At 40.2% G+C, this 285084-nt stretch overlaps 2 protein-coding genes, 4 long non-coding RNA genes and 6 pseudogenes across 36 annotated transcripts, besides 2 other annotated features; 5 read left to right on the top strand and 7 right to left on the bottom strand.

Annotated features, from left to right (window-relative positions):
- Positions 26403-27124, bottom strand: MTDHP5 (metadherin pseudogene 5; annotated as a pseudogene).
- Positions 26990-27490: an enhancer, noted in NCBI's record as "H3K4me1 hESC enhancer chr19:22322832-22323332 (GRCh37/hg19 assembly coordinates)". NCBI's record gives its function as "activates a minimal SCP1, AML or CMV promoter by ChIP-STARR-seq in primed H9 embryonic stem cells {active_cell/tissue: H9 hESC(primed)}" and the evidence as "EXISTENCE:reporter gene assay evidence [ECO:0000049][PMID:30033119]".
- On the bottom strand, positions 27428-29596 carry PCGF7P (polycomb group ring finger 7 pseudogene; annotated as a pseudogene).
- Positions 37198-37755, top strand: ZNF92P2 (zinc finger protein 92 pseudogene 2; annotated as a pseudogene).
- Positions 76040-115036, bottom strand: ZNF257 (zinc finger protein 257). 5 transcript variants are annotated; one of them, NM_001316996.2, is made up of 5 exons: positions 114885-115036; positions 106892-107012; positions 94585-94711; positions 93956-94051; positions 76040-79543 (listed from the first exon to the last, which is right to left on the bottom strand). In NM_001316996.2, exons 3-5 carry the CDS (start codon positions 94616-94618, stop codon positions 78078-78080), a joined length of 1596 nt encoding a protein of 531 aa, NP_001303925.1. In that variant the 5' UTR covers positions 94619-94711; positions 106892-107012; positions 114885-115036; the 3' UTR covers positions 76040-78077. The 5 variants fall into 5 exon arrangements, with proteins under 5 accessions (NP_001303925.1, NP_001303926.1, NP_258429.2 ...); NM_001316997.2 differs by lacking the exon at positions 106892-107012 and adding an exon at positions 79925-79989; NM_033468.4 differs by lacking the exon at positions 106892-107012.
- Positions 101122-101692, top strand: BNIP3P29 (BCL2 interacting protein 3 pseudogene 29; annotated as a pseudogene).
- Positions 115037-121224: 6188 nt separating the features above from the next.
- LOC112268248 (uncharacterized) lies at positions 121225-149541 on the top strand. 21 transcript variants are annotated; one of them, XR_007067189.1, is made up of 16 exons: positions 121225-121429; positions 123995-124079; positions 124332-124492; positions 126059-126337; positions 130888-130999; positions 131320-131355; positions 131861-131969; positions 132311-132422; positions 132522-132639; positions 132723-132847; positions 133094-133210; positions 135429-135682; positions 138645-138820; positions 140109-140321; positions 141175-141284; positions 145236-145777. It is a non-coding gene; the product is annotated as an uncharacterized LOC112268248 (long non-coding RNA). The 21 variants fall into 21 exon arrangements; XR_002958429.1 differs by lacking the exon at positions 133094-133210 and adding an exon at positions 130002-130105 and having other exon boundaries at positions 131320-131969; positions 141175-141210; XR_007067193.1 differs by lacking the exons at positions 133094-133210; positions 135429-135682; positions 138645-138820 and adding exons at positions 130002-130105; positions 149259-149297 and having other exon boundaries at positions 131320-131969; positions 145236-145436.
- A 7035-nt stretch (positions 149542-156576) lies between these two features.
- Positions 156577-227705, top strand: ZNF208 (zinc finger protein 208). 6 transcript variants are annotated; one of them, NR_138252.2, is made up of 5 exons: positions 156577-156728; positions 157939-158032; positions 178611-178737; positions 180209-180304; positions 180457-180789. NR_138252.2 is itself a non-coding variant. In NM_001329971.2 (5 exons), the coding sequence occupies exons 1-5, from the start codon at positions 156726-156728 to the stop codon at positions 226211-226213; spliced, it is 423 nt and encodes a 140-aa protein (NP_001316900.1). In that variant the 5' UTR covers positions 156577-156725; the 3' UTR covers positions 226214-227705. The 6 variants fall into 6 exon arrangements, 5 of the variants coding, with proteins under 5 accessions (NP_001316900.1, NP_001316902.1, NP_001316903.1 ...); NM_001329971.2 differs by lacking the exons at positions 157939-158032; positions 180457-180789 and adding exons at positions 192713-192791; positions 226096-227705; NM_001329973.1 differs by lacking the exons at positions 157939-158032; positions 180457-180789 and adding exons at positions 192713-192791; positions 206736-207325.
- Positions 165684-170403, top strand: LOC124904672 (uncharacterized). The gene is made up of 2 exons (XR_007067204.1): positions 165684-168437; positions 168486-170403. It is a non-coding gene; the product is annotated as an uncharacterized LOC124904672 (long non-coding RNA).
- BNIP3P28 (BCL2 interacting protein 3 pseudogene 28) lies at positions 168680-169872 on the bottom strand (annotated as a pseudogene).
- Positions 219507-219707: a silencer, noted in NCBI's record as "peak3414 fragment used in MPRA reporter construct". NCBI's record gives its function as "represses an SCP1 promoter by STARR-seq MPRAs in K562 erythroleukemia cells {active_cell/tissue: K562}" and the evidence as "EXISTENCE:reporter gene assay evidence [ECO:0000049][PMID:32103011]".
- Positions 225987-226700, bottom strand: MTDHP2 (metadherin pseudogene 2; annotated as a pseudogene).
- Positions 227706-230124: 2419 nt separating the features above from the next.
- On the bottom strand, positions 230125-243419 carry LOC105372325 (uncharacterized). 2 transcript variants are annotated; one of them, XR_001754074.2, is made up of 7 exons: positions 243332-243419; positions 240153-240235; positions 237452-237570; positions 237147-237304; positions 236267-236386; positions 236049-236160; positions 230125-230201 (listed from the first exon to the last, which is right to left on the bottom strand). It is a non-coding gene; the product is annotated as an uncharacterized LOC105372325 (long non-coding RNA). The 2 variants fall into 2 exon arrangements; XR_007067203.1 differs by lacking the exon at positions 237147-237304.
- Positions 243420-256299: 12880 nt separating this feature from the next.
- Positions 256300-259840, bottom strand: LOC105372326 (uncharacterized). The gene is made up of 3 exons (XR_936436.4): positions 259753-259840; positions 259269-259323; positions 256300-256383 (listed from the first exon to the last, which is right to left on the bottom strand). It is a non-coding gene; the product is annotated as an uncharacterized LOC105372326 (long non-coding RNA).
- Positions 259841-285084: the final 25244 nt, after the last annotated feature.

Raw genomic sequence — 285084 nt, 5'->3', positions numbered from 1 at the left:
TATTTTGAACATTAAAAATCAACAGCCTATTTCTGAGTGCTGGGTTCTGACTGTTCATGATATTAAAAGTTTACTTACCTACATCTGTAAATGAGCAAGCCATTTGAAATAAAATATACATATATGTATATGTTTCCTAAAATTTTAAGATTAACAGCCACATTTTTCTCTGGTGCAATATTTTAAAGCTTATTTCACTCTTTCTTATTAAAAAATGTATTAGTATTTTTGATTGGCAAATCACAGTTGCATAAAGTTATGGGATACAATGTGATGTTTTAGTATATGTATAAAATATTGAATAATTAAGTTTCATTTAATAACATATCTATGAACTTGCTTACCTATCATTTTTGTGGTGGTACATTTGGAATTTACTCTTAGTTATTCTGAAATATGGAATAGTTTATAGTTTACTATAGTTACCCTGCTGTGCAATAGATCTCAAAACTTACTTAACCTATTTGAAATTTTTTACTTTTTGTCAACTCCTTTTCATAAAATTTATATCTGTTTTGAATGTGAATATATGAGAATTTGCCAAGAATAGTATTAAAAACATTCAACTACTATTATAGACCCAGACTGTAAATCTAGTCTCTCAATTTAGAGTAAATTAAGAGAAGATTAAGTTTTTTCAGCCAAGCAAATAAGTGTATAAAACTAATGGGTAACAAACATGGCATTAGTTGCCAAAAAATAGTATGACTAGATTCAGTAAGTGTCTAGCTATGCAAATGAGAGTTCAATCAAATTAAGACCCTAGTAGTTGCATGTGAAAAGCATTGATGTGCAATGTGTTGCACCTCCACTCAGCACCTTTTTTTGCCCATTCGTAAAGATATCAATTTCCCCTGAGTGACTCAGAGCGAATTCTAAAAATGGAAAATTCTGTGCTCAGAGTAGTTACTGGGAACATGGTTAAAACATTTCTTCAATGCTATGAAAAGTTTTTATAAATATCACTCCACTTCAAAAAGTCTTTTAGTAAAAGGTTATTTATAGTACTCTATTTAGATTCATAAAAATTTCAATATTCCACGAAAGTCAGAGACACTTAAATGTAACCAAAATTCCATAAAACTTGAATGGATAAATTCCTCTTGGTTAATAATTTTATTTTATTAACAAATATAGAGTACTTCAGGCAAAATAACAGTTTTTGGCATGGGAGTATCACCAAAACAAGTGCTCTTCATCATCATTGTTAAAGTAAGAAGAGCATTGCCTGCTTTCCTGGAAGCAGCTGACCTGTTTTCCACTGATACAAAGTGGAGAAGACATTGAAATAGTGAAAGAGGGTGATATAAATGGAATACTTATATGAACTACAGTTTATAATAAAAAGTAGCATTTGATGTTTTACAACCATAGATGAGACTATTAGCATGAGGTCATAATATTCTTATTTCTTTTGACAAATTAACTTCATTTACCATATTCTGATTTCAGATAATATTCTTCTTTCTGCTCTATATTTGCTAGCTTTTGGTCAAATCTTATCTGAACTCAATAGAAATCAACAAAATAAATCGATTCTACCACAAGCATTTTATTATTGATGCATCTGCTTATTTTGCTTAAAATACATTAGCTTTTGAAAAGATTTATAGTTTTGTTTCCGAGTGTTGCTTTTTTCTGAGAAGTTGCTGTCATGCTAGAAAGCTGCTATTCTCAGCTCTACTCACAATGACTAATAGCAAGTGGAAGTGATGTGTGGATGAGAAGCAAATGTGTCTTCTCTGCATCTCTTTTTTAATCAATTGGCTGAAGAAAGAGAATGCAGATAGAAGGTGAAAGAAAATATAATCCCTGAAAGATCTTGAAAAAGTCCTTTGAATCAGAAAAAAAAGGAAATGGTGATTTGAGCAGAATATATATTTAAAAAGACTTCTTTTTTTAATCTTTCTTCTTTTTATGAAATATAAAAAAAGCTGACCAAATAAAGTCTAAATGAATTAAGTATAGCTCCTAGTATAACTCACAGTTAATATAAGTTGACTATCCTCTCTGTAGACAACATTTTTCATCAGCATTTTTCAGCATACAGCTAGACCTCAACTAACACTCATTATGTGTCACAAAAATGAATCACCTTAGAAGCCATCTTAATAATGAGATAATTGACTTCTGGTACCCAACTCAGAACATCTACAAAAGGAGTGGTGAACAGATTTCAACAGTGATGCAAAATTTTATTCATTGGCATTGGTAGCTGAGTGCTGTGTTAAGGATTCTAAAGTCACTATTTATTAAGTGGAAGTAGATCATCATAAAGGTCTTCATTCTCATCATCTTCACACTGAGTAGGGCTGCTTTCTTTTCCACAGTTGTGTTTAAAACTGTCCAAAGACACTCTCCAAATGCTTGGCTTTCTGTCTAGAAGCTTCAAATGGGGCTTTTGGGTGTGCATCTTTTTCTAGTTTCGCACAGCTGGAGAGGCTTCAGGAAACTTACAATCATGGTGGAAGGCAAAGGGGAAGCAAAGACTTTCTGGTTGTGGCTGGAGAAAGAGCTACAATGTACTGACTAGTCTCACTCGGGATGTTCCTGACATTCAGGATAGGTGGGGTGACCCAGCAATCATTTGGACACTGTCCATTCCAGTGACGCTCAAACTTCAGTGTGCATCAGAATTTCTGCAAGGCTTGCTGAGACACAGACTGCTGAGCCCACCTCCAAGACTTCTTTCTTTTTAAGGAATAAAGAGCATTCCATTGTGTAAATATACCACTTTTTAAAATTCATTCAACTGTTGATGAACCCTTATGTTGATTTCACACCCTACCTATTGTGAGGAATCCACTTTTTTTCCTTTTCTTATTTGTTTATATATCTTTCTTTATTTCTAGAAACATTTTAATTTTATACTATAAATTATGACTGTTAAATACCTCTATTTCTATGCCTTCTTTTGGTTAATATTTTGGCTGATTGAAGCAATAAGTTTGTAAAAAATTTTTTGGATCAAGGCCATTATTTTATTATTAACATAATTTGAGACAATATAGCAATAAAAATCAACATTGATTAGTGAAACAAGTTTCTAGCCCCTGGTAATCATTTTCTCTCCCACCCAACATAAAAGTTGAGTCTTTGTGTCATTTCTCCAAGTTGTAAGAAAGAAGCTTTTGATTAAATTGGTCAGCATAAAATTGTGTAAAATTTTACTTTTTTAATCTAAAAATTAAGCTGCTCTATTGCCAGAAAAGTTATTTTTAATATGTATTACTTTATTATATTTAAATTCTTCAGAGAAACTAAGCTGACAAAAATGCACTCAAATGTTTTTGAAAATTAAAAATGCTTAAGAAACATTTTTTACAGAATCTAAAACTAAAAATAGTTTTAGTTTCTTAGAGAACATCTTTCAAATACTTCAAGTTACCTTCTTCTGACAGTAAATATGTATTTTTCTATATTGCTATAGTACAGCTTTAGCTATCCTTTGTGGCCAACTCCATCATTTTTATTCTACTTTCTTGTGCAACATTTATGCTATGCATTTTATATTTTAAAAGTTGTAGACCATGCAATGTAATCTTCAAACAATTGACAAATGTTTTTCCATGTATAACTCTTTGCTTAATCCGCAGTCACTTTATTTTCACTCCCCGATTTTTACTGCCTGAAAAGCAAAGGGATCATTCAAGTGAGTGTGCTGAGCTGGTCTTCTCCAGTGTCAGTCTATTCACGTTCACAAAAGTATTCTTCTGGTGAAAGAGGGTGCACTTCAACAGTATTGTAACAGCAATGTGGAAAAGATGTAATAGAATAAAATGTGAATCACAGCCTCCTATGAAAATAAGTTAATTTTTCTTTTTCTGTATATGTGAGTATGTGGTATTTGTAAGGTTGGGAGTTGAGATTAACATGAGAGAGAAGAGCACTTCACATGAGTAGCACAAGAAGGTCCTATGCAACCTTCTTGTTTGTCAAACATACCTGGAATGATTTTATGAAGTATGATGTTGCTGTATTCATCATTTATTAGACTCTGATGGTCATTTTTTACTTTATAAATTGAAATATGCACTTATCATCATCCAGGACCCTGTCCTTGATGCTTAAGTGTGCAGACATAAAACGATTAAAATATTGGTGAAAGATGAGTTTTTTTTTTCTTAAGACTGAGTCTTGCTCTGTTGCCCAGGCTGGAGTGTAATGGTGTGATCTCACTGCACCCTCCACCTCCCAGGTTCAAGCAATTCTCATGCCTCAGCCTCCTGAGTCACTAGGATTACAGGTGTGTGCCATTATGCTGGGCTTGGTGGATATGTAGTTATGATGCACTGACCCATGGGTTGGGTGCTCTCCAGGGACCCTTCCCTTGCTGTCTACCTTAGGCTAGCTAGCTAATCCCTCTCAGTTCCTCCTCAGGAGTGGAGACCCTAACTGCTGTTAGGGAGAAGAGGCATTGATATTTTTGGCTATTCCTCGCTGGAAAGGGGTGCTGTGTAGAAAACAGCAGCTAGGACTTCTTCCATGGCTAGTTTAATTGTCCTCAGAAGAAACATGTGTTTATGCGTCATTCCATTTGCATTACCACTTAGAGCTTGATAGTTTTTAAGGCAAAAAGAAACAATCTGGTTTAGTAGAGGAGAGGCATTGAAATGAATTAAGGGGGGTAGGAAAAGCCTAAAAATGTTGAGGCTGTTGACACACCCTGATACCTGGTAGCTATAGTTATGTTTGCTAAGATTTGGGTGCATGAGGCTTGGCTTTGGTTAGCTCCTTTGATTTTACTTTCTGATAAAAGAAACCTCTGGGTTATTGGCACCTTATTTATTTCCAGCTGGATTTACAGAATAATTGCTCAGAACTAGCATATTGATTTAGATTTTTACATTACCCTTCCCTTTCTGTTTTCTGAGCTGCAGGCAGAGATTGCTGGTTGGCTTACAGGAATAAGCAGGGTTAGTTTAAAACGTCATCAAAAACTCTAAAACAATCAATGAGACTAGAAGTTCATGAGAAATGTATGGTAAGCTTTGAAACATGATTTTGTTTTTAGATTTTCTTTAGTTAAAAACAACTCACAATAGACTGAATTGTTTGCAAAATAGACTTTATTATTATACTTGGCCTATTTGAACATAGTGCAGCAAGAGTAACTATCTCTCCATAGGCCTTTTTCATAAGCTTTGATGGAACTCTGTTCCAAAAGAAATCTTAGATAGGACTTTCTAAAGCTGGGCTAAGCCATGGATTTGTACCCTTAAATATTTGTGAATTGGGTAAATTCCTGTATTTTTGAGGTCCCAAGATCATAGTGTTTCTGAGTCTGTTAGAAAGAGACATTTTTTTACTCACCACAGGCCAGGAATTCTGTATGAGAACTGTGTAGACTACAGGTATGAGACCAGCTTTCCCAAGAGGCTGTTACTGGCTTTGCAACTTAAACTTGATTTCTTAAAGGAAAACACACCCTTCCAGTTAAAGCCTTGCTAAAGAACTAGCATTTTTCTATTGTGTTTCACTGCATAAGAAAATGGATTTTTCAGCTGGGCACGGTGGCTCATGCCTGTAATCACAGCACTTTGGTAGCCTGAGGTGGGCAGATCAAGAGATCAAGACCACCTTGGCCAACATTGTGAAACCCCATATCTACTAAAAATACAAAAGTTAGCTGGCCGTGGTGGTGCACACCTGTAGTACTGGCTACTCAGGAGGCTGAGGTGGGAGAGTCACTTGAACCTGGGAGGCAGAGGTTGCAGTGAACTAAGATTTTGCCACTGCATGCCAGCCACAGACAGAGCGAGACTATGTTTCAAAAGAAAGAAAAAATAGAAAAAGGATTTTTGTTTCATTGATGCAAACAACTATATTGTTGCAAGTTAAGAATACTTACAACTAGTTGATAGAGGTTCCAAGATGGCTGAATAGGAACAGTTCCAGTCCACAGCTCCCAGCGTGAGCGATGCAGAAGATGGGTGATTTCTACATTTCCAACTGAGCTACCAGGTTCATCTCACTGGGGCTTGTTGGACAGTAGGTGCAGCCCATGGAGTGTGAGCCAATGCAGGGAAGTGTATCACCTCACCTGGGAAGTGCAAGGAGTTGGGGAATTCCCTTTCCTGGCCAAGGGAAACTGTGACAGACTGTACCTGGAAAATTGGGACACTCACACCCTATTACTGTGCTTTTCCAACAGTCTTAGCAAACAGCACACCAGAAGATTATATCCCATGCCTGGCTTGCAGGGTCCCACAACCACAGAGACTTGCTCACTGCTAGCACAGCAGTCTGAGATAAAACTGCAAGGTGGCAGTGAGGCTGGGGGAGGGGAATGTGCCATTTCTGAGGTTTGAGTAAGTAAACAAAGTGGCTGGGAAGCTCGAACTGGGTGGAGCCCACCGCAGCTCAAGGAGGCCTGCCTGCCTCTGTAGACTACACCTCTGGGGGCAGAGCATAGCTGAATAAAAGGCAGCAGAAACTTCTGCAGACTGAAACGTTCCTATTGATAGCTTTGAAGAGAGTAGTGGTTCTCCCAACACAGAGTTTGAGATCTGAGAATGGACAGACTGCCTCCTCAAGTGGGTCCCTGACCCCCGAGTAGCCTAACTGGGAGAAACCTCCCAGTAGTGGCTGACTGACACCTCATACAGCTGGGTGGCCCTCTGAGATGAAGCTTCCAGAGGAAGGATCAGGCAGCAATATTTGCCATTCTGCAATATTTGCTGTTCTGCAGCCTCCGCTGGTGATACCCAGGCAAACAGGGTCTGGAGTGGAACTCGAGCAAACTGCAACAGACCTGCAGCTGAGGGTCCTGACTGTTAGAAGGAAAATTAACAAACAGAAAGGACATCCACACTAAAACCCCATCTGTACATCACCATCATCAAAGACCAAAGGTAGATAAAACCACAAAGATGGGGAGAAACCAGAGCAGAAAAGCTGAAAATTCTAAAAATCAGAGCACCTCTTCTCCTCCAAAGGAACACAGCTCCTCATCAGCAATGGAAAAAAGGTGGATGGAAAATGACTTAGATGAGTTGAGAGAAGGCTTCAGATGATCAATAATAACAGCCTTATCCAAGCTAAAGGAGGATGTTCAAACCCATCGCAAAGAAGCTAAAAACCTTGAAAAAAGATTAGAAGAGAGCTAACTAGAGTAAACAGCATAGAGAAGACCTTAAATGACCTGATGGAGCTGAAAACCATGGCACAAGAACTACGTGATGCATGCACAAGCTTCAGGAGCCGATTTGATCAAGTGGAAGAAAGGGTATCAGTGATTGAAGATCAAATAAATGAAATGAAGTGAGAAGAGAAGTTTAGAGATACAAGAGTAAAAAGAAATGAACAAAGCCTCCAAGAAATACGAGACTACGTGAAAAGACTTAATCTATGTCTGATTGGTGTACCTGAAAATGACGGGGAGAATGGAACCAAGTTGCAAAACACTCTTCAAGATATTATCCAGGAGAACTTCCCCAACCTAGCAAGGCAGGCCAAAATTCAAATTCAGGAAACACAGAGAACACCACAAAGATACTCCTTGAGAAGAGTAACTCCAAGACAATTAATTGTCAGGTTCGCCAAAGTTGAAATGAAGGAAAAAATGTTAAGGGCAGCCAGAGAGAAAGATCGGGTTACCCACAAAGGGAAACCCATCAGACTAACAGTGGATCTCTCAACAGAAACTCTACAAGCCAGAAGAGAGTGGGGGCCAATATTCAACATTCTTAAAGAAAAGAATTTTCAACCAGAATTTCATATCCAGCAAAATTAAGCTGCATAAGTGAAGGAGAAATAAAATCCTTTACAGACAAGCAAATGCTGAGAGATTTTGTTACTACCAGGCCTGCCTTACAAGAGCTCCTGAAAGAAGCACTAAATATGGAAAGGAAAAACTGGTACCAGCCACTGCAAAAACATGCCAAATTCCAAAGACCATCGATGCTAGGAAGAAACAGCATCAACTAATGAGCAAAATAACCGGCTAACATAATGACAGGATCAAATTCACACATAACAATATTAACCTTAAATGTAAATGGGTTAAATGCTCCAATTAAAAGACACAGACTGGGAAATTGGATAAAGAGTCAAGACCCATCAGTGTGCTGCATTCAGGAGACCCATCTCACATCCAGAGACACACATAGGCTCAAAATAAAGGGATGGAGGAAGATCTACCAAGCAAATGAGAGGAAAAAAAAGAGCAGGGGTTGCAATCCTAGTCTCTAATAAAACAGACTTTAAACCAGCAAAGATCAAAAGAGACAAAGAAGACCATTACATAACGGTAAAGGGATCAATTAAACAAGAAGAGCTAACTATCCTAAATATATATGCACCCAATACAGGAGCACCCGGATTCATAAAGCAAGTCACCAGAGACTGACAAAGAGACTTAGACTCCCACACAATAATAATGGAAGACTTTAACACCCCACTCTTACCATTAAACAGATCAATGAGACAGAAAGTTAACAAGGATATCCAGGAGTTGAACTCAGCTCTGCACCAAGCAGATCTAATAGACATCTACAGAATTCTCCACCCCAAATCAAGAGAATATAGATTCTTCTCAGCACCACATCATACTTATTCCAAAATTGACCACACAGTTGGAAGTAAAGCACTCCTCAGCAAATGTAAAAGAACAGAAATTATAACAAACTGTCTCTTAGACCACAGTGCAATCAAATAAGAACTCAGGATTAAGAAACTCACTCAAAACTGCACAACTACATGGAAACTGAACAACCTGCTCCTGAATGACTACTGGGTAAATAATGAAATGAAGGCAGAAATAAAGATGTTCTTTGAAACCAGTGAGAACAAAGACACAACATAACAGAATCTCTGGGACACATTTAAAGCAGTGGGTAGAGGGAAATTTATGGCATTAAATGCCCATAAGAGAAAGCAGGAAAGATCTAAAATTGACACCCTAACATCACAATTAAAAGAACTAGAGAAGCAAGAGCAAACACATTCAAAAGCTAGCAGAAGGCAAGAAATAACTAAGATCAGAGCAGAACTGAAGGAGATAGAGACACAAAAAACCCTCCAAAAAATCAATGAATCCAGGAGCTGGTTTTTTAAAAAGATCAACAAAATTGATAGATGGCTAGCAAGACTAATAAAGAGGAAAAGAGAGAAGAATCAAATCGACACAATAAAAAATGATAAAGGAGATATCACCACCAATCTCACAGAAATACAAACTACCATCAGAAAATACTATAAACAGCTCTACTCAAATAAACTAGAAAATCTAGAAGAAATGGATAAATTCCTGGACACATGCACCCTCCCAAGACTAAACCAGGAAGAAATTGAATCCCTGAATAGACCAATAACAGGCTCTTAAATTGAGGCAATAATTGATAGCATACCAATAAAAAAAAGTCCAGGACCAGACGGATTCACAGCTGAATTCTACCAGAGGTACAAAGAGGAGCTGGTACCATTCCTCCTGAAAATATTCCAATCAATAGAAAAAGACAGAATCCTCCCTAGCTCATTTTGTGAGGCCAGCATCATCCTGATACCAAAGTCTGGCAGAAACACAACAAAAAAAGAGAATTTTAGACCAATATCCCTGATGAACACTGATGCAAAAATCCTCAATAAAATACTGGCAAACCGCATCCAGCAGCACATTAAAAAGCTTATCCACCACGATCAAGTTGGCTTCACCCCTGGGATGCAAGGGTGGTTCAACATACACAAATCATAAACTTAATCCATCATATAAACAGAACCAAATACAAAAACCATATGATTATCTCAATAGATGCAGAAAAGACCTTTGACAAAAATTCAACAACCCTTCATTCTAAAAACTCTCAATCAACTAGGTATTGATGGGACGTATCTCAAAATAATAAGAGCTATTTATGACAAACCCACAGCCAATATCATACTGAATGGGCAAAAACTGGAAGCATTCCTTTTGAAAACTGGCACAAGACAAGGATGCCCTCTCTCACCACTCCTATTCAACTTAGTGTTGGAAGTTCTGGCCAGGGCAATCAGGAGAGAAAGAAAGGGTATTCAATTAGGAAAAGAGGAAGTCAAATTGTCCCTGTTTGCAGAAGACATGATTGTATATTTAGAAAACTTCATCATCTCAGCCCCACATCTCCTTAAGCTGATAAGCAACCTCAGCAAACTCTCAGGATACAAAATTTTTCAGTGTGCAAAAATCACAAACATTCCTATACACAAATAACAGACAAACAGAGAGCCAAATCATAAGTGAACTCCCATTCACAATTGCTACAAAGAGAATAAAATACCTAGGAATACATCTTCCAAGGAATGTGAAGGACCTCTTCAAGGAGAACTATAAGCCACTGCTCAATGAAATAAAAGAGGACACAAACAAATGGAAGTACATTCCATGCTCATGGATAGGAAGAATCAATATTGTGAAAATGGCCATACTGCCCAAGGTAATTTATAGATTCAATGTCATCCCCATCAAGCTACCTCTGACTTTCTTCACAGAATTGGAAAAAAAAACTACTTTAAAGTTCATATGGAACGAAAAAAGAGCCCACATTGCCAAGACAATCCCAAGCCAAGAGAACAAAGCTGGAGGCATCACACTACCTGATTTCAAACTGTACTACAAGGCTACAGTAACCAAAACAGCATGATACTAGTATGAAAACAGAGATATAGACCAATGGAACAGAACAGAGCCTCAGAAATAACACCACACATCTACCACCACCTGATCTTTGACAAACCTGACAAAAATAAGAAATGGGGAAAGGATTCCCTATTTAATAAATGGTGCTGGGAAAACTGGCTAGCCATATGTAGAAAGCTGAAACTGGATCCCTTCCTTACACTTTATACAAAAATTAATTCAAGGTGGATTAAAGACTTAAGTGTTAGACCTAAAACCATAAAAACCCTAGAAGAAAACCTAGGCAATACCACTCAGGACATAGGAATGGGCAAGGACTTCATGACTAAAACACCGAAAGCAATGGCAACAAAAGCCAAAATTGACAAGTGAGATCTAATTAAACTAAAGAGCTTCTGCACAGCAAAAGAAACTACCATCAGAGTGAACAGGCAACCTACAGAATGGGAGAAAAGTTTTAAAATCTACCCATCTGACAAAGGGCTAATATCTAGAATCTACAAAGAACTTAAACAAATTTACAAGAAAAAATCAAACAACCCCATCAAAAAGTGAGCAAAGGATATGAACAGACACTTCTCAAAAGAAGACATTTACACAGCCAACAGACACATGAAAAAATGCTCATCATCACTGGCCATCAGAGAAATGCAAGCCAAACCACAAAGAGATACCATCTCATACCAGTTAGAATGGTGATCATTAAAAAGTCAGGAAACAACAGACGCTGGAGAGGATGTGGAGAAATAGAAATGCTTTTACACTGTTGGTGGGACTGTAAACTAGTTCATCCTTTGTGGAAGACAGTGTGGTGATTCTTCAAAGATCTAGAACTAGAAATACCATTTGACCCAGCAATCCCATTACTGGGTATATACCCAAAAAATTATAAATCATGCTGCTATAAAGACACATGCTATAAAGACACATGCAAATGTATGTTTATTGTGCTGCTATTCACAATAGCAAAGACTTGGAACCAACCCAAATGCCCATCAATGATAGACTGGATTAAGAAAATGTGGCACATATACACCATGGAATACTATGCAGCCAAAAAAGAGGATGAGTTCATGTCCTTTGTAGGGAAATGGATGAAGCTGGGAACCATCATTCTGAGCAAACTATCCCAAGGACAGAAAACCAAACACCGCATGTTTTCACTCATAGGTGGGAATTGAACAATGACAACACTTGGACACAGGAAGGGGAATATCACACACTGTGGCCTGTCGTGGGGTAAGGGTAGGGGGAAGGGATAGCATTAGGAGATATGCCTAATGTTAAATGACGAGTTAATGGGTGCAGCACAACAACATGGCCCATGTATACATATGTAACAAAACTGCATGTTGTGCACATGTACCCTAGAACTTAAAGTGTAATTTAAAAAATTTAAAAAAAGAATACTTATAAATAGTTTTTTATTTTTAGCAGAACCAGGCAAAAAGAAACAGACAAGGTCCAAATTATGTTTAAGCAGTATACCTTGCTCAGTGGTTTAAAACTTTTAAGAAAGTTTTTCTGACTCTGAAAAACAAAATAAGAATTAGCAATGCTTTAAGCAAAAGTTAAAAGCATTGCTTTAGTTTTCCATTAGCTAAATCCATTCTATTAACTTTGTTCTGCTTGATATCCATAAACATTTTAGCTTTTTATGAGTTCTGTACTTTTATCTGTTATCAGAAATCTGCATTTGAGAGCACCTGTTAAAGTCCCACAGCTGATTATAAACCATTTTTAAGAGGATTAAAACAAGAAAATTGTCTGCCAATGACAAAATATCCAGGGTTACAGTTAGAAACACGACTGACAAAAAAATTTGGTTATCTTTGTAGTTTACAATAACCCAACATAACAACCTTAATTTTGATTGGTAGCACATATTTAGACATTAGAACCTTAGACACCCCATATAGTTTTGGAACATATGTCAATATTATATACTTAAATATAAACTGAAAAAAAAGACATCATTTTGACAATCCCATGTACCTAAACATGTTCAATAATTCTGTTTGCCTTTCTTTTGAATGCTTTAGGGGCTCTTTGTAGCACCAAAAAGCCATGCATCAGGAAAGACAACCTTTGAGACTGAAGTTTGATTTTGGGGACCTTCTTAAATATGTTAGAGGTCTAAAACAGTTAATCTTAAGGAATAGAATTTTAGATTACCATAAGCTATTTGTTTTGCCAACATGAAGAATTAAAAATTTGAAAAAGCAAAAATCTTTTATTGGCCCTTACTACTACATAAAAATCCTGTTAAAAAGAAAAAGCCAAATTTTCCCCTTGCATTAGTTTACTATTAATGTTAACCCCAATTTTAATGAAACCTTATAGATAATTCTATTTAATCTTAACCAGTTTAAACATGAAGTGAGATTTTTACAAATTTTTTTTATTATTATACTTTAAGTTCTAGGGTACTTGTGCACAGTATGCAGGTTTGATACATGTGCCATGTTGGTTTGCTGCACCCATCAACTTGTCATTTACATTAGGTATATCTCCTCATGCTATCCCTCCCCTTGGCACCCACCCCACGACAGGCCCCAGTGTGTGATGTTCTCCACACTGTGTCCAAGTGTTGTCATTGTTCAATTCCCACCTATGAGTGAAAACATATGATGCTTGGTTTTCTGTCTTTGTGATAGATTGCTGAGAATTATGGTTTCCAGCTTCATCTATGTCCCTGCAAAGGACGTGAACTCATACTTTTTTATGGCTGCATAGTATTCCATGGTGTATATGTGCCACATTTTCTCAATCCAGTTTATCATTGATGGACATTTGGGTTGAGTACAGGTCTTTTCTATTGTGAGTAGTGCTGCAATAAACATACGTGTGCATGTGTCTTTATAGCAGCATGATTTATAATTTTTTGGGTATATATCCAGTAATGGGATTGCTGGGTCAAATGGTATTTCTAGTTCTAGATCCTTGAGGAATCGCTGCACTGTCTTCCACAATGGTTGAATTAATTTACACTCCCACCAACAGTGTAAAAGTGTTCCTATTTCTCCACATTCTCTCCAGAATCTTGTTTCCTGACTTTTTTGATCACCATTCTAATTGGCATAAGATGGTATCTCACTGTGGTTTTGATTTCCATTGCTATGATGACAAGTGATGAGGAGCATTTTTTCATGTGCTTGCTGGCTGCATAAATGTCTTCTTTTGAGAAGTGTCTGTCATATCCTTTGCCCACTTTTTGATGGGGTTGTTTGTTTTTTTCTTGTAAATTTGTTTGATTTCTTTGTAGATTCTAGATATTAGCCCTTTGTCAGATGGGTAGATTTCAAAATTTTTCTCTCATTCTTTAGGTTGCCTTTTCACTCTGATGGTATTTTCTTTTGCTGTGCAGAAGCTCTTTAGTTTAGTTAGATCTTATTTGTCGATTTTGGCTTTTGTTGCCATTGCTTTTAGTGTTTTAGTCATGAAGTCCTTGCCCATGCCTATGTCCTGAGTGGTATTGTCTAGGTTTTCTTCTAGGGTTTTTATGGTTTTAGGTCTAACATTTAAATCTTTAAATCATCTTGAATTAATTTTTGTATAAGGTGTAAGGAAGGGATCCAGTTTCAGCTTTCTACATATGGCTAGCCAGTTTTCCCAGCACCATTTATTAAATAGGGAATCCTTTCTTCATTTCTTGTTTTTGTCAGGTCTGTCAAATATCAGATGATTGTAGATGTGTGGTGTTATTTCTGAGGCCACTGTTCTGTTCCATTGGTCTATATCTCTGTTTTGGTATGAGTACCATGCTGTTTTGGTTATTGTAGCCTTGTAGTATAGTCTGAAGTCAGGTAGTGTGATGCCTTCAGCTTTGTTCTTTTTGGTTAGGATTGTCTTGGCAATGAGGGCTCTTTTTTGGTTCCATATGAACTTTAAAGTAGTTTTTTTCCAATTCTGTGAAGAAAGTCAGAGGTAGCTTGATGGGGATGCCATTGAATCTATAAATTACCTTGGGCAGTATGGCCATTTTCACAATATTGATTCTTCCCATCCAGGAGCATGGAATGTACTTCCATTTGTTTGTGTCCTCTTTTATTTCATTGAGCAGTGGTTTGTAGCTCTCCTTGAAGAGGTCCTTCACATTCCTTGGAATTTGTATTCCTAGGTATTTTATTCTCTTTGCAGCAATTGTGAATGGGAGTTCACTCATGATTTGGCTCTCTGTTTGTCTGTTATTTGTGTATAGGAATGCTTGTGATTTTTTACATTGAAAAATTTTGTATCCTGAGACTTTGCTGAAGTTGCTTATCACCTTAAGGAGACATGGGGCTGAGATGATGAGGTTTTCTAAATATACAATCATGTCATCTGCAAACAGGGACAATTTGACTTCCTGTTTTCCTAATTGAATACGCCTTATTTCTTTCTCTTGCCTGATTGCCCAGAACTTTCAACACTAAGATGAATAGGAATGGTGAGAGAGGACATCCCTGTCCTGTGCCAGTTTTCAAAGGGAATGCTTCCAGTTTTTGCCCATTCAGTATGATATTGGCTGTGGTTCTGTCATAAACAGCTCTTATTATTTTGAGAAACATTCCTTGAATACCTAGGTGATTGAGAGTTTTTGCATGAAGGGCTGTTGAATTTTGTCAAAGGCCTTTTCTGCATCTATTGAGACAATCATGTGGTTTTTGTCGTTGGTTCTGTTTATATGATGGATGACGTTTATTGATTTGCATATGTTGAACCAGCCTTGCATTCCAGGGATGAAGCTAACTTGATTGTCAAGGATAAACATTTTGATTTGCTGCTGGATTTGGTTTGCCAGTATTTTATTGAGGAATTTTGCATCAATGTTCATCAGGGATATTGGTCTAAAATTCTCTTTTGTTGTGTTTCTGCCAAGCTTTGGTATCGGGATGATGCTGGCCTCATAAAATGAGTTAGGGAGGATTCTGTCTTTTTTTATTGATTGGAATAGTATCAGAAGAAATGTTACCACCTCCTCTTTGTACCTCTGGTAGAATTCAGCTGTGAATCCATCTGGTCCTGGACTTTTTTTGTTGGTAGCCTATTAATTATTTCCTCAATTTCAGAACCTGTTATTGGTCTATTCAGAGATTCAACTTATTCCTGGTTTAGTCTTGGGAGGGTTTATGTGTCCAGGAATTTATCCATTTCTTCTAGATTTTCTAGTTTATTTGCATAGAGGTGTTTATAATATTCTCTGATGGTAGTTTGTATGTCTGTGGGATAAGTGGTGATATCCCCGTTATCATTTTTTATTGCATCTATTTGATTCTTCCCTCTTCTTCTTTATTAGTCTTGCTAATAGTCTATCAATTTTGTTGATCTTTTCAAAAAACCACCTCCTGGATTCAATGATTTTTTGAAGGGTTTTTTGCATCTCTATCTCCTTCAGTTCTGCTCTGATCTTAGTTATTTCTTGTCTTCTGTTAGCTTTTGAATGTGTTTGCTCTTGCCTCTCTATTTCTTTTAATTGTGATGTTAGGGTGTCAATTTTAGATCTTTCCTGCTTTCTCTTGTGGGCATTTAGTGCTATACATTTCCCTCTACCCACTGCTTTAAATGTGTCCCAGAGATTCTGTTATGTTGTGTCTTTGTTCTCATTGGTTTCAAAGAACATCTTTATTTCTGCCTTCATTTCATTATTTACCTAGTGGTCATTCAGGAGCAGGTTGTTCAGTTTCCATGTAGTTGTGCAGTTTTGAGTGAGTTTCTTAATCCTGAGTTCTTATTTGATTGCACTGTGGTCTAAGAGACAGTTTACTGTGATTTCTGTTCTTTTACATTTGTTGAGGAGTGCTTTACTTCCAATTATGTTGTCAATTTTAGAATAAGTGTGATGTTGTGCTCAGAGGAATGTATATTTTATTGACTTGGTGTTGAGAGTTTTGTAGATGTCTATTAGGTCAGCTTGGTGCAGAGCTGAGTTCAACTCTTGGATATCGTTGTTAACCTTCTGTCTCGTTCATCTGTCTGATGTTGACCATGGGGTGTTAAAGTCTCCCATTATTATTGTGTGGGAGTCTAAGTCTCTTTGTAGGTCTCTGGTGACTTGCTTTATGAATCCGGGTGCTCCTGTATTGGGTGCATATATATTTAGGATAGTTAACCTTCTTGTTGCATTGATCCCTTTACCATTGTGTAATGGCCTTCTTTGTCTTTTTTGATCTTTGCTGGTTTAAAGTCTGTTTTATCAGAGACTAGGATTGCAACCCCTGCTTTTTTTTGTTTTCCATTTGCTTGGTAGATCTTCCTCCATCCCTTTATTTTGAGCCTATGTGTGTCTCTGGATGTGAGATCGGTCTTCTGAATGCAGCACACTGATGGGTCTTGACTCTTTATCCAATTTGCTGGTCTGTGTCTTTTAATTGGTCATTTAGCCCTTTTACATTTAAGGTTAATATTGTTATGTGTGAATTTGATCCTGTAATTATGAAGTTAGCTGGTTATTTTGCCTGCTAATTGACGGTTTCTTCATAGCATCGATGGTCTTTGCAATTTGACATGTTTTTTGCAGTGGCTGGTACAGGTTGTTTCTTTCCATTTTTAGTACTTCCTTCAGGAGCTCTTGTAAGCAGGCCTGGTCGTGACAAAATCTCTCAGTATTTCCTTGTCTGTAAAGGATTTTATTTCTCCTTCACTTATGAAGCTTAGTTTTGCTGGATATGAAATTCTGGGTTGAAAATTCTTTTCTTTAAGATTGTTGAATATTGGCCCCCACTCTCTTCTGGCTTGCAGGATTTCTGCTGAGACATCTGCTGCTAGTCTGATGGGCTTCCCTTTGTGGGTAAGCTGACCTTTCTCTCTGGCTACCCTTAACATTTTTCCTTCATTTCAACCATGGTGAATCTGAAAATTATTTGTCTTGGGGTTGTTCTTCTCAAGGAGTATCTTTGTGGTGTTCTCTTGTATTTCCTGAATTTGAATGTTGGCCCAGTTTGCTAGGTTGGGGAAATTCTCCTGGATAATATCCTGAAGAGTGTTTTCCAACTTGGTTCCATTCTCCCCATCACTTTCAGGTACACCTATCAAACATAGATTTGGTCTTTTCACATAGTCCCATATTTCTTGGAGGCTTTGTTCATTTCTTTCTACTCCTTTTTCTCTAACCTTGTCTTCTCACCTTATGTCATTATTTTGATCTTCAATCACTGATACCCTTTCTTCCACTTGATTGAATCAGCTATTGAAGCTTGTGCATGCATCACTAAGTTCTCGTGCCATGGTTTTCAGCTCCATCAGGTCATTTAAGGTCTTCTCTTCACTGTTTATTCTAGTTAGCCATTCGTCTACCCTTTCTTTAAGGTTTTTAGCTTCCTTGTGATGAGTTTGTACATGCTCCTTTAGCTCAGAGAAGTTTGTTATTACCGACCTTCTGAAGCCTACTTCTGTCAACTCTTCAAAGCCATTCTCCATCCAGCTTTGTTCCATTGCTGGTGAGGAGCTGTGATCCTTTGGACGAGAAGAGGTGCCCTGGTTTTTAGAATTTTCAGCTTTTCTGCTCTGGTTTCTCCCCACCTTTGTGGTTTTATCTACATTTGGTCTTTGAAGTTGGTGACCTACAGATGGGGTTTTGGTGTATATGTCCTTTTTGTTGATGTTGCTTCTATTCCTTTCTGTTTGCTGGTTTTCTTTCTGACAGTCAGGTTTCTCAGCTGCAGGTCTGTTGGAATTTGCTGGAGGTCCACTCCACAACCTGTTTGCCTGGGTGTCACCAGTGGAGGCTGCAGAATGGCAATTATTGCAGAACAGCAAATATTGCTGCCTGATCCTTCCTCTGGAAGCTTTGTCCCAGAAGGGCACCCACCTATATGAGGTGTCTGTCGGCCCTTACTGGGGGGTGTCTCCCAGTTAGGCTACATAGGGGTCATGGATTGACTTCAGGTGGCAGTCTGTCCATTCTTAGAGCTCAAACCCCATGCTGGGGGAACCACTGCTCTCTTCAGAGCTGTCAGACAGGAACTTTTAAGTCTGCAGAAGCTGTCTGCTGCCTTTTGTTCAGATATGCCCTGCCCACAAAGTTGGAGTCTATAGAGGCAGTAGGCCTTGCTGAGCTGCAGTGGGCTCCACCCAGTTCAAGCTTCCCAGCTACTTTGTTTAGCTACTCAAGCCTCAGCAGAGGCAGAAACCCTTCCCCCAACCAGACTGCTGTGTCACCTTTGACCTCAGACTGCTGTGCTAGCAGTGAGCAAGACTCTGTGACTGCAGGACCTGCTGAGCCAGGCACAGGAGAGAATATTCTTCTCTGCTGGTTGCTGCAACCTTGGGAAAAGTGCAGTATTTGGGTGGGAGTGTCTCATTTTTCCAAGTACAGTCTGTCCCAGCTTCCCCTGGCTAGGAAAGGGAAATTCCCCAACCCCTTGTTCTTCCCAGGTGAGGTGATGTCCTGCCCTGCTTTGGCTTGCCCCCTGTGGGCTGCACCCTCTGTCCAACCAGTCCAAATGAGATCAGCCAGGTACCTCAGTTGGAAATGCAGAAATCACCCATCTTCTTCCTTGATCACGTTGGGATCTGCAGACCAGATCTCTTCCTATTTGCCCATCTTGGAATGGATCTTTGATGTTTACAAATCTTTTATAATCTTTTAGAAATTTTGATACAGAGCAGATTAGCATCTTAAGAAAGTCTTGTTGTGCTTTCATTTAAATGCTTAATTTAAAGGAACACCATATGTTATTCCTTTGAATTTAGTTCATATATTTACAGTTTTCTTTTGCAAAATTAATTTTTACAGTATTTTAAAAATTTGCTTAAAACTTTCACTTTATTTAATTTAAGACAATCTTTCACTCCTGAGAAAAATGTAGATTTTTATGCCTTCTTATAATTTTTTATTAAAAAATTTTACTGATTTTACACACATTTCATGCAAATCCATTTTTAATAGTCTCAATTACATGTTACAATGGTAACTTTTTGTAATTTTAACTTTAATGTAAAACCTGGTAAGTTGTTTTAATTATGTGCTAGGAGCAGATAAAGTCTGACTTCTTCCAGTATAGTTAGGGGCATGGTTACTTTTATATGTCACCAGGCCTTACTAATTGTGAAGCTGGCAGGTTGACAGTACTTAAAGGCCAAAGAAGCAGTTTACAACATTAAAACATTTAACAAACCTAGTATTTGACCTGCATAATTTAGACCACCTGTTTACATTTTAAGACGTTTGTATTTTACAAGAATGTTTTTATTTCTTAAATATTAAAGTTACATGAACCAAGAGGCACTACAGCCTTAATTTTGTCTTAATTTTTTTTGAAGTGCTTATTTGCACACCAATTAATTAGAGGTTTTTTATAGACTTCACACAAAACACGTATATAACCATCTAAACAAACAGAAGAAAATTCAGTAACTATAAGATTTTTTGTTTGCCAATTTTCTAATTGGATTATTGGTCTCTATTTGAGGCCATTTAAGAACAGGGTTAGGGGCCAGGCATGGTGGCTCACGCCTGTAATCCCAGCACTTTGTGAGGCCGAGGTGGGTGGATCACCTGCGGTCAGGAGTTTGAGACCAGCCTGGCCAACATGGTGAAAACACATCTCTACTAAAAATAAAAAAATTTAGCTGGGCATGGTGGCAGGTGCCTGCAATCACAGCTACTCACTAGGCTGAGGCAGGATAATTGCTTGAACCCAGGAGGTGGAGGTTGTAGTGAGACAAGATTGCACTGTTGCACTCTGGCCTAGGTGACAGAGTGAGACTCTGTCCCCCATAAAAAAAAAAAGGACAGGGCTAGGAATACAGTTTCCAGGGCCTAACAAATAAGCATAGCTAGAAGAAAAAGAGATTTTGAGAGGGACTTATTTACTTTTAATTCTAGGAGTTTCATTAAAAAAAGCAGAGATTTCTTTTAAAATGTAATTTGTGGTGGCTTTTTTGTTTTCCTGAGGAGTCTTAGGCCACCAGAGGTTATTTTAGGGCCTTCTATGCTTGCATCAACAGTGACAAGAAAGAGTGGATAAAAGTAATTCAGTTAAGTGAGATAAAACCCTCTTCCAGGAAAACAAGTTTTATAAAGATAAAAATAGAAAGGCTTTTTGAATATACTTATAGCTTGGATATTCACTTTTCATTAAGTTGAGTACATTTTAAAAATGTTTATTTAATTAATTAAAACTTTACAAAGAATATAAACAGTGATTCTTCTTATTTCTTTTACCAGTTTACACCACTAGCTGTTTACAATCCCGTTTAGGCTCTTTAGTTTCCTCTGGGAGAAAGTGGCTGGGTTCAGGCAAAGGCAAATTTTTAACTGGACTGCAGATCACTTTAGCAGCAAAGCTTGATATTTGAGGAGGTGATTATTAGCCAGAGGTTTGCATTAGAGGACAGCAGTCCTATGTGGGAATGCAGACAGTTAAGTTATTTCCCATTGTTAACTTCATGGCATTTCGTACCAGCAAGCCACCACCAAAACTGGTAAGAGGCAAGCTGGCCATCCTCTAGCCATCAAGTCAAGTTTCTTGCTTAGGTAACCCACTGGTTGTTGACCTGGACCTTGAGCCTTAGTTAAAACTCCCAGGGTCATTAACTTCCTTTTTGATACATAGAGATTAAATGCTTTCCTTATGGGAAGATTAAGGGTTGGTGCTTTAAGTAAGGCTGCCTTTAGTTGGTTAAAGGCTTCTTAGTTTTAGATTCCCAAGTTACCAAGTGAGTCTTTAGGTGCTTGAGTTTTTGTAAGGTGGTATAAAAGATTAACTATTTCACCATTCCCAAATACCCAGAATTTGCAAAAATCCAGTAATGTCTAAGATCCCTCCCAACTGTTTAAGAGTTTTTGGAAAGGAAAAGGAGAAAATAAGTTTAATTCTTTCTTTACCTGGTGTTCTTGTACCTTCTGACTAGACCTATCTACTTTACTGCAGTTTGACAGAGCTGAGCTTTAAATTTTGAGACCCTATATTTCCTTTCAGCTAATAAATTGAGGAAAGCCTTAGTGCCTTCCTGAGACCTCTTCAGTTGAGGCAGAGAGAACAGTGTTATTTAAATACTGCAAAGTTTCAACTTGAGGATGACAAAACCTAGAAAGGTGTTTGAACAGGGCCTGTTTTAGCAGCTTCCTTCTGATATTAGAGACTGCCTAAGTAATAAACCTTTTTTCCTGAATCACAACACAGGGAGGTTTGTTTTACTAAAGTTTTTCTCAGCCTTTTCAAAAAGGCCATGGGATTTTTATCTGGTTTCTGATTTAACAAGGAGAGGTTAGAGTAATTAATATGCTTGATTGTGGTTCTTTGCAAACTTTCTAATATGCACATCAGAAAGTGTTTTCTTTTCCACTTCTCTATAAGATCACAAGGGCTCCCATTAGAATATTTAAGGGGCATTGTTTTTATTCTTATTGGGAATGCGGATTATGTCTCTTTTTTTTCCCTTTTGACTGGGTTTCTTTTCTGACTGGCTCTAGGAAACCTACTGTTTGTTTTTGAGTTTTTTTTTTTTTTTTTTTTTTTTTTTTTTTTTTTTTTTTTTTTTTTGCTGCCTGTAAGGCTGCCTGTTTCTTAACAGTTAGGGTTTGGCTTAAAAGCAGCATAGCATCTCTCCATGTAACATTAAACACTTGGGTTAAATTTTGGAAAGCCTCTATATATGAGTCAGTGTCATTAGAGAACTTGCCTGGGGTTCACTTTATTTTCTTAAGGTCCTGCAACTAGAAGGGAACTTGAATACTAGTAACACCATGTCTACTGGGCATTTTCTGTAGGGGGTAACAGCAATGTTGTGGGTTTCTTCAGTGGCACAACCAGAGGAGCTGATGATATATGGGTATTGGGGGCCCAAAATATGTGAGGCTGCTGGGGCACCTGGAAGTTACATTTGAGTGTTCCCCAAGGGTTTGTATCTCAACTTTTGGTAATTATATGTTGTAGACTTGTCTGATATGGCTGCCAAGAAGGCAGATTTAATTTTACAATGCTTACAAAGATCTGGGTTGTCTCACAGGGCAAAGAAAGATCTATTTGTTGGACAGTGTTGAAATTAATGCTTCCCTTAGAAAGCCAGGCCTACTGTCTCTAAGATGGCCATGGGTTTATGCAATAGAATATAAGCCACTTTTTCTTTAGAATTTCAGGGTTAAAGAAGTTCCAGTGTTTCAGAATGCACTAGAGGGGAATGCAGACTGTCGATGGTTTGTTACCTATCTAGAGAAAGAGGGGAGACAAGGCGTTCCTCAGTCCCCTTTCTCTTTTCAGTGTGGCCTAGGGTGGAAGGAAAGAGAAAAAGGACATACCACTTCTCAACCTTCCTTTTTTTCCTCTGTGTCCCAGCAACCATCATAGATGTTACCCATGGATGGAAGCATGACCTTTACCCATGGTTCCGGAGGAGTTCATAGGCAGGACAGATTGTGCTCACCTTCTCAAGACCCTAGCTTTCCATCCTGCTGGTTTTCTAGACCCACTCAGCGCAAAAGGCTCTCAAGGTACTCCAGTGGCTGGGGAGAGATTATGCAGTAGTTGGATTTAGGCAAGATACTTTTTTAGAGGGAATGCCCTAATGCCATTTTTGGCTTCCCTTACTACGGCCCCAGGAAAACATCAGAATCCCAGAGAATGGGACGAGTTTACTTTCAAACATAAAATTCCTTTCTGTTTAAATTTCAATGTAGTTTGATGAAGAACAGGTGCCTTAAAAATGTGTAAAAATTGAAGATTTGTTTTGTTAGAAAGCCTTTCTTCTGGCTGTTGAAAGCTGAGTTTTTCTGTTTACAAATAGGGCATGAGGACTTATCACTGATAAAGGGATGTAAAAGGGAAAATAATTGGGGAACTGTAAGTTTTGGACAGAGTGTTGGCAAGTCTTCACATGGAGAACAATCCCATTCCACTAGGGGTGCTGTAAAATTAGAAATGCTAGGTAAAAACTCCAACTTTATATTTTTAGGCAAAAGTTAGAAAGAGGTTTGGGGTTTGATAGGCTGTTCCTATAGCATATGCCCCAGAACAAAAAAAATGAACTTGTCTCATATAGGAACTGTTTAGATACATTGGACAGTGCTCAGCTTTCACATGGAGGGAAAAAACGAAATGCAAAGGAGGGTATTAACTCAGAGTGAAATATTCTCTCATACAGTGCCATGAATGTTTATTACTGGGGGAGAGAAAGACCTTTACTAAGTAAAAATTTAGAGAGATTTTGAATTCACTCTGTTGCTAGGAAATTATAAAACAACACCTTTGAGTTACATATTTGATTACCAAGACACTGACTGACTTTACTCAGCACGATTATATCCATAGGCTGTAAAAACATTCACAACTTTGCATACAAAGAACGGATAGGAGAAATGATAGCCATGAAAAAAAAAAAAAGAACAAGAACAAGAGAAATGAAATGAAATGAAATGAAATAAAAAAAGACTGGAAGTTCTTGTGCCAACACCCTCATTGGCTGTTGAGGACTGGAGTTAGTCCAAGGGCTTTTAGGTAACATTGAGGTATAGACTCAGCCAGGAACCTTCAGTAGCCCTAGGACCTCCTTTCAGTTCCACACAATGAGTAGGCCCTTCATGAAAGAAAACTGGATTAGAACAGTTTTCAAGTTTGTTTTTGAAAGAAAAAAACTTAGGACAAGAATTTAATATTTTATTTAATAATTTGAACTTAGAAATGACCAACCTATCTCATTTTTTTGTTTTTGTTCCACATGTCCTGTTATTGAGTCCCTCTCATTCCACATTTAAGCCTTAATCAGGCTTCAGTTCAGAAGAAACATAGAAATGGGTTGCCATATATGTTCAGTTAAGAATCAGGATCCTCTTGTGTATAAAAACTTTTACATTTATCATTCATAGTACAAAGCAGTATTTTTAAGATGTGGACATGTTCATTCAAATTAAATATAATGATTTTTATTAGTATGCCCATGTGGCAAGGTATCTATATAAAGTTCATGCAATGGTCTGTTTCATAATCTCCCAAAATAAGGATCAATATGTATGCAGTCCTGGATCTTAGTTTTTTGTTGTTGTTTTTTGTTGTTGTTTTTTTGTTTGTTTATTTACAATTTAAAGGTTTTTTTCCTAATTTATGATAATGTTAATCTATAGAAAGCTTACCAAAAGCTCTATTTTACTACAATTTTTTTAAACAAAAAGTCCAAATACTCAAACATTGAAAGTGACTTTCTCAATTACCATTTTTCATTTGATGTATCTTCACTTATTACTACTGCATTACAGTTTTTTTCTTATGTGGTGCAAGGTTATAAAAATGCCTTCCAGTTGATTTTTTGGTAACAGTAGAATCTGTTTTCTCAGACAATAACATGAGAATTTTGGATATATTACCTTTTGAGTTACTAAAAGGAACTTGATAAATGTGTAGAAATTTGTCTTTGTTAATAGACGTTTTATTCAAAGACTAAAGAAAGAAAAGTTGGCCAGGTGTGGTGGTTCACACCTGTAATCCCAGCACTTTGGGAGGCTGAAGGGGGTAGATCACAAGGTCAGGATTTTGAGACCAGTCTGGCCAACATAGTGAAACCCCATCTCTACTAAAAATACAAAAAATTAGCTGGGTGTGGTGGTGTGCACCTGTAATCCCAGCTACTGGGGAGCCTGAGGCAGGAGAATTGCATGAACCCAGGAGGTGGAGGTTGCAGTGAGCCAAGATTGCACCATTGCATTCCAGCCCAGATGAGAGTGCGAGACTCTGTCTGAAAAAAAGAAAGAAAAAAAAACAAAAGTCATACAAACGCACTGAAAATAAATTGGAATCCGGCACCTGACACTGATTAACAGGTTGAGCAGATTAAACTAGACCTAAATCCCTGTAAACAACATTGAAAGTTGGAATTTTTTAATTAACAACATCTTCAACAATTTAATAAACCTATGGAATTAGCAAAAAAAGATTTGTTTACCCATCATCAATCAATATTAGGTTTAACTACAAAACTTTGAACACACCATATATAAAATGAAATTAGTAAACTATCCCCAGAGCTAATCTGATTAAAACAAGACTTCTGGGTATTTAGAAACACCAAATTATTGATAAGCATATCTATTTTTAACAGATTTTTGATCTTATATATATACTACTATTAAGTAAAACCTAGTACTAATAGATATGACTTATAAAATATTTGTGAATATTTATTACTGTAGTAAAATATCAAGAAATTATTTAAATCTATTGTCTAAAAGTTTTTCATTAACATATTTGGTATTTTAATTGAATGCCAGTATTCATATAGTATGGCAAACCACTCATTTCTTTACTATTTTGTCATTTTATAACTGAAGCCTGAATTTGTAGCCATTTTTTTAAAAAACAATCTTTTCTCAAGAAAGATTTACACATCAAAATGTAGAGGTATTAATGTCACATTATAAACACAGTTTGCTGAACCCTACAGTAATTTGTAAAGTTTGTTTGTGTATACCAACCTTAGATTTTCTAAAGCACAATAAAGTCTTTTTACGTTGTATTTAACATACAAAAGTCCAAAATATATCCAGACAGGCAGGAACTATGGCTGCCACTTTAAAACACAAATGTTTCAGCACGATACACTATTCTGTGTATGTATGGATAAATAATCAAACTTTGAAATTTTCAAATCATAAACAGATAATATTTGTTACTTTCAGCCTTTACTATGTAAAACAAATACACACAGTTTACTCTTCTTAGTTTAAAATATATTTACTTTGAACAATTCAACTAATGCAAGACTATTGAAAATTTCATAAGCCATACAAATGTCAACTTCATTTTCAAAATTATAAGAACTAAAAAAAAAAAAAAAAGCTAAAGCAAGACACTTTAGTTTAAAAAAAAGATAAATAACTTTTTATTTGCACTTGTGATGAGAATCACCTTTATTCATTTAGGAATAAACAGGAAATGGTGCAGTTGTAACTCGCTGTGTGGTGACTGTGATGGTATTTACTGTCCTAGGGATGGTGGGATCCAGTGGACCAGAATCGTCAGCACCTTACCATGTTCACTGCTGTCCTTTCACTCTGTCACTAAGATTAGTTTCCGAGACTCATCAACTCTTTCTATCATGGTGTGAACTGCTTTGCACTGCATTAGCATCTGCCTTTGGTTTCTGCTCATTTTCTTTGACTTTCATTTTTCTTGTCCTTCTCTGGTGTTTGCTTCACTGCTCCACTTTGAGGAGTTTGGGCAGCTTCACACTCAGTCGCTCCAACAGTTTGTTCATTTGGCAGAAGCTCTCCGTTCTTCTGTTCTTGGCATCTGAGATTTGTCAGCAAGGCCTGGTTTACAGGGACCATGGCTACTGCCTCCTCCCACCTGCGGGGCACCTCCTTCACTTCTGGAGGGCACCAGTTCCAGTTGTGATCCAGCCGAGCACAGCAGGAACCACCGCAGCAGCCAGAGCGCCCACGGCCAAGGTCGCCCAGCCCGAGGACACCTGGACTCAAAGCCAGGATTGGGGCTCAGCTTGGCGCACAGAAATCCGAGGTCAACCAAAGCATTTCCCACAGCTGGGCAAGCCCTCCTTGACCTGTGGGGCCAGTTTCTCCCACTGGCTTTCTGCTGCCACCTCCCCTTCCATCAGAGGGATGCTCAAGATTGTGTAAGGGCCTGTGGACACCGTGAAGAGTCCAGGGAAGTGAGGAGGGGCTGGGCCGGGCAGGCTCAAGCCCAGCACATGGCCACACCCCTCACACCTGAGCAGAGATCAGCCACTGCCACCGCGGGGAGGACAGAGGGGCCCAGGATCCCCCAGCCAGCCTCCCTCTGCATCAGGAGAGGAAGGAACTACTTCCAGAAAAAAAGTATAGAATAGAAATGACATATCTGACCCAATCGAGTTTTCAGTTTTTCTTTTCTTTTCTTTTTTTAGGTTTAAATACATTTTTATTAAATGTTAGAATAAATTTATACACAGTTCACAAATTCTTTACAAAGAATTGCCAATCTTTGTCCAATTTTGTAGTAGTCTCTATACAGATTCAGAAATTCTGCTGTGAACAGGGTTTATAAAATATTTCTTTTAGAGAGCATCACAATGCTAATTTTAGGCAAAATAATGTTTTAAAACTGAAGTCTTTGCATGGAGGTGAGCTCAAACACCCTTATTCTTTATTCCAGTGATGAAATAATGAGAAAAATAAACATTAAACTGACTTACCAAGAAAACAATGAATAAGTAATTCTGTAAACTTCTCAAATTCTCCTAAAATTTTTTATTACTTTCAGAAGCAATACTTTTGCAAGGTATCAACAACCACACTATGTACCCAAATAAAATGAATGTCAGAAATAAAAATACTGTCACAAAGAAGCACCCCTTATTGGAAGATGTATTGAAGAAGTCTTATTACACTGAAAGTTTATGGCACAGACCATAAACTCAGAGTCTCTTCACACATAATAACAATTCATCCATTTTGAAATGAGTAACTTCTCCTTTGTAGTGTTGCTAGTATAAAAAAAGATACAAGTTCAAAATATGCTGGCAACATACAAAAGTGGCCAATAGTTTTGGTCTTTGAGAGTACGCCCTGCAGTTTAACAAAGACTGGCTTTGGATCTTCCATTCAAAAGCACACTTCTCTTCCAAAAGGATGACTGCCCAACTGATGCCATCCCAGAGAGCAGATATCCCAACCACCAACTTGAAATGGCTGAACAAAGAAAACTAACCAATTACTTCAAAGATGGGAAGCAAAATCAATGTCAAGGTATTTAAAATCATAAGAAATTTTAAAATTCAATTTTTGAAAAATTTCCCCTGAGCTTTCGCTGCTTTTTATATACAGTCTCTAGTAACAGATGCATTCCATCGTTCCAAGTTGTACTTATAAATGCTATAATTCTTGGTGCTAAAAATAGGTAAGTTATGTCTTGAACAGCAAAGTGGTAGCAATTACATTTCATGGAAATCTTTGGTGAGATGCAGTCCTGCAGAAGCCTCCTTTGTTTCCCTCCTCATAATGTGCCTAGAATCTTCAAGTTATCTTCAGAGGAGAAACTACAAGACCATAATGAAGGACAAGCAGACCATCCTGCATTGCTGCATCACCTATTGCACGTCGGATTTCCCTTAGAGTTTGATACTGCTCCAACAGGTGATCACCACAGATGATATCTACCTGACAAGCTGGATCAAGACCCATTTTTCTTCTGAAGAATTTTTCTACATGTCCAATAGTTGCTTCTCCTGAAACTCGAACAAACTTCTTTTCCAATGGCTTAAAATGTCCCGTGCCTTCATTAGCACCAATGAACTCCAGTAATAAAGACATATCAAGTTCAGGTGGAATAGGAAACACTGATTCTCGGATTTTTTTAGATCTTCCTTTGCTTGAAGGGACTGGCTGTGGAACAGCAGGTTTAGGTACTTCTAGACCTCTTTCTTGATAGAAATCATGCATTTGCTTTTTTTCTCTTTCCTCTAGATTGATCACTAATTTGTACACTATGTCTTGTAACTGTCGGTCCAACCTTATAAAGAGGTTGTGTCTGATGTACTGCTATATTGCATTTTGGACATCTGTTGCTGTAGTAAAAATGTCTTACGACGCAGCTTTTACAAAAGGTATAAAGATATTCTGTGATGGTAGTTGCATCTATTAAGTAACCTTTGCAAATGGAACACAAGATATATGGGGTCAGCTCAGAGAGATTAATCAGGCGCTCCTCCTCGTCCTCCGAGTCTTGCCGGCCTCCCTCCAGCCTCAACGAGAAGTGACTCATGTCCTCCTCCTCCTCCTCCTCTTCTTCCTCCTCTAGCTCCTCTTCTTCTTCCAACTGCTCGTCCTTATCCTCGAAGCGGCCTCTGAAGCGGCCCAGGCTGCGCTCTGGCTCCAGCTCAGGGGGCCGGGAGCCGGAGCAGCCGGGAGCCCCAGTCTCAGACAGAGGCGCCGGTCCCTCCTCACCCGCTGCGGGTGCGAGGGTGAGGGCGGGCGGGGAGACAGGAGGCGGAGGCGGCAAGGCTGCAGCTCCCTCGGCTTTGGCAGCGCTTACGCTGCCCGCCGTCACCACCGCGACCCCCTCCATGGTTGGGGCAACTTGCTTACACGTTAAGAAAAGAAGTCACATCGAATAGTTGATAGGTCTAAATATATGTTACAATGCCCTTTGTGGGCAAAGTGCAGGCAGGAGACTCACATAACCTTGGTGCTGTTCCCAGGAATATATCACAATGCCTTCTGAGTACAGTTCAAAAATGAAAGTGTAACGTCACCTTAGTTTGAGGCCCAGTGATATGTCACAATCTCCCCTGTGGACAAAAACTAGAAAGGAGAATCACATCAGTTAGGTGCTGAGTTCAGCAATATGTCATAATGCCCCCTGTGAGCAGGGACCAGGCAAAAAAAGAGAGTCACATAACCTGGGTTATTGGCACAGAGATTTGTCACAATTCCCCCTGTTGGCAGGTCCTAGGCATGAGAGTTACATCACCTGGGTGTTGGACCCAGCAATATTTTATGATAATATGTGAAAAGGGCACAGGCAGGAGAGTCATGTAACCTGGGTATATACCCCAGAGATATGTCAAAATACCTTTTGTGGACAGTGCCGAGGCAGAAAAATGGAGTCACATCACCTAGGTGCTGGGTAGAGCAACCCATCACAATTCCATCTGTGGGCTAGACCATGGCAAGAGTCATATCACTCAGATGCCAAATAGAGGAACATGTCAGCATCACTCCTGCAGGAAAGTCTGAGGAAAAGATGAACAATCTTACACATGTCCCAATTCTAGGTATAAGAGTCAACGCTTCCTATATTTTGGGTCTAAGCAAATGAGTCACAATCTCAGTGGTGGGCTGGATTTGTGCATGAGCGTCTCAATTTTTTCTATGAATTCCGTTTTCTTAGTGGAGTGATGGCCTCATAACTGTGCTGAATTTTGGTCTGAGAGTCACCAACCCCCCTGTGGACTGGGTCTACCAATGAGAGACAATGTTTTAATTTTCAACTGCCTTTGGTTATGAGATTCAACACCTCAACAGTGGGCTGTATCCATGAGGAAAGATGGCAAGTTTTACTGTCAGTTGGGTGTGGATATCACTGTCACAATCTCACCTGTGCGCTGAACCCCGTTAGGACATTTAATACTACCCAAGATCATCGTAGACTAGGAATGAGAGTCACAATTTTCCCTGAGACCTTTATGCTGCTCCCTAGGCCCAGGTAGAAAAGTTAATATTTCTCAAATTAATTGGGCCCAGACAGAAGAGTCCTCACTTGTCTATGAGCTGGGTCTAGAAATGAGTCACCATCCCAACTTTGGACAGGTGTTTACATTTGACAGTCAGGAATCAAACTGTGGATTGCATCTGCATGTGAGACACAAGACCTCACCAATGGGCTGTTTCCAGGTGTTAGGGTGACAATCCTAACAGGTGTCTGGGTGTGTATACAAGAAACACAATATCCCTTTTGTTTTGGGACATGTGAACACTCTCTGTACCACTCAAGAGCTTTATACCATATACAAGTGCATGGTAGTTCTCTATGACCGTCATATAAAGAGGAGACACAGGTATTTTATAAGTTTTCCTAAGCCTAGCTATAAGAAACAGTATCGCTTCTACTGACTTGTTTGAGGTATGAGAACTGTCATCACACCTGTGAGCTGGGCCAGGATATATGTAATAATTTCTCCCCTGAAGAGAGAGTAAACAGGGAAGTCACATTACCTGGGTTTGGGGCTGAAGATACGTCATAATCTTCTTTGAGGGCAGGGACAAGAAAGGAGAGTCAAATCTCCTGAATTCTTGGCCAGGAAGATTTACAATCCTCTCTTGAATGTTGGGAACAGGCAGCAGAGTCACATCACCTAGGGCCCAGTGATATGTCACAATTGTCTCTGTGGGCAAACCCCAGTCAGAAGAGACACATCACTAGGTTGCTTAGTTCAGTAATATGCCACAATCTTCCCTGAGGGCAGGGTATAAGCAGAAGACAGTCACATTTTTCAAGTCACATATCTTTTAAAAAAGTGATGAGGGCCCCTTGGGCTGAGTCTGGGTGGAAGTTTTCCTACCCATAGGTGTTGGTCACAGAGGTATGTCACAATACCAATAATATGTGACACTTGAGCAAGAGAGGATAGTCACATCACCAAGGTGCTCAGTTCAGTGATATGTCACAATCTCTCCTTTTTGCAGGGCTCAGGAAAAGAGTAGAGTCGCATCACCTAGGTGATGAACAAAATGATATGTGATAACATTCCTGTGAACAGAGCTTATGCAGGAAAGTCACATCACCCAGGTGTTTAACCTAGCTATATATTACACATGTATGCAGTGCCCACGCAAAAGCAGAGAGTCATATCACTAGGTGCTGGGTCCAGCAATATTTCATAATATCCCTTGAGGGGAGGTCCCAGGAAGTAGATTCACATCACCAAGATGAATGGCCCAGAAATATGTCCTCTTGTGGGTAGGGCTCAGGAAAAAGAGGAGAGTCACATAACCTAGTGACTGGGCCCAGCTCTATGTCACAACCAACCCAGTGATAAGACCTAGTCATGAGAAGAGAGTCACACCATGTAGGTGCTAAGCCAAGTTCACAATCCACACTGTGCACAAGTTGCAGAAAAAAACAGGAGTATCACATCATCTAGGTAATGGGCCTAATGATATATCATAGTAACTCCTGTGGAAAGAGACCAGGAAGAAGTATTACATCACCTGTGTTCTGGGCCTAGCAATAAGTCACTCTCCCTATCTCCCACTCTCCTGAAGGCATGGCCCAGGCAGAAGAGGAGAGTCACATCAACTGAGTGATGAGCACAGAAATATGTAACAGTGCCCTCTGTAGATAGAACCCAGTCATAAGAGTTACTTCCTTTGGGTGTTGGACCCTGCAATATGTCACAGTGGCCAATGTTGTCTGGACACAGGCAAAAGAGTCACATAACCTGTCTACAGAGCACTTTGATATGTGAAAATGCTCTCTATGGGTGGAGCCACAGCAAAAGAATAAAGTCACATCACCTAGGTGCTGGGTCCATGGATGTGTCATGTTTTTATCTGTTGTCTGACCCCAAGCAAGAGAGTCAAATTATTAAGGTCCCGGGCAGAGGCTTATGTCACAATCACACCTAGGAAGGTCCAGGGATGTGATTGACAATCTTGAACATGTCTAGGTTTTATTTACGAGAGTCAACACCTCCTGTATGTTGGCTCTAAAAACAGGAGTCACGCAATCTCAATGAGAGAGTGGGTCCATACATGACAGCCTCAATCCCTCCTGCAAACTGTGTCCTCTTTGAGGATTCACAGCCTCACCTGTGTGCTGAATGTCTGAGATTAACCAACCCACTTGTGGATTGGATCCATGGATGATAGTCAATTTTCCAACTTTCCACTGCCACAGGGTATGAAATTAAGAACTTCAAAAGAGGGCTGTGTTCATGTGGGAGGATGACAATTTTTACTATCAGCTGGATGTGCACACACGTATTACAATCTCATCTGACTCCTGGGCCCTGTTAGGACACTCTCTGTACCACACAAGGGTATTATGTGGTATGCACGAGAGTCACAATCTATTCTGAAACCTTCATACTAGTATGGATTTGTGATTTTTACCTGTGGCTTTAAGCCCAGGTATGAGGGTCAACATCTCTCCTATTGGTGGGTTCCAGATAGAACAGTCTTTACCTACCTATGATTTGGGTTTAGGAATGAATCACTATCTTAACAGAGGCTGAATGTTCTGTCACAATTGCAACTGTAGATTGTGTCTGCATTTGGGATTCAGGACCTCCTCAGTGGGCTCGGTCTATGTGTGAGGGTGATGATCTTAATGACTGCCACAGTGTAAATATGTAAAGCACAACCTCAATTGTGTGCTGTTCTCTGTGGTGACACTCTCAGTACAAGCTGAGTGCTTTATGGTACATGCAATAGAGTGATAAGCCTCCATGATCTTTGTACAAAGAGGAGACCCAAGGATCTTACCCATTTTTCTAAGTCTACCTACAAAAGACAGTATTTCTCTTATTGGCAGGTTTGAGGAATGAGGGTCATCATCACATCTGTTACCTGAGTAAAGACATATGTCACAATTCCACCTGTGGATAGGAAGCATGCAGGAGAGTCACATCATGTGGGTTTGGATCTAGAGATATTTCTCAACATTCCCTGAGGACAGAGACCAGGCAGGAAAGTCACATCACCTGGGTGCTGCTCCTAGTAATATGTCACAATTTCTCCTATGGGTAGGGTGCAAGCAGGAGAAAGTCATCTCCTAGGTAATGTATGCAGAGATATGTCACAAGGCTTTCTGTGAGTAAGTTTTAGGCAAGAGCCTCCCATACCCTAGGTGTTGGGCCTAGCAATATGTCACAATACTCAAAATATGAGAGGCCCAGGTAAAAGAGAAGACTCACATTACCTAGGTGTTGGGTCTAGGGCTTTATACAGTTTGAATGAGAGTCACAATCTAGTCTGAGACTTTCTTGCTGGTATGAACCTATGATTGTATCTGTGTCCCTAAACCTAGGTAGGAGAGGCAACATCTCTCCAATGTTCTGGGTCCAGATAGGAGAGCCCTCATCTTCTTATAAGCTGCATTTAAAGATGTTTCGCCATCACAAATCTGGCCAGATGCTCACATATGACAGTCACAAATCCAACTGTGAACTGCATCCATGTGTAAGATTCACAAGTGAGGTCTATCCATCTGTGAGGGTTACAATTTTAATGGTTGATGGGTTGTGCATATGTGCAAGTCAACTTCACCTGTAGGCTGGGCTCTGTGGTGACACATTGTGTACAATTCAATGGCTTTATACCATATGTGAGAGTGTGGTAATCCCCTCTGACCTGCAGAAAAATAGGAGACCCACGATCACACCCATATCCCTAAGCCTAGCCTTGGGAGACAGTATCTCAGCAACTGGCTGGTTCAAGATATGAAAGTCATCATATTACTTGTGAGATGGGACAGTATATATGTAACAAATCCACATTTGTGTAGGTAGCAAGCACGAGAGTCACATCACCTGGGTGCTGGGCCAGAGATTTGTTATAAAAAACAAAGCTTTTAACTGGTCCTGAGAACTAACTAGACATAGTCACAGAGATCTGTTATATTTGTTTATATTTGTTAGAATATTTCCTTATTTTTGAAAACTGAGTGAATTTTCAATGTATTTATCTTTCTAATTGTCTCTACTGAATGATTTGGTGACAGAAATTTGCATTGCTTTTGCCTATTGGCTTACAATAACAATGCTTCAATAACTATGGGTATGCAAATAACTGTTCAGATTACCATATATGTGAAAATTTATGTATGTGTTGCATTTTATTTTATTAGTCTACTTTTTTTTACCTTTACACTCATTCAAATTGTTTTAATTCTTTAGCTTTATAATGTTTTTTGAAATCAGGAACTGTAATGCCTCCGATTTGTTTTTTTAAAAATATTTTTTGGTACATTATTGTCTCTTGCAATTTCATATACTTTTGCATTTGCTGTTTTTGTCTCTTTAAAAATGCAATGAGAAATTTTAAAAACATTGCATTAAATCTGTAGATTACATTGGGCAGTATAAACATCTTCACAATATTAATTATTTCAACTTTTCACCAAGAGCATGCTCAAGAGTGTATTGTTTAATTTGTAGATATTTGTGAATTTTTCAGGTTTCTTCTGTTGTTTATATATTCTTATTCAATTTTGGTTATAAGAAGTAATCCACACAATTTTAGTTTTAAAAATGTGTTAAGACTTCTTTTTTGACCTAACTGGTGATCTATCAAAGAGAATGTTATGAGCTACTGCAAAGGGTGTGTGTCCTATGCTGTTGAGGAGTATTCTCTATACCTTTCTTAGGAATCATTGTTTTATACTGCCTGCAAATCTAATGTTCCCTTACTAATATTCTGCTTTGTCTTATTTTTATTATTGAACACAAGGTATAGAAATATCTCACTATAATTATGTTGCTCTCTATGTGTTTCTTCAATTCTTTCAATATTTGCTTTATATATTCAGAACCCTAATATGAGATACACACACACACAAACTTATGTACAAATTTGTCATAGGTTCCCAGTGCATAAATCTATTATTGTATTATTGTTGGCAGGGCACAGTGGCTTACATCTGTAATCCCAGAACTTTGGGAGGCCAAGGTGGGTGGATCACGAGGTCAGGAGATTGAGACCTTCCTGGCTAACATGGTGAAACCGTGTCTCTACTAAAAATACAGAAAAAAAAAAAAAATTAGCCGGGCGGGTGGCATGTGCCTGTAGTACCAGCTACAGGCTGTAGTCTATACAGGTTTTTTCTATGGTACTTTGGAGATTACATAAAACCTTTAAAAGATACAACAATATATTTTAATCTGGTAAAAAATTAACTTTAGTTGCCTGTAAAATTTCTTCCTCATTACATGTGCCCTAAACCTTGTTATTAATGTTGCTAATTATCTTTTTATGTTGCATATTCATTAACAGGTGTTTACCATAATTTCTATGCTTTTATGTTTCAAATTTTAGACACTAAAAGTGCTTTTTCCACCATTTTGATAATGCTAAGGAATTCTGTTTTGTGTATGTGTGTAAGTTTTTTAGAAAGTTATGTATTTTTATAAAATTATGTGTTGTTCTCCTTCATCATGTTCTTTTCAGTGGAAGGAACTCATTTCAGCATCTTTAATATGTAGGGCATATGAAATGCCAATATACTTTTTCCGAATTTGGTTACTTTGCAAGGTCTTTTTCTTTTTATTTGTTAGGACAGTTTTGCTGATAGCATTATTCTCACTTGACAACTATTTTCTTTAGGACTTTGACTACATCACACAGTTTCCTCCTAACCTGCAAAATTTTGTCGACAAATTTACTGGTTATCTCATTAGACTATGCTTTTAAATGACACATCACTTTTGCCTTGAAGCTCTCAAGATTCTCTAATTGTCTGTGACTTTAAAAATTGTGCCTATATATATATGTTTGTTAGAAATATCTTTGTGTGGCCAGGTGCAGTGGGTCACACCTGTAATCCCAGCACGTTGGGAGGTGAGGCGGGCTGATCATCTGAGGTCGGGAGTTTGAAACCAGCTGACCAACCTGGAGAAACCTCGTCTCTGCTAAAAAAAATATATAAAAATTAGCCGGGTGTGGTGGTGCATGCCTGTAATCCCAGCTACTCAAGAAGGCTGAGGCAGGAGAATCGCTTTAACCCAGGAGGCGGACGTTGTGGTGAGCCAAGATTGCACCACTGCACTCCAGCCTGGAAAATAAGGGCAAAACTGGGTCTCAAAAAAAAAAAAGAAAGAAATATCTTTGTGTGCATCCTAGTTTGTTTGTTGAGCTTCTTCATTTTTACATCACATTTTATTACTTTTAAAAATTTTCAGTTATTTCACTTTGTATTTTTACCTCCATAATTTCTAGGGTTTATTGATATTTTAAATATTTTTGTTGTTATTCTTTTTTTAATTGCATTTATTTTAATGCTGAATTTACTCACAGGCCATAAGTTTGTGTTTCTTCAGTTTCTTCTGGGACACCTTTTTTTTGTGGGTAATGTCCTTTTTCAGTTGAGGAACAATTTGTTCCTTTTCAGTAAAGATCATCTTTATGTGGCAGGGAGAGCTCATATATGGGTTAATCTGACCATGAGCTCTGTAGTCTAGACATAATAAAATTTATACTGGAGAAAACCCTACAAATGTGAAGAATGTGGCAATGCTTTTAATCAGTCCTCAAACCTTATTGAACGTAAAATAATTCATACTGGAGACAAACCCTATAAATGTGAAAAAATGTAACAAAGTCTTTAATTGGTCTTCAACTCTTACTGAACATCAGAGAATTTATACAGAAGATAAAGCCTAAGAATACGAAGAATGTGAAAAAGGCTTTAACTTTTGAACCCTTATTACACATAGGATACATCATATTGGAGAGAAATTCTAGAAATGTGAAGAATATGGCAAAGCTTTTAATAAGTTCTCAAACCATACTGGAGAGAAACTCTACAAATCTGAAAGATGTGACAATGTTTTTGAAAACACCTCAAACTTCTAAAAATAAAAGAAATACTAGTAAGAAACAGTAGAAGTGTGAGTAATGTGACAAAGCCTTTAAATTCTTGTCACACTTGATTGTAAGATAATTTATACTGGAGAAAACTTCTTCAAGTATGGAGAATACGACAAAAAGTTTAACCAATGCTCACATCTTTTTGTTTGTTTGTTTGTTTGTTTTTTGGAGATAGAGTTTCGCTCTTGTTGCCCAGGCTGGAGTGCAATGGTGTGATCTTGGCTCGCTGCAACTTGTGCTTCCTGGGTTCAAGCGATTCTCCTGCCTCAGCCTCCTGAGTAGCTGGGACTAAAGGCATGCACCAGCACACCCAGCTAATTTTGTATTTTTAATAGAGATGGGGTTTCTCCAAGTTGGTCAGGCTGGTCTCAAACTCCTGACCTCAGGTGATCTGCCCGCCTCAGCCTCCCAAAGTGCTGGGATTACAGGCGTGAGCCACCGTGCCTGGCTCAGTGCTCACATCTTATTGCACAGGAAAGCATTTATTCTTGAGAAAAATTATACTAATATAAAAAATGTGGAAAAGCCATTCATATCTGCTCACATCTTACTCAACATCACGGAGTTCATACTTAAAGCATTAACAATGCAATTACTGTCAAAAGATCTATCAGAATATATAAACCTTTAATAGTATTTATTTTGGGCTGGGTGCGGTGGCTCATGCCTATAATCCCAGTGCTTTGGGAGGCCGAGGCGGGCAGATCACCTGAGCTTGGGAGTTCGAGACCAGCCTGACTAACATGGAGAAAGCCTGTCTCTACTAAAAATACAAAACTTAGCCGGGCATGGTGGTGCATGCCTGTAATCCTAGCTACTTGCGAGGCTGAAGCAGTACAATCGCTTGAACCCAGGAGGTGGAGGTTGCGGTGAGCCAAGATCACGCCACTGCACTCCAGCCTTGGCAACAAGAGCGAAACTCTGCCTCAAAAAAAAAAAAAGTGTATTAATTTTGAACATGAACGAACATTACAAATATAAAAAGGGTTTTAGTGCCTTTAATTCTATTACAGATCTTGTTGTATACATTTTGTGCTAGAGGAAAACCCTACGGCAGTTGCTCAAACTTTATTCAACACCAGGAAATTTATACTGTAGAAATACCCTGCAAATTTAATGAATTTGGAAAACCATTTTTTAAAAAACTACAGCTTAGAAAACATCAGAGTGTATACTAAGATTTTTTTTGTAAATACAGTAAATATAGAGTATTTTATCCAAAATTAAGTCTATGTCAGTACCAGAGAATATACAGTAGTAATAATAAGGCACTGAAATGTCAGACATTACACTAAATCAGAGTGTTGAGTATAGAAAATAATTCCAAACTAAAATTGTTAGATAAGTTTTTTGTATATAACTTTAAAAGGAGTAGATTTTTTGTAGAGTTATAATTACATGGGAAGTATACTTTTTATTGAAAAAATACAGACTTTTTGAAAAGCAAATAATGATGCAATTGAACTCTCAAATTATTTTCTGCTCTTTGTTTCTATTGTATTCACATGTGAAAGCATGTGATCAATTGCTGCATCAGATATATGAGAGATTATTTTTATTAAGTGGGCATTATTTATGAACTTTTCCATAAAAGAATAAGGATATTAAAATATAAGATGCATGATGAAAATCTAAGTGAAGAGGCTTTTTGTGGTTGACTTATAATATTAAGTAGTGTATGAGGTAGGTTTCTAAGTAATATTCTTGTGCATTATAGTGAGAGAAAAACATTTTTAAATTTTAGTTAAAATTAAAAATAAAATTAGTAGTATATCATTATAATTGTGCTTATATGTAATAAAATATGGTATATTAAAAATTTTTAGATTATATGTGAACTTAATTTTGTAACATTTTTTAACATGTTAATTTTATTGTGCACTCAATGAAGTGTTATTATGCCACTAACTTTAACCTATCCCACCTTACTCAAGGGTGTAGGTAAAACATGGTAACAGTATATTATTTAGTAACATAGTGGAATAACATCTCTAGTAATCTATTTTTTCAGTGGCTTTAATCTGCAAATAAGTGAGAGACTATTGTTCTCATAGGTTAAGTTTTTATTTTTTTTCTTATTTAAATTTTTTAAAAAATTTTGTGGGCATATAGTGTATGTATATATTTATGCCATATATGGCATATTTTGATACAGGCATACAATATGAAATAATTACATCAGGGTAAGTGAGGGATTATCACCTCCAGCATTTATTCTTTTTTTTTTTTTTTTTCCTTTTTTTGAGACAGAGTCTCGCTCTGTCACCCAGACTGGAGTGCAGTGGCGCAATCTCAGCTGACGGCAAGCTCCGCCTCCCAGGTTCATGCCATTCTCCTGTCTCAGCCTCCCAAGTAGCTGGGACTAGAGGCGCCTGCCACCACTCCTGGCTAATTTTTTGTATTTTTAGTAGAGACGGGGTTTCACCATGTTAGCCAGGATGGCCTGGATCTCCTGACCTCATGATCCGCCTGCCTCGGCCTCCCAAAGTGCTGGGATTACAGGCGCGAGTCACTGCGCCAGGCAGCATTTATTCTTTAAGTTAGAAACAATTCAATTCTACACTTCTAGTTATTTTAAAATGTACAATTAAATTGTTATTGACTACAGGGTCATTTTACGGTCATAATAAAAATTATATACAAGTATACATAAAATCCATACATATCTGAGACCTAAATATTTTTAAAAACTTGTTACATATTTTTCTTTGAACATGTGGACACTCTGCCTGCAAAAATTTACAGATTTTTAGTTTTGATTTAAGTAGGATTAAATATATACATATATTACTCTGAAGACAAACATGAGGTGTAAAAACATGCAGTAAGTGTGTTTGTATAACTATGGGTTTGTACCTGTTTTCAGAAGAATACAACAATATTAGAACAAAACAAATTATTTTAATGGCTAATTTACTAGAAAACTAAAAACCTCAATTTGCCTAGGCAATGATCTATCGTGATTAATTTCCCAGATGTTCTTTGAGCTTCTCGTATTTTGACATCTAGGTCTCTAGCAAGGCTGAGAAAGTTTTCCTTGATCATTACACCAAAAATATTTTCCAAACTTTTAAATTTCTCTTCTTCTCCAGGAAAGCCAGTTATTCTCAGATTTGGTTGTTTAACATAATCCCAAACTTCTTGGAGGCTTTATTATTTTAAAATTATCTTTTCTTTGTTTTTGTTGGATTGGGTTGATTTGAAAACATTGTCTTCGAGCTCTGAAGTTCTTTGTTCTGCTTGTTTAATTTTATTGCTGAGACTTTTCAGGACATTTTGCATTTCTCTAAGTGTGTCCTTTATTTCCCGAAGTCGTGATTTGTTTTTTGTATGCTATCTATTTCACTGAAGATTTCTCCCCTCATTTCTTGTATCTTTTCAAATTTTTTAAAATTGGACTTCGCATTTCTCTGGTGCCTCCTTGATTAACTTAATAATCAACCTTCTGAATTCCTTTTCACGTAAATCAGGGATTTCTTCCTGGTTTGAATTCATTCCTGGTGAGCTAGTGTAACTTTTGGAGGGTGTTAAAGAACTTCGTTTTCTCCTATTACCAGAGTTGTTTTTCTGGTGTCTTCTCATTTTGGTAGGCAATATCAGAGGCAAGACCTGGGGCTCAAGACTGCTGTTCAGATTTTTTTGTCCCACAGGGTGTTGCCTTGATGTAGTACTCTGCCACTTTTCCTAGGGATGTGGCTTTCTTAGAGCTGAACTGTAGTGATTGTTATTTCTTTTCTGGATCTAGCAACTTAGAAGAACTACCAGGCTGAGGGCTGGTACTGGGGCTTGTCTGCATAGAGTCCTTTGATGTGAACCATCTGCAGGTCTCTCAGCCATGGATACCAGCACCTGCTTCAGTGGAGGTGGCAGGGGAGTAAAATGGACTCTGTGATGTTTCTTAATTTTGGTTGTTTAATGTACTATTTTTGTGCTCCTGACAAAAGGTGGTGCTTTCAAAACAGCATCAGCTGTGGTAATAAAAGGAGGATCAGGCAGTGGGCAGGGCCCCATAACTCCCAAGAGGATACCCTCTTTGTCTTCAGCTACCAAGGTGGGTAGGGAAGGACCATCAGGTGGGGGCAGGGTTAGGCATATCTGAGCTCAGACTCTCCTTGGGCAGGGCTTGCTGTGGCTGCTATGGGGAGTGGGGGTGTGGTTTTCAGGTCAACAAAGTTATGTTCCCAGGAGGATTATGGCTGCCTCTGCTGTGTCATTCAGGTTGTCAGTCAGAGAAATGGGGGAAAGCCAGCAGTTACAGGCCTCACCCAGCTTCCGTACAACCCAAAAGGTCTGTCTTACTCTCACCGTGCCACCTCCAACAGCACCAAGTCTGTTTCCAGGCAGTGGGTAAGTAGGGCTGAGAACTTGCCACAGGCTCCCAGCCTTCCAACTGAGAAAGTAAGCAGGACTTTCACACCTTACCGCCTGTCATGTGTGCACACCGGACTCACACCCTTCCCATGTTCTGGCCAGGAGACTTCGTGTCCAGTTGGAATTGTTACAAAGTTCAGCTGGAGGTTTTCTTCTTCCTGTGGCCTTTTCCCAGTGCCTCTGGCATCCCTCCCCAATGACCCCTGTAAAATAGATCAGAACTGGGTTTTCTGGAGGACCTAGAGAGCCCACAGGTCTTTTCTGGCTGCTGCTTCTACTCCTGCATTTTGCTCAGCTCTCTAAATTGATTCGGCTCCAGGTAAGGTCAAATTCTTTTTCTGTGATCTAGACCTTCAGGTTTTTCAGTGAAAGTGTGTGTTTGGTGGCAAACAATCCCCCTTTCTTACTTTCACAGCTTGGGCATTCACAGCATTTGGGCAGTCTCCCAGGCCCTGCAGGAGCATCTGCTTTTTTCAGAGGGTTTGTGGATTTTCTTGGCTTTTCTGGTATATTTCTGCAGTAGTTCTGGAGGAAAAGTTCATGATGCGAGTCTCAACACGCTGCTCTGTGTGTCTGAGTGGAAGCTGTGATCTAATTCTGCCTTCTGTATACCATTTTTTGTTGAGTCCTGACCTATTTTTTTCTTGGGGGCTTTTTTAATACATATAGATACAGGTATAAGATTGGTGGATAAACATACAGAATGGGTCCCCTGGTTATGTTTATACAAACTCCATATATGCATACGTCTGGCAAAAAGCTTCAGGAAAAAAGTAGGTCTGAGGTTATTTTCCTTCACAACTGTAAACCAGGTGAATTCGAGAAGCTGATTAGCTCCACCCAGGTTAATCAATCAGCCAATCCTCTCAGCCCAGATAGATATGATCAGCCAATTAGCTAAGTTGGAAAAGTGAAAGCATCACATTTTGTGATGTTGTCAAGCCACATCACAACATGGCTGATATGAATAACACAGACATACAGTGAGTATGAGAGTGGGGTCCTAAAGGCTGGGTGTGGTGGCTCACGCCTGTAATCCCAACACTTTGGAAGGCCGAGGTGGGCAGATCATGGGGTCAGGAGATCGAGACCAACCTGGCTAACACGGTGAAACCCCGTCTCTACTAAAAATACAAAAAATTAGCCAAGTATGGTGGTGGGCGCCTGTAGTCCCAGCTACTCCGGAGGCTGAGGCAGGAGAATGGCATGAACCTGGGAGGCAGAGCTTGCAGTGAGTCCAGATCACGCCACTACACTCCAGACTGGGACAGACAGCAAGACTCCATCTCAAAAAAAAAAAAAAAAAATTAGCAAGGCATGGTGGCTCATGCTTACACTCTCAGCTACTTGAGAGGCTGAGGTAGGAGAATCACTTGAACCCAGAAGGTGGAGGTTGCAGTGAACCAAGATTGTGCCACTGCACTTCAGCCTGGGTGGCCAACCAAGATGGCCTCAAAAAGCAACAAGAGGCCGGGCGTGGTGGCTCATGCCTGTAATCCCAGCACTTTTGGAGGCCAAGGAGGGTGGATCACGAGGTCAGGAGATCGAGACCATCCTGGCTAACACGGTGAAACCCCATCTCTACTAAAAATACAAAAAATTAGCCGGGCGTGGTGGCGGGCACCTGTGGTCCCAGCTACTCCGGAGGCTGAGGCAGGAGAATGGCGTGAACCCAGGAGGCGGAGCTTGCAGTGAGCCAAGATAGCGCCACTGCACTCCAGCCTGGGCGACAGAGCGAGACTCTGTCTCAAAAAAAAAAAAAAAAAAAAGAACAACAACAAAAAAGCAACAAGAACAACAACAACAACAAAACCCAATAAAACAAATAGGTAATACTGAACATTCTCTAAAGCGCCATAGGTGGCTCTTATTTGCCCCGCCAAATCTTCTTTGTGAGGAAGGCTAGGCCCCCTAGTGAATATTTCTGGCAGTTCCTCTCTAGATGAACAGAACCTCAGTGAGCTGGTTTGATGAAACCCAAAATTAAAAACACCCAGGTGCCAGGTTATCAAGGAAATAATTAAATGTATGAAAAAAAGTGACGTGGTGTGTTGCTTGGATTGAATAAATCTTTTCGGAGCTAAGTGACTGACTGGATTTACCTAACCTGTAGGTAAAGATAATGGAAATCACCTCTGATGAATTTTATTTTATTGGCTTCTTACTGTACATATATACATTAGACATAAAATAGGTGGCTAAACATATACTCACAAAATAAGTCACATGGGTACGTCTACATAATATTCATCTGTGTATAGGTCTCCAAAGAAAGCCTCAGAAAAAAGTAGGTCAAAGGTCATCTCCGTATTCTCCTGAAGCCAAGGTAAATTCAGTAAGCCAATTCGCAGAACCCAGGTGGATCCAATCAGCCAATTATCTAAATAACGACTTTGGATTTATCAAGGCAGGACCAAAATGGTGGGTGTGAGTAGAACATGCACACACTGAGAAGAAATGCAAGGGCCGGGTACGGTGGCTCACGTCTGTAATCCCAGCACTTCGGGAGGCTGAGGTGGGCAGATTGCAAGGTCAAGAAATCGAGACCATCCTGACCAACATGTTGAAACCCCGTCTCTACTAAAAATAGAAAAATTAGCTGGGCATGGTGGCACATGACTGTAGTCCCAGCTACTCAGGAGGCTGAGGCAGGAGAATCACTTGAACCCAGGAGGCAGAGGTTGCAGTGAGCCGAGATCACACCACTGCACTCCAGCCTGGCGACAGAGCAAGACTCTGCCTCAAAAAAAAGAAAAAAAGGAACTTTCATACACGTATAAATTTATCTGCCCTTTAAACAAGATCTAGAGAATTACACAAATAAAAATATGCTCCAATATCCTGCTGCATTTAACATATATTGTTAAAGAAGGATTTTTTCTTGTTTCTTGCTTCTGGGAGATAAAAATACACTAAGGCAATGGAAGTCATTCATTGCTATGTCAATGTTGACCCTTCTCTTTCTGTTGCACATGCGGCCAAAGTTGAACCAGCCTCAGTCCAAAGTTTCTCACCAAAATTTGAGAATGTTTATTCTTTCTCATTAAGACTTTCATCAAGACAGGGACTCTTGTTTATTTCCATGAGCGTGCGATGTGAAAACACTTTTCTTTTTGTCTTTGTGGCTAAAATAGGCTCTTTATGGTAATGGAAAGAAAGCCTAGGTTTCTTATTATAAGATAGACTGTGATACTGAAAGCAAATATAATGGTACATGTTACCTGGCTACATTTCAAATAGGTGATAGTGACACTGCACTGAACCACCAAAGGTGGTTCTTTTTGGCCAGGCCAAAGCTCCTTTGTGAAAAAGGTTAGGCCCACTGGTGTCAGGCATGTCTGAATGTTTCTAGCTGGATGGACAGAATCCCATGGGCCAGTTTGATGAGACCGAGTTAAAAACACCCTGGTGCTGTGTAATGAGGACATTTTTACATTAAAAAAGCAAGATTTGAGGCCGGGTGTGGTTGCTCATGCCTGTAATCCCAGCACTTTGGGAGGCCGAGGTGGGCAAACCACCAGGTCAGGAGTTTGAGACAAGCCTGGCCAACATGGTGAAATCCCGTCTCTACTAAAAATATAAAAATTAGCTGGGCGCGGTGGTGGGTGCCTGTAATCCCAGCTATTCTGGGGGCTGAGGCAGGAGAATCCTTTGAACCTGGGAGGCAGAGGTTGCAATAAGCTGAGATTGCACCCACTGCACTCCAGCCTGGGTGACAGGGTGAGACTCTGTCTCAAAAAAAAAAAAAAGCATGATTTGCTGTATGGCTTGAATTTGATAAATCTTCACTAAGCTAATGGTTGATTGAATTTACCTGGCCTGAATGGGAAAAAAATAAATATCACCTCTGACCTACTCTTGTTGGCTGTCTTTTGTACATATAGATATAGATATAAGATAGGTGGCTAGATAAACATATACACAGAAAATGGGTAACATAGGTATATCAACGTAATGATCTTTATTGCATATGTCCTGTAGGGAAGCCTCAGAATAAAAGTAGGTCAGAGGTCATTTTTCTTTCCAGCTTCTGCAGCCAAGGTGAGTTTAATGAGCTGCTTAGATCAGCTCAGGTTGATATAAGTCAATTAGCTAAATTAGGAAGTTGCAGGCATCCAGGCAGACCCCAAATGGCAAATGTGAATCACATAGGTTTACAGTGAGAAAGGAAGCAGGGCCCTGAAATGCTAAGCTGGAACTAGAGTCTAACATGGTTTTGCCGAAAACTTACCTCCCAGGCAATGCACCTAAATGTGAAGCTTTGTTGATATTTAAACATAACATTGTATGGCTGTGTTCCAGTCTGAGATGGTGTGGATCCATATGGGTTAGAGTAGGTTTACATCTGCATCTTCAGTGTAGGCTAGGGAATTTAAAATGTCTTTTGATTAATATCTTTTATATATATAAATATTTACATAGGCATGCTCATATAATTCTATATTCATATTTATCTACTCATGTATATCTATATACAGATCTATCATTTTTTCCATTTGCATACAAAATAAAGATATAGGAGGTCAAAGGATAAATAAGTATTTGCATTTATAGCAATGTAAAGAAAAACTTCCATAAATGCAAAATCTTACTTAGTGACATTTTGGGTAAGAAAATAAAACACGAGGTCTGGGACTTGACTATAGACTGCTATACTGAAAGCAAACTTCAGGGTTTTTTTGGACACTTTTTTTCTGTACATTTAAATACAGATATAATGTATGTAGATAGATAAACATACACATCCAGGTTCACTGGCTCACGTCTGTAATTCCAGCACATTGGGAGGCCAAGGCGAGTTGATCACTTGGGGCCAGGAGTTCAAGACCGTAGCCTGAACACATGGCAAAACCCCATCTCTACTAAAAATACAAATATTAGCCAGGCATGGTGGTGCACACCTGTAATCCCAGCTACTCATGAGGCACGAGAATCACTTGAACCTGGGAGGAAAAAGTTGCATTGAGTCGTGATCACACCACTGCATTCCACCATGGGGGACAAAGCAAGACAGTCTCAAAAATAAAAAGATAAACATATACAAAGACACAAGGTCATAGAAATACGTGTATGTAATGTTCATTTGTGACTATGTTTTGTAAGAAACTCACAAATGAAAAGTAAGTCAGAGGTTATGTCCCTACTCATGCCCCTCAAGATAGATGAATACAATCAGCCAATTTTCTCAGCCCAGGTAAATGTAATCGGTTGATGAGCTCAACCCGAGTGTTTCCAATTAGCCAATTAGCTGAGCCCAGGTCATTTCCATTAGCCAATTATCTCAGCCCAACTGATTCTATTTAGCCAATCAGCTCAGCCCAGGCAATTCCAATCAGTAAATTAGCTCAGCCCAGGTGATTCCAAACAGCCAATTAGTTCAGCCCTGGCAATTTCAATCAGCCCATGAGATCAGCCCAGGTGAATCTAATGGGCTGATTAGCTTAGCCTAGGTTATTCTAACCTGAAAGTTAGCTCATGTGATTTTAATAAGGAAATTAGCTAAGTTCTAGTAAATCCAATCAGCCAATTAGCTGAAACCTTGTGATTTCAATCAGCCAATTAGCTCAGTTCAGGAATATCCAATTAGCCAATTAGCTCAGCTTAGTTTATTCCAATAATCCAATTAGTTTTGCACAGGTAGATCCAATCAAGAAATTATTCAAATAACAACTGCAGCTTCATCAAAGCAGCATGTATAACATGGCTTTGCTGTCAGCTTATTTCTGAGGCCTATGCTACTGAAGGTGAAGGTATTTTTATGCTTATATAAACAATATTGAATGGCTATGTTCCATTCTGAAATTCTGTTGTGCAAAGGAGCTTGGAAGTAATTCTATACTTGCATCATTAGTATATGTTAAGAGATTGAAAATGATCTTTTGGGGAACATTTCTTTTATACATAAATATTTACATAGACATACTCATATAATCCTGTAAGTTTTTAAAATCTATTTACTTATGTATATCTATATCCTGATGTGCCAATCTTTGTATTCATATTTAAAAAGAATAGAGATACAGAATGTGGAAGTATTGGTAAATATTGGTACTAATTGCAATATAGAAAGAAACTTTAGGCTGTGTGTGGTGGGTCACACCTGTAGCCCCAGCACTTTGGGAAGCTGAGGCAAGTGGATGACCTGAGGTCAGGAGTTTGAGGCCAGCCTGGCCAACATGGTGAAACACAGTCTCTACTAAAAGTACAAAAAATTAACCAGGCGTGGTGGTGGTCACCTGTAGTCCCAGCTACTAGGGAGACTAAGGCAGGAGAATCGCTTGAACCCGGGAGATGGATGTTGCAGTAAGCCGAGATTGTGCCACTGCACTCCAGCATGGGGGACAGAGCAAGACTCCGTCTCAAAAAGAAAAAAAAAAAAAGAGAGAAACTTTAATAGATATATAAACTTATTTGCTCTATAGACTATATCTAGAATAATACACAAATAGAGGTATGTTCTGACATACATTTTGCTGCATTTAACATAAAAGAAAAAAGCAGCTGTCCTTTTTGTTCACTTCTGTGAAATGGCCATGTACTAAGGCCATGGAACTCATTAATTGTCATGTCAAAGTTGACCCTTTCTTTATGTTGTATATAGGGCCAGAGATAAACCAACTAAAGTCCAATGGCCACCCACATCTGAGAATGCTTATTCTTTCTCATTAGAACTTCCATCAAGACAGGGTTTTTTTATGGCTGGATGCAGTGGCTCACGCCTTTAATCCCAGCACTTTGAGAGGCCGAGGCGGGTGGATCACCTGATGTCAGGAGTTCTAGACCAGCCTGGCCAACATGGCAAAACCTTATCTCAACTGAAAAAAAAAAAAATACAACAATTAGCTGGGTGTGGTGGCAGGTGCCTGTAATCCCAGCTACTCGGGAGGCTGAGGCAGGAGAATCTCTTGAACCCGGGAGGCGGAGGTTGCAGTGAGTTGAGATCATGCCATTGCACTCCAGCCTGGGGGACTTTGTCTCAAAGAAAAAAAAAAAAAGACAGTGGTTTTTGCTTCTTTATTCCATGAGTGTGTGATGTAAAAGTGCAATCTTATCTTTTTGTCATTGTGGCTGAAGTAGGGTCTTTATGGTAATGGAAAGAAAGTCTAGCTCTCCTTTTAGAAGATAGACTGTGATACTGAAAGCAAATATAAGAGTACATGGTGTCTGGCCAAATTCCTGTGAAGCAAGAGCGAACATGCAATAAGGTGCCAAAGGTGACTCTTGTTGACTAGGCCAAAGTTTTTTTGTGTGTGAGGAAGGCTAGGCTCACTGGTGTCAGGTATTTTTAAATTTCCTAGCTGGATGAACAGAATCCCAATGGGCTGGTTTGGTGAGAGGCAAAATTAAAAGAACCCAGGTTCCAGGTAAGTAGGACATTTTCACACTTATCAAAAAAGTGATGTGGTGGGTAGCTTGAATCAAACAAAAGTTATTGAGCAAATTGGCTGATTAGATTTATCTGGCCTGGAGGAAAAGAAAATGCAAATGACCTCTGACATAGTTTATGTTAGGGGCCTCTTTTTGTACATGTAAACATAGATATAAGATCAGTAGATTGATAAACATATAAACACAGAATAGATTACATGGGTCTGTCTACAAAATGTCCATTTATGCATCTGTCCTGTAAAAAAAAGCTTCAGAATAAAAGTAGGTCAGAGGTGGTCTTACTTTTCTATCCCTGCAGCCCAGAATTCAGTAAGACAATTTGCTCAGCCCACATGATTGCAATAAGCCAATTAGCTCAGCTCAGGTGAATATAATCAGCCAATTAGCCAAATGGGGACAGCAAAGGCATTTAGGTAGGCCAAAATGATGGCTGTGAATAACACGGGCATACCTGAGAAAAAAGCAGGGTCTTGGAATGCTAACCTGAACTTAAAGGCTTACGAGGTAGTTCTGAAAGCTTACTATCCAGGCCATGCCCATAAATGTGAAGCTTTGTTCCTCTTAGCTTTATTGCTCTTATCTGTAAGAATAATATTTATTAAAGCCCAAAGAGGTTTTTATTGTTAAGTTAAAATTGTTCCTATTGGGTGGCTGAGGCAGGAGAATCACTTGAACTTGGGAGGCAGAGGTTGCAGTGAGCAATGGCACCACTGCACTCCAGCCTGGGCGACAGTGTGAGACTCCCTCTCAAAAAAAAAAAAAAAGGTTTCTATTGATTCTGGTGAACATGGAACCAGAGATAAACTAGCCTCGCTTAAAGGCCCTCACCCACATTTAAATATGCACTTAAGCCATGGGAGTCACTCATTGCCATGTCAATGTTGATCCTTCGTTTTCTGCTGTACATACGACCAGAGATAAACCAGTCCCAGGACAAAGACCCTAACCTCAATTTCAGAATGCTTATTCTTTCTCACTGGGGCCTCCATCAAGATGAGTTTTTCTTTTCTTCATGAATGTGTAATGTAAATGTGCACTATTGTCAACTACTCTTTGTTGCTGATGTAGGGTGTCTATGGTAATGGAAAAAAGTCTAGATCTCTTTTTAGAAGATAGACTTTGATACTGAAAGTAATTATAACAGTGCATGGTACCTGGCCACATTTCAACCAGGTGATAGTGAATGTTCACTGAAGTGCCAAAAATGGCTATTATTGCCCAGGTCAAATTTGCTTTGTGATGAAGGCTAGGCACACTGGTGTCAGGCATATCTGGCTGTTTCTAGCTGAATGGACAGAACCCCGCTGGAGTGGTTTAATAGAATACACAATTACAAACTACAGGGTTTCAGGTGACAAAAGCAGTTTCACATTTATGAAAAAAATGTGATGTGTATGGCTCAGACTGAATACAACTTAACTGAACTAATTTGCTAATCATATTTAAATGGCATGGAGGAAAAGAAAATGGAAATGAACTCTGACCTAGTTAACTTTGGAAGCTTTATTCTGTACATACCTATATAGATATATAGATATAAAGTAGCTGCATAAATAAACATATACACACATAATAACTTCCATGGGTATATCTATGTAATGGTCATTTGTCCATGTGTCCTGTTAAAAAAAAAGCATCCGAAGAAAAGTAGACTAGAGGTCATCTCCTTTATTACATTTGCAGTGCAGGTGAATTCATTAAGCCAATTAACTCAGCACAGGTGATAGCAGTAAACCAACAAACTCAGCTTGGGTTAATATAAGCACCTAATTATCTAAACTGGGAAGTGGAGGCATCAAGGCAGGCTCAAACTAGCAGACGTGAATGACACAGGCATACAGATAGAAGAAAAGCAGGCCCCTAAAGTGGTAAGCTAGACATAGAGACTTACAAGGCAGTACTAAAAGTTTATTTCCCAGGTGGTGACCATAAACATTAAGTTTTGTTGATGTTTATAAATAACATTGTGTGGCTCCGTTTCACTCCGTAATTGTATAGAGCCATCTAGGTGAGAAGTATGTCTTCATCTTTGTTTTCAGGATAGGCTGAGGAATTGAAAATGTCACTTGATGAACATTTTTTGTATACATAAACATTTACATAGACAAACTAATATAATGCTGCATGTATGTGTTAAAATATTTCTCTACCTATGTACATCTATAATCATCTATCTAGCATTCTCTCCATATTCATGCAGAATAAAAAATATAGAAGCTCAAGATATTGATAGCTACTTGTACTGAGGGCAGTATAAAAAAAAACCTTTTGGTCAGGCACGGTGGCTCATGCCTGTAATCCCAGCACTTTGGGAGGCCGAGGCAGGCAAATCATGAGGTCAGGAGTTTGAGACCAGCCTGACCAACATGGAGAAACCCCGTCTCTACTAAAAATACAAAAATTAGCTGGGTGTGGTGGTGGGTGCCTGTAATCCCAGCTACTCGGGAGGCTGAGGCAGGAGAATCGTTTGAACCTGGGAGGCAGAAGTTGCAGTGAGCCAAGATTGCAACACTGCACTCCAGCCTGGGTGACAGAGCAAGACTCCATCTTAAAAAAAAAAAAAAAAAAAAAAAAAAAAAAAAAAGTCCATGCATGGTGGCTCATGCCTGTAATCCCAGCACTTTGGGAGCCTGAGGCGGGCAGATTACAAGGTCAGGAGATCGAGACCGTCTTGGCCAACATGGTGAAACCCCGTCTCTACTAAAAACACAAAAAATTAGCCAGGCATGGTGGCGGGCATCTATGGTCCCAGCTGCTCGGGGGGCTGAGGCAGGAGAATGGCGTGAACCCAGGAGGCAGAGCTTGCAGTGAGCTGAGATCAGGCTACTGCACTCCAGCCTGGATGACAGAGCGAGACTCCATCTCAAAAAAAAAAAAAAAAAAAAATTGGTCAGTGGTCATCATTTTTTTAAATCCCTGATGCACAGGTGAATTCAATAAGCCAATTAGCACAACCCAGATGATAACAATAAGCCAATTAGCTTAGCTTGGGAGGATATAATGAGCCAATTAGCCGAATTGGAAAATAGAGAAATCAGGGCAGGCCCAAAATTGTGGATGTAAAAAACACATGCATACCAGGAGAAGAAATGCAGGGTTCTGAAATTCTAAGCTGGACACAAAGACTTAAATGGTAATAGTAAAAACTTATTTCCCAGGCCATGCCTGTAAATGTGAAGGTTTGTTGATGTCTACACATAACATTGTTTGGGTGTATTTGAGTCTTTGATGGAATGGAGACATATAGATGAGAAGTAAATTTTCATCTATGTCCTCAAAATTGGCTGATGTATTGAAAATGTCTCTTGATTAACATCTTTTGTATGCATAAATATTTGCATGAAAAACATAATTCTCTTCATATTTATTTATCAATCTACCTATGTATTACTATATCCGGATGTCAAGAATGTTATGTTTTATTCTGGTGAGGACAGGACCAGAGATAAACTAGCTTCAGCTTAAAGACCCTCACCCAAAGTTAAAAATGCTGAATAAGGCCAGGCACAGTGGCTCACGTCTGGAATCCCAGCACTTTGGGAGGCCAAGGTGGGCAGATCACCTGAGTTCAGGAGTTCAAGATCAGCCCGGCCAACTATGCTGGAAACAGTAAAACTTTATCTGCCCTTAGTACATAATTAAAATAAGTTACCAGGTTTTACATTAAAGTTTAAAATTGCTGAGTTACCATTATAACATGTAATAAAGACCACTAAAAATGAATTTACATGCCAGGTGTGTAAGAACAGCAAAATATGTTTTAGTAAAAGATTATAAAAGGGATGAAAGTTTAAATTTTTACCTAGGTTTAAAGGATTATTTTGAATTAGATAAGATAAAGCTGATAGCAGTAAACCAATAAATTCAGCTCAGGTTAATATAAGCACCCAATTATCTAAACTGGGAAGTGGAGGCATCAAGGCAGGCTCAAACTAGCAGATGTGAATGACATGGCCAGGCATGGTGGTTCATGCCCGTAATCACAGCAGTTTGGGAGGCCGAGACGGGGGGATCACCTGAGGTCAGGAGTTCAAGAACAGCCTGACCAACGTGGAGAAACCCCGTATCTACTAAAACTACAAAATTAGCCAGGTGTGGTGGGGCATGCCTGTCATCCCAGCTACTTAGGAAGCTGAGGCAGGAGAATTGCTTGAAAATGGGAGGTGGAGGTTTCACTGAGTCGAGATCACGCCATTGCACTCCAGCCTGGGCAACAAGAGCAAAACTCCGTCTCAAAAACAAAAAAAAAACTGATGGTTTAAACAAATTGTGGATGGACTATAAAAATTAATATTGCAAAAGAAATTCTGTGCATGAACATACTGACTAAATTCAAGAGGGTATTATATAGTTGTTATTCCATAAATTGTGCATTGAACTAAAAGAAAAACATTTCCGTAAGGCACTAGTCTGTGCTTTAGCAAATTTATAAATGATTACAAAAGGTTTATAAGAATTTTACCTTATGGTCAAACTGATTAAGATTGGATAGAATTGCCTATATAGTTTCATTAGAAAATTAGGTTTGATATTAATAGTAGACTAATGCAAGAGTAAAATTTGGCTTTCTCTTCCTTGTACAAGATTTTCATGTAATAGTAAAAGATAATGGCTGGGCACAGTGGCTCACACCTGTAATCCCAGCACATTGGGAGGCAGAGGTGGGTAGATCACCTGAGGTCAGGAGTTCTGGAACAGGAATTAAAAGAAATTAAAGAATGTGTAAACAGAAACTCAGTTGTATGTAAGAAAATCCAATCCCTCCCTGAGAAAGAGAAAGGCTGGAGTCCTTTAAAAATTAACTGCCTGTTTTTCTGTGGCTAGCGAGCCTTATCTCACTCTTTCCCAGGCATTGTGAAGACCCTGTTTCTCTAGCTGTGCAGCTGCATTGTCACTAGACAGATAAACTCAAGTCATAAAAAATGTTTTTCCTTAAAAAGTAAGAGATGATGTAGTGCATGTCTCAATTAATTGAATAACTGTCTTTGTTTCTCACTTCTGTAAAATGCTTCCCTCTGCACAGATCTCTCCCAACCCCACGAAATGCTTAAAAGGTGACTTAGCTCTTTGTTCAGGGCTCAGTCCTTTGGATGTTAATCCGACTGGGCCAGTGCACCTAAATAATAAATATCCTCCTCAACCCCTTGGTCTCTCTGATTCCGTAAAATATCCCACTACAGTTCAAGACCAGACTGACCAATGTGGTGAAACCCCGTCTCTAATAAAAACACAAAAATTAGCTGGGCATGGTTGTGTGTGCCTGTGGACCCAGCTACTCAAGAGGCTGAGGTGAGAGGATTGCTTGTATCTGGGAGGTGGAGGTTGCAGTGAGCTGAAATTGCACCACTGCAGTCCAGCCTGGGTGACAAAGTAAAACTCTGTCTGGAGAAAAAAAAAAGAAAAATTAATGAAACATTTCTGTTTACCTTGCAGGTAGACTGCCAAAGAAAAGAAAGAAAAGAGAAAAGACAAATTGTTTAGAAAGCTAAGTCTCCCCTCTTAATAAGTAAAGGCTTTTGCCTTGTTTTAAAATTTTCAAGTTATCATTTTGGCAAAATAAATAACTTATGGTAACTTGAAATTGTATTTCATAATATCAAGTATTTAAAACCTCTAATATTTGACAGGCTTCCCAAAATCAAATTTCAGCTTCAAGGTTGTCTTTCCTGACCCCTAGCTTTTGGATGCTTCAGTGATACAGAGAACCCCTGGAGCATCCAGAAGAGAGAAAATCAGAATTATTTGACATGTTTAGGTAGATGGGATTGCCAAAATAATGTTTAATCTTCCTCACATAATATTTTAGTGAATAATATTAATATGTGTTTCAAAATTGTATGGGATTTCTAGAATTCTAATGTCTAAATATATGCTATCAATCACAGTTAGGTTGCTATGTTATTGTAAAACAGAGATAACAAAATTTATTTGTCAATTGTGTTTGTTTGTTTTTTGAGATGGAGTCTCACTCTGTCACCCAGGCTGGAGTGCAGTGGTACAATTTCGGCTCACTACAATATCCATCACCTGGGTCCAAGCCATTCTTTTGCCTCAGCCTCTCAAGTAGCTGGGATTACAGGTGCCCACAAACATACCTGGCTAATTTTTGTATTTTCAGTAGGAACAGAGTTTCACCATGTAGGCCAGGCTGGTCTCAAACTCTTGACCTCAGATTATCTGCCCGCCTCAGCCTCCCAAAGTGCTGGGTTATAGGCGTGAACCACCGTGCCTGGCCTCAATTGTGTTTTGGACTATTCCCTGGACATGTTGTCATTCACAGACAATTGTTTTCTTGTTTTCATCTTTTTCAAAAGATGGTTTATAATCAGCTATAGGACTTTAACAGGTGCTCTCAAATACAGGTTTCTGATAAATTTAGAGATTGTGACATTGAAATACAGGAGAAACATACAGAACTCATGAAGAGCTAAAGTGTTCATGAATATCAAGCAGAACAAAAGTTAGCTCAATGGACTAAACTAATAGGAAATTGAAGTAATTTTTTTTTCAACTTTTTGCTTCAAACATTGCTAATTTTTGTTTTGTTTTCCATAGTCAAGGAAACTTACCTTGAGCTATTTACAGCCTTTAATAATTGAGTAAAGTATACTCCTGTGAACAAAATTTGGAGCATATTTGTTTTTCTCTGGCTAGTTTCTACAGAATTTGGAAGCTTATCTGTGAGTGTTCTTAACTTATGGTAATATGGTTGTTTGCATCAGTGCAATAAGAATCCATTTTCTTTTGTGACAGGGTACAATTGGAGAAACTGGTTGTTTTACCAAGGCTTTGACTGGAAAAATATGCTTCCCTTTAAGGAATCAGGCTCAACTTGCAGAGCCAATAAAAGCTCCTAGAGCAAACTGGTCTCATACCTCTCTACACAGTCCCTGTACAGGGTTCCTAACATGTGTTGAGTAAAAAATGTCACTTTGTAACAGGCCCAGGAACCCCATATACTTGGGAACTCAAGAAGAAAGGAATTCACCTAATTCCTCGGTATTTGAGATTACAAACCCATGAGGGGGCTTGGCTTTAAAAAGTTATATCATAGATTCCTTGTAGAACAGAGTCCCATCAAAGTGAATTTTAAAAGCCTATTTAAAAATAATTATTCTTCCTGCACTTTATACAAACAATCAGGCCAAGTATAAGACTAAATTTTATTTTGCAAACAAGTCAGTCCTATCATGATGTGTTTTTAACAAAAATGAGAACTGGAGAGAAAAATTATGTTTCCAAACTGATCATACACTTGTCATTAAATTATAGTCTCATTAGTTTTTAAGTTTTTCCTTGCAATTTAGACTAACCCTGTTTATTCCTGTGAAATCAACCAGTGATCTCCAGCTACAGTGCAGAAGAAACAGAAAGGAATGGTTAATGTAACAATCTGGATCCACATTTCAGTTCTGGGCAATTATCCCGCAAATCCTGTCAGGTGATAGGAGTAACTAGAGTACCCATAACCTGGAGGTTTCTATGTTTGGGAAAATAAGAACAATGGAGCTAACGAAATCCAAGCCCCATGCACCCAAATCTTAGCAGGCATAACTATAGCCACCTGTTATCTGGGTGTGTCAGCAGCCTTAGGATTTTTGTGCTGTCATTACCCTCTTGTTTCATTTTAATACATGTCTTCCAATAACCCAGTTTGTCTTTTCTTGCATTCAGGCCATTAAACTCCAAATGGCCATGCAACTGGAGCCTCAGATGATGGCCACGTTTTACTGGAGACCCTTACATAGGCCTCTGAGGGAGATCTGACTGCTGACTTGCCAAAACAGTGCCCCCTGTCAGCAGACAGCAGTTAAGATTAGTCATCATTCTTATCATTATCTTTATTCTAATGGCAGTTAGATGTACTTCTTTAGCTTAACATCAGCATAATGTAGGAACAAAATCTTTAAAAATTTAAGCAAACGAAAACCTACACCAAAAAAAAAAACTAACATCCACGAATGCATACATATTGATCTTTGTGTTGGCAGAGTCTGAAGCAGAACATTGGGTGAAGTTGATGCAGTTATTTTGACCACATTGGCATACTGATAAAATTATTTATATTTGAATAAAATATGTCTACATCCTATAAATACTGCTTTGTACTGTAAATAATAAATGTAAGATCTCTATCCTTAAGAGGATTCTAATTCTCAACTCAATATATATAGAAACCCATTCCTCTGGTTCCTCCAAACTGAAGCCTCCTTAAGGCTCAAATATAAAGTGAGAGGGATTCAACAACAGAGCATGTGAAACAAAAAGGATGAGGTAGGATGGTCAACTCTAAGGCCCAGATTGCCATGGTGACCCCAATATAATAATATCAACTATTAAGCTCACTAGCTAAAAATAAACATAAAAAGCTGAAAATACCATGGCTTAAATTTGATGGGACTGAGTCTCTAGAACTGTAGACAGTTATACTAAAAGAATTGAGCCAGAATGACATGTATCTAAGGATTATTAAAGAGAATGTTTAAAAGCACATAAGTATTTGTTCCAAATCTCATTAGAGTAGCAATATTCTTTTCTGTAATGTCAGCTTCCCCAAGCTAGGGATGCCATAGACTAAGACAAGTGCCTAATATGTTGCAGGCAATTATTTTCTACATTTAATGAACTTGCAATAAGTTTGTAAAATATATTGGCTTCTGTTTCACGTATAAATCTCACTGAAAGGCACTATCCAGTAGCTATTTTTCTGAGTCATTTTTGGGATTTTCTGTTGCTTGAGTCCCAACTAACGTTATTTGAATCTTAGTGATTTCTTTTTCTTTTTCTTTTTCTTTTTGAGATGGATTTTTGCTCTTGTTGCCCAGGCTGGAGTACAGTGGTGCGATCTTGGCTCACCACAACCTCCACCTCCCAGGTTCAAATGATGCTCCTGCCTCAGCCTCCCGAGTAGCTGGGACTACAGGCAGGTGCCACCACGCTGGGCTAATTGTGTATTTTTAGTAGAGTCAGGGTTTCTCCATATTGGTCAGGCTGGTCTCGAACTCCTGACCTCAGGTGATCTGCCTGCCTTGGCCTCCCAAAGTGCTAGGATTACAGACATGAGCCACCATGCCTGGCCGAATCTTAGTGATTTCTAAAGCCACAGATGTAATAACAGAAAGAGAACAAAAATGAAGCCAAGTTACCCCAACAGTTCATGTATAATATATTTTGTTTTACGGATGAACCAAAAACCACACAAGCTAAACAAAAGTGGGTTTAATATTCAACCTGAGTTCAATGGTAGCAGTCAAAATCATATGCAAAACTTAGCAAAGTCACAATATAGAAACTCTTAGCCTGGTACTCCAAAAAAAAAAAATTCTTATTTTGGCATTTTTTTTTTTTTAAATTAAGCGAACAAGGCTCTCCCTCTCCCTCTCCCTCTCCCTCTCCCTCTCCCTCTCCCTCTCCCTCTCCGTCTCCCTCTCCCTCTCCCTCTCCCTCTCCCCACGGTCTCCCTCTCATGCGGAGCTGAAGCTGGACTGTACTGCTGCCATCTCGGCTCACTGCAACCTCCCTGCCTGATTCTCCTGCCTCAGCCTGCCGAGTGCCTGTGATTGCAGGCGCGCGCCGCCACCCTGACTGGTTTTGGTGGAGACGGGGTTTCGCTGTGTTGGCCGGGCCGGTCTCCAGCCCCTAACCGCGAGTGATCCGCCAACCTCGGCCTCCCGTGCCGGGATTGCAGACGGAGTCTCGTTCACTCAGTGCTCAATGGTGCCCAGGCTGGAGTGCAGTGGCGTGATCTCGGCTCACTACAACCTCCACCTCCCAGCCGCCTGCCTTGGCCTCCCAAAGTGCCGAGATTGCAGCCTCTGCCCGGCCGCCACCCCGTCTGGGAAGTGAGGAGTGTCTCTGCCTGGCCGCCCATCGTCTGGGATGTGAGGAGCCCCTCTGCCTGGCTGCCCAGTCTGGAAAGTGAGGAGCGTCTCCGCCCGGCCGCCATCCCATCTAGGAAGTGAGGAGCGCCTCTTCCCAGCCGCCATCACATCTAGGAAGTGAGGAGCGTCTCTGCCCGGCCGCCCATCGTCTGAGATGTGGGGAGCGCCTCTGCCCTGCCGCCCCATCTGGGATGTGAGGAGCGCCTCTGCCCGGCCGAGACCCCATCTGGGAGGTGAGGAGCGTCTCTGCCCGGCCGCCCCGTCTGAGAAGTGAGGAGACCCTCTGCCTGGCAACCACCCCGTCTGAGAAGTGAGGAGCCCCTCCGCCCGGCAGCTGCCCCATCTGAGAAGTGAGGAGCCTCTCCGCCCGGCAGCCACCCCATCTGGGAAGTGAGGAGCGTCTCCGACCGGCAGCCACCCCGTCCGGGAGGGAGGTGGGGGGGGTCAGCCCCCCGCCTGGCCAGCCGCCCCATCCGGAAGGGAGGTGGGGGGTCAGCCCCCCCGCCCGGCCAGCCGTGCCATCCGGGAGGGAGGTGGGGGGGTCAGCCCCCCGCCTGGCCAGCCGTGCCGTCCGGGAGGGAGGTGGGGGGGTCAGCCCCCCCGCCCGGCCAGCCGCCCCGTCCGGGAGGTGAGGGGCACCTCTGCCCGGCCGCCCCTACTGGGAAGTGAGGAGCCCCTCAGCCCGGCCAGCCACCCCGTCCGGGAGGGAGATGGGGGGTCAGCCCCCCCACCCGGCCAGCCGCCCCGTCCGGGAGGGAGGTGGGGGGGTCAGCCCCCCGCCTGGCCAGCCGCCCCGTCGGGGAGGGAGGTGGGGGGGTCAGCCCTCCGCCCGGCCAGCCGCCCCGTCTGGGAGGTGAGGGGCGCCTCTGCCCGGCCGCCCCTACTGGGAAGTGAGGAGCCCCTCTGCCCGGCCAGCCGCCCCGTCCGGGAGGGAGGTGGGGGGGTCAGACCCCGCCCGGCCAGCCGCCCTGTCCGGGTGGGAGGTGGGGGGGTCAGCCCTCCGCCCGGCCAGCCGCCCCGTCTGGGAGGTGAGGGGCGCCTCTGCCCGGCCGCCCCTACTGGGAAGTGAGGAGCCCCTCTGCCCGGCCAGCCGCCCCGTCCGGGAGGGAGGTGGGGGGGTCAGCCCCCCGCCCGGCCAGCCGCCCCGTCCGGGAGGGAGGTGGGGGGGGTCAGCCCCCCCGCCCGGCCAGCCGACCCGTCCGGGAGGTGAGGGGCGCCTCTGCCCGGCTGCCCCTACTGGGAAGTGAGGTGCCCCTCTGCCCGGCCAGCTGCCCCGTCCGGGAGGGAGGCGGGGGTGTCAGCCCCCCGCCCGGCCAGCCGCCCTGTCCGGGAGGGAGGTGGGGGGCGGTCAGCCCCCCTGCCCGGCCAGCCACCCCGTCTGGGAGGTGAGGGGCGCCTCTGCCCGGCCGCCCCTACTGGGAAGTGAGGAGCCCCTCTGCCCGGCCAGCCGCCCCATCCGGGAGGGAGGTGGGGGGGTCAGCCCCCCGCCCGGCCAGCCGCCCCGTCCGGGAGGGAGGTGGGGGGGGTCAGCCCCCCTGCCCGGCCAGCCACCCCGTCCGGGAGGTGAGGGGCGCCTCTGCCCGGCCGCCCCTACTGGGAAGTGAGGAGCCCCTCTGCCCGGCCACCACCCCGTCTGGGAGGTGTGCCCAACAGCTCATTGAGAACGGGCCAGGATGACAATGGCGGCTTTGTGGAATAGAAAGGCGGGAAAGGTGGGGAAAAGATTGAGAAATCGGATGGTTGCCGTGTCTGTGTGGAAAGAAGTAGACATGGGAGACTTTTCATTTTGTTCTGCACTAAGAAAAATTCCTCTGCCTTGGGATCCTGTTGATCTGTGACCTTGCCCCCAACCCTGTGCTCTCTGAAACATGTGCTGTGTCCACTCAGGGTTAAATGGATTAAGGGCGGTGCAAGATGTGCTTTGTTAAACAGATGCTTGAAGGCAGCATGCTCGTTAAGAGTCATCACCACTCCCTAATCTCAAGTAATCAGGGACACAAACACTGCGGAAGGCCGCAGGGTCCTCTGCCTAGGAAAACCAGAGACCTTTGTTCACTTGTTTATCTGCTGACCTTCCCTGCCAAATCCCCCTCTGTGAGAAACACCCAAGAATTATCAATAAAAAAATAAATTAAAAAAAAAAAAAAAAAAACTTAGCAAAGTCACAATATAGAAACTCTTAGCCTGGTATTCCAAAAAAAAAAAAATTCTTATTTTGGCATTTTTTTTTTTTAAATTGATCATTCTTGGGTGTTTCTCGCAGAGGGGGACTTGGCAGGGTCATAGGACAATAGTGGAGGGAAGGTCAGCAGATAAACAAGTGAACAAAGGTCTCTGGTTTTCCTAGGCAGAGGACCCTGGGGCCTTCTGCAGTGTTTGTGTACCTGGGTACTTGAGATTAGGGAGTGGTGATGACTCTTAACAAGCATGCTGCCTTCAAGCATCTGTTTAACAAAGCACATCTTGCACCCCCTTAATCCATTTAACCCTGAGTGGACACAGAACATGTTTCAGAGAGCACCGGGTTGCGGGTAAGGTCATAGATCAACAGCATCCCAAGGCAGAAGAATTTTTCTTAGTACAGAACAAAATGGAATCTCCTATGTCTACTTCTTTCTACGCAGACACAGCAACAATCTGATTTCTCTATCTTTTCCCCACATTTCCCCCTTTTCTATTTGACAAAACCGCCATCGTCATCATGGCCCGTTCTCAATGAGCTGTTGGGTACACCTCCCAGACAGGGTGGCGGCCGGGCAGAGGGGCTCCTCACTTCCCAGAAGGGGCGGCCGGGCAGAGGCGCCCCCCACCTCCCAGACGGGGCGGCTGGCCGGGCAGGGGCTGCCCCCCACCTCCCTCCCTGACGGGGCGGCTGGCGGGCCAGGGGCTGGCCCCCACCTCCCCCGCGATGGGGCGGCTGGCCGAGCGGGGGCTGGCCCCCACCTCCCTCCCTGATGGGGCGGCTGGCCGGGCAGGGGCTGCCCCCCACCTCCCTCCCGGAAGGGGCGGCTGGCCGGGCGGGGGCTGCCCCCCACCTCCCTCCCGGATGGGGCGGCTGCCAGGCGGAGGGGCTCCTCACTTCTCAGACAGGGCGGCTGCCAGGTGGAGGGGCTCCTCACTTCTCAGACGGGGCGGCCGGGTGGAGACGCTCCTCACCTCCCAGACAGGGTCGCGGCCGGGCAGAGGCGCTCCTCACATCCCAGACGGGGTGGCGGATCAGAGGCCCTCCCCACATCTCAGACGATGGGCGGCCGGGCAGAGACGCTCCTCACTTCCTAGACGGGATGGCGGCCGGGAAGAGGCGCTCCTCACTTCCCAGACTGGGCAGCCGAGCAGAGGGGCTCCTCACATCCCCGACCATGGGCAGCCAGGCAGAGACGCTCCTCACTTCCCAGATGGGGTGGCGGCTGGGCAGAGGCTGCAATCTCGGCACTTTGGGAGGCCAAGGCAGGCGGCTGGGAGGTGGAGGTTGTAGCGAGCCGAGATCACGCCACTGCACTCCAGCCTGGGCAACATTGAGCACTGAGTGAACGAGACTCCATCTGCAATCCCGGCACCTCGGGAGGCCGAGGCTGGCTGGCATTTTTAAAAAAGGATAAATACACGAAATATGACAAAATATACTCACTCAATTACAATAAAATATTTGAAATATGAATAATTTTATTCTTAATATTTACTATAATATATTTAGACAAGAGTTTCAGTAAAAAATACTTACAGCTACCATGTATGAATTAAAACAGCCCCGGGGGAAATAGTAATTTTTATTAATTGTGAATCCTGAAGCTCCAAGGATGTAAAATAATTTCTCCTGGGCACACACAGCTAATAACCTAGATAAAGCTCACATATGTTTATTTTTAAAATTTTTATTTTCCTGGCCGGGCCCAGTGGCTCACACCTGTAATCCCAGCACTTTGGGAGGCCAAGGCGGGCAGATCATCTAAGTTCAGGAGTTCAAGAACAGCCTCAACATGGAGAAACCACGTCTCTACTGAAAATACAAAACTAGCCAGGCATGGTGGTACATGCCTGTAATCGCAGCTACTCGGGAGGCTGAGGCAGGAGAATTGCTTGAACCTGGGAGGCGGAGGTTGCGATGAGCTGAGATCACACCATTGCATTGTCTGGGCAACAAGAGCGAAACTCCGTCTCAAAAAAAAAAAAAATTTTTTTCCCACTATTGTCTATGGTAACATAACAGCTAAATCTTAATCACAGAGTTGGAAGTTGGGAATAAATTAAGACGTACTATTTAGGCAGGATAGGTAATCAAGAAAGTGACCATGTCCTTGAAATGCAACAACCATGGTGATTGCATGATGACTGCATATTGTCAACAAAATAAACCACAGCATTTGCATAGTATTTCAGCTCATTCAAGCAACACTTTCTCCAGTTAGATAGTATGCACATTTTGATTTTACCTGTTCTCAAACTAACCTTTTACTCATAATAGGAAAATGCACACCTGTGAGTGATTTAGGATGCTTATGAAACATGCGACGTATGAACAAGCATGTACAGCTACTGTGTTTGTGCACCAAGAGAACCACCTAGAACATGCTATTGTAGTAACACCTCTTCCCACATCGTTTTTTTAAGAGACGAAGTCTTCCTCTGTCGCCCAGGCTGGAGTGCAGTGGCTTGATCTCGGCTCACTGCAACCTCCGCCTGCCGGGTTCAAGCAATTCTCCTGCCTCAGCCTCCTGAGTAGCTGGGACTGCAGGTGCACACCACCATCCCCGGCTAATTTTTTGTATTTTTAGTAGAGACAGGATTTCACCATGCTGGCCAGGCTGGTCTCGATCTCCTGACCTTGTGATCTGCCCGCCTCAGCCTCCCAAAGTGCTGGGGTTACAGGCGTGAGGCACTGCGCCCTGCCTTCCCACATCTTTATAAATAACTAAGTAAGATTTGCATAAATACAGTCTCCCTAGTCACAGTCTTTTCTGTCTCATTCTTATAAGCAGCCTGCCTTGAATCCCTTCTCTCTCAGGGTGTACTGGCTATTCTGCACCTAACTTTTAAAATAGTCATTCTCCTTTGCAATACTTTATGCTTCATTTCCTTTGTTGTGTGTCTCTAATTTTTTTTAACTAAGAAGACAAGAAACGAGGTCTTACAACAGCCATCAAGACTGTCATGGTTTGTTTTGTATTCTTTATTATCAATATTTTCTTCTCTGATATGTCAATATGCACATTTTAAACACAGACTACTTTTATTGAAGTCTACTATATAACACTGTTAAATTAAAAATTTAAATCACAAAATAACTTATCATAAAAGCATGTATGTATTTCCATTTCAGCTTTATTACACTATTCAAAATTTTTGTAAAATTTCTGACACACAGTAAAATACATTTATCAAATTTAATATTTTATTTTATAATTTGAATTCAATTCCAAAATGATTTATATTCAAGTTTATTGTTATATTTGCTTTTGACCAATTTAGGCTTTCCAAGCTAAAGATAAACTAAAGCATGTTTTCAAAAGTTCAAGAGATTTAAGCTTACTGGCATGAAATGCTCTGTAGTAAAAAAAAAAAAAAAAAAAAAACAAACTCATTTTTTAATCAATATTTTAATAGTTTTATGTCTGAGTACTTAAACATCAAGGACAGGACTCTGAATGATGTTGATTGCATACTTAATTGATAAAGTAGAAGATAATCATCAAAGTCTAATAAGTGATGGATACAGCAACATAATACTTGACAAAACAATTCAAGAGATGTTTGACAAACAAGAAGGCTGCATAGGAACTACGCTGCATTACTAATGTAAAGTGTTCTCTCTCCCTCTCTAACTTTAGTCTTTATTGACAACCTTACAGCTGCCACATACTCACATACACAGAATAAGAAAAATTAACTCTTTTCCTAGAAGGCAGTGTCTCATCTTTATTATATTATACCTGTTTTACATTGCTGTGACAATGTTGTTCAAGTGCACTTTCTTTATAAGATAACCTGTGTGAATTTGAATAGATTGATAGTGGAGAGAACCAGCTCAGAATACTCACTTGAACTGTCCCTTTGATTTTCAGGCAGTTAAAATGTTTTTGAAGGGTGAAAATAAACTGACTACTGATTAAGCAGAGAGTCTAACATAGAAAAAGGTTTTTCAATTGTTTGAAAGTTACATTGCATGGTCTACAAGTTTTAAAATGTAAAATACGTAATATAAATAATGCACAACTAAATAAGATAGAAATGAAGGAGCTGGCCACAAAGGACAGCCAAAACTCTATTATAGCAATATAGAAAAATATGTATCTACGATCAGAAGAAGGTAACTTGAAGTATTTGAGAGACATTCTCTGAAAATCTACAAGTATTTTTAATTTCTACAAAAATGTTTGTTAGGCACTTTAATTTTCTTTCTTTCTTTCTTTTTGGGACAGAGTCTGGCCCAGGCTGGAGTGCAGTGGTGTGATCTCGGCTCACTGCAAGCTCCGCCTCCCGGGTTCATGCCATTCTCCTGCCTCTGCCTCCCGAGTAGCTGGGACAACAGGCGCCCGCCACCACGCCTGGCAAATTTTTTTGTGTTTTTAGTAGAGACTGGGTTTCACCATGTTAGCCAGGATGGTCTCGATCTCCTGACCTGGGGATCCGCCTGCCTGGGCCTCCCAAAGTGCTGGGATTACAGGCGTGAGCCACTGTGCCTGGCCAGGCACTTTTAATTTTCAAAAAAATTTAAATGCATTTGTTGTCAGTTTGGGTTTTCTGAAGAATTTAAGTAGAAACAATTACAATAACATGTATCAAAAATCAACTTTTCTGGTAACTGATCAGTTTAATTTTCAGACCAAAAGGTTAAATTTTACAAAATTTTATGTTGAAAATCAGAAGCCTCTTTCTTATAACCGAGAGAGATGACACAAAGATGCAGCTTAGAAAATGATTATAGGGTTAGATAATTGTTTAATCGATGTTGATGTTTATTACTATTTTGTCTCAAACGATGTTGATAATGAAGAAATGGCTTTGATCGAAAAAATTTTTTAGAAACTTATCTTCTTAATCAGCCAAAATATTAACCAAAATAAGGCATAGAAAATATTTAACAGTCATAATTTACATTTTAAGAATAATCTACTTCTAGGAATAAAAAAAGGAAGGAAAAATGATATAAAAACAAATGAAAGTAAAGGATGTGGATTACTCACAATAGGTAATGTATGAAGTCAACCTAAGTATTCATCAACAAGGGAATGGATAAAGAAAATGTGGTATATTTACACAATGGAATGCTATTTAGTCTTAAAAAGAAAGTCTTGCTATTTGCAACAACATTAATAAACCCAGAGGACATTGTGCTAAGTGAAATAAGTCAGCAGAGAAAAAACTAATACCAAACAATCTTATTTTTATGTAGAGTTTAAAAATATTCAAGCTCACAGAAGCAGAAAATAGAATAATGCCTGGGACTGGAGGTGGAGATGTTGGTCAAAAGCAATGGGTCTTCCCTAAACCACTTACCTTAACAAATGAATTATTCTCCTATCAGTTTTAATTCAACAAGGAAGTGAATTATATCCTTAAGAATCAAAACAGGCCAGGCGCGATGGCTCACGGCTGTAATCCCAGCACTTTGGCAGGCTGAGGCAGGTGGATCACCTGAGGCCAGGAATTTGAGACCAGCCTGCCCAACATGGCAAAACCCCGTCTCTACTAAAAATACAAAAAAAAGCTGGGCATGGTGGCGGGTGCCTGTAATTCCAGATACTCGGGAGGCTGAGGTAGGAGAATCGCTTGAACCTGGGAGGTGGAGGTTGCAGTGAGCCAAGATTGCACCACTACAGCCTGGGCGACAAGAGTGAAACTCCGTCTCAAAAAAGAAAAAAAAAAGAAAACTGAAGAAATAATATATTTATTAAAGTAATGCAAGATGTATGCTGAAATTTCAGAGGCTTAACAAAATAATATATTTTCTGCTGACATCACTATCTTCTGGTTTTTTTCCTCAAGAGCGAAACTCTGTCTCAAAAAAAAAAGAAAACTGAAGAAATAATATATTTATTAAAGTAATGCAGGATGTATGCTGAAATTCCAGAGGCTTAGCAAAATAATATATTTTCTGCTGACATCACTATCCTCTGGTTTTTTTCTTTTGATGTTGAGAGGACTTCTTCATGATCTTTCAGAGATTATTTTTTCTTTTTTTTTTTTTTGAGATGGAGTTTTGCTCTTATTGCCCAGGCTGGAGTGCAATGGGGCCATCTCAACTTACTGCAACCTCTGCCTCCCAGGTTCAAGCGATTCTCCTGCCTCAGCCTCCTGAGTGGCTGGGATTACAGGCACACGCCACCACACCTGGCTAATTTTTGTATTTTTAGTAGAGACGGGGTTTCTCTATGTTGGTCAGGCTGGTTTTGAACTCCTGACCTCAGGTAATCCACCCGCCTCGGCCTCCTAATGCTGGGATTACAGGCGTTAGCCACAACACCCGGCACACTTTCATTTTCTATCTGCGTCCTTCTCTTTCTTCAGCCAATGGATGAAAAAGGAGATGCTGAGAAGACACATTTGCTTTTCATCCACACATCACTTCCACTCACTATTAGTCAATGTGGGTAGAGCTGAGAATGCCAGTTTCCTGGCAGAATAGCCACTTCTCAGCAGTAAAAAACACACCAAAAGTATAAATCTTTGATAAAAAGCTAACATACTTTAAGCAAAATAAGCATATGCATCAATAATAAAATGCTCGTGGATATTCATTTGGTTGATTTCTTTTGAGCTCAGGTAATATTGATCTAAAGCGAGCAAATATACAGCAGATAAATGAATATCACTGGAAATCAGAATATTGTCAATTAAGTTTTCTGTCAATAGAAGTAAAAATATGACCTCACACTAATAGTCTCACCTGGAGTTGTACAACATCAAATGCTTTTTATTAAAAATTGTATTTCATATAAGTTTTCAATTTATATTACCCTCCACTATTTCAATGCTTTCTCCACTTTTATCAGTAGAAAACAGGCCAGCTGGTTCTAGGAAAGCACGCAGTGCTATTGCTACTTTAACAGTGATGATAAAGAGCAAAGAGCACTTGTTTGAGTGGTACTCACATGCCAAACTCTGTTTTGGGCCCAAAGTACTGGTTTTCTATTTTTCTCTTAATGTACTAATGAAATAAAATTCTTAGCTAAGAAGACTTTATCTCATTCAAGTATGTATTATAGAATTTGATTGACATGTGTCTCTGATTTACCTGGAAAAGTAAATTTTTCTATGAATCCAAATTGAGTACCATACATAAACAATTCTTTTACTAAAAGCCTTTCAGAGGTAGAGTAAGATTTACAAAATTTTATTATAATATGAAAAAACTGTGTTAACCATGTTCTCAGTAATCGCTCTGAACAATGCATTCTTAGTTCCCAGTATTCACCAGAAGTCACTAGGGAAATTGGTGTCTCTGTAAAGAGGCAGAAGAAGGTGCTAAGTGGAGGTGCAGCACCTTTGCACATGCTTTCCACATGCACCTATTAGGGTCTTAATTTAATTGGGCTGTCATTTTCATGGCTAGACACTTACTGAATCTAGTCATACTATTTTTTGGCAGATGATGGCATCTGTTACTCATTAATTTTATATAATTATTTGCTTGGCTGAAAAATAAATGTTTTGTTAACATACTCTAAATTTAGCTTATATTTGCAATTTTTAATCTTTTAATGTTAAAGCAAATCAGAGAAGAGCAATGTGTATATTTAGTATGCTTTTTTTCTGCCTATCAGAATTCTTGTGTTGCCTCAGAAATCCTAGGAAGTTACCTAAAAAAAAAATTTCTCCTAATTTTTTAGCCAGAGTTTTAGATTTCTAAAGGTCAATCATGTAATGATTGAGCAAAGCTAAAATCTTGTCTTTGCTTCTTGGTAGTAACTGGCTGTTTTATTGTTTTTTATTTATTTATTTTTCTGGCCGTTTTAAAAAGCATGGCAATTACGCCAAGACATTGAAAACATGTGGCTTTAATTTTATTCCATTTCAAATGTTTTCTGTTACCTTTATCATGTTAATCTAAGAGAAACTATCTACGTAACTGTTTATGCATTCAAGAAATACTCAAGGTGTTTAAAGTTCAATGTTGTAATACAGTATAATAGGATCTTCTAAAATTAGCAGTTCCTTATTAATAAATTCATTGTTTTCAAGGCTTTTCAATTATGAAAACAAATAATTAGGTATGCTTTCTAATTATAATTTCAATTTTAGGAGGGTACCCACTGGTCTCCATGGTATTTCTGAAATGGATAGTGTAAAACTGGGCCAACCAGAATGGTGCAGATATGCTGATTTATTAGAATGAGTTTAGCTTTCTTAGTAGACTACCGGTATCCCAGAGGCTGATCATTCACTATGGCTTACAAAATGTTTCTCCATAATGCCAGTGAGCACCTTCGACCGTGTTGTCTTTTTCCTCTCATTGATGTGGTCATGTTGTGGTTTTTTCTGTCACCTTAATGCTATCTCAAATGAGAAGTGATTATTTCTTGCATGAATGAGACCCCCCCACCCTTTATTTTCTTGTCATGGAATTCTTCTGTCTTCCTGTGGAAAGCAACATGTGGGAAGCAGAAATGATTACAATATACAAACATTTCCTGCCATGTGACCACCAAAAGCAGCTTACAACATGGCCCACCTAGAAGTCACTTACTTCCAGGCAAGCAGCAGTGTTTTACTATGATGTGTCTCTTCCTCTTAAAAGCACCTCTAATTCAGTTTAGCCAAATTGAGATAATCTCCCTTTTGATGAACACCAAGTCAACATATTAGTAACCTAATTTCATGAGTGATTTCTCACCACAGTCACACCTTTTTTACACTCAAGAGAAAAGGAATGCACAGCAGATGTGCAACAGACCTGGAATCCTTGGGATCATCTTAGAATTTTGCCTACCCACCTGAATAGACTTTTAAAATAGTCTTATAGTTTATTTTGTTATCTAAGTAAACAAAGATATCATCTCCAAATAATTAACTGCTTTCCAATTTTATGTATTGCAAATATTAATATCTTTTTTGCTTAAATTATTTTTTCATGTACCATTCTATACAATCTTATAACAATATAAATGATTCAATTTTTGATTTTTATTAAAAATGAGTGTTTAGATGTATTAAGTTACTGTGAGAATTAAAATCCATTAACACATAAATAATGTTATGGTTAGTGCTCAGTACAAATTAGCTATTAATAAGATATTCATATGCTGAATTACATTAATATGTGCTTTAACACAAATATTTTTACATAACACACGTTTATCAACAAATAAATATATATTTAATTTTTTAAATGTGGTAAATGGAATACAATTCAGCCTTAAAAGAAGGTAAATCCAACCATTTGAAACAATATAGATAAATTTGGAAGACACTATGCTAGAGGGAATAAGTCTGACACAGAAAGACAAACACTGCATGATCTCATTTATATGCAGAATCTAATAAAGTTTAACTCAAAAAAGTAGAAAGTGAAATAATGGTGACTAGAAGGCAAGGGTCTGAGAGGGAAATAGGGATTTGTTAAAGGGTATAACGTTTCAAATAGACAGAGGCAAATAGGGTTTGAGATCTATTGCACAGCAGCATAACTATAGTAAACAATAATGCATTATTTCAAAATAGGAGTACATTTCAGATGTCTCACCACAAAAAGGTTATTGATACGTTATGTAACTTTACTTATTTTATATACATATATCAGAACATCACTTTGTACACTGTAATGTATAAAACTCTGATTTTCCAATAAAAATACTATTTTTTTTTTCAGAGGAGTCTCACTGTGTTGCCCAGGCTGGAGTGCAGTGGCGTGATCTCAGCTCACTGCAACCTCCGTCTCACGAGTTGAAGCAATTCTCCCTCCTCAGCCTTCCGAGTAGCTGGGACTACAGGCGTGCGCCACCACGCCTGGCTAATTTTTGTACTTATTTATTTTTGAGAAGGAGTTTCACTCTTGTTGCCCAGGCTGGAGTACAGTGGTGTGAACTTGCTCACTGCAACCTCCGCCTCCTGGATTCAAGCGAATCTCCTGCTCAGCCTCCCGAGTAGCTGGCATTACAGGTGCCCACGACCACACCCAGCTAATTTTTGGATTTTTGGTAGAGACAGGGTTTCACCACGTTGACCAGACTGCTCTCGAACTCCTGAATTCAGGTGATCTGCCCATCTGGGCCTCCCAAAGTGCTGGGATTACAGGCGTAAGCCACTACACCCAGCCAGTACATTTTTTTTTTTTTTAAAGAGATAAACGTTAAGAAATTGGGTCAGAGAAAAAGTGTTTCTTCATCTTAAAATGCCAGGAAACATACATAAATTAAAACATATACATATATATATATAAACACATATATATAAATTAAAACATATGTTTCCTGGAATTATAAGATGAAGAAATATATATATATATATTTATATTTTATATATATATATATTTCAAATGCCTTTCTCATTTAGTAATGTAGGTAGGTAAACTTTTAATATTATTAATAGTCTGGACCCAAAATTCAGAAATAAAATATCTTGATTTGAATGTTCAACATAACGTAATACTAAGAAACAGACTCTAAAGCAACTGTTTAAAGTTTTCTCTAAATGTCTAAGTAGATGATTTCCTTCACTTGTTAGAGAAAAAATATTTGAATACATATTTGTAAACTACATTTAAGTTTAACAAATGAACATAAATACTTGGCAATAAGAAATTTATTAAACAAGCAGATGAAGAAACAATTTGCCTCTTTAATTTTAACACTGACAAACACTAGGCATTTAAGTGCTTATTTATCTAGTGTTACTGGAGTGCTAAGGAGCAGTACTCAACAAGAAATCTTTCCACAGATATTTGTAACTATGCTGTATGTGAATATATGGGAATTTGCCAAAGATAGTATTAAAAACATCCAACTACCATTATAGCCCCGGACTGACTGATTAGAATAAACATGGGTTACAAACCACTGATTCGGCCACGTTCTTTTTAGGCTCAACATTGATCACGAGCTAACAGAATCAACAAGAGCTGATAAATTTCCTGTACACTCACGATGTGCTGGGAACTCTTCTGGTACCTTTATCAGTATTAATTGCTCTGATTTTACTAATATCCTAAGATTTAAGCACTATTATCCTCACTGTACAGCTTAAGGGTTAAGCACACGGAGGTTAACAAACTGTATTCAGGTCATACAGCTCATAAGTGGCAGAACTAGGATGCAAACAGGAACCACCTCATACTAAGTATCAATCTTAATCATTAAGCCCAACACCCTCTCGCCTAATGCTTTTTTCCATTTCCAACGTAACATTTTGGCTTTGAATTTTCTACTTTAGTAGAATCTAAAAGGAATTTAAAAATCACTATTTATACCTTTAGATAGTATGTAGAACTGGATTTTTGGTTTAAAGTACTCATTACTAAGCCTAACAAAAATACATTGGTAAATGGCTACTAACAATGATATTTCTCTTATTATTTAAAAGAACCACTCATTTTACCTTTTATCAAATTTTTATATTAAAAGCTAGAATGAGCCTATGATTAAATAGAAAACTTATGGTCTGCATATACCTGATCATTTTTTTACTGGTTTACACTTTCTGAAAGTTTCAGAAACACTAATATCAGAATACTTTTTCCTATTTAATAATTAAAGAATATTAAGTTTTTACAGTGACTAAAATAGTCTGGAATTACTTTTTTTATTTTTAAAAAATTGTATTTACTTATTTTTTTTTTGAGATGGAGTTTCAGTCTTGTTGCCCAGGCTGGAGTGCAGTGGCGCGATCTTGGCTCACTGCAACCTCCACCTCCCAGGTGCAAGTGATTCTCCTGCCTCAGCCTCCCGAGTAGCTGGGATTACAGGCGCTCGCCACCATGCCCAGCTAATTTTTGTATTTTCAGTAGAGACAGGGTTTCACCATGTTGGCCAGGCTAGTCTCGAACTCCTGGCCTCAGGCAATCCACCTGCCTTGGCCTCCCAAAGTGCTAAGATTACAGGTATGAGCCACTGCATCCGGTCAATAGTTTGGAATTACTAATCAGTCACTTACCAATGATCAAGGAGTTGGCTACAGTTAGGTGAGTAAAAATCTGTAGACTAAACTGTACCTACTAAAAAAAAGTCATATAAAAGAATATGGGCTGAGCGCAGTGGCTCATGCCTGTAATCCCAGTACTTTGGGAGGCCGAGGCGGATCTCAAGGTCCGGAGTTTGAGACCAGCCTGACCAACATGGTGAAACCCCGTCTCTACTAAAAATACAAAAGTTAGCCGGGCATGGTGGTGTGCACCTGTAATCCCAACTACTCAGGAGGCTGAAGCAGGAGAATCGCTTGAACCTGGGAGGAGGAGGTGGCAGTGAGTTGATATCATGCCAGTGCACTCCAGCCTGGGTGACGGAACGAGACTCCATCTCAAAAAAAAAAAAAAGAGTGGAATTTCTCCAAATTGTTTTATCAAGATGTAAAATAAATATTATTCCAAATTTCAGATCCACAGGTCATTGTACTGTTTTGCCACATTCAACATTCACACTTAAAAATATAAGATTCTGCCAGTCACAGTGGCTCACGCCTATAATCTCAGCACTTTGGGAGGCCGAGGCGGGTGGATCACCTGAGGTCAGGAGTTTGAGACTAACCTGGCCAACATGGCGAAACCCCATATCTACTAAAAATACAAAAATTAGCTGGGCGTGGTGTAATTCCAGCTACTTGGGAGGCTGAGGTAGGAGAATCGCTGGAATCTGGGGGATGGAGGTCACAGTGAGCCGACATTGGGCCACTTCACTCCAGCCTGGGAGAGAGAGTGAAACTCTGTCTCAAAAAAAGAAAAAAAAAAAGATTCTGCATAGAAACATAAGTTGTGCTATAAATATATCATAGAAAATTAAATTTAAAATTGTTCATTTACCATTAACTCTATTTAGAATCTAATTTCTGAAATATTTTTACAAATTTTATATTTGCCATGCTTTTTGCAAGAATAAAACTTTTTTTTTTTACAAAGAAAAAGCTAACTGATGTAATCTTTTCACTTGTTAACAGTGTATGTCTATTCTCTTAATTGACTAATCTGAAAGTTTTATTGATAAGCAAATTCTTCAGTTAAAACCAATTTTTCAATGCATTAAAAATACCAACTTTCTCATGAGAACCCACAAACTACCATGTAAAATGACATGGCATGAAGACAACAATGAGAAAACTGTAGTCATAACACAGTAAAAGAAGAAAGACTGTGATGCATATATAGTTGGAATACACTAAGTAAGACAAAACTGAAGATCAGTAGAAAATAAAAGCAGCAGAATTTGTGTTTAAATTCAGCAAGTCAGCTTTGCAGCCTGAAAATGTCCTCTCCACATGATGAATCAATGTTATTTCTTCACCATTGCTATTTTCCATCTCTGACTTGAAGTTACAAACTAACTCCAGCAAAAATATTTATGACTTATTATAAAGCATGTTTTACTCAGAAGAACTGTCATATTTGTTTGCTACATTTATATGTAAAAACATCCTCATGACTTATGAAGTCTCCCTAGTACTTACCAAAGCAAATTAGCTCACTCAATAGATTTACTTATGTCAATTATAAAAAGTGAAAGAAACAATAAAGAAAATTAGCCTTATACAGGTTTCTCCAATAAAACAAAAATCAAACGTTAAAATATAACAATATAACTATTATATAAAAACTAACTTATATAAAAATATAACTAATTTTGTAATTACATCTAAAAATTATTTTGTGTGCACTCTTAAATTTCATAAAAATCATTCTTATAATCCCTGACCAGCTCACATAATGAGTACTTCATAAAATACAAAACAAGAACATTATGGGTCTAGCATGAGTACCAGACAAGTAAAAACAGAGAATGTGCATAGGGAGATTCTGAACTATAAGCCCTAACATTTTATAGCAATGAATTCAATACAATGCACAGAGTATAGATTTGCTTTCAACATTTTCGAGGTTTTTAGTTTTCTAATAAGTCACCTTATTAAAATAATTTGTTTTGTTCCAATATTGCTTTCTCCTTCCAAAAATGGGTACAAACTCATACTCATACACACTTACTTCATAATTTTCTTACACCTAAGGTTTATCTTTAGAGTAATATATGTATATGTTTAACTCTATGTAAATCAAAACTAAAAGCCTATATGTGTTTGCAGGCAGAGATAAATCATGTTCAAAGAAAAATATGTAACAAATTCTTTAAATATTTATTCAGTACTTAGAAATGTATCAATTTTATTTATACTTCTATATAAATTTTATTATGACCATAAAAATGACCCTGTAGTCAGAACAATTGCAAATTTTAAAATAAAGTACTTTTAATATTTTAAAATAACAATATTTTTATTTTACTAATCAAATTGTTTGTAATAAAAAGGATAAATGCTAGAGGTGATGGATGCCTCATTTATCCTGATGTAACTATTATATATTATATGCCTGTACCAAAATATGCCATATATGGCATAAATATATACACATACTGTGTAACCACAAAATTAAAAAGAATAAATTTAAGAAAAAAAGGATAAAAATGTAACCTATGGGAAAAATATTTTTTAACTTATTTGCAATTTGAAGCCATTGGCAGAAGAGATTACTAGAGGTGTTATTCCACTATGTTGCCAAATAGCATATTGTTACCATATTTTACCTACACCCTTGAGTAAGGTGGGGTATGTTAAAGTTAGTGGAATAATAATACTCCACTGAATGCACAAGTCTTTTTTTTTTTTTTTTTTTTGAGACGAAGTCTTGCTCTTGTTGCCTAGGCTGGAGTGCAATGTCGTGATCTTGGCTCACTGCAACCTCTGCCTCCTGGGTACACGTGATTCTCTTGCCTCAATCTCCCAAATAGCTGGGATTTCAGGCACCCACCACCATGCCTGGCTAATTTTTTGTATTTTCAGTAGAGACAGGGTTTCACCATGTTGGCCAGGCTGGTTTCAAACTCCTGGCCTCAATTGATCCGCCCGCCTCAGCCTCCCAAAGTGTTGGGATTACAGGCGTGAGCTACTGTGCCCGGCCTGAACGTACAATAGTCTTAACGTGGTAAAAGAAAATATTTAATTATAAATTAAGTCCACAAATAATCTAAAAATTTTAAAATGTACTGCATTTTATTAAATAAAAGTACAATCACTAACATTATATGGTACTATTTTAATTTTAACTTACATTTAACTAAAATTAAAAATGTTTTTCTCTCATAACATGAGCAACTACTTCATACATCACTAAGTTAACCACAAAGAACCTCTTCACTTAGACTCTTATGCATCTTATATTTCAGTGTCCTTACTATTTTATAGAAGAGGTCGTATATAATTCCCACCTAATAAAGTATCTCTCATATCTCTGATGCAGCAATAGTTGATCACATGCTTTCACAGGTGAATACAATAGAAATGAAGAAACAGCATGAAGTAATTTGAGAGTTGACTTACATCATTATTTACTTTTAAAAAGCTTTATAATTTTATCAAAAAAGTATACTTGAATTTAATTATGACTTCTCAAAGAAATGTCTACTCATTTTAAAGTTACATAAAATTAATTTACTTACCAACTGTAGTTTTGGATTTTCTATACTCAGCAATCTGATTTAGTGTAATGTCTGAAGTGTCAGTGCCTTAGCTATTTCTACTGTTAATTCTCTGATAATTATATAAACTCAATTTGAATTAAATATTTCTTTGTATTTATTGCATCTGCAAAAGTATATTTTAGTATGAGCTCTCTGGCATTTTCTAAGCTATAGTTATGGAAAAAATGTTTTTCCAAATTAATCACACTTGCTGAATTCTTCTCCAACATAAATTTCCTAATGCTGAACAAAATTTTAGCAACTGCTTCAGGGTTATTCTCTAGTACAAAATGTGTACAATAAAATCTGTGATACAAGTAAAAGCACTACAAACCCCTTTATATTTGTAATGTTTGTCTTTAGAATGAACTCTTCTTCACTTTAAAGGTTTATATTTCTGAAAGATCATTTGACAGTAATTGTATTTATAATACTTTTATTAAGTATGAACTCTCTGATGTGTAATATGTGAGCAAATATTAATGACTTTTCCACATTCTTTATATTTGTACACCATTTCTCAACTATAAATGCTTTCCTGTACAATAAGTTGTGAACACTGGTTAAAAGTTATATTCTTCACACTTGGAGTTTTCTCCGGTATAAATTATTTTACCTGCAATCAAGTGTGAAAACCATTTAAAAGTTTTTCATGTTCTTTATATTTCTAGAGTTTCGCACTAGTATAATTTTTTTTTATGTTTAGAAAAGTTTGAGGTATTGTTAAAAGCACTGTGACATCATTCAGGATTGTAGTTTCGCTCCAGTATGAAACATCTTATATCTGTTAAGAATTGAGGACTTATTAAGGGCTTTGTGACATTCTTCACACTTTAGGATTTCTGTCCAGTATAAATTATGTGTAATAAGGGTTGAGAACTTTTAAAGGCCTTGTCACATTCTTCATATTTGTAGGCTTTATCTTCCACATGTGTTCTCATGTTTAGTAAGAGTTGAGAACTGGGAAGAGGCTATGCCACATTCATCACATTTCAAGAGTTTCTCTCCAGCATGAATTATTTTATGCTTAGTAAATGTTGAGGATTTGTTAAAAGCCAGGCCACGTTCTTCACATTTGTAGGGTTTCTCTATTATGAATTCCCTTATGTTTAGTAAGGATTGAGGAACAGTTAAAAGCTTTGACACATTCTTCACATTTGTAGGGTTTTTCTCCATTATGAATTATGTTTAGTAAGGTTTGAGGAATGGTTACAAGCTTTGCCACATTCTTCATATTTGTTGGGGTTCTCTCCAGCATGAATTCTCTTATGTACGGTAAGGTATGAGAAACGATTAAAAGGCTTGCCACATTCTTCACATTTGTAGGGTTTCTCTCCAGTATGAATTATCTTATGTTGAGAAAGGTGTGAAGACCGGTTAAAGGCTTTGCCACATTCTTCACATTTGTAGGGCTTCTCCCCAGTATGAATTATTTTATGTTGAGTAAGGTGTGAAGACTGGTTAAAGGCTTTGCCACACTCTTCACATTTGTAGGGTTTCTCTCCAGTATGAATTATCTTATGTCGAATAAGGTATGAAGACCGGTTAAAGGCTTTGCCACACTCTTCACATTTGTAGGGTTTCTCTCCAGTATGAATTATCTTATGCTGAGTAAGGGTAGTAAGAGCTGAGGACCAGTTAAAAGCTTTGCAATATTCATCACATTTGTAGGCCTTCTCTCTAGTATGAATTCTCTTATGTTTAGTAAGGTGTGAAGACCGGTTAAAGGCTTTTCCACACTCTTCACATTTGTAGGGTTTCTCTTTAGTATGAATTATCTTATGTTGAGTAAGGTGTGAAGACCGGTTAAAAGCTTTGCCACACTCTTCACATTGGAAGGGTTTCTCTCCAGTATGAATCATCTTATGTCGAGTAAGGGCTGAGGACTGGTTAAAGGCTTTGCCACACTCTTCACATTTGTAGGGTTTCTCTCCAGTATGAATTCTCTTATGTTGAGTAAGGGTAGTAAGAGCTGAGGACCACTTAAAGGCTTTGCAACATTCATCATATTTGAAGGGCTTCTCTCTATTATGAATTCTCTTATGTTGAGTAATGTGTGAAGACCGGTTAAAGGCTTTGCCACACTCTTCACATTTGTAGGGTTTCTCTCTAGTATGAATTACCTTATGTTGAGTAAGGTGTGAAGACCGGTTAAAAGCTTTTCCACACTCTTCACATTTGTAGGGTTTCTCTCCAGTATGAGTCATCTTATGTCGAGTAAGAGCTGAGGACTGGTTAAAGGCTTTGCCACATTCTTCACATTTGTGGGAATTCTCTCTAATATGAATTCTCTTATGTCGAGTTAGTTGTGAAAGCATGCAAAATGATTTGCCACATTCTTTACATTTGCAAGTTTTCTTTTCAGTATGTCTTATCTTATGTCTATCTGAATTTGAAAACTTATAGAAGACTTTTACATATTTATCACATTGATACATTTTGCTCTGGGTAGTTATCAGACATTGGTTAAGTCCATTATAACCTCCTTTGCACACCTTACACTCATCCACACTTTTACAGCCCTTTCTTAATTGTAAATTCTCATGTTCACATTTATCATATCTCCTCAGTATGACTTTTTGGAAAAAATATTTTATGTCTCGCTCTGGGCAAAGGTCTTCAGCAATATGAGAACACATAACTAAAAGAAATAAAAACAACAAATTACTCCACTTACTAGACTCAGGTAAATATTTTTTACAAATCTAACCTATAAAACTGTATATACTACATAAGGAAGATGGCATAGCAAAATACCACAGGCTCTAATTTATTCAAAAACATATAAAATGTAACAAAAACATACTGACCAAAACACATTTTTGGAAAATTTATAAATGAGTTAAGTGTGTAAAGTGCCCCAGGTTAACACGATGTAAAAAGCAACATAGAAGAAAAAGAAAAATCTGTTATATTAACCCAACACAGTACTTCCTTCTCCTCAGTATAACATAGTGCCCTTAGAAGTAAATTGCCAACTCCTTGTTTCTATTTAAAAGACAAGAAAAATATTGGCACATACATTTCTATGTCTGGCTTTTAGGGGTCTTTCAAGACACTGGTTTCATTCTCCCATTAAATAAAATGCTGAAAAAAAATAGTATACTTTAGAATGACAATTTGAGACTGCTGAGACCAAAGGTAAATGTTACAGCAGCAGACAGACTGCAGTACCACAGACAGGTAACAAGTGTAGCAAGTGATTGATAACTAGGAAGAAGTGCAAATAAACTTTTTAAACTAGAAAATAAAACATTTCAGATCAGACACACTCTAAGAACATGTTTGAAAGGCTCCCAGAATGTCTAGCCATGACAACTGGTTTTAGACTATGCCGGGATAAAGCTACATTGTAAAGATTGTGACAGGTAGCCTTTTTTTTTTTAAATGTCCCAGTCTCAAAGATTACAATGTGTACAAAATATTAGGGCAACATGGCCCCATCAAACAAATCATGAAATTTTCAGAAAGCAATCATTATAAAATAAAAATGTATAAATTTTAGAAATTTAAAATAAGTTGAATAATAATGAGTAAAAGGAGCACAGACAACTACTGAAAATCAGAAAAATAAGAAAAACGGCAAAAATATTAAAAGCATTTTAAAAACAGTAATTGTGGAGGTAAATAATACAAAGAGATAATTAACCAATTCTAAAAGAAAAATGATATAAAAATAAAGAAGTTCAAAAAACAAAAATACACATACAAGATATTTATTTAAAAAAACACATATATAAGAACAACTTAAAATGTCACAGACGAGACAATCTCAAGAACTGCAAGACAAAAGTGATGTGTCATTTATTGGCATAGAGTTACACACTAAACAGTGAGTTTTTCAAAAGAAAATTTTGCAGGCCAGAAGAAAACTGTGTGATATTGTCAAAGTCCTGAAGAAAAAATGCTGTCAGGTGAAAAGAATAATCATCAGCAAAAACATCCTACCAAATAAATAAAAAAAAAAGACCTTCTAAAATAACCAAATCCCGAGACAGTATATTGGCACTGCATATGGCCTATATAGATCAAAGATGCTGAAAAAAGTTTCTTCCACTGAAAATAACACGATGCAAGAAATCAACACATAATCATATAAAAATACATGTTCCTGGGAAACATACATACACAAAAATAGAATTCCTTATCATTCTCATAATGGGACAGAAAACATTTATAATTATGCTCTAAAATTAGAAAAATAAAAGAACAGAAATTATTGTGAATATCTGTTAATAAATATACAACATATAATCAGCAATATCAATAACAAAGTCGAGGGCAGATGTAATGAGGAAAAATTTTTGTATATAACTGAAGTTCATTTTTCACCAGATTAAATATATACTGCTTTATCTTTTAGAGGTTTTATGTAATCCCTAAGGTACCACAAAGAAAATATCTGTATAGACACCCAAAAGAAAATAAGAAAGAAGCGAAACCACATCAATACTAAAATGAAACAGACACAATGGAAGACAGAAAGGGAGAAAATGAGGGACAAAGATACAAGAATCAAATAAAATAATTAATAAAATAACGGAAGTCTTTGTCTTTTAGAAAATTACTTACATATAGGTATAATTAGCTTTCTAGTTTCAAATAAAGGGATTCATTAAAAAACATTAAAACTCAAGGCCAGACTTGCCTTTCTATAACAGTCAGTTTAGAACTAATAATTAAAAAAGCCTGAAAGTGGCAAGATTGCTGTAGGCATTTTATCCAAATATTAACCAAATGAGAGCAGAAAAGGTCAAAATAGTATTACGCAAGCTATATCTTAAGTCAAAAACTCATATTATATAAAATGTATATGAAGTCAAAACTCAAAAAGACAAAGGACATTAAGCAATAATAGATTGATGGGGAACCTATGAAAAATTTGTATATACTCATGTTTGCGTGTTTGTGTGTGTGTGTGTGTGTGCATGTGTGTGTGTATCTCACATTAGGGTTCCAAATATGTAAGGTAAATACTGACATAATTGAATAAACACATAGAAAGCAATATAATTATAGTAGGATATTTCAATACCTCACTTTCTCTGATAATAATAAAACAAGAGAATATTAATAAGGAAACAGTGGACTTGAAGGCAGTATAAAACAAGTATTTCTAACACAGATATAGAGAAAACTTCTCAACATCAGGAAACACACCCGTTGCAATAGCTCATACAATCTTTTTGATAGACCACCGGTTAGGTCAAAAAATAAATCTTAACAAGTGTTTTAAAACTAAAATTTTGAGCCAGGCATCGTGGCTCACACCTGTAATCTCAGCACTTTGGGAGGCCACGGCAGGTGGATCACCTGAGGTCAGGAGTTCAAGACCAGCCTGGCCAACATGAAAATACAAAATTAGCCAGGTGTGGTGGTCTCTACTGAAAATACAAAATTAGCCAGGTGTGGTGGTGCATGCCTGTGATCCCAGCTACTTGGGAGGCTGAGGCAGGAGAATCGCTTGGACCCAGGAGGCGGAGGTTGCAGTGAGCAGAAATCGCGCCACTGAACTCCAGCCTGGCAACAGAGCAGGACTCTGTCTCAAAACAAACAAACAACAACAACAAAAAAAAAAACTAAAACTTTGGCCAGGCACGGTGACTCATGCCTGTAATCCCAGCAGTTTGGGAGGCCAAAGCGGGTGGATCACCTGAGGTCAGGAGTTTGAAACCAGCCTGGCCAACATAGTGAAACCCTGTCTCTACCAAAAATAAAAAATTAACTGGGCCTGGTGGCATGCGCCTATAATCTCAGATACTCAGCAGGCTAAAGCACGAGAATCACTTGAACCCGGGAGGCAGGAGTTAGTTAGCCGAGATCACTCCACTGCACCCTAGCCTGGGCAACAGAGTGAGATTGTCTCAAAAAAAAAAAAAAACCCTAAAATTTTATAGATTACTTTCTATGAACAAAATGGAATAAGAATATGAAACAATGGAAAAAACTGAAAATTTCACAAATATATAGAAATTAAACGATACACTCAAGCATGCTCTTTTTCAAAAGTTAAAATAATTAATATTGTATAGATGTTTATACTGTTTAATGTAATCTACAGATTTAATGCAATGTTTTTCAAATTTCTCATTGCACTTTTGAAAAAATAGCAATAACAAACTCAGGAGTGCTATTGCAAGAGACAACAAAGTACCCAACAATCTTCAAAAAAAAAAAGAAACAATGTTGGAGGCATTATAATTCCTTATTTCAAAACAGATTACAAAGCTACAGAATTAAAACAATTTGGTATCAGTATCAAGCTGAAAACTAGACAAATCAAATAGAATGCAACACGTAAACTTTCATATATATGGTCATATAAAGAGTCATTTACATACCCATAATAATTGTAGCATTGTTACGGAAAGCCAATAGTTAAAAACAATGCTAATTTCTGTCACCAAATTATTCAATAGATATAATTTGAAATGTAAAAATACTGGAACATCACTCAGTTTTCTTTTTTTTTTTTTTGAGATGAAGTCTTGCTCTTGTCCCCCAGGCTGGAGTGCGATGGCGCGATCTCAGCTCACTGCAACCTCTGCTTCCCGGGTTCAAGCAACTCTCCTGCCTTGGCCCCCCGAATAGCTAGGATTACCGGCACCTGCCACCATACCCAGCTAATTTCTGTATTTTTAGTTGAGACGGGGTTTCACCATGTTGGCCAGGCTGGTCTAGAACTCCTGACCTCAGGTGATCCACCCACCTTGGTCTCCCAAAGTGCTGGGATTACAGGCGTGAGCTACCACACCGGACCACATCACTCAGTTTTCAAAAAGCAGAAAATATTCTAACAACTACACAGATAAATCTTGATGATATTTTGCAAAGTGACATAAGCCAGCCACAAACAGACAGAGATTGTATGAGATATATAAAGAAGTTACACCACTAGGAAGAGAAAACAGAGTGGTGTTTCAAAAGTGCCATAATACTGGAAAAATTGGTAGTTGTATAATGTGTATTGAGATTTAGCTTTGCAAGATAAAAACACTTCAGCAATTATGTTGCATAACAATGTCAATATAACTAAAAAATAAACCAGAATATTTGAAAATATTTTATTATAAATTATTATGTGTTTTTGACAAGTAAAAATGAACAATAGTAGCTAGAAGAGAAATTTAGTTATGAGTTTAGTTTTTCGAGATGGAGTTTCACTCGTCACCCAGCTGGAGTGCAATGGCGCGATCTTGGCTCACTGCAATCTCCACCTCCTGGGTTCAAGCAATTCTCCTGTCTCGGCTTCCTGAGTAGCTGGATTACAGGCGCCCACCACCATGCCTGGCTAATTTTTTTGTATTTTCAGTAGAGACGGGGTTTCACCACTTTGGCCAGGCTGGTCTCAAACTGCTGACCTAAGGTTATCCACCCACGTCGCCCTCCCAAACTGCTGGGATTACAGGTGTGAGCCACCACACCCTGTCGGTAGTTTTTAAATTATCTTCAAAGCCAAAAGTATTTCTTTCACAGAAAAATAATATAGATTCATGAATAAACCGGATATGGAAGATTCACAAATAAATAGGATGTTGAAATTAGGAGAATTTTTGTGGCTACTCATCTACACAGGATTAAACAACCTTTCACAACAAACCTACACCACAAATATACAAGTTATAAAGAAACACAGGGATAATATTTATAAAGGCAAACAAACACAGAGACAATTATATTGGCACTAGCTGTATGGCTGATTCATATTTGATTTTGCTCCACACTGTCTTAAATTGTTCAGAACTAAATATTGTCATACACAATTATAATATAAACTGAAAAATCAAAACACAATTAACTGGTATGAGATGTCATGTTCTAAAATATATAATACAAAAATATAAAATTGCAAAACAAATTTAAAACATAGAATGTAATACTTATTGGACAGCATCAAGTCGATCAATATATTCATGAACAAAATGCTGGAAGAAGACTATAGGGAAAAAGTAATACAGAGTTTACTTGAAAATGAAAAAGACTAAGTACTTCCCAAATTTTGAGGTAATAAAATCATACCTGACCAATAATACTTGATTTGAAATTATGTTACTTCAAAAAAAGATAAAAATAAACACTTTCCAAAATAAAAGGTGAGAGTGTTCATCACGACTAGCACTGTCCTATAAAAAATGCTACATGGTGGCGAGGCACAGTGGCTCATGCCTGTAATCTTACAGTTTTAGGAGGCCCAGGCAGTCACATCACTTGGGACCAGGAGTTCAAGAACATCCTGAGGAACATGGTGACTTTGCATATAAAAACAAAGAAATGCTACGAGTCCATTATGCTGAAAAATAAAATTCGCACAGCATCATATGACTATGTAAATATAAACCTCTCTATTAAATGTAAATATACAGACACACATGGAATCCTTTACTATTATAATGATGGTGCATAAAATCCCTAAATTTCTTCTACAGAATATGAAAAACAAAATATAAATCTGCATAAATCTGTTATTAGATATAATTTGTAATATTAATAACAAAAATGTAGAGGTATAGTATTTGTATTCAGTTGAAGTTATGAGATTAAAATATATTGTTTTAACCTTAAGATGTTTTATGTAATCTTCATTTTTCAAGATGATTATGAAGATAATATTTATAGAAAGTATGCTAAACAAATAGAAAAGTAAGGCATGTCACTATAAAATTAAGCAAAATTTAAGGTGGTAAAATAGGAAATGAGAAAAAACATATCTATAAGAGCACATAAAACAATAACAATAAAACTGGTAATAGAAACATTTCTTCAAGCAATTATTTTAAATACAAATTAATTAAACTATTTAATTTTTAAAAATGTAATCCCAGGACTTTGGGAGGCCAAGGTGGGCTGATCACTTGATCTCAGAAGGTCAAAACCAGAGTGGGCAACACGGCAAAACTGTGTCTCTACAAAAAATACAAAAAAACTAGCAGGGTGTGATGCCACATACTTGTAACCCAGCTGCTTGAGAGGCTGAAATGAGAGGATCATCTGAGTTTGGGAGGCTGAAGCTGCTGTGAGCCATCATTAAACCACTGCAAACCAGCCTGGCTGACAGAGTGAGAATCTATCTCAAAAATAAAAAATTAAATAAATTATATTTAAAAAATTAAATGCCTAATTGGCTTAAGAAAAACAGCATACAATATGCTGCATACAAGAGATTCATTTTAGAATTTAGTTAAATAGGCTGAAAGTAACAGAATGAAAAAAATCTATATTCCATGCAAATAGTAATTATAATTGGGTGGGTAGGCATAATTATGGTAGACATAATTATGGTAGTCCTAAGTACTAGCATGAGACAAAGACTGATATTATATAATGGTAAAATGGGTCAATTTAACTGGTATCTATCCATATGTATATGAGTATATATATACGTATACCTACAGATACGTGTATATATAACATATATATGTATACATATAGATATCTATATAGGACCGGGCATGGTGGCTCATGCCTTTAATCCCAGAACTTTGGGAGGCCGAGGCAGGTGGATGACGAGGTCAGGAGTTCGAGACAATGCTGGTTAACATGGTGAAACCCCGACTCTACTAAAAATACAAAAATTAGCCGAGCATGGTGGCACGTGCCTTGTAGTCCCAGCAACTCGGGAGGCTGAGGTGGAAGAATTGTTTGAACCTGGGAGATGGAGGTTGCAGTGAGCTGAGATCGTGCCACTGCACTCCAGCCTGGGCAACAAAGCAAGACTCTATCTCAAAAAAAAAAAACCAACTATATAGATATATAATATAATTAATGTATTTAATAAAATACTTATCTAGCTATATGTATATGTATATATAATATCAGGGCTCCAAAATATATAAAGCAAATATCAACAAATTGAAGCAGGAAATACATAGCAACATAGTTGTAGACATCAAGACCTCATTTTCAATAATAAATAGAAAATTCAGATAAAATAGCAATAATAAAACAGAGAACTTAGAAAACATTATAGACTGTATAAATTATTTTGAATACACAGGAAGCCTGATAGTAGATAATTTATTTAAAAAAAAAAAGATTTGGCTCACAGTTCGGCAGACTGTACAAGAAGTGTGTGCCAACATCTGCTTCTGGTGAGGGTCTCAAAAAGCTTACAATCATGGTGGAAGGCCAAGAGTAACTGGTAACTGGACATACCACATGGTAACAGACAGCAAGTGTAAGGTGAAGGAGCCAGGTTCTTTTAATGAGCCAGCTCTCTTTTGAATTAATAGAATGTAAAATTTTGATTACAAAGAGGATGGTGCCAACCCATGCACAAGGAATTTTTCCTCACAAACCAAACACCTCCCACTGGTCTTACATTCAACATTGAGAATTACATGGCAGCATGAAGTCCTCATGCCTATAACCCCAACACTTTGGAAGAACAAAGTGAGAGGCTCTCTTGGGGCCAGAAGTTTGAGACCAGGCTGGGCAACATAGTGAGACCCTGTTCCTACAAATAATAAAAAAATTAGCCAGACGTGGTAATGCATGTCTATAGTCCCAGCTACTAGGGATGCTGAGGTGAAAGGATCACTTGAGCCCAGGAGGTTGAGGTGACAGTGAGCCAAAATCATGCCACTGCACTCCAGCCTAGGTGACAGAGTAAGATCCTGTCTAAAAACAACAATAAATACATTTAAGTATACCAAAATTATACACTGTGCGTTTTCTGACCACAATTGAATAAAACTAGGAATTAAAAGCAAAACTGGCAAGTCCAAAAGTATATAAAACTAAATATATAAAATTCTTCAACATATTCTTGCTCAGGGGCCAAAAATTTAATTTTTCAAAGGTGTCAATACAACCTACAGTTGTGAACAAATTTAATACAATCATTATAACAATCTCAATAGCACAGTTTTTAACAGAAATAATATGGTTTGGCTGTGTCCCCACCCAAATCTCATCTTGAATTGTAGCTCCCACAATTCCCATGTGTCATGAGAGAGACAGGGAGAGGTAATTAAATCATGAAAGTGGGTCTTTCCTGTGCTGTTCTTGTGATAGTGAATAAGTTCCAGGAGATCTGATGGGTTTATAGAGGGGAGTTCCTTTGCTAACGCCCTCTTGTCTTCCACCATGTAAGACATGACTTGCTCCTCCTTTGCCTTGTGCCATGATTGTGAAGCCTCCCCAGCCATGTGGAAGTGTGTGCCAATTAAACCTCTTTCTTTATAAATTACCCAGTCTTGGGTATGTTCTTATTAGTAGCATGAGAACAGACCAACCAATACAAGAAATCTTGTGTAAAAGTTTAAACCTTGATTACAACTATAGCCAGAAACCCATGAAAAAGAACAAGGAGGCATTATACTTTCTAATTTCAAAACATACTAGAAGCTAAAATAAAAACGATGTGGTACTGAAACAAAGACACATAAACAGATGAAAGAACAGAATACGAGTGAAGAAATGAACCCCCCTTTAAAAGATCAAATGATCTTCCACAAAGTTGCCATGAGCACACAATAGAGAAAAGATAATCTCTTCAAAAATTAATGTTGAAAACTGGATACCAGCCAGGTGCGGTGGTGGCTCACGCCTGTAATCCCAGCATTTTGGGAGGCCAAGGCAGGTAGATCACCTGAGGTCAGGAGTTTGAGACCAGCCTGACCAACATGGAGAAACCCCGTCTCTACTAAAAATACAAAATTAGCAGGGCGTGGTGGCACATGCCTGTAATCCCAGCTACTAGAGAGGCTGAGGCAGGAGAATCACTTGAACCCGGGAGGTGGAGGCTGCAGTGAGCAGAGATTGCACCATTGCACTCCAGCCTGGGCAACAAGAGCAAAACTCCGTCTCAAAAAAAAAAAAAAAAAGAAAGAAAGAAAACTGGGTGTCAACAGTGATAAAGCTGGATTATTTCCTTGAACCATATATGAAAAATATTTTAAATAAAATACCCAGACATAAAAAATAATTAACCAATTTTTTAGAAATATAGAAGAAAAACATGACGCTTGTCTTAGCAACACTTTTTTAGATACAACATTAAATGCATCAGCAACAAAGAAAATAACAGAAAAATTTAACTGCACTATCCTTCAAAATTTTTGCACTCAAATAAAATATTCAATAGAGTGACAATGCCTCATAAAAAATGTGTGAAAATATTTGCAAATCACATGATAGGAGTTAATATTCAGAATATATAAACAAGTCTTAAAACTAAACAATACAGTTGAATAAGTTGATTTAGAAATGGTCAAATAATTGAACAAAATTCTTATCAAAAATATACACAAATAAGAAAATGCATTTAAAAGAAAATGCAAAATAACTATTTTGTAGAGAATTGCATAAAAATCACAAAAAACAAAATCACCTCACACTCATTGGAATGGCCACTATAATTTTTTTTTTTTTTTTTTTTTTAGTTGGAGTCTCCCTCTGTTGCCCAGGCTGGAGTGCAGTGGCGAGATCTCAGTTCACTGCAACCTTCATTTCCCGGGTACAAGCAATTCTCCTGCTTCAGCCTCCTGAGTAGCTGGGACTACAGGCGCCCGCCACCACGCCCAGCTAATTTTTTTTTTTTTAGTAGAGACGGGGTTTCACCATATTGGCCAGTCCGGTCTCAAACTCCTGCCCTTGTGATCCGCCCACCTTGGCCTCCCAAAGTGCTAGGATTACAAGCATGAGCCACCGTGCCTGGCCTAGAATGGCCACTATAATTTTTTAAAAAAACACCAAATCTGTTGATGATGCAGTGAAAATGAAACCCATGTCGATTGTTGGTGAAAATCAGGAGCGTAGCCATTATTTTAAAATGTTATAAATGTACCTCAAATAATCAAAAATAAAATTACCATAAAATACAGCAATCTCATTTATGAATCTATATCTATAATATGCAACACAGGACCTGGAAGACGTATTTGAACAGTCATGTTTATTGTATTAGTATTCACAAAAGTCAAAAGGCTGAAGCAACCCAAATGTCTTAATTTGGAAACACATTGAAAAATGTAATACCTAAATACAATGAAATATTATTCAGCCTCATAAAATCTTGTCACATTTGAAGATAAACTGAGAATATTATGTCACCTGAAATAAGCCAGTAACAAAATAATGAATACTATATAATTCCACTAATATGAGATATTTTAAGTCATCACACTCATAAAAACACAAAGAGAAACGGTGTTTGTTGAGGGCTGGAGAGAGGGTAAAATGGGTTGTTGTTATTTAATGGGTATTGAGTTTTAGTTTTACAAGATGGAAAATTTCTGGAAGTCTCTTGTATAACAATGTGAATGTACTTAACATGCCTGAAATGTATACCATTTTTTTGAAACAGGATCTTACTCTGTCACCCAAGCTGGATTGCAGTGGCACAACTATGGCTCACTGCAGCCTCAAACTCCCAGGCTCAAGTAATCCTCCCCACTCAATCTCCCAAATAGCTAGGACCACAGGTGCATACCCCCATGCCTGGCTATTAAAACATTTTTTGTGTGTGGAGAGAGGGGGACTTTATATGCTGCCCAGGCTGGTCTCAACATTTTGGGCTCAAGCAATCCTTCTGTCTTGGTCTCCCAAAATCCTGGTATTATAGATGTGAGCCACCACCATGCCTAGGCCTGAAATGTACACTTAAACAGATTAAAGATGGTAAATTTTAGGACAGGTGCGGTGGCTCATACCTATAATCCCAGCATATTGGGAGGCCAAGGCAGGCGGATCATGAGGTCAGGTGATCGAGACCATCCTGGCTAACACGGTGAAACCCTGACTCTACTAAAAATACCAAAAATTAGCCGGGCATGGTGGCGGGCGCCTGTAGTCCCAGCTACTCGGGAGGCTGAGGCAGGAGAATGGCGTGAACCCGGGAGGCGGAGGTTGCAGTGAGCTGAAATCATGCCACTGCACTCCAGCCTGGGTGACAGAGCGAGACTCCGTCTCAAAAAACAAAAGAAACCTACATTGAAAAAAACACACTAATATGGAACTGCAAAACAACAATAAGTAAAATGTTTACTCATATAATGTGGTATGCAACACTGATGTACCATTAAAAAAAATTGTCTAGATAACTACAGTATTTGACTGTAACTGTGTACTCATGGAAGGCAGGTATTTCGAATCATTGACAGGCACTGTGTGGCAGTAAAATTTTAGAGATAATGCAGAATAATCATAAACAGAAGATTTTAATGAGAAACAATAAATAAGCATTTAAAATAAACTAGAGATAATTTTTATGTTTTAATTGTATGCTATTCTTTCACAAAATGAAACTGCTGTAATCCAACTTTAGAAGCAAGAAATAGCCTTACATTGCTAAAATATATATGTAATTAATATATGTATTTATTATTTATTTTGTATATATAATTTAATATATATATAGCAGAATATGGTTGGAGTCTATTATATAAAACAAATACTTAATGAATAAATTATGTTATTGTTTAGATATAGGCTAGAGAAAATGGGTGAAAATATATAATTCCTTTTTGCCTGTAGCAAACTTAAATTTGTAAGTAACTATATTAGTAAATATGGAATGCCTACTAATTACCTAATTTACTTCAAACATAACATGTAAATTCTAGCTTATTGCTCCTAAATGTCTGAATCTAAAATTACAGGCACATTTGAAATAGAAATTAGAAATTAAAAACTTATAGAAAGGGTGACATTAATAAGATAGAGAAATAAAAGGTGCCCTATTTGTCTATTCCTCCACAGCAAGAAAATTTGTTGGCCATCCCTGACAAAAATACCTTTATGAGAGTACCAGGCCTCATGGCTCAAACCTGTAATGACAGCTACATGGTATATTAAGGTTGGAGAATTGCTTCAGGCCAAGATTTCAAGACCAGCCTGGGTTATGTAGCAAGACCCCATCTCCAAAATAAATGCCTTTAAGAGATCTTTAAAGTCCAGGGATGAAGTTGTGAAATTCTGCTAAAGCCAAAGATTGAGGGGTGTTCTCTTCAGAAAGCAGGCTCTCATTTTGGTGGCAAACTACAGGACCCCTGGTCTTGGCTACAGGACAGGAAATGGCCAACGCTACTTGGTCCCACTGAGAATTCTGAATTTACTCTGTAATTATTTCAAAATCCTTTCAGCCGCAGTCTGGGAGAGGTTCTGTCCTTTCACAGGCCTGGAGGAAGACACCCGTTTACAGCCATGCAGGCAGGCCTGCAGACCCTGGCTTTTAATGTGGTGCCTGAAGCAGTTCAAAGTCTCAGTTCCAGCTTCCTGGGCCACAGTTTATGGCCAGTTCTCTTTACCTAGAAACCAACACAGTGTGACCCGAGGAAATCCTCTGTGGTACTCAGCAAAAGCCATACTCATTTACATCCCGATTTAAGGTACATTATATACAGACCCTACTGCAAAAACCTGCCCTAGTGTCTGCCCTACAGAGCAAAGTCTTGAAGGATATCCAATCTGTCCAAAAATAATATGGGAATTACAACTATCCAAGCCCTTTGTAACAAGCCAACTAAAGGTGGACCCTAGTGCAGACCCAGCAATCTTGTGACCAAGCTACAACCCCTCTCCATCACAAACCCAGAGGGAATCCCATCACCCTGGGGGCCCAATGGAAGAAGATCTTTACCTCCTGAAACTAGTTTATAGAAACTTGAAGAGGTGTTTGCTCCTTCAAATTCACAGACACCAAATGCAAAATTATATTGTGCACCTTGTCAATGCTTCTATTTTAACATAGCACTGAAGTATATGGCAGAATAATTAGTCAAAACAGTTTTCAAAAAGCCATTGAAACTGAAGACAAATAAGTAAAAATTTGCTGTTTGTAGATTACATCTTTTTTATAGAAAACCATAAGCAGCGCATTAAAACCTAAGTTAATAAATAAACTCCGTAAATTAGCAAAATATAAAATTAAAATACAAGTTATGGTTCCATACACTTAAAACAAACTATCTGGTAAAATAGACAAAAAAAAATCTTATTTACAATAGCATTAAAATAATAAATTTCTGGCCGGGCGCGGTGCTCACGCCTGTAAACCCAACACTTTGGGGGGCTGACAAGGGCGGATCATCTGAGGTCAGGAGTTCGAGACCAGCCTGGCCAACATGGTGAAACCCCATGTCTACTAAAAATACAAAAATTAGCCAGGCATGGTGGCGAGTGCCTGTAATCCCTGCTACTTGAAAGGCTGAGGCAAGAGAATCGCTTGAACCCGGGAGGAGGAGTTTACGGTGAGCTGAGACTGCACCATTGCACTTCAGTCTGGGCAAGAAGAGTGAACCTCCATCTCAAAAAATAAATAAATAAATAAATAAATTTCTGAGAACAAATTTGACCAAGGAGATAAAAACTCTTTACACTGAAAGATATAAGATAGCTAGGAAAAGAAATAGAGAAGACAAAAATAAATTTGAAAATGTTTCATGTCTATGAGTTGAAAGAATATAGATTCAATAAATATAGGTTCAATAAGCTCCCTGTAAAAATTCCAGTGGCAAGTTTTTTTCACAGTAACGGAAAATACAAGGCTAAAGATTACATGAAACTACAATAAGCTTTGAATAGCCAAAGCAATCTTCAGGAAAAAAAAAGCAGAATGACATCATATTTTATAATTCCAAACTATCTTTCAAAAATATACTAAAGAAAAAGGATGAAATGTGCAGAAAAATTAAAAAATTCAATGGAACAGAAACCACTACTCTATTCATGTCAGGCACAATGCAAAAAGAGAACTTAAGAAATAGCTTAACATAGAATTTTTGAAAATTATGCAGATATTTGTATGCCCCTAAAAACAATGAAAAAGCAGTCAGACTATGCAGTCTCTTATATGCCATGAGGACTTTGGCTCTCACTGTAAACTTGAAGGAAAATGACTGAAAGGAAAGTAGAATCTTTAGAGAATTTAAAAGCATAAGACAGAAATGTCCCTATGTGAGAGCAAAGAAAAAAAAAATGCAAACTCAGGCTTCCAGAAACTATATCCCTTGGAATACAGCTTCCGAAATGACATTTTAAGGACTTGCTTTCTCCTTGACCTGTGGATCTCTCATCTGTTTCACCTGTTGTACTGGCTTTCACTCTCACCTACCTGGGGGTTTGGCTACCATCTCATGTCTCTTCATATTACAGGGCTCTTTTCCTTGCTCCAGACAGGTGATCAGGTCTGGCTTAGAGACAGCAATACCTGTTTTTTAAAAATAAGTAACACGCATCTTGCTCATATTCTCCAATTACCAACTTAGTAATGTGCTCAATAAAGAGAATGTAATATAATATTCTAATACATTTATGCCAAAATACTAATTTATAACAGAAATTTCTAAATATTTAGAAAATACTGTATATTTGTAGATTCTTAATTCACTACCCAGTACTACTGAATAAAAAAATTGGTGGTAGCAATTAGATTTTAAGGTGTGGGCAACAATATTTTACACCACTAAATTTCTGGAATTACCACTATTCTAGAGTGAGGGATACAGATCAGCTCAGCAATGTGGAAAGTTCAGTTCAAGGTGAAACCTCTTGAAGAAATTTTTTTTTCTACACTGACAAATCCTTATGATTTTCTTGAAAACAGGGATATGAAACTCATTTATGCAAAACATAATTATCAAAAATTACCAAATTACCAAAAAACATTCTACAAAAAAAAAAATAAATAAAAAATAAAGCCTTTGGAGTATATTAGGAATTGAGTACTGAAGTTATCCTCACCCAGGAAGACCAGGTTTCTGTAGTTCTCTAACATCACATCCCTATATAAATTCTGCTGTGCAGTGTCCAGGCAATGCCACTCCTCCAGAGAGAATTCTACAGTCACATCCCTAATTGTCAGTGGTCCCTGAAAAACACACAAACACAGACACACATATATTTACCAAGTGGTCAGGGACAGAATTTTTAATGTCACTCAAGGTGTAATTAAAGAGCAGAGAGAACAGGTTCTGCCTTATTGGAGTGACCAAAATTATCCAAGAAAATATTTTTTTAACACAGAAATATTCTCTAATGTATTCTCTGACTCTAAAAAACACACCCCCATACACATTTACCAAGCAGCCAGGGCAGAATTTTTAATGTCTCAAGGTCAAATGAGAGAGTAGAGAACTGGTTCTGACTTATAGAAAGTCTGTTTCTGAATTTTTTTTGTTTTGTTTTGAGTTTCTATATTTCTAACAAGTTCACCAGTAATGCCAATGTTTTTGGCCCAAGAAGAATATTTTGTCAAACATCCACTAAGTAAAAGAGCCTGTGTTTTTCCTAGTATTGCTGGACTGTAAAAAGAAAAAGATGACAGTTTTTACTTGCCAAAGACAGATATATGCAAATAAAACCTAAGAAAGAGGGGCAGCTACCAGATAAAATGTGATGGTTTATGCACATCCGCTGCATAAAAATAATTTATAATGAAAAGAAAAATAACTAGCTTTCTAGTAAAAAAATTTGTAGACCTCCTTAACCAAGTGAATCATTAATGTTACTTGCACTAGGACAAATTTTTATGATGTGCTGATGCACAAAAGAAGGACACAGCATCACCACTGTGACATTTTCTCCCAGAAGTAAATCGTAGTCCGAATTCAACCATAAAGAACCATCAGTTTTATACCAAGTTCAAGACACAGATATCTCTCATGTTCTGTAATTTTTAATAGTGATTTTAAGTAGTCTTTCTTTAGCACCCTAGAGAGCAAGTATTTCCTCATTTTTTTTCAGGACTTTCTGGGTAATAAATGCCATCCTCCTTAAATAAACACTTCCTTAATCCTGCTCTCTATAGAGTTAATGAAGAACACAGATGGAACCTCAACATTACAAGTTTTCCATCTTTTTTAAGAACCCCTTTCTTCTTCCAATAGGAATCTTGAGTATTCACACCTTCCCAGACACAAAGGGAACATTTTTAATACAGTAGATTATAAATCCATGAAGAAAATTCTGCGTGGCATAGAAGGAGCCATGATGTAGAAGGCTCTGGTATATGGGAAAAAACATATTTTTCAGAGACCCTTGACTATTACAAGAATTTTTTAAAGTAGTTAAAACAAACTCATTAGGGAGGAAAAACAAGTAGAGAAGTAAAGGTTTGCACGTAAAAATGCATGGCATTTCAGAAGGCAGAGTGGACACAGCTCTTGATATGAGACATGTTTAGTTGAAAAAAAAAAGCCATTTTTTCCTCCTTCTCCTCTGGAATTCTTGCTCAGATGAAATTTTCTGCACAAATTACACCTGCATCTCGAGAATATGCCTTTAAAGGTGTCAGCACCACCCATTTACCTGCTACCACCACACCCACTGGCAGGACCAAGACCTGCAGAAACATTCCATCCATTTCTGTCCTTTATACTAGTAGAGATTCAGGAACAATGAGCTTCTCTATGAAAATAAAAATATAAGTTTCTTCTTTTCTGTCCTCAGATGCCCTCCTCTGCCACAGACACCAGCAATTTCTGCTACAGTAATGGTAATATGGGCCACACTGCCTTGTCTCTCCCAAACCCAAACAGAACATGCCCTGTGACCACCCTTTAGTGCAAAGGTTTCTACCTTAACTCTCATGAATGCCTTGAACCCTTCATTGTTGATTCTGGCCTCACATTGGAATTATACGAGGTACTTAACCAAAACAACATATATGTTTCCACCTAAAACAATAAACAAAACCTGTAGGAAAAGCTGAAGTAAGGATTTTTCTGCAAATTGGCCATGTAATCCTAATTAGAGGTCTGGGCTTATAACCACTTAGCTAAGCATTTAATCTCAAGCTTTAATGAGCTTACAAATCACTTAGTAATTTTGGGCCCACTCTATGTAATATGATGCTGCAGGTTTGAAAAGGGTCCAAAATGAATGTTTTAAACAAGTCCCCTGTCAATGTTGATGTTGCTCCCCTGGGCTCATGATCAGCATTAGTTAGAGAAAGCAGGCACAGCACAGAGTCCCTTATACTCAGCACTCTTGTCACAACACAAATACTTCTAGGGCAAATGAAGACAACCACTCTCCATCCTAAAGTATCATATTCTTTGCTGGCTCTGTAGAGTATACAGAGGAAACAGAAAACAGCCATGTCTGAATAAGTCTGCGTTTAAATAACATGTACAAGTGTACTGATGGAATGTTTATTAAACATTGTGCTCTATGTGCTCAAGAGGATGTTACGGAGCACTGTGCTGGGAATAACACATTATGTGACATAATCTTCATAACACCCTTGGGAATTGGTACTAAGTGTTTAATAATTCCCAGGATTTAGATAAAGGGCACAGCATTTTAATTTTTATAGTTTCTCTGTCATTAATTTTTTATAAAATGTATAGAATAAAGCTAAATAGATAGATGAGAGGGATAAAGGAAAAATTTAATGTAGTTTAGAGGAATTTTTATTGTGTTTATATTTAATTTTTTGTGACTTGTGGAGCAACTACTGATTTGTAAGATTAGAAAACAAGTTGCTAAATGGAATGTCTCTGCAAGCACTGGTTTTAATAAAAAATTTAAAAAGACCCTAAAATACATACTTTATTATTCCCATTTATCTGCTTTTGGATTTCAGAAAACTGTGAGCACCACTTCTAGAAAGACAGCAGGCTTCACCAACCAAAACTCTGATCTTATTAAATCAATTATCTGAGGCAAGACTCCAGGGTGGGGACAGGACTAAATAAAGCCCCCAAGTAGGAACTGAACAGAACTGGAGCAGGGAGTGGAGCCTATGTAGAATTTGTTCTCTGTGCCACTGGGGTACTTCCAGTTCTGTTTCCTAAGCTTACCTAAGAAAAACTTAAATCCCAGAGTTCATGTAACTTTAATCTTTTTTAGCTACTGCCCTGTCAATTTCCTAATATATACTAATAATCCATTTAAACAAATATCTTAAGGATATCTAGAATAATTTTATTAGAAGATAAATAAGTATTCTTAGCAAAATAAAAGAAATAAAAATAATAACAATTCTTCTGTCCATAAACATCCCTTCAGGTGATGACATCAGAAGTCACAACAATATTGTTTTTTTGTTTTTAAGACAGAGTCTTGCCCTGATGTCCAGGCTGGAATGCAATCACTCAATCACTCAATCTTGGCTCACTGCAACCTCCGCCTCCTGGGTTCAGGCAATTCTCCTGCTTCAGCCTCCCAAGTAGCTGGGATTACAGGCGCCCACCACCACGCCCAGCTAATTTTTTATTTTTTTTAGTAGAGATGGGGTTTCACCATGTTGGCCAGGCTGGTCTCGAACTCCTGACCTCGTGATCCACCCACCTCGGCCTCCCAAAGTGCTGGGATTACAGGCGTAAGCCACCACGCCCGGCCTAATATTGTTTATTTTTTATTTGGGTTACTTACGGCCCAAATAAACCCCAAGTTTCTTTGCACAAATCTATTTATTATATCAACCATATGATGCTTAATTCATCGTTTATCCAGTTGCTAGTCTGGACTAAAAGTTCATGGATGGTAGGGACCATGACTGCTACATCTATTATTCTAATGGCCATATGAGATGGAAGCATTTAGTTTAACTGTTCGAATCTCCAGAACTACTTCTTTTCCTCCCAAGTACCAGCAATTGAAGAAACTGTCATCTGGGTACCAACCAAAGACACCTCTTGAATGAGGGAAGGATGACCCATTTCTCTTACACTGAGACAGAAGCAGAGTTAACCACTCGTCAGCCTGACAATTCTGCTCTGGAAATCCTCAAATGTCTCAAAGACACCTAGGTGATTCTGAGAGGATTCCCAGTGACCGTGTGCTGACGGCCCAATTGTAAGCCAGACAGAAGAGATTTAGGCTGATTCTAAATAGAAAATGGAACTGCCCTGGTAAAGCTCCAGAACCTGGATCACCTGTCCTGATTTGCTAGCTTTTGGGTAAGAGGAAGGACAAAAATGTTCTACTCCAGTATCACATTTTAGGAGTAGGTATAGTTGCAGTCATGGCTCTGGATACTTTGTAGCCTTGATCTCTCACTCCTAAGATGTTGCTATCAGATTCTGTTTACACCAGGATCCTCTCATGTAACTGCAGCAGGTCACTGGACAAGACTTGAAAAGCTCAAAGAGCCACACTATCAAAGGGGGGCTTTAAGATGTCTATGTTGACATCTCACAATGCAGAAATTCCTCCTGTTGGTTTTCATTACCTTCTTAATCTAAAACCTGGCCCTGTCTTGTGAATCTCAGGCAGAGATCAGCTCTTATGTGCAGATTCTTGGTCAGATCAAACTGGCTCTGCATTCTTGGGTGTTACAGCAAGTGGAGTACAATCAAAGAGAGATGTTCTCCTAGAGGCTGTTCTAGCACATCCTAAGTAATATGTCTGCCTAAAAAGAAAAACCCGAGGCAACACAGATATAAGTAGACAGTTTATTTGTTCCATCTTTGAGGACTGTAACCTGGGAGCAAAGATTCAAGTTGCCTGGAATCTACACTTTGATAATCAGCAGTTACAAGTGGATTTGTAAAGGCAAAAAAAAAAAAAAAAAAAGAGGGACAGAGAGTGGGATGGTACAAAAATGTTTGTTAGTAACAAACGATTTTGGGAGTGAGAGATCAAGGCAACAAAGTGTCTAGAGTCATAACCACAACTATACCTACCTTTCTTATTTATTTATAGAAATAACATTGACTATTGATTGGATATACATCAGTAAGGTTTACAGCTTAAGTTATAGTGTTCAGTGTCACATTATTAGTTAAATTGATGCTACTTGTGGCAATTGTGAATGGTTTCAGGAGATGAATACATAGCTCAAGCGGGGGGGAGACATAATTGTGTTTCTCATTTATTTTTTATTTTTTATTTTTTTTGAGATAGAGTCTCGCTCTGTCACCCAGGCTGGAGTGCAGTGGCGCGATCTCGGGTCACTGCAACCTTCGCCTCCCAGGTTCAAGCAATTCTCTGCCTCAGCATCCCAAGTAGCTGGGATTACAGGCGCCCACCACCATGCCCAGCTAATTTTTGTATTTTTAGCAGAGACAGGGTTTCACCATGTTGGCCAGGCTGGTCTTGAACTCCTGACCTCGTGATCCACCTGCCTCAGCCTCCCAAAGTGCTGGGATTACAGGTGTGAGCCACTGCACCCAACCTGAGCTCTCATTTTAATGTCTCTCTGTGTTTGACAACTAAAAGGACTTGTATTCCTCAGATAAACGTTTTTTTTTATTTTCCAAAACTTAAGACCTACATTCAGAATTTGGAGCTGCAGATTTAGGCTCTGGATGGGTGGAGTAGCAGCAGGTGTTACCTGCATATTTGTGGACATTTTAGCAAGAGGAGATACAAGAAAGTGGAGATTCTCATGTCTACGTGTCTATTCAGTGCGCACATATTACTCTGATTGGGTTTCTGAGCTCCATGTTCTGTGAATCAGTTTCAGGTCTGAAGATACAAGAGTCAACGAAAGAGGTAAAATGTTGATTGCTGCCCTGTGAAGTTTGTAGAAATCTGGTCTAGCTTCTCTAGAAGTGACTGTAGTGGCCTATAGATACCAAATAGGCAGATACACAATTCTTCCTGCATATTTAGGAGACAGCACATACTATGTAGCATAATTGTGAGGTGACTGGAAGCCTGAGAGGGAAAGTCCCCTCTAGAGTAAAGCTTGGCTGGCACCTTATGTGTTTATATCATGTCTGGTAATTCTAGACAGTGTCTGGAATATATAACGAAAAGAAAAACTTTCTACAGCCCCAGAGAAACACAATGATAGAACAGAAAGAAAACTGTTTTATTACACAATTAACCTAGAATGTGAAGTGCATCATGGTCAATCTGCTCAAAGACTGCAAAGACAGAAAGATGTTCATCATAATTAGTCCATAAGTAGAAAAATTTACAACACCATGCTATACATAATTCATTCTAAATTCACTTGATAATTGAAAAGGCCTTCCATATATGCTACATGGTTATATTCAATGCCAAAATAAACCTTATCACATCTTCATGACAAAAGGCAGTTTTGCCACTTAAGCCTGGTGCCTGCTGAAGGTAGGCTCTCACTCTTCTACAAAAATGGTTGATTAGGATGCTATCATTTTGGCTATTTACATTTTAAAATAATGGCTCTCTACTCCCTGAGACTGGGCTAGAGCACTCCTGCTTGCCCTCCCCTGGTCACCAGTGTCCTCTCTTGACTCCTACCATCTGCCACTGAGGCACAGCCCACAGCACAGGGCTCACAGCTGGCAGCTCACATCTTATGTGAACCCAAACTGCCACAGTAGCACTCCAGTGCCACATCAGAGAGTGAAGCCTGAGCTGCAGGAGGAGAGCCTGCAGGCCTCCTGGGTAGAACTGCACCTTCACAATAAAGGGAATGGAAGAAGTGTTTCAGCCTCAGTGCCAATTTATAATGGTGACATGAAAAAATACTGCTGGATTTGCAGTATGAGTCTCGGTAGAGATCACTCCAAGAGTCATCCCTGTGACAGCCCACCTCATTCAAAGACACCACGGGATACGCATAAGGCTTCTAAAACAGACACCCAAAGCATTTGAGAGAAAAACAGCTCTCAAATGAGCAAGATTTTATTGAGAGAAATAAAGAAGTTAAAAGCATCTTAAGAAAAACTCAAATTAGACATAAGATTTATCGAAATAGCCAGAAAATATTCCCCTGAAAAGAATTTCTAAGCATCCAGAGTGCACAGCTACTCTCAGCATGAGAAACATGAGCATTATAAAGAAAGTGTGCATATTTTCAGCAGAATTTCATAAGGTTTCTCTTTCATCTCTGTTGCTCTCTCATCTCCTAGCCATTGAATGGGGGATCTATGTTGAAATACATCTGACAACTTCCACCAGCACTTTTTGATGAAGAATTGGAATCCCTCTCTGTTCATATAGTAGAATATATTTGAGCTTGCAACATAGTTAACTAAAGAGCTATTACGGTTTTTGGATGGCCATGTCACCTGTGTTTGTCCTGTAATAGCAGCATTCCAAGTTAGTGAAATACAAGACACTAAAATTATGCTTACCTAGAGTTATCCCTATTAGATAAATAAGCATTTCAGACTAATATCTACTGTAACAATTTTGTAGTAAATTTTTTGAACATTAGATATAAATATCTAAGTATATATAATTTTAATGTACTAGTCATAATAAATGTAAAATTTTTTAAAAATGTCTGTAATCGCTGGGCACCATGGTTCATGCCTGTAATCCCAGCACTTTGGAAGGCCGAGGTGGGTGGATCACCTGAGGTCGGGAGTTCGAGACCAGCCTGACCAACATGGTGAAATCCCATCTCTACTAAAAATACAAAAATTCACTGTGCATGGTGGTGGGTGCTTGTAATCCCAGCTACTTGAAAGGCTGAGGCAGGAGAATCGCTTGAACCTGGGAAGCAGAGGTTGTGGTGAGCTGAGATCATGCCATTGCACTCCAGCCTGGGCAACAAGAGTGAAACTCCATTGAAAAAACAAAACAAAACAAAAAAAGTCTGTTATCATAATTCAGTTAAAACACTTTATATTTCAAAAGTATAAATAACAATATTAAAAGGCCCATCTGATTCATTGAAAGTAAATTTTGTGGCCTTATATTCATACTATTGTAGAAAATACTTTTTTTTTTTTTTGAGGCGGAGTCTCGTTCTTTCGCCCAGGCTGGAGTGCAATGGCGTGGTCTGGGCTCACCGCAACCTCTGCTTCCTGGGTTCAAGCGATTCTCCTGCCTCAGCCTCCGGAACAGCTGGGACTATAGGCGCGTGCCACCACACCCGTCTAATTTTTGTATTTTTAGTAGAAACGGGGTTTCGCCATGTTGGCCAGGCTGGTCTCCAACTCCTGACCTCGTGATCTGCCCACCTCGGCCTCCCAAAGTGCTGGAATTACAGGTGTGAGCCACCATGCCTGGCTGAAAATAGTTTTTAAAGTATATAAACGCAGGTTGCCTACAAACACTACACATAACTATGCTAATTGTTCTGAAGTAATAAACGGAAACCAAAGTACAACTAAAGACTTCACTGTTCAGTTTATATACTGAACTGCTTTCTTTTGCAGTGTGAGTACTTCAGCCTGAAAATATTAGATAATCACCTTGGACAATCAGTTTTCTGTTAAAAAAAACTACTCAGTATCTTTTAGTCTTTATCATTCTGTATGGCTAAATTTAATCCTATTTTTGTGCTCCACTTTTGCGTGTTTTTAAAATAAGCTTTGATATAAACAAAACTGTCGACTTTAAAAGACTAAAAATGAAAGGAAAAAACTTTGCCAAAGCAAAAACAAAGCAATGAATCTGAAGTCCTAGCTAATGACAACCTTGAGTAAAAAATAATGACAAAAGGTTTACTTAGCTGTTAATATAATTTATGTATATTTCAAAATAACAAAGATAAATGTACATATCATCTTAAATGCTTTAAGATGCTAAGTGCTTATTTCAAGGTAGAAGAATAAAGCTTTTCATTTCTAATTTATATTTTTTTCTACAACAGCCAGGTTTTCTGGACGTGTTCTTGAATTCTTGGACATCTCAATTTCAGCAGACATTGGATTCAGGCATCTAAGGGGCAACCTTGGGCACACTTTGTGCACTTGAAATAATGCTTATGGGGAAAAAAGCAGAAGAGAGAAATGTGTTATAAAAATTCCATGGGTACACATGAATAAAGCAAGTTCTTAGAGACCTATGAAGAGACTTTAATTCTGACACAACAGTAGGAGACTACAACACCCCACAGAAACTATTAGACAGATCCTTGAGACAGAAAATAAACAAAGATAACAGTATGTAAACTTGACACTTGACCAAATAGTCCTAATGGATATCTACAGAACTCTATGTAAAAACAACATAATATACATTATTCTAATCACCATGTGAAACAAACTCTAACATTTACCACACAATTAGAAATAAAACAATACTCAGCAAATACAAAAATCCCTACATTATACCAACCACACATGGAGACAACAGATTGTTGAAAATATAATTCAACTACAAAGAAAACCACTTGAAAACATACAATTATATGAAAATTAAACAACCCGCATTTAAATGACTTTTGGGCAAATAATGAAATTAAGACAGAAATCAAGAAGTTGTTTGAAACAACTGAGAATAAAGATACAGCATACCAGAATTGCTGCAACACAGCTAAGGCAGTGGTAAGAAGGAAATTTATAACACTAAATGCTCACATCGAAATGTTAGAAAGATCTTAATTTAGTGACCTAATATCACAAAATAAAGTATGAGAAGCAAGAGCAAACCAATTCTAAGCTAGCAGAATGCAAAAAATAACCAAAAGCAGCTCTGAACTGAAGGAGACTTAGACATGTAAAACTATACAAAAGATCAAGAAATCCAGGAGTTAAATCTTTGAAAAAAAATTGATAAGATATACTACTGGCTAGATTAATGAAGAAACAAGAGCCAAATAAACACAATTAGAAATGACAAAGGGACATTATTACTGACCCCACAAAAATACAAATAACTACTGAAGTCTACTATGCACATCTCTATGCACACAAACAAGAAATCTAATAGTAATAAATAAAGTCCTGGACAAATACATCCTGCCAAGACTGAACACAAATATATCCTGCCAAGACTCCACACAAAAGAAAACGAAGCCCTGAATAGACAAATAACAAGCTCCAAAATTGGATTAGTAATATATAGCCTACCATCCAAAAAGTTCTGAGGACCAGAGAAATTTGCAGCTGAAATCTTTAAGATGAACAAAGAGCTAGTACCATTTCCGCTAAAAGTATTCCAAAAAAAATGAGAAGAAAATCTTCCCCAACTCATTATATTAGAACAGAATCATTGTGATACTAAAACCCAGCAAAGATAAAATGGAAAAAGAAAACTTCAGGTAAGCCGGGTGCAGTGGCTGGCCAGGAGTGGAGGCTCACACCTGTAATAGCTCTTTGGAGGCCAAGGCGGGCAGCTCACCTGAGGTCGGGAGTTCAAGACCAGCCTGACCAACATGGAGAAACCCCATCTCTACTAAAAATACAAAATTATCCGGGTGTGGTGGCGCATGCCTGTAATCCCAGCTACTTGAAAGGCTGAGGCAGGAGAATTGCTTGAACCCAGGAGGTGGAGGTTGTGGTAAGCCGAGATTGCACCATTGTACTCCAGCCTGGGCAACAAGGAGGAAACTCTGTCTCAAAAAAAAAAAAAAAGAAAGAAAGAAAACTTCAGGCCAATATCCTTCACAAACATTGATGTAAAAATCCTTAGCAAAGCTGGGCGCAGTGGCTCACACCTGTAATCCCAGCACTTTGGGAGGCCGAGGCAGGTAGATCACAAGGTCAAGAGTTCAAGACCAGCCTGGTCAATTTGGTGAAACCCCGTCTCTACGAAAAATACAAAAAAAATTCGCCACTGCACTCCAGACTGGGCAACAGAGCGAGACTCCGTCTCAAAAAAAAAAAAAAAAAAAAGCAGGCGCAGTGGTGGGTGCCTGCAATCCTAGCTACTCAGGAGGCTGAGTCAGGAGAATCACTTGAACCCAGGAGGCAGAGGTTGCAGTGAGGCAACACCATGCCACTGCACTCTAGCCTGGGCAGCAGAGCAAGTCTCTGTCTCAAAAAAAAAAAAAAAATCCTCAGCAAAATACTGTGTAATCAAATCCAACAGCCAACAGCATATCAAAAAGCTAATCCACTATAATCAAGTAGGCTTTATCTCTGGGATGTAAGATTGGTTCATCATAAACAAATCAATGTGATTTATTACATAAACATAATGAAAGACAAAAACTGCAAGATTATCTCAATAGATGCAACAAAAAAAAAAAGCTTTCAACAAAATTTAACATCGTTTATGTTAAAAGCCCTCAACCAATTAGGCATTGAAGGTACATACTTCAAAATAATGAATTATTTATGACAGACCCACAGCCAACATACTGAATGGAATGGACACAAGCTGGAAGCATTTCTCTTTAAAAAATGGCACAAGACAAGAATGTCTTCTCTCACCACTCCTATTCAACATAGATTGGAAGTCCTAGCCACAGCAATCAGGTGAGAAAAAAAAAAAAGGCATCCAAATGGGAAGAGAGGTTGTCAAACGATCTTTGTGTGCAGACAACATGATTCTGTATCTAGAAAAGACTATAGTCGTGACAGAAAAGCTCTTTAAACTGACAAACAACTGCAGAAAAGTTTCAGGATACAAAATAAATGTACAAAAACCAGTAGCACCCATGTACATCAACAATATCTGAGCTAAAAGCCAAATCAAAAACAAAATCTCATTCACAACTGCCACAGAAAAATAATTATGTAGAAATACAGCTAACCAGAGGGGTGAAAGATCTCTATGACAAAAATAAAAAACAAAACAAAACAAAAAAACATTGCTTAAATAAGTCAGAGATGAAAAACAAATGGAAAATCATTTTATGCTCATGGATAGAAAAGATCAATATCATTAAAATGGGCATACTGCCCAAAGAAATCTACAGATCTAATACTATTCCTATCAAACTACCAAAAACATTCTTAACAGAACCAAAAGAATCCATTTTAAAATTCATATGGAACAAAAAAAAAAGAGCCCAAATAGCCAAGGCAATCCTACACAAAAGGAACAGAGCTGGAGGCCTTATATTACCAAACTTTAAACCACAGGGCTACAGTAAAAAAAGCAGCATGGTACTGGTACAAAAACAGGCTCAGAGACCAAAACAACAGATTAAAGAGCCCCAAAATTTATTCTGCACACCTACAACCATCTGATCTTTGACAAACTGACAAGAGGAATTTGAGAAAAATTCCTTATTTAATAAATTTTGCTGGAATAACTAGCTAGCACTATGTAGAAGACTGAAACTAGACCCCTTTCTTACACCATATATAAAAATCAACTCAAGATTGATTAGGCCAGGCACTGTGGCTCACGCCTATAATCCCAACCAAAGCCAAGGCGGGCAGATTGGCTGAGGTCAGGAGTTCGAGACCAGCCTGGCCAATATGGTGAAACTCCATCTCTACTAAAAATACAAAAATTAGCCGGGCGTGGTGGTGGGCACCTGTAATCCCAGCTACTCAGGAGGCTGAGGCAGGAGAATTGCTTGAACCTGGGAGGCGGAGGTTGCAGAGAGCCGAGATCATCCCACTGCACTCCAGTCTGACGACAGAGCAAGACTCCATCTCGGAAAAAAAAAAAAAAAAGAAAAAGTAGGCAAAAGACATCAACAGATACTTTTCAAAACAGACATACATGTGGTTAACAAGGATATAAAAAAATGCTCATCACTAATCATTAGAGAAATGCAAACAAAAACCACAATGAGGCATCATCTCACACAAATCTGAATGGATATTATACGAAAGTTAAAAAAAATCACAGATGCTGATAAGGTTGTAAAAGGAATGCTTATACACTGCTGGTGGGAGTGTGAATTAGTTCAACCATTGTGAAAAGCAATGTAGTGATGTCTCATGTAAGTAAAAACAAATTTCCATTTGACCTAGCAACCTCTTAATTGGGTACATACCCAAAGAAATATAAATTATTCCATCATGACACATGCACATGCATGTTCATTGCAGCACTATTCACAATGGCAAAGACATGGAATCAACCTAAATGCCTATCCATGGTAGACTGGATAAAGAAAATATGGTATGGGCAAGTATGGTGACTCATGCCTCTAATCCAACACTTTGGGAGGCCAAAGCTGGTGGATTGCCAGAGCTCAGGAGTTTGACAGCAGCCTGAGCAATATGGCAAAACCTCATGTCTACAAAAAATAGAAAAAGAAAAAAATTAGTGGGTGTGGTGGCATGTGACTATAGTCCCAGCTACTTGGGGGGCTGAGGTAGGAGGATTGCTTAAGCTCAGGAGATTGAGGCTTCATTGAACCTAGATCACACCACTCCACTTCAGCCTGGGTGAAAGAGTAAGACCCTTTCTTCAAATATAAATAAAATAAAATAAAAGATTTAATAAAAACAAAATATGGTACATAAGCATCATGGAATACTACGTGGCCATTAAAAAAAAAAAAAAAAGAAAAGAAACAAAATCATGTCCTTTGTAGCAACGTGGATGGAGCTAGAGACCAGTATTCTTAGAAAACTAATGTAGAGACAGTAATCCCAGCACTTTGGGAGGCCGAGGTGGGTGGATCACCTCAGGTCAGGAGTTCGAGACCAGCCTGGCCAACATGGTGAAACCCCGTCCCTCCAAAAATACAAAAATTAGCTGGTGTGGTGGCAGGCGCATGTAATCCCAGAGTCTCAAAAAATAATAATAAATAAATACATGTTACCATTTATAAGTAAGAGCTAAATGATAAGAATGCATAGACACAAAGAGAACAATAGATACTGAGGGCAAGTTGATGGTGGATGATGGGAGGACAAAAAAGATCAGAAAAAATACCTGTTTGGTGCAAAGTTTAGTATCTCAGTGACAATATAATCTGCACACCAAACCCCCATGACACAATTTTACCTATATAACAAACCTGCATGTGTACTCAGGAACAAAAAATAAAAGTTAAAAGGAAAAAAATCCATGAGTTAGTTTGAGAGAGTGCAATGTAGGTGATAGGACTGGTTTGTGCTACAGATAGTGGCCCAGGTGTGACTCTAATTTATTTCTGGGTTCATGCAGGCAGATGAGATTACGAACAGGTGGTCCAGAACCCTAGGTTGGTGGAGAAAACAGGTTGCTGCTGCAGATTCAGTGTCTAGGGGTGAGGATATGCCAGGAGACTTGTAGACACTTGTGGGTTTTTGGCAAAAAAAAACATTAGGATAAAAATGCTGTGGTGAAATTCCTGAGGGTGGTGTCTAGCCCTGGGAGTGGTGTAGACACCTCAATGTCTAGTGGGTGTCTTTGTGACTGGGTAGAAATCCTGTGCTGACAGCTGTGGAAAAAGGGAATCTGCTATCCGAGCTTCTTTCCTTTAAGTTTTCAGTCCTCTCTCACCCTGGGAGGAGACCTAGAATCACAAAACAATGGGCACTATGACAGACAGAAAAGCAGAGCCTCCCAGAGTTTCATTTCAGGCCAGGCCTCTGTGGTATCTTTCTTCTGGCACCAAATCTGTAGAGTTTGCTGAATACCAAGATTCTCCAACATCAACTCATTGTCTAAAATTTGAATTCTGACACCACCCATTCAGCACAGACCCTGATTCAGGGCTCAGTACCACAGTATTCTCTTTACTGCAGATGTCAGGAACAAACCCAATGAACCCATCTATGCTCCTGAGCTACTGTTTAAAAATCAAGGACTCCCATAACCTCCCTCAAGTTCAATGATTTGATAGAGCCACTAACAAGCAAAACAACATAGTTATGTTGACCAGTTAATCATAAAAGATACAACCCAGAAAAAGCAAAATGGAATAAATGTATAGGACAAAAAAAAAATAGGTGGGGAAAGATGAAGCACATAGGTAATCCAGGTAAATAGTTGTGATTAATAAAATTCTCCATCCTTTGTGTGCTCCAGGAACAGTTCATGGAAAGAAACACCCTTTCCATTATAACTTAGATGGGGCTCTTTTTTTTGCCCATCACATAGCCAGACACAGACTCTGCACATTTTCTTCTTTTTCTCATATAAAAATCAGCTGAATTTGGCTAGGCGCGGTGGCTTATGCCTGTAATCCCAGCACTTTGGGAGGCCGAGGTGGGTGGATCACCTGAGGTCAGGAGTTCAAGACCAGCCTGGCCAACATGGTGAAACCCCCGTCTCTACAAAAATACAAAAAATTTAGCCAGACATGATGGCTGGTGCCTGTAATCCCAGCTATTCAGGAGGCTGAGGCAGGAGAATCGCTTGAACCCAGGAAGCAGAGGTTGCAGTGAGCTGAGATCACACCATTGCACTCCAGCCTGGGCGACACAGTGAGACTCCATCTCAAAAGATCTCAAATCTAGTTATTTCATCCTCAATTTCCCATTTCCCTCACACTTTCTTTTTAATCTGTTTGCTCCTCCTTATGAAAGTCAGTCCCTGTCAGCCTAAGCTTTGCAGTCCTTAAAGATATTATTGTTAGTGCTTCCTCCTGTTGCAATACTCCTGTGGAATTTTTTTTAAACATAAATCTAACTTTGCTTATATTTTACAAAGTCTAGAAACTATCTCAGAACAATAACAACTTCATCTTCAGTAAGACCTTCTGAGACCCCTTCTATTTTAACCTTAACTGCATCTGCCTGTGGATCCCCGGCTTTCCAGGGCTCTGTAGCTTCTCTCAGGATAAAGGCTTCTTCCATGGCTGGGACATCTGCAGGGGCGGCTCCCCAGAAAGAATTAGCTGGGCCTTTAATAACCTTTTTTGCAGGCTCAATATTAGCCTTAGCTTGGAGTCACTGGGCTCAAGTTTTAATTTCTATGACAGAGTTACTCACTTGGTTTTTGAAACTAAGTGTTTAAAAAATCTAGCAAAATTATCAAACATAGTACTCATATAAGGAAAAAAAATTAAGGTGCTTATATTTCATACCCAATAAGAAAAGTTAAAGTATTCCTTTCAGAGAATAAATGTATTATTGTATTAGTTTCATTAAAAATCATGTTGTAAATAATTAGTAATATGTGAACACTTCTAGGAGGTAACAAGTTTAATCTCATAAAATTTAACATTAAACTCAGAAATCAAAATAACAGAATATAGAACAGAGATATTCACTATCACAAGTTTTCCCTGCAAAAAAAGAAACTGATGCTTTTATGAATCCATGTAACTCATCAATTATCTACCATATTTTCTTGTGGAAATGTATTCATTTTCTACAGCCAAAATACAGAGATTTTTTTCTATTCTTTTCCTTGGTAGCATTCTAAAAGCTAAGCCTTGGAATTGCGTTTGAAACCACCCAGCCATAATAAAACACACTTGAAAAAATTTCTAAATTCGGCCGGGCGCGGTGGCTTACACCTGTAATCCCAGCATTTTGGGAGGCCGAGGTGGGCGGATCACGAGGTCAGGAGATTGAGACCATCCTGGCTAACATGGTGAAACCCCGTCTCTACTAAAAATACAAAAAAAAATTAGCCGGACATGGTAGCGGGTGCCTGTAGTCCCAGCTACTCGGGAGGCCGAGGCAGGAGAAGGGTGTGAACCTGGGAGGCGGAGCTTGCAGTGAGCCAAGATTGTGCCACTGCACTCCAGCCTGGGTGAGAGGGAGACTCCGTCTCAAAAAAAAAAAAAAAAATTTCTAAATTCACTCTGGAAAAGAAATAGGTAAATGAGGGCTAGGTATGGTGGCTCATGCCTGTAATCCCAGACCTTTGAGATGCTGAGGCAGGCGGATTACTTGAGGTCAGGAGTTCCAGACCAGCCTGGACAACATGGTGAAAACCCATCTCTACTAAAAATACAAAAATTAGCCAGCATAGTGGCGGGCTTTCACGGAGTTTCACCGTGTTGCCCAGGTTAGTCTCAAACTCCTGAGTTCAGGTGATCCACCCACCTCGGCCTCCCAAAGTGCTAAGATTACAGGCACGAGACAGTGCTCCCCCGTCCCTTTGTAAATATTTTCTTACCTTTAAAGCCCTACTAATAAAATGCAACTTATACTTAAAAAATCGGAGGTCAAGATAAGTGAAAACAATTCTTTTCTTTTTTTTTTTTTTTTTGAGACGGAGTCTCGCTCTGTCGCCCAGGCTGGAGTGCAGTGGTGCGATCTCGGCTCACTGCAAGCTCCGCCTCCCGGGTTCACGCCATTCTCCTGCCTCAGCCTCCCGAGTAGCTGGGACTACAGGCGCCTGCTACATCGCCCGGCTAATTTTTTTGTATTTTTTAGTAGAGACGGGGTTTCACCGTGGTCTCGATCTCCTGACCTAATGATCCTCCCGCCTTGGCCTCCCAAAGTGCTGGGATTACAGGCGTGAGCCACCGCGCCCGGCCGAAAACAATTCTTTTCAAGGTGACAAACCGAGGGAGTAGCAATGCTGATTAAGAAACAAATGTGTCTGACTCATATGTCAAGTAAGGCCATCTAATCGCTTGAGAGATTCTCCCACCCCATCCTGCTCTCATAAGTGCTCAATAACCACTCTCTCAGGAGAAACTGCACTATGCCCCACTGAGTGGCCCAGGATCATTTTATTTTGTAAGCTCTTATACCATCTAACTGGGTTCAGTTTTCTTTTTTTAAATTTTTGTCTTTTGAAATACTGTTTTTTGGCCAGGCACGGTGGCTCACGCCTGTAATTCCAGCACTTTGGGAGTCCGAGGTGAGTGGATCACCAGAGGTCAGGTGTTCAAGACCAGCCTGGCCAACATGGCGAAACCCTGTATCTACTAAAAACACAAAAATTAGCCAAACGTTGGGGTGGGCACCTTTAATCCCAGCTACTTGGGAGGCTGAGGCAGGAGAATCCTTGAACCTAGGTGGCATAGGTTGCAGTGAGCCAAGATGGTGTCACTGCACTCCAGCCTCGGCAACAGAGCAAGACTCTGTCTCAAAGAAACCAAAAAATACTATTTTTTCTTTCACAAATGTTTCACTATTTTTATTTCACTATTTCTCTGCCCACTTAGAGAATCCAGGGGGCAGAAATTATTTCTGTGTTTTTTACCAGCATCTGATTGGCTTAACAGCAATGTGTCTCTAAGAAATGGAAGCTGAGTTGGGTGAAGACAATCTTAATATCTTCGAAAAAGAAATACAACAGGAGACTCCTCTCAGCCCTGGGGCAGCCACCTTCTTTCTTAATAGGCTACACTCCATAACTCAGGTTGTGCTATAAGAAGAAAAAAAAAAAAAAAAAAAAGACCCAGTAGCTGATATCCACTAGATACTCTAGCAGATATAGCCATGGTGGGTATCTTGGTTTATCCCCAGGAAATACTGAAGCCCAAGACCAAGAACAAAACTAAAGGGTGGGTGAAGACATCTCACCTCACAGCTTCCAAAGGGAAACTTTGACCCAAAAACATTCTGATAAGATCTCTGTGCCTATACAAGATAAAAGCAAAGAGGAACAAAATTTTTTTTACACTACAGTGTCAGGGAATTATACTTTGCTTTCTTCCCATGGAAAGTATTTACAAACAGAAAACAAATCTTTTTAAAGTGCCATCCAATGCTTTGTCAAAAAATGATTAAAATATGGTATAAAAAATGTAAACTAAAGGATGAATAATTGATAATGTGAATTAGGGAAAACTGGCATTTGGGAATGTCAGAAGAAACTGAAAATTTAGTATTTTATTATTTACTATTTTTGCAATCCAGAGTTAGGCTGAAGAAATGATGAAGGGGGAGGAGGGTAAAACTTGAGACTCTGCTTGGGACACATGTAAAAAATTCAGCGGAAAAGGCCGGACGCGGCTCACTCCTGTAATCCCAGCACTTTGGGAGGCCAAGGCAGGCGGATCACCTGAGGTTAGGAGTTCGAGACCAGCCTAGCCCACATGAAACCTCATCTCTACTAAAAATACAATAACTAGCCAGGTGTGGTGGTGGGTGCCTGTAATCCCAGCTACTCCGGAGGATGAGACAGGAGAATAGCTTGAACCTGGGAGGCGGAGGTTGCAATGAGCAGAAATCTCGCCCCTGCACTCCAGCCTGGGTGACAGAGTGAAACTCCTTCTTAAAAAAAAAAAAAAAGAAAAACAAATCAGCGGAAAATTAGTCCCCTGTGGCTTGTGAAAATAATTAAGTGGCAGGCAACTAGACTGAGGTGGCTCTAGTCCCTGGATTTCTACTTTAAAGAAATTTAACTCAAATGCATGGTTTTTGTTTTGTTTTGTTTTTTTTGAGATGGAGTTTCACTCTTGTTGCCCAGGCTGGAGTGCAATGGCACAATCTCGGCTCACTGCAACCTCCACCTCCTGGGTTCAAGCGATTCTCCTGCCTCAGCCTCCGGAGTAGCTGGGATTACAGGCATGCACTACCACGCCCCGCTAATTTTGTATTGTTAGTAGAGGCGGAGTTTCTCCATGTTGGTAAGGCTGGTCTCGAACTCCCGACCTCAAGTGATCCGCCCGCCTGGGCCTCCCAAAGTGCTCGGATTACAAGCGTGAGCCACAGCGCCGGCCTCAAACGCATGTTTTTATAAATTACTAAATTGGGGGAAACAAAATTGAGGCGTAGCCAACTATACACTACCATTTAACCTCTGATTACATAACAAGGAAATGTCCACCTTGATAGTACAAATTAACAAACTATGTAACTGCATCTAACCAATTACTGAATTTGGTTTTCTTTATCTCATGTTATTAAAGTCTTCTCTTCAAGCCCCTGCTATGGACGACAAATGACAAACCATAGCTGGGTACTTTACAATTTTTTTTTTTTTTTTTTTTTTTTTTTTGAGACGGAGTCTCGCTCTGTCTTCAGGCTGGAGTGCAGTGGCGCCATCTCGGCTCACTGCAACCTCTGACTTCCTGGTTCAAGCGATTCTCCTGCCTCAGCCTCCTGAGTAGCTGGGATTATAGGCACATGCCACCACGCCCGCTAATTTTTGTATTTTTAGTAGAGGCGGGGTTTCACCATATTGGCCAGAATGGTCTCAATCTCCTGACCTCGTGATCCGCCTGCCTCGGCCTCCCAAAGTGCTGGGATTACAGGCGTGTGCCACCGCGCCCGGATTTTTGAATCACTCTTTAATTAAATTCTTTAATATTTTTGCGGTGACTTCTGTATATTTTTAATAAGAGAAAAGAGAGACTCAGAACCCCACAGACCAAAGCTCTTCCCATTCATGAACCCCGCACCCCGAGTCAGGATTCTCCCCTGACGACTCTCCTGTGGTCCCTGCACAACCTGGGGAGACTCGGCGCTGCGGGTGCAGAGCTGCCGAGAGAGGGATCCAGGCCAGGGCACAGTCACTGCGCAGGGAAGAGACAGGACGCCCGGGGTCCCGGCTGTCAGCGCAGCCGCCATCTTATGGCTGAGGGGGACCGAGGCCGAGCTGGCCAAGGAAAACTCGGGCGCAGATGGTAGGGCTGACTGCAAGGAGGCCTGAGTCCCGCCACAGCGACTTCCCACAGGTTCCAACCACCCCCTTCCCCTCTCCCAGGATGTCGGACCCAGCACTCTCACCATTTCTAGGCTTCCAGGAGGACCTGGCGTCTTAGCTGGGGATCTCCCAATACCTGCAGGTCACAGGGCCACAGAGGCTGGGCCCCTAGGAGAAGAGGACACAGACCAGGGAAGACGAGACCTGCAGCTCGGGCTAGAGCGAGAGACAAAGTACCCGCCAAACCCGGAAGCCACCCTGTCCGCTCCAGCTTCGTGTCTGATTGGACGGTTTCCAGCCCAGCGTCCCTGACTGGATAACGTTTAAGGCCTCGCCCCTTTAGGCCCTGAGTGACAGGAGACGTGATCAGATGCTCGGCTGAATGAAGAAAGAGTGAAAGCCTAAGCTCCAGCCTTTTCAGGCAGGTTTTCCTCCCTGAGCTGAGCCAGGCCCAACCCAAAGGTATTTGCATTTAACCTTGTGTGTAAGGTCATATGCGTTTATACATAATACATAATATGGCCGGGCGCGGTGGCTCACGCCTGTAGTCCCAGCTACTCCGGAGGCTGAGGCAGGAGAATCGCTTGAACCCAGGAGGCGGAGATTGCAGTAAGCCGAGATCGCGCCACTGCACTCCAGCCTGGGCCACAGAGTGAGACTCTGTCTCAAAAAAAAAAAGAAAAGAAAAAAATACACTATATTGTTATTCACAAACAAAAATAATCTAATAACAACTATTTTAAAATTTCAGCTTTCCTGACCTTCCTGGCTTCTGGTTTTTTGATCAGGCAGCCTGAGATTTTAAGAAGGAGGCAATCATGGCCGGGTGCGGTGGCTCACGCCTGTAATCCCAGCACTTTGGGAGGCCGAGGCCGGCGGATCACCTGAGGTCAGGAGTTGGAGACCAGCCTGACCAATACGATGAAACTCCGTCTCTACTAAAAATACAAAAATTAGCGGGGCATGGTGGCGGGTGCCTGTAATCCCAGCTACTGGGGAGGCCGAGACAGGTGAACCCGGGAGGCAGGAGTTGCAGTGAGCCGAGATCGCTTTGAACTCCAGCCTGGGCACCAAAAGCGAAACTAAGCTCCGTCAAAAAAAAAAAAAAAAAAAGGAGGCAATCTTCTGAAATAGAATGTGAGCCAAATGTGAATTTTAAATTTTCTAGTAGCCAAACTTTAAAAAGAAAGAAGAAATAGGTCAAACTGATTGTAACAATTTCAGTAACCCAATATATCCAAAATATTACTATATGAGCAATGTGTAATTATTAATGTAGCATGTATATAGTTAGAACTATATCATTGGAACTAAGTCTGTTTTTTTTTGTTTTTTTTGTTTTTTTTTTTTTATTTTTTTTTGAGATGGAGTTTCGCTTTTGTTGCCCAGGCTGGAGTGCAATGGCACAAAGTGTGTTCTCTGCCTCCTGGGTTCAAGTGAGTCTCCTGCCTCGGCCTCCTGAGTAGCTGGGATTACAGGCATCTGCCACCATGCCCGGCTAATTTTTGTATTTTTAGTAGAGACGGGGTTTCTCCATGTTGGTCAGGCTGGTCTGGAACTCCCGACCTCAAGTGATCCACCTGCCTCGGCCTCCCAAAGTGCTGGGATTACAGGCGTGAGCCACCGCACACAGGCTACTAAGTCTGTTTTTTGCCTTTCCAGCACATCACAGTGTAGACCCAGCCACATTCCAGGCACTCAGGAGCCACACGTGAAGTGCAGCTCTGATGTTGGGTGGGTAAAGGGCCTGAATAAATTTATTCTGCCAGTGTGAAGGAAGGGCCTCTTCCTAACAACATCTCTCTTCAGTTTGGAGGATGGAAAAGATGGCGGCCATAGAAAGAGCAGAGGGCAGCAGGAATAAATTAACCACAAGTAGACAACTGCTGGCCACCTTTGGCCCACCTTCCTTCCAGAGATCAGAAAGGGAGCAAAGGATGATAGGTCCGGAGGAGAAGAAAACTCTAAGTCTTCATATCTGTGCATACTCTTGACCTGCAGTGTTTATATAGAGAGAAAATAGATTAAATGCAAACATATTTTGCTATTTGGCCTTGAACCTAATCATCGGGCCTCCTGGATTGAAGTGATTCTCGTGCCTCAGCCTCCGGAATAGCTGGGATTACAGGCGTGTACCACCATGCTCAGCTAATTTTTTTGTATTTTTAGTAGAGATGGGGTTTTGCCATGTAAGCCAGGCTGGTCTTGAGCTCCTGGCCTCAAGTGATCCGCCCACCTCAGCCTCCCAAAGTGCTGGAATTACAGGCATAAGCCACTGTGCCTGGCTATGATATATTTTTACATTTATGGTTTAGGTGATATGTCCTTCTTCTCTGTCATGTCCCTGCCAAAATGTGGGATGATGACATATCCCTGGACCTAGCACATAGTTAACGTGACTCTTGTATGTTGCAGAGGCCCCACATATTTTGAGTAGTGTGACATATGACTAGACCAAACACCTAGAAGATGGGAGGCACCTGTCTGTTCCCTGTAAACAGGGTGTTAGCCCTACCATTCTCAAAAGCCTCATGACATATCTCTGCATTCATCACCTAGGAGATGTGACTCTCTTCTGCTGCCTGCATCCTGCCAACAGGAAAGATTGTGACATAACATTTGGCCCAGCAACAGGTTGATGTGTTTTCTTTTCCTGGGTCCTGTTCACAGGGAGCGTTGTGACATATCACTGGGCACAGCACCCACATTCTGTGACTCTGCTGCCTGTGCCCTCCTTTCAGAACAGGAATGTAACATATCCCTGGCCAAGCACCCAGGTGACGTGACTCTTCTTCCTAGTTTCTGCCATGAGAAAAGATTTTGATATATCTCTGGCCTAGCACCAAAATGATGTGACTCTCTTGCTCACTGTCTATGCACAGGTGGGATTTGTTCAGCTCACAGGTGAGATGATAACTCTCATATATCAAATCAACAAATAGGGAACATACTGTCTTTCAAAGCTAGGCTTAGGGAAATATGTAAGATTCTCAGTCTCCTCCTTGTATGAAGGTCATAGTGGATTACCACTCTCTTGCATGTCATATAAACCCTTCAGGTGGTACAGAGAGTGTCATCACAGGGCCCAGCACACAGGTGACATTGCATTTCTTGTATGCACACCGCATCATCTATTAGGATTGTCACCTGACACATGCACAGAGCCTACTGGTAAGGTCTTGAATCTCACATGAGGATGCAGTCTACAGTTGAAATTGTAACTGTCATCGTTGAACATCTGGCTGCACTTGAGATGGTGACTCATTTTTAACCTAGCTCCACAGCAGGTGAGAACTCTTTTATCTGGAACCAGCCAATTATAGAGATGTTGACTCTCATACCTGGGCTTAGAACCACAGGTACAATCACGAGTCCTTACCATCATGAAGGTCACAGAGTGGTTTGCAACACTCGTTAATACTGTAGAAAGCTCTCAGATGGTACTGAGAGAGTCTTAGCAGAGCCTAGTACACAGGTAAGATTGTGAGGCTCACATTTACACCCAGCCAACAGCAAAAATTGTCACCTTTCCACATGATCACAGCCCACTCTTGAGGTCCCAAATTTTCCTTGTGAAAACAGTCAAAAGTTGGAAAATTGACTCACATGTGGATTTGGTTCAAAGGTGAGTTGGTGACGCTCAGACATCTATTCAACACACCTGTAAGTCTGTGGCTCCAGTAAGCCTTCAGTCTGCAGGAGAAATTGAGACTCTCACAAACAAATCAAGTGCACCATTGAGATTGTGACTCTTGTACTTAGACCCAACATACAGGAGGTGTTGACTCAAATTTAGACCTGGGACATAAGTGAAATTGTTAATCTAATTTCTAAACCACCCTGCAGGTGTGATTGTGACATATGCCTCTGCTCAGTACTTAAGTAATTTGACTCTCCTGCCTGGGCCCAGTCCATAGTTGCAATTGTGACACATTGCTGAACCCAGCACATAGGTGATGTGACTCCATACTCCTGCCTTGATGCTGCCTACAGGGGGCATTGTGACATATCACTGGGCCTTACATCCAAGTGATGTAAGTCTCTCCTTTTCTGGTACTGCCCACAGGGGACACCATGACATATTCCTGGGCCACAAACCCAGCTTATGTCATTCTCCTACTTGTTCTCTGCCCACATGGGCTACTGTGACATACTGCTGAGTTTAACACCGATGTGATGTAACTCTTCAGCCTCAGCCATGCCTACCTCGGACATGGTGATGCATCTCTGCACCCATCACCCAGGTGATGTGACTCTGTTTTCCTGTGTGCTCTCTGCTCAAAGGGGAAGATTGCTACCTGTTGCTGGGTCCATCACCTAGCTGATGTGACTTTTCTCATCTTTCTAAGTTCTGCCTGCAAGGGAGATGTTGACATTTTACCTTGCCCAACACCGAGATGACATTAACCTGTTGGCTTCGTCGTACTTTCAGAAGACATTGTGACATATTGCTGGGCCCAGCAGCAAGGTGATGTGAGTCTCCTGCCTGGGCCCTGTTCTCAGAGGGCATTGATACATATTTCTGACTTCATCAACTATTTCATGTGACTCTCCTCTCTTACCTCGGCTTTGACCATAGACAAAATTGTGACATATCTCTGGGACCAAAACCTAGGTGATGTGACCCTCTTCTTAGCACACGATCAAGCCCACAGAACCAAGATACCTTATCGGTGTATCTAGCACACAGGTGAGGTGATTATTCTGTGTGGTCCCTGCCCACAGGGGTCATATTGACATGTTTCTAAGCCCATCACCTAGATTATGTGACTCCCTTTTTCTTCCTGTAAACTGTACACAGAGAAGATTGTGACATATCACTTGGTCCAGAACTTTTGGGGTGATTGTGACATATCGCTGGCACCACCACCTAGGTTATGTGACACTTTTCTTCTCTCTTAGCCCTACCCACAGAAGACATTGTGACATCTCTTCACCTAAGTAATGTTACTTTTTTGCCTGGGCCATGCTCTGTGACATATTGCTGGACCCAGAAACTAGGGGATGTGACACTCCTCTACTGCTTAGGTTCTGCCCAGGGAGAAATTTGTGGTGTATTGCTGGGCCAATAGCTAGGTAATGTGATATTTTTCTTTTACCTGGGCCCCACATATTTTGAATATTGTGAGATACTGCTGGGCTCAACAGCTAAGGAATGGGAGAGTACTGCCTGGGCCCTGCTCACATGAGTCCTTGTGAAATATCTCTTCGTCCATCACCTAGACTATGTGGTTCCCCTTCCTGCACCCTTCCCATAGAGAAGATTGTGACATAGTACTGGGCCTAGCAACTAGGTGATGTGTCTCTCCTGCCTGGGCTCAACCCACAGAAAGCACTGTGATATGTTGCTGGGTCCAACACCCAGGAGATGCAACTCCACTGCCTGATCTCTGGCCTCATGCAAGATTGTGACATATCCCTGATGGTATTGTCACATTTACCTTGGTTTAGCTCAGAGGTGCAATACATTTAACCAGCCAGTAGCAGAGAGTCTGTGTCTCTTTGCAGGGCTTTGGCAAACAGACGAGTTTCTGGGTCTTCTTTTTATAAATACCTTGCAGAATTGGCATTCACTTGCATATTGTGTAAAGTTCTTGGATGGTACAGAGAGTGTCATCACAGAGCCTGGCACACAGTTGAGGTTGTGTTTCTCATATGCACAACACAGCAACACTTAGGATTGGAACCCCCGCCCCAACATAGACAATGCTCACTGCTGAGATTCTTAATCTCATAAGTGGATTCAGTCCACATTTGAAATTGTGACTGTCATATGTGAATATCCAGCCAGAGTTGAAATGGCTAGATATTCACATATGGCTCAATGGCTATGAGCTTCCTGCAGCTCATAGGCGGTAAGAAATCTCTTATCTAGACTCAGCCAACTAGAGACATGTTGGCTCTCATAGCTGAGCTTAGAGCCACAGGTATGATCATGGGTCCATACCAGCATAAAGTTCTCAGACCAGATTGTAACTTTTTTTTTTTTTTTTTGAGATGGAGTTTCGCTGTTTTTTCCCAGGCTGGAGTGCAATGGTGCAATCTCAGTTCACCACAACATCTGCATCCTGGGTTCAAGTGATTCTCCTGCCTCATCCTAAGTAACTGGGATTACAGGCATGTGCCACCACACCCAGCTAATTTTGTATTTTTAGTAGAGATGGGGTTTCTCCATGTTGGTCAGGCTGGTCTTGAACTCACAAACTGAGGTGATTCACCTGCCTCACCCTCCCAAAGTACTGAGACTACAGGCTTGAGCCACTGTGCCTGGCCAGCAATTCTTATGCATAAAGTATAAAGCCCTCAAATAGGACAGATTATGTCCTAACAGATCTCAGCACACAGGTGAGATTGTGACACTCACATGCAGACCCAGCTGACAGTAATAACTGTCATCCTTCCACAGGAGCACAGCCCACTGTTGAGATTCTGAATCTCAAAACCAATGAAAGTTTCAAAAGTTGAAAAATTGACTTTCATCCTTGAATCCAGTGTACAAGTAAGCTGGTAACTCTCAGACCAAGATTCAGCACCCCTGAGACTTGAGAAACCGTGAGTCCACTAAGGAGACACAGTCTAGAGGATGGATGGAAGGTCTCATACACAGATCAAGTCCACAGTTGAGATTGTGAGTCCTGAACATAAATGCAACATAAAGGAGGTGTTAATTCTCATACCTGGAACCATAACATGGTTCCAGGATGGTTAATCTCATTTATGGACCTTCTTGCAGCTGTGATTGTGACATACGCCTCTGTCCAGCACCTGAGTTTTTTCACTCTCCTGCCTGGGCTCAGCCCACAGATTGGATTGTAACACATCGCTGAACCCAGGATCTAGGTGATGTAAATTTATTCTCCTGCCTTGGTGCTCCCCACAGGGAGCACTGTGACATATTACTGCAGCTAACATAGGGGAACCATAACCAGGTTATGTGACTCTCCTGCCTGTGCCTTGCCCACATGGGCCATTATGACATATTGTTGGGTCTAATGTCCATGTCATATAACTCTCTTGCCTAGGTCCTGCCTACAGAAAGTATTGTGACATATCTCTGTGCCCATCACACAGGTGATGTGACTCTCTTTTCCTGCTGGGTTCCTGCTTACAGGGAGTATTGAAAGAGATTGCTAGCCCCAGCACCTAGATGATGTGACTCTTCTTTCTAGGTTTTGTTCACGGGGAACATTGTGACATATCACTGGGCCCAACTTCAAGGTGATGTTCCTCTTTTGCCTTGGCCCTGCACTCAAAAAGCGTTGTGACATATTGCTGATCCCACTAGCAGGTTGATGTGAGTCTTCTACCTGGACCCCATTAACAAGGGGCATTGCGATGTACCTCTGGGCCTATGAACTATTTGATGACTTCTTTCTTGCCTAGGCTTTCTTTTTTCTTTTTTTCTTTTTTTTTTTTCTTTTGAAAGTCTTGCTCTTTCACCCAGGCTGGAGTGCAGTGGTGCTACCTCGGTTCACTGCAAGCTCCGCCTTCCAGTTTCAAATGATTCTCCTGCCTCAGCCTCCTGAGTAGCTGGGATTACAGGCGCCCGCCACTATGCCTGGCTAATTTTTGTATTTTTAGTAGAGACGGAGTTTCACCATGTTGGCCAGGCTGGTCTCAAACTCCTGACCTCATGATCCACCTGCCTCGACCTCCCAAAGTGCTGGGATTACTGGTGTGTGAGCCACTGCACCCGGCCAGCTTTCTCCATAGAAGATATTGTGCCAAACTCTGGGCCCAGCACCTAGGTAATGTGGCTTTTTTCTTCTGCTTGGACCATGCCCACAGAAGGGATAATGACTTATCACTAAGCCCAGCACACATGATGTAATTTTTCTGCCTGGTCTTTGCCGACAGAAATCATTTTCACATATTTCTGAGTTCATCACCTAGTTGATGTGAACCTTCTTATTTTCAGACTTGTTCACAGTGGAGATTGCTACATATTGCTGGGCCCAGCTCCTATGTGATGTGATTCTCTTCTCATGCCTGGGTGATCCCCACTGGAGTGACTGTGACATATAGCTTGGCCCTGACCCTAGTTTATGTGACTTTCCTCTTCTTCCTTAGCCCTGCTCACCTGGGGACGTTATAACATATCTGAGCCCATCACCTAGGTGATGTGACTCTCTTGCCTGATCCTCGTCTCAGGGGGTAGTGTTTTATGTTGTCACACCCAGAAACTAGGTGATATGACTCTTCTCTACTGCTTGGGCTCTGCCCAATAAGAAATTGTGATGTATCACTGGGCCTAGGTTATGTGATGCTCCTCTCCTCCCTGGGCTGTACATACGTTGCTATTGTGACATGGCTGGGTACAATGTCTAGGTCATGTGAGTTTCCTGCATGGGCCCTGCCCACAGGGGCATTATCACATATCATGTTGTTAGTTATCTAGGTGATGTGACTCCCCTCTTCTGCCCGGGTCCTGACAAAAAGAAGGATAGTGACTTATCACTGGACAGAGCACTTAATGGTGTGACTCTCCTCTTTTACCTGGGCCTTGCATAATTTTGTTATTGTGACATATTGCTGGGTCCAAAACCTAGGAGATGAGAGACTTTTGCCTTGGCCCTGACTACAGAGGGCTTTTTGATATTTCTTTGCATCTATCACCTAGGGGATGTGTCTCTCCTCTGCCTGCACCCTGCCTTCAGGTAAGATTGTGACATAACACTGGGTGCAACAACCAGGTCATGTGTCTCTCCAGCCTGGGCCTAGCAAACCGGGGAGCACTGTGACATATTGCTGCTTCCAGAAACTAGGTAATGTGATTATACCGACTGTGCCCTGCTTTTAGAAGGACATTGTAACATATCACTGGCTGAGCACCCAGGTGATGTGACTCACCTGTCTGGTCCCCACATTCAGGGAAGATTGTGACATATCCCTGACCTAGCACCCAGGTGATGTAACAATACTGCCTGGGCTCTCCCCTCAGAGGGTATTGTGACACATTGCTAAACGCAGCGCATAGGTGATGTGACTCTCCTCCACTGCTTACTCTCTGTTCAAAGAGAGATTGTGATGTATCACTAGTCCCAGCATGTAGATGATGTGACTCTCATGTTTGGGCCAATCCTACGTCATGTATTGTGACATATATCTGGGTCCATCAGCTCGTTAATATGACTCTTCTGTATGGGCTCTGTCCACAGGGGTACTATAAAATATTTTTTCATTCATCCCCTAGGTTATTTGCCTCTTCTCTTCTGCCTGGGCACTGCCAAAGAAAAAAGGAGATTGTAGCAATTCACTGGACCCAGAACCTAGTTGAGGTGACATTCCTATTTTGCCTGGGCCCTGCATATTTGGGTATTGTATCATATCACTGGACTCAACACATAGGGGATGGGAGGCATAAGCATGGGCCCTGCTCACAGAAGGCCTTGTGACATATCTCTGCATCTATTACCTGTGAGATGTGACTGTCCTCTTCTACCTGCACCCTGCTTATAGAGAAGATTGTAACATATTGCTGGGCCTACTGACCAGATGATGTGTTTCTTTTGCCTGAACCTTGCCCACAGGGAGCATTGTGACATGCCACTGGGCTCAGCACCCAGGTGATGTTCCTCTCCTGCCTGGTCCCTTCCATCAGGGAATATTGTACAAATCTCTGGCCAAGCACCCAGTTGATGTGACTCTCCTGCTCACTACCTACTCACAGGTTACATGTCCCATGTCGCAGGTGAGATGACGACTCTCATATCTTAAACCAGACAACAGTTGATATGCTGTCTCTCATAGCTAGGCTTAGGAAAATGGATAAGATTCTGGGTTTCCTATTTTTATGAAGGTCAGAGGGGATTACCACACTCTCACCTATGGTATAAAGCCTTTGGATTGTACACAGTGTGTCATCACAGAGCCCAGCACACAGATGAGATTGACTTGCATGTATGGACAACCAAGCACCTGTTAAAATTGTGACCCTCACAGATGGACAGACCGCAATTGTGAATCCCACACATGGATGCAGTCCACAGTTGGAATTGTGACTGTCATATGTGACCATCCATCCAGATTTGGGATAGGAAAACATTTTTAAATGCAGCTCATAAGAAAGTGAGGGCTGTCCTATCTGAACCCAGAAAATTGGAGAGATGTTGACTCTCATAACTGGGCCTAGGGACACAGATACAATCATAGGTTTATACCAGCATGAAAATCTCAAGCTGGATTGTGGCTCTCATGCAAACCATATAAAGCCCTAGGATAGTACAGAGAGTGTCCTAAAAGGACCAAGCACACAGGTGAGATTATGACACTCCTGTGCGCACCCTGACAATAGTAAAGATTGTCATTTTCCCACATGAACCCAGCCCACTTTTGAGGCTCTGAACCTCACATCCAAAGGCAGCTGAAAGTTGAAAAATTGAATCACATACATGGATCTCGTCAACGGGTGGGTTGGTGACTCTCAGACCAAGATTCAGCACACCTGTGAGCCTCTGACTCCACTGAGGGAACACAGTTCATGGGAGGGATTGAGGATTTAATACACAGATCCAGTTCACCTTTGAGATGGTGACTCGTGTAATTAGACACAACATACAGTAGGTATTGACTCTCGTACCTTGAACCAGATCATGTATGGGATCATTAATCTCATTCTTAGACCATCTTGCATGTGTGATTGTATCATACAGCTCTTCCCAGCAACTGAGTGATTTGACCCTTCTGCCTAGGTCCTACAGGTGAAATTGTGTCATATCACTGAACCCAGCATCTAGGTGGTGTGAGACTATACTTTTGCCTTAGCACTTTTCACAGAGGGCATTGTGACATTTTGCTGGCTCTAGAACCCAGGGGAAGTGACTTTCCTCTGCTTCGTGGTCTCTGCCCAAGAAGAGATTGTGACATGTCACTGGGCTTAACACCTAGGTGACGTGACTTTCCTCTCCTGCCTGGACCAAACACTTTTGTGATGCAAATCTGTTTGGGCCCTGCCTACAGAGGTATTAAAACATATCTGTTCATTCATCACCTAGGTGATATGACTCTTCTCTTCTGCTTGGGCCCTGACAAAATGGGGGATTTTGACACATCACTAAACCCAGCACTTAAGTGATGCTACTCTTCTGTTTTCCCTGGGCACTGCATATCTTGGGTATTGTTATATATAGCTGGGCATCATTCCTTTAGGATGGGAGGCTCCAGCCTGGGCCCTGCCCATGAGGGGCCTTGTAAGATGTCTCTTCCTCCATCACCTAAGAGATGTGACTCTCTTCTTTTGCCTGCATCCTGCCCACAGAAAATGTTGTAATGTATTGCTGGACCCAGTCACCAGATGATGTGTCTCTCCTGCCAAGGCTGTGCCCACAGAGAGCATTTTGACATATCACTGGGCTCAGCACCCAGGTGAAATGACTCTGCTGCCTGTACTCTGCTTTAAGAGGGGATTGTAATATATCTGTGGCTGAGCACCTAGGTGAGATGACTTCTGCGTGGTTTCTGACCTCAGGAAAGATTGTGACATATCTTTGCCGAAAACCTACATGATGTGAATCTGCTGCTCACTTCCTACCGACAGGTAAGATTGTGATATATATTTTATCCAGCTCACAGGTTCATTAATTGCTCTTATACCTCAAACCAGCCAATAGAAGAGATACTGTCTCCCATAACTAGACTTAGGAAAATGAGAGAGATTATGAGTCTTCTCTATGTATTAAGGTCATAAAGCACTACTATTCTTTTACATATTATATAAAGCCCTTGAATGGTACAGAAAGTGTCATTACAGGGCACACTAAACAGGTGAGACTGTGTTTCTTATATGCACATACCACCAACTGTTAAGACTGTCGCCCTCACAGATGGACAGAGCCCATTGGAGAGGTCCTGAATTTCACACATTGACACAGCCCACAGTTTGGATTGTGACTGTCATATGTGAACATCCAGCTACAGTTGGGATGGTGACTCATTTCTAATTCTGGCAAGTTAGATCCTTTCTACCTGGATGTATTCAATGGAGAGATGTTGACTCTTATTCCTGGGTTTGGGGCCACAGGTAGGATCATGAGTCTGTAGATGCACAAAGGTCTCAGAGCATACTGTGACTTTAATGTGTGTGTGTGTGACTTTAATGTGCTCTGAGACCTTTGTGATACAAAGGGTGTCATAACAGAGCATGGTATAGAGGTGAGATTATGACACTCATATATGTATACCCAGCTGGCAGTAAATATTGTCATTCTTCCACATGAACACAGCTCACTCTTGAGGTTCTGAATCTCACATGCAAAGAAAGTTGAAGATGGAAAATTGATTCATACATGGATTCGGTTCACAGGTGGGTTGGTGACACTAAGACCAAGATCCAGCATATCTGTGAGGCTTTGACTCCAGTAAAGGGACACAGTCTGTAGGAGGTATTGAGGCTCTTATGGATGGATTCTCTAAACTGTTGAGATTGTGGGTTATACACTTAGACCCAACATACAGGAGGTGGTGCCTCTCATACCTAGAACCAAGATGTGTGCAGGATGGTTAATCTCATCTCTGGATCTTCCTGCAGCTGTGATTGTGACATATACCTCAGCCTAGCACTTGAGAACTTTTACGCTCCTGCCTAGGCTCAGCCCACAGACTGGGTAGTGACATCTTGCTGCACCCAGCACTTAGTCAATGTCTTGGTTCTGCCCATAGAGACAACTTTGACATATTGTGGCTCCTCGCACTTAGGTTATGTGACTCTCCTGCCTGTGTTCTGCCCACATGGGCCATTGTGACATATTGCTGAGTCCAACATGAAGGTGATGTAATCCTCCACCCTGTCCTCTGCCTACAGAAGGCATTGTAACATACCTTTTGGTCCCTCAACGGTGATGTTACTCTCTGGCTCACCCTTCTTTCAAGGGGTATTGGGACATACTGCTGTACCCAGCACCTAGGTTATGTGAATTTTTCTACTGCTTCGGCTGTGCCTAGTGAGGGGCTATGAAGTATCTCTGGGCCCAGCACCTAGGTGATTTGACTCTTCTTTTTCTTTTTCATTTTTTTTTTTTTTTGAGACAGTTTCACTCTGTTGCCTAGGCTGGAATGCAGTGGTGCGATCTCGGCTCACTGCAGCTTCAGCCTCCTGGGTTCAAGCGATTCTCTCACCTCAGCCTCTTGAGAAGCTGGGATTACAGGTACCTGCCACCATGCCTGGCTAATTTTGTAGAGACGGGGTTTCACCATGTTGGCCAAGCTGGTCTTGAACTCCTGACCTCAGGAGATCCACCTCTCTTGGCCTCCCAAAGTACTAGGATTACAGGCGTGAACCACCATGCCTGGCCAGATGAGAAAGCATTAGTATGACAAGGGCCATTTATAACTCTGGAGTTCTTAACAAAAGATGGTATCTGCAAAATTAAGTGTTCTATTTAAGAAAAACATTCAGCAAGCTTATCCTGCATTTCTACACAAAGAGCACAACAACAATACAATCCACAACAGTCAAGCAAAATAAGTAAAATTGTCCCAAGTAAACTAAATAAGGGCAGATGTTGGAACAAAGCTGATATGGGTTTACTACCTGATTCCAATATGTGTTCACAGTTAGAATAGTGATCCGGATTTATTTATTTATTTATTGAGATGGAGTCTCACTCTGTTGGCAAGGCTGGAGTGCAGTAGCACAATCTCGACTCACTGCAACTCCGCCTGCCGGGTTCAAGCAATTCTCCTGCCTTAGCCTCCTGAGTAGCTGGGATTACAGGCATGTGCCACCACTCCCAGCTTATTTTTGTATTTTTAGTAGAGACAGAGTTTCACCATGTTGGCCAGGCTGGTCTCGAACTCCTGACCTCGTGATCCACCCACCTCGGCCTCCGAAAGTGCTGGGATTACAGGCATGAGCCACCGTGCCTGGCCCCTGATCTGGATTTTTATATTACCCATCTCTCTTGTTTCTTTAGAGCTGCAGTCAGAGATCACTGGTGTGTTCACAGGAATAAGCAGAATTAGTCTAAATAGCAGGGAAAATACTCAAAAACAACAAATGAGACTAGTGTCTAATAACGGGTGTACTATAGTTCTTGAAACATAATTTTTTTCTCTCTCCTGTCTTCCATTTCTACTAAAGACAAATCATGGTAAAACTGATTTACTTGCATAAAAAGCTTTAGTCTTATACTTGGCCTGATTATTTGTATAAAGTGCAGCATAAATAATTATTTTTCACATATGTTTTAAAAATTGGCTTTGATGTAACTATGTTCCATTAAAGGAATATCAGAAAAGACTTTTTAAAAGCCAAGCCCAGCCATGGGTTTGTACCATCAAATACCTATGAGTTGGGTGAGTTTCTCTCTTCTTGGGGTCCCAAGATAACTTCAGGCTCCTGATTCTGTCAGAAAGAGACATTCCTGGCCAGGCATGGTGGCTCACACTTGTAATCCCAGCACTGTGGGAGGCCAAGGTGAGTTGATCACCTGAGGTCAGGAGTTCGAGACCAGCCTGCTCAACGTGGTGAAAACCCATCTTTACATGAAATACTAATATTAGCTGGTTGTGGTAGCATGCACCTGTAGTCTCAGTTACTCAGGCAGCTGAGGCAGGAGGATCACTTGAACCTGGGAAGCAGAGGTTGCAGTGAGTTGAAATCACACCATTGTACCCCAGGCTGGGTGATAGAAGGAAACTCTGTCTAAAAAAAAAAAAAAGAAATGACATTCCTTACTTACCATGGGTCAGGAACCCTGCACAGGGACTGTGTAGACATAGCAGGAGGCCAGGTTTCCCATAAGGCTTATATTGACTCTACAAATTCAGTATGATTTCTTCAAGGAAAGCACCCCATTCCAGCCAAAGTCTGGTGAAATTACCAGTGTCTCCAATTGTGCCCTGTTGCAAAAGAAAACATGCTTATGGCACATATGCAAATAGCTATATTTCCATAAATTAAAAATACCAATAGGTTTCTACATTCTGGAGAAATCAGGTAGCGAAAAACAAGTATGCTCCAAATTTTTTTTACAGAAGTATACCTTCCCCAGTTGTTAAAAACTGTAAATAGCTATAAATATTTTGACTCTGAAAAACAAAAAAAAAGGATTTGCAGCATTTTAAGAAAAAAGCCAAAAACTATTATTTTTGTCTTCTATTATTTCAGTTTATGCCATAAACTCCTTTTCTGCTTGATATTCATTAACATTTCAGCTCTCCATGAGAGTCCTGAAAATTTTTCCTCTGTTCTAATGTTGCAGTCTCCAAAGTTATCAGAAACCTGCATTTAAAAATACCTGGCAAAGTTCCATAGCGGACCATAAATCACCTCTTGAAGAGGATCGAATCAAGACAACAATTGTCTGTGGGTGACAAAAAGTCCTAGGACAGCTGTACTTTATTTATTTACTTATTTATTTATTTATTTAGAGACAGAGCCTCATCTTGCTCTGTCGCCCAGGCTGGAGTGCAATGGCACAATCTTGGCTCACTGTAACCTCCGTCTCCTGGGTTCAAGCAATTCTCCTGCCTCAGCCTTGGGAGTAGCTGGGATTACAGGTGTCTCTTCCACGCCAGGCTTTTTTTAAATTATTTTTAGTAGAGACAGGATTGCACTATATATTGACCAGGCTGGTCTGGAACTTCTGACCTCAGGTTATCCACCTGCCTCAGTCTCCCAAAGTGCTGGGATTATAGACGTGAGCCACCGTGCCCGGCCAACCCCCTAAATCTTAGAAAGGACTTGAACCTTCCTAACTTGGGCCTCAAGCTTTTTATTAAGAGAGGTCTTTAACCCAGTATTTCTTAGGAGAGACTGTAACTCTTCTATGTTGGGCCTCTAACCCAATCCCATTTTTTACCCTGGTAAAATGTACTCCACTAGTTACCCCAAGTTGGCTAATTGGTGCTGCAGTTTACTTCCTTTGGTTCAGTTTTCTCCTCAGTATAGTCCCTTTATAGTTTGCCAGAAAGCTGTTACTGAAAAGGGCTTTTAATCCAGACCCCAAGAAGTCAGGGTGAGCCCATGCAGTAAAATGAAAGCAAGTTTATTAGAGAAGTAAAGAAACAAAGAAACAAAAAAAATGGCTGCTCCATAGGCAGAGCAGCTAATGTAATTCTTGTTTCTTAAATTGGCTTTGACCATAGGAGGGATTGAGACAATTCTGGAAGCCCAGCACCTAGGTGATGTGACTTTCATCTTTTGTTTGGACCGTGTGCACAAAAGGAAGAGTGGCTTATCACTGGACCTCACACACAGGTGATGTAACGCTTCTGTCTAGGGTAATTGTGATACGTTCCTGTGCTCATCACCCAGATAATGTGACTCTTCTCTTTTCCTGAGACCTTCCTACAGTGGAGATTGTGACATATTACTTGGCCCAGTACCTATGTAATGTGACTCTTCTCTCATACCAGAGACTTGCACCTAGGGTAGTTGTGACATATAGCTGGGCTCAGCCCCTGGGTTATGTGGCTCTTTTGATTATCCCCAGCTCTACCTGCAAGGAGCACTGGGAAATATATCTTTGGGCCCCTCAATTAGGTGATGTGACTCCCCTTTCTGGACTCTTTCCTCAGGAGGTATTGTGACATATTCCTGGAGCAAGTACCCAGGTAATGTAACTCTTTTCTACTGCTTGGACTCTACCCAAGGAGAGATTCTAATGTATCACTGGACCCAGCACCTAGGTTACGTGACTTTCCTCTTGTGTCTGAGTCTTGCATAAATTGTGTATTGTGACAAATCTCTGGGTCTAAAACCTAGGTGATGAGACTCTTATGCATGAGCCCTGCTTACAGGGATATTATGACATATCTTTTTTTTTTAATCACCTATGTGATGTGCCTTTGTTTGTGTGTGTGTGTGTGTGTGCGTCCTGGCCCTGCCAAAAGTGGGGATTGTAACATATCATTAAACTTAGTACCAAGGTGTTATGACTCACCTTGTTTGCCTGGGCCCTGCATATATTTGGTAATGTGACGTATGGCTGAGACAAACACCTAGGGCATGAGAGCCTTGTGCCTGGGTCCTGCCCACAAGGAGCCTTTTGGCTTATCTCTGCATCCATGAACTAGGAGATGTGACTCTTCTTTTCTGTCTGGGTTCTGCAAAAACAAGTGATTGTGACATATCATCAAACCCAGCAACTAGACGATGTGATTTTTCTTCCCTGCTTGAGCCCTGGATATGCTGTGCATTGTGATATATGGCTGGGTCCAACATCAAGGTAATGTGACTCTCCTGAATGGACTCTGCCCACAGGAGTATTATGACATATCTTTACCTTTATCACCTTGGTTATGTGACTCTTTTTATTTCCCTGAGCCCTCTTGAATTAGGAATTGTGTCGTATCACTGAACCTAGCACCTAGGTGATGTGACTCTGTTTTATTGCCTGGGTTCTGCATTTTTTAAGTATTGTGACATGTCCCTGACCACAATACCTAAAGAATTGGGAGGTACCTGCTTGTACTCTCCCTATGAGGGGCGGGGGGACATTGTGACATATCTCTGGTTCCATCAGCTGCTTCATTTGACTCTCCTCTCCTACCCATGTTTTGTCAATAGGAGAGATTGTGACATATCTCTGGAACCAGAACCTTGGTGATGTGACTCTTCTCTCCTGCTGAAGCCATGCCCACACAAGGGAAAGTGACTTATCACTGGGCCCAGCACACAGGTGATGTAATTATTCTGCCTGGTTTTTGTACCCAGGAGCCATTGTAATCTATCTCTGGGCCCATCATTTAAATGATGTGACTATCCTTTTCTTCCTCAGCGCTATTCACAGGGAAAATAGTGACACATCTGTGGGGTTCTCACCGAAATGATGTGACTCTCTTGCCTGGGCTCACCTCTCAAGGGAATTTTGACATATTACTGGACCAAGCACCTAGGTGATGTGGCTCTGACAGAGGAGAAATTGTGATGTACCACTGTTTCCAGCACCTAAGAGATCTGACTCTCCTCTTTTGCATAGGCCCTGCATTTATTGTGTATTGTGACATATGGCTTGGTCCAACACCTAGGTGGTGTGACTCTCTACTTCTTCCTGTGCCATGCCAAAGAAGAGGATTGTGACATATCACTGGATCCAGCACCTAGGTGATGTAAATCTTTTCTTTTGCTGAGCCATGAATATTTTTGGTATTGTGACATGTCACTGGACCCAACACCTACAGGATTGGGTCAGAGGCTACTGAATAAGCCCTGTCCATAGGTGGCCTTGTGACATATGTCTGCCTCTATCACCAAAGTGATGTGACACTTTTTCTGCCTGCATCCTGCACATAGAGAAGATTGTGACATATCGCTGGGCCCAGTAACCAGGTGATGTGTCTTTTCTGGCAGGTCTTTTCCCACAGGGAGCATTGTGAAATATCACTGGGCTCAGCCCCCAGGTTATGTGACCTTTCTGCCTTGCCCTGCTCCCAGGAAATGTTGTGACATCCCTCATACAGCACCCAGGTGATGCGACTCTTCTGCTCATTTTCTACTTATACTTGGGATTGTGACAAATATCCTGGTCCAACTCATAGGTGCTATGATGATTCCCATACCTGGAATCAGCTAATAGGGGAGATAGTGTCTCTTGTATTGTAGCTTAGGGAAAAAAGTAACATCTTGGGCCTCCTCTTTGTATGAATGTCATAAAGAATTACCAATCTGACTGGGCAGTGTGGCTCATGCCTGTAATCCCAGCACTTTGGGAGGCCAAGGTGGGTGGATCACGAGGTCAGGAGTTGGAGACCAGCCTGGCCAACATAGTGAAACTCTGTCTCTACTGAAAATATAAAAATTAGCCATGTGTGGTAGCATGCACCTGTAGTCCTAGCTACTCAAGAGGCTGAGGCAGGAGAATCACTTAAACCTGGAGGCAGAGGTTGCAGTGAGCCAAGACCATGTCATTGCACTCCAGCCTGGGTGACAGAGTGAGATGAGACTTCCTCTCAAAAAAAAAAAAAAAAAAAAAAAGAATTACCAATCTTTGGTGTGTTTCATAAACCTTTTGAGTGGCACAAAGAGTGTCTTCACAGAGCTTAGCAGACAGGTGAGATTGTTTCTAAAGTGCAGAAACTGCCAACTGTTAGGATTGTCACCCTCACACATGGCAAAAGCCAACTGGTAAGCTCCTGAATCTCACAGGTGGACCCAGTTCAAAGTTCGATTTGTTACTGTCATATATTAACATTTGGCCACAATTAATAAATTGTCATTAATAAATGCAGTGCATAGGCAGGTGAAGATTCTCCAATCTAGACCCTGCCGACTAGAGAGTGAGGACTCTCTAATCTGGACCCTGACAACTATGCTTATACCTGAACTTAGGGTCAAAGATATAATCATGGGTCTATACTAGCAGAAAGGTCTCAGAGCAGACTGTGACTTTTATGCACACTCTACAAAGTCCTCAGGTGGTGCAGAAAGAGTTCCAACAGAGCCCAGCACACAGGTGAGACTGTGCCACTCATATGCACACCCAGTCAACAGTAAAGATTGTCATTCTGTCTCATGAAAACAGCCAATGATTGAGCTTCTGAATCTCAGACTTGGAGGCAGTCAAAAGTTAGAAAATTGACTATCATACCTGGATCTCATTCACAGGTGGGTTTGTGACTCTCAGATTCAACACAACTCTGAGGCTGTGACTTCATTAAGGAGATACAGTCCACACGAGGAATTAAGGGTCTCATGGACAGATTAGTCTACCATCTAGATTGTGACTCTTTACGTAGGCCCAACATACATGAGCTATTGAATCTTACACCTCGAACCTAGATACATATGGGATTGTTAATCTCATACCTGGACATTCCTGCAGGTGTGATTGTGACATAGATTCTGCCTGTCATGTGACTGATTTAACTCTACTCCCTGGGCCCAGCCCAGAGCTGAAATTATAAAATTTCATTGAAAGCAGCAATTAGGTGATGTAGCTGCATGCTCCTGCCTTAGCATTGCCAAAAGGGAGCATTGTGACATATTGCTTGGCCTTGCACCCAGGTGATGTGAGTCTCTTCTGCCTTCATGCTGCCCACAGGCAGCACTGTCACATATCACTTGGCACCACATTCAGGTTATGTGACTCTCCTGCCTGTGCCCTGCCCATATGGGCCATTTTGACATGTAGCTGAGTCTGATACCCAGGTGATGTAACTCTCTGGCCTGGCCCTGCCTACTAGGTTTTCTGTGACATATCTATGCACCAATCAACTTTGTGTTTTGATAATCCTCTTCTACCAATTTCTGCTCAAAAGAAGGATTTTGACAAATAATTGGGACCAGCACCTAGCTGAGGTTACTCTACTCTTCTTTCAAGGTTTGGTTTGCAGGGGATGTTGTGACATTGCTAGGCTAACAGACAGGTGATATTCTTCTGCCTTGGCTCTTCCAAAATAAAGCATTTTTACATAGTGCTGTGCCCAGGACTACAGTGACTGAGTCTCCTGCCTAGACTCTGCCCACAGAAAGATTGTAACATATCTCTAGACCCATCAACTATTTGATGTGAGTCTCTTCTTTTACCTTGTCTTTTCCCACAAAAGAGATTGTGATATATCTCTGGGCCCAGCACCTAGGTGATGTGACTTCTTCTGCCTGGGTCATGCCCATAGAAGGGAGAGTAACTTACTACCAAGCCCACCACAGACATGCTGAGATACTTCTGCCTGTTGCTTGCCCACAGGATGCATATGCCAGATTTCCAGGCCCATCACCTAGATGATGAGACTCTCCTCTTCTTTCTGGGACCAATACACAGTGGGAATTGTGATGCATCGTTTAGCTCAGCAGCTACATGATGTGACCCTCTTCTCATGAGATTCCTGCCCACTTGGGTAATTGCAACATATAATGTAGCCGAGTTTCTAGGATACCTGACTCTTCTCTTATTCCTGAGACTTACACAGAATCGGCAACATCTCTGATCTTCTCACCTAGGTGAGGTTACACTCCTCCCTGATCTCTCCCTTCAGGGAATATTTTGACATATAGCTAGACCCAACACCTGGGTAATAAGTGTGTGGGCTCCGTCCAAGAAGAAATTGGGATGTATTGCTAGGCTCAGCACCTAAGTTATGTGACTCTTCTCTTCTGCCTGGGCCCTGCATACATTGTGTATTTTGACATATCATGGGCTCCAACACCTAGGAAATTGGCGATTTCTACCTGTGGCCTGCCCACAGGAGGCCTTGTGATGTATCTCTGCATCATAACCTAAGAGATATTACCCTTGTTTTTAGCCTCCACTTTGCCCACAGGGAAAATTGTGACATATCACTGGGCCCAGCAACAAGGTGATGAGTTTGTTTTGCCTGCACCTTGCCCACAGAAAACAGTGGAACATAGCCCTTGGCCTAGCACTAAGGTGATGTTTCTTTTATCCCTGGTCCCTGGCCTCAAAAATGACTGTGACATAACCCTTTCCCAGCTCTCGGGTGATGTGATCATCCTGCTCATTCTCTACTGACAAATGGGATTGTTACATACATCTTGGCCTGGCTGACAGGTGCAATAGTGACTCTCATACCAGTCACCAGGAGAGATACTGTCTCTTGTAGCTAAGCTTAGAGAAATGGGTAAGATCCTGAGTCTCCTTTTTGTAGGAAGGTCATAGATTATTTTCACTCCCTCACATACTGTATAAAGCCCTCAGGTGATACAGAGAGTGTCATCACAGGCCCAACACACAGGTGAGACTGTTTACCTTGTGTGCACACCCCACCAATTATTAGGATTATTGCATTCACACAAGGACACAGAGTACTGGTGAGTTCTTGAACTTCATACATGGATGCAGCTTACAGTTGGAATTGTGACTGTCATATGTAAACATCTGACCACAACTGAGATGGTGACTCATTTCTAAAACCATCTCATAGGCAGCAGAGTAATCTCCTCTCTGGACCAAGTCAATTAAAGAGATGTTGACTCTCATACATGGGCTTAGGGCCATGAGTACAATCATGGGTTCATACCAGCATGGAGGTCTCAGAGCAAATTCTGACTCTTGTGAATAGCATATAAAGCCCTTGAATAGTAGAGAGACTGTCCTCATAGGGCCCAGCACACAGGTAATATTGTGACACTCTTATGCACAGGTAGCCAATAGTAAAGATTGTCATCCTTCCACATGAACACAACCCACTGTTGAGGCTCTGAATCTCCCACTCAGAGGCAGTGGGAAGTTGAAGAAATAACTCTTATATGTGGATCTGATCCATAGGCTGGTTGGTTACTCTCAGACCAAGATTCCCCACAGCTGTGAGGCTGTGGCTTCATTAAGGGGACACAGTCTTCAGGAGGGATTGGGTCTTTTGTGTACAAATCCAGCCCATTGTTGAAATTGTGACTCAGGTACTTAAACCAAACCTACAAAAGGTGTTGACTCCCAAACCTGAAACTGGGACATGTGTGAGATTGTTAATTTCATTTCAGGATCTTCCTGCTGGTGTGATTCTGACATATCTTTCTGCCCAGAATCTGAGCAATCTGACTTCCCAGCCTTGGTCCAGCCCCCAGGAGGGATTATGACGTATCACTTGGCCAAGCACTTAGCTGATGTGACCTATTCTCCTGCCTTGGCTCTGCCCATAGAGAACATTGTGATGCACTGTCAGGCCCTGCACCCAGGTTATGTGATTTCTGCCTGTGCCCTGACCACATTGGCTGTTTTGACATATTGCACTGTCCAATACTCAAGTGATGCTACACTTCTGCCTGTGCCCTTCCTACAGCGGACATTATGAAATATCTCTGTGCCCATCACCCATGTATGTTGACTCTCCTGAATGGATTCTGCTCACAGGGAGATTGAGACATATCTGGGCTCAGCACTCAGATGATGTGACGGTTCTCTCTTTTTTTTTTTTTTTTTTTGAGATGGAGTCTTGCTCCATCACCCAGGCTGGAGTGCAGTAGCACAATCTCCGGTCACTGCAACCTCTGCTCCTGGGTTCAAGTAATTCTTCTGTCTCAGCCTCCTGAATAGCTGGGACTACAGGTGCCTGCCACCACACTTGGAGTATTTTGTATTTTTAGTAGAGATGGGGCTTCACCTTGTTGGTCAGGCTGGTCTCAAACTCCTGATCTCAGGTGATCCACCCTCCTCAGCCTCCGAAAGTGCTGGGATTACAGGCATGAGACACCGCACCCAGCCAATGCTTATCATTTTCCTATGTTCTGCTCACACAAAAGATAGTGGCCCAGCACAAAGGTGATGTGAGCCTCCTGCCTGGACCCTGCTCACAGGGAGCATTGTGAAATATCTCTGGGCCCATCAACTGTTTGATGTGAGTCTCCTCTGTTACCTGGGCTTTGCCTATGGAAGACACTGTGACATATCACTGGGCCCAGCACCCAGGTGGTTTGATTTGCCTCTTCTGACTGGGCCATGCCAACAGATAAATAGTAACTTATCACAGGGTCCAGCACACAGGTGCTGTGGCTCTTCTGCCTGGTCCCTGCCCACAGGTGTCATTGATACATATCTTTGGTCCCAACAAGTAGATGATGTGACTCTTTACTTCATTCTGGGACATGTACACAGTGGGGATTGTGACATATCACTAAGCCCAGCATTTATGTGATGTGATTCGCATGCCTGGGCCCTGCCCACTGCAGTGATTATGACATATATCTGGGTGCAGCCCCTAGGTTATGTGACTCTCCTCTTTTCCATGATCCCTACTCATAGCATGAATTGTGACATATGTCAGGTTTTCTTACCTAGGTTATGTGACTTTCTTGTCTTTGCCCTTCCATCGGGGGCATTGTGACATATTGCTAGTTCCATTATCTGGGTGATGTGACTCTCCTCACCTGCCTGTGCACCACCCAAAGGGGACATTGTGACAAATCCCTGGACCAATTTTCTACACAATGTGCCTCTCCTCTGTTGCAGGAGACATGACCCAAAAAGGGATTATGACATATCTCTGAGCCCAACACCCAAATGTTGTGACTCTCCTGCCTGGGCTGTGCCTAGAGAAAATATAATATGTCACTGGGCCCTGCATGCAAGTGATCTGATTCTCCAGCCTGGGCCTTGCCCACAGGGGAGATTGAGACATATTCCAGGTGAAGAATTATGGTGATGTTACTCTCATTTATTAGCCTTTCCCACAGGTAAAATTGTGAAATATAACGTGGTCAAGCACACAGATGAGATTTTTATTCTTGTATGCAATCCCAGACAATAGTTACTATTGTCACTATAACACATGGACAAAGACTGCTGTTGAGGTCCTGAGTCTCATGAGTGAATGCAGTCAACAGCTGGAATTGTGACTGTCATATGTATACCTTGCCAGAAGTGGGATGGTGACTCATTTCTGGATTCAGCTCACAGGAATGGTGATGACTGTCAAACATGGGCCCAGCCAATAAGAGAGATGTTGACTCTGGTAGCTAGGCTTTGGGGTCTAAGTCTTTTACTTGTAGGCAGGTAGTAGAAGATTATGACACTCACACATATAGTATAAAGCTTTTGGGCAATACAGAGTGTCATTACAAGACTGAGTACACAGGTGACATTGAGACTCTCCTATACACACCTAGCCAACAGTTTGAATTGCCACCCTCACACATAGGCCGAGCTTACTGGTGAGGGCCTGAGTCTCACATATGAACCTATTACACCAGTTGGATGGTGGAAAATTTCTGAACCCAATTCACTTGCCCAATAAACCCACCAATAGAAGATATGTTGCTGCTTGTACCTAGGCTTAGGGCAACAGGTAAGGTTTTGGGTTTTCTACTTGTATAAATGTCACAGAGGATTACCACGCTCACTAATATTGTATAATGCCCTCGGGTTGTACAGAAAGTGTCATTACATAACTCAGCAAAATTTGAGATTGTGACTCTCAAATGCACACCCAGCAAAGAGTAAGAATTGTCACCCACACACATGGACAGAACCTGCAGGTTCACTTACAGATGCAGTCCACAGTTGGAATTTTTAATGTCATGTGTGGATCCAGCCACAGGTGGGAGGGTGACTCATAAAACCCAACTAAGAGGCACAGCAATTACTTTCATACCTGGACCCAGACAATAGGAGAGATGTTGACTCTCATACCCAAACTTAGGGCAACAGGCAAGATCATGAATTTATACCAGTGGTAATATCTCACAGGGGATTGTGACTCTCACCCAATCAATGTAAAGCCCTTGGGTGGTACAGAGAGTGTCATAAGAGGACCCAGAACAAGCTGAGATTTTAATTCTCATATGCACTTCCAGCGCCTAGTAAAAATTGTCACCCTCCTGCATGGATACAGAAAACTGTTGAGCTTCTGAATCTCACACCTGGACACAGTCGAAAGTTGGGATTGTAATTGTTTTATGTGGATTTTGTCTACAGGTGGATGGTGACTCTAAGACCAGGATTCAACACAACTAGAAGGCTTTGACTCTAATACGAGTCACAGAAGGCTCTGCGACTCTTCTATTTTCTCTAGGTTATGCAAATGGAGGTGGATTGTGACATATCATAGGGCCAACACAACACACAGTCTACAGGTGGAATTGGGACTCTCATGCATGGATCCAGTTCATCATTGATACTGTGACTCAGGTACTTGGATGCAACTCACAGGAGGTGTTGACGCTTTTACCTGAAGCTGGGACATGTGTGGAATTGTGAATCTTAGCCCTAGATCTTCCCACAAGTATGACTGTGACATATACTTTTGCCTAGCACCTGAGTGATTTTACTTCCCTGCCTGGGCCCAGCTCTCAGAAAAGATTGTGATGTGACTCTCTTGCTTGAGCCCTACCCACAGAGGCTATTGTGAAATTTCACTGGGCTCAGCACTTAGGTCTTATGACTCTTATTTTCAGCCTGGGCCCTGTCCACAAAGTCACTGTGAGATGTCACTGAGCCCAGCACCTCTGTGATGTGACTGTACTGCCTGGGCCCTGCCCACAGTAGGTATTGTGAAATACTTTGCCTGCATTCTGCCTACCCCCCAGCAAAAAAAAAAAAAAAAAAAAAGAACTGTGACATACCACAGGCCCAAGCACTTAGGTGATATAATTCTCCTCTTCTGCCTGGGCTCTGGCCTCAGGGGAGATTGAAACATTGTACTGAGCCCAGATTGCAGGTGATGTGACCCTCTATCTTAGGCTCTGCCCACAGGAGGTATTGTGATATACCTCTGTGGTCATAATTTAGGTGCTGTGACTCTTCTATTTTCTCTAAGTCACGCAAATGGAGGGGGATTGTGACATATCATAGGGCCAACACAAAAATAATGTAAAACTCCTGCCTGAGCCATGCCCATAGAAGGCATTGTGACATATCACCAGTCACATCACTCAGGTGATGTAACTCTCTTTCCTGAGCCTTGCCCACAAGGCATATTGTAACATATCTTTAGCCTAGAACTTAAAATATGTGACTCTCTTAGCTTGTTTCTTTTCCACAGGTGGGATTTTGACATATAACTGCACCCAGCACACAGGTGAGATTGTGACTCTTGTATGCTCATCCTGCCAAAAGTTGAGTGTCACCCTCACACATGGACAGAGACTTCTGGTAAGGTCTTGAATCTTGTACATGGACACAGTCCACAGCTGGAATGTCATATGTAGATCCAGCCACAGGTGTGATGTTGACCTATTTATAAAGTTAGCTCACAGGCACATTGATAACTCTCATACCTGGATCCAGCCAATAAAATATATGTTGACTATTATAGCTAGGCTTGAGTAAACTGGTAGGGTCCTGGGTCTTCTACCTGTATGAGAGTCACAGAAGATTATGACACTTATGGAAATTACATAAAGCCCTCTGGCAATGCAAAGTTTTATCACGGGGCCCCACACGCAGGTGAGATTGTGACTTCAATATGCAGACAAAGCTAACAGTTAGTATTGTTACCTTCACATATAAACAGAGCCCACTGGTGAGGTTCTAAATCTCACACACCAAAAAAATTCACAGTTGGAATTGTGACTGATATGTGAATCTGCCCACTGATGGAATGCTGACTCATTTCTGGATTCAGCTTAGAAAAATGGTGATGACTGTTTCACCTGGACTCAGCCAAATGGAGAGATGTTGACTCTCTTAACTAGGTGTGATGGTTAATACTGAGTGTCAACTAGGCTGGATTGAAGGATACAAAGTATTAAATCTGGGTGTCTCTGTGAGGGTGTTGCCAAAGGAGATTAACAACTGAGTCAGTTGGCTGGAAAAGGCAGACACACACTTAATCTGGATGGGCGCAATCTAATCAGATGCCAGAGTGGCTAGAATGTAAGCAGGCAGAAAAATGTGAAAAGAGTGACTGGTCTAGCCTCTCAGCCTACATCTTTCTCCTGTGCTGGATTCTTCCTGCCCTTGAACATCAGACTCCAAGTTCTTTAGTTTTGGAACTCGGAGTGGCTCTCCTTGATTCTCAGCCTGCAGAATGCCTATTGTGGGTCTAGTGATTCTGTGAGTTAATACTTAATAAACTCCCCTTTATATACTTTATATATATATATATATATATATATATATATATATATATATATGCACATACACATACATATCTCACACAGGGATATATATATTCCATTAGTTCTGTCCCTCTAGAGAACCCTGACTAATACAGATTTTTGTACCAGGAGTGGTTCTAGAGGAACAGAATATTAAGGATGAAGTTCCTTTTTTGATTCTGGGGTTTCTGGAATTGGCTGCTTAATATGATTAGACCCAAAAATGTTAAGGATCTACTTCTAATAGTATGGAAAACACTGATAGTCTTTGGGATGAACTGTTTAGAGAGTTATGTAAAATAAATGCATTTGACACTCCTGATTTATCATTCATGAGAGGCAAGGAGTTTAGTGACTCTATACATAATACCTTTGACCAGCTGGGCATAGTGGCTCACACCTGTAAACCCAGCACTTTGGGGGGGGCGAGGTGGGTGGATCACGAGGTCAGGAGTTCAAGACCAGCCTGGTCAAGATGGTGAAACCCCCTCTCTACTAAAAATACAAAAATTAGCCAGGTGTGGTGGTGGGTGCCTGTAATCCCAGCTACTCAGGAGTCTGAGGCAGAGAATTGCTTGAACTGGGAGGCGGAGGTTTGACCATATGTGGAGAACCAAGGAACATAATGAAGCTGGTTGTCATAAGTTCAGTGAACAAAGTGATGATAGAAAATGATGAACTCAGGGATTCTATCTTTTGGCTTCAGAAGCAGTTACTGAGCCTCAAATCTGCTAAGATTGCCCTGTGTGAGAGTCTCATCTCTGGTAGAGAAAGAGCTGAAATTGTGCAAAAACAGACACAAACTCTTATTATGCTAGTGGCTGACCTGCAACAAAAGGTGTATGCACAGCCTCGCCAGGTGTCTACTGTTAGAGTGAGCGCATTGATTGGAAAAGAATGGGACCCTGCCACTTGGAATGGGGACGTGTGGGAGGACCCTGATGAAGCTAGGGGCTCTGAGTTTGTAAACTCTGATGAGCCTTTTTTGTTAGAAGAAAGAGCTTCCCCATCCCCAGTAGTGGCAACATCCCCTTTCTGATCCGTGCTGCCATTAGCCTTTCCACCTTTGTCTGAGATAAACTCTGCACTGCCTGAGGCAACACTGATGGCCTCCCCTGAGGCAGTTGTCAGGCAAAATAATGTTGATTCTTTTCAGGAGCCACCCTCAACACCCCTGTTTGCTTCTAGGCATATAAGTAGACTAAAGTCCCAGCAGACCCCTAGAGGTGAGGTTGAGAGTGTGCCCCATGAGGAGGTACACTACACTCAAAAAGAACTGCTTGAGTTTTCTAATTTATATAAACAGAAATCTGGAGAACAGGCTTGGGGATGAATATTAAGGGTGTGGGATAATGGTGGAAGGAACATAGAGTTGAACAAGGCTGAATTTGTTTATTTGGGCCAACTAAGTAGGAACACTGCATTTAATGTTGCAGCTTGGGGAATTAAAAAAGGTTTTAATAGTTTATTTGCTCGGTTAGCTGAAATATAGATTAAAAGATGGCCCACTGTGAGGGACCTGGAAATGCCTGATATCCCTTGGTTTAATGTAGAGGGAGGAATCAAAAGGCTTAGGGAGATTGGGATACTGGAGTGGATTAGTCACTTTAGACCTACTAATTCTAGCAGGGAAGGTCCAGAAGATATACCCTTGACCATTGCCTTGCAAAATAGATTTGTGAAGGCAGCACCTGAATCTTTGAAGAACCTTATAATTGCTCTTCTCTGCATGTCGGATCTAACAGTGGGAACCCCGGTCACTCAACTACAAAATTTAAATACAGTGGGAATAATTGGATCCCATGGTGGCAGGGGCCAACCATCAAAGGCAAGGTGGGCATAGCTACTGTAATGGACAGCAGAGGCAAAATGGCAATCAGAATAGTCTGACTTGTGTAGAGTTCTGGCATTGGCTGATTCATCACGGTGTTCTTAGAAGTAAAATTGATAGGAAACCTACTGCATTCCTACTTAATTTATGCAAGCAGAAAAATTCTAGGTTGAATGGACAAAAGACTAATTTGAAACATAAAAACAGAGAATCATGGCCCCTCAATCAATTTCCAGACTTGAGCCAGTTTACAGACCCAGAACCCCTTGAATAAAGGGGAGGCCGGATTCCCTTGAGGAAAAACCCCACTACACTACTGACAATTTATGTAGTGAATCTTTCTCTCATCTTTCCCCAAGGATATCTCTGGCCTTTTATGAGGGTTATTGTGCACTGGGGAAAGGGAAATGATTGGACATTTTGGGGACTCCTAAACACTGGCTCTGAGCTGACATTGATTCCAGGGGACCCAAAACATCACTGTGGTCCTCCAGTTAAAGTAGAAGCTTATGGAGGTCAGGTACTTAATAGAAATTTAGCTCAGGTCCAACATGGTTGATCCAGTGGGTCCCAAGACTCATTCTGTGGTCATTTACCCAGTTCCAGAATGCAAAATTGGCATAGACATACTTAGCAGATGGCAGAACTCCTACATTGGCTCTCTGAGTAGTAGGGTGAGGGCTATTAGGGTGGGAAAAGCCAAATGGAAGCCATTAGAGCTGCCTCTACCTAGGAATATAGTAAATCAAAACCAATATTGCATCCGTGGAGGGGTTGCAGAGATTAGTGCCAGCATCAAGGACTTGAAAGACGCAGAGGCTGTGATTCCCACCCCATCCCGTTCAACTCATTTGGCAGGAGACAGATGGATTTTGGAGAATGACAGTGGATTATCATGAGGTTAATCAAGTGGTAACTCCAATTGCAGCTGCTGTACCAGATGTAGTTTCATTGCTTGAGCAAATTACCACATCTCCTGGTACCTGGTATGCAGACATTCACTTAGCAAATGCCCTTTTCTCAATTCCTGTCCATAAAGCCCACCAGAAGCAATTTGCTTTCAGCTGGCAAGGCCGGCAATATACCTTTACTATCCTATCGCTCTCTCTGGCTTTGTGTCATAATCTTATTCAAAGACACCTCTATCACTTTTTGCTTTTGCAAATACCACAGTGGTCCATTACATTGATGACATTATGCTGATTGAATCCAGTAAGCAAGAAATAGCAAACACACCAGACTTATTCATGAGACGTTTGCATGCCAGAGGATGGAAAATAAGTCTGACTAAAATTTAGAGACCTTCTAGCTCAGTAAAACTTCCAGGGGTCCAGTGGTCCAAGGCCTGTCAAGATAGTCCTTCTAAGGTAAAAGGTAAGTTGCTGCATTTGGCCCATCCTACAACCAAGAAAGAGGCACAATGTCTAGTGGGCCTATTTGGGTTTTGGAGGCAACCTATTCCTCATTTGGGTGTGTTACTCTGGCCCATTTATTGAGTGACCCAAAAAGCTGCCAGTTCTGAGTGTGGTCCAGAAAAGGAGAAGGCTCTGCAACAGGTCCAGGCTGCTGTGCAAGCTGCTCTGCCACTTGGGCCATATTACCCAGGAGATCCAATGGATCTTGAGTTGTCAGTGTAAAATAAGGATGCTATTTGTAGCCTTTGGCAGGCCCCCTTAGGTGAATCACAGCAGAGGCCTCTAGAATTTTGTTCTTTCTTTCTTTCTTTCTTTCTTTCTTTTTTTTTTTTTTTGATGGAGTCTTGCTCTTGTCATCTAGGCTGGAGTGCAATGGCATTATCTTGTCTCACTGCAACATCCACTTCCCAGGTTCAAGCAATTCTCCTGCCTCAGCCTCCTGAGTAGTTGGGATTACAGGCACCCACCACCATACCATGCCTGGCTAATTTTCATATTTTTAGTAAAGATGGGGTTTCTCCATGTTGGCCAGACTGGTCTCAAACTCCTGACCCCAGGTGATCTGCCTGCCTCGGCCTCCCAAAGTGCTGGGATTACAGGAATGAGACACTGTGCCTGGCCAGCCTGTAGGATTTTGTAACAAAGCCCTGCCATTTTCTGCAGATAACTACTCTCCTTTTGAGAGACAACTCTTGGCCTATTACTGGGCTTTGGTAAAAACTGAACTTTTGACTATGGGTTGTCAAGTCACCATGCGACCTGAACTGCCTATCATGAACTGGGTGCTTTCTGACCCATCTAACCATAAAGTAGGTCATGCAAAACAGCATTCCATCATCAAATGGAGGTAGTATATATGTGATTGGGCTTGAGCAGTTTCTGAAGGCACAAATGAGAAAGTGGCTCAAATGCCCATGGTCTCCACTTCTGCCATCCTGCCTTCTCTCCCCCAGCCTGCACTGATGACCTAAGGGGGAGTTCCCTGTGATCATTTGACAGAGGAAGAAAAGACTATGGCCTCGTTTACAGATGATTCTGTATAATAAGCAGGCACCACCTGAAAGTGGACACAGCTGCGGCACTACAGTTCCTTTCTAGGACATCCCTGAAAGACAGTGGTGAAGGGAAATCTTCCCAGTGGGCAGAACTTTGAGCAGTGCACCTGGTTGTGCACTTTGCATGGAAGGAGAAATGGCCAGATGTGTGATTACATACTGAATCATGGGCTTTAGCCAATTGTTTGGCTGGATTGCCAGGTACTTGGAAGAAGCATGATTGAAAAATTGGTGACAAAGAAATTTGGGGAAGAGGTATGTGAATGAACCTCCTGAGTGGTCAAAAACTGTGAAGATATTTGTATCCCATGTGAGTGCTCACCAATGGGTGACCTCAGCAGAGGAGATTTTTAATAATCAAGTGGATAGGATGACCTGTTTTGTTGACATCACTCAGCGTCTTTCCCCAGCCACCCCGTCATTGCCCAATAGGCCCATGAACAAAGTGGTCATGGTGGCAGAGATGGAGGTCACAAAGTGACAAAGTGCTGAATGAAATGGTGGTATACTTTGGAATGACAGTTCGGGTCTGCAGAGACCAGAGGTAAATGTAACAGCAGCAGAGAGGCTGCAGTGCCACAGACAGGGAACAGGTGTAGCAAGTGAAGACTATTAAGAAGAAAGACAAATAAACTTCTTTAACTAAAAAAAAAAACACCAAATTTCAGACAAGACACATACTAAGAACATGTTCGAAAGACTCCCAGAATCTCTAGCAAAGACAATTGTTTTCAGACTATACCAGGACAAAGCTACATGATAAAAGATCGTGACAGCTAGCTTTTTAAAAAATGTCCAAATATCAATTAAAGATTACAATGTATACAAAACAGGGCAATACATTCCCATCCAAAATATCATAAAATTTTCAGAAAAAAAACCTTAAAAAAAGAAAATAAATTGGGCCGGGTGAGGTGGCTCACACGTATAATCCCAGCAGTTTGGAAGGCAGCGATGGGTGGGTCACTTGAGCCTAGGAGACCAGCGTGGGCAACATGGCGAAACCTGGCCTCTACTAAAAATTTGTAACAATGCTGCAATTATTATGAGTATGTAAATAATTCTTCATATGACTATATATGTTAAATTTTATATATGTGCTGCATTGGTTTTTATTAGTCTACATTTTTACTTTTATACTCACACCAAATTGTTTTAATTTTGTAGATTTGTAATGAGTTTTAAAATCAGGAACTGTAATGCCTTTAACATTATTTCTTTTTTTGAAGATTATTGGGTATTTTATTGTCTCATTAGATTCCGTATACTTTTGGAGTTGCTGTTTCTGTTTCTTCAAAATGTAGTGTGAACTTTTAAAGAACATCCCATTGAATCTGTAGTTTACATTGAAGAGTATGGATATCTTCAAAATATTTATCTCAACCTTTGAACAGGAGCATGCTCCTAAGTGTGTTAATTTCTATACATTTATAACTTTTTCAGTTTTTTTCTATTATTGTTTCATGCTCTCATTTCATTTTGGTCATAGAAAGTAATCCATATAAATTTAGTTTTAAAAATTATGTTAAGACTTCTATTTTGGCCTAACAGATGGTCTATCAAGGACAATGTTTTATGAGCTGTTGGGAAGGCTGTGTATCCTGATGTTGTTGAGGAGTGTTCTCTGTACCTCTGTTAGGAATGATTGTTTTATACTTGTCTTCAAGTTCTCTGTTCTCTTACTATTATGCTGTCTTGTTTTGTTTTTATTATACAAATTGGGGTATGGAAATATGCTACTGTAGGCTGGGTGCAGTGGCTCATGCCTGTAATCCCAGCACTTTGGGAGGACAAGGCAGACAGATGATGAGGTCAAGAGATGGAGACCATCCTGGCCAACATGGTGAAACCCCGTCTCAACTAAAAATACAAAAATTAGCTGGCTGTGGTGGCATGCACCTGTAGTCCCAGCTACTTGGAAGGCTGAGGCAGGAGAATCTCTTGAACCTGGGAGGCAGAGGTTGCAGTGAGCCGAGATCACACCACTGCACTCCAGCCTGTCAACAGAGCAAGACTCCATCTCAAAATAAATAAATAGATAAATAAATAAATAAATAAATAAACAGCTAAAGTAACATTATTTTGACCTCTTCTGCTCTAATTTAATTAATATTTGCATGGAATATCTACATCCATCCTGCTATTATCAGTCTTTTTTATCATTAGATCTCTGATGACTCGATTATAGAAAGGCAAGTTGGATCTTGGTTTTTAAAATTATCTAATTCCTTTATTACAAGTATGTCTCTTAATTGGAAAGCTCATTTTATATACATGTTTAAATAATTTTCTGAAACAGAAAGACTTAGTAATGTTATTTTATTGTTTTATTTGATTGTTGTATCTTCGTCTCTAATTTTCTCTCTTTGTGTCTTCCTTTGTGTCATTTTGATTTTTGTACTGATATGCTTTTAATTTTTTCTTATTTTGTTTTGCATATCTATACAGATTACAGTTTTTTTGTGGTACCTTGTGGTACCTTGGAAATTACACAAAACCTCTAAAAGATATAACAATATATTTTAATCTGGTAGAAGATAAATTTCAGTTGCATACAAAGATTTTACTCTCAAAATTTTAATAATTTTCTAAATTTTTTTCAAATTACAGACAATACTTAAAAATGTTTTCTGCACCATTATGATTATGCTAAGAAATTTCATTTTTTTGTATGTGCATGTCTATCCAAGAAAGTAATCCTTTTTTTTCTTTTCTCTTTTGGCCAGATGCAGTGGCTCATGCCTGTAATCCCAGCACTTTCGGAGGCTGAGGTGGGCAGATCAGGAGGTTAGGAGTTCGAGACCAGCCTGGCCAACATGGTGAAATGCCATCTCTACTAAAATTTTAAAAAATTAGCTAGACGTGGTGGCAGGCACCTGTAATCTCAGCTACATGGGAGGTTGAGGCAGGAGAATTGCTTGAAACTGGAAGGCAGGGGTTGCAGTGAGCTGAGATCAGGCCACTGCATTCCAGCCTGGACAACAAGAGTAAAACTCCATCTCAAAAAAATTTGTTTATATATATGTTTATATGATTATGTGTCATTTTCTTGAGTCATTTTATTTTAAGTAAAAGAAACTGCCTTCAGCATTCTTTTTTTTTTCTTTTTTATTATTACACTTTAAGTTCTGAGACACATGTGCACAATGTGCAGGTTTGTTACACAGGTATACATGTACCATGATGGTTTGCTGAACGCATCCACCCATCATCTACATTAGGTATTTCTCCTGATACTATTCATCTCCTAGCCCCCCTCAATCTGACAGGTCCCAGTGTGTCATATTCCCCTCCTTGTGTCCATGCATTCTCATTGTTCAACTCCCACTTATGAGTGAGAACATACAATGTTTGGTTTTCTGTTCTTGTGTTAGTTTGCTGAGAATGATGGTTTCCAGCTTCATCCACGTCCGTGCAAAGGACATGAACTCGTCCTTGTTTATGGCTGCATAGTATTCCATGGTGTATATGTGCCACATTTTCTTTATCCAATCTATTACTGATGGGCACTTGGGTTGGTTCCAAGTCTTTGCTATTGTGAATAGTGCTGCAATAAACATACGTGTTCATGTGATTTATAATCTTTTGGGTATATACTCAGTAATGGGGTTGCTGGGTCAAATGCTATTTCTGATTCTAGATCCTTGAGGAATTCTCACACTGTCTTCCACTATGGTTGAACTAATTTACACTCCCACTAACAGTGTGAAAGTGTTCCTATTTCTCCACATCCTCCCCAGCATCTGTTGTTTTCTGACTTTTTAGTGATTGCATTCTAACTGTCATGAGATGGTATCTCATTGTGGTTTTGATTTGCATTTCTCTAATGACCAGTGATAATGAGCATATTTTCATATGTTTGTTGGCTGCGTAAATGTCTTCTTTTGAGAAGTGTCTGTTTATATCTTTTGCCCACTTTTTGATGGAGTTGTTTGTTTTTCTGCTGTAAATTTGTTTATGTTCTTTGTATATCCTGGATATTAGCCCTTTGTCAGATGGATAGATTGCAAAAATTTTCTCCCATTCCATAGGTTGCCTGTTCACTCCAACAATAGTTTCTTTTGCTGTGAAGAAGCTCTTTCGTTTAATTAGGTCCCATTTGTCAAATTTGGCTTTTGTTGCCATTGCTTTTGGTATTTTAGTTATGAAGCCTTTGCCCATGTCTATGTCCTGAATGGCATTACCTAGGTTTTCTTCTAGAGTTTTTATGGTTTGGGGTGTTACATTTAAGTCTTTAATCCATCTTGAGTTAATTTTTGTATAAGGTGTAAGGAAGGGGTCCAGTTTCAGTTTTCTGCATATGGCTAGCCAGTTTTCCCAACACCATTTATTAAATAGGGAATCCTTTCCTCATTGCTTGTTTTTGTCAGGTTTGTCAAAGATCAGATGGTTGTAGATGTGTGGTGTTATTTCTGAGGCCTCTGTTCTGTTCCATTGGTCTGTATATCTGTTTTGATACCAATACCATGCTGTTTTGGTTACTGTAGCCTTGTACAATAGTTTGAAGTCAGGTAGTATAATGTCTCCAGCTTCGCTCTTTTTGCTTAGGATTGTCTTGGCAATGCAGCCTCTTTTTTGGTTCTATATGAAATTTAAAGTAGTTTTTTCTAATTCTGTGAAGAAACTCAGTGGTAGCTTGATGGGGACAGCATTGAATCTATGATCCAAATATGCTCAATTAGAAATAAAAGATCATTCAAAGCTACCATGGAATACCTTTACATGCTCAAACTAGAAAACCTAGAGGAGTTCGATAAATTCCTGGAAATATACAAACCTCCTAGATTAAACCCGGAAGAAATAAAAGCTCTGAACAGACCAATAACAAGTACCAAGATTAAACTAGTAATAAAAAATTGCCAGCTGGGTGCAGTGGCTCATGCCTGTAATCCTAGCACTTTGGTAGGATGAGGTGGGTGGATCACTTGAGGTCAGGGGTTTGAAACCAGTCTGATCAACATGGCAAAACCCCATCTCTACTAAAAATACAAAAATTAACCAGGCATGGTGGTTTGTGCCTGTAATTCCAGCTACTCGGGAGGTTGAGGAAGGAGAATCACTTAAACCCAGGAGGCAGAGGTTGCAGTGAGTCAAGATTACACCACTGCACTCCCGCCTGGGTGACAGAGCAAGACTCAAGAAAAAAAAAAAAAAGCCAACAAAAAAAGTCCAGGACAAGATGGATTCGTAGCTCAATTCTATCTGACATTCAGATAATTGGTACCAGTCCTACTGCAACTATTCCAAAAGACAGAGAAAAAGGGAATCCTTCCTAAATCATTCTATGAAGCCAATATCACTCTAATACCAAGATCAGGAAAAGACATAATAAAAGAAAACTGCACACCAATGTTCCTCATGAGCATAAATGCAAAAATCTTCAATAAAATACTAGCTAACCAAACACAGCAGCATATTAATAAGATAGTACACCATAATCGAGAACATTTTATGCCAGGGATGCAGAGATGATTTAACATAGGTAAGTCAATACATGTTTTACACCAAATAAACAGAATTAAAACCAAAAACTACATGATTATATCAATATAAGCAGAAAAATCATTTGGCAAAATCCAGCATCCCTTTATGATTAAAATCCTCAGCAAAATCGGGATAGAAGGAACATATTGTAAGGTCATAAAAGCCATCTATGACAGGCCAGGCGTGGTGGCTCAAGCCTGTAATCCCAGCACTTTGGGAGGCCGAGGTGGGCAGATCACCTGAGGTCAGGAGTTTGAGATCAGCCTGGCCAACATGGTGAAATCTCGTCTGTTCAAAAATACAAAAATTAGCCAGGCATGATGGCGGGTGCCTAGTGGTCCCAGCTACTGGGGAGGCTGAGGCGGGAGAATCACTTGAGTCCAGGAGGCAAAGATTGCAGTGAGCGGAGATCCTGACATTGCACTCCAGCCTGGGCTGAGTGAGACTCTGTCTGGAAAAAAAAAAAAAAAAAAAAAAAAAAAGCTCTCTATTATAAACAGCCAACATTACACTGAACGGGAAAAAGTTGAAAGGATTTTTTCTGAGAACTGGAACAAGACAATAATGCCCACTCTCACCACTTCTATTTAACACACTAATGGATGTCTTAGCCAGAGCAATCAGAGTAAAGCAAAAAATAAACAGCATCAGCTGGGCGTGGTGGCTCACGTCTGTAATCCCAGCACTTTGGGAGGCCCAGGCGGGCAGATCATGAGGTCAGGAGTTCAAGAGCAGCCTGGCCAACATGGTAAAACCCCGTCTCTACTAAGAATACAAAAATTAGCCGGGCATGGTGTCGAGTGGCTATAATCCCAGCTACTAGGGAGGCTGAGACAGGAGAATCACTTGAACTCGGGTGGCAGAGGTTGCAGTGAGCCGAGATCATGCCACTGCACTCCAGCCTGGGAGACAGAGTAAAACCTTGTCTCAAAAAGAAAAAAAAAACAACTTTTCAATCTGATACATAAATTCAGTAAAATTTCAGGATACAAAATGAATGTGCACAAATTGGTGGCACTGGTGTACACTAACAGTGACCAAACTAATAATTAAATTAAGAACTCATCATTTAAAAATAGCTGCAAAAAAAAAAGTTAGGAATATGTCTAGCCAAAGTGGTGAAAGATCTTTACAAGAAAAACTACAAAACGTTGCTGAAAGAAATCATAGACAACAAAAACAAATGGAAATGTATTTCATGCTTATGGATGAGTAGCGATTTTACTCTGACAATGATCAACCTACCAAAAGCAATCTACAAATTCAATGTGATTTCCATCAAAATAACATTATTATTCTTCACAGAACTAAAAAAAAAACCTAAAATTTATATAAATTAAAAAGAGAGCCTCCATAGTCAAAGCAACACTAAGAAAAATAAAACAAAACAAAACAAAACCAAAAACACACACAAAAAAATCTGAAGGCATCACATTATCTGACTTCAAACTATACTACAAGGCTATAGTTACCAAAACAGCATTGTATGGGTATAAAAATAGACATGTAGCCCAATGAAACAGAATAGTGAAATCAGAAATAAACCCAAATACTTACAGCCAACTGATCTTTGACAAAGTAAACAAAGATATAAAGTGGGGAAAGAACACCCTATTCAATAAATGGTGCTGGGATAATTGGGAAGCCACATATTGAAAAATAAAACTAGATCTTCAGCTGGGCGCAGTGGCTCATACCTGTAATCCCAGCACTTTGGGAGGTCGAGGTGGTTGGATCATGAAGTCAGGAATTCAAGGCCAGCCTGGCCAAGATGGTGAAACTCTGTCTCTACTAAAAATACAAAAAAAAAAAAAAAAAAATTAGCCAAGTATGGTGGCGGGTGCCTGTAATCCTAGCTACTCGGGAGGCTGAGGCAGAGAATTGCTTGAACCCAGGAGCCAGAAGTTACAGTGAGCTGAGATCACGCCACTGTACTCCAGTCTGGGAACAGAGCGAGACTTGTCTCAAAAAAATAAAAAAAAATAAAAAAAAACGGATCTTCATCTCTCACCTTATACAAAAATCAACCCAAGATGGATCAAATACTTTAATCTAAGACCTGAAACAACCCGAATTCTAAAGCATTGAAAAAACTCTTCCAGGCATTGACTTAGGCAAAGAGTGCATGACCAAGAATCCCAAAGCAAATGCAACAAAAACAAAGACAGATGGGACTTAAAAAATTCTCAAAAGAAGATACACAAATGGCCAACAAACATAGAAAAAAAAAATACTGAACATCACTAATGATTAATGACCAGGGAAATGCAAATCAAAACCACAATGTGATACCACCTTACTCTTGCAAAAATGACCATGATTGGCCGGGCATGGTGGCTCATGCCTGTAATCCCAGCACTCTGGGAGACCGAGACAGGTGAATCACCTGAGGTCAGGAGTTCCAGACCAGCCTGGCCAACATGGCAAAACCACGCCTTTACTAAAAATACTAAAATTAGCAGGGCGCGATGGCGTGTGTCTGTAATGCCTGCTACTCGGGAGGCTGAGGCTGGAGAATCGCTTGAACCCGGGAGGCGGAAGTTGCGGTGAGCCGAGATCGCACCACTGCACTCCAGTCTGGGCGACAGAGCGAGACTCCATCTCAAAAACAAACAAACAGAAAAGACCATAATTAAAACATCAAAAAATAGGCCAGGCACAGTGGCTCATGCCTGTAATCACAGCAAACTCCATCACAAAAAAAAACTCCATCTCAAAAAAAAAAAAAAAAAAGAAATAGGGGATAAAAACCCAAATATTGTATGTCCTCACTTATAAGTGGGAGCTAAGCTATGAAGATGCAAAGGCATAAAAATTATATAATGGGTCTGAGTGCGGTGACTCACGCCTGTAATCCCAACACATTGGGAGGCAGAGGCGGGCGATTACTTGAGGTCGGGAGTTCAAGACCAGCCTGACCAACATAGAGAAACCCTGTCTCTACTAAAAATACAAAATTAGCCGGGCATGTTGGGGCATGCCTATAATCCTAGCTACTTGGGAGCGCTGAGGCAGGAGAATCGCTAGAACCTGGGAAGTGGAGGTTGTGGTGAGCCGAGATCACACCACTGAACTCCAGCCCAGGCAACAAGAATGAAACCCTGTCTCAGAAAATAAATAAATAAATAAATAAAAGAATTATATAATGGACTCTGGGCACTCAGTGGGAAGGGTGGGAGAGGGGGTGAGGGATGAAAGACTACACATTGGGTACAGTGCACACTGCTTGGGAGATTGGTGCACGTAAATCTCAGAAATCACCACAAAAGAACTTATCCATGTAACCAAATACTACGTATACCCCAAAACTATTGAAATATAATAATTTAAGACAAAAATAAAAAGCCCCAAACTCCCATAAGTTTAAGGTTATATGCTTTGTCTTTTTTTTAAGAAAGGGTCTCACTCTGTTACCCAGAATGGAGTGCAGTGGCTTGATCAGGGCTCACTGCAGCCACAACCTCCTGGGCTCAGGCAATACTCCTACTTCAGCCCCTGAATAGCTGGTAACTACAAGTTCAGGTCACCATGCTAAATTAGCTGGGTGTGGTGGACGGCGCCTGTAATCCCAGCTACTCGGGAGGCTGAGGCAGAAGAATTGCTTGAACCCAGGAGGCGGAGGTTGCAGTGAGCTGAGATCATGCCATTGCACTCTAACCTGGTGGACAGAGCAAGACTCTGTCTCAAAAAACAACAACAACCATAATAATAATAATAATAATAATTTAAGGTTGTTTCAAGTTAAAAAAATCTATTAAAATAAAATAGAAAAAGTTAAAAAAATGTGAGATTATAAAATATATATGAAAATGTAGAGTGTTGGAAAAGTGACAAATTTGATGGATTTATTTATAAGGTTTTACTAAAATAAGTTTAATTTTTTTGTTTTGTTTTTTGAGATGGCGTTTCACTCTTGTTGCGCAAGCTGGAGTGCAATGGCCCAACCTCGGCTCACTGCAACCTCCACCTCCTGGATTCAAATGATTCTCCTGCCTCAGCCTCCTGAGTAGCTGGGATTACAGGCGCCCACCACCACGCCCGACTAATTTTTGTATTTTTAGTAGAGAAGGGGTTTCACCCTATCGACCAGGCTGGTCTTGAACTTCTGACCTCCAGTGATCCGCCCTCCTCGGCCTCCCAAACTGTTGAGATTAAAGGCGTAAGCCATCGCGCCCGGCCTTTAGTATTGATAACACACTATGACTAAAGTAAAAATTAATTTACTCTGGAACAAAAGTTTTATGTATTATTAACATGGCAGTAAAATATATTCGTTCACATTTCGAATACATTTAAAAAGAGAGAGAGTAAAGAAGAGATAGAATATTCGCATGCTCTGGGGTGGGCCTGGCTCAGCTCAGGGAGGAAGCCCTGCCTGAAAGGTTGCAGCCTACGCTGGCTCTCTTTCTTCATTCAGCCCAGCATCTGATCACATCTTCTGTCACTCAGGGCCTGAAAGGGCGGGGCCTTAAACATTATCCAATCAGGGATGCTGGGCTGGGAACGTCCAATCAGGCAGGCAGCTGGAGGGGACAGGTCGGCTTCCGGGATGTGGTCGGTCCTTTGTCTCTCGCTGCAGCCGGAGGTCAAGGTCTCGTCCTTACTGCTGTGTGTCCTCTGCTCCTAGAGTCCCAGCCTCTGTGGCCCTATGACCTGCAGGTATTGGGAGATCCACAACTAAGTCGCCAGGACCCCCTGGAAGCCTAGAAATGGTGAGTGTGCCGGGTCCGACACACTGAGAGAGTGGCCCGGGCTGCTTGGAACCGGTGGGAAGTGGCTGTGGCGGGACTCAGGCCTCCCCGCAGTCAGCTCCACATCTGTGCCCCGAGTTCTTGCCTAGCTCGACCTCAGTCCGGTTCAGCCATAAGATGGAGGCTGCGCTGACACCCGGTCCCCGGGCGTCCTGTCTCTTCCCTGCGCTGTGATTGTGCCCTGGCCTGGAGCCCTCTTGGGGCCGCTCTGCACCCGCAGCGCGGAGTCTCTCCCAGATGTGCAGGGACCATGAGAGGGTCGTGAGAGGAGAATCCTGACTTGGGGTGTGGGTTCATGAATGGGAAGAGCTTTGGTCCGTGAGGCTCCCAGTTCCTGTTTTCTCCTATTAAAAATTTATGGAAGTCACCTCAAAAATATTAAAGAATTTAATCAAAGAGTGATTCCAAAATTGTAGAGCACCCAGCTATGGGTTGTAGTTAATGGTCTATTGAAGGGGTTTGACGGAAAGAGTTTTATAAGGTGCATAACGAGGAAAACCACATTCAATAATTGGTTAGGTACAGTTACGTAGTTTCTTGTTTTGTTTTATTTATTTATTTATTTTTGAGACGGAGTCTTCCCTCTGTCGCCCAGGCTGGAGTGCTGTGGCACGATCTTGTCTCACTGCAAGCTCCGCCTCCCGGGTTGACGCCATTCCACTGCCTCAGCCTTCCGAGTAGCTGGGACTACAGCCGCCCGCCACCACGCTCGGTTACTTTTTTGTATTTTTAGTTGAGAAAGGGTTTCACCATGTTAGCCAGGATGTTCTCGATCTCCTGACCTCGTGATCCGCCCGCCTCGGCATCCCAAAATGCTGGGATTATAGGCGTAAGCCACCGCGCCCGGCCTTGTGGTTTCTTAATTTGTAACATCAAGATGGAAGTTTCTTGGTTATGTAATCAGAGGTTAATTGGCAGTTTATAGTGTGTTAAGCCTGAAATTTTTTCCCCCAATGTAGTAATTTACAAAAAATGCATTTGAATTAGATTTTTTTTTTTTTTTTTTGAGACCAAGTCTCACTCTGTCGCCCAGGCTGGAGTGCAGTGGCGCCATCTGGGCTCACTGCAATCTCCGCCTCCCAGGTTCAAATGATTCTCCTGCCTCAGACTTCCAAGTAGCTGGGATTCCAGGCATGCACCACCATGCCCTCTAACTTTGCATTTTTAACAGGGACGGGGTTTCACCATGTTGGTCAGGCTGGTCTCGAACTCCTGATTTCAAGTGATTCACCTGCTTCGGCCTCCCAAAGTGCTGGGATTACAGGGTAAGCCACCGTGCCTGGCCGAATTAGATTTTTTAAAAGTAGAAATTAGAAACTAGAGCCTCCTCAGTCTAACTGCCAGCCACTTAATTATTTTCACACCCCACAAGGAATTGCTGTTTCCTTGCATTTTTCACATGTGTCCCAAGCAGGACCTCAAGTCTATCTGCCACCCCCTATTTCTCCAGCCTGACTCTGGCTTGCAGTAAAATACTTAATTTCCAGTTCCTTCTGACATTCCCAAACGCCAATTTCCCCTCCCTTATTCACATGATCAACTATTTGTCCTTTAGTTTACATTTTGATACCTATTGTAATCATTTTTTGACAAAGCATTTGATGGCACATTTAAAAAGATTTGTTTTCTGTTTGTAAATATTTTTTCTTCTGTTTTCCGTAGACATAGATATCAGAATGTTTTGGGTCAAGGTTTCCCTTTGGAAACTTTATAGGGAGATGTGTCCTCAGACACCCTTCAGTTTTTTCTTGGACCTGAGATTCAGTACTATCTGGGGAAAAACTAAGATACCCGCCATGGCTATGTCTGCGAGAGCGTCTAGTGAATATCAGCTCCTGGGTCATTTTCTCCCATAAGACAACCTGAGGTACACAGTGTAGCCTCTCTTCTCCCATAACACAACATGAGATATGGAGTGTAGCCTCTCAAGAGAGCAGGTGAATACCCTGGGGCTGAGAGGCATCTTCTGGTGTGCTGTTTTTTTGGAAAGCTAACCCCTTGAGATATTAGTGTTGTCTTTACCCAACGCAGCTTCCATTTCTTGGAGACATATTGCTGTTCAGACAATCAGATGCTGGTATTGAAGGGGAAACCAAAATAATTTTTGCCCCTGGATTCTCTTAGGGGACAGAAAAATAGTGAAATAAAAATGGTAAAAAGTTTGTGAAAAAAAATAGCACTCCAAAGACAAAAAAAAAAACTGACCCCAGTGAGATGGTGCAAGAACTTGCAAAGTAAAATGTACCTGGGGCACTCACTGGGGCATAGTTCAGAGTCTCCTGAGAGAATGGTTACTGAGCACTTAAGTGAACAGGATGGGGTGGGAGAATCTCTCAAGTAATTGGATGGCCTGACTTGACACATGAGTCAGACATATCTGTACCTTGAAATGATTAAATGCATTGTTCACTTATTTTGACCTCAGTTTTTTTTTTCTTTTTTTTTTTTTTGAGATAGAGTCTCATTCTGTCACCCAGGCTGGAGTGCAGTGGTATGATCTCTGCTCACTGCAACCTCTGCCTCCCGGGTTCAAGCAATTCTTCTGCCTCAGCCTCCTGAGTAGCTGGGACTACAGGTGTGCACCACCACACCCGGCTAATTTTTGTATTTGTGGTAGAGACGGAATTTCACCATATTGACCAGGCTGTTCTCGAACTCCTGACCTTGTGATCTGGCTGCCTCAGCCTCCCAAAGTGGTGGGATTACAGGTGTGAGCCACCGCGCCCGGCCCTTTTTTTTTTTTTTTTTTAAGACAGTGCTTTCCTCTGTCACCCAGGCTGGACTGCAGTGGTGCAATCTCGGCTCACTGAAACCTCTGCATCACGAGTTCAAGTGATTCTTATGCCTCAGCCTCCCAAGTAGCTGGGACTACAGGTGCCTGCCACCACACCTGGCTACTTTTTGTATTTTTAATAGAGATGGGGGTTTGCCATGTTTACCGTGCTGTTTGAGCTCAAAATTCTGACCTCAAGTAATCTGCCTGCCTTGGCCTCCCAAAGTGCTGGGATTGCAGGTGTGAGCCCCTGTGCCCGGCTGACCTCAGTTTTTTAACTGTAAATTGCATTTTATTAGTAGGGCTTGAAAGGTAAGAAAATATTTACAAAGGGCATAAAAAAAGGTGAATTTCAAAAAACAATATCTAATTATATATTTTATTTGTTGAAAATTCTCATTCATCTTTTATTTTCTCAGAGTGAATTTAGGAGTTTTTTCAGGTGTTACTTTTTTTTTTTTTTTTTTTTTTTTTGGAGACAGAGTCTTGCTCTGTCCCCAGGTTGGAGTGCAGTGGCGGGATCTCACTGCAAGCTCCTCCTCCCAGGTTTACGCCCTTCTCCTGCCTTAGCCTCCCAAATAGTGGGAGCCCGCCACCACGCCCAGCAAATTTTTTTGTATTTTTAGTAGAGACGGGGTTTCACCGTGTTAGCCAGGATGGTCTCAATCTCCTGACCTCATGATCCACCTGCCTCGGCCTCCTAAAGTGCTGGGATTACAGGCATGAGCCACCGTGCCCGGCCCTCAGGTGTGTTTTTTATGGCTGAGTGATTTCAAATAGAATTCCATCTAGCTTTTAGAATGTTAGCTACTGAGGAAAAAAATAAAAATTTTTCTTCCATTTTGGCTATAGAGAATTAATATATTTCCACAAGAAAATGCGGTAGGTAATTGGTGAGTTACACAGATTCGTGAAAACATCAGTTTCTTTTCTTGCAGGGTGAATTTGCAAAAATAAATATCTTTGTTCTATATCCTGTTTTTCGATTTCTGAGTTTAATGGTAAATTTTATGTCATGAAACTTGGTACCTCCTAGAAGTGTTCCCATATAACTGTTTACCACATGATTTTTAATACAAAAAATAAAATAATGCTTTATTGTCCAAAAGAAATAAATACATTTGCTTCTCTTACTGAGGTACAAAAGGTAAGCACCTTAAAATTTTCTTATATGAACACTGTTTTTGAATCATTTTGCTGGATTTTTCAAACACAATTTCAAAAACTAAGTGAATGACTCTGACATGGTAAATTAAAGCTTGAGCCTAATGACTGCAAGCTAAGGTTAATTTTGAGCCAGCAGACGGAGGTTATTAAAGGCCCAGTTAGTTCCTTCTGGAAAGCCTTTCCTGCAGATGTCCCAGCCTGCTTACCGCAGCCATGGAAGAAGCCTCTATAGTGAGAGAAGCTACAGAGCCCTGGAAAGCTGGGGCCCCACAGGCAGATGCAGTTAAGGTTAAGATAGAAGAGGTTTGGGGGTGTCTTACGGAACCCTAAACCTAACCCTAAACTGAACCCTAGCCCTAAATTGTTAAACAGTAAATTGTTACTGTTTTGAGGCAGATTCGAGAGGTTTTAAAATAAACCAGTTAGACGTACATTAAAAAAAAAATTGAATTCCAAAGGAGTATTACAACAGGAGGAAGTACCAACTATAAGATCTTTAAGGATTGCAAAGATTAGGTAGAAAAGGGCTTTTTTTCCTAGGGAAAAGCAAATAAGATTAGAAAGAAGGTGAGGGGAATGTTTAAATGAAGGGTGAAATAATCAGATTTTAGATCAGAGAATGTTTTACCCTGAAGTCAGTGTGTTCTTAGGAGTGTTCTTCAGACACTGAATCTGCAGTAGCATAAAATGAGGTTGTATGGTGGCTCGGACTGAGAGTAGCTCAGAGTTCAGGAGCCTGTGGGAAGAAAATAAACTTAAGTTTGATTAAAAGGTATTTTATGTTGACCACTGAAGGCAAATTCAGCTGATTTTTTTAATGAGAAGAAGAAGAAAATATGCAGAGTGTTTTCCTGGTTGTGTAGTAGGTAAGAAAAGAGCACCATCTAAGTCATGATGAGAAGGGTTTTTCTTTTCATAAGTGTTCCTGGAGAACACAGAGGATAGAGAATTTTACTAATCCCGGCTATTTATTATCTATATGCTTCATCTTTTCCCACCTCTTTTCTTGGTTCTATACTTTTCTTCCATTTGACTTTTTGGGGGTTGTATATTTTATTTGAAGCCAGTAAGTATAACTAGTGTTCTGCTGAGTTCTGTGAGTAGCTGTATCAGGTTATTGAATTTCAAAAAGGTTATGGGAGTCCCCAATTTTTAAACAGTAGGTCAGAAGCATAGATGAGCCCATGGGGTTTGTGACTGGCATCTGCAGTGAGGACAATGTTGTGGGACTGAGCCCTGAATCAGGGTCTGTGCTGACTCTGGGTGGTGTCAGAATTCAAGTGTTAGACAATGAGTTGCTGTTGGAGAATTGTTGGTGTTCATCAAACTCTGCAGATTTGGTGCCAGAAGAAAGATATCACAGACTCCTGGCCTGGAATGAAACTCTGGGTGTCTGGGAATGGGAAGCTCTGATCTCCTCTACACAGGCTGTCACACTGCCCCTTGTTCTTTGATTTCAGATCTCCTCCCAGGGTGACAGAGGACTGAAAACTTAAAAGAGATCTGATGACAAACCCCCTTTTGCCACAGCTGCCAGCAGAGGATTTCTACCCACTCACAAACACCCACTTGACATTGATGTGTCCACACTCCTCTCTGGACAAGGCACCACCCTCAGGAATTTTACCACAGCATTTTTGATCCTAGTGGTTTTTTTGGCCAAAAACCACAAAAGTGTCTACAAGTCTCCTGGCATATCTCTATTTTCAGACACTGAATCTGCAGTAGCAACCTGTTTTCTCCACCAGCCTAGGGTTCATAATCTTATCTGCCTGCATGGACCCAGAAATAAATCAGAGTACAGCCCCACCTGGGCCACTATCTATAGGACAAACCAGTCCTTCCACCTGCATTGCACTCTCTCCAACCCAGGGACTTTGTTTTCTTTTAACTTTTATTTTTGGTTGGTTCAGGGGTACACATGCAGCTTTGTTATACAGCTAAAATTATGTCATGGGAGTTTGGTGTGCAGATTATTTTGTCACTGCAGTACTAATCATAGCACCAAAAAGGTACTTTTTCTGACCCTTTTAGTCCTCCCACCCTCCACCCTCTACTAGGCCTCAGTGTCTTTTTTCCCCTCTGTGTTCATGTGTTCTTATTTAGCTCTTACTTATAAATAATAACATGCATTTGGTTTTCTGTTTCCGCATCAGTTTTCTAAGAATAATGATCTCCAGCTTCATCCATGTTGCTGCAAAGGACATAATCTTGTTTTTTTTGTTGTTGTTGTTTATGGCCACTCAGTATTTCATGAATTCATGGTGTTTATGTACCATATTTGTTTGTTTGTTTGGTTTGAGATGGAATCTTGCTGTGTCACTCAGGCTGGAGTGCAGTGGCTTGATCTCGGCGCATTGCAACCTCTACCTCCCAGGTTCAAGCAATTCTGCCACAGCCTCTGGAGTAGCTGGGATTACAGGCGTGTGCCACCATACTCAGCTAATTTTTGTATTTTTAGTATAGATGGGGTTTTGCCACGTTGGCCAGGCTAGTCTCGAACTCCTTACTTCAGGTGATCTGCCGCCTTGGCCTCCCAAAGTGCTGGGATTACAAGTGTGAGCCACCATACCCAGCCCATATTTTGTTTTTATTAAGTTTATTAATAAAGTTTTTAATTTTTTTGTTATTTTTGGAGACAGGGTCTCACCTTTTTCCCAGGCTGGAGTGCAGTGGTGTGATCTTGGCTCACTGAAACCTCAACCTCTCAGGCTCAAGCAATCCTCTTCTACCTAAGCTTCCCAAGTAGCTAAGACTAAAGTCTGTGCCACCATGCTTAGCTAATTTTTATTTTTGTACTTTTTTTTTTATAGATGGGATTTTGCCATGTTGTCCATGCCTGTCTCAAACCCCTGAGCTCAGGCAATCCACCTAGCTCATCCCCCGAAGTGCTGGATTACAGACGTGTGCCAACATGCCCAACCATACTATATTTTCTTTATCTAGTCTACCAGTGATAGGCATTTAGGTTGATTCCATGTCTTTGCTGTTGTGAATAGTGCTGCAATGAACGTGATTGTGCATGTGTCTTTAGGATAGAATAATTTATATATTTTTAGGTATATACCCAATTGTGAGGTTACTGGGTCAAATGGTAATTTGTTTTTAGTTTAGTGAGGAATCACCACACTGCTTTTCACAATGGTTGAATTATAATAATGGCCATTCTCACTGGTTTGAGATGATTTCTTGTTGTGGTTTTCTTTTGCATTTCTCTAATGATTAGTGATGAGCATTTTTTTACATGCTTGTTAGCCACATGTTTGTCTCCTTTTGAAGACAAACGTCTTTTTCATGTTTTTTTTTGGTCTTCTTTTTAGTTTTTTTTTCTTGTAAACTTGTTTTAGTTCCTTATGGATTCTAGATAGTAGACCTTTGTCAGAAGCATAGTTTGCAAATATTTTCTATTATTTTGTAGGATGTCTGTTTACTCTGTTGATAGTTTCCTTTGCTGTGAAAAAGTTTAATTAGGTCCCATTTGTCAGTTTTTGCTTTTGTTGCAATTGCTTTTCATATCTTCATCATGAAATCTTTGCCAGTTTCTATGTCTAGAATGGCACTTCTTACCTTCCAGGGTTTTTTAAAATATATCCTTTTTAAGATTAACATTTAAGTCTTTTATTTACCTTGAGTTGATTTTTTTATATGGTGTTATAAAAAATCTACTACATAGTGCTAGCTAGTTATTCTAGCACCATTTATTAAATAGGAAATTCTTCCCACATTCCTATTGTCACCTTTGTTGAAGATCAGATGGTTTTAGGTGTGTGGCATTATTTCTGGGCTCCCTATTCTGTTGCATTGACCTATGAGTTTGTTTTTGTACCAGTACCATGTTGCTTTGTTTACTGTAGCACTGTTGTGTAGTTTGAAGTCAGGTAATGTAATGCCTTCAGCTTTGTTGTTTTTGCTTATGATTGCCTTGGCTATTCAGGCTCTTTTTTGGTTCCATGTGAATTTTAAAATAGTTTGTTCTTTTAGTTCTGTTAAAAATATTTTGGTGGTTTGATTAAATTAGCATTACATCTGTAAATTTATTTAAGCAGTATGACCATTTTTATGATAGTGATCTTTTTTATTCATGAGCATAAAGTTGCTTTCCATTTGTTTGTGTCATCTCTGGCTTCTTTAAGCATTGTTTTGTAATTCTTGTCATAGAGATCTTTTACCTTTCTGGTTATCTGTATTTCTAGATATATTATTCTTTTCTGTGGCAGTTGTGAATGGGATTGTGTTTTCGATTCGGATTTGGCCTAGGTGTTCTTGATATATAGGGTTGCTACTAATTTTTGTACATTTCTTTTGTATCCTGAGACTTTACTGAAGTTGTTTGTCAGTTTAAAGAGCTTTTCTGCTGAGAGTATATGGGTTTCCAGATGTAGAATCATGTTGTTTGCAAATAAGGATAGTTTGACTTCCTCTCTTTATGTTTGGATGCCTTTTATTTTTATCTTTTGCCTGATTGCTCTGGCTAAGACTACCAATTTTATATTGAATATAGGAGTGTTGAGAGAAGGCATCCTTGTCTTGTGCCAGTTTTCAAGAAGGAATGCTTCCAGGTTTTGTCCATTCAGTATATTGGCTGTGGGTTTGTCATAGATAACTTACTATTTTGACGTATGCATCTTCAATGCCTAGTTTGTTGAGGGTTTTTAACATGAAAAATGTTAAATTTTATTGAAAGCTTTTTGTGCATCTATTGAGATAATCTTGTGCTTTCTGTCTTTAATTCTGTTTATGTGATGAATCACATTTATTGATTTCTGTATGTTGAGCAAACCTTAAATCCCCAAAATAAACCATAGTTGATCATAGTGGGTTAGCTTTTTGATATGCTGCTGGATTTGGTTTGCCAGTAGTTTGTTGAAGATTTCTTTTCTTTTCTTTTTTCTTTTTTTTTTTTTTTTTTTTTTTTTTTTTGGGATGGAGTCTCACTGTGTCATCCAGGCTGGAGTGTAGTGGTGCAATCTTGGCTCACTGCAACCTCTGCCTCCCAGGTTCAAGTGATTCTCCTGCCTCAGCCTCTTGAGTAGCTGGGATTACAGGTGTGTGCTACCATGCCCAGCTAATTTTTTGTGTGTTTTTAGAAGAGACAGGGTTTCATCATGTTGGCTAGGCTGGTCTTGAACTCCTGACCTCAGGAAATTGGCCCACCTTGGCCTCCCAAAGTTCTGGGATTACAGGCATGAGCCACCAGGCCCAGCCTTTTGTTGAAGATTTTTGCATCAATTTTCAAGGATATTGGCCTGAAGTTGCCTTTTTTTGTTTTATCTCTGTTAGGTTTTGGTATCAGAATGATGCTGTTCTTACATAATGAGTTGGAGAGGAGTTTCTTCTTTTTAATCTTTTGAAATTGTTCTAGTAAAAATAATATCAGCTTCTATTTGTACATCTGGTAGAATTCAGCTGTGAGTATGTCTGGTCCTGAGCTTCATTTAGTTGGTAGGCTATTTATTACTAATTCAATATTTTGAGCTTATCTATGTATTTAGGGCTTTGATTTTTTGTTTGTTTGTTTGTTTGTTTTGAGATGGAGTTTCGCTCTTGTTGCCTAGGCTGGAGTGCAATGGCTCGATCTCGGCTCACCGCAACCTCCGCCTCCCAGGTTCAAGCAATTCTCCTGCCTCAGCCTCCCGAGTAGCTGAGATTACAGGCATGCACCACTATGCCTGGGTAATTTTGTATTTTTAGTAGTGACGGGGTTTCCCCAGGTTGAGGCTGGTCTCGAACTCCTGACCTCAGGTGATCCACCCACCTCAGCCTCCCAAAGTGCTGGGATTACAGGTGTGAGCCACCGCACTCAGCCCAGGGCTTTGATTTTTGTGTGTGTGTGTTCAGTCTTGGGAGGATGTGTTTGTTCAAGAATTTTTTCATTTCTTCTAGATTTCGTTTGTTTGTTTGTTTATATGCATAGCAGACTTCAGTATATTTTTGTGGGGTCAGTGCTAATGTCTCTTTTTTTTATTTCTAATTGTGTTTATTTGTATCTTCTTCATTAATCTAGCTAGTAGTTTATTTACCTTTTTTAAAAAAATAGATTTTATACCTGGATCTCTTGATATTTTGTAATTTTTCATGTCTAAATCTCCTTCAGTTCAGATCTGATTTTGGTTATTTCTTGTCTTTTGCTAGCTTAGGGGCTGATTTGCTTTTGTTGCTCTCAGTCTTTTATTTATGATGTCAGGTTGTTAAACTGAGATCTTTTTAACTTTTTGATCTGGGGATTTAATGCTATAAATTTTTCTTTTAACATTGCTTTAGATGTATTGCAGGGATTCTGGTGTGTTGTATTTTTGTTCTTATTTGTTTCAAAACACTTCTTGGTTTCTGCCTTAATTTCATTATTTACCAAAAAGTTATTCAAGTGTAGGCCATTTAATTTTTATTTAATTGTATAGTTTCCAGTTGTTTTATTGGTATTGAATCATTTTTTTCTTAAGCTGTAATCTGTGTGTGTGGTTTGTATAATTTTCGGATTTTTGAATTTGCTGAGAATTGTTTTGTTTCTGATTGTGTGGTCAATTTTAGAGTATGTGCCACATGGTGATGAGAAGAACATATATTACGGTATTTTTCGATGAAGAGTTCTGTAGATGTCTATTAGGACTGTTTGGTCAAGTGTTGAGTTCAAGTCGTAATATTGTTGTTAATTTTCTTCTTCAATGATCTGTCCATTAGTGCTTGTCAGATGTAGTCTCCGATTATTACTGTGTCAGATTCTGAGTCTCTTCATAGGTCTCTAAGAACTTGCTTTATTCATGTGAACCCATGGAGTTTTTTTATAACACCTTCCTCTCTTCTGCTTTTCCCCCCATAAACATTCTTTCAAGTGCACACAGTGTGCAAAATTCAGATGTCCAAGAGTTCAAGAACTTGTCCAGAGACCTGGCTGTTGTAAGACAAAATATAAATTAGAAATAAGAAGCTTTATTCTCATATGTGAAAATAAGGGAGGATAACTTGCTGATTTTTATAAAAGGTTTAGATTATATGTATATATTTTTTCTGCTTTTTGAAATATATGTAAATCATATTAGCAATAACACAAACCATTTGTCATTCTTTTTGACTCAGAATTGTCTTTATCTGGGACCTGAGATTCATTGCTTTCTTTTTGTCTTGGCAAAATATTGGTTTTTTTTTTGTCTTTAGTCTTTAAAGTAGACACAAATTTGTTCAGAGTAAAGTTCATTTCAAGAGCATAAAGAAGTTGAGCACAAAGATTGGATTAAATTTAGCAATACAGAATAATAAAGACTAAAAGATCCTGAGTAAGTTCTTTGGCAGAAACCTGATTATCCAGGGTGATTATTTGCTGGCTGACATACTTACACTGCAAAAGCCAGAAGAGTTCAGTGTATAGACTGAACAGTGGAGTCTGTTGTACTTGGGTTACTTCAGTACAGTTAGTATAGTTATGTGTAGTGTTTGTAGACAACCTGCATTCATATAAACAGTATTTTCTACAATAGTATGAATTTAAGGCCACGTATTTACTTAGATTGAATTCCTTAGTTATTTTAATATTATTCATATTTTTGAAATATAGTGTTTCAACTGAAGTATAGTTCAGATAATTTTTTAAAATCTTACATACATTATGAGTAGTACATAAAATTATTCATACTTACATATTTGTATCTGATATCCAAAAAAATTTACCATTAAATCATTATAGTAGATATTAGTCTGACATGCATATTAATTTATCCAATGGGAATAAATTATAGGTATATAATTTATAAATTATAGCATAAAATTATGCTATAAAATTATAGCATAAAATTATGCTATAAAATTATAGCATAATTTTAGTGTCATATATTTTACCAAATTAGCTTGCTACTATTACAGGACAAAGACAAGTGATATGGCTACCCAAAAACCGTAATTGCTCTCCAGTTAGCTATGTTGCAAGCTCTAATATATTCTACTATATTAACACAGTCAGATTTCAATTTTTATAAAAAAGTGCTGGTGGAAGTTGTCAGATATATTCCAATATATCTCACATTCAATGGTTAGGAAATAAGAGAACAGCAGAGATGGAAGATAAATCTTTTAAAATTCTGCTGAGAGCTGGGCGCTGTGGCTCATGCCTGTAATCCCAGCATTTTGGGAGGCCAAGGGGGGTGGATCACCTGAGGTCAGGAGTTTGAGACCAGCCTGGACAATGTGGTGAAACCTCGTCTCTACCAAAAATAACAGAATTAGCCAGGTGTGGTGGTGTGTGTCTACAGTCCCAGTCATTTGGGAGGCTGAGACAGGAGAATTGCTTGAACCCGGGAGGCAGAGGTTGTAGTGAGCCTAGATCACACCATTGCACTCCAGCCAGGGCAACAAGAATGAAACTCCTTGGCCGGGCGTGGCAGCTCACGCCTGTAATCCCAGCACTTGGGAGGCCGAGGCAGGTGGATCACGAGGTCAGGAGATCGAGACCATCTTGGCTAACATGGTGAAACTCCATCTCTACTAAAAATACAAAAAAAAATTAGCCGGGTGTGGTGGCACACGCCGATAGTCCCAGCTACTCAGGAGGCTGAGGCAGGAGAATGGCGTGAACCCAGAAGGCAGAGCTTACAGTGAGCCGAGATCGCGCCACTGCACTCCAGCCTGGGCGACAGAGTGAGACTCTGTCCAAAAAAAAAAAAAAAAGAATGGAACTCTATCTCAAAAAAAAAAAATTTTTTTTTTTGCTGAGAATGTGCCCCCTTTATTCAATAATGCTCATGTTTCCCTTGCTGAGAGTAGCTATGCACTTTGGGTGTTTGGAGAGAAATTCTTCTTAGGGAAATATTTTCTGGCTGACTTGATCAATCTTATATCTAATCTCAGTTTTTTCTTAAGACACTTTTAACTTTTTTCTCTCAACATAATCTTTCTCAGAATGAGAGCAGTTTTTTCTCTCTAATGCATTGTGTGTCTGTTTGAGAAGCCCTATTAGTATCCCGTGGTGTCTGTGAAAGACGTGAGCTGTCACAGTGAGAACTCTCAGAGCTGTCTCTATCTGGACTCATGCTAAAACCCAGCAGTATTTTTTTCATGTCACCATTATAAATAAAAACTGAGGCTGAAACAGTGCTCCCTTTTCTATTATTGTGAAGGTGCAATTCTACCCAGGAGGCCTGCAGGCTCTCCTCCTGCTGCTCAGGCTTCACTGTCTGATGTGCCACTGGAGTGCTGCTGTGGCAAATGGGGTTCACCTAAGATGTGAGTTTCCAGCTGTGAGCCCTGTGCTGTGGGCTGTGCCTCAGTGGCAGATGGTGGGGTCAAGAGAGTACACTAGCCACCAAGAGAGGGAAAGCAGGAGTGCTCTAGCCCAGTGCTCAGGGAGTAGAGAGCTATTGCTTTAAAATGTAAATAGCCAAAAAGATAGCACCCGAATCAACACTTTTTGTAGAAGAGTCAAAGCCTACCTTCAGTAGGCACCGGGGTTCAAGTTGCAAAACTACCTCCAGTCATGAAGATGTGAAAAGTTTATTTTGTCATTGATTATAACCAATTAGCATACATGGATGGCCTTCCCAACTACCATGTGAATTTAGGATGAACTATGTATGACATGGTGCTGTAAATTCTACTTGTAGACAAATTATGGTCACTGTCTTTCTGTCTTTGCAATCTCTTGAGCAAATTGACTATAATGCATGTCATATTCACATGTAATTGTGTAATAAAACAATTTTCTTTCTGTTCTGTTATGTGGAGTTCCTCTGGGGCTGAAGAAAATTGTGCTTCTAATTATATTTCCCAAACCTTGTCTAGAATTACCAGACATAATACAAACACATAAGGTGCCAACTAAGCTTTACTCTAGATGGGCCTTTTCCACTCAGGCTTCCAGTCAATTCACAGTTGTGCTGTGAAGTGCATGCTGTACCCTAAATATGCAGGTGGAATTGTGTCTCTACGTACTTGGTATCTATCATCCTCTGCAGTCACTTTTAGAGAGGCTAGAACAGATTTCTACAAACTTCATAGGTCAGATATTAACCATTTTACCTCTTTCAATGACTTGTGTCTTCAGACCTGAAACTGATTCAGTGACCATGGGGCACAGAAACCCAATCAGAGTAAAATATGTGCACTGAGTAGACCTGTAGACGTGAGAATCCACTTCTCCCTCCCTCCTCATGCTAAAATGCCCACAAATGTTCAGGTAACACCTATTGCTACTTTACCCATGCAGGACCTGAATTTGCAGCTCCGTATTCTAAATCTAAGTCTTGAGAATTGAAAAGAAAAAAATAAGTTTTTATCTGAGGAATGCAAGTCCTTTTAGTTACTAAAGTCAGAGAAACATTAAAATGAGAGCACAATTACGTTTTTCTCCTTTTTTTCAGCTATATATTTATCTATTGAAACTGTTCACTATTGCCACAAGTAGCTATAAATTAAACTAATAATTCTACACTGGACACTATATTCCATATCCTTAACCTTAATGATGTATATCCAATCAATTATTAAAGTTATTTCTTTACATAAATAAGAATTTCTCACAACCAATTTTGTATCAGCTCACTCACTGTTCCTCTTTTTTGCCTTCACAAATCCACTTGTAAGTGCTGCTAATGAAAGTGTAGATTCCAGGCAACTTGAATATTTTGTCTCAAGTTAAAATACTTAAGCTTGACCCAAATAAACTGTCTGCTTATGTTCATGTTGTGTCAGCTTTTTTAAGGTAAAATATTATTTAGAATATCCTAGAGCAGCCTCTAGGAGGGAATCTCTCCTTTGATTTCACTCTACTTGCTGTAACACCCAAAAATGCAGAGTGAGGTTGATTTCACCTAGAATTTGCAAATAAGACCTGGCCTCTGCTGGGATTTACAAGGCAGGGCCAGACTTTGGATTGAGAATTTACAGAAAACCAACAGGAGGCATTTTCTGCATTGTGAGATATCAACATAGACATTTTAAATTCCTTTTTTGGGAGTGTGGCTTTTTGACCTTTTCACATCTTCTTCATTAACCTGCCACAGTTATATGAGAGGCTCCAGGAGTAAATAGAATCTGATGGCAGAATCTGTAAGTGTAAACAAGCATCTTAAGACCACAAAGTATCCAGAGCCATGACCACAACTATACCTACCTGTAAAATGTGATACTGGAGTAGAGTCTTCTTGTCCTTCTACTTACCCAACAGCTAGCAAATCAGGACGGACAACCCGGATTCTGGAGTTGAGCCAAAGTAGTTCCATTTTTTTATTTAGAATCATCCTGAGTCTTCTCTGCCTGTCTTATCATTGGACCATCAGCCCAGGTTCACAGGGAACCGTCTAACAATTACCTATGAATCTCTGAGACATTGGAGAATGTCCAGAACAGAATTGTGTCAGGCTGACAAGAGTGATTAATTCTGCTTCTGTCCCAGTGTGAGAGAAATGAGTCATCTCGTGTTTGTTTCACCCGTTATACAAGAAGTATCTCTGGTTGGTAGCCAGATGAGAGTTTTTCCAGTTCCCTGGTACTTGGGTAAAAAATCAGGAGGTCTGGAGGCTCAAACAGATAAACTAATTGCTTCCATTTCATATAGTCATAAAAAAATAGAAGAAACAGGCTGGGTGCAATGTCTCATACCTGTAATCCCAGCACTTTGGGAAGCCAAGATGGGTGGATCACCTGAGGTCAGGAGTTCGAGACCAGCCTGGCCAACATGGTGAAATCCCATCTCTACTAAAAATACCCAAATTAGCTGGGTGTGGTGGCTCATGCCTGTAGTCCTGGCTACTTGGGAGGCTGAGGCAGGAGAATCTCTTGAACCTGGGAGGAGGAGGCTGCAGTGAGCTGAGATCACACCATCGCACCACAGCCCGGGCAACAAAGTGAGACTCAGTCTCAAAAAAAAAAAAAAAGAAAAGAAAAACAGATAAGCAGTCATGATTGCTACCATCCTGGAAGTTGTAGTCTAGACTAGCAACTGGAAAAATGGTTGAATTATGGATCATATGGTGGGTACAATAAATAGATATGTACAAAAAACAACTTGGGCTTTATTTGAGCCACTTTCTTTATATTGTGGTTTCTGATGTCTACACCTGAACTTATAAACGGAAGAGTCATTATTATTATTTGTATTTCTTTTACCCTGCTAAGAATACTTATTTTTCTTCTAAAAAAATTATTCTAGAAAACCTTAAGGGATTTTTTTTTGAATTGCTTATTAGTATGTAATATAAAATTTACAGGGCAGTGGCTAAAAAAGATTAAAATTATACAAACTCGGATTTAAGTTTACTTAAGTAAGCTTAAAAAAAAGAACTGACAGTACCCCCCAGTGGCATAGAGAACAGAATTGTACATCGGCTCTACACTCTGCCCCAGCCCTGTTCATATTCACCCTTTTTTGGAGGCCTTATTTATGTCTGGCCCTACCCTGGAGTCTTGCCTGAAAGAACCGATTAGAAGAGATCAGAGTTTTGGGTCATGAATCCTGTTGCCTTTTTAGAGCTGGTGTTCAACATTTTCTGAAACTTAAAAGCAGATAAATGGGAAATATAAAGTATGTATTATAGGATCTTACTTTTCAAATTTTTTATTAAAACCAGTGCTTGAAGAGACTTTATTTAGCAGCTTGTTTTCTGTTCCTCCAGATCTAGTAGTTGATTCACAAGTCACAAGAAAGTAAATATAAACACAATAAAAATGTATCTAAATTGCATTAAACTCTTTCCATCTGTATCCCTTTCATCTGTCTATATTTAGCTTTTGTTCTATACATTTTTTGAAAAAATCAATGACAGTTAAACAGAAATAGAAATAAAAATGCTGGGTCCTTTAAAGCCTTGGAATTATTGAACACTTAGTATCAACTGAAAGGGTGTTATTAGGATTAAATCACATAATGTGCTATCACAGTGCTCTGTAACTTCCTATTGAGCACATAGTACCTGCTTAATAAACATTGTAGTAGTACATGTGCACATGTTGTTTTCCAAATGCAGACTTACTCAGAAATTGCTGCTTTTTTTTTTCCTCTGCAAACTTTAAAGAGTCAGCAAAGAATATAATACTTTAGGATGAAGAATGATTGTCTTCATTTGTACCAGAAGTATTTGTGTTTTGACAAGAGTGCTGCGTGTAAGGGACTCTGCATTGTGCCTCATTTCTCTGACTAATGCTAATAATAAGCCCAGTGGGAGCAACATCATTATTGACAGGGCATTTGTTTAAAAGACCCATTTATGGACCCTTTCCATACCTGCAGAATTACATTTCATAGAGTGGGGCCAAAATTACCAAGTGATTTTATAAGCTCATTAGAGCTTGAGAGGAAATGCTTACTTAAGGAGTTATCAGCCCAGGCTTCTAATTAGTATCACTTGGCCATTTTGCAGAACTCTTTTTACTTGTGCCCTGTCCATGGATTCTGTTTATTGTTCTTGGTGGAAGCATCCATGTTGTTTTAATTAAGTGGCTCATGTGACTCTAAGGTGAGGCCAGAATCAAGTATGAGGAATTCAAAATACATTCATGAGAGTTAAGTTCCATCTTTGCATTAAAGGGTGGTCCAAGAACCTAATTCTGTTTGGATTTGGTAGGGACAGTACAGCGTGGCCCATATTTCCATTACTGTGGCAGAAATTGCTGGTGCCTGTGTCAGGGGATGGCTCCTGAGGACAAAATAAAGAAAAGCATATTTTTATCTCTGTGGAGCTACTCTTTGTTAATCTCTTCGGCTATAAAGGACAGAAATGGATGGAGTTTTTCTGTCTTGGTCCTTCTGCCTGTGGATGTGGTGACAGCAGGTAGACCTGTGGTGCTGACACTTTTAAAGGCATATTCTCAAGATGCAGGTGTAATTTGTCTAGAAAATTTTATTTGAGAAAGAATCCTAGAGAAGGAGGAGAAGGAGAAAAAAATGGCCTTTTCTTTTTCAGCTAAACATGTCTCAGATCAAGATCTGTGTCCAGTCTGCTTCCTCCAGAAAACATGTGTTTAGTACTTGCAAACCTGTACTTCTGTATTTGTGTTTTTCCTCCCTAATGAGTTTGTCTTAACTATTTGAAAAAATTCTGACAATAATCAAAGTCTCTGAAAAATATATATTTTTTCTGTATACCAGAGCCTTCTCTATATTACGGCTTCTTCTATGCCATGCAGAAATCTCACTATGAATTTATAATCTGCAATATTAAAAATGTCCCTTTGTGGCTGTGGAACATGGGAAGATGTAGACACTCAAAATTCCTATTGGGGAAAACCTGGGGTTTTTAGTGAAGACAGAACATATAATGTTGTGGTTTCATCTGTGTTCTTTATTATGTCTCTGCAGTACAGGATAAGAAAACACTCATTGAAGCAGTATGGTATTTATTACCCAGAAAATTCTTTAAAAATTGTTAGGAGATACCCGCTTTCTACAGTGCTAAAGAAAGACTATTTAAAATCACTACTAAAAATTACAGAACATGGGAGATATCTGTATCTTGAACTTTCCATAAAACTAATGTTTCCTTATGGTTAAACTCAGACTATAATTTACCTTTCAGGGGGCAATATCTCAGCAGTAATGCTGCGTCCTTCTGGGTGCATCAGGACATTATAAAAATGTGTTCTAGTGTAGTTGATGTTAATAAATCACTTGGTTGATAAGCTTTCTGACACATTTTTTCACTATAGAATTAATTATTTTTCTCTTCATCATCAAGTATCTTTATGCAGCTGATGTGAATAAACCAACACATTTAATCTGGCTGCTGCCCTTCTTTCTTAGGTTTCCTTTCCATTTGTCTGTTTTTGGAAAATGAAACCTCTCATCTTTGTTTACAAACCAGAAAAACTGAGAAAAACACAGGCTCATTCAATTACTGGATATTTGACAAAATAGTCTTTTTGGGCCAAAAACTTTGGCATACTTATGAGCTTATTAGAAATTCAGTAACTCAGACTTTATCTCAGATCTTCTGGAAAAAAAAAATCTGCATTAACAGGATCTCTAGCTTGTTGTACACATTAAAATTTGAGTGATACCTTCTAACTCAACACATCTATTCCATCTGAATAATACACAAAACTATGTCTTTCCATTTGAAAAATGCAATTGATTCTTTTTTTTTTTTTTTTTTTGAGATGGAGTTTCACTCTTGTTGCCCAAGCTGGAGTGCAATGGCATGATCTCGGCTAACCGCAACCTCTGCCTCGCGGGTTCAAGCGATTCTCCTGCCTCAGCCTCCTGAGTAGCTAGGATTACAGGCATGCGCCACCATGCCTGGCTAATTTTGTGTTTTTAGTGGAGACAGGGTTTCTCCATGTTTGTCAGGCTGGTCTCGAACTCCCGACCTCAGGTGATCTGCCTGCCTCAGCCTCCCAAAGTGCTAGGATTACAGGCATAAGCCACCATGCCTGGCACACAATTAATTCTGTATGATGTAAATATAGCACTCAAAATTGTACATGTTAGTGTTTATGCCCTCAGTTTATACTTTATTATCTAGAAAAATATTACATATAAACTGATGTTATGGATCTTATACCACTTTCTTTTATCAGAGTTAGAGAATAAAACTCTCAATAAATTAGGTATTGATGGGATGCATCTCAAAATAATAAGAGCTATCTATGACAAACTCACAGCCAATATCATACTGAATCGGCAAAAACTGGAAGCATTCCCTTTGAAAACTGGCACAAGACAGGGATGCCCTCTCTCACCACTCCTATTCAACATAGTGTTGGAAGTTCTGACCAGGGCAATTAGGCAGGAGAAGGAAATAAAGGGTATTCAATTAGGAAAAGAGGAAGTCAAATTGTCCCTGTTTGCAGATGACATGATTGTATATCTAGAAAACTCCATTGTCTCAGCCCAAAATCTCCTTAAGCTGATAAGCAACTTCGACAAAGTCTCAGGATACAAAATCAATGTACAAAAATCACAAGCATTCTTATACACCAATAACAGACAAACAGAGAGCCAAATCATAGTGAACTCCCATTCACAATTGCTTCAAAGAGAATAAAATACTTAGGAATCCAACTTAGAAGGGACGTGAAGGACCTCTTCAAGGAGAACTACAAACCACTGCTCAATGAAATAAAAGAGGATACAAACAAATGGAAGAACATTCCATGCTCATGGGTAGGAAGAATCAATATCGTGAAAATGGCCATACTAGGTATTTTATAGATTCAAGGTAATTTATAGATTCAATGCCATCTCCATCAAGCTACCAATGACTTTCTTCACAGAATTGGAAAAAACTACTTTAAAATTCATATGGAACCAAAAAAGAGCCTGCATCACCAAGTCAATCCTAAGCCAAAAGAACAAAGCTGGAGGCATCACGCTACCTGACTTCAAACTATACTACAAGGCTACAGTAACCAAAACATCATGGTACTGGTACCAAAACAGAGATATCAGAGATATAGATCAATGGAATAGAACAGAGCCCTCAGAAATAATGCTGGATATCTACAACTATCTGATCTTTGACAAACCTGAGAAAAAGAAGTAATGGGGAAAGGATTCCTTATTTAATAAATGGTGCTGGGAAAACTGGCTAGCCATATGTAGAAAGCTGAAACTGGATCCCTTCCTCACATCTTATACAAAAATTAATTCAAGATGGATTAAAGACTTAAACTTTAGACCTAAAACCATAAAAACCCTAGAAGAAAACCTGGGCATTACCATTCAGGACATAGGCATGGGCAAGGACTTCATGTCTAAAACACCAATAGCAATGGCAACAAAAGCCAAAATTGACAAATGGGATCTAATTGAACTAAAGAGCTTCTGCACAGCAAAAGAAACTACCATCAGAGTGAACAGGCAACCTACAAAACAGGAGAAAATTTTCGCAAACTACTCATCTGACAAAGGGCTAATATCCAGAATCTACAGTGAACTCAAACTAATTTACAAGAAAAAAACAAACAACCCCATCAAAAAGTGGGCAAAGGATATGAACAGACACTTCTCCAAAGAAGATATTTATGCAGCCAAAAAACACATGAAAAAATGCTCATCATCACTGGCCATCAGAGTAATGCAAATCAAAACCACAATGAGATACCATCTCACACCAGTTAGAATGACAATCATTAAAAAGGCAGGAAACAACAGGTGCTGGAGAGGATGTGGAGAAATAGGAACACTTTTACACTGTTGGTGGGACTGTAAACTAGTTCAGCCATTGTGGAAGTCCATGTGGCAATTCCTCAGGGATCTAGAACTAGAAATAACATTTGACCCAGCCATCTCATTACTGGGTATATATCCAAAGGACTATAAATCATGCTGCTATAAAGACACATGCACACGTATGTTTATTGCGGCACTATTCACAATAGCAAAGACTTGGAACCAACCCAAATGACCAACAATGACAGACTGGATTAAGAAAATGTGGCACATATATACCATGGAATACTATGCAGCCATAAAAAATGATGAGTTCATGTCCTTTGTTGGGACATGGATGAAATTGGAACATTCTCAGTAAACTATCACAAGGACAAAAAACCAAACACCGCATGTTCTTGCTCATAGATGGGAATTGAACAATGAGAACACATGGACACCGGAAGGGGAACATCACAGTCTGGGGACTGTTGTGGGGTGGGGGGTGGGGGGAGGGATAGCATTAGGAGATATACCTAATGCTAAATGACGAGTTAATGGGTGCAGTACACCAGGATGGCACATGTATACATATGTAATTAACCTGCGCATTCTGCACATGTACCATAAAACTTGAAGTATAATAATAATTAAAAAAAGAAAAAAGAGAGAGAATATGTTAGAGAATATTTGTGTTAAAAATTATTTTATTGAATAATTTCAGTCATGCTTATAAGTCAGAACCAGCTCTCTTTACTCTCTGCATTTTACCTTGAGTCAAATTAAAAATTCTGCCCATGTCCAGTTGATAAATATGTGTGTTTGTGTTTTCCAGGGATCATTGACATTTAGGGATGTGGCCATAGAATTCTCTCTGGAGGAGTGGCAATGCCTGGACACTGCACAGCAGAATTTATATAGAAATGTGATGTTAGAGAACTACAGAAACCTGGTCTTCCTGGGTGAGAATAACTTTAATACGCAATTCCTAGTATACACTACAGGTTTCATTTTGCTGCAGACCTTATTGGACTGAACAACGGAGGATGAATGTGAGAATAAAGACAAAGACAAAAGAGTATATTTGGAAGAAGGGGTCAGGGGCCTCCTTGCTTCTAGTCAACAAGGGTCCTGAGCTTCTATAGCCCTTTGTATTTATTGAGTAAAGGAGATAGGGAGAAGGGGGAGGTTGTGGTCAGCTGCTTGACTTAATGAAGGCCTGCATGACTGTATTCTTTCAACAGCACTCTCCAGATGTTCCAGTAGATAACTTCAAGGAGCATGGCACCAGGGAGTGACTGTCCTCAGTGTACCTTCTGGTGGCAGGAGCAGAAGCAAGTTTGCCCACATTCTGCATTCATGATAAACTGTTTGCTGTTTATCATATAGCCTCCAGTGGAATGCTGAGTTGGTCATGACCCTCAGGCTTTCAGCTCCCAACACCATTTCTTTTTTGTATAATTTCTTTTTGGTAATTTATGCTTTCAGATTTCTATTTTCAAGAAAATCATAGGAGTTTTTCCATATAGAAAAAAAATTCAAGATGTTTCATCTTGACCTGAACTTACCACATTCTTGAGCTGATCTGTGTCCTTCACTTTAGATTAATGGTAATTTCAAAAGTTTACTGGCAACCACCAATTTTTAATTCAGTATTACTAGGTGATAAAATTAAGAACCTACAAAATTAGAGAATTTTCTAAATATTTAGAAATTTCTGTTATTGTTGGGGACCAGCTTCAATACCACCTGTAGGGTACAGAAAGTCCGGTGGCGACGAAGGAATGAGAAGAGACAGGTTAAGAGTGCACAAAGGGTGGGGTGCCAGGGGACCAGTTGCACTTTTGGAGGCTGCAAAAGGCATCAAGTTCTGGTCTCCACAGTATTTATTGAGTATAATCACTTAGATCTAAGAAGCAGATGTTCAGGGGTGAAATGGTGAAAGGGAGGTAGTGTGTCATACACCTAATCTATAGCAGTGGTGGTTTAGGCAAAGTTTCTTTGTGCTGAAGCAGAATAAACTTAACTACTGATTCATTCTTTAACTTACCGGAGAGCAGCTGTTGGGGGGTGGGCCTAACTAGGAGCCTGCATATCTGGCCACATTCCAGTGCTTCAAAGGAGTATCTTTCTCCTTGAGCACAGTGTTTATAAGTAAGAGAGCAGGTCACGCTCTGGTCATGGGAACGTGATGGCAGTAAGGAGGCTTTCCTCCTCGGAGGCCTCCTGTGGCTTTCCACAACATATTGTCCCATATTTTTATGGCCAGCTTATACAGGCACCCCATAAGCCTTTTTCCCAACTTATTATAATTTAGTATTTTGGGATAAATCTATTAGAATATTCTATTACATCCTCTTTACTGAGCACATTACTGAGTTGGTAATTGGAGAATATGAGCAAGAAGCATGTTGTTCATTTTTAATAAAACAGGTATTGCTGCCTTTAAGCCAGACCTGATCATTTTTCTGGAGGAAGGAAAAGAGTCCTGGAATATGAAGAGACATGAGATGGTGGAAGAATCCCCAGGTAGGTGAGAGTGAATACAGACAACATGGATGAGAGGTCGAAAGTCAAGGAGGAAGCCAGTCCTTAAAGTGATTCTGGAAGCTGTGTTCCAAAAGAAGTAGTTTCTGGAGAGACTAATTTTTATTTTTATTCTTTAATTTTCTCTCACACAGGGGCATCTTCGGTCTTACACTTTTAAAATTTCTAAGAATTCTTCTTTCCCTTCAGTAATCTTCCTTCAAGTTTACAGTGACAGCCAAAGTACTGTTCATGGCATACAAGAGAGTGCACAATCTTTTTGTTTGTTTGTTTTTGTGGACACACAGATATCTGCATGATTTTAAGATACTCCATGTTAAACTATCTTATAAGTTCTCTCTTTCCATCATCTCTGAAATGTGTGAGAGTAGTAGTTTCTGTATCTTTGGGGTTTTTTTGTTCATTTTTCTGTACATTTCATCCTGTTTTTATTACTGTAGTCTTGAAATATAGTTTGAAATTATAAAGTATGATGTCCTTCTGCTTTTTTCTTTTTCTTCAAGATTGCTTTGGCTATTCACAGTTTCTTGTAGTTTCATGTAAATTTTATGATTGTATTTTTCATTACTGTGAAAAAAACACTGGAATATTGATAGAGAGTTTATTGAATCTAGAGATCACTTTGGATAATATGGCATTTTACCATTTATTCTTTGAATTGATAGGCATAAAATGTATTTGAATTTATTTGTGTTCTCATTATTTTTCATTGATAAATCTTGCACTTGAAAACTTTTTCAACTCCTCAGTTAAATTTGTTCTCAGATATTTATTATTTTAGTGCTATTGTAAATAAGATTGTTTTATTACTCTATTTTATCAGATAGTTTAAGTGTATGGAAACATAACTTGTATGTTAATTTTATATTTTGCTAATTTACTGAGTGTATTTATTGGTTTGAAAAGGTTTTAATGTACTGTTTATGGTTTTTTATAGAGAACATTGCATGATTTACAAACAGCAATGTTTTACTTATTTGTCTTCAATTTCAATGACATTAAAATTTTTTTGACTAATTTTTCTTCCACATACTTCAAGTGCTGTGTTAAAATAGAAGCATTGACAATGAACACAATATACTTTTGCATTGGTGTATGAATTTGAAGGAGTAAACACCTCTTAAAGTTTTTATAAACTGGTTTCAGAGGGTTGTAGCTCGGTCACAGGGCTGCTGGCTCTGCAATAGAGTTGGCTTACTATAAGGGGCTTTGGTAGTTGTAATTCCCATTTTATTTTTGGACAGAGTAAATATCCCTCAGGACTTTGCTCAGTAGGGTATCAGATGCTAGGGCAGGTTTCTGCAGTCAGGTCTGCGTATGGTGGGCTTTATAATAGGATGTGGATTAGTATGGTTTCACTGAGTACCAGAGAGCATTTCTGAGGTCACTGTAGGTTTCTACATGGGCAGAAGTGGCCATGAACCGTGGCTTAGGAAACTGGAACTGAGTCATGAAACTGGTATTGGAACCACAGTAAGGACCAAGGTCTGCCGGCCTGCCGTCATGGCTCTAAATGGGTATCTCTCTCCAGGCTTCTGGAAGACAAAGACCTCTCACAGACTGTGGCTGGGAGGAGTTTGGGATGGTTACAGAGTAAGTTCAAAATTCTCCGTGGGACCAAGTTGGGTGGGACATTTTCTGGTCTGTAGTCAAGAGCAGGGGTCCTGTAGTTTGCCACTTGAATGAAAGCTTGCCTGCTGAAAAGGGTGCTCCTCAATCTTGGGCTTTAGCAAAGTTTCACAATTGCCTCCCTGGATCTCAAAGCTCTCTTAAAGGCACTTATTTTTGAGATGGGGTTTCACTACATAACCCAGGTTGGTCTTAAAATTTTGTCCTGAAGCAATTCTCCAACCTTACTGTACCATGTTGCTGTCATTACAGATGTTAACCATGATGCCTGGTTCCCTCATTAAGATATTTTTGTCACGGATGACTGACAAACTTTCTTGCTGTTGGGGGTTAAGCAAATAGGAGACCTTTTTGTTTTTATCTGTTTCTAAGAGTTTAAATGCTTTATATCTCTCTATCTCATACAATCTTTGTCTTTTTGTGGCTGACTCATTTCATTTTGCATAATGTTATCAAGATTTATCGTTATAATTGGTAGAATATTTTCTGCTTTTTTAAAACTGAGTGATATTCCAGTATATTTATATTTCAGATTATATTTACTGAATGATTTGGTGACAGAAATTTGCATTGCCTTTACCTACTAGCTTACAGTAATAATTATTGCTATGTAAATGACTCCTCATATGACTATACATGTTAAAGTATATGTGTCGCATTCTATTTCTTTAGTCTGATTTTTCATCCTTATACCAGATTGTTTTAATTCTGTGGCTTGGAATGTCTTTTGAAATCAGGAACTTTAATGCCTGCAACATTGCTTTATTATTATTATTTTAAGATTGTTGGGTACTTTATTGTCTTTTGAGATTCTATATACTTTTAGGGTTGCAGTTTCTATTTTTTCAAAAATGCAAGGAGAAATTTGAAAAACATTTCATTAAATTTATAGATTACATTGAATAGGATGAACATCTTTACAATATTAACATTACAACCTTTGCATAAGAGCATGCTCGAGTGTTTTGTTAAATTCATATATATTTTTTTTGTTTGTTTGTTTGTTTTTGTTTTTTTGAGACAGAGTCTTACTCTATCACCAGGCTGGAGTGCAATGGCATTATCTCGGCTCATTGCAACCTCCACCTCTTGGGTTCAAGCGATTCCCCTGCCTCAGCCTCCTGAGTAGCTGGGACTACAGGTGCGTGCCACCAAGCCTCACTAGTTTTTTGTATTTTAGTAGAGACAGGGTTTCACCATGTTGGCCAGAATGGTCTTGATCTCCTGACCTTGTGATTCACCAGCCTTGGCCTTCCAAGGTGCTGGGATTACAGGCATGAGCCACCGCACCTGGCATATTTGTTTTGTTTTCAGTTTTTTTCTATTTTTGTTGTATACTGGCATTCAAGTTTAGTCACAGAAAATAATTCATAAAATTTCAGTTTTAAAAAACTTGGTAAGACTTCTTTTTTGGCTTAAGAGGTGGTCTATCAAGAAATATATTGTATGAGCTATTCAGAAGGGTGTGTATCCTGATGTTAAGGAGTGCTCTCTATACCTCTGTCAGAAATAGTTGTTTTATACCATCTTTATGTAGCCTGTTTCCTTATTAATATTCTGTTTTTTTAAATTATGATTTAAATTCTGGGGTACATGTGCAGAACGTGCAGGTTTGTTTCATAGGTATACACGTGCCATGGGGGTTTGCTGCACCCATCAACTCGTTATCTACATTAGGTATTTCTCCTAATGTTATCCCTCCCCTAGCCCCCACCCCTTGACAGGCCCTGGTGTGTGATGTTCCCCTTCCTGTGTCCCTGTGTTCTCATTGTTAACTCCCACTTATGAGTGAGAACATGCTGTGTTTCGTTTTCTGTTCTTGTGTTAGTTTGCTGAGAATGATGATTTCCAGCTTCATCCATGTCCCTGGAAAGGACATGAACTCATTTTTTTTTATGGCTGCCTAGTATTCCATGGTATATATGTGCCACATTTTCTTTATCCTGTATATTACTGATGGGCATTTGGGTTGGTTCCAAGTCTTTGCTATTGTGAATAGTGCTGCAAAAAACATGTGTATTCATGTGCCTTTATAGTAGAATGATTTATAATCTTCTGAGTATATACCCAGTAATGGGATTGCTGGGTCAAATGGTATTTCTAGTTCTAGATCCTTGAGGAATCGCCACATTGTCTTCCACAATGGCTGAACTAATTTACACTCCAACCAGCAGTGTAAAAGCTTTTCTACTTCTCCACATCTCCAGCATCTGTTGTTTCCTGACTTCTCAATGATCGCCGTTCTAACTGGCATGAGATGGTATCTCATTTTGGTTTTGATTTGCATTTCTCTAATGACCAGTGATGATGTGCTTTTTTTCATATGTTTGTTTGCCACATAAATGTCTTTTTGAGAAATGTCTGTTCATATCCTTTGCCTACTTTTTGATGGTTTTTTTTTCTTGTAAATTTGTTTAAGTTCTTTGTAGATCCTGGATATTAGCCCTTTGTCAGATGGATAGATTGCAAAATTTTTCTCCCATTCTGTAGGTTGCCTGTTCACTCTGATGATAGTTTCTTTTGCTGTGCAGAAGCTCTTAGTTTAATTAGGTTTCATTTGTCAATTTTGGCTTTTGTTGCCATTGTTTTTGGTGTTTTAGTCATGAAGTCTTTGCCCATGCCTATGTCCTGAATAGTATTGTCTAGGTTTTCTTCTACGGTTTTTATGGTTTGCAGTGTTACATTTAAATCTTCAATCCATCTTGAGTTAATTTTTGTATAAGGTTTAAGGAAGGGGTCCAGTTTCAGTTTTCTGCATATGGCTAGCCAGTTTTTTCAACACCATTTATTAAATAGGGAATCCTTTTCCCATTGCTTGCTTTTGTCAGGTTTGTCAAAGATCAGATGGTTGTAGATGTGTGGTGTTATTTCTGAGGCCTTTGTTCTGTTCCATTGGTCTATATATCTGCTTTGATACCAGTACCATACTGTTTTGTTTACTGTAGCCTCATAGGGTAATTTGAAGTCAGGTAGCATGATGCCTCCAGCTTTGTTCTTTTTGCTTAGGATTGTCTTGGCTATATGAGCTTTTTTTTGGTTCTGTATGAAATTTAAAGCGGTTTTTTTTCTAATTCTGTGAAGAAAGTCAATGGTAGCTTGATGGGGATAGCATTGAATCTATAAATTACCTTGGGCAGTATGGCCATTTTCATGATATTGATTCTTTCTATGCACGAGCATGGAATGTTCTTCCTTTTTTTTTTTTTTTTTTGAGATGGAGTCTCGCTCTATCACCCAGGCTGAAGTGCAGTGGTGCGATCTCAGCTCACTGCAAGCTCCACCTCCCAGGTTCACGCCATTCTCCTGCCTCAGCCTCCCGAGTAGCTGGGACTACAGGCGCCTGCCACCATGCCCGGCTAATTTTTTTGTGTTTTTAGTAGAGATGGGGTTTCACAGTGTTAGCCAGGATGATCTCGATCTCCTGACCTCATGATCCACCCGTCTCGGCCTCCCAAAATGGTGGGATTACAGACGTTAGCCACTGCGCCCAGCCATGGAAAGTTTTTCCATTTTTTGTGTCCTCTCTTATTTTCTTGAGCAGTGGTTTGTAGTTCTCCTTGAAGAGGTCCTTCCCATCCCTTGTAAGTTGTATTCCTAGGTATTTTATTCTCTTTGTAGCAATTGTGAATGGGAGTTCACTCATGATTTGGCTATTATTGGTGTTTAGGAATGCTTGTGATTTTTGCTCATTGATTTTGTATTCTGAGACTTTGCTGAAGTTGCTTATCCATTTAGGGAGATCTTGGGCTGAGACAGTGGGGTTTTCTAAATATACAATCATGTCATCTGCAAATAGAGACAATTTGATTTCCTCTTTTCCTATTTGAATATCCTTTATTTCTTTTTCTTGCCTGATTGCCCTCACCAGAACTTCCAATACTATGTTGAATAGGAGTGGTGAGAGAGAGCATCCCTGTTTTGTGCCAGTTTTCAAAGGGAATGCTTCCAGTTTTTGACCATTCAGTATGATATTGTCTGTCAGTTTGTCATACATAGCTCTTATTATTTTGAGATACGTTCCATCTATACCTAGTTTATTGCAAGTTTTTAGCATGAAGGCTGTTCAATTTTGTTGAAGGCCTTTTATGCATCTATTGAGATAATCATGTGGTTTTTGTCATTGGTTGTGTTTATGTGAGCGATTATGTTTATTGATTTGTGTATGTTGAACCAGCCTTGCATCCCACAGATGAACCTGACTTGATCTTGGTGGATAAGCTTTTTGATGTGCTGCTGGATTCAGTTTGCCAGTATTTTATTGAGGATTTTTGCATCCATGTTAATCAGGGATATTGGCCTGAAATTTTCTTTTTTTGTTGTGTCTCTGCCAGGTTTTGGTATCAGGATGATGCTGGCCTCATAAAATGAGTTAGACAGGAGTCCCTCTTTTTCCATTGTTGGGAATAGTTTCAGAAATAATAGAATCAGCTCTTCTTTGTACCTCTGGTACAAAGGTTGTGAATCCATCGGGTCCTGGACATTTTTGGTTGTTAGGCTCATAATTACTGCCTCAGTTTCAGAATTCGTTATTGATCTCTTCAGGGATTTGACTTCTTCCTGATTTAGACTTGGGATGGTGTATGTGTCCAGGAATTTATTCATTTCTTTTAGATTTTCTAGTTTATTTGTATAGAGATGTTTATAGTATTGTCTGATGGTAGTTTGTATTTCTGTGGAATCAGTGGTGATGTCCCCTTTATTATTTTTGATTGTGTCTATTTGATTCTTCTCTCCTTTCTTCTTTATTAGACTGGCTAGCAGTCTATTTTGTTAATCTTTTCAAAAAACCAGCTCCTGGATTCATTGATTTTTTTGAAGGATTTTTTGTGTCTATCTCCTTCAGTTCTGCTCTTTTCTTAGTTATTTCTTGTCTTCTGCTAGGGTTTGAATTTGTTTATTCTTGCTTCTCTAGTTCTTTTCATTGTGATGTTAGGGTGTCAATTTTAGATCTGTCTTGCTTTCTTTTGTGGGCATTTAGTGCTATATATTTTCTAGACACTGCTTTGTCTGTGTCCCGGAGATTCTGGTGTGTTGTGTCTTTGTTCCTGTTGGTTTCAAAGAACTTTTTTATTTCTGCCTTCATTTTATTATTTACCCTATAATCATTCAGGAGCAGGTTGTTCAGTTTCCATGTAGTTGTACAGTTTTGAGTGAGTTTCTTAATCCTGAGTTCAAATTTGATTGCACTGTGCTCTGAGAGACTGTTTGTTATGATTTCCATTTTTTAAAATTTGCTGAGGAGTATTTTACTTCCAAGTATGTTGTCAATTTAAGAGTGATGTGGTGCCGAGAAGAATGTATATTCTGTTGATTTGTGGCAGAGTCCTGTAGATGTCTATTTGGTTTGCTTGGTCCAGAGCTGAGTTCAAGTCCTGAATATCCTTCTTAGTTTTTTGTGTCATTGATCTGGCTAATATTGACACTGGGATATTAAAGTCTCCCACTACTATAGTATGGGTATCTAAGTCTCTTTGTAGGTCTGTAAGAACTTGCTTTATGATTCTCGGTGCTCCTGTATTGGGTGCATATATATTTAGGATAGTTAGCTCATCTTGTTGCATTGATCCCTTTACCATTATGTAATGACCATCTTTGTCTCTTTTGATCTTTGTTGGTTTAAAGTCTGTTTTATCAGAGACTAGAATTGCAACCCCTGCTTTCTTTTGCTTTCCATTTGCTTGGTAAATATTCCTCCATAACTTTATTTTGAGCCTATATGTGTCTTTGCACGTGAGATGGATTTCCTGAATACAGCACTTTGATGGATCTTGACTGTTCAATTTGCCAGTCTGTGTCTTTTAATTGGGGCATTTAGCCTGTTTACATTTAAGGTTAATATTGTTGTGTGTGAATTTGATCCTGTCATTATGACGCTAGCTGGTTATTTTGCCCATTAGTTGATGCAGTTTCTTCATAGTGTCAATGATCTTTACAATTTGGTATGTTTTTGCAGTGGCTGGTTTACCAGTTGTTCCTTTTTATGTTTAGTGCTTCCTTCAGGAGCTCTTGTAAGGCAGGCCTGGTGGTGACAAAATCTCTCAGCATTTGCTTATCTGTAAAGGATTTTATTTCTCCTTCATTTATGAAGTTTAGTTTGGCTGGATGTGAAATTCTTGGTTGAAAATTCCTTTCTTTAAGAATGTTGAATATTGGCCCCCCAGTCTCTTCTGGCCTGTAGGGTTTCTGCAGAGAAATCCACTGTTAGTCTGATGGGCTTCCCTTTATGGGTAACCCGACCTTTCTCCCTGGCTGCCGTCAACATTTTTTCTTCATTTCAACCTTGGTGAATCTGACGATTCTGTGTCTTGGGGTTGCTCTTCTCGAGGAGCATCTTTGTGGTGTTCTCTGTATTTTCTGAATTTGAATGTTGGCCTGTCTTGCTATGTTGGGGACATTCTCCTGGATGATATCCTGAAGAGTGTTTTCCTACTTGGTTCCATTCTCCCTGTCACTTTCACGTACCCGAATTAAATGTAGATTTGGTCTTTTCACATAGTCCCATATTTCTTGGAGGCTTTGTTCATTTCTTTTTATTCTTTTTTGTCTAATCTTGTCTTCTTGCTTTATTTCATTAAGTTAATCTTCAGTCTCTGATATCCTTTCTTCCGCTTTATCGATTCAGCTGTTGACATTTGTGTATGCTTCATGAAGTTCTCGTGGTGTGTTTTTCATCTCCATCAGGCATTTATGTTCTCTAAACTGGTTATTCTCGTTAGCAATTCATCTAACCTTTTTTCAAGGTTCTTAGCTTCCTGGCATTGGGTTAGAACATGCTCCTTTAGTTTGGAGGAGTTTGTTATAACCCACCTCTGAAATTTGTCAAATTTGAGCTGTCAATTCGTCAAACTCATTCTCCATTCAGTTTTCTTTCTTTGCTGGCAATGAGTTGTGATCCTTTGGAGGAGAACAGGCATTCTGGGTTTTGGAATTTTCAGCCTTTTTGCACTGGCTTCTCCCCATCTTTATGGATTTATCTACCTTTGGTCTTTGATGTTGATGACTTTTGGACGGGGTTTCTGAGTAAACATCCTTTTGGAGATGTTACTTCTATTCCTTTCTGTTTGTTAGTTTTCCTTTTAACAGTCAGGCCTCTCTGCTGCAGATCTGCTGGAGCTTTCTGGAAGTCTACTCTAGACCCTGTTTGCCTGGGTATCACCAGCGGAGGCTGCAGAACAGCAAAGATTGCTGCCTGTTCCTTCCTCTGGAAGCTTCGTCCCAAGGCCACCTGCCATGTGCCAGCCAGAGCTCTCTTGTACGAGGTGTCTATCAGCTTCTACTGGGAGGTGTCTCTTAATCAGGAGACACGGGTGTCAGGGACCCACTTGAGGTGGCAGTCTGACCCTTAGCAGAGCTCAAATGCTGAGCTGGTACCTCCACTGCTCTCTTCAGAGTTGTCCAGCAGGGATGTTTAAGTCTGCTGAAGCTGCACTCACAGCTGTCCCTTCCCCAAGGTGCTCTGTCCCAGGGAGATGGGCGTTTTATCTATATGCCCCTGAATGTGGCTGCTGCATTTTTTTCAGAGATGCCCTGCCCAAAGAGGAGGCATCTTGAGATACAGTCTGGTCTTGCTGAGCTGCGATGGGCTCCATCCAGTTCAATCTTCCGGGTGGCTTTGTTTATACTCTGAGGGTAAAGCTGCCTACTCAAGCCTCAGCAATGGCGGACGCCCTTCCCCCACCAAGCTCGAGCTTCCCAGGTGGAGCTTGGACTGCTGTGCTTGCAGCCAGAATTTCAAGCCAGTGGATCTTAGCCGGCTGGGCTCCCTGGTTGTGGGAACTGCCAAGCCAGACCACTTTGCTCCCTGGCTTCAGCCCTCTTTCCAGGGGAGTGAACGGTTCTGTCTTACTGGACTTCTGGGCACTACTGGGGTATGGGGGAAAAAAAGCCTCCTGCAGCTAGTTTGGTGTCTGCTCAAATGGCCACCCAGTTTTGTGCTTGAAACCCAGGGCCCTGGTGTCATAGGCACCAGAGGGAATCTCCTGGTCTGCAGGCTGCGAAGACCATGGGAAAAGCACAGTATCTGGGCTGGAGAGCACGGTTCTTCATGGTACAGTCCCTAAACCCTTACCTTGGCTAGGAGAGGGAGTTCCCCAACCCGTTGCACTTCCCAGGGGAGACGACATCCCACCCTGCTTTGGCTTGCCCTCAGGGAGCCGCACCCACTGTTCAACCAGTTGGAATGAGATGAAACCAGTACCTCAGTTGGAAACGCAGAAATCACCCACCTTCTGTGTCGATCGCGCTGGGAGCTGTAGACCAGAGCTGTTCCTATTTGGCCATCTTGGCAGCCTCCTCTATTTTGATTTTTATTACAGAAAGTGTGGTGTAATAATATCCTACTATAATTGTATTGCTCTCCTTGTGTTTCTTCTATTCTGTCAGTATTTGCTTTCTGTATTTGTAATCCTAATGTGTGATACACACACACACGTATTCAACGTTTTCACAGGTTCTGAGTTAATCCATTATTTTTAATATCTTTCTTTGTCTCTTTGGAGTTTCACTGTAAAGTGCATTTTATAAAATATGAGTCTTTGACTTAAGATTTAGCTTGTGTAATATTATTTTGACCTCTTCTGCTCTCATTTGATTAATATTTGCATGAAATGTCTACTTCCATCTTGCCACTTTGAGTCTTTTTAACATTAGGTTTCAACTGACTCTTGTAGAAAGGCAAGTTGGATCTTGATATTTAAAATTTTTTAATAGCCTGGGCACGGTGGCTCATGCCTGTAATCCCAGCACTTTGTGAGGCTGAGGCAGGTAGATCACCTGAGGTCAGGAGCTCAAGACCAGCCTGGCCAACATGGTAAAACTCTGTCTCTACTACCAATGCAGAAATTAGCTGGGTGTGGTGGTGCATGCCTGTAATCCCAGCTACTTGGGAGTCTGAGGCAGGAGAATCACTTGAACCTGGGAGGCAGAGGTTCAAGTGAGCTGAGATAGGGTCTTTGCACTCCAGCCTGGGCAACAAAAGTAAAACTTTGTCTCAAAAGAATAAATGTTAATAAATCTATTAGATATCTGTTGATTTGAAAGTTAACTTTCCATATATTTAAATAATTTTCTGAAAGTGAAGGAGTTACTTTTATTACCTATTCTATTTGATTCTTGCATCTTGTCTCTCATTTTCTCTTTCTGTCTTCCTTTGTTTCTGTCTGATTTTTGTATGGATATGCTTTCACTATCTTAGTTTTCTTTTCTGTATGTATACAGATATTTTGTGTGTGTGGTACCTTGGGGATTGCATAGAACCTAAAAATACAACAATATATTTTAATCAGGTGAAAAATTAACTTTGGTTGCATAAAAAATTCTTCCCTATTATGTCTGCTCTTAAATTTGTCACCGATGTTGCTAAGTTTATTGATTTATGTCGTATATTCATTAACAGATGTTTATAATAATTCCTATGCTTTTATCTCTTAAATGTTAGAGAATAATTAAAAATGTTTTCTGCACCATTAGAATAATGCTAGAAATTCAATTTTTTGTCTGTGCATGTCTTTCCTAGAAAATAATGTATTTTTATATGATTAGGTGTTGTTTTCTTACATTATGTTATTTTCAGTGGTAAAAACTGCTTTCGGCATCTTTCTTATGGAAGACATATGCAGTGCTAATATACTTCTTAAGAATTTAGTTATTTTGAAAGTTGTTTTTTTTCCCCCATTAGGCAGGACAGAGTTGCTGATGGTATTATTCTCACTTGATAGCTTTTTTTTTTTTTTTTTTTTTTTTTTTTGGACTTTGACTATATCACACAGTTTTCTTCTGGACTGCAAATCTTTTGTTGACATTTCACTGGTCATTTTTGTTCTTATCCTCATTTTTCTGATTTTCTATACACTTTTGTGTTCCTATTTCACTCATTGAGTGTTATTCAGTTTTTAAAATTAGTATATCCATTGCTAATGGGTTCTTTCTGAAAATTGTATAATATTTTTGATGGAATTATATTGCCCTATATTGTATAGATTTTAATCTTTGAGATTTGGACATTTAAAAAGGCTACCTGTCACAAAATTTATAATGTAGCTTTGTCCTGGCATAGTCAGAAAACAATGGTCTGGGTTAAGATTATGTGGGCCTCTCAAACATCTTCAGATTTCTTGTCTGAAGTTTTGCATTTACTTTTAGTTGAGAGAGATTATTTATCTTTCTTCTGAAAAGTAATCACTTGGTACATCTGGTCTCTCTCTGCAGGACTGCAGTGCTCTGCTGCAGTGCATTTACCTTTGGTCTCAGCAGACTCAAACTGTCATTTCTAAGTATACCACCATATCTTTCAGCATTTTATGTCATGGGAGACAGAAACCAGTGTGTGGAAAGGGCTGTAGAAGACATAAATTAAATTTTTTGTGCCAATATTTTACTTTCCTTAAAAACAGAACAAAACAAAACAAAACAAAAAAACACAAACAGAAGTTGACAATTTAGTTCTGAAGGTACTAGGTAATATTGAGGAACAGAAAGAGTCGTACTGGGTAAATTTAACAAACTTTTCTTTTTTTCTGTGTGACTCTGCATTCAGCTTAATTCAGGCACTGCACACACTTAACTCATGTATAAATTATCCACATATGTATTTCGGTCTATATGTTTTTATTAGATTTATATGTCTATGAAGAATTAGGGCCTGTGTCATATTGCAGTGTCATCTTGCTTATGTAGTTTGAATAATTTTATAGTTTAGATTTAGAAACTGTATTTATCTGAGTCTAATAAGTAGGCTAATTTGTGATTTTTATTTCTTTTCAGTTATATGTTCTCATTTTGCTCAAGATCTTTGGCCAGAGCAGGGCATAGAAGATTCTTTCCAAAAAGTGATATTGAGAAGGTATGAAAAATGTGGACATGAGAATTTACACTTAAAAATTGGTTATACCAATGTGGATGAGTGTAAGGTGCACAAAGAAGGTTATAATAAACTTAACCAGAGTTTGACAACTACACAGAGCAAAGTATTTCAACGTGGCAAATATGCAAATGTCTTTCATAAATGTTCAAATTCAAACAGACATAAGATAAGGCATACTGGAAAGAAACATTTGCAATGTAAAGAATACGTCAGATCATTTTGCATGCTTTCACACCTATCTCAACATAAAAGAATTTATACTAGAGAGAATTCCTACAAATGTGAAGAAGGTGGCAAAGCTTTTAACTGGTCCTCAACCCTTACTTATTATAAGAGTGCTCATACTGGAGAGAAACCCTACAGATGTAAAGAATGTGGCAAAGCCTTTAGTAAGTTCTCAATCCTTACTAAACATAAGGTAATTCATACTGGAGAGAAATCCTACAAATGTGAAGAATGTGGCAAGGCTTTTAACCAATCTGCAATCCTTACTAAACATAAGATAATTCATACTGGAGAGAAACCCAACAAATGTGAAGAATGTGGCAAAGCCTTTAGTAAGGTCTCGACTCTTACTACACATAAGGCAATTCATGCTGGAGAGAAGCCCTACAAATGTAAAGAATGTGGCAAAGCCTTCAGTAAGGTCTCAACCCTTATTACACATAAGGCAATTCATGCTGGAGAGAAGCCCTACAAATGTAAAGAATGTGGCAAAGCCTTTAGTAAGTTCTCAATCCTTACTAAACATAAGGTAATTCATACTGGAGAGAAACCCTACAAATGTGAAGAATGCGGCAAAGCCTATAAGTGGCCCTCAACCCTTAGTTATCATAAGAAAATTCATACTGGAGAGAAACCCTACAAATGTGAAGAATGTGGCAAAGGTTTTAGTATGTTCTCAATCCTTACTAAACATGAGGTCATTCATACTGGAGAGAAACCCTACAAATGTGAAGAATGTGGCAAAGCTTTCAACTGGTCCTCAAACCTTATGGAACATAAGAAAATTCACACTGGAGAGACACCCTACAAATGTGAAGAATGTGGCAAAGGCTTTAGTATGTTCTCAATCCTTACTAAACATAAGGTAATTCATAATGGAGAGAAACCCTACAAATGTGAAGAATGTGATAAGGCAACTCATGCTGGAGAGAAACCCTACAAATGTGAAGAATGTGGCAAAGCTTTCAACTGGTCCTCAAACCTTATGGAACATAAGAGAATTCATACTGGAGAGAAACCCTACAAATGTGAAGAATGTGGCAAAAGCTTCAGTACATTCTCAATCCTTACTAAACATAAGGTAATTCATACTGGAGAGAAACCCTACAAATGTGAAGAATGTGGCAAAGCCTATAAGTGGTCCTCAACCCTTAGTTATCATAAGAAAATTCATACTGTAGAGAAACCCTACAAATGTGAAGAATGTGGCAAAGCTTTTAACCAATCTGCAATTCTTATTAAACATAAGAGAATTCATACTGGTGAGAAACCCTACAAATGTGAAGAATGTGGCAAAACCTTTAGTAAGGTCTCAACCCTTACTACACATAAGGCAATTCATGCTGGAGAGAAGCCCTACAAATGTAAAGAATGTGGCAAAACCTTTATTAAGGTCTCAACCCTTACTACACATAAGGCAATTCATGCTGGAGAGAAGCCCTACAAATGTAAAGAATGTGGCAAAGCCTTTAGTAAGTTCTCAATCCTTACTAAACATAAGGTAATTCATACTGGAGAGAAACCCTACAAATGTGAAGAATGTGGCAAAGCTTTCAACTGGTCCTCAAACCTTATGGAACATAAGAGAATTCATACTGGAGAGAAACCCTACAAATGTGAAGAATGTGGCAAAAGCTTTAGTACATTCTCAGTCCTTACTAAACATAAGGTAATTCATACTGGAGAGAAACCCTACAAATGTGAAGAATGTGGCAAAGCCTATAAGTGGTCCTCAACCCTTAGTTATCATAAGAAAATTCATACTGTAGAGAAACCCTACAAATGTGAAGAATGTGGCAAAGCTTTTAACCGATCTGCAATCCTTATTAAACATAAGAGAATTCATACTGATGAGAAACCCTACAAATGTGAAGAATGTGGCAAAACCTTTAGTAAGGTCTCAACCCTTACTACACATAAGGCAATTCATGCTGGAGAAAAGCCCTACAAATGTAAAGAATGTGGCAAAGCCTTTAGTAAGTTCTCAATCCTTACTAAACATAAGGTAATTCATACTGGAGAGAAACCCTACAAATGTGAAGAATGTGGCAAAGCCTATAAATGGCCCTCAACCCTTAGTTATCATAAGAAAATTCATACTGGAGAGAAACCCTACAAATGTGAAGAATGTGGCAAAGGTTTTAGTATGTTCTCCATCCTTACTAAACATGAGGTAATTCATACTGGAGAGAAACCCTACAAATGTGAAGAATGTGGCAAAGCCTTCAGCTGGTTGTCAGTCTTTAGTAAACATAAGAAAACTCATGCTGGAGAGAAATTCTACAAATGTGAAGCATGTGGCAAAGCCTATAAGTCATCCTCAACCCTTAGTTATCATAAGAAAATTCATACTGAAGAGAAACCTTACAAATATGAAGAATGTGGCAAAGGCTTTAGTACATTCTCAATCCTTACTAAACATAAGGTAATTCATACTGGAGAGAAACCCTACAAATGTGAAGAATGTGGCAAAGCTTTCAACTGGTCATCAAACCTTATGGAACATAAGAAAATTCACACTGGAGAGACACCCTACAAATGTGAAGAATGTGACAAAGCCTTCAGCTGGCCCTCAAGCCTTACTGAACATAAGGCAACTCATGCTGGAGAAAAACCCTACAAATGTGAAGAATGTGGCAAAGCCTTCAGCTGGCCCTCAAGACTTACTGAACATAAGGCAACTCATGCTGGAGAGGAACCCTACAAATGTGAAGAATGTGGCAAAGCTTTCAACTGGTCCTCAAACCTTATGGAACATAAGAGAATTCATACTGGAGAGAAACCCTACAAATGTGAAGAATGTGGCAAAAGCTTTAGTACGTTCTCAATCCTTACTAAACATAAGGTAATTCATACTGGAGAGAAACCCTACAAATGTGAAGAATGTGGCAAAGCCTATAAGTGGTCCTCAACCCTTAGTTATCATAAGAAAATTCATACTGTAGAGAAACCCTACAAATGTGAAGAATGTGGCAAAGGCTTTGTTATGTTCTCAATCCTTGCAAAACATAAGGTAATTCATACTGGAGAGAAACTCTACAAATGTGAAGAATGTGGCAAAGCCTATAAGTGGCCCTCAACCCTTAGATATCACAAGAAAATTCATACTGGAGAGAAACCCTACAAATGTGAAGAATGTGGCAAAGCCTTTAGTACGTTCTCAATCCTCACTAAACATAAGGTAATTCATACTGGAGAGAAACCCTACAAATGTGAAGAATGTGGCAAAGCCTTCAGCTGGTTATCAGTCTTCAGTAAACATAAGAAAATTCATACTGGAGAGAAACTCTAGAAATGTGAAGAATGTGGCAAAGCCTATAAGTGGCCCTCAACCCTTAGTTATCATAAGAAAATTCATACTGGAGAGAAACCCTACAAATGTGAAGAATGTGGTGAGGCTTTCAACTGGTCCTCAAACCTTATGGAACATAAGAGAATTCATACTGGAGAGACACCCTACAAATGTGAAGAATGTGGTAAAGGCTTTAGTATGTTCTCAATCCTTACTAAACATAAGGTAATTCATACTGGAGAGAAACCATACAAATGCAAAGAATGTGGCAAAGCCTATAAGTGGTCCTCAACCCTCAGTTATCATAGAAAATTCATACTGGAGAGAAACCCTACAAATGTGAAGAAAGTGGCAAAGCCTTCAGCTGGTTCTCAGTCTTTAGTAAACATAAGAAAATTCATGCTGGAGAGAAATTCTAAAAATGTGAAGAATTTGGCAAAGCTTTTAAACAGTTCCCAACCCTCCTACACATAAGAAAATTCATGCTGGAGAGAAACTCTACAAATGAGAAGAATGTGGCAAAGGCTTCAACCAGTCCTCAAACCTTATGGAACATAAGAGAATTCATACTGGTGAGAAGCCCTACAAATGTGAAGAATGTGATAAAGACTTCAACTGGTCCTCACACCTTACTACTCATAAAAGAATTCATACTGGAGGAAAAACCCTACAAATATGAAAAATGTGGCAAAACTATTAATTAATTCTCAACGCTTACTGAACATAAGGGAATTTGTACAGGAGGGAAACCCTACAAATCTGAAGAATGTGGCAAGCCTTTTAGCTATTCCTCAATCCTTACTAAACATTCATGTAATTCATACTGGAGGGAATTCCTACAATTGTGTGGAATGTTGCAATGCCCTTAACCAGTCCTTAAGGCTTACTACATATAAGACAACTCATACTGGAGAGAAACCATGCATGTGTGAAGAATGTGGGAAAGCCTCTAATAGATCCTCAATTCTTAAGAGACATAAGCTAATTCATACACAAGAGAGACTCTACAAACCTGAAAGATGTGACAATGCTTTTGGCAACACCTCAGACTTTTCTGAATATAAAAGAAATCGTACAGATGAGAAATCCTAGAAAAGTGAAGAATATGACAAAGCCTTTAAGTGGCTGTCACACTTGATTGTAGGTAAGATAACTCATACTGGAGAAAACTACTGTAATAAACAATGTGACAAACATTTAACCAGTGCTCATGCCTTATTGCAAAGGAAAGCATTTACACTAGCCTGGGCAACAGAGAGAGACTGTCTGGAAAAAAAAATTTTTGTTAATGCCAGTAATATCTTCTCACAGCTTATTAAACATCAGAGAGTTCATACTAAATAAAAGTATTAAAAGTGCAATCACTGTCACTAGATCTTTCAGAAAATAAAAGCTGTTAAAGTACAGAAGAATATTTATTTTGAGGAAACACATTATAAATATTAAGAGGGTTGTAGTACATGTACTTGTATCACAGATTTTATTGTACACATTTTGTACTACAGGAAAACCTGAGGTAGTTGTTCCAACTTTGCTCAACATCAGGGAATTTATATTGAAGAATAACCCTGCAAATTTAATAAATTTGGAAAAACATTTTTTCAAAAACTACAGATTATAAAACACAAATGCGTTTATACTAAAATATGTTTTTGCAGATACAGTAAATATAAAAAATATTTAATCCAAAATTAAGTTTATGTAAATATCAGCTAATTCACAGTAGAAATACCTGTCACTCAAACTTCAGATATTACACTAAATCAGACTGCTGAGTATAGGAAAAAATCCAAAACTAAAGTTGGCAAAAAGAAGAATTATTTGTATATAACTTTAAAAGAAGTAGATCTTTGAAGAGTTATAATTAAATTTAAAGTATACTTTTTTCTTCAAAACACAGATTTTTTTTTTTTCCAGACACATTGGCTTACTGTGGCCAATACTTTGTGATGCCAAGGTGGGCAGATCACCTGAGGTCAGGAGTTCAAGACCAGCCTTGCCAACATAGTGGAACTAAAAAGAAATGTTTACTAAACATGTTTACTAAAAAGAAATAAAGAAATTAGCCAAGGTCTAGCTTCCAGGTTCATGCCATTCTCCCACCTCAGCCTCCCAATTAGCTGGGACTACAGGCGCCCGCCGCCACTCCCAGCTAATTTTTTGTATTTTTAGTACAGATGGGGTTTCACCATATTAGCCAGGACGGTCTCTATCTCCTGACCTCATGATATGCCCACCTTGGCCACCCAAAGTCCTGGGATTGCAGGCATGAGCCACAGTGCCTGGCCTAATAACAGAAGTCTTTAGCAGAGCAAAAATGTATAAAATGTATAATGACATTGTATAAGTAATAATAAACCTACTAACCATAAAAAGCCCTGGATCATATGAAATCACAGCGAAGTTTTACCACATTGCAAAGAGTTTTACCTAAGCCTACTGAATGCATTCGAAAAAATCAAGGTGGGATTTCACCCTAACTTGTTATATTAAATCAGTGAAATATATGAAACTAAAATCTAGTGAAGGCACCACAAAAAAAGGAAAGTACAGGTCAATATTCTGGGTGAATATTGGAATAATAATCCTCCATGAAATACTAGCAAACTGAATTCAAAAGCAAATCAGAAAGTTATTTTGCTACATTAATGTGAGCTTTTCCATATATATGAAGGTGTTTCATGATATGGAAGTCAATAAGTGTGATTCACCATGTAAAGATAATTAAAAGAAAAAAAAATAACAGTAGGGGCAGAAAAAGCATTCAAGAAAACCCAATATTAACTCAAAAATGTTGTCAACACACTGGACATTGATGAAAATATCTTAATAAGAGTCATCTATGACAAATCCTTAGCCAACATCATACTAAAAGAGCAAAAACTGGAAGCATTCTCCATGAGAATAAAAATAAGAATATCCATTCTAAACAGTCCTATTGAAGTTATGAAATCCTAGCCAGAGAATAAAAGGAATCCAAACAGAAAACAAAGAAAGTCAAATTATCTTTACTGATGAAAGAATTGTCCACCTAGAATACTTTAAAGGTTTCACCAAAAGAGTTCTAAGCCTGGAAAAAGACTTCAAAAAAAATCTTAGAATACAAAATCAGCACAAATGCATAGCATTTCTGTACACCAATAATATTCAAACTGAGAACAAAATAAAAAACACAGCTCTATTTACAATAGCAACAAACACACAAAAAAATACCTAGAAATACATTAAATCAAGGGGGTAAAATATCTCTACAAAGAACAACAAAACATTGCTGAAAGAAACGAGAGACAATGCAAATAAATGGAAAAATATTGCTCATGGATTCAAATAATATAATTAAAATGGTCATTCTGCCTAAAGCAACCTACAGATTAAGTGCTATTTTTATCAGACTATCCATGACGATTTTTATTGAATTAGAAAAAGAAAACTATTCTAAAATACATTCAAAAGAATTAAAGAGCTCAAATAGCCAAGAAAACTTCAGACTAAAAGAATAAATCTGGGCCAAGCATGGTGGCTCATGCCTGTCATCTCAGCCCTTTGGGAGGCTGAGATGGATGGATCACCTGAGGTCAGAAGTTTGAGACCAGCCTGGCCAACATGGTGAAACCTGCATCTCTACTAAATGTAAAAAATTAGCCAGGTGTGGTGGTGCATGCCTGTAATCCCAGCTACTTGGGAGGCTGAGGAAAGAGAACCATTTGAGCCTGGGAGGTGGAGGTTGCAGTGAGCCAAGATTGCATCAGAATAACCAGTATAACATGGTTCTGGTACAAAAATAAACATCTAGACCAATGAAATGGAAGAGAGAGTACTGAATTAAGCTATACTTTGCAATCAGGTTATTTTTACAAAGCCAACAGAAATAAACAAAAGGGGAATTAACTCCCTATTTAGTAAGTAATACTGGGAAAACTGGTTAGTCATATGTGGAAGAAAACTGTACTACCTTTTTCTATAAAAAAAAAACAACTCAATATAGATTAAAGACTTGATCTGTGAGTCTCCAAGCTACAAAAATCTTAGAATAACACTTAGATAATACTGGCCTCTGTAAAGAATTTATGACTAACATCTAACATGAGTGCAACAAAAATAAAAATAAAAAATGGCATCTAAGCCAAAGAGCTTCTGCACAGTAAAAGAAACTATCAGCAAAGTAAACAGATGACCTACAGTATGAAATAAAATATTTGCAAACTGCAGACAATGAAGGATTAATGTACAGAATCTATAATACATTTAATAAAAAAGCAAACATGATATGAATAGCCAGCTTCTTCTCAAAGGAAGACATAAGAGCTGCCAATAAACATGTAAAAATTGCTCAACGTTCCTAATTATCAGAAAGATGTAAATCAAAGTGACAGTGTGATACTATTTCATACCAGTAAGAATGACTTATTAAAAGTAAGATAAATAAGATGTTGAAGTTGTAGAGATAAGGAAATCTTTCTACACTGTTGGTGGGAATGCAAATTAATTCAGAACCTGTGCAAAGCAGTTTGGGGACTTCTCAAAGAACTAGAAATAGAATTGCCATTTGACCAATCAAGCCGATTACTGGATATCTGCCCCCAAAAAGAATAAATAATTTTGCCAAAGAGACACCAGCACTCACATGTTCATTGCAGCACTATTCACAATAGCAAAAACAGAATTTAACCAGTTACCCATGAATCTTTTATTGGATAAGAAAAATGATGTACTTATACAACCTCCAATACTATGCAGCAACAGAAGAGAATGAAGTAACGTCTTTTGCAGCAACATGAATGCAGCTCTGCTTCAGGCCATTCTAAGCAAATTATTGCATCAGAAAAACAAATGCCACATGTTCTCACTCATACATGGATGCTAAAAATTGGGCGCACATGGAAACAAAGATGAAAACAATAAACACTGAGAATTCTAAAAAGAAGGAGGAAGGATGGGAGACAAGCATAGAAAATCTGCTTAGGTATGATGTACACTACTTGGGCAATGGAATTATTAAGTATCCAAACCTCAACATCATGTAGTCTACCTGTTTTACAAATCTGCACATGTACCTTAAATATAAAATAAAAATAATAAAATGTTTTTTGGTATAATGACATGTTCTATTTTTCCAGTGCTGGGTTAATAGTTGAAATTAGGGGTGAAAGACAAATTTTTCACCCCTTAAGGCATGGTGGTGAATGTTTCTATACCAGGTCTCCTCACATTTTATAAGCTAACCTGAAATTTCTTAGTCTATAGCCCAAAAAGTGTTTTATTTTCAAGTGTGCAAGTAAAACAAATTACACCTTTATTATTTATGTATTAACTGTACACTACACTATAGACTTAATTTGTTACTGTACTCTTTTGGGGGAAAATGTAATTGGATTAATCATTTTTTTTTTCAGAATGAACTATTTGTGAATGGGTGAGACTAAAAATTATGCTAAATTACTGAATTAGAAATATAAAACATTTTTTCTAAAAAAAAAAGCACAAAAGTCTTATGGTTGTATTCCAAAAATAATTCAACAGAAAGTGGGGGTTATTTAAGACCACAGTGCTGCAAATGCTCATTCCATCACAATCATTCTTGTGAAAAATAGAAATAATGGGTCAGAAGGTATTTTTAGAGTACTTTTCTTACGCTATTGCAGTGTGAAATTCTTTTCTTTATTAATTTCCATATGAAAGTCTGTAGTTGAACAAAAGATGCCATGAATTTCAAGTGAATATGCTCAGACATTTATTCTCCCTAGATGGGCACTGGCATGTTTTCAATCAAGGTGTGGCATTTCTTGCCTTCCTTGTGCTGCTGTGTTTGTGTGAAATGAAAAGGCAGCAAGTAAAGAAGAATGAACCATGACATTTCTAATTTCAACAGCCACAGCCTCTGTAATTGTTATTTCATCTAGAAATGACAGTATTTCAAAACTGACAAAACGAAAGTGATACTTTATTTTAGTGTATTATTTATAGTTTCTAAAAATTTATAGTTTCTGATTTATTATATGCTAAAAAACCTGAACATACAGACACCTAAAATTTCTACCAGATGATAGTATTAATATTTTAATAGCTTATAATTGACAGTCAAAATTGCCTCATTTGATTTACTGGAAAGCAGTTATTTATCTTCTAAGTGTAAATAGAGTATCCATAATCTTAAACATACAGATCTTTTAAGATTAGCATTATGTCTAGATTTAAATAAAATTTATAGGCTTGTAGTAACATAAATTTTCGTACTTATTTTCTAACAAAAGTGAAAAAGCAAAAGAAATGTTGTTAGAATGATTTTTAAAAGAAACTTTATATATCTTCATTAAATAACATTTAAAACCCCATTGTAAGTGAGTGATCAGTAATTCCAATCTTTTTTAGTCACTGAGAAAACTTAAATTATTCAATTGGAAGAAGTATTCTTATATTAGCATTTCTGAAACTCAGAAACTATAGACCACTCAATGGATGATGATGTACATGCAGACCACAAATTTTCTATGTAATAATAAGCTAATCCTAGATTTTAATATAAAAATTTAATATAATTCTAAGTTAAAACTAGTGGCTGTTTTAAGTCATGAGAGATATCATTGTTAGAATCCATTTACCAAAGTATTTGGTTAAATGCGGAGTGTCTGTCAGTTTTTTCATTAGAGAGAAGAAGGCATATTGTTTTTTGTTTACTTGTTTAATACTTTTATGTTAATTTGATAAATTTCAGTATAGTTTAAAAATATATATTAAAATTTTTTTCTAACAAGTGAAGGAAATCATTTATTTAAAAATTTAGAGAGAATTTTACTCTAAACAGTTGCTTTAGAGTCTGTCTTTCAAAGTATTATATTATTTTGAACATTAAAAATCAAGTCTATTTCTGAGTGCTGGGTTCTGACTGTTCATGATATTTAAAGTTTACTTACCTACATCTATAAATGAGCAAGCCATTTGAAATAAAATGTATATATGTGTATGTTTCCTAAAATTTTAAGATGAACAACCACATTTTTCTCTGGTGCAATATCTTAAATCTTACTTCACTCTCTCTTATAAAAAAAGTATTAGTAGTATTTTTGATTGGTAAATCACAGTTGCACATATTTATGGCATACAGTGTGATGTTTTAGTATATGTATAAAATATGGAATAATTAAGTTTTGTTTAGTAACATATCTATGAACTCACCTATCATTTTTGTGGTGGTACATTTGAAATTTACTCTTAGTTATTTTGAAATATGCAATACTTTATAGTTTACTATAGTTACCCTGCTGTGCAATAGGTCTCAAAACTTACTTAACCTATTTGAAATTTTTTACTCTTTGTCAGCTCCCTATCTTTTCATAAAGTTTATATCCATTCTGAATGTGAATTGAACATTTGCCAATAATACTATTAAAAACATTCAACTACTATTATAGCCCCAGACTGTAAATCTAGTCTCTCAATTTAGAGTAAATTAAGAGAAGACTTATTTTTTTCAGCCAAGCAAATAAGTGTATAAAACTAAAGGGTAACAAACATGGCATTAGTTGCTAAAAAATAGTATGACTAGATTCAATAAGTGTCTAGCTATGCAAATGACAGTTCAATTAAATTAAGACCCTAATAGGTGCATGTGAAAAGCATTGATGTGCAATGTGTTGCACCTCCACTCAGCACCTTTTTTTGCCCATTCGTAAAGATATCAATTTCCCCTGTGTGACTCAGAGCGAATACTAAAAATGGAAAATTCTATGTTCAGAGTAATTACTGGGAACATGGTTAAAACATTTCTTCAATGTTATGAAAAGTTTTTATAAATATCACTCCAACTTCAAAAAGTCTTTTAGTAAAAGATTGTTTATTTATAGTACTCAATTTAGATTCATAAAAATTTCAATATTCCAGGAAAGTCAGAGACACCTAAATGTAAACAAAATTCCATAAAGCTTGGATGAGATAAATTCCTCTTGGTTAAGAATTTTATTTTACTAATATAGAGAAAAATAGAAAACCAGTACTTCAGGCAAAATAACAGTTTTTGGCACAGGAGTATCACCAAAACAAGTGCTCTTCATCATCATTGTTAAAGTAAGAAGAGCATTGCCTGCTTTCCTGGAAGCAGCTGGCCTGCTTTCCACTGATATAAAGTGGGGAAGGCATTCAAATAGTGAAAGAGGATGATATAAATAGAATACTTATGTGAAATACAGTTTATAATAAAAAGTAGCATTTGATGTTTTATAACCGTAGATGAGACTATTATCATGAGGTCATAATATTATTGTTTCTATTGACAAATTAACTTTATTTACAATATCCTTATTTCAGATAATATTCCTTTTTCTGCTCTATGTTTGCTAGATTTTGGTCAAATCTTATCTGAACTCAATTGAAATCAACAAATCGATTCTACCACAAGCATTTTATTATTGATGCATCTGCTTATTTTGCTTAAAATACATTAGCTTTTGAAAAGATTTATAGTTTTGTTTCCGAGTGTTGTTTATTTCTGAGAAGTTGCTGTCATGCTAGAAAACTGCTTTTCTCAGCTCTACTCACAATGACTAATAGCAAGTGGAAGTGATGTGTGGATGAGAAGCAAATGTGTCTTCTTTGCATCTCTTTTTTAATCAATTAGCTGAAGAAAGAGAATGCAGATAGAAGGTGAAAGAAAATATAATCCCTGAAAGATCATGAAAAATTCCTTTTCATCAGAAAAAAAGGAAATGGTGATTTGAGCAGAATATATATTTAAAAAGACTTAATTTTTTAAAAATGTTCTTTTTTTGAAATATAAAAAAAGCTGACCAAATAAAGTCTAAATGAATTAAGTATAGCTCCTAGTATAACTCACAGTTAATATAAGTTGACTATCCTCTCTGTAGACATTTTTCATCAGCCCTTTTCACCATACAGCTAGACCTCAGCTAACACTTATTATGTGTCACAAAAATGAATCACTTTAGAAGCCATCTTAATAATGAGACAATTTGTTGTGGGAAGTCAAGGACCCCAAATGGAGGGACCGGCTGGAGCTGTGGCAGAGGAACATAAATTGTGAAGATTTCATTGTAATATGGACATTTATCGCTTCCCTAAAAACACTCTTATAATTTCTTATGCCTGTCTTTACTTCAATCTCTGAACATCAATTGTGAAGATTTCATGGACATTTATCAGATCCCAAATAATACTCATAATTTCTTTCACCTGTCTTACTTTAATCTCTTAATCCTGTTATCTTCCTAAGCTAAGGATGTATGTCACCTCAGGACCAGTATTGTACAAATTGATTGTAAAACGTGTGTTTGAACAATATGAAATCAGTGCACCTTGAAAAACAACAGAATAACAGTGATTTTAGGGAACGAATGAAGACAACCATAAGGTCTGCCTGACTGTGGGGTAGGGCAGAATAGAGCCATATTTTTCTTCTTGAGGAGAGCCTACAAATGGACATGCAAGTAGGGAAGATATCACTGAATTCTTTTCCTAGCAAGGATTATTAATAATTAAGACCCTGGGAAAGAAATGCATTCCTCAGGGGAGGTCTATAAACAGCCGCTCTGGGAGTGTCTGTCTTATGTGATTGAGATAAGGACTGAAATATGCCCTGGTCTCCTGCAGTACCCTCAGGCTTATTAGGGTGGGGAAAAAAACCCCACCCTGGTGAATTTGTGGTCAGACTGGTTCTCTGCTCTCGAACCCAATTTTCTGTTGTTTAGGATGTTTATCAAACCAATACGTGCACAGCTGAACATAGACCCTCATCAGTAATGCTAATTTTGCCTTTTGCCTTGTGATCTTTGCTTTTAGTCCTTGCCCTATTTCCTCAGAAGCATGTGATCTTTGTTCTCTTTTTGCCCTTTGAAGCATGTGATCTTTGTGATGTACTCCCTGTTCGTACACCCCCTCCCCTTTTGAAGTCCTTAATAAAAACTTGCTGGATTTGTGGCTCAGGTGGGCATCACAGTCCTACCGACATGTGATGTCACCCCTGGAGGCCCAGCTGCAAAATTCCTCTCTTTGTACTCTTTCTCTTTATTTCTCAGACCAGCTGACACTTACAGAAAATAGAAAGAACCTATGTTGAAATATTGGGGGTGGGTTCCCCCAATAACAATTGACTTCTGGTACACAATTCAGAACATCTACAAAAGGAGTGGTGAACAGATTTCAACTGTGATGCAAATTCTTATTCATTGGCATTGGTAGCTGAGTGCTGTGTCAAGGATTCAGGAATCACTATTTATTAAGTGGAAGTAGATCATCATAAAGGTCTTCATTCTCATCATCTTCACACTGAATAGGGTTGCTTTCTTTTCTGCATTTGTGTTTAAAACTGTCCATAGAGACTCTCCAAACGCTTGGCTTTCTGTCTGGAAATTTCAAATGAGGTTTTTGAGTGTGCATCTTTTTCTAGTTTCACACAGCTGCAGAGGCTTCAGGAAACTTACAATCATGGTGGAAGGCAAAGGGGAAGCAAAGACTTTCTGGTTGTGGCTGGAGAAAAAGCTACAATATACTGACTGGTCTCATTCAGGATGTTCTTGACATTCAGGATAGGTGGGGTGACCCTGCAATCATATGGACACTATCCATTCCAGTGACGCTCAAACTTCAGCACACATCAGAGTCCCTGCAAGGCTTGCTAAGACACAGAGTGCTGAGCCCACCTCTAAGACATTTTTCTTTTTAAGGAATAAAGAGCATTCCATTGTGTAAATATACCACTTTTTAAAATTCATGTACCTGTTGATGTACACTTAGGTTGATTTCATACCTTAGTTATTGTGAGTAATCCACTTTTTTTCCTTTTCTTACTTATGTATCTCTTTTTTTATTTCTAGAAACATTTTAATTTTATACTATAAATTATGACTTAGATACCTTTATTTCTATGCCTTCTTTTGGTTAATATTTTGGCTGATTGAAACAATAAAGTTTTTAAACATTTTTTGGATCAAGGCCATTACATTATTATTAACATAATTTGAGACAATATAGCAATAAAAATCAACATTGATTAGTGAAACAACAATTTTCTAGCCCCTGGTAATCATTTTCTCTCCCACCCAACATAAAAGTTGAATCTTTGTGTCATTTCTCACAGTTGTAAGAAAGAAGCTTCTGATTAAATTGGTCAGCATATAATTTTGTAGAATTTTACTTTTTTAATCTAAAAATTCAACTGCTGTATTACCAGAAAAGCTATTTTTAATGTGTATTTTACTCTATTTTATTTAAATTATTCATAAATACTAAGCTGACAAAATATGAGCTCAAATTTTTTTGAAAATTAAAAATGCTTAAGAAACATTTTTTACAGAATCTAAAACTAAACATATTTTTAGTTTCTTAGAGAACATCTCTCAAATACTTCAAGTTACCTTCTTCTGACAGTAGATATATATTTTTCTATATTGCTATAATACAGCTTTGCTGTCCTTTGTGGTCAACTGCATCATTTTTATTCTATTTTCTTGTGCAATAGTTATGCTATGCATTTTATATTTTAAAAGTTGTAGACCATGCAGTGTAATCTTCAAACAATTGACAAATATTTTTCCATGTATAGCTGTCTGCTTAATCCGCAGTCACTTTATTTTCCCCCCTCAAAGGCATTTTTACTGCCTGAAAAACAAAGGGATCATTCAAGTGAGTGTGCTGAGCTGGTCTTCTCCAGTGTCAGTCTATTCACATTCACAAAGGTATTCTTCTGGTGAAAGAGGGTTCACTTCAACACTATTATAACAGCGATATGGAAAAGATGTAATAGAATAAAATGTGAATCATGGCCTTCTAATAAAATAAGTTAATTTTTCTTTTTCTGTGTATGTGAGTATGTGGTAATTGTAAGGTTGGGAATTGAGACTAAAGTGAGAGAGAAGAACACTTCACATGGGTAGCACAAGAAGGTTCTGTGTAACATTCTTCTTTGTCAAACATACCCAGAATGATTTTGTGAAGTATTATGTTGCTGTATTCATCACTTATTAGTATCTGATGGTCATTTTTTACTTTATAAATTTAAATATGCACTTTTCATCATCCAGGGTCCTGTCCTTGATGCTTAAGTGCTCAGACATAAAACTATTAAAATATTGATGAAAGATTAGTTCCTTTTTTTTTTTAATCATGAGACTGAGTCTCTGTCACCCAGGGTGGAGTGCAATGGTGTGATCTCAGTTCACAGCAATCTCAGCCTCCGAAGTTCAAGCAATTCTCATGCCTCAGCCTCCTGAGTCACTGGGATTACAGGTGTGTGCCATTTTGCCTGGCTTGGTAGGTAAGTGGTTATGAGGCACTGACTCGTGGGTTAGGGGCTCTCTGGGGACCCTTCCCTTGCTGTCCACCTTAGGCTAACTAGCTAATCCCTCTCAGTCTCCTCTCAGGAGGGGAGACCCTAACTGCTGTTAGGGAGAATAGGCATTGATATTTTTGGCTATTCCTCACTGGAGAGGGGTACTGTTCTAGCAGCTAAGATTTCTTCCAGGGCTGGTTTAAGTATCTCAGAAGAAACATGTGTTTATGCATCATTCCATTTGCATTACCACTTGGAGCTTGATAGTTTTTAGGGAAAAAGAAACAATCTGGTTTAGTAGAGGACATGAATTGAAATGAAACAAGGAGGGCAGGAAACACCTAAAAAGGTTGAGGCTGCTGACACACCCTGATAACTGGTAGCTATAGTTATATTTGCTAAGATTTGGGTGCATGAGGCTTGGCTTTGGTTAGTTCCCTTGATCTTACTTTCTGATAAAAGAAAGCTCTGGGTTATTGGCACCTTATTTATTTCTATCACCCAGCCAGATTTGCAGAATAATTGCTTAGAACTAGAATATTGATTTAGATTTTTACATTACCCATCCCTATCTTTTTTTGATGAGCTGCAGGCAGAGATTGCTGGTTGGCTTACAGGAATAAGCCGGGTAGGTTTAAAATGTCATCAAAACGTTTGAAACAATGAATGAGACTAGAAGTTCATGAGAAATGTATGACAAGTTTTGAAACAATTACTTTCTTTTAGTTTTTTTTTTGTTAGAAACTACTCACAAAATTCCTTCTTTAAGGACATGGATGAAATTGGAAGTCATCATTCTCAGTAAACTATCACAAGAACAAAAAACCAAACTGCATATTCTCACTCATAGGTGGGAATTGAACAATAAGAACACATGGACACAGGAAGGGAAACATCACACTCCGGGGGCTGTTATGGGGTGGTGGGAAGGGGGAGGAATAGCTTTAGGAGATATACCTAATGCTAAATGATGAGTTAATGGGTGCAGCACACCAGCATGGCACATGTATACATATGTAACTAACCTGCACATTGTGCACAGGTACCCTAAAACTTAAAGTATAATAATAATAAAATAAAATAAAATAAAATTTAAAAAAAAGCTACTCACAATAGACTGAATTGTTTGCAAAATAGACTTTATTATTATACTTGGCCTAACTATTTGAACATAGTGCAGCAAGAGTAACTATCTCTCCACAGGCCTTTTTGATAGGCTTTGATGGAAATCTGTTCCAAAAGAAATCTTAGATAAGACTTTATAAAGTTGGGCCAAGCCATGGATTTGTACCCTTAAATACCTGTGAGTTGGTTAAACTCCTGTATTTTTGAGGTTCCAAGAGCATAGTGTTTCTAAGTCTGTTGGAAAGTGACATTTTTTTACTCACAACAGTCCAGGAATTTTGTATGAGGACTGTGTAGACAAGGTATGAGACCAGCTTTCCCAAGAGGCTGTTACTGGCTTTGCAACTTAAACTTGATTTCTTAAAGGAAAACAAACCCTCCCAATTAGAGCCTTGGTAAAAGAACTAGCGTTTTTCTGTTGTATTTCATTGCATAAGAAAATGGATTTTTCAGCTGGGCATGGTGCCTCAAGCCTGTAATTGCAGCACTTTGGAATGCTGAGGTGGGCAGATCACGAGGTCAAGAGTTCAAGATCATCCTAGCCAACATGGTGAAACTCCATCTCTACTAAAAATACAAAAATTAGCTGGCCATGGTGGTGCATGCCTGTAGTCCCAGCTACTCTGGAAGCTGAGGCAGGAGAATCACTTGAACCTGGGAGGCAGAGGTTGCAGTGAGCTGAGATTGTGCCACTGCATGCTGGCCACAGACAGAGTGAGACTATGTCTCAAAAGAAAACAAAAATAGAAAATGGATTTTTGTTTCACTGATGCAAACAGCTATATTGCTACAAGTTAAGAATATTTATAACTAGTTGATAGAAGTCCCAAGATGTCTGAATAGGGACAGCTCCAGTCTACATCTCCCAGTGTGAGTGACACAGATGATGGGTGATTTCTGCATTTTCAACTGAGGTACTGGGTTCATCTCACTGGGGCTTGTTGGACAGTGGGTGCAGCCTATGGAGTGTGAGCCGAAGCAGGGTGGGACATCACCACAGCTGGAAAGTGCAAGGGGTTGGGGTAATCCCTTTCCTAGCCAAGGGAAGCTGTGACAGACTGTACCTGGAAAATCGGGACACTCCCACCCTAACATTGTGCTTTTCCAATGGTCTTAGCAAATGGCACACCAGGAGATTATATCCAGTACCTGACTCACAGGGTCCCATGCCCAAGGAGCCTTACTCACTGCTAGCACAGCAGTCTGAGATTGAACTGCAAGGTGGCAGCAAGGCTAGGGGAGGGGCTTCTGCCATTGCTGAGGCTTCAGTAGGTAACCAAAATGACTGGGAACCTCAAACTGGGTGGAGCCCACCACTGCTCAAGGAGGCCTGCCTGCCTCTGTAGATTCCACCTCTAGGGGCAGGGCATAGCTGAACAAAAGGGAGCAGAAACTTCTGCAGACTTAAATGTCCCTGTCTGACAGCTTTGAAGAGAGTAGTGGTTCTCCCAGCACAGAGTTTTGAGATATGAGAATGGACAGACTGCCTCCTCAATTGGGTCTCTGAACCCCGAGTAGTCTAACTGGGAGACACCTCCCAGTAGGGGCCGACTGACACCTCATACAGCCGGGTGCCCCTCTGAGATGAAGCTTCCAGAGGAAGGATCAGGCAGCAATATTTGCCATTCTGCAATATTTGCTGTTCTGCAGCCTCCGCTGGTGATACCCAGGCAAACAGGGTCTGGAGTGGACCTCCAGCAAACTACAATAGACCTGCAGCTGAGGGTCCTGACTGTTAGAAGGAAAATTAACAAACAGAAGGGACATCCACACCAAAACCCCATCTGTACATCACCATCATCAAAGACCAAAGGTAGATAAAACCCCAAAGATGGGGAGAAACCAGAGCAGAAAAGCTGAAAATTCTAAAAATCAGAGTGCCTCTTCTCCTCCAAAGGAATGCAGTTCCTCACCAGCAAAGAAACAAAGCTGGATGGAGAATGACTTTGACGAGTTGAGAGAAGAAGGCTTCAGACGATTGGTAATAACAAACTTCTCCGAGCTAAAGGAGGATGTTCGAACCCATCTCAATGAAGCTGAAAACCTTGAAAAAAGATTAGACAAATGGCTAACTAGAATAAACAGCATAGAGAAGACCTTAAATGACCTAATGAAGCTGAAAACCTTGGCACAAGAACTACATGACACATGCATAAGTTTCAGTAGCCAATTCAATCAAGTGGAAGAAAGGGTATCAGTGATTGAAGATCAAATTAATGAAATGAAGTGAGAAGAAAAGTTTAGAGAAACAAGAGTAAAAAGAAATGAACAAAGCCTCCAAGAAATATGGAAATATGTGAAAAGACCAAATCTACGTCTGATTGGTGTACCTGAAAGTGACAGGGAGAATGGAACCAAGTTGGAAAACATTCTTCAGGATATTATCCAGGAGAACTATCCCAACCCAGCAAGGCAGGCCAACATTCAAATTCAGGAAATACAGAGAACGCCACAAAGATACTCCTCAAGAAGAGCAACTCCAAGACACATAATCGTCAGATTCATCAAAGTTGAAATGGAGGAAAAAATGTTGAGGGCAGCCAGAGAGAAAGGTCAGGTTACCCACAAATGGAAGCCCATCAGGCTAACAGCTGATCTCAGCAGAAACTACAAGCCAGAAGAGAATGGGGGCCAATATTCAACATTCTTAAAGAAAAGGGTTTTCAACCAAGAATTTCATATCCAGCCAAACTAAGCTTCATAAGTGAAGGAGAAATAAAATCCTTTACAGATAAGCAAATGCTGAGAGATTTTGTCACCACCAGGCCTGCCTTACAAGAGCTCCTGAAGGAAGCACTAAACATAAAAAGGAACAGCTGGTACCAGCTACTGCAAAAACATGCCAAATTGTAAAGACCATCGATGGTAGGAAGAAACTGCATCAACTAATGAGCAAAATCAACAGCTAACACCATGACAGGATCAAATTCACACAAAGCAATATTAACCTTCAATGTAAATGGGCTAAGTGCTCCAATTAAAAGACACAGACTGGCAAATTGGATAAAGAGTCAAGACCCATCAGTGTGTTGTATTCAGGAAACCCATCTCACCTGCAGAGACACACATAGGCTCAAAATAAAGGGATGGAGGAAAATCTACCAAGCAAATGGAAAACCAAAAAAAGCAGGGGTTGCAATCCTAGTCTCGGATAAAACAGACTTTAAACCAACAAAGATCAAAAGAGACAAAGAAGGCCATTACATAATGGTAAAGGGATCAATGCAACAAGAAAAGCTAATGATCCTAAACATATATGCACCCAATAAAGGAGCACCCAGATTCATAAAGCAAGTCCTTAGAGACCTACAAAGAGACTTAGACTCCCACACAATAATAATGGGAGACTTTACCACCACAGTCTCAACATTAGACAGATCAGTGAGACAGAAAGTTAACAAGGATATCCAGGAATTGAACTCACCTCTGCAACAAGTGGACCTAATAGACATCTACAGAACTCTCTACCCCAAATCAAGAGAATATAGATTCTTCTCAGCACCACATCACACTTCTTCCAAAATTGACCACATAGTTGGAAGTAAAGCACTCCTCAGCAAATGGAAAAGAACAGAAATCACAACAAACTATCTCTCAGACCACAGTGCAATCAAATTAGAACTCAGGATTAAGAAACTCACTCAAAACTGCTAACTACATGGAAACTGAACAAGCTGCTCCTGAATGACTACTGGGTAAATAATGAAATGAAGGCAGAAATAAAGATGTTCTTTGAAACCAATGAGAACAAAGACACAACATACCAGAATCTCTGGGACACATTTTAAGCAGTGTGTAGAGGGAAATTTATAGCACTAAATGCCCACAAGAGAAAGCAAGAAAGATCTAAAATTGACATGCTACAATCACAATTAAAAGAACTAGAGAAGCATGAGCAAACACATTCAAAAACTAGCAGAAGGCAAGAAATAACTAAGATCAGAGCAGAAATGAAAGAGATAGAGACACAAAAAACCCTTCAAAAAATCAATTAATCCAGGAGCTGTTTTATTGAAAAGATCAACAAAATTGCCTGATAATTGATGGTTTCTTCCTAGCATCAATGGTCTTTACAACTTGGCATGTTTTTGCAGTGGCTGGTACCAGTTGTTTCTTTCCTGTTTAGTGCTTCCTTCAGGAGCTCTTGTAAGGCAGGCCTGGTGGTGACAAAATCTGTCAGCATTTGCATGTCTGTAAAGGATTTTATTTTTCCTTCAGTTATGAAGTTTAGTTTGGCTGGACATGAAATTCTGGGTTGACATTCTTTCCTTTCAGAATGTTGAATATTGGCCCCCACTCTCTTCTGGTTTGTAGGATTTCTGCTGAGAGAGCCACTGTTAGTCTGATGGACTTCCTTTTGGGGGTAACCTGACCTTTCTGGCTACCCGTAACATTTTTTCTTTCATTTTTACCTTGGTAAGTCTGACAATTATGTGTCTTGGAGTTGCTCTTCTCGAGGAATATCTTTGTGGGATTCTCTGTATTTCCTGAATTTGAATGTTGGCCTGCCTTGCTAGGTTGGGGAAGTTCTCCTGGCTAATATCCTGAAGAGCATCTTCCTACTTGGTTCCATTCTCCCCATCACTTTCAGGTACACGTATCAAATGTAGATTTGGTCTTTTCACATAGTCCCACAGTTCTTGGAGGCTTTGTTCATTTCTTCTTTCTCTTTTTCTCTAAGCTTGTCTTCTCATTTTATTTCATTAATTTGATCTTCAATCACTGGTACCCTTTCTTCCGCTTAACTGAATTGGCTATTGAAGCTTGTGCATGCATCGTGTTCTCATGCCATGGTTTTCAGCTCCATCAGGTCATTTAAGGTCTTCTCTTCACTGTTTATTCTAGTTAGCCATTCATCTAACCTTTTTTCAAGGTCTTTAGCTTCCTTGTGTTTGTTTTGAACATGCTCCTTTAGCTCAGAAGTTTGTTACTACCGACCTTCTGAAGCCTACTTCTGTCAACTCAGCAAAGTCATTCTCCATCCAGCTTTGTTCCATTGCTGGTGAGGAGCTGTCATCCTTTGGAGGAGAAAAGGTGCCCTGGTTTTTAGAATTTTCAGCTTTTCTACTCTGGTTTCTCCCCATCTTTGTGGTTTTATCTACCTTTGGTCTTTAATGTTGGTGACATACAGATGGGGTTTTGGTGTATATCCTTTTTGCTGATGTTGCTTCTATTCCTTTCTGTTTGCTGGTTTTCTTTCTAACAGGTCTCTCAGCTTCAGGTTTGTTGGAATTTTCTGGAGGTCCACTCCATACCCTGAGTGCCTGGGTATCACCAGCAGAGGCTGCAGAATGGCAATTATTGCAGAACTGCAAATATTTCTGCCTGATCCTTCCTCTGGAAGGTTTGTCCCAGAGGGGCACCCACCTATATGAGGTATCTGTCGGCCTCTACTGGGAGGTGTCTCCCAGTTAGGCTACATGGGGGTCAGGGATTGACTTGAGGAGGTAGTCTGTCCATTCTCAGAGCTCAAATGCCATGCTGGGTGAACCACTGCTCTCTTCAGAGCTGTCAGACAGGAACATATAAATCTGCAGAAGCTATCTGCTGCCTTTTGTTCAGCTATGCCTTGCTCACAAAGTTGGAGTCTATAGAGGCAGTAGGCCTTGCTGAACTGCAGTGGGCTCCACCCAGTTCAAGCTTCCCGGCCACTTCGTTTAGCTACTCAAGCCTCAGCAATGGTGGATGCCCCTCCCCTAGCCAGGCTGCTGCGTTGCCATCTGATCTTAGACTGCTGTGCTAGCAGTGAGCAAGGCTCTGTGGGTTCACGACCTGCTGAGCCAGGTACGGGAGAGAATCTTCTTGTCTACTGGTTGCTAAGACCTTGGGAAAGGCACAGCATTTGGGTGGGAATATCCCATTTTTCCAAGTACAGTCTGTCCTGGCTTCTCCAGGCTAGGATAGGGAAATCCCCCAACCCCTTGTGCCTCCCAGGTGAGGTGACACCCTGTCCTGCTTTGGCTCACCCTCCATGGGCTGAACCCACTGTCCATCCAGTCCCAGTGAGATGAGCCATGTACCTCAGTTGAAAATGCAGAAATCACCCATCATCTTCTTCAATCACATTTGGAGCTGCAGACCAGAGCTCTTCCTATTTGGCCATCTTGGAATGGATCTCCGATTTTTACAAATCTTTTATAATCTTTTAGAAATTTTGATATGTACAGATGAGCATCTTAAGAAAGCTTTGTTGTGCTTTCATTAAATGCTTAATTTTAAGGAACACCATATGATATTCCTTTGAATTTAGTTAATATTTTTACACAGAGTATTCTTTTGCAAAATTAATTTTTTGGTATTTCAAAAATTTGCTTAAAACTTTCACTTTATTTAATTTAAGACAATCTTTTACTCCTAGGAAAAATGTAGATTTTTATGCCTTCTTATAATTTTTTATTATAAAATTTTACTGTTTTTACACACGTTGCATACACATTCATTTTCAGTAGCCTCAATTACATGTTATAATGGTAACTTTTTGTAATTTTAACTTTAATGTAAAACCTGGTAAGTGGTTTTAATTATGTGCTAGGAGCAGATAAAGTCTGACTTCTTCCAGTATAGTTAGGGGCATGGTTACTTTAATATGTCACTAGGCCTTACTAATTGTGAAGCTGGCAGGTTGACAGTACTCAAGGGCCAAAGAAGCAGTTTACATTAAAACATTTAGCAAACCTAATATTTGACCTGCATAATTTAGACCACCTATTTACATGTTTAAGATGTTTGTATTCTACAAGAATGTTTTTATTTCTTAAATATTGAAGTTGCATGAACCAAGAGGCACTACAGCCTTTAATTTTGACTTAACATTTTATCTAAGTGCTTATTTGTACACCAATTAATTAGAGGTTTTTTATAGACATCACACAAAACACGTATATAACCATCTAGACAAACAGAAGAAGATTCAGTAACTATAAGATTTTTTGTTTGCCAGTTTTCTAATTGGATTATTGGTCTCTGGTTGAGGCCTTTTATGAACAGGGCTAGGGGCCAGGCATGGTGACTCATGCCTGTAATCCCAGCACTTTGGGAGGCTGAGGCGGGTGGATCACCTGAGGTCAGGAGTTTGAGACCAGCCTGGCCAACATGGTGAAACCCCATCTCTACTAAAAATAAAAAAAATTAGCTGGGTGTGGTGGCAGATGCCTGTAATCCCAGCTACTTGGGAGGCTGAGGCAGGAGAATTGCTTGAACCCAGGAGGTGGAGGTTGCAGTGAGCCACGATTGTGCTGTTGCACTCCAGCCTAGGTGACAGAGTGAGACTCTGTCCTGCATAAAAAAAAAAAAAAAAGAACAGGGCTAGGCATATAGTTTCCAGGGCCTAATAAACAAGCATAGCTAGAAGAAAGAGACAGATTTGGAGAGGAACTTATTACTTTTAATTCTAGGGGTTTCATGAAAAAAAGCAGAGATCTTTTAAAATGCAATTTATGGTGGCTTTTTTGTTTTCTTGAGGAGTCCCAGGCCACCAGAGGTTATTTTAGGGCCTTCTATGCTTGCATCAACAGTGACAAGAAAGAGTGGATAAAAGTAATTTAGTTAAGTGAGAAAAAATCCTCTTCCAGGAAAACAAGTTTTATATAGATAAAAATAGAAAGGCTTTCTGAATATACTTATAGCTTGGATATTCGCTTTTCATTAAGTTGAGTACACTTTAAAAATGTTTATTTAATTAATTAAAACTTTACAGAGAATATAAGCAGTGATTCTTCTTATATCTTTTACCAGTTTACACAACTACCTGTTTACAATCCTGTTTAGGCTCTTTAGTTTCCTCTGGGAGAAAGTGGCTGAGTTCAGGCAAGGGCAGGTTTTTAACCAGACTGCAGATCACCTTAGCAGCAAAATTTGATATTTCAGGAAGTGGTTTTTAGTCAGAGGCTTCCATTAGAGGACAGCAGTCCTATGTGGGAATGCAGATAGTTATTTCCCATTGTTAACCTCGTGGCCTTTGATACCAGCAAGCCATCACCAAAACTGCTCAGAGGCAGGCTGGCCATCCTCTAGCCATCAAGTCAAGTTTCTTGCTTAGGTAACCCACTGGTTGTTGAGCTGGACCTTAAGCCTTAGTTAAAACTCCCAGGGTCATTAACTTCCTTTTTGATACATAGAGATTAAATGCCTTCCTTATGGGAAGACTGAGGGTTGGTGCTTTATGTAAGGCTTGCTTTAGTTGGTTAAAGGCTTTTTAGTTTTAGGTTCCCAAGTTAGCGAGTGAGTTTTTAGGTGCTTGAGTTTTTTTAATAAGGTGGTATAAAAGATTGGCTATTTTAACATTCCTAGGTACCCAGAGTTTGCAAAAACCAGTAATGTGTAAGGTCCCCCCAATGAGTTTGGGAAAGGAAAAGAAGAAAATGAGTTTAATTCTTTCTTTATCCGGTGTTCTTGTATCTTCTGACTAGACCTATCTACTGTACTGCAGTTTGACAGAGCTGAGCTTTAAATTTTGAGGCCCTATATTCCCTTTCAGCTAATAAATTGAGGAAAGTCTTAGTGCCTTCCTGAGACCTCTTCAGTTGGGGCACAGAGAACAGTGTTATTTAAATACTGCAAAGTTTCAACTTAAGGATGACAAAACCTAGAAATATGTTTGAACAGGGCCTGTTTTAGCAACTTCCTTCTGATATTAGAGCCTGCCTAAGTAATAAACCTTTTTTGTCATATCAGAACACAGGGAGGTTTGTTTTACTAAAGTTTTTCTCAGCCTTTTCAAAAAGGCCAGGGGATTTTTATCTGGTTTCTGATTTAACAGGGACAGATTAGAGTAATTAACATGCTTGATTGTGGTTCTTTGCAAGCTTTCTAATATGCACATCAGGAAGTGTTTTCTTTTCCACTTCTCCATAGGATCACAAGGACTCCAATTAGAATATTTAAGGGTCATTGTTTTTATTCTCATTGGGAATGGGGATTCTGTCTCTTTTTTCCCTTTCAACTGAGTTTCTTTTCTGACTGGCTCTAGGTAACCTACTGTTTGTTTTTTTGAGTTTTTTTGCTGCCTGTAAGGCTACTTGTTTCTTAACAGTTAGGGTTTGGCTTAAAAGCAGCATAGCATCTCTCCATGTAACATTAAACATTGGGTTAAATTTTGGAAAGACTCTATATATGTATCAGGGTCATTAGAGAACTTTCCTGGGGCTCACTTTATTTTCTTAAGGTCCTGCAATGAGAAGGGAACTTGAATCATAGTAACACCATGTTTATTGGGCATTTTCTGTAGGGGCAACAGCAATTATGTGGGTTTCTTCAGTGGCACAACCAGAGGAGCTGATGATATATGGGTATTGGGGGCCCAAAATATGGGAGGCTGGTGAGGCACCTGGAAGTTGCATTTAGGGTTCCCCAAGGGTTTGTATCTCAACTTTTGGTAATTATATTTTGTAGGGCTGCCAAGAGGGCAGATTTAATTTTACAATGCTTACAAAGATCTGGGTTGTCTCACAGGGCAAAGAAAGATCTATTTGTTGGGTAGTGTTGAAATTAATACTTCCCTTAGAAAGCCAGGCCTCCTGTCTCTAAGATGGCCATGGGTTTGTGCGACAGAATATAAGCCATTTTTTCTTTAGAGTTTCAGGGTTAAAGAGGTTCCAGTGTTTCAGAATGCACTAGAGGGGAATGCAAACTGTAGACGGTTTGTTACCTATCTAGAAAAAGGGGAGACAAGGCTTTCCTCAGTCCCCTTTCTCTTTTTGGTGTGGCGGAAAGAGAAAAAGGGCATACCACTTCTCGACCTTCCTTTTTTCCCTCTGGTTCCCAGCCACCATCATAGATGTTACCCATGGATGCGAGCATGACCTTCACCCATGGGTCCAGAGGAGCTCGTTGGCAGGACACGTTATGCTCACCTTCTCACCTAGCTTTCCATCCCGCTCGTTTTCTAGATCCACTCAGCCCAAAAGACTCTCAAGGTACTCCAGTGGCTGGGGAGAGATTATGCAGTAGTTGGATTTAGGCAAGATACTTTTATAGAGGGAATGCCCTAATACCATTTTTGGCTTCCCCTGCTATGGCCCCAGGAAAACATCAGAATCCCAGAGAATGGGATGAGTTTACCTTCAACATAAAATTCCTTTTTGTTCAAATTCCAGTGTAGTTTGATGAAGAACATGTGCCTTAAAAATGTGTAAAAATTGAAGATTTGTTTTGTCAGCATGGCTTCTTCCAGCTGTTGAAAGTTGAGTTTTTCTGTTTAGAAATAGGGCATGAGGCCTTATCAGTGATAAAGGGATGTAAAAGGGAAAATAATTGGGGGACTGTAAGTTTTGGAGGGAGCATTGACAAGGCTTCCTATGGAGAACAATCCCATTCCACTAGGGGTGCTGTAAAATTAGAAATCCTAGGTAAAAACTCCAACTTTATATTTTTAGGCAAAAGTTAGAAGGAGGTTTGGGTTTTGATAGGCTGTTCCTATAGCATATGCCCCAGAACAAACAAAAATGAACTTGTCTCATAAAGGAACTGTTTAGATTCATTGGATAGTGCTGAGCTTTCACATGGAGAGAAAAAAACAAATCAAATGCAAAGGAGGGTATTTACTCAGGGTGAAATATTCTCTCATACAGTGCCATGAATGTTTATTACTGTATTACTGTGGGAGAGAAAGGCCCTTACTGAGTAAAAATTTAGAGATATTTTGAATTCGCCCTGTTGCTAGGAAATTATAAAACAACAACTCTGAGTTACATATCTGATGACTAAGACACTGACTGACTTTACTCAGCATGATTATATCCATAGGCTGTAAAAACATTCACAACATTGCATACAAAGAATGAATAGGAGAAATTATAGGTACCAAAAAAAAGAAGAAGAAGAAAAAAAATGAAATGAAAAAAAAAAGACTGGAAGTTCTTGTGCCAACACCTTCATTGGCTGTTGGGGACTGGAGTTGGTCCAAGGGCTTTTAGGTAACACTGAGGTATAGACTCAACCAGAAACCTTCAGTTGCCATAGGACCTCCTTTCTGTTCCACACAATGGGTAGGCCCTTCGTGAAAGGAAACTGGATTAGAACAGAGCCAATGTTTTCAGGTTTGTCTCTAAGAGACAAAAACTTAGGACAAGAAGCCTCAGAAAGTAACTGAGGACAATGACCCTCACTCCTAATCACCCTTCTGATGAATTCCTTTCTCCCTGGCCAACACACCAAAATATGTTATAGTTTTATCAGTGCACCAAGATGTAACAACCTCTGTTGTTTGAGATAATACCCAGAATTCTTTGTGCTACATTCAAGAAGATTAAGGAGTGTGGACACAAGGGTGAGGTTTGGAACAAAAGTTTAATATGCAAAAAGAAAAAAGTCCTACTCCAGCAGAGAGGGAGGCCTGAATGGGTTGTCCACTATAAGGCTGTGATCCAGGGTTTTTACAAACTGGAATGGGAAAAAATTGTGCTTAGTTTGTGAGCTGTCTTAGAGAATGTGTGACTCAGCTTTGCCTGGGGCCTTGGCCTGAGACCAATCAGGGGCTGAAGTAATGATCCATAAAGGCTGCTCATGTTGGCCCAGAACCTATTAGAAGCTGATGCAAAAGCTTGGCCAAAGACCTTGGCCCACGACCAATCAAGGGCTAAAGTAATAATTTATAAATACCAGACTCACAGTTAAAAAAGAAAAGAAAGTGTCCACAGAACCCATCAAAGCCCACTGTGTTCATGCCCACAAAAAGAAAAAACTTTTTCCTGGGAGCCCACTGACTATGCAAAGAGCAGACATTTCTATGTCAGGCCTTGCTCCATTATCTAAGTAAGCCAGAGGTGTGTGCAAATTTTTATCTAAATGGGCTTTAGGTTCTCCTACTTGTGCATCCGAGGGCATGAGTCCAGGCACAACCCCCTGTGCTAGTTCCCTTAACAGTGTCTGGAGCTTTTTTTTTTCCAAGCTGCTTTTTCTGCTATGTGGGGATAAGGCACTAACCTGGGGGTTGGGGGCTCTCCATAAACCCTTGCCTTGCTATCTACCTAAGGCAAGCTAGCTAATGTCTCTCAATGCTAGTAAGGTTAAGTTCCTTAACACATTGAAAACATGCTTTAGTTTTACCTTAGCTTGGAAAGCCAAATTTGGTCAAAAGTAAATATAACAATATACTTCCATATAAATCATTTTGGAATTGAATTCAAATTATTAAATAAAATATTAAATTTGATATATGTATTTGACCATCAAATTTTTTTAAAAAGTTGAATAGATAGTGTGGTGAAGGTGAAACATGAGAGATATACATGCTTTTATGATAAATTATTTTGTGGTCATTTAAATTTTCAATTTAGCAGTGTTGACTGTGTTTAAAATGTGAATATTGACATGTAAGAGAAAAAATGTTGATAACAAAAAATACAAAACAAAGCATGATAGTGTGAATGGCTTTTCTGAAACCTCAGTTGTTGCCTTAGTTTCAAAAAAATTTAAACAAGAGACAAACACAAAGAAGATGCAGCATAAAGTAATTTATTGCAAAGGAGTAAGTCTATTTTAAAGGTTAGGTGCAGAATACCCAGTACATCTTGAGAGAGAAGGGATTCAGGGTGTGTTGCTTATGGAATGAGAAAGCAAAGACTGGAACTAGGGACTTTTTTATGGGAGTCTTATATAATTATTTATAAAGAGGTGGAAAGTGGTGTTATTAGTAAGCATGTTCTGGATGGCCCTCTTGATGCACGGACACAGTAGCTGTACATGCTTGTTCATTTTTCACATCTCACTAGCATCTTAAATCTCCACCCACAGGTGTGCTTTTTACTATTATAATGAGTAAAAGGTCAGTTTGAGGAAAGGTAAAATCAAAATGTGCATGCTGTTTACAGGGGAGTTTCTCTATTGGAGAGAGCTTTGCTTGAATAAGCTGGAATACAATGCGAATGCTGGGGCTTATTGTGTTGGCAATATGCAGCCACTGTACAATGGCCATGTTTGCTGCATCCCAAAGACATAGTCACTTTCTTGACTACCCATCCTTCCTCAATAGTACTTGTCTTGATTTATTCCAAACTACCAGCTCTGAGACTAAGATTTAGCTGTTATGTCAACATTGTCAACAGTGGGAAAATTAAAATTTTTAAATCAAACATATTTCAGCTTGATTTGGGTAATTAGCTGTGTGCCCGGGAAACAATACTTTACATCATTGGAGCTTCAATCTTCATTATTAACTAAAAATCCTATTTTCCCATAGCTGTTTTAATTCATACACGGTAGCTGTAAGTATTTTTTACTGAAAGTCTTGTCTAAATAATATAGTATATATTTAAGAATAAGAATAAAACCATGCATATTTCAAAATATTTTATTATAAGTGAGTGGGTATATTTTGTCATATGTAATATATTTATTTTTTCTAAAAATGCCAAAATAAGAATTTGATGATTTGTTGTGGAATAACAGGTTAAGGGTTTCTACATTGTGACTTTGCTAATTTTTGCATATGATTTTGACAACTACTGTTGAATTTAGGTTGAATTTTAAATCCACTGTTGTTTAGCTTGTGTGGTTTTTGGTTCATTTGGGGAGCCAAATATATTAGGCATGGACTGGTTGGGGTAACTTGGCTTCATTTCTGCTTTCTTTCTGTTATTACATATTGGGCTTCAGAAATGCCTAGGATTCAAATAAGGTTGGTTTGGAAACAAGGAGCAGAAAATCCCAGAAAAGACTGAGGGAAATATCTACTGAATAGTGCCTTTTAGTGAGATTTATACATGAAACAGCATTTAATGAAATTCATAAAATTATTGCAAGTTTTTTAAATTTAGAAACTAACTGCAAACAACATATTAGACACTAAGTCTTAGTTTGTCTATGGCATCTGTAGCTTGGGGAAGCTGACATTACAGACAAGAGTACTGCTACTGTAACAAGATATGGAACAAATACTTTTGTGTTTGTAAATATTCCCTTTAATAATCCTCAGATACATATCATTCTGGCTCAATACTTTTAGCACAACTGTGTATAATTCCAGAGACTCTATTCCACCAAATTAAAGTCATGATGTTCTCAGCTTTTTATGTTTATTTTTACCCAGTAAGACTCATAGTTGATATCATTATATTGAGGTCCCCCAGGCAATTGCTGAGCCTTAGAAATGACCATCCTATCTCATTTTTTTTGTTTCACATGTCCTGTTAATGAGTCTCTCTCACTCTATATTTAAGCCTTAGTCAGGCTTCAGTTTGGAAGAAACAGAGGAATGGGTTGCCACATATGTTTAGTTGAGGATCAGGATCCTCCTGTGTATAAAGACTTTTACATTTATTATTCTTAGTACAAAGCAGTATTTTTAAGATGTGGACATGTTAATTCAAATTAAAGATAAATCATTTTTATTAGTATGCCACTGTGGCAAAACATCTGTATAAAGTTCATGCAATGGTCTGTTTCATACTCTCCCAAAATAAGGACAAATATGTATGCACTGCTGGATCTTAGTTTTTTGTTGTTGTTGTTGTTCAGTGTATTTTTTTGTTTATTTACATTTTAAAGGATTTTTTCCTAATTTATGATAATGTTAATCTACAGAAAGCTTACCAAAAGCTCTATTTTACTACATTTTTTAAAACCAAAGTCCAAATACTCAAACATTGAAAGTGACATTCTCGATTACCATTTTTCATTTGATGTATCTACACTTATTACTACTGCATTGCAGTTTTTTTCTTACGTGGTGCAAGGTTATAAAAGTGCCTTCCAGTTGATTTTTTAGGTAACAGTAGAATCTGTTTTCTCAGACAATAACAGGAGAATTTTGGATATATTACGTTTCGAGTTACTACAAGCAACTTGATAAATGTGCAGAAATTTGTCTTTGTTAATAGACATTTTATTCAAAGACCAAAGTTGGTCAGGTGCGGTGGCTCACACCTGTAATCCTAGCACTTTGGGAGGCTGGCAGTGGTAGATCACAAGGTCAGGAGTTCCAGACCAGTCTGGCCAACATAGTGAAACCCCATCTCTACTAAAAATACAAAAAAATTAGCTGGCTGTGGTGGTGTGTACCTGTAATACCAGCTACTCAGGGGGTTGAGGCAGGAGAATTGTGTGAACCCAGGAGGCGGAGGTTGCAGTGAACCAAGATTGCACCATTGCATTCCAGCCCGGATGACAGTGCAAGACTCTGTCTGAAAAAAAGAAAGAAAAGAAAGAAAGAAAAGTCATACAAACACACTGAAAATAAATTGGAATCTGGCACCTACACTGATTAACAGGTTGAGCAGGTTAAACTAGACCTAAATCCCTGTAAACAACATTGAAGACAGAATTTTTAAATTAAAAATATCTTCAACAATTTAATAAACCTATGGGATTAGCAAGAAGAGATTTGTTTACCCATCATCAATCAATATTAGGTTAAACTAGAAAACTTTGAATACACTGTTTATAAAATAAAATTAGTAAACTATCCCCAGAGCTAATCTGATTAAAACAAGACTTCTGGGTATTTAGAAACACCAAATTACTGATAAACATATCTATTTTTAACAGATCTTTGATCTTATATATATACTACTATTAAGTAAAACCTAGTACTAATAGATATGATTTATAAAATATTTGTGAATATTTATTACTGTAGTAAAATATCAAGAAATTATTTAAGTCTATTGTCTAAAAACTTTTCATTAAAATATTTGGTATTTTAATTGAATGCCTGTATTCATATCATACGGCAAACCACTCATTTCTTTACTATTTTGTCATTTTATAACTGAAGCCTGAATTTGTAGACATTTTTTTAAAAAACAATCTTTTCTCAAGAAAGATTTACACATCAAAATGTAGAGGTATTAATGTCACATTATAAACATAGTTTGCTGAACCCTACAGCAATTTGTAAAGTTTGTGTATACCAATCTTAGATTTTCTAAAACATAATAAAGTTTTTTTTTTACGTTGTCTTTAACATACTAAAGTCCAAAATATATCCAGGCAGGCAGGAACTATGGCTGCCACTTTTAAAAAACAAATGTTTTAGCACGATACACTATTCTGTGTATGTACGGATAAATAATCAAACTTTGAACTTTTCAAATCATAAACAGATACATTATTTGTTACTTTGAGCCTTTAATATGTAAAACAAATACAATTGACTCTTCTTAGTTTAAAATATACTTACTTTGAACAATTCAACTAATGCAAGACTATCAAAAACTTCATAAGCCATACAAATGTCAACTTCATTTTCAAAATTATAAGAACTCAAAAAAAAAAAAGCTAAAGCATGACACTTTAGTTTAAAAAAAAACAAATAACTTTTTATTTGCACTTGTGTTGAGAATCACCTTTATTCATTTAGGAATAAACAGGAAATGGTGCAGTTGTAACTCACTGTGTGGTGACTGTGATGGTATTTACTGTCCTAGGGATGGTGGGATCCAGTGGACCAGAATCGTCAGCACCTTACCATGTTCACTGCTGTCCTTTCGTTCTGTCACTAAGATTAGTTTCCGAGACTCATCAACTCTTTCTATCATGATGTGAACTGTTTTGCACTGCGTTAGCGTCTGCCTTTGGTTTCTGCTAATTTTCTTTGACTTTCATTTTTCTTGTCCTTCTCTGGTGTTTGCTTTGCTGCTCCACTTTGAGGAGTTTGGGCAGCTTCACCCTCAGCCGCTCCAGCAGTTCCTCCATTTGGCTGAAGCTCTCCGTTCTTCTGTTCTTGGCGTCTGACATTTGTCAGCAAGGCCTGGTTTACAGGGACCACGGCTACCGCCTCCTCTGCGGGGCACCTCCTTCACTTCCGGAGGGCGCCAGTTCCAGTCGTGACCCAGCTGAGCACAGCAGGAACCGCCGCAGCAGCCGGAGCGCCCACGCCCACGGTCGCCCAGCCCGGGGATGCCTCGGCTCAAAGCCGGGGTCGCGGCTCAGCTTAGTGCGCAGAAATCCGAGGTCAACCAGAGCATTTCCCACAGCTGGCCGAGCCCTCCTCGACCTGCGGGGCCAGTTTCTCCCACTGGCTTTCTGCTGCCACCTCCCCTTCCATCAGAGGGACGCTCAGGATTGTGCAGGGGCCCGTAGACACCGTGAGGAGTCCAGGGAAGTGAGGAGGGGCTGGGCCGGGCAGGCTCAAGCCCAGCGCACGGCCGCACCCCTCACGCCTGAGCAGAGATCAGCCACTGCCACCGCGGGGAGGACAGAGGGACCCAGGATCCCCCAGCCAGCCTCCCTCTGCGTCAGGAGAGGAGGGAACTATTTCCAAAATATATATAGAGAGAGAGAGTAGAACTGGCATATCTGACCCAATCGAGTTTTCAGTTTTTCTTTTCTTTTTCGCCTTTTCCTCTCAAATTATGCTCGCCTAAAGTGAGAGTTCATTTTTCATTCTCACGTGGCAATTTAATTTTTTAATGGTCACAAACTTAGAGACTAAAATTTTTACTCTATTTTACCTAAGAATGATGAGGTAACATCAAACTTTTAATAGTGCTTTCTGAATTTTACAGTTTATTACCTTAGATTTGATTCTATCAACTAAACAATAATAACTAAAAAAGTCTTGGTTTGCATAGCTTGACCATTTACAAAGGGGATGTATTTATTCATTTAAATGATAAATGTGTGTTGAGCACACACGTTGTGCCATACTTCTTGCTAGCTTTAGGAGATAAAATGGAGAAAAAAAATATTGCTCTTTACTCTTATAAAACTTTCAGTCTTGCTACATAAAATTGGCCAGGTTGTTCTCGAACTCCCCACCTCGTGATCTGCCACCTCAGCCTCCCAAAGTGGTGGGATTACAGGTATGAGCCACCCCACCGAGCCTCTCCTAGAAGTTTTAAATCCTCGATATACATGAACAATTTTTGTGTTAGTTGCTTTGCAAGGATCCAATCTACCTAGGTAGAACCAATAGTTTAGCTATTAGTTTATTGACTAGTTCTGCTTTTCCAGTATAATTGTGTAACTGATTTCTCATTTTAACCTGTTGGCTGAAACCATGGATGCAATGTTTAATAAAAATCTTGAACACCAACATAATTATTATGTTTATGACATTAAAAGACAAACTTTCAGTAGTTATGTACATTTGCTGTACTTTATTTGAAATACCTTGTATATTTAGAAAATAAAATAAAATATTCTTTTATTTCTAGTTACCAAGCTCTTATTCTGTGCCTATTTTATGTAGACATGTAGATTATACAATGTTCAACTTATCCTGTACTCTTGAGATAAACTTATTGATGGTTTTATTCATTTTATACCGAGAAAGAGTCACTTTGTTTGTAATTGGTTTAAAAAATTTTTGTCTTGGCTGGGTGCGATGGTTCACACCTGTAATCCCAGCACTTTGGAAGACCAAGGCAGGTGGATCATGAGGTCAGGAGTTCAAGACCAGCCTGACCAACATGGTAAAACCTTGTCTCTACTAAAAATACAAAAATTAGCCAGGCATGCTGGCATGTGCCTGTAATCCCAGCTACTCAGGAGGCTGAGGCAGGAGAATTGCTTGAACCTGGGAGGCAGAGGTTTCAGTGAGTCGAGATTGGGCCACTGCACTCCAGCCAGGGCATCAGAGTGAGACACAGTCTCAAAAAAAAATTGTCTTTATGAATGAGATTGTCTATCATTGTCCTTGTTTTGTCTCCGTCAAGCTTTGATGTTAACTCAGGAATTGAGTTGTGCAGTATTTTTACCTATTCTAATTTTTAGAAAGGTTAAATAGTATCAACCTTATGCTTTTCAGTTTTAAATTTTGAATGCTTAGAATACTTACCAGATATTTTTCTGGCACTGATATTTGTTGCATATGTGTTAATTTCTACTGATCTAGCATCTAGTTTACTGGTTCTGTCTTGTACATGTAAGTTCAAATGTGGTTAGTTTTTATTTTAGTTATTGTATTATTCATTTTACAACTTATTTTTAGAATCTTTATATAGTTTCTTCTTTCCTGCATATACGTTCATTTGTCTTTTTTAGATATGGTAAGCATAGTTGTTTTTGATTTTTTGTGTCTGATAATTCTAATATTGGATGTCTTTGCAGATTTGTTTCTGTTATGTTTTTTTTTTCTGGTGTCTTTCACACGATCTTATTTATTGTGAACTTTGTCATATTTGCTTGCTTGCTTGCTAGTCATTGCACATAATGGAAAATTGTTTGCAAGGTTCATCAAGGTCTGGAATAGATGTAACTTTCTTTGGGAGTGTTTGCTTTTGCTTCTTTCTGTTTCCTGGGGATTCTACAATTTGAAGCAATTATTTGTACAACTTCAGGTAATATGGTTCATTCAGAATTAATATAATTGATGAAGAAATGTATGTAAGACCCATGTGTAGAAACAAGTTTGCAGATTTTTTTTTCTCTTTTTAAAAATTTTTCTTTATGACCTGTCCTCAACTTGAAGACAATCTTGTATGCCATTCCTTGGTGTTGGGAAGAAAACAACTGTTTGGGCCATACATATTCTTTGGAGTCCCAGGTTAATATTGAGAAGGTTTTTATAATATATCTCAAGTGCTAAACATCTAAAAGTACTTGATACATGTTAGAAAACATCATAATACTAGTAATTCTCAACACAAATTGTAAGGAATTAAGGTGCATTACTAGGTTCTATAAAAAGAATGTTTTTAGTTTGGAATATTTTTTGATAGATTGATTATGTTTTATGAACTGTGAATACATTTTTAATATGTATAAGGCAAAGAATGAGATGTTTGGATTCAAAGATGCATAAGATCAAACACTGAAGAAATTTTCTGTGTAGTCGGGGAGAAAAATAATGTTGAAAAAGCCAACGCACCCCATGGATTGCAAGTTTCTGCCTCCTGCCCTCACCTTACCTGGCTGCCAGACACCAAGATTTGTTTTTAATCTTTGAAGAAAAAGCTTCCCAAAGTGATGAGATTACAGGCGTGAGCCACCGTGCCCAGCTATTTTTTTCTATTTTTAGTTGAGATGAGGTCTCACTATGTTGCCCAGGCTTGTCTTAAATGCCTGAACTCAAGCAATCTTTTCCCCTTGGCCTCCCAAAATGTTGTGATTACAGGCATGAGCCAGCACACTTGACCCAATAAGTAATTTTAAAAATATGACAGAGAGCACATTGGGAGTCTGAAGCAGGAGGATTGCTTGAGCTGAGATTGAGAACAGCCTAGACAATATAGCAAGACCTTATCTCTACAAAAACAACAAAACAACAGTAAAAACAGAGAAGGCTTCTTCCATGTGACCTTCTACACCCTCAACCAGTGACTTTTCTGCAGGTAAACACTGTATAGGTTCATTTTATCTTTACACATATTTGCATGTGTATAATGTGATTTTATGTACCTTTAGAAATAGTATTGCATATGTGTTTCCTGGATGACACCATGTGTTCAGTGGTTAGAAGAGCAGGCTCAGAGTACCTGTGTAACCTTGGGCAAGTTTCTCGACTTCTCCGACTCATTTGTTACTCAGGGATAATAACATCTGAGTAAAATTAGTGCTGTTCTTTGAATGTAATAATAAAGTAGATAAACTATTTCAAGAGGAGAAAAATTTTACAAAAGACAAAAGAGGATATTTAGAGATACATTCAAGATTCAAACATAATATTTTTTAAAATGTCATGACATTAAACTTGAAAATTTAGATGAAATTATCTATTTTCCAGAAAAGTATGTGACAAAAATTGATTGTGGAAGAAACATGAGATAAATAGAAAAATCAAAAATTATGTTTTTAATTTTACACCCATAAAAAGCACATATATTATAAAATAACAGCTTTATAAATTTTTACAAAATGCATATATCATGAACCCAGCACCCAGTGACAGATGAGTGTGAACAATACAATTTGAACCGTGGACTGCATCCACATGCCATATGCAGGACCTCGTCAGTGGTCTCTGTTGATGTGTGAGAGTGACAATCCTCACTGTTGGCTGGGTATGCCTATGAGAATCACAATTTTAACTTTGTGCTGGGATCTGTTATGACACTCTCTGTACCACACAAGGGGGTCATAAAATTTGCATGAGTTTTGTAATCTTTTGTGACCTTCATACAAGTAGAAAGCCCAGGACCTTTCCCATTGTTTTAAGGCTACCTGTGAGAGTCAACATATCTCCTATGGCTAGGTCTGGGTATGCAAGTCCGTGCCTCTGAGCTAAGTCTGGAAATCAGTCACTATTCAACCTGTTCTCAGATCCACATATGACAATCAGAATTTTAACTGTGGACTGCACCTGCATGTGAGGTTCAGGACCTCACTAGTGTGCTACTGTCATGTTTGGAAGTGATGATCCTAATTGTTGGCTTGGTATGCCTATGAGAGTCACAATCTCACTATGTGCTGGGCCCTTATTATACTGTCTATATTACTCAAAGTATTTATAGAATATGCACACATTTTATCAACTTTTGTTACCCTTCTAAATGTAGGAGACTTCGGACTTTACCCACTGCTCAAAATCTAGCTAAGAGAGTCAAAATCACTCCTAGTGTCTGGTTTTCTATATGAGCATGGGCATAATGCCTGTGAGCTGGGAAACACGCATAGTTTGAAATTTAACCTGTGAGAATGGAATAGGCAAGATAATCAAATCACCTGAATGCTGGACCAAAAAGATGTCAATATCCACTCTCTGGGCAGGGCCATGGCAGTGAAGTCACATAACCTGGGAACTGGGCCTAACAGTATGTCACAATGCCTCTTGTGGGTAGGGTTCAGTTAGAAAAGTTACATTTCCTGTGTGCGGGACACAGTATTGTGACAGTAATATGTCACAATCCACCCTGTGTACAGGGCCCAAGCAGAAAAGGAGAGTCACATTACTTAAGTGATGTGTCCAGTTATATGCCACAACTCTTGGTGTTGGCAGGGCCCAGCCAAAGAAGATAATCATTTAACCTAGGTGATGGGCCCAGTGATATATCACAATCTCCCCTGAGGACCTATGCAGTAGAGTAAAATAACTTACATGGAGGGCTCAGGTATATGTCACAATTCCATTTGCAGGCTTTTCCCCAGCAGGAGGACCAAATATTTCAGGCATTGGACAAAGGTATATATTGCAAATACACCAGCAAAAGATCCAGAAATAAAATTTAAACTTTCACGCATTTTCTGGCTCCAGGTATGAGAGTCAAGACCTCCTGTGAGTTGGGTCTAAGTACATGAGTCACAGTCTTAATAGTGGACTGCATCCCTGCATGAGAGCCACAATTCTAAATGCAGGTTTCTCAGTATACGAGTCACAGCCTCACAGGCATGCTGAATCCTGGTCTTTGAGTCACTATCTTACCTGTGGACAAGATGTATTCACGAAAGTCACAATTCCAACTTTCGGCTACCTGCACATGTGAGGTTCACAGCCTCAACAGTGGATGGTTTCCATTTGGGAGGGTGACAATGTTTACTGTTGGCTGAGTGTGCATAAGAAAGTCACAATTTCACCTGTGTCCTGGGTCCTGTTATGACACTCTCTGTACCACCCAAGGGCTTTATGTGGTATGAGCGACAGTCACAATCTGCTTTGAGATCTTCATGCTGGTGTGAACCAATGATCGTACCCATTGTTCTATTACCAGGTATGTGTCAACATCTCTCTTATTGGTCAGATATATTTATGACAGTCATCACAGTGCTTGTAAGCTGGCTCCAAAAATAAGTCACCATATCAACTGTCCCAGTACACATACGAAAGTCACAATTCCAATTGTGGACTGTGCCTGTGAGATTCAGGACCTCACCAGTGGCTCTGTCAATGTGTGAGGGTGACAATCCTAATTGTCAGCTGGGTTTGTCTACAAGAGTAGTAATTTCACTTGGGTGCTGGATCCTGTAATCTCTAAATGTCACACAAGGGCTTTAGAGAATATGCTTGTCATAATCTTATGTGACCTTTCTTCACCCAGAACCTTATGCTTCTTCACCCAGAACCTTACCCATTGCCCTAAGCCTAGAAAATAGAGGCCAAATCTCCTGTATCAACTGGGTCCACGTATGAGGGCTATCATTACGCCTCTAAACTTGGCCTAGATATATGTCGCAATACCTCCTGTGAGCAGAAACCAAACGAGAGTCACATCACTTTGGTGCTTGGCCAAAGATTTGTTACAATCCCACTCATAAACAGGACCCAGGAAGAAGATGTGTCACAATGGCCACTGTAGGCAGGAGTCACATCACCTGGGTGCTTGGCCCAGCTATATGTCACAATCTATTCTGTTGGCAGAACACAGGCAGGAAATGAGAGTCACATCACCCAGGTGCTGGGCCTAGTTATATGTCACAATCCTCCTGCAAGCAGGGTCAAAGCAGAACACAAAAGTCACATCATGGAAATGATGGGCCCAGTGACATGTCACAATCCCCACTGAGGGCAGGGCCCAGGGGAAAAAAAGAGTCAAATCACATAGGTGATGGGTTCAGGCATGTCGCAATGCCTTTTTTGGGAACAGCCTAGGCAGGATTGGAGAGGCACATAACCTACATATATGTCCTGGAGATATGTCACAATCCCCCCTGAGGGCAGAGCCCAGGCAGGAGCATCACATATTCTAGATACTTCACCAAGGTGTATGTCAAAATCTCAACTATAGAAAGGGCTTCTGCAGGAGAGCAAAATTCATCAGTTCTCTGCCAAAGATATATGTAACGATCATCCCGCGGGAAGGTCCAGACGTAAGATTTACAATCTCACACTTGTCCCAGCTTCAGGTATGAGAGTCAACTACTCCTGTGAGTTATGTTCAAGAATGTGAATCACATTTTTAACCATGGACTGGATCAGTGCCTGAGAAAGCCAACACCAACTCTGGACAGTGTTTCAGTGGGGGCAGTCACTGCCTCATAGGTGTGATAAATTTTGGCCTGAAGATACAATCCTAACTATCCTACCTGTCACCATCCTACTTGTTAATCAAATCTACCTATGAGAATCACAATTCCAACTTTTGAATACCCCTGAATGTGAGATTCAGAACCTCAACAGTGGGCTGTGTCCATGTGAGAGGGTGACAGTTCTTACTTTTGGCTGCATGTGCACACAAGGGTCTCAATCCCACTCGTGCTGAGCCCTGTTATGACACAATCTATACCACCCCAGAGCTTTATGCAGGATGCATAAGAATTGAAATTTCCTATAAGATATAGTGCTGATATAAGCTCATGATCTTACCCATTGCCCTAAGCCTGAGAGTCAACATATCTCCTATTGGCTGAGTCCAGGTATGAGAGTCATCCCTGTGACTGTGAGCTGGGTTCAAAAATGTGTCAACATCTAACTTGTGGCCAGATCCACATATGACATTCATAATTCCAACTGTGGACCGTGTTTCCACTTTAGATTCTAGACCTCACCAGTAGGCTCTGTTCCTGTTTGAGGGTGACAATCCTAACTGCTGGCTGGGTGTGTTTAAGAGAGCCACAATCTCACCTGTGTGCTGGGTCCTGCTGTGACACTCTCTGTGCCACCCAAGGCCTTTATATTATAAACATGTTTGTAATCTTCTGTGACCCTCATACAAGTAGGGGAACCAGGACCTTACCATTTGCCCTAAGCCTAGCTATGTGAATTAATATATCTTTTTTTTTTTTTTTGCTGATTCCAGATACAAGATTCATCATCATGCCTGTGAGCTGGGTCCAATAATGAATCACCATCCTACTTGTGGCCAAATGCATATATGACAGTTACAACTCTAACTGCAGACTGCATCGGCATGTAAAATTTAGGTCACCAGTGGGCTCTCTCCATGTTTGAATGTGGTGATTCTAATGGTCAGCGAGGTGTGCATAGGAGAGTCACAATCTCATCTTCAGGTGGGCCTTGTATCAGCACTCTCTCTACTACCTTAAGACTGTATGACACATGGGTGAGCTAAAAATGTTCTGTGACCTTTGTACAAGTAAAAGACACAAGACCTTGTTTGTTGTCCTACCCCTCACTATGTGAGTAAAAAATTGCTTCTATCAGCTGGGTTTATGTATGAGAATCATCATCACGCTTTTGAGCAGGGCTCATGTATGTGACACAAAGCCCACTGTAAACAGGGCCTGTGAAAAAGAGTAGAGGCACATTACCTAGATGCTGGGCCCAGTGATATAATTTTATTTTGTGGGTAGGACCAAGACAGTAGAGAAATGTCACATCACTAGGTTCTGAACTTAGTGATAAGTAACAATTATCCCTGAGGGCAGGGCCCAAAAAAAAGTCACACTACCTAGGTGCTTGGCCCAGGTATATGTTAAGATCCTAACTGTATGCCAGGCTCAGACAAGAGAGTTAAATTACTCAGGTGCTGGGCAAAGCTATATATCACAATCACACCTGCAGAAAGGTTAAGTGATATGATTTACAATCCCACACATGTCCCAGCTCTATGTATCAGAGTGAACTCCTCCTGTGAACTGGGTCTCAGTAAGGGTGTCACAATGTCAAAGGTGGACTGGATTTGTGCATGACAGCCACAATCACACCTGCAGACTGCATCTCGGTAGAGGAGTCACAGCCTCCAGGTGTGCTGCCTCCTGGTCTGAGGTCATCATCTCAGCTGTGGACCACATCCACCTATGAGAGTCACAACTCCAACTTTTGACTGCTTCTGGTTGTGAGATTCAGAATCTCAACAGTGGGCTGTGTCCATGTAGGAGGTTGATAATCCTTACTCTGCCTGTGTGCATACCAGAGTCACAGTCTCACCTGTGTGCCAGACCCTGTTATGACCCTCTCAGGACCAATGGGGGACTTTGTACAATATGTATAGTGTCATAATCCTCTGCTACCTTTATGCAAGCAGGAGACCTAGAACCTTATGTGCTGCCCTAAGCCTAGTTAACAGAGTCAACGTCTCTCCATTTGGCTGAGTCCAGGTGAAAGAGCCTTCACTATTTTCTAAGCTGGATCCAGAAATGAGTCACCATCTCACCTGTGATCAGATTGAAATATCACAGTCACAATCCCAACTGTGAACTGTGTCAGGGCATGAAATTTAGGACCTCACCAGTGGGCTCTGTTTATATGTGAGGGTGATGGTACTGTCAGCGGTGTCTGCATAACAAAGTCACAATCTCACCTGTGTGCTGGGCCCTGTTAATTAATCTCTATACCACCAGAGGGCTTTATACAATATGCATGAGTGTCATAATCTTCTGTGACTTTCATACAGGTAGGAGACCCAGGACCCTATTAATTTCCTTAAGCCTAGCTATAAGAGTCAGCATCTCTTCTATTGACTGGGTCAAGATATGAGAGTTCTCACTGTGCCTGTGAGCTAACTCCATAAACAGGTCAACATCACACCTGTGGCTGGATCTACACATGACAGTCAAAATTCCAACTGTGGACTATGTCCGTGTACAAGATTCAGGACCTCACCAGAGTTCTCTGTCCATGTGCGATGATGACACTCATAACTGTTGGCTGGATGAACATCCAAGAGTCACAATTTCACCTGTGTGCTGGGTGCAGTTTTATGTAAAATTCTCACCTGTGGAAAAGAAACCAACTAGGAGGGTCGCATATTTTAAGTGCTGGGCTAAAGATATGCTACAATATCTCCTATGGGCAAGGCCCAGGAAGGAGAGTCAAATTACCTGTGTGCTGTGACCAGTGATATGTCACAATGCCTTCTATGGGAATGGCCTAGGCAGGAGTTTTCAATTTCCCTTGTGCTGGTCCAACGATATGTCACAATCCCCCTCAACTGGCATGGCCTGAAGAGAATAGAAGAGTCACAGCACCTAAATTATGGCCACAGAGATATATCACCATACCTCCTGTGGGCAGGGCCTAGGATAGAAGCTTACATTACCTGCAATCTCGGCTCAGTAAAATGAGTCAATCTCTCCTACGGCTAGGGCCCAGGCAGCAGAGGAGAATCATATCACCTAAGTGCTAAGACCTGTGGTATGTCACAGGCCATTTTGAGGGGGCAGAATGCAGGCAAAAGAGGAAAGTCACATCACCTAGGTAATGAGTTCAGAGGTAAGTCACAATACCTACTGTGGGCAGGGCCCAGGCCATACAGTCACATCACGGAGGTGCTGGGCTCAGTGATATCTCACAATGGCTCTGTGGGCAGGGCCCTGGCTGAAAATAAGATACACATGACCTAAGCACTGAGCCCAGTGATATTCTACAGCACCCTCTGTGGATAGGGCTCAAGCATGAGAGTCACATCACCTAGGTGTTTGACCCAGGTATCTGTCACAATCCCCTCTGAGGGCTGGGTCCAGGCAGGGAAGTAAAATCACTTAGGTGCTAGGCCAAAGTATATGTCACAACACTTGTGGGAAGGTCCAGGGCTAAGATTCACAATTCCACATGTGTCCCAGCTTCAGGTAAAAGAGTCAACACCTCCTGTGAGTTGCATCCAAGTACATGAGTCACAATCTCAATGATGGACTAGATTCATGCATGAGAGTCCCAATTCCACCTGCAGGCTGTGTCCTGATATCAGAGCCAAAGCCTCACCTGTGTGATGAACCCTGATCCTAGAGTCATCATCTACCTCTGGACAAAATGCACATACGAGAATCAGAATTCCAGCTTTCAACTGCATCCAGATGTACAATTCAGAAGCTCATCAGTGGTCTCTATTCATGTGGGAGGGTGACACTTTTTACTGTGGGCTGGAAGTGCATATAAGAATCACAATTTCAGCTGTGTTCTGGGTCCTCTTATCACACTCTCTTTACCTCCATAGGGCTTTGCATTGTTTGGGCAAGAGTCACAATCCCCTTTGAGACATTGGTGCTGGTATAAACTCATGATCTTACCTCTTTTCCTAAGTCCAGGTATGAGAGTCAACACCTCTCATATTGGCTGGGTCCAGGTATGAAAATCATGACTGTGCCTCTTAGTTGGGTTCAGATATGAGTCACTCTCCCACCTGTGGCTGGATCCAAACATGACATTAAAAATTCAAACTGTAGACTCATCTGAGAATGAGATTCAAGACCTCACCAGTGGGTTCTGTCTATGTGTGTCTATGACAATTTTTACTCTTGGCTTGGTGTGCGCTTGAGAGTCACAATCTCCACTTTGTGCTGAGTTATGTAATGACACTCTCCGTACAACCTGAGGGCATTATACAACATGAGTGAGTTTGAAAATTTTCTGTGACTTTCATACAAGTGAGAAACACAAAACCTTGCTTCTTGCCCTAAGCCTCAAAATCAACACATCTTCTGCTGGCTGGGTTCATTGTGCAAGTGGGTTGGGTTCAGAAATTTGTCATCATCCAACCTGTGGCTGAATCCACATATGACAGTAACAATTTCAATGGTGAAATAGGTTTATGTGTGAGATTCAGGACCTCAGCAATGGGCTCGGTCTATATGTGAAGGTGGCAATTCAAATTGTTGGCCAGATGTATATAGGAGGGTTACAATCTCACCTGTGGACTGGGCCCTGTAATGACACTCTGTATTCCCCAAGAGCTTTATACCATATGTGTAAGTTTCATAATCTTCTGTTGCCTTCCTACAAGTAAAAGACCCAGACCCCTAAGTCTAGGTTGACCCCAGAGTCAACATCTCTCTTACTGGCTTGGTCCAGGTATCAGAGTCATCACTATTCCTGTGAGCTGAGTCCAGAAATGAGTCACCATCCCACTTACGGCAAGATATACATATGACAGTCACGATTCCAACTGTTGATGTGTTCACATATAAGATTCAGGACCTCAACAGTGGTCTTTATTCATGTGTTATGGTGACAATAGCCCCTGTTGGCTGGGTTTGCATACAAGCGGAAAAATTTCATCTGTGTGCTGGGCTAAGTAATATGTCACAATCTTACCTGCAGGAAAGGCTGAGAAATGAGAATGATGTCACTTGAATTCTTCACCTGTAAAATGTCTCAATCCCCTCTATAAGCAAGGCCCAGGCAGGAGAGTAACATCATTTGTGTGCAGGGCCGAGTGACATATCATAATATTTCCTCTATGTCAAGGCAGGAGAGTCACAACATTCAGGTTCTGGGCCCAGAGACATGTCACAATCCTCTTTGGGGGCATTTCTCAGGCAGCAATGAAGAGGCATATTATGTAGGAAATTGGTTCAGAGATGTGTCACAATGTCCCTTTTGGGTGGTGCACAGGCAAGCAAAGAGAGTCACATCATCTAGATAATGGGCCTAGCAATATGTCACAATACCCTGTGATGGAAGGGCATAGACAAGAAAGTCACATAAACTAGGTGAGAAAACCAGAGATATGTCACAATGTATGCTATGAGTAGGGATCATGGAAAAGAGGATAGCCATAAAACCTAGGGGCTGCACCCAGATATATGTCACAATTACCCCAGTGGGTAGAGCCTAAGCATGAGAGGAGAGTCAAGTAACATAAATGCTGTGCCAAGCAATATGTCAAAATCCCCACTGTGGACATATCCCTTCCCGCCCTAAAAAAGAGTCACATTATCTGCATTTTTGGGACCACAGGTATGTATCAATGATGCCTGTGGGCAGAAAGCAGGCAGAAGAACCACATCACTTGTGTGCTGGGTCCTGATAAATCACTCTTATCTGTAGTCATGGCCCAGACAGAAGAGGCAAGTCAAATTAGCTGGGTGCACAGCCCAGAGATACATCATAGTGTCTACTATAGGCAAAGCCCAGGAAAGAGAGGAGACTCAGATCAAACAGTCAATGGACCCAGAGATATATCACAATGCCCCCTGCAAGGAGGGTCCAGGCAAAGGACTCAAATCTCTTTTGCTTTGGGCCCAGCAATATGTTGCCATGCCTTCTGAGGGTAGGGCCAAAGTGAAAGAGTAGTATCACCTTGGTGTTGGGCCCATCAATATGTCAGTATCTTTTGTGTTAGCAGAACATAGAAAAAAAAGGAAGAGTCACATCAACTGGGTGCTGAGCCCAGGGATATGTCCCATTTCCTCCTGTGATCAGAAACCATGCAGGAGAAGAAAGTCAAAACACATAGGTGATGGGCACAGAGATATTTTATAATGTCCCCTGTAGGAAGGGCCCAGGCAGAAAAGTAACATCACCTGGGTATCGGACAGTGCAATATGTCAATATAGCCAATGTGGTTAGGGCACAGGCAGAAATCACATAACCTGGGTGAAGGGCCTGGCAATACATCACAATGCCTTCTATGGGCAGAGCCAAGGCAAGAGAATAGGTTACATCAGCTAAGTGCTGCACCACGTGATATGTCATGATCTCTGCTGAAGGCTGGACCCAGGCAGGAGAGTCAAATCACTCAGATTCTGGACAGAGGCATACATCAGATTCACACCTATAGGAAGGTCCAGGGATAAGATTAATCCCACACATGTTCCAGTTCCAGGTATGAGAGTCAACACCTGTAGGTTTGGTCTAAGCACATGAGTCACAGTCTCAACAAGGGACTGAATTTGTACACAAGAGACTAAATCTCTCCTGAAACCTGTGTTCCCTTAGTGAAGTCACAGCCTGACAGCCGTGGGGAGTCTTTGAGAGTCACCAACTCACCTATGTATCAGATCCACGCATGAGAGTTAATTCTCCAACTTTCCACTGCCTCTGGGTGGGAGATTCAGGACCTCAACAGTGGGCTGTATTCATGTGGAAAAATGACAGTCTTTACTATTGACTACCTGTGCATAGGAGTATCACAATGTTACCTGTGTGCTGGGCCTCGTGGGCACACCATCTCTACCATTCAAAGTATTTGTATGGTACGCATGAAAGTCAAAATCTGCTCTGAGACCTTCATGCTAGCATGCACCCTTGATTGTACCTGTGACCCTAAGCTCATTCATGAGAGTCAACATCTCTTCAGTAGATTTGGTTCAGATAGATTTCTCAACTGTCTATGAGCTGGGTTTAGAGATGAGTCACCATCCCAATTGTGGCTGGATGTTCACATATGACAGTCACAATTCCAACTGAACTGCATCCACCCATGAGGTTGAAGACCTCATCAGTGCACTGTGTGCATGTGTGAATGCCTTTTAGTTCATGTGACATAAGTAATCTTTGGGAAATAAAAACAGCTTTACATGCAAGGTGTGTAAGAAAAGTAGAATGTGCTTTCAGCTTAAGATTTAAAAAAAGGCATAAGAATGTTAATTTTGGTTCCTAAGTCAGAGATCTAAAGGTTTGTTTAAAATTAGAATAAACCTGAAGGTTTGAACAAGTTCTGGAAGCTTTCTAAAAAATTAATCTCATAAAAAATTCTGTGTGTGAACATACTGGCTAAAGTTAAATAGATGTTACTCAGTTTTTCCATAAATTGAACATTAGAATAAGAGCACAGCAGGTTTTTCTTAGAGCACAGATTTGCTCTTCAACAAACATTTTAAAGGGTTTTAAAAGATTTCTGAGAATCTTACCTTATAGTCAAACTAATTAAGATTTCATATGTTTGTATATAAGGTTTTATTAAGAAATGGGTTTGGCATCATTAGTATACTAACACAAAGGTGAAATATAGACTTTCACTCTTGAACAAGATATTCATGTGATATGTAAAAAATGAAAGATTTTGGTTTGTCTTTTGAATAAACTACAGCAAAAAGACAAGAGACAGATTGTTTGGAAAGCTAAGTCTTTCTTCTGTTAATAAGTAAAGGTTTCTGGCTTTTAAAAATTTTTTTAAAAAGAAAAGTTACCATTTTGGCTAAATGAATGACATAGGGTGACCTGGGATTTGATTTTATAATGTAAAATGTTTTAAACCTTTGCTATTTGAAAAACTTTCCAAAATTAAATTATAAATTTTGTCTTTTCTGACCTAATTAATCTTTTAGATATTAGGTCACCTAAAGTCCAAAAATGACATATTCAATTTATTTGGTATAAAAGTTATATAGAATATATTGTCAAACATGAAATGGTATTTGGCTTTCTTGGGGTTGTATTTGTACAAATAAGTCATTGGTGAGTGTTCTAAAATTATGGAATACTCCTGTAAGTCTCATATGACTTAGTGTATAGTATGTTACTAATAGTTATAATTGTTATGTAAAATTTTTTATTCCACAAGAGTAACCAATATTTCTAGTCAATTGTGGTTTTTGTTTGTGTTGTTTTGTTTTGTTTTGTTTGAGATGGAGTTTCACTCTTGTTGCCCAGGCTGGAGTTCAATGGCACGATCTCAGCTCACTGAAACCTCTGCCTTCCGGGTTCAAGCAATTCTCCTGCCTCAGCCTCCTGAGTAGCTGGGATTACAGGCATGCACCATCATGCCTGGTTAATTTTGTATTTTTAGTAGAGACAGGGTTTTTCCATGTTGGTCAGGCTGGTCTTGAACTCCTGACCTCAGGTAATCCACCTGCCTCGACCTCCCAAAATACTGGGATTACAGGCATGAGCCATTGTACCCGGCCGTCAATTGTGGTTTTAATAATGGCTGTTCTAAGGCTTTTTTATCACCCACAGACAATTGTTGTCCTGTTTTAATCCTTTTCAAAAGATGACCTATAGTATGCTATGGAACATTGATGGGTGCTTTTAAATGTAAATTTCTGATAACTTTGAAGACTGCAAAATTAGAACAGGAGAAAAACTTTCAAGACTCTCATGGAAAGCTAATAAATATCAAGGAGAACAAGAGTTTACTGCATGAACTGTACTAATAAAAGATGGAAGTAATATTTTTTGGCTTTTTGCTTAAAATGTTGTGGATCCTTTGTTTTTCAGAGTCAAGAGCACTTTTGAGCTATTTACAGCTTTTAACGATGGAGGAAAATAGACTCCTGTAAACATAATTTGGAATATATTTGTTTCTCTCTCCCTGATTTCTCCAGAATGTGCAAAGATATTGGTGAGTATTCTTAATTTATGGCAATATAGTTATTTGCTTAAGTGCAATAAGCATGTTTTCATTTGCAACAGGACACAATGGGAGACACAGGTTATTTTACCAAGGCTTTGACTGGAATAATGGTCTTTTCTTCGAGAAATCATACTTGATTTTTAGAGCCAGTAAAAGCTCTAAAATTGGCCTTGGGAAAATTGGCCTTCTACATTGTCTACAAAGTCCCTGTGCAGGGTTCCTGACATGTGGTAAGTAAGGAATGTCACTTTCTGACAGGCCCAACAGTCCCAAGTTATCCTGAGACCTCAAAAAGAAAGGAATTAACACAATTCCTGACTTCCAGAACATCACACTTTCTATGTCACAGGATAAGACAAGAGGTCAGCACAAGGTACCATTCAGAAAGATCTTTCTGATGAAAGAGGATGCAGTACAAAAGACAGCAAAAAAACACCAAAAGAAAAATTGCAATGAAAGTGACCTCTGGTAGTCCTCACTACTCATTATATGCTAAAGGTAATGCATTAGTATGCTAAAAGACACTCCCAACAGCACCATGACACTTTACAAATGTCATGGCAATGTTAAGCAGGTATCCTATATGGTGTAAAAAGGGGAGGCACCCTGATTTCTGGAAGCTGCCCATCCCTTTCCTGGAAAACTCACAAATAATCCATCCCTTGTTTAGTATGTAATCAAGAAATAACCATAAAAAGAGCCAATGAGCAGCCCTCAGGGCCTCTCTATCTATGGAGTAGATATTCTTTTGTTTATTTACTTCTCAATAAACTTGCTTTCACTTTAAAAAAATAAGTCACATCAAATAGTTGACAGGTCTAAAGATATGTTACAACGCCTTTTGTGGGCAAAGTGCAAGCAGAAGACTCACATAACCTTGGTGCTGTTCCCAGGAATATGTCACAGTGCCTTCTGAGTTCAGTTCAAAAATGAAAGTGTAACATCACATTAGTTTGAGGCCCAGTGATATGTCACAATCTCCACTGTGGGCAAAAAGTAGAAAGGAGAATCACATCAGTTAGATGCTGAGTTCAGCAATATGTCATAATGCCCCCTGTGAGCAGGGACCATGCAAAAAAAGAGAGTCACATTACCTGGGTTATTGGCACACAGATTTGTCATAATGCCCCCTGTTGGCAGGGCCTAGGCATGAGAGTTACATCCCTGGGTGTTGGACCCAGTAATATTTCATAATTTGTGGACAGGACACAGGCAGGAGAGTCATGTAACCTGGGTACATATCCCAGAGATATGTCAAAATACCTTTTATGGACAGTGTCAAGGCAGAAAAATGGAGTCACATCACCTAGGTGCTGGGTAGAGCAACACATCACAATTCCATCTGTGGGCTAGACCATGGCAAGGGTCATATCACTCAGATGCCAAATAGAGGAACATGTCAGCATCACTCCTGCAGGAAAGTCTAAGGAAAAGATGAACAATCTTACACATGTCCCAATTCTAGGTATAAGAGTCAACACTTCCTATATGTTGGGTCTAAGTAAATGAGTCACAGTCTCAGTAGTGGGCTGAATTTGTGCATGGAAGCCTCAATTTGTTCTGCAAATTCTGTTTTCTTACTGGAGTGATGGCCTCATAAGTGTGCTGAATTTTGATCTGAGAGTAACCAATCCACCTGTGGATTGGGTCTACAAGCAAGAGACAATGTTTCAATTTTCCACTGCCTTTGGTTATGAGATTCAATGCCTCAACAGTGGGCTGTATTCAGTGGGCTGTATTCATGAGGAAAGATGTCAATTTTTACTGTCAGCTGGGTGTGGATATCACTGTCACAATCTTACCTGTGTGCTGAACCCTGTTAGGACATTCTCTATACTACCCAAGATCATTGTAGAATAGGAATGAGAGCCACAATTTGCCCTGAGACCTTTGTACTGCTCCCTAAGCCCAGGTAGAAAAGTCAATATTTCTCAAATTGACTGGACCCAGACAGGAGAGTCCTCACTTGTCTATGAGCTGGGTCTAGAAATGAGTCAGCATCCCAACTTTGGACAGGTGTTTACATATGACAGTCAGGAATCAAACTGTAGATTGCATCTGCATGTGAGACACAAGACCTCACCAATGGGTTGTATCCAGGTGTTAGGGTGACAATCCTAACAGCTGGCTGGATGTGCATACAAGAAACGCAATATCCTCTTTGTTTTGGGACATGTGATGACACTCTCTGTACCACTGAAGGGTTTTATTCCATATACAAGTTTGTGGTAGTTCTCTATGACCTTCATACAAAGAGACACAGGTATTTTACCAGTTTTTCTAAGCCTAGCAATGAGAAACAGTATCTCTTCTATTGGCTTGTTTGAGGTATGAGAATTGTCATCACACCTGTGAGCTGGCCCAGGATATATGTAATAGTTTCTCCTCTGAATAGGGAGCGAGTGGGGAAGTCACATGACCTGGGTTTGGGGCTGAAGATATATCACAATCTTCTCTGAGGACAGGGACAAGGCAGGAGAGTCAAATCACCTGAGTTCTTGGCCAGGGATATGTTACAATCCTCTCTTGAACGTTGGGAACAGGCAGCAGAGTCACATCACCTGGGTCCTGAGCCCAGTGATATGTCACAATTGTCTATGTGGGCAAACCCCTGTCAGAAGAGACACATCACTAGGTTGCCTAGTTCAGTAATATGCCACAATCTTCCCTGAGGGCAGGGTATAGGCAGAAGACAGTCACATTTTTCAAGTCACATATCTTTTAAAAAAGTGATGAGGGTCCCTTGGGCTGAGTCTGGGTGGAAGTTTTCCTACCCATAGGTGTTGGTCACAGAGGTATGTCACAATACCAATAATATGTGACACTTGAGCAAGAGAGGATAGTCACATCACCAAGGTGCTCAGTTCAGTGATATGTCACAATCTCTTCTTTTTGCAGGGCTCAGGAAAAGAGTAGAGTCACATCACCTAGGTGATGAACAAAATGAGATATCATCATATGCCTATGGACAGAGCTTATGCAGGAAAGTCACATCACCCAGGTGTTTAACATAGCGATATATTACAATACACATGTATGCAATGCCCAGGCAAAAGAGAAGAGTCATATCACAAGGTGCTGGGTCCAGCAATATTTCATAATACCCCTGGGGGGGGTGTCCCAGGGAGTAGATTCACATCACCAAGGTGAATGGGCCCAGAGATATGTCTTAATGCCTCTTGTGGGTAGGGCTCAGGAAAAAGAGGAGAGTCACATAACCTAGTGACTGGGCCCAGCTTTATGTCACAACCAACGCAGTGGATAAGACCTAGTCATGAGAAGAGAATCACACCATGTAGGTGCTAAGCCAAGTCATATTTCACAATCCACACTGTGCATAAGTTGCAGAAAAAAACGGAAGTGTCATATCTTCTATGTGATGGGACTAACGATATATTATAGTAACACTTGAAGAAGGAGACCTGGAAGAAGTATTATATCACCTGTGTTCTGGGCCTAGCAATAAGTCACTCTCCCTATCTCCCACTCTCCTGAAGGCATGGCCCAGGCAGGAGAGGAGAGTCACATCAACTGAATGATGAGCACAGAAATATGTAACAGTGCCCTCTGTAGATAGAACCCTGTCATAAGAGTTACTTCCTTTGGGTGTTGGACCCTGCAATATGTCACAATGGCCAACGTTGTCTGGACACAGGCAAAAGAGTCACATAACCTGTGTACAGAGCACCTTGATGTGTGAAAATGCTCTCTACGGGTGGAGCCACAGCAAAAGAATAAAGTCACATCACCTAGGTGCTGGGTCCATGGATGTGTCATATTTCTGTCTGTTGTCTGACCCCAAGCAAGGGAGTCAAATTACTAAGGTCCTGGGCAGAGGCTTATGTCACAATGACACCTAAGAAGGTCCAGGGATGTGATTGGCAATCTTGAACCCATCTAGGTTTTATTTATGAGAGTCAACACCTCCTGTGTGTTGGCTCTAAAAGCAGGAGTCACACAATCTTAATGAGAGAGTAGATCCATACATGACAGCCTCAATCCCTCCTGCAAACTCTGTCCTCTTTGTGGAGTCACAGCCTCACATGTGTGCTGAATGTTTGAGGTTAAACAACCCACCTGTGGATTGGATCCATGGATGATAGTCAGTTTTCCAACTTTCCACTGCCACAGGGTATGAAATTAAGAACTTCAAAAGAGGGCTGTGTTCATGTGGGAGGATGACAATTTTTTACTATCAGCTGGATGTGCATACAGGTGTTATAATCTCATCTGATTCCTCAGCCCTGTTAGGACACTCTCTGTACCACACAAGGGTTTTATGTGGTATGCACGAGAGTCACAATCTGTTCTGAAACCTTCATACTAGTATGGATTCATGATTTTACCTGTGGCTTTAAGCCCAGGCATGAGGGTCAACATCTCTTCGATTGGTGGATTCCAGATAGAAAAGTCTTTGCCTACTGAAATGAATCACTATCCTAACAGGTGCTGACTGTTCTGTCACAATTGCAACTGTAGATTGCATCTGCATTTGGGATTCAGGACCTCTCCAGTGGGCTCAGTCTATGTGTGAGGGTGATCATCTTAATGACTGCCACAGTGTAAATATATAAAACACAATCTCAATTCTGTGCTGTGCCCTGTGCTGACACTCTCAGTACCTACCTACAAAAGACAGTATTTCTCCTATTGGAAGGTTTGAGGAATGAGGGTGATCATCACATCTGTTACCTGAGTAAAGACATATGTCACAATTCCACCTTTGGATAGGGAGTGAGCAGCAGAGTCACACCATGTGGGTTTGAGTCTAGAGATATTTCTCAATATTCCCTAAGGACAGAGACCAGGCAGGAGAGTCACATCACCTGGGTGCTGCTCCTAGCTATATGTCACAATGTTTCCTATGGGTAGGGTGCAAGCAGAAGAAAGTCACATCTCCTAGGTAATGTATGAAGAGATACGTCACAAGGTTTTCTGCGAGTAGGGTTTAGGCAAGAGCTTCCCATACCCTAGGTGTTGGGCCTAGCAATATGTCACAATACTCAAAATATGAGAGGCCCAGGTAAAAGAGAAGACTCACATCACCTAGGTGGTGGGTCCAGTGATATGTCATGGTCTTCTTTTTTGGCAGGGCCCAGACAGAAAAAAGAGTCACATCGCTTAGAAGATAAATGAAAAGATATGTTACAATACTACAGTTGGAAGAACCTATCCTGAAAAGCAGCATTACCTAGGTGTTGGCTCAGCCGTGTGTCACAATACACAATATATGCAGTGCTCAGGCATGGAACAAGATTCACATCGTCTAGGTGCTGAGCCCAGATATATGTCACAGTCTCTCTAATAGGCATATCCCAAATAAGAGAGTAGAGTTTCATCAAATGATTGGTGCATCCAAAGACATGTTACAATGCCTCCTGTGGGAAGAGTCCAGGCAGGAGACTCACATTACTTTGATGCTGAGTCAAGCAATATGTCACAATGTCTTCTGAGGGCAGGGTCAAGACAAAAGAGTCATGTCACCATGCTGTTGGAACCAGTCATATGTCACAATCTCGTCTTTGGGCAGAACTCTGGCAGAAGAGAAAAGACACCTGCTAGGTGCTAGGCCCAGTGATATGTCAAAATATCCCTTGTAAGCAGGGACCAGGCAAGAACATAGAGTCCCATCACCTGAAAGATGGGTGAAGGGATATGTCCCAATGCTCTCTGTAGGCAGAGCTCAGGCAGGAGAGTTAAATCATCTGGATGTTGGACTGGCAATACGTTACAGTGTCTTATGTGGGCAGAGCACAAACATAAAAGTCACATAACCTGGGTGCAGGTCCCAGTCATATGTCATAATGTTCCCTGTGGGCAGTGCCAAAGCAGGTGAGGGGACTCACATCACCTGGATAACAGGATCAGCAGTATTTTACAATGGCCCCTGTGAGCTGTGACCAAGCAAGAGAGACAAATCACTCAGCTGTTGGGCACAGGTGTATGTCCCAATGACATCTGCAGAAAATTTCAGGGATGAGATTAACAATCTAGCATAAGTCCTGGTTCTAGTCATTAGAGTCAACACCTGCTGTATGTTGGGTCTAAGTGTCATGCACATCCCTGTGAAGAGAGTCCACCAAACAGGCTTTGTGTGAGCAACAAGGCTGTTTATTTCACCTGGGTGCAGGTGGGCTGAGTCCAAAAAAGGAGTCAGCAAAGCGTGGTGGGATTATCATTAGTTCTTATAGGTTTGGGATAGGTGTACAAAGTACATTCTCACGGGTGGGGAGAATATTACAAAGTACCTTTTTAAGGTGGGGGGAGACTATTACAAAGTACCTTCTTCAGGGCAGAGGGAGAATATATCGTATCAGTTAGGGTGGGGCAGGAACAAATCACAATGGTGGAATGTCATCAGTTACGGCTATTTTCACTTCCTTTGTGGATATTCGGTTGCTTCAGGCCATCTGGATGTATACGTGCAGGTCACAGGGGATATGATGGCTTAGCTTGGGCTCAGAGGCCTGACAATAAGTACATGAGTTAGAATCTCAATCACGGACTGGATTTGTTCATAGGAGCATCAGTTGCTCCTGTGAGCTGTGTCTTCTTAGAAGAGTTATAGCCTCACAAGTGTACTTAATTTTGATCTGAATGTCACCAACCTACCTGTAGACCAGATCTATATAAGAGAGTCAATTTTCCATCTTTCAACTTCTTTCAGGTGTGAGATGCAGAATCTCAACATTGGGCTATGATTATGTGGGAAAATGACATATTTTACTGTGACCTGGGTGTGCATAGGAGCATCAACATCTTTTCTGTGTTCTGGATCCTGTTAGGACACTGTCCCACCTGAGAGCTTTATACATTACACTGGAGAGTCGCAGTATGCTCTGAGATATTCATGCTGGTGAAGACCCATGCTTGTACCTGTGGCCCTGAGACCACGTGTGAGATTCAACATCCCTTTAAACGTGTGTATAGGTAGAAGAACCCTCACCTGCCTATAACCTGGGTTTAGAAATGTATCATCATCTTGACTGGGCATGGTGGCTCATGCCTGTAATCCCAAAAGTTTGGGAGGCAGAGGCGAGTTGATCACGAAGTCAGGAGTTCAATACCAGCCTAATCAACATGGTGAAACCCCATCTCTACTAAAAATACAAAAATTAGCTGAGTGTGGTGGCACTCACCTTTAATCCTAGCTATTCAGGGGCTGAGGCAGGAGAATAACTTGAACCCAGGAGGCAGAGGTTGCAGTGAGCCTAGATTATGCCACTGCACTCCAGCTTAGGCAACAGAGCAAGACTCCATCTCAAAAAACAAAACAAAACAACAACGGCCAAAAAAAAACAGGACCAAGGCATGAGAGGAGATTCACATCACATGAGGTCTGGGCCAAGCAATATGTCACAATCTTCTATATAGCTAACAGAAGAAAAAGAGAACTCACATAATCTAGGTGATGGGCTTAGAGAGATGTCATCATGACCCCTGTGGGCAGGGACCAGACAGAAGAATCACCTCACCTGTGTGCTGGGTTTAGCAATAAGGCATCTCTCTACTGTGGGCATGACCCTAAGAAGACAGTCACATCACCTAGGTTTTGGGCCCAGAGATAAGCCACAATGTTTTTTATGGGCAAGGCCCAGGTTAGAGAGGAGAGTCACATCAAATAGTTGATGAAGTCAAAAATATGTAACAATTCCCTCTGTGAGCAGGTCCAGGCAGAAGATTCACATCACCTTGGTGCTAGGCCCAGCGATATGTCACAATGTCTTCTGAAAGTAGAACAAAGGCAGCAGATTCAAGTCATCTTGGTGCTGGGCAAAGTAAAATGTCACCATATCCCCTGCAGGCAGTCCTTAGGAAGATGAGAAGAGACACATCAGCTACATGCTGGACCCAGCAATAGGTAACAATTGCCCGTTTTAAGCACAGATGAGACAGAAGAAAAGAGTTGAATCATCTAAGTGATGGGTGCAGAGATACATCACAATGCCCCAAGTGAGCAAAGCTGAGGCTGAAGTGTTATATCACATGGATGCCAAACTCAGCAGTATGTCACAATGGCCCATGTGGACAGAGAACAAATAGGAGAATGACATAAGCTGAGCTTGAGGCCCAGGGATATGTCATAGTGTCTCCTGTGGTCAGTATCAAGAAAGAAGAGACTTACATCACTTGGATACAAGGCCCAGTGATATGTCACAGTGCCCACTGTGGGCAGCACCAAGGCAGGAGTATGGAGACACATCTCCTATATGCTGGTTTCAGTGATATGTCACAATTACATCTTTGGACTGGGCCCAGGCAAAGGAGTCAAATCACTCAAGTACTGAACAGAGACTTGTGTCACAATCACACTTGCAGGATGGTTTAGAGATCAGATTAATAATCTCACACATGTTCTGGTTTTAAAATTGAGAGTCAACACATTCTGTATGTTGGGTCTGAGTACAAGAGTCGCAATCTCAATTGTGCACTTGATTTGTTGGTGAGAGCCTCAATTTCTCCTGCAGACTGTGGATGATTACTGGAGTCGCAGACTCACAGGTGTGCTGAATATTTGTCTGAGCATCACCAACCCATCTGTGAACCAAATCCACATATAAGAGTCAATTTTTCAACTTTGCACTGTTTTCACAAGGGAGACTCAGGACCTCAACAGTGGGCTGTGTTCATGTGGAAAGATGAAAAGTTTTATTGTTGGCTGGGTGTGCATATGAGTGTCACAATCTCACCTGTGTGCGGGGCTCTGCTAAGACCCTCTCAGTACCACCCAAGAGCCTTCTACAGTATTAATGAGAGTTGCAAACTGCTCTATGACCTTCATGATGTTATGGACCCATGATTGTACCTGTAGAACTAAGCTCAAATATGAGAGTCAACATCTTTATAATTGGCTGGTTCCAAATAAAACAGTCCTCACCTGCCTCAGAGCTAAGTTAGAAATGAGTCACCATCTCAACTGCAGCTGGATATTCACCTATGACAATCACAATTTCAACTGTAGACTGCATCCAGGTGTGAGATTCAAGACCTTACCAGTAGGCTCTTTCCATGTTTGAGGGTGAAAATCCTAATGGGTGGTGGGGCGTGCATACAAATAATGTATTCTCACCTGTGCGCTGGGCCCTGTGATGACACTCTCTGTACCACCTGAGAAGTTTATATTATATACAAGAGAGCAGTAATCTACTATAATGTTTATACAAAGAAAAGTCCCTGAATCTTGTGTATTTCTGTAAGCTTAGCTTTGACAGACAGCATCTCTCCTACTGTTTGGTTTGTGGTATGAGAGTTATCACCTCACCTATGAGCTGAATGAAGGTATATGTCACAATCCCACCTGTGCATAGAGGTAGCAGGAGAGCCACATCACTTTGGTGCTAGGCCAGGCATATGTCACAATTTTCCCTGAAGGCAGGCACCAGGCAGAAGAGTCACATCACCTGGGTGCTTGGTCAGTGATATGTTACAATCCTGTTCTAACAGCAGGACACAGAGTCACAGCCCTGGATGCTGGTTCCAGTGATATGTCACAATGCTCCCTGTGAGCAAGGCCCTGGGAAAAAACACATCACCGTGTTGCTGGGCCAAATGTTGTTATGGTCTTCCCTGTAGGCAGAGCGCAGGCAGCAGGGAGGAGTCACATCTCCTAGATGATGAATGCAGAGATATGTCACGAGGCTCTTGAGAGTGGTAGGGCTAAAGCCCTGTTTGCAGGGCATAGGCAGACACTTCCCATCTTCTAGGTGTTTGGCCCAGTGATATGTTACAGTTCTCAAAACGAGTGGGGCTGATGCAAAAGACAAGAGTCACATTCCCTAGGTGCTAGGTCCAGTGATATTTAACCATCCCGCACCTGACAGAAAGAGAAGAACACATCACCTAAATCATAAATGTAAAAGTATATTGTAGACAGCTGTGATGGCTCATGCCTGTAATTCCAATGCTTTGGGAGGCTGAGGCAGGTGGATTTTTTGTAATCAGAAGTTTGAGATCAGCCTGGAAAACATGGCAAAACTCAATCTCTACTAAAATACAAAAAAAGAAAGAAAGAAAGAAGAAAGAAAAAAAGAAGAAAGAAGAAAGAAAAAGAAAGAAAGAAAGAAGAAAGAAAGAAGAAAGAAAGAGAAGAAAAGGAAAGAAAGAAGAAAGAAAGAAAGAAAGAAAGAAAGAAAGAAAGAAAGAAAGAAAGAAAGAAAGAAAGAAAGAAAGAAAGATGGATGGATGCATGGTGGTGCACACCTGTAATCCCAGCTACACAGGAGGCTGGGGCATTAAAATCACTTGAACCTGGGAGGTAGAGTTAGCAATGACACAAGATTGTGCTGCTGCACTCCAGCCTGGGTGGCAGAATGAGACTGTCTCTCTCTGTATCTAGCTATCTATCCATCCATATATATATCCATATATGTCCATATATATCATATATATCCATATATAGATATATATATCTATATATATCTATATATAATCCATATATATATCTATATATATCTATATATAATCCATATATATATCCATATATATCCATATATAGATATATATATCCATATATATCCATATATAGATATATATATCCATATATATATCTATATATCTATATATAATCAATATATATATCCATATATAGATGTATATATCCATATATAGTTATATATATCCATATATATATCCATATATAGATATATATATCCATATATATATCCATATATAGATATATATATCCATATATATATCCATATATAGATATATATATCCATATATATATCCATATATAGATATATATATCCATATATATATCCATATATAGATATATATCCATATATATATCCATATATATCCATATATAGATATATATATCCATATATATATCCATATATAGATATATATATCCATATATAGATATATATATCGATATATATATCCATATATGGATATATATATCTATATATATATATATATATCCGTGTGTGTATATATATATATCCATGCAGGAGAGTCACAATGAAGCAGCTTTATTGTCTGGTGTGATACCCAGAGTTTCTTGTCTTACACCAAGAAAATCAAGGATGCAGACACACAAGACTGAGGTCAAGAGTGGAAGTTTAATAGGCAAAGAAAGAGAAGAGCTCTCTGCAGTAGAGAGGAGTCCCACAGAGATTGGTTACTGGTTCCATGGTGAAATGCAGGAGGTTTTATAGATAAGCTTGAGGAGGTGGTGTCCGATTTACATAGGGTGCAAAAGATTGGTTGGACCAGGTGTGCCATTTGCATAGAGAACAAAAAGCTGGCCACCACACCCTAATTCTTTATTATGCATATGGGTTCTTTGCCTGGTGGGTACCATGTTGCCGATTTCTTTACCGTATACATGGTCACAAAGAAGGAAAGATGGAGCCCCCATTTTGGATATGCCCAGCCCCCAGGTTGCCCTTTTCTATTAACACAACTGCTGGCATTCCCCCATAAAAACTTCCAGGTTGCTTATCTGTTTTTGCAGCTCAATTTTTCAGGCTGATGATTGAAAAAGAAAATTTCTTGGGCTGCTTTTTGTTAGAAGAAAAATTCTGGTGAGGACTCTTTTACCCTCACTATCTGCCTAAATAATTTCTTTCTAACTCCTTTACCAACATTACACAATGCTTGCAGTGTTAAAGTAGGTAGCCAGTGAGGTATGAGCAGGGCAAGAGAGGACTCCGCCCTCAACACACACACCAGGAGTGTCAGTCAGCCATTAGGTGATGGTCAGGCAGTTGTTAACTGTCTCTCTAAAGTAATAATTGGTGACAACCGGCACCAGGGAAAGACAGTCTCCTAAATAGAAAGCACGTGAAACTGGTGATCAGCAGCTTCCCAATAAGATCTCAGGAGTTGGGTGAGGTGGGAAAAGTAACACAAGACCCCAAAAGTATGCCAACATATAAAACCCAAAGTCAAAAAGTCAAACCGCTCACTTGCCTTTGAAGTCACCTGCTTGGCCCTCTTCCAAGTGTACTTTCCTTCCTTTTGTTCCTGTTCTAAAGCTTTTTAATAAACTTTCACTCCTGCTCTAAAACTTCCCCCAGTCTCTCTTTCTGCCTTAAGCCCCTCAGTCAATTTTTTCTTCTGAAGAGGCAAGAAATGAGGTTGCTACAGACCCGTACCCATGCGGATTCACTGCTGGTAACATGTTTTGGTGCTGTGTGACTTGGTACCTTTTGCTGCTAACATGCTTTGGTGTGCATGACTCAGATATGTCCCCTAGTGGTGAAAGACCTTTATGCCTCACCTTCATTGGCTAGAGGCAGCTAACCCCTCTATATGATTTTCTTTTCCCTTTCACTCTATGGCTTACTAACCAGCTCCCAGAATGATTCCTCTCAGCCACAAGTGGCTCTGTTTCCATGGGCTATCTCTCTGCTCACCCTGACAGATGGTTTGCAGGGGTGGGAAGAACCTTGGGGTCCATGCTGAGTAGAACTGATGCACTTATGGCCCTCCTGGACAGGAGACTCTCAAGAGTAATAGGGCTAAAGCTGAACACCATGAAATGTCTTAGGGTTCCTACTAAAATTGTCTCTTTCCCCAAAACCTGCACTGTCTATTCTCCTGTGTTCCCTGTGTGTGTTCAGAAATGGCCTTACTCACCTGCTGGACTATCTGCTTCCGGGGCACATCTGCCTCTTTGCTTTCACTTCACGTGCCATGTGACTTCTTAAACACAAACTCCCTGTTATTTAAGCATCCATGGCTTTTACTGCATTTGCATGGCAGCAAAGACACTGGCTCCCTTGTGGATATCCCCTGAGATTTATACTTGTTCTTACCCTACCTGCTCAGATGACCTCCAACCCTTCCGTGTCTGCTGGCACATTGTCAGGACAGGCACCAATTTGAACTCTGGCTCTGTCAGTTTCTTATGACTTACTGTATACTTTTTATTCCTATTATGTCCCAGAACTGAGTTTTCCAGTGACTTTTGAAACACTTTGCCCACCTGATTCAAATAAACATTGCTTCTTGATAAGGGCATGAAAAGTTAGGGGTACATGGTAAGACTGATTCATTCCAGAACCCCAAGGATGAAGAGGGACCCACTGTTAACTTCAGCATCTCTTCTCCTCTCAAGCAGACAATTAGTGGATTACCTAAAACTGGTAATCAGCAACTTCCCAATAAGATCTCAGGAGTTAGGCAATGGGGAGAATTAATGTGAGACCCCAGAAGTATGCCAACATAGAAAACCCCAGGTCAAATGTCAAACCGTGCACTTCCCTTTTTAGTCACCCACTTGGCCCTCTTCCAAGTGTACTTTCCTTCATTTTGTTTCTGTTCTACAGTTGTCACTCCTGTTCTAAAACTTTCCTCAGTCTCTCCTTCTGCCTTATGCCTCTAAGTTGAGTTTTTTCTTCTTAGGAGGTAAGAATTAAGGTTGCTGCAGATCCATGCCCATATGGATTTGCTGCCAGTAACAGGTAACAGGTAGGAGAGAAGTGTAACATCACCTAGGTGCTGGGTCCAGAAATACGTCACAGTACTCTCTTAGGGGAGAGCCCAGAAAAAAGTGTCATATTTCCTAGTTTAAGTGCTTAGAGATATGTCACAATGCCTCCTATGGGTAGGACCCAGGAGGAAGAGAAGAGTCACATAACCTAGAAGCTGTGCCCAGTTATATGTCACAATCAGCCCAGTGAGAAGGGCCAAGGCATCAGATGATGGTCACATCATATAGGTGCTGGGTCAAATGATATGTCACAATCCCCCCTGTGGACAGATCCCAGGAAGAAGAGGAGACTCACGTCTTCTAGTAGAAGAGCCCAAAACTATGTACAATGATTATTGTGGACAAGGATCAAGGCAGTAAAATAACATGACCTGTGTGCTGGCCCAGTGAGAAGTCACTCTTTCTTCTGTAGGTGTGGCCCAGGCAGGAGAGCAGAGTTACATCAACTAGGTGCTGGGCCAAGAGGTATGTTATAGTCTCTCCTATGGGCAAAGAGCAGGTATAAGAATATAATCACATCAAAGAGTTGAGCTTTCAGAAATATGTCATGATGGTTCCTGTGGTCAGGCTCCATGCAAGAGACTCACATCACCTTGGTTCTGGGCCCAACAATATGTCACAATGTGTCACAAGAGTAACATTACTTTGGTATTGAGCCCAGTGATATGCTACAATCTCCCCTGTGAGCAGAACTCAGAAGAAGGAAAGATACATCCACTAGGTACAGAGTCCAGCAATATGTTACTATCTCACATGTGAGCAAAGACAAGGCAAGATAAGAGAAATCTTCATCTTAGTTATGAACCCAGACATATGTCATAAAGCCCCAAGTAGGCAGTGCCAAGGCAGAAGAATAATGTCACCTCACCTAGGTGCTGAGTCTAGTAATATGCCACAGTCCCATCTGTCAGCTGGGCCCCAACAAGAGAGTCAAATCACTCAGGGGCTGGGAGAGGCATATGTCACAATAATAGTTGCAGAAAGATCCAGGGGTGAGATTAACAATTCTACACATGTTCCAGTTCTATGTCTAAGAGTCAACACCTCCTGAATGTTGAGTCGGTGTACATGAATCACAATCTCAACAGTGGACTGCAAGACAGCCTCGATTCCTCCTGTACCCTGTGTCTTCATAGTAAAGTCACTGACTCACTGCTGTGCTGAATCATAGTGTGAAAGTCAACAATGAACCTGTGGACCAGATCTATGTATACAAGTCAATTTTCTAACATTTGACTGCCTTCAGATGTAGGATTCAGAACCTCAACTGTGGGCAGTGTTTATGTGAGAGCATAAAAATATTTACTGTTGGCTGGGTGTGCATGTGAATGTCACAATTTCATTTGTGTTCTGGGCCTTGTTAGTACAATCTCTGTATCACCTGTGGTCTTTATATGATATGTATGACAGTCTCAATCTGCTTTGAGACCTTCATGTTGATATGAACCACAGATTGGATCTGTTTTACTAAGCACAGCTATGGGAGTCAATATCTCTCTAACTGGCTGGGACCAGATGGGAAAGCCATTACTTGCTTATGAACTGGGTTTAGAAATGAGTCACCCTTCCAACTGTGGCCAGATATTCATGTATAACAGTCACAAATTCAGCTGTAGACTTATTCCATGTGTGGAATTCAAATCACCACCACTGAATTCTGTCTATATATGAGAGTGACAATCCTAATGGTTGGAGAGTTGTACATACAGAAAACACAACCTCATGTTTGTGCTGTGCCCTGTAATGCTTCTCTCTGTGCTATCTTTTACAAAATGTGACAGAGTGGTAATTCTTTATGACACTCGTACAAAGAAAAGACTAAGTTTCTTACTCTTTTTCTTATGATTGGCTATGAGAGACAGTATCTCTTTTATTAGCTGTTCAAGGTATGAGATTCATTATTGTACCTGTTACCTGGGCCATAATACATACTACAATTTTATCTGTAAATAAGTAGGGAGCAGAAGAGTGATACCACTTGTTTGCTCAGCCAGAAATATGTCACAATATTTCCTGGAAATAGGGACCAAGCAGGAGAGACACAGCACCTGGGTGCTTGGCCAGTGATATGTTAAAATTTCCTCTTGAAAGCAGGGCACAGGAAACAGAGTAACATCACCGGTGTGCTGGTGTTTTCTGTATTTCACAATGCTTTCTGTTGGCAAGGCCCAGGCAAGAGAAGCAAGTCACCTGGGCCTAGTAATGTGTCACAAATTTTTCTGTTGGCTGGTGTAGGCAGAATAGGAGAGTAACATTTTTTAGGTTATGGATGTAGAGAATGTTACAAGGCCCCCTCCGGGCAGGGCTGAGGCAGGAGCCTTCTGTCCCATAAGTGTTGGGCCCAGTGACATATCACAATACCCAGTATATCTTATGATCAGGTAAAAAAGGAGTCACATCACCTAGATGCTGAGTCCAGTCATATATAGCAATTCCCACTTTTGGTGAGGCCGTGGCAGAAGAGGAATGTTACATCACCTAGGTGATTAGTGAAAATATGGCAAGGCCCATTCAGGAGAGTCACATCAACTAGGTGTTAGGCCCAGCAATATGTCACAATATGCAATGAATGCAGGGCATAGCCCAAAGAGAAGAGTCACATTACTGAGGTGTCTGGCCCAGCAAAACATCATCATCTGTCATTGGCAGCATAAAAGCAATTGAGGAGAGTAACATCACCTAAGTACTCGGTCCAGAAATGTGTCACAATGCCCACTGAAAGGATGACCCATGCATGAGGGCTACCTCACCTAGGTGGGGGTCCCAGAGATATATCACAATGCCCACTGCAGGTAGAACTCAGGAAAAAGAGGAAAGTCACAAAATCAAGGTCAGGGAGCAGCTATATGAAATGATCTCTTCAATGGGCAAAGCACAGACTCACATCCTGAGTCTGTGCTCATGAAAAGAGACTCACATCACTTATGTACTGTACCAATCTATATGTCACAATCGTCACTGCAGACAAGTACCAGGAAGAAGAGGAGAGTCACATTATCTAGAATACTGTCCTGAATATATGTCACCATGACCCCTGTTGACAGGGGTCATTGTGACACATCTGTTTGTGTGATGTGCCCATTGTGTGAGGGGTTCAGCAATAAGTCACCCTCCCTTCTGTGAGCATGAAACAAGCAGAAGAAGAGAGTCACATTACCTCACTGCTAGCCCAAAAAATATGTTAGAATATCTCCTAAAGAAGGAGTCATATAAGAGATAAGGGTCACATCAAATAGTTGATGGGCACAGAGATATTTTGCAATGCTTCCTGTGTGTAGGGTCAAGGCAGAGACTCACATCAGCTTGGTGCTAGACAAAGAAATATGCAACAATGTCTTCACAGGGCATGGCCTAGGAAAAAGAGTACCTTCATCTAGGTATCGCGTTCAGTAATTCACCACAATCTTCCCTGTGGGCAGAACCTAGGAAGCAGAGAAGAGTTACATCAGCTAAGTGCTGAACTCGGTGATAGGTAAAAATCTCCTCTGTGAGCAGACACCAGACAGGAAAAGAGTCCTGAGTGATAGACACAGAGATATGTGACAATACCCCTGTTCCCCTGGCCCAGGCAAGAGAGTCACATAACCTGGGTGTTGGACCCTGCAATATGTCACAATGACCCATGAGGGCAGACCACAAGCAGGAGAATCAAGTAACCCTTGTGGGGCAGTGCCAAGGCAGAAAAAGAGACTCACATCACCTGGATGTAAGGTCCAGTGATGTGGCACATTGCCCTCTGTGGGTAACTCCGAGACAGGAATATAGAGTCACATAACCAAATGCTGGGCCCAGCAGTATGTCACAATCTCCCCTGTGAGGGAAAACAAGAAAAACCAAAAGACCCACATTACCTGGATGAATGGCAAAGAGATATGTCACAATGTTCCCTGTAGGCAAGGACCAGACAGGAGAGTAGCATCGCCTGGGTGTAGGACTCGGTAATATGTCACAATTGTCCACATGGGCAGGGCACAGAAAGGCTCACATAACCTGGGTTCATGGCCAAGAAGTATGTCACAATGTCCCCTACGGGCAGCACCAAGACAGGAGAATAGAGCCACATAAGCTAGAGGCTGGGTCCAGCAAAAATGTCACAATTCTGTTTGTGAGCAGGAATCAGGCAGAGGAGAGTCACATCACTGGGGTAACAGACACAGAGATATGTCACAATGCTCCCTGTAAAGAGGGCTCAGGCAGAATAGTTACATCACCTGCATGTTTGACGCAGCCATATGTCACAGTAAGTGTGCCAGGCCACAAAAGATTCACAGAAAACTTAGTGTGGGGCCCAGCAATATGTTACAATGCCCTCTGTAAAAAATACCAAGATGGCCAGGTGTGGTGACTCACGCTTGTAATCCCAGCACTTTGGGAGGCCATGGTGAGCGGATCACCTGAGGTCAGGAGTTGGAGACCAGCCTGACCAACATGGATAAAACCCACTTCTACTAAAAATGCAAAATTAGCCAGGTGCAGTGGCACATGCCTCTAATCCCAGCTACTCAGGAGGCTGAGGGAGGAGAATTGCTTGAACTTGTGAGGCAGAGGTTGTGGTGAGCCGAGATCGTGCCATTGCACTGCAGCCTGGGCAACAAGAATGAAACTCCATCTCAAAATGTACCAAAATAGAAAAGGATTCTTACATAACCTGTGTTCAAGACCCAGCATTATGTCACAATGCCCCCTGTGTGCAGCTCAAGGCAGGAGAAAAGAGTCACATGGGTGCTGGTTCAGCTATATGAAACAATCCCATCTGAAGGCTGGGTCAAAGAACAAGAGTCAAATTACTTCAATGTTTTTCAAAGGCATATGTCCCAATCAAAAATACAGGGAGGTTCAGTAAAAGGATTAACAATTCTGCACATGTCCTGGTTCTAGGTATGAGAGTAAGCACTTTCAGTATGTTGGATATAAGTACACAAGTCATGTATTAATTCAGGACCTCAGAAGTGGGCTCTGTCTATGTGTGAAGGTGACATTCAAAGTGGTTGAAAAGTGTGCATGCAGAAAACACAATCTCACCTGGGTGCTGAAACACTCTGTGCCACTGAGGAGCTTTATTCCATATTTAAAAGAGTGGAATACCTCTATAACATTTGTGCAGAGGAGACCTAGCATTCTACTCATTTGCCAATACCTAATAACAAGAGACAGTATCTCTTCTATTTACTGGTTTGAAGTATGAGAGTCATCATTACACCTGTGAACTTGGCCAAGATATATGTCACAAACAAAACTGTGGGTAGTGAGTGAGCAAGAGAGTCATATTACCTGGATATTGGGTCAGGGGTCTATTACAGTCTTCCCTGAGAACAGGGACCAGGCAACAGTGTCATTAACCTGGGTACTCAGCCAGTGTTACATTGCAATCCACTCCTGAAAGCAGGGCACAGGCAGCAGAATAACATCATCTGTGTGCTTGGCTCGCGGGTATGTCACAATGCTCTCTGTTGATGAGGCCAAAGCAGGAGAGATATATCACATGGTTGCTGGACCCATCAATATATCATAACATTTCTTATTGGCAAACTGCAGGCAGAAGAGGTACATTTCTTAGGTACTGGGTTCCACAGCCAGGAGAAATATGTCACAGGCCCCCCTGTAGGCAGGGCCCTGGCAGAAACCTCCTATATTCTAGGTGTTGGGCCAAGTGATATGTTACACTACCAAAAATATGCAAGTGTCCAGACAAAAGAGAAGTGTTACATCACCTAGGTGCTAGGATTAAGTGAAATATCACAATGCCTTTATTTGGCAAGACTGAGGACCCATTATGTGACGGAAAGAGTCACGTAATATCAGTGATGAATGAAAAGATACTACTGGGTTGAATCACCTAGGTGTTGAACCCAGCAATATGTAACAATACATGATATATGTGGAGTCCAGGAAGGAGAAGAGAGTCACATGACATAGGGGCTGAATACAGTCTTATGTCCCAATATTCCCTGAGTTAAGGGCCAAAAAAATAGAGTCACGTCACCTAAGTGAGAGGCTGATATGGTTTGATTCTGTGCCTTTACTCAAATCTTATCTTGAAATGTAATCCCCATGTGTCAAGGAAGGGACCTGATGAGAGGTGATTGGATCATGAAGGTGGCTCCCCCCACGCTCTTCTCATGATAGTGAGTGAGTTTTTATGAGATCTGATAGCTTAAAAGTGTTTGGAAGGTCTCCCCTCACTGGCTTTCTCTCCTTCTGCCATGTAAGACGTGCCTTGCTTCCCCTTCACCTTCTGCCATGATTGTAAGTGTTCTGAGGCCTCCACAGCTGTGTGAAACTGTGAGTCAATTAAACCCTTTTCCTTTATAAATTACCCAGTCTCAGGTAGTATATTTATAGCAGTGTAAAATTGGTCTAATACAGATAATTGGTACCAGCAGAGTGGGGTCCTGCTATAAAGTTAACCTGAAAATGTGGAAGCAAATTTGGAACTAGGTAACAGGCAGAGGTTGGAAGTTTGGAGGGCTCACAAGAAGACAGGAAGATGTGAGAAAGTTTGGAAATTCCTAGAGAGGTTTTCAATGTTTTTTGACCAAAATGCTTATAGTGATATTGATGATGAAATCCTGGCTGAGGTGGTCTCAGATGGAGATGAGGAACTTGTTGAGAACTGAAGCAAAGGTCATTCTTGCTATGTTTTAGCTAAGAGACTGGCAGCATTTTGCCCCTTCCCTAGAGATCTGTGGAAGTTTGAACTTGAGAGAGATAATCTAAAATTGGAACTTATGTTTAAAAGGAAAGTAGAACATAAAATCTTGGAAAATTTGCAGCCTGACCATGCAGTAGAAATTAAAAACCCAGCCAGGCATGGTTGTTCATGCCTATAATCCCAGCATTTTGGGAGGCCAAGCGGATCACTTGAGGCAAGTAGTTTGAGACCAGCCTGGTCAACGTGGCAGAATCCTGTCTCTATTAAAATTACAAAATTTAGCTGTGTGTAGTGGTGCACACTTGTAATCCCAGCTACTTGGGAGACTGAGACACAACAATCGCTTGAACCCCGGAGGCAAAGGTTTCAGTGAGCTGAGATCGTGCCACTGCACTCCAGCCTGGGTGACAGGGTGAGACTCCATCTCAAGAAAAAAAAAAAAAGAAAAATTTAAAAAGCATATTTTCTGGAGGGAAATTCAAGCTGGCTGCAGAAATTTGCATAAGTAACAAGTAGCCAAATGTTAATAGCCAGGACAATGGGAAAAATGTCTCCAGGGCATTTCAGATATCTTTACAGCAGCTGCTCCTATCAAAGGCTTGGAGGGCTAGGAGTCAAAAATAGTTTCATGAGTGGGGCCCAGGCTTCTGCTCTGTGCAGCTTTAAGAATTGGTGCCCTGTGTCTCAGCTGCTCCAGCTCCAGCCATCGCTAAAAGGGGCCAACTTGCAGCTCAGACAATTGCTTCAGAGAGTGCAAGCCCCAAGCCTTGGTGGCTTCCATGTGGTCTTGGGCCTGTGGGTGCCCAGAAGACAAAAGTTGAGAATTGGTAACTTTTGCCTAGATTTTAGAGGATGTTTAAAACACCTGAATGTCCAGACATAAGTCTTTTGCAGGGGTGGAGCCATTATGAAGAACCACTACTAAGGCAATGCAGAGAGGAAATTTAGGATTAGAGCCCCAACACAGAGTCTGCACTGGGGCACTGCCTAGTGGAGCTGTTAGAACAGGGCCACCATCCTCCAGAACCCAGAATGGTAGACCCATCAACAGCTTGCATAGATCCTCCAACAGCTTTCACTGTGTGCTTAAAAACAGCACTGGCACTCAACACCAGGCCATGAAAGCAGCCACGGGAGCTGTAACCTGCAGAGTCACAGGAGTGGAGCTGCCCAAGGCCTTGGGAGCCCACTTATTTCATCAGTATTACATAGATGTGTAACATGGAGTCAAAGAAGACGATTTTGAAGCTTTAAGATTTAATGACTGCCCTGCTGGATTTTGAGATTCCATGGAACATGTCGCCACTGTTTTGACAAATTTCTCCCATTTGAAACAGGAACATTTCCTCAATGCCTGTACTCTCATTTTATCTTGAAAGTAACTAACTTGCTTTTTGATTTTACAGGCTCATAGGTGGAAGAGACTTGCTTTTTCTCAGATGAAACTTTGAGTTAATGCTGAAATAAGTTAAGACTTTGAGGACTGCTGGGGAGGCATGTTTATGTTTTAAAAATGTGAGAAGGTCATGAGATTTGGAAGGGGCAAGAGGCAGAATAATATGATTTGGCATTGTGTCCCCACCTAAATCTCATTTCTAATTGTAATCCCCACGTGTCAAGGGAGGAGCTCCTGGTGTGAGGTGATTGGATCATGGGTCAGTTTCTTTCACACCATTCTCATGGATAGTGAGTGAGTTCTCATGACAGCTAATGGTTTAAAAGTGTTTGACTTTTCCCCTCTGACTGGTTCTCTCTCTCTCTCCTGCCACCATGTAAGATGTGCCTTGCTTTCTCTTTGCCTTCCTCCATGATTGTAAGTTACCTGAGTCCTCCCCAGCCATGTGGAACTGTGAGTCAGTTAAACTTCTTTTCTTTATAAATTATCAGTCTCAGGTAGTATCTTTATAGCAGTGTGAAATTGGACTAAGACAGGGGCTCAGGAAAAAGAGGAGATTCACATAACCTAGGGGCTGAGCCCAGCTATATGTCACAATTACCTTAGTGGGCAAGGCCCAGGAATGAGAGAAGAGTCACCTTACCTGCTAGGCCAAGTGATATATCACAATGCCTACTGTGGAGAGGTCCCAGAACAAAGAAGACTGTCAAATCATATAGGTGATGGGGCCAGAGATATGTCACAGTGAAATCTGTGTGCAGAAATCAGGCAGGAAAATTACATCACTAGTGTGCTGGTCCAAGAAATAAGTCACTGTCTCATCTGTGGGAGTGACTCAGGCAGAAGACAGTTCCATCACCTAGGTGCTGGGCCCACAGATATGTCAAAATCTCTTTTATTTAAAAAAACTCAAGTAAAAGGAGAGTCATATCAAATAGTTGATGAGCTCAGAGATACGCAGCAATGCCCTCTGTGGACAGGCTCCAGGCAGGAGACTCACATCGCCTTGCTTCTGGGGCCTATCAATATGTCCCAATTCCATCTGAGAGCAGGGCCAAGGGAAAATAGCAATATTATTAATACCTTGGAATTAAACCCCATTATATATCACTATCTTTCTTGTTGGCAGAAAGCTGTAAAAAGACAAAAGACAAATTAGCTAGGTCCTGGGCCCAGGTATATGTCACAATCTCCTCTGTGAGCAGAGACCAGGCAGGAGAAGTGAGTCACATCAACCGGGTGATGGGCAGAGAAATATGTCACAATGTCCTCTGTAGGCAGGGACCAGGCAGGAGAGTTACATCACCAAAGTGTTAGACCCAACAATATGTTACAATGGTCTATGTGGACAGGGCACAGGCAGGAGCGTCACACAACCCTTTTGCAGGGCAGCAATATGTCACAATGCCGCCTTAAAAAAAAAACAAAGACAGAAGAGAAGATTCGTACCACCAGGTTGCAAGGCCCATGATATGTCAAAATGTCTCTTATGGCCAGCACCAAGTAAAGAGAATGAGTCACATCACCTAGGTGCTACCTTTAGTGATATGTCACAAACTCATATTTGGGCAGGCCCCAAGCAAAAGAGTCAAATCACTCAGGTGCTGGAAAGAGACACATGTCACTGTCACTCCTGCAGGAAGGTCCAGAGATTAAATTAAGAATCCAGCACATGTCCCAGTTCTAGGTAACAGAGCCAACATGCCCTTTGTGTTGTGTCTAAGTACATCAGTCACAATCTCAACACTGGACTGAATCTGTGTGAGAGCCTCAATCCCTCTTGTGAACTGTATTTCTGTAGTGGAGTCACATTCTCACACGTGTGCTGAATCTTGATCTTACAGTCACTCACCCTTCTGTGGAACAGAAAGTCAATTTCAAACTTTCCACTGCCTCCAGGTGTGAGACTCAAAACTTCGACAGTGGGCTTTGTTCATCTAAGAAGATGGCAATCTTTACTTCAGTTGGATGTGTATACAAGCTTCACAATCACACCTGTGTGCTGTACCCTGTTAAAATAGTCTCTGTACCACTGAGGGCTTTATAAGGTATGTGTGGGAGTTGCAATTTGCTCTGGGACTTTTATGCTAACATAAATCCATGATTATACTTGTGACCCTAAGCCCAAGCAGCAGAGTCAACATCCCTTCAATTGGCTGGGTCCAGTTCAAATAGTCCTCACTTGCCTATGACCTGGGTTTAGAGATGGGTTACCATCTCACCTCTGGCAGAATGTTCTCATATGATGATCACAATTCCAACTGTGGGCCTCATAGCTGTGTGATTAAGAAACTCATCAGTTGGCTCTTTCTATGTGTGAAGGTGACAATCTTAATGGTTGATGGGGTGTGCATACAATAAACACAATTTCACTTGTGCACTAGGCCCTGTGATGGCACTCTCCATACCACCAGAGAGCTTTGTAAGATAAATGAAAGTGTGGTAATCCTTTATGACCATCATACAAAGAGGAGACCCAGGATCTTACCCATTTCCCTAAGCCTAAAGAGAAAAAATACCTTCCTATTGGCTGGTTCAAGGTATGAGAGTCATCATTGCATCTGTGATCTGTGCCAAGATGTACATGACAATCTTTCCTGAGGGCAGGCACCAGGTAGGAGAGCCACATCACCTGGATGCTCAGCAATAATTACATTAAAATCTCCTTCAGAAAGAAGGGTACAGGCAGCATTGTTCAATCACAAAAAAAAAAAAAAAAATCTGGGCCTACTGATATGTCACAATGTCCCCTATGGGCAGCACCAAAGCAGGAGAATAGAGTCATATCACCTAGGTACTGAATCCAGTGATATGTCACAATTTCATTTGCAAGCTAAGCTCAGGCAGGAGAGTTAAATTACTCAGGTGCTTGGAAGAGGTGTTTGTTGCAATCACACCTGAAGGAAGGTTCTGGGATGAGATTATAAATTTCATACATTTCCTAGTTCTTGGTATGTGAGTCAACACCTACTGCAGGTTGAAAATAAGTGCATGAGTCACAATCTGAACTGTGGCATAGATACGTACATGACAGCCTCAATATCTCCTGCAGACTCTGTCCCCTCAGGGGAGTCACAGCCTTCCAGGTGTGCTGAATCTTGGTCTGAAACTCATCAAACTATCTCTGGAATGAGTCTATGTATGAGAGTCAATTTTCAAACTTTCAACTGCCTCTGGATGTGAGATTCAGAATCTCAACTGTCAGCTGTGTCTGTATGGAAAGATTCAATTTTTACTGATTCTGGGTGTGCATATGAGTGTCACAATGTCACCTGTGTGCTGATCTCTGTAAAAACACAGTGCTATTCAAGGGCTTTGTACAGTATGCATGAGAGTTACAATTCACTCTGTGACTTTTGTGGTGTTATGGACTCCCACTGTGGTCATGGCTAAAGAAAGAGAAGAGAGTCACATCACATAGGTGCTGGGCCCCAAAATATATCAAAATCTCTTCTATAGAAAAAGCTCTGGTAGATTCCATTCCAAGATGGCTGAATAGAAACAGGTCCAGTCTTCAGCTCCCAGTGTGATCGATGCAGAAGATGGGTGATTTCTGCATTTCCAACTGAGGTATCTGGTTCATCTCATTGGGACTGGTTGGACAGTGGGTGAGCCGAAGCAGGGTGGGGCATGGCCTCACCCAAGAAGCACAAGGGGTCAGGGGATTTTCCTTTCCTAGCCAAGGGAAGCCGTAACAGGCTGTACCTGGAAAAACGGGACACTCCTACCCAAATACTGCACTTTTCCCATGGTCTTAGCAACTGGCAGAACAGGAGACTTTCTCCTGTGCCCAGCTCAATGGGTCCCACGCCCACAGAGCCTTGCTCACTGCTAGTGCAGCAGTCTGAGATTGACCTGCAAGGTCACAGCCTGGTGTGGGGAGAGGCTTCCACCATTGCTGAGGCTTGAGTACATAAACAAAGTGGCCAGGAAGCTCGAACTGGGTGGAGTCCACCACAGCACAGCAAGGCCTACTGCCTCTATAGACTCCACCTCTGTGGGCAGGGCATAGCTGAACAAAAGCCAGCAGAAACTTCTGCAAACTTAAACGTCTCAGTCTGACAGCTCTGAAGAGAGCAGTGGTTCTCCCAGCATGGGTTTTGAACCCTGAGAATGGACAGACTGCCTCCTCAAGTGGGTCCCTGACCCCCTTGTAGCCTAACTGGGAGACACCTCCCAGTAGGGGCCAACTGACACCTCATACAGATGGATGCCCTCTGGGATGAAGCTTCCAGAGGAAGGATCAGGCAGCAATATTTGCTGTTCTGCAATATTTGCTGTTCTGCAGCCTCTGATGGTGATACCCAGGCAAACAGGGTCTGGAGTGGACCTCCAGCAAACTCCAGCAGACCTGCAGATGAGGGACCTGACTGTTAGAAGGAAAATTAACAAGCAGAAAGGAATAGCATCAACATCAACAAAAAGGACACCCACACCAAAACCTCACCTGTAGGTTACCAACATCAAAGACCAAAGGTAGATAAAACCACAAAGATGGGGAGAAACCAGAGCAGAAAACCTGAAAATTCTAAAAATCAGAGCACCTCTTGTTCTGCAAAGGATTGCAGCTCCTCAGCATTAATGGAACAAAGCTGGATGGAGAATGACTTTGACAAGTTGACAGAAGTAGGCTTCAGAAGGTCGGTAATAACAAACTTCTCCGAGCTAAAGGAGCATGTCCTAACCCATCGCAAGGAAGCTAAAAAAAACTTTAAAGAAGGTTAGATGAATGGCTAACTAGAATAAACAGTGTAGAGAAGACATTAAATGACCTGATGGAGCTGAAAACCATGGCACAAGAACTACATGACACATGCACAAGCTTCAATAGCCATTTCAATCAGGCGGAAGAAAGGATATTATTGATTGAAGAACAAATTAATGAAATAAAGTAAGAAGACAAGTTAAGAGAAAAAAGAGTAAAAAAACATACAAAGCCTCCAAGAAATATAAGACTATGTGAAAAGACCAAATCTACATTTGATTGGTGTACCTGAGAGTGATGGCGAGAATGGCACCAAGTTGGAAAACACTTTTCAGGGTATTATCCAGGAGAACTTCCCCAATCTAGCAAGGCAGGCCAACATTCTCATTCAGGAAATACAGAGAACACCACAAAGATACTCCTCAAGAAGAGCAACTCCAAGACACATAATTGGCAGATTCATCAAGGTTGAAATGAAGGAAAAAATGTTAAGGGCAGCCAGAGAAAAAGGTTGGATTACCCACAAAGGGAAGCCCATCAGACTAACAGCAGATTACTCAGCAGAAACCCTACAAGCCAGAAGAGAGTGGGGGCCAATATTCAAAATTCTTAAAGAAAAGAATTTTCAACCCAGAATCTCATATCCAGCCAAACTAAGCTTCATAAATGAAGGAGAAATAAAATCCTTTACAGACAAGCACATGCACAGAGATTTTTGTCACCACCGGGCCTGCCTTACAAGAGCTCCTGAAGGAAGCACTAAACATGGAAAAAAACAACCTGTACCAGCCACTGCAAAAACATGTCAAATTGTAAAGACCATCGATGCTATGAAGAAACTGCATCAATTAACAGGCAAAATAACCAGCTAACATTATAATGACAGGATCAAATTCACACATAACAATATTAACCTTAAATGTAAATGGGCAAAATGCCCCAATTAAATGACACAGACTTGCAAATTATATAGAGTCAAGATCTATCAGTGTGCTGTACTCAGGAGACCCATCTCACATGAATAGACACACAAAGGCTCAACATAAAGGGATGGAGGAATATCTACCAAGCAAATGGAAAGCAAAACAAAAAGCAGTGGTTGCAATTCTAGTCTCTGATAAAACAGACTTTAAACCAACAAAGATCAAAAGAGACAAAGAAGGCCATTACATAATGGTAAAGGGATCAATTCAACCAGAAGAGCTAATTATCCTAAATATATATGCACCCAGTACAGGAGAACCCAGATTCATAAAGCAAGTCCTTAGAGACCTACAAAGAGACTTAGACTCCCACATAATAATGGGAGACTTTAACACCCCACTGTTAGATCGATGTGACAGAAGGTTAACAAGGATATCCAGGACTTGAACTCAGCTCTGCACCAAGCAGACCCAATAGACATCTACAGAACTCTCTACCCCAAATCAACAAAATTTACATTCTTCTCAGCACCACATCGCACTATTCTAAAATTGGCCAATAATTGGAAGTAAAGCACTCCTCAGAAAATGCAAAAGAGCAGAAATTACTATAAACTGTCTCTTGGACCACAGTACAATCAAATTAGAACTCAGGATTAAGAAACTCAAAACTGCACAACTTACATGGAAACTGAACAACCTGCTCCTGAATGACTACTGGGTAAATAATGAAATGAAGGCAGAAATAACGTTTTTCTTTGAAACTAATGAGAACAAAGACACAAAGTACCAGAATCTCTGGGATACATTTAAAGCTATGTGTAGAGGGAAATTTATAGCACTAAATGCCCATAAGAGAAAGCAGGAAAGATCTAGAATACACAACCTAACATCACAATTAAAAGAACTAGAGAAGCAAGAGCAAATAAATTCAAAAGCCAACAGAAGGCAAGAAATAGAAATAACTAAGATCAGAGCAGAACTGAAAAAAGATAGACACCAAAAACACTTCAAAAAATCAATGAATCCAGGAGCTGTTTTTCTGAAAAGCTCAATAAAATTGATAGACCACTAGCAAGACTAATGAAGAAAAGAGAGAAGAATCAAATACATGCGATAAAAAATGATAAAGGGGTATCACCACCGATCCCACAGAAATACGAACTACCATCAGAGAATATTGTAAACACTTCTACACAAATAAACTAGAAAATCTAGAAGAAATTGATAAATTCCTGGAGACACGCACCCTCCCAAGACTAAACCAGGAAGAAGTTGAATCTCTGAATAGATCAATAACAGGCTCTGAAATTGAGGCAATAATTAATAGCTTACCAACCAAAAAAAAGTCCAGGACCAGATGGATTCACAGCTGAATTCTACCAGAGTTACAAAGAGGAGCTGGTACCGTTCCTTCTGAAACTATTCCAATCAATAGAAAAAGAGGGAATCCTCCCTAACTCATTTTATGAGGCCTGCATCATCCTGATACCAAAGCCTAGGAGAGACACAACAAAAAAAATAGAATTTTAGACCAATATCCCTGATGAACGTCGATGCAAACATCCTCAATAAAATACTGGCAAACCGAATCCAGCAGCACATCAAAAAGCTTATCCACCATGATCAAGTCTGCTTCATCCCTGGGATTCAAGGCTGGTTCAACATACGCAAATCAATAAACGTAAACCATTACATAAAAAGAACTAATAACAAAAACCACGATAGATAGATGCAGAAAAGGCCTTTGACAAAATTCAACAGCCCTTCATGCTAAAAACTCTCAATAAACTAGGTATTGATGGAACGTATCTCAAAATAATAAGAGCTATTTATGACAAACCCACAGCCAATATCATACTGAATGGGCAAAAACTGGAAGCATTCCCTCTGAAAACCTGCACAACACAAGGATGCCTTCTCTCACCACTCCTATTCAACACAGTATTGGAAGTTCTGGCCAGGGCAATCAGGCAAGAGAAAGAAATAAAAGGTATTCAATTAGGAAGAGAGGAAGTCAAATTGTCCCTATTTAAAGATAACGTGATTGTATATTTAGAAAACCCCATCATCTCAGCCCCAAATCTCCTTAAGCTGATAAGCAACTTCAGCAAAGTCTCAGGATACAAAATCAATGTGCAAAAATCACAAGCATTTCTCTACACCAATAACAGACAGAGAGCCAAATCATTTGTGAACTTTCATTCACAATTGCTACAAAGAGAATAAAATACCTAGAAATCCAACTCACAAGGGACATGAAGGACCTCTTCAAGGAGAACTATGAATCACTGCTCAAGGAAATAAGAGAGGACAGAAACAAATGGAATTACATTCCATGCTCATGGATAGGAAGAATCAATATGAAAATGGCCATACTGCCCAAGGTAATTTATGGATTCAATGCCATCCCCATCAAGCTACCAATGACTTTCTTCACAGAATTGGAAAAAACTACTTTAAACTTCCTATGGAATCAGAAAAGAGCCCGCATTGCCAAGAAAATCCTAAGCAAAAAGAACAAAGCTGGAGGGATCGTGCTACCTGACTTCAAACTATACTACAAGGCTACAGTAACCAAAACAGCATGGTACTGGTACCAAAACAGAGATATAGACCAATGGAACAGAACAGAGGCCTCAGAAATAACACTACACATCTACAACCATCTGATCTTTGACAAACCTGACAAAAACAAGAAATGGGGAAAGGAATCCCTATTTAATAAATGATGCTGGGAAAACGGCCTAGCCATATGTAGAAAGCTGAGACTGGATCCCTTCCTTACATATTATACAAAAATTAATTCATGATGGATTAAAGACTTAAATGTTAGACCTAAAACCATGAAAACCCTAGAAGAAAACCTAGGCAATACCATTCAGGACATAGGCATGGGCAAGGACTTCATGACTAAAACACCAAAAGCAATGGCAACAAATCTAATTAAACTAAAGAGCTTCTGCACAGCAAAGGAAACTATCATCAGAGTGAACAGGCAGCCTACAGAATGGGAGAAAATTTTTGCAATCTATCCATCTGACAAAGGGCTAATGTCCAGAATCTACAAACTTAAACAAATTTACAAGAAGAAAACAAACAACCCCATCAAAAAGTGGGTGAAGGATATGAACAGACACTTCTCAAAAGAAGACATTTATGCAGCCAACAGACACATGAAAAAAATACTCATCATCACCGGTCATCAGAGAAATGCAAATCAAAACCACAATGAGATGCCATCTCATGCCAGTTAGAATGGCAATCATTAAAAGGTAAGGAAACAGCCTGGCACAGTGGCTCATTCCTGTAATCCCAGGACTTTGAGAGGCTGAGACAGGTGGATCACGAGGTCAGGAGATCGAGACCATCCTGGCTGACATGGTGAAACTCCGTCTCTACTAAAAATACAAAAAATTAGCCAGACTTGTTGGTGGGCACCTGTAGTCCCAGCTACTCAGGAGGCTGAGGCAGGAGAATGGCGTAAACCCGGGAGGCAGAGCTTGCAGTGAGCTTAGATAGCACCACTGCACTCCAACCTGGGGGACAGAGCATGACTCCATCTCAAAAAAAAAAAAAAAAAAAAGGAAGGAAACAAGAGATGCTGGAGAGGATGTGGAGAAATAGGAACACTTTTACACTATTGGTGGGAGTGTAAATTAGTTCAACCATTGTGGAAGACAGTGTGGCAATTCCTCAAGGATCTAGGACTAGAATTACCATTTGACCCAGCAACGCCATTACTGGGTATGTTCCCAAAGGATTATAAATCATGCTACTATAAAGACACATGCACAAGCATGTTTATTGCGGCACTATTCACAATAGCAAAGACTTGGAACCAACCCAAATGCCCATCAATGACGGACTGGATTAAGAAAATGTGGCAAATATACACGATGGAATACTATGCAGCCATAAAAAAGGATGAGTTCCTGTCCTTTGCAGGGACATGGATGAAGCTGGAAACCATTATTCTCAGCAAACTATCACAAGGACGGAAAACCCAACACCACATGTTCTTACTCATAGGTGGGAATTGAACAATGAGAACACTTGGACACAGGACAGGGAACATCACACACCTGTCAGGGGGTGGGGGGCTGGCAGGGAGGATAGCATTAGGAGAAATACCTAATGTAAATGATTGATGAGTTGATGGGTGCAGCAAACCAACATGGCACATGTATATCTATATAACAAATCTGCACGTTGTGCATATGTACCATAGAACTTAATGTATAATTTTAAAAAAAGAAGAAAGAAAGGATAATAAAGAGAGGATAATAAAGAGTGGATAGAAAAACACAAATAGAATGAATAAAATGTAGTATTTCATAGCACAATAGGGTGACTATGTTTAACAATAATTTATTGTGTATTTTAAAATAACTAAAAGTCGAATTGGAATGTTCCTAATAGAAAGAAATGATAAATGCTTGAGGTGATGAATACCCCAGTGAGCATGATTTGATCATACATGTTGTACACCTGTATCAAAATATCACATGTACCCGATAAATATGTATAACCATTATGTATTTATAATAATTAAAAATAACAAAAAAAAAAAAAGAAAAAGCTCCGGTAAAAGAAAAGTCACATCAAACAATTGATGGGCTGAAAGATTTGTCATAATGCTCCCTGTGGGTGGATTTTAGGCAGAAAACTCACATCACCTTGGTTCTGGGCCCAATTGGCAGCACCAAGGCAGAAAAATGGAGTCACATCATTTAAATGCTGGCTCCAGCCGTATGTCACAATCCCATCTGTTGGCTGGTCCCAGGCAGAAGACTCAAATAGATGATGGGCAGAGGCATAGGTCACAATCACACTTGCAAAAAAGGTTCACAGGTGAGATTAACACTCCTGGACACATCCTGGTTTTCAATATGAGAGTAAATACCACCCGTATGTTGATTCTAAGTACATGAGTCAAAATCTCAATGGTGGTGTGCAGTTGCGCATTGGAGCCTAGGTTTTTTGTGCAGAGTGTGTTATTTTAGTGGAGACACAGGCTCACAGGTGTGTTGAATGTTGATCTGACAGGCATTAACACACCTGTGGATGACATCTACATATGAGAGTCAATTTTCTAACTTCGTACTCTGTCTGGATTTGAGATTCCAAACCTCAACAGGGGGCTGGGTTCATGTGTGAGGTTTTTGCCTGGGCTCTGTGTTTAATCTTTCCTGTTGGGTGGATGTGCATAAAAGTGGCACAATGTCACCTGTATGCTGGGTCCTGTTAGGACACTCTCTGTATCATCTGAGAACTTTATATGATAAGCATGAGAGATGCAAATTCTCTCTGAGACCTTTTTACTCGTATGGACTCATGTTTGAACCTGTGGCACTAAGCAAAGTTATAAGAGTCAACACCTTTCCCATTGGCTGGGTCAAGATAGGAGAGTCTTCACCTGCCTATGATCTGGGTTTAGAAATGAGTAACAATCCCAACTTTAGCTGGATAGTCAAATATGACAGTCACTATTCCAACTGTGGACTACACCCACGTGTGAGATTAAGGACAGCACCAGTGGATTCTTTCCATGTTTAAGAGTGACAATTATAACACTTGGTTAAGTATGCATATGAGAAACACAATCTCATATTTTTGATTGGCCCTGTGATGACACTGTCTGTAGTGGAGAGACACATCAGCTAGGTGCTTGTTCTGGCAATACGTCACAATAGCTCCTGAGGGAAGGGCCCAGGCAGCAAAGTCACATCACCTAGGTGAAAAGCCCAGAAATACATTGAAATGCCCCCCTGTGGGTTAGGCTCAGGAAAAAAAGGAGATTTACATAAACTAGAGGCTGGGCCACCTAAATGTTCCAATTACCCTAGCCAGCAGGATAAGAGGAAAGTCATATCATATAAACACTGGCCCAAGCAATGTGTTACAATCTTCACTGTGGATAAGTCCCAGGAAGAACAGGAGATCCACATTATTTGGTGATGGCCCTAAGATATGTCACAGTGACCCCTCGGGCAGGGACCAGATTGAATAATCACATCACCTGTGTCCTGGGCTCTGTGACAAGTCACTCTTTCTTTTGTGGACATAATTAAGAAAAAAGAGAACAGTGACATCACCGAGGTGCTGGGTTCAGAGACATGTCACAATTTCTCCTATGAGAAAAACCAAAGTAAGAGAGAAGACTCACATCAAATTGTTAATTAGCCCAGAGATATGTCACAATGCGTCCTTTTGGAAAGGAGCAAGCAGGAGGCTGACATAATCTTAATGCTGGCATCAGAAATATGTCACAATGCTTTCTGAGGGCAGGGCCAAGTTAAAAGTATAACATCATCTTGATGTTGGACTCAGCAATGTGTCACAATCTCTTTTGTGGTCAGAATCTAAAAGAGAGAGAGTGAAAGAGAGAGAGAGAGAGAGAGAAGAGCCACATCAGCTAGGCTGGGCTGAGCCCAGTGATATGTCATAATCACTGATGCTGGGCCCAATGATATGCCATAATTTTTCCTGTGAGCAGAAATAAGGCAAAAGAAGAGAGTCAGATCACATGGTTGATGGGTGCAGAGATGTGACCAAAAGTCTTATGTAAACAGGGCCCAGGCAAAAGAGTTACATTACCTGGGTGCTGGCCATTATGTCACAAATGGCTCATGTGTGTAGGGTGCGGGCAGGAGTCATATAACCTGGATGTGAGGCCAAGTGATATGTCACAATGCCCCCTGTGGAATGTGGAGAGGTGACTCACATCACCTGAATTCACAGCCCAGCAATATGTCAAACTACCCACTGTGTGCAGCTCCAAGAAAATAGAGTCACATCATCTAGGTGCTCAGTCCAGCAATATGTCAAAATTTTTTTCTGGGGACTAGGCTGAGGTAGGAGGATCCAATCACTCAGGTGCTGGGAAAAGGTGTATGTTACAATCACACCTGCAGGATGATTTAGAGATGAGATTGACAATCTCACGTGTGTCTTTGTTCCAGGTACGAGAGTCAACACTTTGTATGTTGGGTCAAAGTACATGAGTCCCAATCTCAATCATGTACTTAATCCATGCATGAAAGCCTCAATCCTTCCTGCTTACTGTGTCTTTTTAGTAAAGTCACAGTCTTAAAGGTGTGCTGAATATTGGCCTGAGAGTCACCAATACCTGTGACTGGATTCACATATGGGGGACAATTTTTTAACTTTTGACTGCCTCTGGGTTTTAGATTCAGAACCTCTACAGTGAGCGGTGTTCATGTACGAGAATGGCTATTAATACTGTAGGCTGCTTGTGCATACAAGTGTCACAATTTCCCTTGTGTGTTGGGCCCTTATAGGATACTCTCTATACCATGTGAGGGCTTCATAAAATATGCATGAGAATCTCTATTTTCTCTGAGATTTTCTTGCTGGTAGAAACCCATAATTGTATTTGTGGGTGGCAAGCCACCCAGGCACTGAGGCAAGAGACAGAGGACACGAGCTGTTCCAGTGTAATAAAATATAAAACAAGAATTGTTATACCAGATATAGATCTTAGATATGATTATATATGAGTATCATTAATCATTAGTTGGTAGCAATTACTTTTTATTCCAATATTATGATAATCCTCACTCAATAATCATAGCCTAGGAAAAACCAGGCTATACAGAGATAGGAGCTGAGGGGACATAGTGAGGTGTGACCAGAAGACAAGTGTGCGAGCCTTCTGTTATGCCCGGACAGGGCCACCAGAGGGCTCCTTGGTCTAGCGGTGACGCCAGCTTCTGGGAAGATGCCCGTTACCAAGCTGATCATGGTCCAGCGGTAGCAAAAGGTGTCAAGAAACAACACCCGCTACTTAGCAGACCGGGAAAGTGGTGGGGGGTGGGGGGGGGGGTCTCCCTTTCCCCAGGGGAGTTTAGAGAAGACTCTGCTCCTCCACCTCTTGTGGAGGGCCTGACATCAGTCCGGCTCACCCGCGGTTATCCAGAGGCCTGTCTCCCTGTGATGCTGTGCTTCAGTGGTCACACTCCTAGTCCACCTTCATGTTCCATCCTGTACACCTGGCTCTGCCTTCCAGATAGCAGTAGTCAATTAGTGAAAGTACTAATAGTCCCTGATATGCAGAAATAATGGCATAAGCTGTCTTTCTCTTTGTCTCCTCTCCCTCTCTGCCTCAGCTGCCAGGCAGGGAAGGGCCCCCTGTCCAGTGGACATGTGACCCACGTGACCTTACCTATCACTGGAGGTGACTCACATTCTTTACCCTGCCCCTTCTGCCTTGTATCCAATAAATAACAGCGCAGCCTGACATTCGGGGCCACTACTGGTCTCCGCGCATTGGTGGTAGTGGTCCCCCGGGCCCAGCTGCTTTTTCTCTTGTTTCTTTGTCTTGTGTCTTTATTTCTACACTCTCTCATCACCGCACACAGGGAGAGACCCACTGACCCTGTGGGGCTGGTCCCTACATCTGGCTCTCCGACGTGGGGCTCTCCCTCGCTGTGTGAAGTTGCACCCTGAGTGCAGGATCAGCGGAGGAGTTCAACGAGAGATTCCTGAAGATTGCAGTCAATAAACTTGGTGGTAAGCTTGAACACTCAGAGTTTTCCGGGGACCCCATGGGACAGGCCAGTACAAAGTATTCGGCTTATTTAAATTTTATAAAAACTCTTCTTAAAGAAGGAGGTGTTAAAGTTTCTACTGAAAAGTTAATTGAACTATTTGAGGTTGTAGATCTTCTTTGCCCTTGGTTTCCGACTGAGGGAACTTTAGAACTTAAAGATTGGGATGAGATTGGCAAACAATTCAAAATTGCTCATAAAGGGGGACATTTTATCCCACCCACCATTTGGTCAATCTGGGCTTCGGTTCGCTCTGTCTTAGACTCCTTACAGACTCAGGAGGACAATATGGAGACTGATCCCTCTTTCCTCTCCTCTGAGGAGGTCGAGGAAGCTCTCAGCTCTCTTTCCCCTGAGGATACCGCACAAGTTGAGAACGTAATTTCAAAGGAGGACTTCCACTCTGACATGCCTGCGACACCACCACCTACGCCAGAGGCTACTGCACCCCCATTGCCGCTTTATGATGATCTTTTAACTGACCTAAATGTACTTATCTCCCCCAATCAGCAAAACTCAGCTGAAACATATCAACAGCCATTGCGGCCAGACCCTCCTGTCTCTCCTCACTCTTTCAACACTGCCGCCGTGCAAATAGCAGATGAGACCAGGCAGCCTGTAAACGAGTCTACAAATTACGTTTCTATGCAGCCCGGTACAGAGGCTCTGCTATATGAACAGCTTGGAAAAGAGGCTTCCAATTCTCGGCCCGGTAATGAGGCCCTCAATCCTATTTCTCCTAATCTGACTCACTTAGAGTCACAGGCTCCCTTGAAGGCTGGTTCATTCCCTGCAAATCGGACTCAGTTAGAGTCACAGGCTCCCTTGAAGCCTGGTTCTTTTCCTCCTAATCGGACTCAGTTACAGTCACAGGCTCCCTTGAAGCCTGGTCCACTTCCTACAAATCGCACTCACTTAGAGTCACAGGCTCCCTTGAAGCCTGGTTCCTTTCCTACAAATCAGACTCGGGTAGAGTCACAGGCTCCCTTGAAGCCTGGTTCACACTTGCCGTGGCAGCCTGGTTTTCAGGCCCATGAAAGACCTGCTCAGCAGGTAGTCTGCTCTCACCCTGGCTTTCAGTTTTTCGACTCTCCTTCTATTCAAAATTCTACCTCTTTTTCTGCTCCTGGTCCAGTCGCAACTGCTGTTGCCAATACTACCATTGCCGCTCATAAGCAACAAATTACATACATCCCTGAAGATGACACTCCGCTTATGAGGGCTATAGTTCAGGCAAGGGAATATGGGGATCCTGAAGCTTGGCAATTTCCTGTAATTTTACAACCCCCAGTACCTGCCACCCCAGCAGTACAAAACCACCCACAGCCTGTTGTTGATCCTGCCCAGCAGGCGGCTGACCCCGCAGCTCAACAAGATCAAGAGGCTGATAATCAAGCCCCTCAGCCTGAGAATCAGGCTGCTCGGGTAAATAATCAGGCTCTGCAATTGCCGGCTCCTGGGGCACAGCCAATACCGGGCATTCCCGCTGTTCAGGTGGTAATTCAGCCTGACCCCATCCATCCAGGCCAGGTTCAGCTACGTCCTGCTACGTGGCAAAGTTTTTCTTTTAAATTCCTCAAAGATTTTAAGGAATCAGTGAAACAATATGGCACCAACTCTCCTTTTGTCCATTCCACATTAAAAGCCCTAGCAGAGGATAAACGTTTGGTACCCTATGATTGGGAAATTTTGGCAAAATCAGTCTTATCTAAATCCCAATATTTACAATTCAGGACTTGGTGGGTTGATGCTGTCCAGGAACGCATTCGTCTTAATCAGGGCTCTAATCCCCCTGTTAACGTTACGGCTGACCAGTTACTGGGAATGAGTCAATGGGCTGCAATCCGACACCAAACTATACTAAATGATGAGGTTATCGAACAACTGCGAAAATGTTACTTAGATGCTTGGGACAAAATTCAAGATGATGGTAAAGTATGCCCATCTTTCACAGCCGTCAGACAGGGACAACATGAGCCCTACCCAGACTTTATTGCTTGTCTTCAAGACGCAGCAGAAAAGGCTATTCCTGATAGCCATGGCCAAAGACTTGCTGTAGAACTTATGGCCTATGAACAAGCAAATCCAGATTGTCAGGCGGCTATTCGCCCCGTCAAAGGTAAAATTCCACCGGGTGGTGATATACTCACCTCCTACATTAAAGCCTGTGAAGGGGTGGGAGGAACTCTCCATACAGCAATGATTATGGCACAAGCTATGGCCTCTATTCAAATGCCTGGACAATCCTCTGGCCAATGCTTCATATGCGGCCAGAAGGGACATGCAAAAAGAAATTGCCCTCGGCATGCAGGTCGCTGTCCTTTACATCACCACCAACAACAACAAAAAACTTTTCAGCAACAAGATGCCCCACCTTCTACTGTATGCTCACGATGCCGAAAGGGTCTTCACTGGGCATCTCAATGCCATTCCAGATTTGATATTGATGGCAATCCTTTACGGCCTTTTAAAAATCGGGGAAACAGGATGAGGGGCTGGCCCCAGGCCCCTCTAAACAGTGGGGCATTCCTCAACTCTCAGCCCCTGGCGTCCAGCCAAACGGGAGCCTTCCCAGTTCAATCCATTCAACCTCCACCCCAATTCCCACTTCAGCAATTTGTGCCACAGGATCTAATGCCTCAGCCCCAACACCAATCTCAGTACAATGCTTGTCCCCCACCACCACAGGCTCAGCAGCAGTAGATCTCTGTTGTACCAGAGATATTTCTTTGTTGCCTGGAGAGCCACCTATTGCTGTTCCTACAGGTGTTTTTGGTCCCTTGCCGACTGGCAGTGTCGGTTTGCTAGTGGGACGTTCAAGTTTAAATTTAAAAGGTGTTCAAGTACATACTGGTGTAATTGATTCTGACTATTCAGGTGAAATTCGTATTGTCATTAGCTCTGCAGTCCCTTGGAATGCAGCAGCTGGGGACCACATTGCTCAACTCCTGATACTTCCTTACATTCCTTTGGGATCTAGTTCTAGTACAAGAAAGGGAGGTTCTGGTAGCACAGATTATCAAGGTAAAGCAGCCTACTGGGCCAGCAAAATTTCTGACACTCGTCCTGTGTGCTCCATGCATATTCAGGGAAAGAAGTTTGAGGGAATGATTGACACGGGCGCTGATGTTTCCATTATCGCTTTACATCAATGGCCCCGACACTGGCCAAAGGAGCATGCCTCCACAGCATTAGTGGGTGTTGGTCAGGCTTCACAGGTATATGAAAGCTCCATAATTTTACATTGCACAGGCCCTGAAGGACAGATTGGAACTATTCGCCCCCTCATTACACCCATTCCTGTCAATCTGTGAGGAAGAGATCTTTTTTATCAATGGGGGGCTCAGATTACTTTTCCTAAAGGCAATTACAGCCAGCAGAGTAAAGATATGATGACCAAAATGGGATTTGTTCAAGGTCTGGGTTTAGGAAAATCAGCACAAGGCATCACTGAGCCTATCATACCTACTCCTAAAGCAGACTCTACAGGACTTGGTTATTCTTTTTAGAAGCAGTCACTATCAAGCCTCCAGAACCCATCCCTTTGACCTGGAAAACTCAAAAACCTGTCTGGGTAGATCAGTGGCCACTCCCAAAAAATAAGCTGGAGGCACTTCATATTTTGGTTCTTGCACAGTTAAAATTGGGACACATTGAACCTTCTTTTTCTCCTTGGAATTCACCTGTTTTTGTTATCCAAAAGAAATCTGGTAAGTGGAGAATGCTTACTGATCTTAGGGCGGTAAATGCTGTCCTTCAGCCTATGGGGACATTACAACCCGGTTTGCCCTCCCCCACTATGATTCCTGAGTATTGGCCACTTATCATCATTGACCTTAAAGATTGCTTTTTTACCGTTCCTCTGGCTCCTCAGGACTTTGAAAAATTTGCTTTCACTGTTCCAACCCTTAACAACGTTGCTCCTGCAGCACGTTACCATTGGAAAGTCCTACCTCAAGGTATGCTCAATAGCCCCACTATTTGTCAATATTATGTGGGATGCATATTAAAGCCAGTTAGAGATAAATTTCCCCAATGTTATATTATTCATTACACAGATGATATTCTTTGTGCAGCACCTTCACGCTCTGTATTAATATCTTGTTTTTCTGCTTTACAACAAGCAGTCACAGCAGCTGGCTTGGTTATCGCCCCAGAAAAAATTCAGACTTCATCTCCTTATCACTATTTAGGGATGCAGCTAGAGGATAAGGTCATTAAGCCTCAAAAAGTTCAACTCAGACGAGACTCTTTAAAAACTCTAAATGATTTCCAAAAATTACTTGGAGATATTAATTGGATTCGTCCCTCCCTAGGCATTCCTACTTATGCTGTGTCTAATCTTTTTGCAACATTACGGGGCAATCCGGATTTACGCAGTAAAAGGTCTTTGACTCCTGAGGCGGATTCTGAATTACGACTTATAGAAAAATGCATTCAACAGTCTCAGGTTACCAGAGTGAATCCACATTTACCTTTTGAAATACTAATTTTTCCTACTGAACATTCACCAACAGGACTCATTATTCAGGGACATAATTTAATTGAATGGTGTTTTCTCCCACACAGCTCTTTACGTATGCTAACTATTTATCTAGATCAAATTTCTACCTTAATTGGTCAGGCTCGTTCTCATCTCCTTCGTCTTTCGGGAACAGAGCCCCAAAAAATCATTGTTCCCCTTACCCGATTACAAGTTCAACAGGCTTTTGCTACTTGCATCGCTTGGCAAGTGCATTTGGCAGGTTTCCCGGGTATAATTGATAATCACTGTCCTAATGTAAAATTATTTCAGTTCCTTAAACTCACGTCTTGGATTTTACCTAACGTTACTAGAAACACCCCATTACCTGAAGCTGTCACTGTTTTCACTGATGCTTCCTCTAACGGCCGAGCAGCATATACAGGACCCAGAGAACGTGTTCTTAACACAGGGGCTATTTCAGCACAACGAGCTGAGCTGCTTGCTGTTAGGGCTGTCCTTGAAGAATTTCCTGAACCAGTTAACATTGTCTCCGACTCAGCGTATGTAGTACATGTTGCTCACAACATTGAAACTGCCTTAATCCAATTTATGCCTGATGATAACCTTTCTTTTTCAAAAGTTTCAGTCTGTGCTCAGAGCAAGGTCTTCTCCTTTCTACATTACTCACATTCGGGCCCACACACCCCTCCCCGGACCCCTCTCGGCAGCAAATGCCAGAGCTGATACACTAGTTACTCCCATTTTTACAGATGCAGAAAATTTTCATGCTTTAACTCATGTCAATGCTGCGGGACTCCGAAACAAGTTCCCCCTTACATGGAAACAAGCTAAAATTATTGTGCGTCACTGTCCTACTTGTCAAGTGTTAATTTTACAGCCACTGTCTTCAGGAGTTAACCCTACAGGACTTTCACAGAATGCTCTTCGGCAAATGGATGTGACTCATTATCCTCCTTTTGGCAAGCTTTCTTTTATACATGTAACTATTGATACCTTTTCTCATTTTATTTGGGCCACTTGTCAAACGGGAGAAAGTACAGCTCATGGTAAACGACATATGCTTTCCTGTTTCTCGGTTATGGGCTGTCCTGAGAAACTAAAAACTGATAACGGCCCCGGCTACACTAGTGCTGCCTTTAAAAAGCTTCCTCAGACATGGGCAATTGCTCACACAACGGGCATCCCCTATAACTCTCGAGGACAGGCCTTGGTTGAACGAGCCAAGAAAACACTCAAAGATCAACTGCGTAAACAGGATACTAAATTAAAGGGAGATGCTGTTACTCCTCATGCCAAATTAAATCTGGCTCTTTTCACACTAAATTTCTTAAACTTAACAAGAAATCAACCTTTCACAGCCGCAGAACAACATTTCACTGTAAATAAATTTGATCCACAAAAAGGAATGCGGGTATGGTGGAAGGACGTAAAAACTAACACACGGGAATTAGGCACGGTCATAACTTGGGGTAGGGGTTTTGCTTGTGTTTCCCCAGGAAAAGGACTACAACCTGTGTGGGTCCCCTCCCGACAATTAAAACTGCACCATAACTCCAAAGATGAAACGCTCCCAGAAACAAAAGGCAAAGACCCATCGGAAACAAAAGAGCAACTTTCACCGCCTGACACATACCCTTCGTGACATCCACATTGAGACAAAATCTCGCCGTGTGACCTACAACACCTCTCGTTCAACTCCACCTACTTGGGGTCAAATAAAGATGTTATCTCATCAAACAGAAAAATTCTTAACAGAAAAAGAATCCCCCAAACGACCGGTAATATAATTGTGGCTGCCTTTATGGTAGTCAGTGCAGCGGTAAGTATACCACCGGTCGGGGCAACTCAAAATTATACTTATTGGGCATATGTTCCTTTTCCCCCTCTAATTCGGTCTGTCTCCTGGATGGACTCCCCAGTAGAAGTTTACACTAATAATAGTGCATTCATGCCGATCCCTAATGATGATCGGTTTCCAGCTCAACCGGAAGAAGAAGGTATGCACTTTAATCTGTCAATTGGCTATAAATATCCACCACTACGTATTGGGAAGTCGCCTGGCTGTTTAGCTTATTCTTACCAGAATTGGATGTGGACCGTACCGTCCTTTACAAATGATTCTTATCAAGTACATAATGTGTTCAGTACTAACTCTTTTCAACTTCTCACTGTCAAACGTACCCCACATGAGGCATGGAGAATTCCTCTCACTACCAAAACTAATAAAACAAAAGGACTGCCAGACTGTCCAAAGAAACCTACAAAGGGACCTTTTATAGTGACTTCAATTTTATGGGATGATTGTAATGCTCCCAAGGCTGTTGTGCTCAAAACTCTAGCCACGGGTATTGTTATTGATTAGGCTCCAAAAGGACATTATTGGCAAGATTGCTCCAGCAAAAAATACCTTATGTTCGGAGTTTATTCCTTAGATTATATACAGCATGG

The sequence above is a fragment of the Homo sapiens genome, chromosome 19 (assembly GCF_000001405.40).
Source record: "Homo sapiens chromosome 19, GRCh38.p14 Primary Assembly".
Classification (NCBI taxonomy): domain Eukaryota; kingdom Metazoa; phylum Chordata; class Mammalia; order Primates; family Hominidae; genus Homo; species Homo sapiens.
This window is presented reverse-complemented; position numbering and strand designations above follow the sequence as displayed.

Bases quoted from the DNA above. Each gene is read 5' to 3' on its own strand.
- ZNF208 (NM_007153.3), top strand. The intron at 178,738-180,208 runs GTGAGAATAACT...TTAATAAAACAG, and splicing joins CAGAAACCTGGTCTTCCTGG to GTATTGCTGCCTTTAAGCCA. The intron at 180,305-192,712 runs GTAGGTGAGAGT...ATTTCTTTTCAG, and splicing joins GATGGTGGAAGAATCCCCAG to TTATATGTTCTCATTTTGCT.
- ZNF257 (NM_033468.4), bottom strand. The intron at 94,052-94,584 runs GTGAGGATAACT...TTTAAAAAACAG, and splicing joins CAGAAACCTGGTCTTCCTGG to GTATTGCTGTCTCTAAGCCA. The intron at 79,544-93,955 runs GTAGGTGAGAGT...TATTTCTTTTAG, and splicing joins GATGGTAGCCAAACCCCCAG to TTATGTGTTCTCATATTGCT.